General features: G+C 41.5%; 6 protein-coding genes, 1 long non-coding RNA gene and 1 other non-coding gene across 17 annotated transcripts; 4 read left to right on the top strand and 4 right to left on the bottom strand.

The window, feature by feature from the left end:
- Positions 1 to 28,150: 28,150 nt before the first annotated feature.
- On the bottom strand, positions 28,151 to 59,099 carry LETM1 (leucine zipper and EF-hand containing transmembrane protein 1). Of its 2 annotated transcripts, none has more exons than XM_074587382.1 (14): positions 58,881 to 59,099; positions 54,332 to 54,389; positions 51,129 to 51,585; positions 46,322 to 46,465; positions 45,148 to 45,285; positions 41,949 to 42,152; positions 41,321 to 41,440; positions 40,560 to 40,691; positions 39,782 to 39,961; positions 39,002 to 39,157; positions 36,505 to 36,639; positions 35,739 to 35,929; positions 33,584 to 33,722; positions 28,151 to 32,142 (listed from the first exon to the last, which is right to left on the bottom strand). In XM_074587382.1, exons 1-14 carry the CDS (start codon positions 58,957 to 58,959, stop codon positions 31,993 to 31,995), a joined length of 2,283 nt encoding a protein of 760 aa, XP_074443483.1. In that variant the 5' UTR covers positions 58,960 to 59,099; the 3' UTR covers positions 28,151 to 31,992. The 2 variants fall into 2 exon arrangements, with proteins under 2 accessions (XP_074443483.1, XP_074443482.1); XM_074587381.1 differs by having other exon boundaries at positions 33,584 to 33,740.
- On the top strand, positions 59,007 to 160,739 carry NSD2 (nuclear receptor binding SET domain protein 2). Of its 6 annotated transcripts, none has more exons than XM_074587377.1 (23): positions 59,007 to 59,142; positions 98,937 to 99,562; positions 115,737 to 115,902; positions 121,360 to 121,526; positions 121,891 to 122,382; positions 127,126 to 127,270; positions 128,288 to 128,365; positions 129,836 to 129,954; positions 133,072 to 133,153; positions 134,174 to 134,298; positions 147,343 to 147,474; positions 148,521 to 148,644; positions 149,659 to 149,859; positions 150,550 to 150,729; positions 151,798 to 151,954; positions 152,678 to 152,883; positions 153,319 to 153,422; positions 153,681 to 153,950; positions 154,046 to 154,162; positions 155,965 to 156,106; positions 156,812 to 156,918; positions 158,537 to 158,741; positions 159,662 to 160,739. In XM_074587377.1, the coding sequence occupies exons 2-23, from the start codon at positions 98,966 to 98,968 to the stop codon at positions 159,928 to 159,930; spliced, it is 4,185 nt and encodes a 1,394-aa protein (XP_074443478.1). In that variant the 5' UTR covers positions 59,007 to 59,142; positions 98,937 to 98,965; the 3' UTR covers positions 159,931 to 160,739. The 6 variants fall into 6 exon arrangements, with proteins under 6 accessions (XP_074443478.1, XP_074443476.1, XP_074443481.1 ...); XM_074587375.1 differs by lacking the exon at positions 59,007 to 59,142 and adding an exon at positions 84,354 to 84,526; XM_074587376.1 differs by lacking the exon at positions 59,007 to 59,142 and adding an exon at positions 84,409 to 84,526 and having other exon boundaries at positions 98,940 to 99,562.
- LOC141743380 (uncharacterized) lies at positions 61,161 to 85,293 on the bottom strand. Of its 2 annotated transcripts, none has more exons than XR_012587028.1 (5): positions 84,917 to 85,027; positions 83,705 to 83,907; positions 83,515 to 83,593; positions 80,534 to 80,665; positions 61,161 to 63,037 (listed from the first exon to the last, which is right to left on the bottom strand). It is a non-coding gene; the product is annotated as an uncharacterized LOC141743380 (long non-coding RNA). The 2 variants fall into 2 exon arrangements; XR_012587029.1 differs by lacking the exon at positions 84,917 to 85,027 and adding an exon at positions 85,040 to 85,293 and having other exon boundaries at positions 61,578 to 63,037.
- LOC141744282 (small Cajal body-specific RNA 23) lies at positions 155,669 to 155,799 on the top strand. The gene has a single exon (XR_012587393.1).
- Positions 160,740 to 164,407: 3,668 nt separating the features above from the next.
- On the bottom strand, positions 164,408 to 181,202 carry LOC141743381 (uncharacterized). The gene is made up of 9 exons (XM_074587383.1): positions 180,824 to 181,202; positions 176,625 to 177,062; positions 175,174 to 175,309; positions 172,779 to 172,867; positions 171,004 to 171,067; positions 169,893 to 169,981; positions 168,952 to 169,064; positions 168,342 to 168,498; positions 164,408 to 166,218 (listed from the first exon to the last, which is right to left on the bottom strand). The coding sequence occupies exons 1-9, from the start codon at positions 180,876 to 180,878 to the stop codon at positions 166,067 to 166,069; spliced, it is 1,293 nt and encodes a 430-aa protein (XP_074443484.1). The 5' UTR covers positions 180,879 to 181,202; the 3' UTR covers positions 164,408 to 166,066.
- An 11,861-nt stretch (positions 181,203 to 193,063) lies between these two features.
- Positions 193,064 to 215,539, bottom strand: NELFA (negative elongation factor complex member A). 2 transcript variants are annotated; one of them, XM_074587386.1, is made up of 12 exons: positions 215,199 to 215,520; positions 214,821 to 215,085; positions 207,174 to 207,345; positions 205,799 to 205,960; positions 204,750 to 204,839; positions 202,762 to 202,892; positions 202,522 to 202,591; positions 201,546 to 201,634; positions 199,137 to 199,248; positions 196,580 to 196,836; positions 195,400 to 195,499; positions 193,064 to 193,994 (listed from the first exon to the last, which is right to left on the bottom strand). In XM_074587386.1, exons 2-12 carry the CDS (start codon positions 215,070 to 215,072, stop codon positions 193,810 to 193,812), a joined length of 1,620 nt encoding a protein of 539 aa, XP_074443487.1. In that variant the 5' UTR covers positions 215,073 to 215,085; positions 215,199 to 215,520; the 3' UTR covers positions 193,064 to 193,809. The 2 variants fall into 2 exon arrangements, with proteins under 2 accessions (XP_074443487.1, XP_074443486.1); XM_074587385.1 differs by having other exon boundaries at positions 214,821 to 215,539.
- A 27,589-nt stretch (positions 215,540 to 243,128) lies between these two features.
- On the top strand, positions 243,129 to 256,686 carry LOC141743384 (NELL2-interacting cell ontogeny regulator 1-like). Of its 2 annotated transcripts, none has more exons than XM_074587388.1 (4): positions 243,129 to 243,239; positions 245,686 to 245,822; positions 247,620 to 247,708; positions 252,334 to 253,057. In XM_074587388.1, exons 2-4 carry the CDS (start codon positions 245,699 to 245,701, stop codon positions 252,403 to 252,405), a joined length of 285 nt encoding a protein of 94 aa, XP_074443489.1. In that variant the 5' UTR covers positions 243,129 to 243,239; positions 245,686 to 245,698; the 3' UTR covers positions 252,406 to 253,057. The 2 variants fall into 2 exon arrangements, with proteins under 2 accessions (XP_074443489.1, XP_074443488.1); XM_074587387.1 differs by lacking the exon at positions 243,129 to 243,239 and adding an exon at positions 243,377 to 243,503 and having other exon boundaries at positions 252,334 to 256,686.
- A 9,322-nt stretch (positions 256,687 to 266,008) lies between these two features.
- Positions 266,009 to 279,547, top strand: LOC141743385 (NELL2-interacting cell ontogeny regulator 1). The gene is made up of 4 exons (XM_074587389.1): positions 266,009 to 266,128; positions 266,306 to 266,463; positions 273,217 to 273,305; positions 277,212 to 279,547. Exons 2-4 carry the CDS (start codon positions 266,331 to 266,333, stop codon positions 277,275 to 277,277), a joined length of 288 nt encoding a protein of 95 aa, XP_074443490.1. The 5' UTR covers positions 266,009 to 266,128; positions 266,306 to 266,330; the 3' UTR covers positions 277,278 to 279,547.
- Positions 279,548 to 288,358: the final 8,811 nt, after the last annotated feature.

Here is a 288,358-nt window from a genome sequence, read left to right on the forward strand (position 1 = left end):
AAATAATACATGGACATGCTAAGGACCACGCACCAGCATGCTGTGAAGGACAAGCTGTAACTCCAGCCACAGAGTGGGCTACTGGCAGGAATGGTGGCATCAAGGCACTCTGGCCAGTATCAGACTCATTGCAACAAATTTTTTTTTTAATTTAAAAGTCTATAAATCTCCTCTTCCTTGTCCAAAACACCAGTTTTGCCTATGAGACCCTTGCAAGCAACCAGCAAAATGAAGAGACATGGGGCGCAACTGAATTACTGGTGTGGAAGACCACTGGAACGGGGTGGCCCACGCCACCACCAGCTGTTCAAACCTCCCAAAACCACCAAGTTGTCAGGTTGCTGATCCCATCTGTCCCACAGCTGCCAGATCCACACACATTCCCCTGAGCTGAAGAAACTGCCCTTGGCAGCACCCCGGGACACCTCCAAAGGACACTTTACAATTTGCGAAAAAAAAAATCAGTGCTTTTCAGAAGCGAGCAAGCAGTACCCCGCAAGGTGCCCACAGAGCCCCAACCTTGCTATTTTATTGCCATCCCAATCATTTTATCTGCTCTGGAGAAACAAAAGCTCCCCTGAGAAGTGGAAAGGTGCCTGGGTGGAGCAAGGGAGGTGGTCCAGGGGCCGGCTGGCCCCTCCAAGCCCTGGTTCTCCTTCCCAGGTCCTCCAGCATCTTGCCGAGAAACTTTCCAAACTGGGGCACAGTCTACTCTGCCAGGGGCTGTAGGAGAAGATGTTCACTTGCAGGTGGAGGCACGTCAGGAAAACTGCCAGGCAAGACGTTAAGCAATGAACTACAAACTACAGCACTAAGTGCCCACCAGCTGCAGGCAGGAACGGTGCCTGTCTTGAAGCAATCCCAACTCCACCTCCACCAGTGCTCTGCCTTCCTCTGCCCACATCTTAACCCTCTGCAGAGCTCTGGCTTGGATTTGGAAATCTGAGAGGCAGGATTATCATCTTCACAGAATGGTAGGGGTTGGAAGGCACCACCGGAGATCATCTAGTCCAACTCCCCTGCCTAGAGCAGGTTGGACAGGAACGCATCCATGCGGATTTTGAATATCTCCAGAGAAGGACACTCCACAGCCTCTCTGGGCAGCCTGTTCCAGTGCTCTGGCACGCTCAGAGGTGTGGTATCACAGGGCCCCGGGAACAATAACCAGTTCCCCTTACCTCAACCCAATGTGTGACAACACACCGCCTGGGAGCGGTGCTTGCTATCACAGCCTCTTCTTGCAGCCAAAATCTCAGCACAGGCAGAACTGATGGATGGAGATTGAAGTCGTGCATTTCAGACATGAAGTGAAACAGCTCCTTTGCACCACGCCGTGGGAGGAAGAGGCATGGGCTGCAGGCTGAGCAGCCACAACTCTGCTTTAACCCCAAGCCCCCTGTCATGCTGGGACCTTCAAGGAGCACAAGCCTGAAACAGGGCAACCCTAGGGCTGCTCTAATTTGTGCTCAGTGCTAAAGAACAGATCGAGCCAGATTCAGCTGCTTCTGCCATCTCTTCTCCACACCTTTATTGGGAGCCACTTGGCTACTCCAAGGGCAGAAGAGGAACCCAGGGAGGCAGCAACTCGCCGATGACCCTGCTTTGAGCTGGGGGTCAGACTGGAAACCTCCATAGGTCCCTGCCAGCCGAAATTATCCTACAAGCCTATCAACTCTGCATTACCCTTCCACGCCATACTGCAGCCCTCGGCAGGAAAAGCCCACCCAGGTGAGGATGGGGGCACTTGGCAGCCCTTTTGCCCACAACCTGGGCACGCGAGGCAGACCTTTCATCTCAACCCCCGATGCTTCGAAAGCCTCATCTATTTTTTTAATCAAACACTAATGGTTTAATTCCTGCTCACATATGTAGAAACCTTGCCATGAGTCTGAGCTTTTTGGGGGGGTTGTTTTTGTTTCTTTTTAACTTTATAACAACTTTAATTTTACAAGTTCATAAATCAACTCTTCTTCCTTGCTCTGCCCCACACCTCCTGTCAGGGTGTGGCTATAAGCAAATGAGACCACTGAATGAAAAGTAACTTTTTTCTTTCTTTCTTTTTTTTTTTTTTATTTTCAAGAATTGCTCATGTCTCCTTAGAGCCTCAAATATTTCATGCAGGTTGTGCCATGTATTTCACAAGCTAAGCCAAGCAAAACACCGCCTTCCATATACACAGTAAAAAAATGTTTTCCAGGGCTCAAAGCATTTCTGTCTTTGGCAGAATCTTTTCTCAAAGCATACTGAAGGAAAAGTATGGAAATGAAATACAAAGAGTGGTTAAAATAATATTTTGGGTAGAGATGAGCCCAAACCAAACCCCAGATTAGAAAGCCAGATACCCCCCTAGATACCATTCCCAAAATGAGGAGGTTTATTGTGATACTTGGAGAACAACTGGGAAACGCTGCAGGTCTCCCACCAAGTTTAATTTATTAATTGAACTTATAAACTACTTAACCCCTACCGGTCCTCATAGCTAACACAAATCCTATTATATTTATATAATGGATTATATTTACCCAGACTGGCCCCAAGTAGGTTAGACAGGGGTTGGACAGGCTGTGGGGGGACAGATGGGGATGCGGCATGCCAGAGAGGACCCACATGAGCAATGGGGGTTTTCTGAACCCAGGCAGGAGACCCAAAGCTTCCCTGCGTTTTGGTGTGGTTATATCTGCTATTTGGATCCAGCCTGTCACTGACGTGGGCACAAACTGTGGTGTAATTTGGGGTTTCAGACCCGGCACTTAGGACCGGATCCAAAACTCGAATGGAAGAAATTTGGGAAAGAGGCTTTTAAGAGTTTAATTTGAAACAGAAAACCCCGTGAATCTATTTTTGCCCTGGTCTCTAATTGAACTTTTTTTTTTTTTTTTTTTTGAAATCCTCTAGTATGCCCAGGCTGTTCAGACATCCAACAGCAACTTCTCAATATTAAATAGGAGTCTTTATGCTATATGAATGGTGAACGAATGACAAACTCAGCTCTGTGTGCACCCGCTGTTCTGGAGAGGTGAACAAACAGCATGTTATGGCTCGGCGCATTTACTCAAGAGCAGCCAAAAGGAAAGCCAACTTCAAACAAAGCCTATCTTGACAACAGATTTCAAGAGGATAATTGCACCTACTAATTCATAAATACTTTCAGACGCTGATAATGTAAGTCAAACTTAGAGGCATCTTTACTTTCTGTATCCCAGTAAAGAGCCCATGTGTGTGACTATAAAACGAAGACAGTTTAATCATGTGAAGTGTATTTTACTCCCTAGTTTAATGCTTTTTATAAACCTTAAAATAACCTCGAAAATATTTGTCCTAGTACTTGACAGGATTTGGGTTTGTTTTTCCATTGATTTACTGGTTGTAACACAGGTCTCTAAATAGACTACCCAGGGGAGGGAGGGTGGTTTTTTTCCCTCCAGAAGCCAGCACATATACCTGCACCAGCCCCAGTGCGGTGGCAAATGTGACACCAACCATCAGGAGCCGAAACCACCCCAGGTCCCTGCCAGTGAAGGGCAGACGTGCCCTGGGCTCTGGTGACTGCTCTGCTCCACCCCACACTGCGCCCGGGCTGCTCGTGGCTGGTACCCACAGCACAAGCAGGTACTCAGACAAATCCTCCCCAGTCTTCAGTAAGCCAGGTAACCACACCACTGTTCCCCTGCCTCAAAAACAAGGACAAGACTTGGCTAAAGCGGTGGAACTTCAGTGAAGCACACTGGATGAGCAGGTGCTACCCGCTACTGGGCAAAACGAAATGTATCAGGCATGAAGGGTCTACAAAAGAGACAACTCACTAAAAATCCGTTTTTTTCTTGAGAATCGTTTTGTGTTTTTAATGTCTCATGTTGTTAAGTCCTTGCCCATCACAGCTTGACAATTTTTGGTCTGCAGGAGTCACGTCCCGTCTTTAATGCATACAGCTCCCCCCAGCCCAAGCCCAGCTCTGCCCCAGCAGCGGTGCCAGCGCCTCCCTGCTCCCCTCCCCAGACCCTCACTGCATCCCACGGATGCACGGGGAGGCACACCTGCCCCGCTCAGCCTCCTCAAGCAGTTTTGGGAACCACAGGCATCCAGGCTCAGAAGCAAAGACTGGAAGCCAGTTTTGCAGCAGACAATGTTCCTGGACTCTATCAGTAACATCTTCAGACTTGGTCACCTTTAAAAAAAAGCCTAACTCCATGAACATTGCTTGCATATACATACATGCACACACAAAAACACTTATTAGCTTAATAGGGTGAGTATCAAAATGTAACACTAAATTATCTGACATCTTTATTGCTTAGAATGACAGATTCAAACAAAGCTAACCCTTTAATTATGTTTATATAATGTAATTTGGCATAAGTCATAAAGCACCCCTTTGGCAATGCCAGATTAAATATTTTACATTTGCTTGGGCAGCACATTACAAGATTGAAAGCGGTATTTTTGCCTGACGCGCCAGAGCAGCGACTGCAGTAGTGCAGATGGGAACAAGGCTCAGCAGAGAGGCTTTCCCCAGCGGGAATTGCTCTGGGCTCGCAGGGACCCCAACCCCACATCCCACTTTGCACAGCTCCTCTTCACACCCTCTCATCCAGGAGACCAGCACCGCCAGTGTTTGCCAAGAAGCAAAACAAAAGGCCCTGCTGATGCCAATGGCACCAGAGGTGCCTCCATTACCACCGGCGGGGTTTCCTGGGGCAGTCACCTTTCTGCCCGCTGGGACTTTTCCAAGTCCTCCTTTTGCGTACGGAAGTGGGGAGTTTCACACTTCATGCCACAAAAATTTTGGCTAACGGGCTTTGAGAAAGTTCATACCTGAAATTTCAGAGAGAGGATGAAGCACCTTGAGCTTTTCTGCAACAGGGCAGGGAAAAGAGAAGAGTCTCAATGTCCAGATTTTCAGGGCTCATTTTTCCCATCCCTCCTACGTATCTTTCTGAGAAGAGAGAGTTCCCCACGCCAGGATTGGTGTCTGGGTTCCCTTGTAGGAAAATCCCCAAGGGTCCCACATCCAAGCTCTGTGGCCCTGTTCTTCACTGGTGAACTAGAAATGTTAGTGATGCTCATTGCCTATTTCGGCAGGGTGCCAAAGAATAAACATGGCCCTCACTCTCAGAACAGGTCCCCATAAAGCCACCCCTCCACTGTCAGCGCACCGGGTAAGTAGATGTAATTGAAGCTACAACAAAGCCCCTCAAGATCCAGGATAGACATTTCACTGACAACAGACTGATTGCTCTTTCCAAGAGTCTGCATTTTCCACTAGTCACCACCACCACCCTGGGGACCTCAGTCCACTCTCAGCCCTCTGAGATACACCACCTACTCCAAAATATGCAAATCCACCACTCCCAAGGGTCAGGATTGTCCAGACTAACCACATGGGTCCTCCAGAGGGGTTTCTCTGGCCAGTTCTGTTGCTAGAATTGATTGGTAGCACAAACCTGATATTTGTAAGCAAACACAACACAGTAGGACCTAACCAGTCCAGGAAGAATGTGGTTGTCCTTGGTAGATGTTTGATTGTTTCACGTTCTTCTGTTAACTTTCTTCCATCTTATATACTTCAATGGGCTGTTTACTTCGTACCAGTAAGAGGTTGAGACCATGCATACACATGTTAAAACACTGTAAATCTCACAAATTTAACAGAAAGCATTCATATTTGTGTGCAAGACAGAACTGCACACACCAAATATGAGTGTTTCTTGGCCTGCACATCATTGCTACTCAAGGGCTTCTTCCACGCTACAAGAAGTCGGGCAGCAGGCACCCTGCCCCGGTCAGCCCATGAGCCCACACTTCACAGCCCCATCACTCCAATGTAGTCCATTAACCACACCCATGCAGTTTAGCTTCTTTTTCAGATGGTATGTGCGCCTCTACTTTTATCTCACCAATAGGTTGTGACTGAGATGGTTTTTCTTCCTATTTCTCAAGTCTTCCTGTCTGACCCTCGTGTGTCACCTTTGACCCATGTGGTATCATTTGGCCTCTGCCTTCTACCCTACACCATGCTCCCCCAGTCTTGAAGTCAATTGTCTCTGTAGACAAAGATAGAAAAGGATGCAAGACAGCAGTCTTATCCCTTTCTTATAAAAAGAACACTGACTCCTTCAAAAATCCATAAATGCCAGGAGTTGGGAGGGAAAGATTTTACCCAGCCTCCATCCCAATCTCATATAGTGTTGAAACTTCTTCATGTAAAAGCACAACGGTCACACCTTGAAGGAGATGACCAAAGTGGTTTTGTTTAGGTTGGTGGGTTGTTGGTGTTTTGTTTTGGGTTTGGCTTTTTTTTTTTTGGGGGTGTGGGGGGGAGCATTTGAGGGTTTTTTTGGCCTTATAATTTATGTAATGTGAGATTTTATCAACAATGGTAGGATCTGCATTGCTCTGAAGCTGTCACCAGTACAGAGAAACAGATGCTGCACTGCTGGGACAGATGGGAAAAAACAAAGCCGAAAAAAAACCGTGCAAGTGTTCACCTCTGCAAAGAACTGACCAGAAGCAGGGAGATGGAAAGCCACGTTCACAGCCCGCTGGAGCACCCAGCCCCCACTGCCTGGCTTAAGTTCCGACCTTACTGTCCACAGCTGTCAGACTTTCAAACACACACACGTTGTCTAGATTATTCATTGCGCAATGTAAAGTAGGTAGCGGTTTGAATTGCTCATTACGCGCACCAATTGGGACGCTGCACGCAGTACCTAAATCCCTCTCCACTGTCACAATAAAGGGATGGCTGTAGAGACGTCAAGAAGAATGAGGATACAGCACAGACAACAGGAGCTTGAACTTCTTCCATAATATCTAGAGCTGAATTGTGAGGACTTAACATCAAAATAAATAAAAAAAAATAAATAAAAAATTCAAGTGGTTTCCAAAACAATGCATAATGTACAATTCAGAGCAGAACATTGGCTAATGCAAAGAGAAGAGGCCTTTGGAGCGCTGAGCAGAGCAACGGCTTACAAACGCTGGAGTATGCCATGTTTGCATCAAAGCGTTTTAATTACAGAATGAATAAATCTACCCAGACAAAATTTCCTTGGGTTCTTCAAAGACAGTCTTGACTGTTTTGTCAAAGCACTTTCCCTTTTTGCCTTCATATAAATTATTGTGTGCAAAAAAAAAAAAAAGTCAATTAAGAGAGAATAAGTTATGAAATATTTCCCTGAGCATTGCAAGCATACAGGCTTGCAAATCTCATTGAAATTCTGTTGAAACGTATTACCCTCACAACTTGCAATCTCAGCGAAAGCCACACAAAAGGCTTTCCTCCCCATTGTTTACACGAGCATTTTGGAAACGGGGCATATATCGCTACGCAGAAAGGGAAATAGAGACGGGAATGAAACGTAGTTTGTTGAGCTAATAAAACAGCAAGCCTTCCATTTGTTTCTTTAGTCCTATAGAGCCATTTCTGTTTAAGACTTACACACTCCACTGTTAGCAGAGCTGGTGACAAGCATTTTTCACTGCAGATTGTCAAAGCGTGTGGGCTAGTTTAGTTTCAACTATGAGAATGTTTCCCAGCAATAATAATGGTAGTGGCTTAATTCATGACTTAAGACGTTGATGCATAAAAACAAAAGGACAGAAGGCCCTAAAGAGACTGGCTGCACCGTCAACCTAGATAGCTAAATTCATCTAAAGACTACAGCAAACCTAGAAAAACATGAAATTAATCTGAGTTCTGGAGCTTCTGATGTCTGCAATGAGCTTGGCCGAAAGCAATCTAATTATTTTCATATTCCTTTACATAAAGTTACCAGTACTGCCTAATTACATGAGTAATAACAGACAACAAAGCCTCCTCACATATTCAGAACTGTGGAAATACTCTTTCAGGCAGCAAGGAATGGTATATATAAAACAATTAAGATGGACATCAATGAAAGCAAGAAGGGGCATGAGCTTCAGGAAATCTGCCAAACCACTGGGGCTTCTGGCAGAACACCCTGAACGTCTGTGATCTACTCGTTCAAATACAGGCATCAAACGTCTTAGCGGAGACACCATGACCATGCAGGTCAGCGGCCACACAAGGCCACGGGAGAGCAGCTGCCTCCTGCTGCCCTCACAGGTTAGTTTGCCCACTTCAGCTCTAAAGCAGCAACGGCAGAGAAACTGAAACAGGTAAGATAAATTCTGTTGCAAATAGCTCTGAAAAAAAGCTGTCAGAGATGCCCATCCCCACGTGCCAGGAATTCTGTTGCTCAGGCTCCATCCCTCCATTTCTAGAAGGGCTCACAGATCATTTCTAAAGGCACAGGCAGATACAAATGAGAAGAAAAGCTCAAGAGTCCAAGAGTTTCTATACCCCACCCCACCCCCCCAATATTCAGGCAAAACGAATGGGGAAAATTCCAACTTTTCTTCACAGATACCCTTAGACCATCATGGCTGCAGGAGCTTAATGCTGTTCTGCACATTTGCAATGCCAATACCAAACCTTTTCAATATTCTAAAGCCTATCAAAGGCAAAGGATTGCCTTCTGCTCAGCAGAGAGGGCTGTGGGCCAGCTCCAAACTGCTTCTCTTACCTCTTGGAAAACCCAGTTTACCCCCTCACTGTTGAGGAAGGAAGGGGAAGGGGATTTGTAAAATCAGGATAGTGATTATTAACAAGAAGGGATAATGCCACCAACAGGTCAACTAGCGTTTTTCTTGAATTACGCCAGCCAGGAATGAGATTCACCATCAGCAGGTGAACCATCAGGGTGCAGATGAGACCTCCTCAATAACCAAGTGACTTCAGTGTGTTTTATTTATGAACCTCACGTTTAGCCCAGAGTAACAGGAGAAGGTATGCTCCTCTGCAAAATCTCATCTTTGCGTGGTTGCGTGTGCTGGGGGGTTGGGTGAAGCATCCTGGAAGGTTTTCAGGAGAACTGAGCAGAACTCCTTTCCACCAGAGCAGGGCTTTAAGCGCTGCCCCAAAACAAGTGGGAAGCATGTTAAAGTCTGCAGCTGGGCTGGTGAAGGTCAGTGGAGATAACAGGGCAGCTTCTTTTTGGCTGTGCAATCCCTTTCCTAAGCGCTCACACACCACCATGCTCTCCCAAGCCAGCCCCAGCAGAAACACCTCCCACGGAGCACTACTCAGAGCTGGGTGTTTGAACCAACTCATCAGGTTTTTTCGGCTCAGTCCTCGACTCGGAGTCAAACCTCCCTTCCCATGCTTTCTCCTTGCACATTCACGCAGTGTTCCCAGCTGGTTTGATCCACAGCAGTCTCCACCTCCCGGCTGCAGCAGCGGTTTGCTCCCATACCTGGAGCCATGCGAGCCGCTTGGCTGCAGCATGCACAGCTCTGGCAGCTTGGTGGCTATCAGGGAATTTGCAAACCAGAGCCATGAACTGTATGGACTCTCTGGGGAAAGTGCTTCTGGCACAGGCACGCTTACACTGCTGGAATTAAAATCAGGTTTCATTTCCCTCTCTGTATGACATGGAGTAAATCATCATATGCCTCATAATCAAGGGAGCTGCAACAGCCGCTTCCCCGGCAATAAGCCTTAGCGACAGAAACACATACCTACCAGTAGTGAAAGATCTTCTTTCACTTAGAGTCTAAGTGTTTTAACCTGGCCCTTCATCCCACACCCCTGCATGTTTTCTGCTTATAACAATTAATTGCTTCATAGCTGAAGGCAGGGTTTAATGCTGCAAGCATAAATTCACACATACAGTGATGTGATCGGTGAGGTCTGTGGGATTAAGTCCTTGGGTCCAGCAAAAATTTTCACAGGAGTATAATTATAATCAGACATGCAGCTACACGAGTGTTAAAGGTAAGCACATGTGCAATTGCTTGCAATTTGTTGCAGTTTTTAAAACCAGAAGAGTTGTTCAGCATCAAATCAATGTGAGCTGTCGCGTACAGAATAGTGCCGATTAGAAAATTCCCTTTCTAGGGATCCTCCTGTTGATTCTTTACCTAGTCCCTTCTCAACCCCCAAATCCTTACTGAAGAAAAGGCTTTCCTCCACCAGGCTTTACGCTGTTGCTCCTCCGGGGTTGAGCCCCTCCTGCCACCTCTGCATTAGTCCCAAACCTGAAGTTTCAGTCAAAGATGCTGAACTTCTTACCTACACATCTCACTGCTTTTTCCTTGCAGCCCAAACGGCAAATAAGCATAAACGTGAAGTTATCACTTTGTTAATGATGTGCTTGTTCACCTGAGCCCCTCCCATTAACCCAGAAAGTGGGAAGAGGAGATTTTCACGTTATCTCCAAGATGACCTTCCTGGGTACAGTGTTTGTTCAAGAAACAGCTTCTTGCCCTCTTCTGGGAGCATAGGTCTCCCATGCTTTGTTCAGCCACGTCCTGGTGCTCAGATGAAACCCCCACCTGAGGCTGCTCACTGCAAGTCACAGACCAAACAAGCAGGCACAGCAGCAGGAAACACACAGGAGGAATTCCCACCAGCGAACTGCAGCTTTTCATGCCATGACCATTAAGGAAAATATTTATAAAAGATGTGCTCCTCAAAGCAGCTCCTTTTGCTGAACCTCTTCAGTCAGACACTTTCCCTTGTCGCCTGCTGCCACTGCATCCCCAGCAGCTGCTTCTGACCCACTCTCCAGGTCTGCCACGAAATCCAGCTTTCACATCTTAAACTTCCCACATCACTGTCCCAACTCCCGTACTTACAGGAATCTGGCAGTGCCAACCCACACCCTGCCTGGCCAGCCGCCCAATCCTGCTGCAGTCTCCCACATGCTTTTGATCCACGTTTTCAACCGCTTTCGAGCCTTTTCAATTAAAGGCTGCACCACAGAAGCAAACTGTCCTGACTACAGCCCTAAGGGCTCCAGGTTTTGGAGTGGAGCTTTCTCCAGGTGAGCCCAGTTGCAATTACTGGATGAACAAGATATTTCAGCTGGGTAGTGCCCCAGCCTCCCTGCTGCTGAGAGCTGTAGCCCTGCTGAACACCGCTTGAGACCTGTGGCTATTGCTCTAGGCTTTCCTCCAGCTCCGCAGCAGGAATCAGATCATTGGGGTTACGCTTGCGCCTTAGCCTTGGCCCTGGACCATCAGCTGTAACCCATAGACCATGCAGCCCACATCCTGGTTCCCTTCAGGATGTCTAAAAAATAACCAGCTGCACCAAACTGTGCAGAACTCTCACTAATTGATGAGTAACTTAACTACTGCAAAAGGTGGGTGCCAGGTGAGACAGACTGAATGAAAGGCACCACAGCTGCACCATAAACAGTGATCCTGCAGCAGGAGTTTCTAAAACCACTGGGAACGTACCTGCACCCTCCCCTTGCAGGGTCTGTGCTGGCCTCTTTGACCTGGCCCTGTGTGGGCTCCAAGGTAGCAGGACAGAAATGTAGCTCTTGCACCCTGTGCAAGCTTCTCCACACTACGTATGGCTGTGTACGCGCTGACCTGAGCCTGTGTGCACAGCGCCCTGCTGATGGACTGAAACTACCATGATATAAGGAAAAACCTTGCTTCGTTAGACTAATTTTGCCCCCTTCTGATGGTACGGGTCATCAGCCTGTTTCATGGGCTACAGGTAAAACCTTTAAATCACAGAGGGAGACAGCTAAGTTTGATTTAATAGCAAGCAGTTTGCTTAATGAAAAAGAGTGCTAAACAGGGAAATATTATTCACTCCCCTTACTAGAACCATAATACTAATTAAAGCAAGGGTAATGAAAGGGGAAAAGACATATTTAATGTTTCTCCATCAGTCTGAAAATCAGGCTTATTGTTCTAGACCCTTTTAGAAGTATTTGCTCCCTTCAGATCATGCGTGCCGGGTTTTAAATGAAAATAGACTGAGATAATCAGTATTTAAACCTCTACGTAGACGGTTTAATTCCAAAACCACAAAAATAGCCGTAAATATCCCCCCTCCAGTTATACACCGCACAAAATTTTTTTCTTTCTTAAAACTGGAATTATTAATTTCTGTACTGAGTGGCAGCTGCTTGCACAGTTGTTTCTGGTGAGAATTTATGCTTGGCCCGGACCGAGGAAAGGAGCCTGGAATTAACCTCTTGCTCTCTGCTACTGGTAATTACCTTTGCTGCAGCGTAGAGCGCGCCAGACGGAGAGCATCCAGGCAAGGCCCTGCCATTAGTGGCCATGACATAAATCAAGACGTGACAGCATGAAAGGACAAATAAATCACCAGGGGAGAGATGACGTGGGGAAGGATAAGAGCTATAAGCAAGGCAAGCAGATGAGTGCATGGCCAACACCAACTGTGCTGGAGCTGTTTTGGTTGGCATCGGTTGAACATCTGGAGTTGAGCTGGGTTTGTGGTACAACCTATGCTTTGGAGACAGAAAAAAATGAGACACAGGGAAGTTAAGCTTGAGTTTTCCAAGAGCTTCAGGGGAGCGAGGCACCCTTTCCTGTTACAGGGTCTCCTCTAAGCAAGCTTCCCATGGAGAGTTCGTATCACAGCTAGAGACAGCATAAAGACATCCCAGATCCTGTCTTCTGACATCATTGACATGGGGAATTTATGTCATCCCTTACTATTCAAATACATCAGAAGTACTTGTCCAGGAACAATTTCTTTTTGAACTTCTGCTGTTCTTTTTGATGAGAAAAAGAAGCCTGTCTTAAGATACATAAATATCCTAATAGAAACTACTTTCTTGGAAAGTAATAGACAAAATTTAATGGGAAGGAGCACTTCCTCTTAAAACTATACATTGGAGTTGGGAGAATGAAGAGGAAATATGGTTTTTTTGGTGTTTCTTTTTTGTTTTTTTTTTTAGAGGAGGAGAGAATGAGCAGCAGAGATTTGGCTGTTGAGGGTATCTCGTGACAGTAGGTGGCAAAGGCATCTCAGTGCTCCCGTGTCATTTTGGTGAGATGTTGTGGTTGGGAGGAAAGTGAAATGAATGCAGCAGCTTTCCAGAAACCATCTCCCAAGGTTTTATCTTTAATCTCTTTCCATCCGTACTCTGATATGGACTATGTTGAGGAAACCCTGAGATCAGCAAAGCAGCCCATGCTGATGCCGAAGCGTGTAACCACAGCCCGGCCCCACTCGGCAGAAGCGATAGCAAATGTCTCATCTCCTCCAGGAGCTTGAGCAGGCTCCTGGCTTTAGATACATTTTCATTGCTGCTGGTCCACAAACATTGTGCATGGAAATGCCTGCTTTGGGCTGCGGGTTTTGCTGGTGGAAACGATGCAAGTGCAAAGCTGTGATATTTTAGCAGGAAAGGGGAACCGCCAGCCAGCTTCGGAGTTAAGGAAGAGAAATCTCCTCTTTGCTGGAAAAAGTGAACGTACACAAATAAGCTTGCTCAGCAGCTCTTCTCTTATGGCAGTGAGGGAATTAGCTGGCTAGTCTTTATACCATCAAGATGTTTGTTTCTGGTTTGGTTTCTCATCATGAATTTGAAGACCAGGACACATTTACATGCGATGTACAGAAAATACCAAAGATCATTACAAGGATAGAAGACACATAATGGGGGGGAAGAAGAAACACAGCAACAAATGAGTGAAGAGAGACCATTAAACACCTGGAGGACAACAGAATCAGGACCCATTAGGAGACCGACAGGCAGCTAACAACACTGAAACTGAAAAAAAACCCAACATACAGTATTTTGTGCAAGACTCACACTTCAGTTTGTGTCCCACAGTGCTATGGAGGTCAAGGGCTTGCAAAGTCCTAAAAAGAATCCAGGGGTTTTGCCAGTATTAGGTCTCCAGAAGTTTTTGTTAATGAGGAATGAGAGCAGAGGGTAGGGGAGAAATTATTTCAGATGTGTGTAAGGAAATACTGCCAGCTGATCTGAAAGTGATAAACCCCAACACCACCCATAGCCAGCCCTCACAGGCATTTCTCTGGGATTCCTCAACCCCAGAAATGAGTCAACTGCCCTCCAAACTAGAGGGATGGTAGATCACCAGTAAAAGTCCTGTTGTGCTGAAAGGCGAAGGGCTGGTGCATATCTAAAGCCACCTTTTGATCTATGCAACCACATCGCTTCAGCTTAGATCCTCAAAGATCCAAGTTTTGTTATTTATCTTTTGTTTGGGGGCTGCTGTGGATTTTTTAATTATTGCTACTTTTTATATTTGACTACTTTGAAGAACCCATCCCTGAGGACCAGAACTCCCTCTGGAAGCTGATCGCAGCTAAGAACATGAGAGACAAAATCATAAGGTGTTTCAGAAAATTTTATTTTAGCTGTGAGCTACACAAATACTTGCACTTTGGAGAATACACCAAACATAAATTATGGATAAAAGGAGAATGCAGGGAAAGACATCCATGTTATAGACAAGGAAATTCTCCACACTGACCTGCCACCCCACTCCAGGAAAACATTTCTCACGCTCCCTCCAGCCTAGATTTGATTTTGTGGAATAAAAATCCTGCAAGACTCCAACTTTCTTTGCCCTTCCCCTCAGTTTTTTTGGACAGAATTACAGAATGATGGGGCTAAGAGAGTGCAGAGCAGCTGCAACCTATTTAGATTTCACTGAAGGACTTGATACTGTCTCCTGAAATCTTATGCTCCAAATTAATTCAAGTTGGCTCAGGCAGGAAAACACTGTCTTGCTGATTGAAAGCTGCCCGAGAGGACTGTAAACACGGGGTAATGACATGTGGTGATGCTCTCGCTGCGGGCACCCGGGGGCCAGAGAGCTGCCTGCTGCCCTCATCGGCCATCCAGGGGGAAAAAAGGGGAAATCCAAGGAACACCAACAAAAAGTCACAGATGCGGTTAAAATAAAAGGGGGTTGCATCCAGAGGGGCAAGACCCACAAGGCTGAGAGAGTAAAGAAGTGTTGATAAAACAAGTCAACTTTTCAGTGGGAAGGAAATGGGACAATGGTGGAGAAACACTGCGTACCTGTGCAGAGATGGGTGAGTGAATAATATTTAACAGGGCGGAAAAAAATCCAGGAGACAGCGGTGTTAATAGAGATCTTTCTTTCTTACTCAAAGGCAAGCACAGTAATAACATTATTGGATTCATCAGCTCGCATACAGCCATCCGTAAAGCCGGAGGCCACATGTGCTGGGTGCGTTCCCACCCGTGCTGCAGCAGGGATTCACGGCTTGCCGACACGGGGAACTTGACCAGAATAGCTATTGCAGAATAAGCTATTCCACAATCACCGTTCTGGAACAGCTCCCTACTCAAATCATTGTCTTCTACAATAAGAGGTGAGATAATTAATGCTCTCCTCCGGAGCAAAATAATTGCTCTGGAATACACTCCCTCCATAAAGTTCAGATGAGCAGTGGCTCCAGAGAAACTCTTGCAAAATCAATTATTCTGGATGGTTTTGCCTAGTAGGCAAGCCCCAAAATCTGAATGCTGCTCATCCATAAGCAGAAAATCCATGTGGTGACTGAGGAAAGGAGTTTCGTAGCTCATGCAATCAGGAGTCTGCTGCCCTTGTCAGTGTCAAAATCTGCTGAGCGCTCATCCCACTGCTCCTGAAATCTAGGGGAATTTTGCTGCTTTAATAGGAGAGGATTCAACTACAGCCAGTTGAATGGTTTTCAAGGAAAAATGGCTTTTTGTATTAAAATTTTAATTCCTTCCAGATTTATTTGGGGATTTCTTTTTCCATTTAATTTCGATACAATTAAAGTGTTTCAGCTTTGGAAGGGAAGGAAATTTGGACAGACAGGTAACTGAGAAGAGTTTAAGAAAATTTAGGGGAGGGGGACACATTTAAAGAAATATGGTCAGGGAAAGATAGCTTGCATTTTCCCAAGCACTGTTGATAGTTGTATTCTCCACCAGCCCTGCTTCCTCGCATGCATGGTTTCCAAATTGTCCAGCAGAAAATAAAACTACAAGAAATTCCCTGGCATCTCCTCCCCAGAACTCTCCAGTCGTGTACAAGGAGCTCACCTTTGGACTTCATGGTACTTCAGTTTTACAGACGCCCACGTGAAATTCTTCATCCTCCTCCTCCCTGACTTCTAGGAGAAACCACTGCAGCTCCTGCTTTGAAATACTCACCCAACGCAGTGATGGGCATTTCCCGAAGCGCACGGGTGGCTGGGGAAGCCAATCATTCCAAGTGCTTTAAAAACTGCTTTGGTCACTTAGCTGTTGGTGTTCCTCCAATGATTTGGATTTTGCATCCAAACTACCTCCCAGCTCCATCACCTCCCCAGAGAGGGCTGCATGTCCTGGGAGGAGCTCTGGGCACCTGGTATGGGACACTGCTCTCATCGGTATCTCAAAGCCCAGGCTCAAGCCTGATTGAATTCACTGCAGGGGCGATTCCAGTTTCTCCTTCCAAATCCAGAAGCCTCTTTTCCTTTTCTGCCCATACCAAGGTTAGGAATTTGGACAAGGCAGAGCCAGCGCAATGCAGGGCAGGGTGAATCGCCCTTCGCCCCTGAATGCAGCAGAGTGGGGATCCTTCACAGGTGAGTCCTCTGTGCTGCTTGACGCCCTGTCTCATCTCTGATATTCATCGTCACTTGGGCCTCGATACATGGACATCTCCAGGGTGGAAAAAAAAAAAAGGCAACCTGAAAAAAGCTTGATTTCTAGTTTAATGCAGACTCCATAAAGAGCCACTAACTGGGGACATGGGGTTCAGCCTCTTCTTCATCTCTCCCCACCTAATGTGAAGCAGATGTCTTCTATTAATGAGCTAATTGCTAATTAGTAACCACTTCATTTCTTTTCCATCAGTTTTATTCTCCAGTTCAGGCACAGGGAGGGCAGGCTGTGTAAATAAGCCAGCCCCCATAGAAATGTGGGATGTATTTTTTGCATGTAGAGCAATTCAAAGGCAGCAAGGTAGGAGGTGCGCAAGGCAGGGCCTCTTACCAGACAGGACACTTGACTGGGGAGACGGGACACCTCATTTGCCTCTTTGCGTGTCTGTTGACTTGCCAAGGTGCTTAACTCTCCTGTATTTTGGTATTAAACCCTTGCTCAAGCCTTGTCTGTTCACATCATAAACACTACGCAAGGGGCATGTCTCTGATTTCAGTGTTTAGCAGAAGGGCTGTGATATTTCCTAGCATCTTGGGAGACCGTAACAGGGCAAAACGTTATAGCAATTTCTCCTTGCTTGCTTACAACGGAGCAGAGCTGAGTGATGTCAAGTTACAGCCAAATTCCCATGCCCAGCACAAGGTCATACAAAGACAATGCAAATGGGCTTTGAAAGCGAACGAGGGCAAAGCCAGACCTTGTACTCTAAGCCATGAAAACATGTGGGTTAAGCTGAAGTGGCACAAAACACCGGGACTTTTGTTAGCATAATTTTATCACTAAAACCAGAATTGCACACGTCCTTGGAGCCAGGTTTGCAAAACGTCAAAAATACAGACCACTGAGGCCTTACTTTGTCATCACATCTCCTGTGGGACAATGCATTGGGTATCGTGACAGTAACACATGAGCGACTTGGACAGCACAGTGACCGAGCACCACGTAAGTGTCCCAGACAGAGAGCAGCATCACTCCTGACAGCTGGGTGGGATGTGCCCTCTGTTCTTTGTTCACCCTGAATTACCACAGGAAACTCCAACACTTGCTCCAAAAGCTTTCTCTTTGAGTTGCATCATGGAACTGACCGAGATACAACCCTGTGAGTTTGGATCTAGGTAGTAAATACTCCACTCATGGTCCAGAGGTGAAAAACCATTCATGGTAAACAGCCCATTTTCCTGATGGGGGTTGCAGCACATCTGGGACAACCCTCAAAGCAAGAGGCTGAAGCCCTTTGATCTGCTTCTGGTGCAGCATCCTCATCCCTTTGCTCCCAAGACACTCGAGCAGGCTGGGAGAGCACCCAGCAGCTGGGACACACCACCCAGGACCCCTGAACTTGGGACCTCCAAATTTCAGCCCACAACATTACATCCCAATTCAATCAAGAGAGATTATTTCCCTCTGGGTTCTGCATTCAAAAATACGATGATGCTTATGCATTATTTATAGAAAAGGGACGACATTCAAATTCTGCCTGGGTCCCAGCCACCACATTGCATCTTTCTAACGGTTTCCCAATAGAGACAGATTCCTGTTCTGGCCGCCTGACTCTCCTTTCCCCTTTCCCCCTGATAAGAAGGGATCTTAAAAGCTTAGAAAGCTATAGCCATGCTAATTTTGTAATACACTGGAACTCTCCTTTTGCATCGTCCTAAGGGGGACTTACTCTAACTTGGTTCTTGGAAATAATTTCTCCCCTCATAAAACACCCCGAGTTGTAAACCTTCCAATGAACTCCTTACATTAAGGCATTTTAAAGCCTTGCGTTAGGAATCATCGTCATAAACAACGCCAGTCTTTACAGAGCTCTTCATCCCCAAGGATCCCAGAGTGCTTTCAACCACTGTGCACCAACTACGGATAGGGATGAATTCATCCCCCTGCGAAGACGCAGCTGCTGCCAGGGCCGCGGCCGGCCGCGCCGAGCAGGGCTGTGCGGGAGAGGCACCCATGCGAGGGGAGAACAGCATCCCCGAGGCTCGGCCAGTACAGTTGCCCTGTTACAATGCTCAAACCTGGCCAAAACGGGAGCGGTGCACGTCCTCCACCTCTGCAGAATCATGAAACTAGAGCCCAGTAGGCGGTTACCAAGAAACACGCTGTTAAATGAGGGATTTATTAAGTAATAACTCACATTATTGATTGCATCATGACAGGGGAGAGGCAATGGCCACAAGTTGCAACACAGGAAATCGTAACTTAATATACGGAAAAAAATTCACTATAAAGGTGGTCAAGCATCACAAACAGCTTGTCCAGAGGGGTTGTGGCATCTCCATCCTGGGACTGAGTCCTTGAGTTCAGCTGGACGAAGCCCTGAGCAACCTGGTCTGGTTGGGACCTTCCTTGTGCAGGGCGTTGGATGAGAGACGTCCCGTGGTCCCATCCCAAATTCTTCTATGCCGTAGTCTGGCACAATAACTTAAAGCATGAGTGGTGTTGGTTTAAATTAACAAATCAACTGCTGAATTGCAGCAGCTGTCACAGCTGTTAGCTTCAGGCCTCGCAACCTCCAGCCGACACCAGAAACTGCAATGCCTCAAGTTGCACTAGTGAGAGTCTGCAGAAACCCCACTGTTTCGGCAATTTCACTGAAAATTTTGTTGATTGCTCTCATCTCACCCCAGCAGCTGAGGAGGAGAACAGAGCACCGGGCCCCGTGCAGCACGTGTTTCCGAACTTGGGTGTTCCCTGCCTTCAGTCCCCGATTTTCTAGATTAAAGCCATGCAAAGCCGTTAACTGTTCCTCACAGCAACCAACCCCTCATTATTCTCACTAATCTGGACCCGCTCCAGTTCACCAGTATTAGTGGTGAAGAGCAATACTCAAACCTGGCTTCAATACACTGCACTTCAGACCTCATCGACACCCGGTGTAGCCACCTCCCTTATCTCATACAGAGCTTTCCTATGAAGCTGGCCCAGAAAGCTCTTGCAAGGCAGACAAACGGCGTCACGCTGTCCCACTTGGATTAGAGTCTCCCATAGCTTCCAGATGTTTCTCCGTCGCGCTGCAGCCTCACCAGCTGTTGCCTCCTCTTTAGGAATTTGCGCACTGGATTGCACCTTCTTGCTTACGTCTTTGCTGAAATTTTTCTTGCTGACAGCAGGTTTGTGGTTAACTCCTTCTGAAAAGTAATTTCCCCCTTCCCCCCTCCCACCCCCCCTGCCCCGCCAAGGAGTTGTGCACCCTATGTAAGGAATGACGAATAGACCTCGGTTGGAAGACAGCAAGGCAGGGAGACTCCGCCACTGCCCGCGGGTTTATTCCAATGGTTAACTTCCAGCTAACCACTTGTCGGCTCACACTAGATACTCAGGAGGTTTCTCTGTGGGCAAGGCTACAGCATGATGTAAAGACTTGGTAGCTAGACAGCAGCTATAGGCAAAGTCATTGCGTAAACCAAGTCTTCTGGGGCCGGGAGCCAGAGAGTGGGGAAGTCAATATGGAAGATATCACTGTATTTTTTTTGTTGATATCATTAGGTTTTATATTCCGCTTCATTACAATCTGAAAATACTTTTTAACCCACTGCTCTCACGGCGATTTGCAGTCACCCAATTGCCTTGTGATGCTGATCCCGAAGGAATCCTCGCGTGGATTCGGGCTCTGCCTGGACTTAGAAATGGATGGTTTGGAGTTTTAATCTGTTTGGTTTTTTTTTACAACCCTTAGATACCATAGGGAAACGAACAACTGAACAGTCCCTATAGCCATGGAGCACTTTTTAGCAAACAGTAACTCTGAATTATCGAGGCAGCATTTTAATCACTGCTGTAGGGCAGGGAGACCTGGGGCAAACAGCGTAGATATCTATAGATGGAACAAAAACCCCGTAATCCATTGACTTTGGACAAAGGTCTAGTGAGTTCCAGCTCTGCTGCACAGCAGCTTCTAAACTGCAGCTGCCAGCGCTGTTAAATAAGTTGAAAAACAATCTATACTGCTGTAGTTCACATCTAGAAAACACGTAGGGCAGAAAACACACGATTCGAAGGTGAATTGAAGAACAACTTTTTGTTTAAAGTTTTACCCTACTTAGCGTAAATAATGAATGGGTCATTTACAACTTGTAAGACCAGTACATGCAAAAATCACATAAACTTTTCAACTTACAACGTTTCACAGTGATAGGAATGCCATTATTCTCGTCATCGTAGCAACTGAACACACACAGAAATGGGGAAAAGAAAAAAGAAAACTTCCCACCAGAAAGTAATGAAAAGAAAGTTAATTACAGGACTTCAAAAAAAAATAGTAGTTGGACATCAGCCAGGAAGCTTTCTGTTTAGACCTGGTGAAGTCTTCCTAAGGGAAGCATTATTTTTTTGATGCAGAGGCCCGAGTCTATTTTTAGAGCACATCATAGTCAATGAGTTTAGCACTTTCACATTTGAACCAGCAGTCTATTAATATTTTTTTCAGACCTTCTATAACACCACATGGTAGTTTGCTCACTTAATAATAATTGCGTAAATTGTCATCAATTCCATGCCTGGCATTAAACTGGTTTTACCCTGAATAACCTCTTGGATTTGACAAGCGAGACTCAACTATTCCAAGTCGTATATTAACCGTGTGGCCTCCTTGTTTCCATTTCAACCCTTCTTGTTCAGCGATGTGTTCACCAGCGTGTTCATGGTGGTCCTTATGCTGGAGGAGAGGGCTGCGTGCAGAGGAGCTCGACAGGCTGGAGAAACCAGCTCATGGGAACATCATGAAGTGATACAAAGGCAAATACAAAGCCTGGCTCCTGGCAGGAGTAACCCCATGGTTGGGGCTTGGGGATCCCATGATGGTCATTGGCCAGTTGGACAGCAGAAAAGGTCCTGGTGGAGAAGTTGGCCACGAGCCAGCAATGAGCCATTGCAGCAAGGAAGACCAACAGTGTCCTGGGCTGCATAAGTAAGGACATTGCCTGCAAGTCAAGGGAGATGGTCCCTTCCCTCTGCTCTGCACTGGTGAGACACACCTTGGGTCCTGGGTCCAGCTCTGGGCTCTTCAGCAAAAGACACATGAACATACTGGAGTGGATCCACCAGGATGGGCCAGGGGCTGGAGCACATAGTGTATGAGGGGGAGGCTGAGCCAGCTGGGCCTGCTGAGTCTGGAGAAGTGAAGGCCTCAGGGGGGCCTTATTGCAATTTGCCACTACCAAATGAGAAGGTGAGGAGAAGATGGAGCCAAACTCTTCCTGGGGGTGCGCAGCAATAGGGCAAGAGGCAGTGGACACTAGTTGCAACATCAGACATACCCACCAGATTTTAGGAAAAAACGATCACCGTGAAGGTGGTCAGACAGAGGGCCCAGGGTTTTGTGTAATCTCCATCCCTAGAGACAAGCAAAACACAACCAGACAAGGCTGGGAGCAACCTGATCTGAATTTGGCCCTGCTCTGAGCAGATGGTTAGATGACCCCGGGAGTCCCTTCCTGTCTGAATTATTCTGATTCTCTGATTCATACTTTTTCACCAAGCTACATTTTTTTTAAAACATGCCGGAGTCATTTGAAGCATCGCATCCAAACCGCTGAATCACATGTGCATAACCCACTCTAACCTGACCTAGCATTTGATCCTAAAAATGCCTCATACCAAAGAAATGAGAATGGACTTTCAGTTTTTGTTAACTAAGTGTTTATAGCACTGAGTAAAACATTTGTTAAGCCCTTGAGACAAAAGCGGAATCTGCCTTTGTTTGCACAGGAGAGCACACCGGCACCACCACTGCTTTTATAGCAACGGGAAAGTGCTGAGTGGGAAGATGCAAACCCAGATTAGCAATTATAAATCATCACAAGAGGACCGCATCTTCAAGGGTGTTTGGATGTCACCTCCAGATGTGCAGTCAAGTTGCATGCTCTGCAGCCAAGGTAGGCAAAAAACCCACAAGGCACGTTTGAACACCTTGATCACAGTGTCAATACTGACGAGCTAATTAGCAAATGTTGCACGTCACCATCCCAGGGACTCTGGGTACTGCAGGACACAGGTCACTAAGGAGAGAGTCAGGAAACTTCTGGAGGAGCCGTGCAGCTCCAGAGTTACCCACGTTAATGCAGCCCATAAGTAGCCCCACAAAGAAAACATTGTCGGGGGCTTTTCCACCAAGCCAACCGAAGTCAAATGAATAGAAACGAGCATTAGACAAATTCAGTAGAGGCGGTTTGGCTTTTTGTTGCTTGATTTTCCAAGGGTGGGGAGTTAATTTATTTTTCTGTTTTTAAAGGCTCTTTCCCTTCTCTCTTCCTCCACAAAAATACCCCCACAAACCACAGAGTGATAGCAATAAACGAGTACAAGGGCTCACCAAAGGATTGTGGTGGATTCTCTTTCACCATCAAATTTTAAACTGAGATCGGAGAACTTCCTAGAAATGATGCTGTATTTTAAAGAGGGATTGATTTTGGGAAGCCCAGTGGCTGATTATACCAGATAATAAGGGTTTATTGTCATTTGCAAGTGCTAGCATGTTGACAAGCAGAGAGGAGATGAAACATGGGAAAAGGGAGTCTCTATCTTCCTAAGTTAGATATCAGGAAGAAATTCTTTACCATGAGGGTGGTGAGACACTGGAACGGGTTGCCCAGCGAGGTTGTGGATGCCCCATCCCTGGAAGTGTTCAAGGCCAGGCTGGATGGGGCTTTGAGGTTTAGTGGGAGGCATCCCTGCCCATGGCAGGGGGGCTGGAACTGAATGACCTTCAAGGTGCCTTCCAGCCCTAACCATTCTATGATTTTATGGCTGGGGGACCGAGCACGAAGTTGGGGGTGCAGAAACATGACCTTGCATTAACAGCATCCTCAGTGGAAGAAAAGACAGATTTGAGAAACAACAAACTGAGAAAAAGATCTTGTGAGTGCAGAACAAGAAACTGGACATAAAGACAAGCCGGGGAAAAATCAGGAACAGGATCAAAGGAGGGGAAGTAACGTGCTGGGCGCCCGTCCCGGCCGGGAGGCGGTGGGCGGTCAGGGCACGCCATCTAGTGAGATGCCACCGCTCGGCGGGCGGCCCCGGCGGGAGCCCTCCCGCGGCTGCGGCTGCGGCTGCGGCTTTACATCAACCGGTGCAGATGTTTTTTGGGGGGGGGTGGGGGGGGGTGTTGGGGGGAGTGTCCTGTTCTGCAGCATGGATGTCGTTCCCGGGGTGGGAACCCCGGGGCGATGCCGGTCCCTGCGCTCGGACAGGCAAATTCGCCCTCCCTCTAGTCTGCTGCGAAACACAGGTGACACACGTGTCTGCTTTCTGAGCCACTGTGTCATCCCTTAATTAAAAAAAAAGAAGAAGAAAAAAAGAAAAAAAAAGAAAAAGAAAAAGGAAAAGAAAAAGAAAAAGGAAAAGGAAAAGAAAAAGAAAAAGGAAAAGGAAAAGAAAAAGAAAAAGGAAAAGGAAAAGGAAAAGGAAAAGGAAAAGGAAAAGGAAAAGAAAAAGAAAAAGAAAAAGAAAAAAATTTTAAAGACTTTACCCCACTTCTTGAAGTGCCCGAGTTTATCAAGGACTTTCATAAGAGCATTAAGCTTGGTGGTACAATACATTTCTCTTGCCCAAGGATACCTTCATGTGTTCAAAATTAAAATAAGTACTACAGTACCCTGCTCACTCAAGGGCAAATTACAGGGAAGAAAGCACAACCAAAATGCTAACACCATCAAATCCCCCCACTGCTACAGATCTGTATGAGTTTGGGTAGCTGAACTGTTTTCCATGCCAGATTTCTCTTGCTCACAAAAGTATTAAGAGGTACAAGTAAGGTTTTTCTGTTAATGCTCCCTCCCCCATCATTTATTTGAAGAGGCTTTTTTTGGGTTGACATTAGTCAATCCTTGAGTTTGCAAGTCCAAAATGTAGATACCCAAAAGGATCTCATTTTCAGAGTGCGTACAAGGGACTTTCCCGGGAAAAAGGTGACCCAACTGGCTTACATACACCTCAAATTAAAGAGTACTGAGTCACTAAGGGACCACAGTGTTAGTTCAATCACAGGATTTGGATGGGTAACTCTGGTTGCAGAAGGTGGGTCTAAAAATAGGGATGTGTGTGCCTTCCTCTCAATGTCACTCTTGATTTTGAAGACTCATCCTAAGAGCATATTTTCCACTGAATGCTGTGGCTTATGGAAGGGCATACGCAGTTCCCTGAGCTGTGAGCACACAGAATTCAAAGGGAAGGATAAAAGCATTCTGCTTTTACCAGCCTTGGGTGCAGAGACTGCACAGGGACCATGGTGGAGCTGGTGTCATTATGACAGAGGAAGGTGAGAGCGGAGCTTGATGAAGGCCACTGATGACTGAGTTTACATAGACTTGTAAACTCACATCACATCTAAGAGGTAGGCTTACATCTCCTCACTTGAAGCCATAGAGCGAGATGTTCACCAGAAAGATTGATGGTCGCTAAATTTCAGCTCTACTTCCACCAGTGCAAAGCAAAGTACCGAGAAACTAAAGTGCAACAAGGACTCCATAAATCTTTCCTACTTAGTCCTGTATTACTAAGTAAAGGATAGAGAAAAGGGCAAGGCTGGGGGGTAGGGAGGGAGAAGAAAAACCTACTGATGTGCTTTCTTCTTTGGGGTGTATTACCTGATTGAATCTGGGGGGAAAGAAAATAATCTGACAAGTCTGAAGTAGGCTGCAGAGATCCCCAGGTTTTCTGCGTAACAGGTTGTTAATTCCCATTTTAAGACTCTTAAGACTTTTTTTAAAAAAAATACATTTTTTTTTTGTTGCTCATCTCCCAGTTGCCCTTCAGCTCCTTGCAGAAGCTCTCCTTCAGATGGAGTCTGAAGATCTCGCTTAACCAAGGTTGTGAAAACACGGTTAGAAAATACTGGGAAGGAACTTGGATGGCTCTCGGGCTGGAGCTAAGACAAAAGGAGGGGGGATGGAGAATCCGCAGCCGCTCCCAGCTCGCAGGGGAGACCTGACATCTTGAACCGCCGGCTGCAGCATTCACTGAGACATAAATCAGGCCATTCATGAAGGGGTCTGCTCTGCCAATATACATAAAGAGAAATACTAGACGGAAAGAGGCAAATCTGAATTAGATCCATCTCTTGCATAGCAGAAATCCTTTACGCCAGTTAGATGAGAGAAACTGATGTTTGAAAACCACAGAAGGTTTGGCAAGGGTAAAATTTTACATGCTAATGAGCCCCCAAAGAATTTTGACCTGTGAAGGATATTTAACTACTGAGAAAGATTTATATCCAATAATACGTAAAAATGGAAGTGAGCACAGAGTACGGGGAATTGGAAACACACTACAAACACCCTCCTGTTCACATCACAGTTGAGAAATAATTCAAGAAAATACCAGAAACGCTTTTCAACATATAAGCAGTGAGAAAAGTAAGATTCCTTAGCCAGGGAAACTGTTTGGTATGGGCTGTCACTGCCTGCATTCAGTATTTAAAAGCCTTATCATGACAAAATACTGTATTTGGTCCTTGCAGGGAGAGACTCTGCTCTGAAGAACTTGTCATCTGCCCGGTCGCTGTCAAGGAGATTCTATGTTACAGTGGCACAAGAGCCAAGCGATGTGTGATGGCAGGAATAAGCATTAACTGAACACAGATTTCCCAAGCCCCAGGTCAACGAAAACAAGCACAAGACTATCCATCTCTCCCTCACTGCTATGCATACGTATTCGCTCTTTAAATGGTATTTCACCAAAAGAGTTTGCAACAAAGATCCTTCTGTATTAATACTTTTAAGATCATGATTTCATGAAGTCAGAGGTTTTTCCAACCAGCTTTCGGCACACCTGTGTTACCAGCCTGATGTAAAAGAAGCTTCCACCCAGTGAAGGTGTACCAGTGTATCTGTTAGCTATTATTTCTAGTTAGTGAAGCCGGTTACTATTCCCTCTGTGTGCATTTGTGGACAACGCATAAATTCACCTCTGTAATAATAGATTATCACTATCTGTCAGAAGGGAAACACAAGAAAAAAAACTTTTATCCTTGAGAGTGATCAAACACTGGTGGAGGTTGTGGCGAGGTCCACCCAGAGAGGATGCCGGGAGGTGGCGGAGTCTCCATCCTCGAGGATACTCAAACCGCGATGGGACACGGCCCTGGGAAACCATCTCTGAGCAGAGGGCTGGGCTACACGACCTCCGGTGGCCCCTTCCAGCCTCAGCTCTTCTGAGACTTGAATTTGGCTTGTGCCTCCCACCTATGCACCAACCAGACCAGCCGGGCACTCTGCTTGGTCACAGGTACCGCTGTTCCGTTTCCCTCCTACGTCAGGGCAAGAGATTCCAAAAAACCCTGTTTTTTTCTTTTGATTGTAACAATAACAATAATTGTTATACATGTGTAATAAAGATTTAGAAAGGAGTAAAATTTCTTTGATACAACCAATATAACTCAGCAACACTGGATTCAGAAGTCAGTCTTTTTCCTGGGCATTCAGGACACGGGTAACCATGACCAAATGCACTTGCCAACGTCCACATTTCCTTTACAAACTCAACACCACAATTTCTCTGCCAGTCTGTTTTACCGCATTGCTGCACAACAGTCCTATTCACCCTAATTAAACCTGTCATTAAAGGAAAATTTTAAAGCAAAAGCTTAAAAGGAACAAGTTCTGCTACTTTCTGAGCCATTTATTTGATATTTGGCTTTAAGCAAAGAAAGGACACATCTGCAACCCAACCTAGCTTAACCGTTAAGTTATTCAGGAGGTTGTTTTTGGGCACCCGTTAAAATACTTTGATGCTACAAGGTAGATTCAATGTTTGCATGTTCCCAAATCCTATTTGAAAGCAGGCAAGAAACTAACTACTTTTGTCAGCCCAGGTGCCTGCACCAGGACCTCCACATCTTCTGGGTCTGGATCTTCTTTGCTATGCGTTTCTACCAGCGCCGACCACAGCTGGGCCGAGACGAGCGCCGAAGCTTCCCGAGCAGCATCAATACAAGTTACCTTTGAGACAGCTCAGTTATTTCCAAGGGACCAGAGGCGCACAGGACACCTTGGTGGCTCTGGCACTCCCTGCCTTCCCACCCAGGCCACCAAGGCTTCAGGAGGAGAGCCTTGTTAATAAATCATTAACAGCTTTTAATTGAAAAAGCATATTGTTGGATATGCCCAAGACTTAAAAGTCTGCTGTACACTGAGATGAACCTTGTGAAGAGCATTAAGATTACAGCGGAACACATACAATTTTGCAAAATCAGTGGCAAAGGGCACAGCCTGGCATAAAATAATCAGTCTGCGGCACCATTTCAGATGTGTTCTCTCTCCTAACGTGGACAAAGACCAAACGTGGATCCTTCCTAAGGAGACTTAATCCTATTTGGAATAAATCTCAACCTTTCCATCAGCTCCTTAGAGTAAAGAGCACACTGCTCCCCATTTTCATACCTAAAATGCAATAGTTAGAAAGAACGGTTTAGCGCAGTTCATTCACTATGCCACACAAGCAGTCCCACAGGTGTCAACAGAATTTCTGCAAGAATTAACATCCCCCTCAAACCCCACACAACCCACCACCTCCCCAGGTTTAAAGATTTGTCCTTCACTTGCCCTCTTCCACCCCAAACATTTCAGTTATAATACTCAGCTCATCACTGCGCATCACTGTGACTGACATCTTATCTGAACAGTGACAAAGTAACATTAAATATCAAAGGCAACAGAAAAATAATGGAGAAATGAGACTTCAAAATGATACATTTATTATAACTAAACAAAGGACACAAGCTCCAATTAACTTAATAAAATTTATACTGCATTATGGCAAACACAGAACCAGTATGCTCAGAGCACTAACAATTTTCAACTTAAATTTATTAACACAGGCTGAAATTCTTCAACTGAAAAGCAAAACTTGAAATACGTACAAAGAACAGAATGTGGGATTATCCTTTTAATTAAATATACCCAATAATTTGATATAAACAATTTAAAATATTTGAATACATGCTGAAGTAGCTAAAGTTTAAGTTATTAGCAAGGTACGTAGATATAAACTTACAAGAAGTATTTTGGAGTTGTATAAAAGATGTAACTTTTTCCCCCCCAGACAAAGCCTACCTAAGTGTCAGGTACTATCCTGGCACGAGAATATTCTCTACCTGCATGCAGTCCTGCTGACAAACTACCTACTAAATGAGCTGTCTGATACAGATTTACTCTCACAGCATGCAGTCAGCGATGAAAATCTCAGTAAAAACCATCTTTGGAGCTAACATGAAATGGAAACAAAATTTTTTTTTTTTCCCAACAAAACAGGTCCTTTAACCTGCTTGTTTTGAAGGGGAAGAAGAAACAACATCCTACTTTACTTTTCACGCTTGTTGCTAAATTGTTGGGTTTTTTAAAGCTTTTATACACTTTACATCTTTTCCCCTGAATAGTTTATAATAAAAATCTGATCTTATTTGAATCTGAAACAACCCCAACAATAGTCTCACCAATTGCCTAACTCTGAGCTTAGAGGCTTTGCCTGTGTAAGTCCCAAGGTTGCCGAAATCCCACATATATTTTGTTTTATTATTTAAACAAATATTTACATCTCCTGGTTAAATACGCATTCAGGAATAAGTTCTGACCAGTTACTGTACACTCGGAAGTCATCTCCTTTCTCTGAAAGTACTGCAGCTTCTGTGGTGTTTTTTTTGGTCAACACGAAAGACAAGAAAGGCGGTTGCCTGAAGGTAGTCCTCAAGCCACTGATTTGCTGGAGTTGTCTGTATCGCCTGGACAGAGCTGCTCGAGAAGGTTCAAAGCCGGGAATCACCCAGGGCTTCCTAATCATTTTAAACTCGCAGAACAGGTGTCAATCAAATCCAGCTGTTATGGGTTTGCCTACTTTCAACATCAGAAGGAAAATATTCCCCGCGAAAATGCTTTGCTGCGGTTGACGCGTACGTCCTCTAAACGCTTTCAGTAACAGGGGAAAACTGACATTTGTGATTGACATTGAAATGTATTTTATGTAACCTGTTAAAATTTCACAATATGCCAAATTTCAAACAAGTCCAAAGGCTAAAAGTGTTCAATAAATGTATCGCAATTATTTTAATCAGGACGTTCCTTATTAAAAAACAAAACAAAACAAACAAAACCCACAACTATTTTTGGCTCCCTTCTTATTTATCCACAGAAAATTTAAGTGAACAGTAAACACGGAAAAAGAACAGCAGCAAAGTCTTACACTCCCAAATACTACCACCAGATAATTTACTGTAAAGATCGTTAAAGCTCCATAAAACTTGAATCAATAAATCTTTGAAAAGTTTTTTCTGCTACTTCCCTGTTTTAAACTTGCGTGCGTTCAAGTGCCCGCAATTCTTAGGTTTTTGATATTGCATGAAAGGTAGCACACAATTTTAGAGTATCTTTATCATGTTTCAGGAATGTCAAGTAAGATTGTTATACATTGTTTTCAAAATGAAAATACGCAACTGCAAAATTTAGTGTACTTCAAAGCCCTGTAATTCTAATTGTACGTTATACAATGTAAAATTAGTTTTTAAATTGCATTTTTGTGAAATTATTTTTACTCTGGCATTTTCATCTAAGATAATTTTTGGCCTAAAAAAAAAAAAAACAGCACCTAGTGAAGTCCTATCTTCAAAATCTACAAACTGACTGTCATGCTCTTCCTTGTAAATCTTGATTTACAAGGGAGAGAACAGCCCCCTTGTTTCAGGGTGCATTAACTACAAAGATCGTATTGACTTGAAATTTCAGCTTTGCCACAGCAATTTTACACTTCAGATACAATTACAGTAATTCTCAGGAGGATCTTACTGTAAGCAGCTTTCTTTGCAAACTGTACAGAATATGAACTCAATACTTGAACTACACACTGACCCTTTTTCTAGAATTAATGGTACTGTACATCTTACTGTACATCTTGCTTTGGAAGCAATTAGATACAATGGTCCATCATGCAAGCCATGAGACTGTCAAAACTGTCTTGGTTCCACTAACTTCAAATGAGTTTTTATAAATAATTTAGCCAATCTAGATAAATAGTGAACATGGAATTATGCTGAAATACACTTGGGAGTCAACATTTTCTACGAAAATATGCAACTATGACTAAAGCGTTAAGTACTAACTGCCCACCTCAATATCACTGTGTACAGCGCCATTGTAAGATGTGCTCTCTATAGGATACACAAAATCAAGGATGTTCACATATTTTATAATACTGGGTGCAAAATAAAAAAAGCCAAACCGCAACCCTGCTGGTTCAAGTCACACTATGTCTATTTCATAAGAGATTTTAAGAAACGGTGGAAAATTCAGGCTACCAGGCATTATGGAACATCCTAGAGTTGGTATTCTGGTTTTTAAACTTAAAAATTTACTAAGGACAGACATTAATGAGTAAACCTTGACCTACTGTCAGTATTTAATCACACAGTTAAAGACAGTAACTATAAGCAATTAATTAAAAAGCCAATGATGTAATCCAAGCACTGGCAATACAAGACATGACTTGTTGACTGCACAGTAAGTAAGGCCATGAGATGAAAGTATTTATGTACTTTGACTATACCCGGCTAGTGATTTTATACCTGAGATGAAAATTGAGAGGTAAGAAACCTAGTTATGGTATAAATAATTATCAGATGAAAAACAACAAACGTGAAGATAACTAAATTTTTTTTAAAAATAAGCAAAAAGATCACAATTGACATTTTCCCCTTGCGATTATTTTCATTTTGCTATTTAGACAAACACTTTAACTGATTTTCTGTGACAGATTGTGTTCTGAAACTATTTTAAAGGCTCCTGTGATTCCAACGCTTTAGTAATTCATGGAATTTTGAGTAGAAGTGACATTCTCTACTCCCTCATCTTAAGAAATTTAAGGCACCCATAAGAAGCAAACTTCATGGGAAGTTTCCATTCTAGGGAAAAAGAAATCTTTTTCCCTTCAACAGAAAAAAAATAATAATCATGAATTCATAAAAGTGATTAGAATGCCACATTCTCTGTCAGTGAGGCAATGGCTTAGTGATATTTAGCTTAAATAAAACTCAGTCTAAAGAGCTACTACTGAAGCCACAGAATCTTCACTAACAGGTTACAAAATATGTAATATTGTGATGGAAGAGAAAGTTTATTAACTTCTGAAAAAGCTAAAAGGCAGAAGCAAAGCAAGGTTGGGCCCCATGTAATGACGAAAGAAAATAAATGAGAAACATTTTTCCATGACAAATACACTTAATTTATACAGCAAACTTGCACGTTTAATGGATCACTGTACCACAATGAGTGCAAATACATGATTTTGTGGGCAGGAGCACTGCTAAAGAAGCGTATTTTGTTTTCATCTGTATGGAATGACAATAAATCACTTCTCTGACGAACGTAAATGTCATCCCATATGTCAGAAAACATATCTATGATTTATTACTAGAATCAGCTCAAAATACTTCCCATAATCACAAAGGCTCAAGTAATATGTAGCCATTAGACATAGAAAGATATACAAGGTTTTGGTTACAATTGAGTTTAGCTTCAGATTCTGAAGCTTAGTTCTTTGCTTCCGCGGCTTCTTTATCATGCTTTTCCTTTGCTTTCTCTTTTTCTTCCAATTTTTCTTCTTTTTGAAGCAGTGCCATAATCTCAGCAACCTGACTGGTGCCAATATCAATATCTTCTTTGTCAATCAATTCTACTACCTACGCGAATATAAAATGAAATTGAGAGAGCGTTTAATTTTTACATAATTGAGGCATTTTCATATCATAAATTTTGTTAAGACAACAAATGTAATCAGTTGTCTCATGTTCAAGGAAAACAGGTTTTTTCCTACTTGAAAACATAAATTCAAACCACAACCAGTGCCTCAAACATATCAGGAGCATTAAAAAGAGTCAAACTTAAAACAAATTATGTAGAACTTTTGCCCTCAGCACACAGAGTTGCATTTTAACGCATTAGTAAAACAGACCCATTTATTCAATCTGTTGCAATGAAAAGCTCAGATTCAAATTCTGCTGAAACAGTATTTAAGACAATACTTATTTTACAGGGTTAACTTTATCAAAAAGACCTACTGTACTAAATAGGCATACATCTACAAAAATTTAAAAATAGAGGGGGGTAGGCCTTTCAGAAAACAAAAAAAAATGTAGCAGGCGCTTCAAAATTCCTTTATCTAGCTTTCTGTACAAATGTATTCTTAGCATAAGCCCCTCAAGTTCTTCAAATTATACTGCATTACACGCAGAATTGAGAAGTACATTTTGCCCATGTTGCTAAATGTACAACAGCTATTCAGAGCAACAGGGAAGATAATCACTACTGGGACAGCTTCAGTAGAGAGGAAAAATGTCTTTCAAAAGACTGATCCCATATTTTCTCGCTGGCCACAGTGTCCTAACTTCAAGCACTACTTCTGTATTGAGTAGGAAAATTACTTGCAAGGAAGTAAGTTTCAGGACTTCTCTAAATTCACCAAGTAAAAAAGAAACAAGAAAACGAAGGAGAAACGCAGGGAAAACCCGAGAACGTTCACAAGACAACAGGACAAAGCGGGCAAAGAACACAAGTCATTTACAGTGGACCTAAAGAACAGCTGATGGTCTGATGTCTTTCAAGCATAGGAAATACAGGTGCCAATGAAATATCTAAGGTATACAAGGAGGCAAGAGAAGCTGTTACACCTTGTGTTGATGTAAAATGTATCTATAAACATTATGTCAAGACTTTGGCTGAATAGTGGTATTCCTAAAGTAGTTCTAAAGCTCCTTCACATTCTCTTTCCCATTCAATAAGCAGCATAACAAAATCACCATATTTTACAGAACTTGACATACGTCAAGTTCTATGCATATGCATAGAACCTATATGTATGTCCTATGCATATAGGAAAACCTACAGCTTTAAAGGCAATTTGGCTAATAGACACAGGATAAAGATTCCGCCCCCCCCCCCCAATAGCCATATAAATTCTGAAGATGCTAACATGTATTATAAGACCTATTTAGAATATATTCCCGAAAACCTCACTGGCATCAAGACTCTTGCAAAAGACAGCAATATGAATTTAAGTCAAAACAGGTACAGTGTTTGAAGGATGGCTTAACCTTACTTTCTTTTAGTAGTCTACAGACTTACCTTAACAACATTATCTATATCAATTTTGCCATCCTTGTTTTCATCTAGTGCCTCCGCAATCCTTGTTAGTTTCTCCTCTGGAATCTTCTGAATCTGTCTCATCACGTTAATTAGCTCAGCAATACTGATGAGATTCTCCCTGAAGAGGAAGCACAAGCTGTACATGGCAAGCAGTTACTCCAAAGGAGTAAAGTTGACAAAAGGCAGTATTGAAAGTCACTACACTGCAGGTCATTTTTAAAAACAGTAATTGTTTATTTATAATCCTGAACAGAGTGCAAGAAAGCAAAAATGAATTACTGATCAGCACGCAGATTTCAAATGAATCTTTACCTTACCATCGAATCTCATGGTTTTGGTTTCCACATGTTTTATTGCACAAATACAGGCATCCAGTATTATTTGAAATAAAGTTTGCCACAGTTTCTATACTTCCTAGACTGTATCTAATGCCCTTTGTCCCCTCGTCCCCATTTATCAAAGATACAGTGCCATGAATATAAGTCATCCTTTTAGATTTAGAGAGGCTGGCCTATACAAAATTAATGAAAGTCACAGGAAAACAAAAGCTGAGGACTAACCACTTCAGCAATTCAGCCATTTTGTTAAAATAGGCTTCATTTGCTCATACCAAGGAATGGAGTTTGTAGAAGAAAGAACTAAAATTGACATAATGACTAGCAGGTTTCACATGTTTCCACTGTCTGCTTACTGATCTCATGAAGCTAAAGTTGTCTGTCTTCTGCAGCTTAAAGCCCCTGCTAGCCTATGTAGTTTTGTTAGTTTGAAGAATGTCTTCCAGCACAGGTCAAGCTGAAATGCAGGAGACAGTGAACCCAATAAATATTAACCAGCAGGGCTTTATTAGTATAGTCCCAGCTCCGTACCTGTCCCTAACCTCTGGGCACAGACTGACTTTTATGCAAGAAGCATTTCTCACACTGCCACTAAATGTCCTCGACTTGTGTTGTTTCTATGACTTTTGATGGCTTGGTAATGACTGCAACAACTTAAAGGTTCAAAAACAAGCCTTTGACAATTAAGCAATATTTAAACTAATAGTTTTCAGTTATCCACAATAACCTACAAAATTATCCACAAAACCATACATTACATAAAGTATAGCTGCATTCAGAACAAGGTGATCCTATACTGCATTTTTAATTTACAAATTCAGATGGTTTTGATCAACAACTTCTCTATAGCACCATTCATATGGCTGCCTTAATCTTATTACACAAAATTTGAAACAAAGTCCCCGTTTGCCCCGGGGACTGGAAAAAAACAAGACTGGAAGCAACAAAAGCAGAATCCTTATTTCTGGTTAGGTTATGCTCTATGGGAGCTGAGAAGCTCTCTTAATGAATGGCACACGCATAAACAAGATTAATACAGCATTCATAAGCGTAAACTGTGAGAATTACAGTCACAGTTTTTAGGTATTTCAGTGCCTGTAATATGGAACATATGATCATTCAACATATGATTGTCTGAGAGACTCTCCAGTAACATTAAGACCTGGAGAAGTGTTGACAAATGAATTTTGCAATGAAACCATCAAGAAAGATCTTTCTATAAAAAAACCTACAAGTTTGTTAAAGTTGAAATGAAGCAAATTTTCAGAAAGGGACCATGTAAAGTGATCTCCTTACTTCCATTAGATCTGTTCCCCCATTTCTCTCCAGAAAAAGAATAGACTTATTTGCAATTTTTTTCCTCACTAACACCTTCACTACTAAAGAACCCCAAATATGAATATGCTTATCATGCTGTTCTGCACCTTTTCAAAGACACTTGGCAAACCTACGGCATGAGGAGCATGACTAAAGGCATGATTTCATCTGCATCACCATTAGCACTATAGCCATGAACAAGATGGTAAGATACTAATCAACACTTTGAATTTCAGAACACCCTTAGAAATAGCATCTGGGGAATTATACCTGCTTTTTCTCTTCCTCATTTCAACCATATTTAACATACCTTAAAAAAGAGAAAATCTACAGTACGATTTTGTTAATTTTATTTTTAAAATAATTTACCTTAACACTCTAAACAACAACTTATTTGCTAATTCTTTTCTAGTCACACATCAGACACTTTAAAAGTGAGACTGAACAGTCAGGGACACATTCAGTACTCTGAAGTCACTTACCCAGCAGCAGGACTATCACCACTGTCCAGCTTTACATCCGCCGTCTTTTGACTTGTCTCTAATTCATTGATAATTTTGTCTATCTGCCCAATCATTCGGTTCACTCTCTTGGTCAATCGCTTGCTCGCCTTTGACTCTTCCACTACCTCTTCCTGGCCAGTTTTAGAGAGTTCTTTTATCTCTTGCAAATCCTAAAAGAAACGGTCAAGAAAGAGAAAAGCTTTTGTCAGTGTCAATTTTCAACAATAGATACTACTAGCTTTGACTAGCATTTCAAGACAGCAGCCATTTGTAAATGAAATGCAAACGTATAGACATATAAAGCCAAACCAGAATTAGAACAATAAATTCTAACACTGCTGCCTTTTTCAGGCACCCCCTAAATGTGAATTTTCCACATCTTTCGTAAGATTGGATAAGATTCATTTTACATAACTTGAAGTATCTGTAATACTGACATCTATGCTTGATAAGAAAGAACTGCAGCATGCAGTAGTTAGTTAGCACCTGTTAGTCTAGTAATCCTGGGAATAAGAGCAGGAACAGCATTCTCATCTGGTGGGAACTACTCCAATAATTTTAACTAGGCTTTAAACATGTTAAGCAAATGAGGCTCTGCATTGTCCCACACACGGTTCATTCACTCAGCTACCAACTACAGGCTAAGAGACATCCAAGCAAGACAATCTTTAAACGTGTGGATCATTTATGCTAAAACTAGACATGAACAGAAATAAAAAAAGAACTTCCATGCTCCATTCTTCACCTCATTATACTCCTGGACATCACCCTTCAATTCCTCAAGCTCCTCCTTTTCCTTTGTTAGTGATTTTTTCTGTTCCTGCAGCTTGGTGCAAGCATCACTCAGCATGTCAATCTCCTCCTTAGTGATTTCCTCACCCTGTAACAGAAAATATAAACAAATCAGTGAAAGGCACATTTGCAGTTTTCCTCAAAGATTTCAAGTCTTTTACCAGAAAAGATAGACTCAAGATTCTTTTTCCATGTTCAGAGTCAATATTGTCATAGCCATTTTGAAGCTAATGCAGAGTTCTTAAATGCTAAGGCGATTAGTTTGCTATGGTATGTTATTTTTTAAGTGCACCAGTAGTAAGTTCAGCTAATGTGATTCACTATGTGGGTTCTGACTATTTGAAATTCTGTACTTGACTGTCTCACTTAAAAATATTTAACTTCCTCCTTTGCTGGGTGAAAAACCCAAACAACTGAGAAACGATTCACTACGTACAGGAAAGATAAATTACACAAAAAAATTTTCAGAGCAAAATTCAGGAAGCTGAGCTGAATCAAACTTATCTTCAACAACCTTTGTGAGAATAAGGATCAACATCCATAGTTTGTGAAGTATACCTGTCTCTTGAAAAGCTGAGAATAAAAATATAACCCCCAACTGAATACTTAAAAAAAAAAAAAAAAAAAAGAATTCAAGATGATTCATTAAAAATGCTAAAATCCCATAATGATAGCTACAGTTAGCATATTAATCTTACTCAGACACCAGCTTTTATTTTGAATTCCTGAACTCTGAACAGCCATGTGAGCGCAGTACAGAAAGACATGTGCAAACAAGAATGCCAGAAACACAGAGCAGAAGGATGATACGCTTCCAAGAAACAACTACGGGGCAGTTCACAAACTAGGCACCCAGCCCCTTTGTCAACTCAAAGTGTTTCAGAGTACTGTTAATATCTAGGCATCAACCTTATTTATGATTTTAATAAAATATCTATAGTTCACCTTAGCAAAAAAAAAAATAAAAATGACAGCAACTCAGTTTGAAAACAAATTCCTCTGTCTCAAACAAAAATCAGTCATCTTCAAGAAGCTGGGAGTCTTACATTTTTCCTCCAAGAGGGAAGAATGTATTCCATGGTGTTTAAAATCTTTGGAAGCATCTTTAGGGGACAGGCCACGCTGTAACCTCGGTTAAGAAATGCCACGCTAACCTTACTTCTTGTTTTCTTGTGGCGAGCCTGGTGTCATACATTCTCACGGCACTGGTGTCGTGGCAGGCAGCAATTTAAATGCTATGCCAGATAGGTAAGAGTGAACTAGCTGCGACATCACACGTCCTTGCTGTTTCCAAACAAGATTACCCAAGCCTTGCCTGTCTCCCTCCCACAGCATTCCTCATGGCTGCACTATCATGCACCCAGCTACAGTCAGCCAAGTCACAACAATGCATGATTTCAAATGTGGATTACTTCCATTTTGTTATTACCATTAAAACATTCTTGGCAGCATTCTAAAGTAAACAATGTTATAATAATAGCAGGTAGATAATGATGCTGTCCAGGAAAATTGAAAATATTTTTCTAATTAAAACTACTTTTTTAAAAAAAGAAAACAAACAACTTGTTATTCTGCAAAACAACAATGAGACTGAGAAAAATCCTGACATCAAACCTCATGGACAAAGATAAAGTGCTCGGCTACAAACAAAACTCAAGATACAACTGAAACATGAAAAGGAAGCATACAAGGCATGGAAGCGGGGACAGGTGACCCAGGAGGAATAAAGAGAGACTGTCCCAGCATACGTGGATTGGTTCAGGAAAGCCAAAGCCCAACTGGATTTAAAACTCGTGCAGAACATGAAGGGCAACAAGAAGGGCTTCTACAAGTACATCAGGACCAAAGGAAGACAAGAGAAAATGAAGGCCTGCTGGTGAATGGGACAAGGACTCTGGTGCAAGAGGCCACAGAAAAGGCAGAGGTAGTCAATGCCTTCCTCAGTTTTTACTGGTATGATTGGCCTTCAGGAATCCCAGGTCTTTGAGACCAATGGGGAAGTCTGGAGCAAGGAAGATCTACTATCAGCAGAGGAGGAGCAGGTTACAAAACATTTAAACAAACTGAACACACAAATCCATGAGACTTAACGGGATATGACCACAAGTGTCATGTGTTAACTATACACAGATTAAACATGCATAGATCCATTACATCTACAGACAGTGCAAATGCCCCCCAAAATAGGTATATTAGTTTCAATAACATAGATAGATAGATAGATAGATAGATAGATAGATAGATGAGATACTCAGAGATGTTTCATGCTGACTTCAACTTCTGCATTGGTAGTTAAGAATTTGCAATCTACTAATTAGCTGTTTTTAACTGAGAGAACGTGGTGATAGAGCTAAAACTGAAGGACAGCCAGGCAATTTATCATGGTTCTTACATGGATGTTTTGAATCTGTACATTAAAAAGTACAAAAATGTACAGTTAGCCAGATTACCTTAATGCCTTCCAATACTGGTGCTGTATCTTTCAGTATCTCCGACTGCATCGCCATATCTGCCCTTGCCAGTTCTTTTTCAGTATCCATAGCCATATGACTTTTTTTAACTTGCACAGCAGCTGCTTCAAGATCTATTGCTGATTCCACCTCTTTCTATATTTGAAAGATCCATGAAGTTTTAATTAAAACAAAGATAACATTATCCATATTAGCATCAGTAAGGAATGACTTCTCTAAATAGAAATAGTTGCCAAAGTAGACGCAGACATTTTTATGAGAAGACATTGAAAAACTGCAACATATTGAGCTGTTTCACATTAAAATACCCACTTGCACTTAACGAACAACGCCTGTGAACTCCTGAAGCTTAATTCACCAGTAAAGCAGGCCAGCAGCTTTCATAGTCAATTATTATACAATGACATTACCAGGTTAATGACAAATAGAAAAAGCCAAAGATACGAACATTTAAAGTATGGGGTGGGGTAAATCAAAAAACAAACCAACCCACTACCTGTGCTAGAGGAATAAAAGGCTTCTCTTACTACTCTAAACGGAAAGAGAAATCAAAGATACCCAAAACTGAGACAATCTCTTATGTTTCACAGCGAACCCTTCTATGTTGCAATTTGTTTTAATAATTCTCCCACATCTTCCCTTTGTGGATTTAAAGTCCAGTTGCTGGCAGGCAACACCCAAAGCAGAGGCAGTAACTCGTAACATGCTAGATTTTACACCACTGACATTTATTTCTCAATAATTGAGAGCAGAACTTACCATGGCTGCAACTTGAAGGGTTTCTTTGGCTTTCTCTGCAGCTTCAGACAACCTTTCCATCTCTTTTTCTTCGTTTTCTTTTCTGATGGCTTCCTCCTCTTGAAGCGTTGCTTCCAGCCGTGCTTTGTTATCTACTTTTTCACCTTCAACTTCTGCCACTTTGACTTGAGCCTCTTTGGCCTAAAAATAATTGAAGTCGTCTATTAAAGTCTATATATAGGTATGTGCACATAACAGAAGAAGTTTATATATCCTTATTGAGACAGGTAGTACAGATAGGCTAATGAACATAGTTAAAACCCCCACAAGTTACCCTATTTTTGCATTTCTCAGGAAAAGAGGATTCTCTTTCTTTGAAAACGAGAACTTTCCACCCTTAAATTGTACATGTTCTTCATTCTCTTTCTCTCAAGATTACCAATAATCTACTCAGATCATTTCTCTCTCTACACATCATCGTCAACATTTTCATGTATTAATGTCTTTATATTGCCTAGATCGTAGACTGTTTTTTATAAAAGTAAAAAGTGTATTCTAACTTTTCTTACGCTATTACTATCTAGTAACATGCAATGAAATACTGCCTTTTATTTGCTTTATTCTCAGACCCCTCCACATATTATCCAACTTCTCCTGTGTTTGAAGGTCTCTATATAATTGGTCTATGGTTTAGTTTTTCAACAAAAAGAAAGGAACCAAGAAGAACATCTACTTCTCTGAACGGATCTTCAGCAATGATACTGAAAGCTGGTTACAGACTATGTACATCAATACTTACAACACTCTCTGGCAGTGTTTGAAGTGTTGTTTTGAGCTGATCAGCTGGAGAAAGGGTATCGGGAAGATACATGGCTCTGGATAAAATAAGCAACGAAGTAGGGATTTCCTGGTTCAGATGCAGGTCTAACCACTATAAATGCAACACATAACACAAATCTTCAACTTTTGGATATTTTTCTTTTTTACAGATCAAGTGAAGCATACACAAAAAAGTAAATACTGATATTTTTTTTTTACCACTACTTATCAGTCAATATCCCAGCACAGGAACTACACGCTATAAGCAGCTAAGAATTACAGCAATCACATTGAAATATATGAAGTATTTTGTTCAAAGAAGTATTTCAAGAAGTATTGAATGAATATTTGAAAAAGTGTTTTGTTTCATATGCGCCTTACTCTAAACCAGGCAACACCAAAAGACAAGAAACTAATCTACTTAGAGAAAAGTTCTTTACAAAGCAATACAAATAATTAACAAAATAAACTGCAAAAATTGCAAACATATTTGGGATATCTTTATGTCTAAGTATCTAATTACATCATCAAAACATCACGGCCCAGTCAAAAACCAGAAGCCCACTGCTACTACATATTTACACATGTACTGACACACATGACAAAAGCTTATTAAGGAGGAAGACTGTTTTAGCCAAGCCTTTAATGAGAACAGAAGCAAAATGACTTCTCAGAATCATAACAGAAACCAGAGACAGCAACTGAAATTAGGTCTGTGTATTCAGTCTTGCAAAAACATACCTGTTTAAGCTGTTCCTTGAGACGCTCCTCTGTCACACCAAGAGCTCTCATACCTCGGGCACGACATGCTGCCTGCAGTTCTTTAACAGTCAGGCTATCAACTCCTTCATCAGCAATTAGCTGCACAAAGCATAAAATAAACTTCAGCATGTAACAGCTCAAAACTGAAGAACCACCATCAATGGTGCACTGCCAATGCACACTCAGAAGTCCGTATTTTTATAACAGCCACTAGAGGCTGCTGTGATAACACAAAATAACCTCCACTTTTTAAATAGTGAATATTATACTGTAGTCTTAATGGCTCCATAATGGTAATGTCAGTCTCTCTAAGATAGTATTTCTATCAGCTCCCTTACAAATTATAGTTTCATAGAAATGCTTTTCTTTTTAACATAATTACGTTCATTGCAATTAATGGTAGATTGAAAAAAAAGTCAGCTTTTTCTGTACAAATAAGGACACTTCTGATTTTAAGCTCTTCAAGTCTTTTCTTTCTAAGTTAGGTCAAAAATAAGATGATTAAGACAAAAAAGGAAAACGCCTAGAAAGATATACATCTATCCACACACACTCATTAGCCTTACATGTCAAAATTATTAACCAGTGCCTAATTAGAATGACTCACTTTGTCATCTGCTTTTATGGTTCTCAACCTCATAGTCAGCTGGAAGCGCAGAAAGTTGTTTGTCCCAATTGACTGAAGTTCCAACAATTTACAAAGTGCCACCAACTGAGGCCTGGTTAGATTGTCCAGAGTCAACTCATCTTCAAACAGTTTAGAGAACCTTAAGATCTCCTCATTACTGGGTCTTTCACCAGTTTCCCTGATCTGTAAGAAAAAACAAACACACACAAAGCTTTTCAAAGCAAATGTTATGGTTGGGCACTATTTTGAACAATAAAAATATACTCATTTGTCACGTACTTTGCATCAATTTTGGGATAGGAAATAGGACACAACGAAGACATGAAAGAAATTTTAAAAAAAACCCCACAACTTATTATGAAAGGCAAAAGAATTGATCACGTTCATAGTTTCCAACAACATGAAAAATTACTTAAGATAAAACTAACAGAAATAAAAATTAAATGCATCTGTATACTAATAAGCACTGAGTTGGCACTGCTATGAGATACCTCAAAAAAAAAAAAAAAAGACAATCTGAACGAATAAATAGTTGCTACAGAAGTCACGGTGACAAGTATTATTTCTGGTGCCATACTTACTAAACATAAAAGCAGTTTAAAAGCATCACCTTGTAAAGGTAAAGTGAGAAGTACATCCAATGGCAAAAATTCTGCGACATCAGTGTCCCCATGAAACACAAATTTGGACACCTACATTCTCTCCACAACCACATTGGTTACAATACTGTTTTGCTTCCAGTTCCTAGCTGTTTTATGGCACCTCAATGCAAATGCACTTGTACTTGACGTTATTCCAAAATATAAACTACTATTTGGGAAAGGACTCTGCATCCTTCTTGATGGAAGGTTCTAAGTAACTGCTTGTACAAATGTAAACTTAAGCTTTTAAGTTATGTGTTGCCAAGTGGCATTTCACAGTAATTAAATCCAAATACTGGAAGCAGAAATAACAGTTCAAAGTAGTAGAAAAAATCATTCCCTAGACTCATCAGATCATAGTAAAACATTATCACCTGTATAAATGTTGACTTTTCTATTTTAAGGATACCAGCAAGTGCTTATTAGTGATATAACTGAATCCAAAACCTACGGAACTTAACAATGAAGTCCTCCCAGTCACTTAACACCTTCAGTCTAAACAGTAAATATGTAGATATCCAAAACACACTTTTCCCAAACCCTCTACGTTTTATTAAGCCCTGTAAAGAAAACATAAGCTAAGTGACATCAAGTACAGTCCGAAAACCTAACAGTACCTATACAGCCTGATTTATTATGCCTACCTGTTTTATTTGCCAACTCAAGTCTTTTACTGAACAGCTACTGAATACAGGGAAAGATAAAAATTTGGAAGACAAGATGATCTTGAGTCCATTAACCTCCAGGATACTTGTGCAGCAGAAAAAACAACTCAGAGAAACAAAGGTCAAAGGCCTTGTTATTCCACTTCAACAGCTCCTTCACTACAGGAGCCAAAAAAGGAATTTTAAAAATAGAGAAACTTTTTCTTCCTTGTTTAAAGCTGAATTTTGTCACAGCCAAGCATTTGTTTCTTGAGAGTACAAACTGAAACTTTCTAGTACATCGCTAACTACAAAGCAACACAGATAAATTCTGGAATTCTGAAGCAAATATGTTAAGCCTGTAATCAATGGTACTTGCAGCACGAAATACTTCACTGCAGAAGCAGCTATAAAAGAATCATAAAAAGGTGGGAAACATTTAAGCTTCTTCTTGCTCTGACATTTATTATCTAGTACAGTGAAATGAGATCAATAAAGTTTTGTCTCCATGGCACAAATGAGAAATACATAGCTGTAAAAAGAACACCCACACATAAGAAATGCAGGGCTTGAAACTTCTTTTTAGTCAGAGGAACTTGGGACTTCCTCCAGCAAATGCTGAGTGATACGTCATTTATTTCCACAGAAATTAACCGCCAAATGTAAATTCTCAGTAGCTGTTCTTTCAGAAGAAAATTAAATGTTCCAAACATGAAGCATGGCAGTGGCATGCTCCCAGAGTCTGCAGCGTCAGTGCTTCAGCTACTAACTGCTATAGCTAACCACTTAAAATGTTCTGTACATGAAAAAGAACAGAAGCATAGAAGCTTCAAAGTACCTGGACTTTGCAAGCAGATACCAACTGGCAAAACCCACCAACATTATCATCTGAGCTAACCTACACGGCACTAACAACTTGATCTTATTACCCCACCCTTTAAAACTTTATTCTCAGCACTGAGAAGCAGGAAAAGCTCAAGCGAGCTGACTGGATTTGTAAAATTCAGGTGTGGAATCCCCAGACTTATATGTCCTTTTCTGTGCAAATACATACTCTCCCCAAAGGAAGGGGTTACACTTTTACGTCCAACAAAGCACCTAGTGATGGTTGTTGGCTCAATCTCTTACTGGACAGTCCCACAATTAAGAGCAATCAGAAGCGTGAGATAAATCCTACCCTGATTTAAGAAGGTATTTTTCATCCCTCCAGGGAATACCTAACCCCTACCTACAACTCGGTGAAAGGAAACGCTGTCAAATCTAAAGGCTATCAATATAGGAGGCAGGTAACTGACATTTAGTCTGTCAGCAACTGCTTATGAACAGAGAAATTCTGCACCAAACACTGCACTCACATTCTAGGAAAACCCCAGATTATACCACATTCTAGTCACTATCCAAAAGGATTTCAGCAGTACAGCAACTGCTTATAAAAACAGTTTTTAAATGCACAGAATTAATTTTGACCAAAACCAAGTTTTACTTTACCCCCAACAAGTCTTAATCAGTTAATTCAAAAATAACTCCTTCCTCCCAGTTTTTATACTCAGTGTTCAAAAAAAGTCCAAAACTACGTAAGTAATCACTGAGTGCATAATTATGTTAGAATTAACTTATTAACAAAGAGAACAAGAAGTGAATGAGCAGAAATACACTGCTTCTAGAATAAAACAGAGAGTCAAAGTACCAGCTAGAATGCCAAAGCTAAGAATAGTAAAACTTCAGCACACTGAAGTATTACTTGCAAAACCAAAATCTATCCTAAAAAAACCTATTACATTCTGCTTCTTCAAACCCAACAGAATAAAGGTATCAGATGGTTACCATAGACCAAACAAAACACCAAGCTATTTTTTTGGTAGGAAGAGAAAATAAATTTTTTAAAACTTTTACCTTTTGAAAGAATGTTGAAAAATCTTTCGTAACGTTTCCTTTGGCTGCTTTATTTTTTAAGGCCATCTCCTCAATTGTGTCTTGAAGGAATTTAGCCAATTCAAGCTTTACTCTCAATTGTTTCTTCAATCTTTCCTCCTGTTAAAAAAATACTCGGTTTTGAAAGTTCTTTCCAGAAATATGTGCACTAAACACCACTTCTTCTGTGCCCAGACAAGTTATGTGGAGTAACTCTGAACTTCTGCTGTAACACAACACATCACAAGAGAACATTCAAAGATCCCCAGATCATACTGAAAAATAGGTTAGTCAACTCAAACCTCCATGCAGCATGAGATGCAATGCCAATAGAGTGAAGTGCACCATGAGTGGCCTCACCTGCGAAAACTAACAGGCACCCTCTGAATTAGTAACAAAAAAATAGAAACTAAGCAACTGGTTTGTTTAATTCCCAACTCTTGTATCCAGCACAGAAATCCTACACTACATCTCATCCAAACAAAGAGGAACGTATCACAGAATTTAAATTAATGGTTATTTATACTCAAGTATACAATCATGACTGATTATATCTGTGACTGACTGGGAGCTCATTATGTATGAACCTCATGTAAGTACTGTGTGCTCTGAAAATGAGAACTTGTGGGGCTTTTTGGTGTGTTTTTACAAAGCTCTAAACAATTCTGAGAACACTTAACTAAAAGAAATAAAGTTTAAACAAAACTATGCACAAAATCTATTTTAAATATTAAGAAATCATACAAAAAACTTGAGTCAAGAATAAGTACTACAAATATTAAAACAAAGTCTGACCATTTTAATACAAACTAGAAAGAAATAAAGTTTCATAGCTTTCATTTCTGCTTTATGAGTCATAGAAAATGGAGATGAGGATTGCAAAAAAGACAAGAGAAGCTTACAGCCCTGATAGCACTTGCTCATATAAAATAGTAAACCAGGATGCCACTGGTTAATTATTATATGTTAACAGCAAGATCATCAAAACGACATAAAGATAACAAAAGCATTTCCCCAATACTCAAAAAAAAAAGAAAAAAATCATAATTTTTAGAATATTTCTAGTTTCTAGAATTTTTCTAATTTCTTTCTTTACCAAGGAAAGCTCTAATTTTTTCAAAACATATTACTGGATTATAAATTCAGACCTGCTTACCTTTTTAGACTTTGTCTCAAATGTTGACGGAAGCATATTAGGGAACAACTTAAGAGCTACTGGAAGCAAAAATTCCATAAACGGGACAACAAGAAAAACTAGGAAAGGGACCAAGCGGAAGAGATCGGCACATATTCGAAGAAACTGGAAGGAAAACAAACAAAAAAAGGAGCAGATAAGCAAAATTTTTAATATTTATTTTAAAAATACTTGATATGATCATCCACACTATCACTTAAACTCACATATATTTGTTAGAAAGGAAATTTAAAATAACACATTAAAAGGATGTGACAAAGTCAGTTTTTAGTATCTTTTTCTTCAAGTTGCTATATACTACAGAGTGCCAGAGTTTCACCAGTTTTCAACACTATAGAAAGTATTTCAAAAGCCTCACTGTGTCTCAATAGGATTACTGAACAAGTATCTCATTTAAACCTCTTAAAAGCACCTGAAAACAGGAGGTGGTCATTTGTTGTCGTTAAAGCTGCTTAACTTCTTTTATTCATCTTCATTTGTGCTCTACCACTTCTTACATGCATGAGCTACTATGGACTAAGTAATCAAGAATAAAATGAAAGATCCCTCCCCCTCTGCCTTATAACAATTGTAATGTACATTTAAATCCAGGGTAATGAGCCCAGCTTGGTAGATTCTTTTTTTTGTAAAATCACTGCTTTTCTAGAGCAGTAATCCTCTGAAGCAGGCCAATGCATTAGTTACCGAATCTTGAACTGCATAAAATAAATACTGTCCTTCTGATTTCTGTACACCCACAAATGTATTATTAGGCTGTGCGGTCTATAATCAAATCCTTCAGTATTCGTTGGAAGCTTACTAAGTTGTGTTATATGGGGGAGTGCAGATCTTGCTTGACTCTGCATCATTTTACGAAGCAAATAACCAGTTATTGGGAATACACACAGTTCCTAAATCAGACACACGCTACAGTACAGTACTGCCACAGCAGCATCATTCAGTATCATGACTTGATAAACACAGGTATGATTGGGAAAAAACGGCAACATAAATGCTATTACAAAAGTAAAAGCATGCTTCCCCTTCCATCCCCTCCCCACAGCTCTTGCCAATCCATGGGGGGAGCAGCAGCAACAGCCAGTATAGCTTGCATGTCATCAGGAATGTTTTGCTGGAATACAAACTCAGTAAAACTTCAACCATCATTTTCTTAGCATAAAACCAACCAAATACTGTTTGAGGAATGCACAAACTCCACAGATCCAAAGTCCGACATTTTTCTTTGTATATAAAAAATTCAGTTTCCCAGAAGGGATGCTTTGGTCCATTGTTTACAGGCTCAGAGATTTTTCCGTTCATTCCAACAATAGAAGTTAAATGACTACCAGGGAATTCAAAAAGATGTAAGACATTATGGAAGAAAATGTTAAAAGTCAGAAGAACAAGTACATTTTCCCTAAAAGAAAAAACCTCAAGAACTTCCATAAAGTGCAGTACAAAGTTTCTATTTCTATTCAGTATCTATTTTTAGACAGCAAGTGCAAGTATTTGTACAAGGCAAAATCCATAAATACATACACAGACAAGCAAAAGGGAATCAGTACAACCCAAAAGCCAGGGGCAAGGGTGGGAAAGTGTTGGAAAACTTGATTTAAGCACCAAACAGGACTGGCATTTTTTGCAGCAGCACCATCCTAGATCAGCTTACATAAATCATGAAACTGCACCCTCTGCTAACTCAAGGGAAACAACTTTGCTCAGGAACCTAATACAATGGTGCATGATTACACACACATTATTTGGCAGCACAGCATGAAAAACTTGTGACTACTCTCTGTCTGCTGCTACAGTTCATGTACTCCACTCCTCCCTCCTCTGCAGGCTTAAAGAGTTTGTAAAGCTTATATACTTGCCACAAACTCCATAGTGTTTGCCATCTCATTTCCATGTTCTGAACCATCCTGCTGTAGGAGGCAGCACTATAGCAATTAGTCTTCGACAGCCAGTATCATATTTTGCATGTTTTATTTCTTCCTGCCTTCTCTCCTAAGTGTAGATATGTGATCCTGTTGAATCCAGACCCTACCAGCAATTGTACAAGCAGAATTTTGGAACCAACTTTTGGTTTATATAAGCAATAGCTCGCTTGCATTAGCCATGCTGCAATTAGCTTGTTAATGTGGTTAGATTGCTTGGATATCTTTCCATTATTGCCTCCAAAGAGGAAGGAAAGGGCAGGCAGAAATAACTCATTTGTCAGTCTGCATGAAGATAAGATTTCTCTAGGACTGTCAGTTCATATGCAGTTTAATACATTTAAAGCAGTATGTACTTCAAATATTTATATATTTTTTTTAAAGTTCAGGAGCAACTTTTGCAAAGTTGTAGCTAATCTGGCATCAAAGTTTTGAGACTTCTTTAAATCAGTCAGTATACTACAACTCAAGGCTGAACTCATAAAAAATGAACTGTATTGAAACAAACTTAAAATAAGGTTTAAAAAAAGCACATGTAAATGGTTTTGTTCAGCTGTAGGCTGGTTTGCTTTTCACTGACCATGGGTTCTAAGCCTACCATGATTCCATTCAAGAGAGAGGACATCCTCTACATCCATATAAAGAAAACACAAAACCTAGATTGAGAAATAACATTACTGTTGTTCTTAAAACTTTTTCTCTACATTTTCTACACTGTATTGCACACTCACAGACACATGCGCACATCATTAGATAAGACACAGGCTACATCAATGTAAACACTAATTTATACCTGCACAATAAATTTCTATTTTATTTAAAATAAGCAAAATTATACTGAAATCGCATATCTGCACAAAAAAAAAATTGAGGAAGGCCAAATGCCAGACCACTACATAAATGTGAGAAAGACAGCTCTATCACCACTAGATGATGAAACTAAAGGACAACCAAATGAATAAATCCATCTACTCATAGAATGCTGCATGTGTGTCCAAAGATAACATATTGCTTCTAAAGGTTCATGCCTTCTAGAATACAGTCCTGACCTTTCAACAGAAATATTTCCATGATATTCATATTTTACCGTTGTTTGTATAATTTCTCAGAAGTATGGCTCAGTGAACATGAACCAGGCAGAAAAACCAATGGTTCCAATCTTTCCCTCCAGAGGACTTCTGATTCTGTTTTAAACCATGAATTAATTTGTCTCACTTGGTTTTCCAACTTTCCCAAAGCTCTCAATAAGCCAGCACAAGCCAGAACTGCTACTTTGAGAAGTGCTGCAGTCCTCATCCCCCTCTATCCTCAGTTACTCTTTCTTGGCACGACATAATCCCCTCTCTTACGTCAGTGCAGACTGTTATATTTATTGCTGAGCAACGTTTCAACTGGATCAGCTGCCAAGCATACTCTTTTACAGCATAAGGAAGAGAGCAAAAATAAGTAGCGTGAAGATGCTGAGACCAAATACTATCAACCAGTGCTGTTGTAGAAAGAGACCAAATGTAATCACAGATGAAAACTGCTATATGTGCATTTAACAATTGTTGTTGTTTGAGAACACAGGAAAAAAACCTTCTGCATACTGCATTAAGATATGATGTTTTTAAATTACAAATGAAAATGTTGAACTATGTACGAAATTTTATCAGAAACAAATACTCCTATTTTTGATCATTTAACATAATTTTTGAAGACCGAGATGTGAACCTAACACATTGCATGTACAGTGTACAAACTGCAGAGAACTGGACCAGAACTGCAAGCCACACTATTCGCTCCTGCTGCCAGAGCACATATATTTTTCACTCTGCAACATTTCTTCCAGCACTTTTTTTTTTTTTATTTCCAGCAACAGCTGAAATGCTTTCTTTCTTTTCTAAAAAGGCAGGAAGACAGACTCTAATATTTTACCTGTATAAACTGCTTAAACATCTTGTCTTTAAAAAAAAAGAAAATGAGAACTATTAAATCAGTATGTTTGACATATTGCTCATGAACTGGTGAAGTTGAATACCAGTGCATTCTTTCAGAAAAAAATTGTTTTAAGCTACGTCAGTTTTAAAACAGCTTATCATTAGCAGTCTTTCCATATATAAGCTCACATCAAATGTTTTTAAATATCCACATATCTTTTAATCCCAGTTCAATAAGCATATTTACTTCATCCACAAACTGAAATTTCTATTGAAATGCATGTATGTCATCCTAATTTGAAAGCACTCCCATCTTCCTTTTTCTTTAAAATCATCAGTTGCATCTTTACAGTTTCATAGATGTAAGCTACATGCCATAAAGAAAAACAGAAGTATGAAACAAAAACTTTCCTCATATTATCTTCTTTGAACTCAGATTATCTCAGAAATACATTTATAACTGAGATAGTACTAGTATCTGGCTATCAATCATGCATTTCAGCCTGCAGCTTTTCTTCTGTTTAGAAGAACACAACAGAATTAGCACAGATCCAGCCTTTACTAGAAGTGTTTTCCCTCTATTTTTCCAGCTGGAATGAAAAAGCAGAGAAAGTGACCATGTACACACATGGATGTACAGCACATGGATGGGAACTTGAGAGCAAACCACAACTGCTATCCACATGACAAAACAAAAGAATCTCCTGCTGTTCCAACTAGAAAACATGGAATTTATCTTCAACATTGAGGAACAAGACTAAAACGTTTTGGAGTCATAACCAAAATTTTTAGTGTCCACATAGGGAGGAGGAGGGAAATAAACCTAACGATTTTAATTCTAGGAACAGAAGACAACAGAAAGAACCAACTCAGTTCAAATAAAACAGAGCAATTGCTAAGGATATTCAAATAGAATTGCTATTTACTCAGTACCTGTCTCCGTTCTCGACGAGACAAAGTGTTTCCATGAAGTATTCGCCAGAGCATCCTTGCAGCTATTTTTGTGTCAATCCACAGTAACCGGAAACCATGGTAATAGTGCTTCAGTTCGTCCACAATCCTCTGCCCAAGAGATTTTTTCACAACTTCCACTTCTGTTGGACTGTATACAGGACCTCCTTCTTCCAACTTCTTGTTTTTGTCCTTTAAGGACTTCAGTGACTTTTCAACTATGGAGTCATCTCGAAGGGGACGTGAAGAATGCCACCACCTAACTGGAAGATACTGGGGACCTAAAACACCCATCGTTGCTAGTGGCGTCCATGAGCCAAAAGAACTTGTAAGAGTAAAGTGTATTTGTTCAGATCCTCTAGTCCAACAACAGTAGCGATCTTTTTTGGAGTATGCGTAAACAGGAGGGACACTAGTGCAATATTTAAAGTGTACAGTCCTTCAAAAGAAAAAAGCATTCAAGAATTACCAAGAGATCATAAGCTATTTATACATAATATATTTCTATAGTTTCATAAATTTATGTATTTATAAAATGCATCATTTGAAAAATATCATTTGAAAAAACACTCAACTGTGACTCTCAAGATCAGGATGTCTATACCTGAAAAGAACGCTTGGCCTTACTTCATGACAAAAAAATAACCTGCATGGAATGTTCCATTAAACAACTTTGAAAAGGTAGCTTATTTCACTCCAATTAGATAAAGAGTAGCAACCAGAAGTCCTTTCCATTTAGAAAGCTACATTTGAAAATAAATCCGTAAATCCATAAGTAACATAAAGCTCCTTCTATTACTTCTCCCGTTTGAACAAATTACTCGAGAAAAAAATACAAGTTGGAGACTTGGGATAGGTGCTGAGTTAGAGGAAAAGAATTATTATCAGAGAAATATGATTTCTTTAGAGTTCCGCTTTTGCTGTCTCCATGCATCTAGTTTTCCTTTTTCATCAAAAACTTCATGCACAAGCTTCCATCATGGTACTAAGCTGGGGCACACAGAACCAATGCTCTTCTACATTATTCCGAATTTTGTTCTTTTTGTTTAATTAAATGTAAACTGAAGTTAGAAGGAAAGCATTGCTCGAACACCCCAAACACTCATCATACACACAGAAGAACTAATGACTATACGCAAGTAGGATCGTACACACTTTTATAAAAGGACATGACAAACTTAAAACAGCAGCTAAAATATTTTATATAAATGAGTCCCATTAGGTGTCCCTCAAATTAAAACACCAGCATTAAGTTGTCTACAGGATGGAAAGGACTGCGGTGTTTCTTCACTGAGCCCTTGTACTACCAAAACAAGACCAGAATATGTATTTGCCTTCAGTCAGTGGACAGAAAATAGGTGCAAGTGGCTCAACAGCTATGAGTAACAATTCAAGGAGAAAAAAAAAAGTTTATTGAACACTTAGAAGTATTAGCCTCACTCATTCAATTTTCAGCCAGAAGCACTTTATATACTTATCACATGCATTCAAGGAACTTTATGTTACTTCGGTGGTTTTATCCATTTAATGTTATTCAAATGGAGCTTTGCACAAATAAAAGACTAAATTATTACTTTTTAAACATGTATTTTTATTTTTTAGCTTAAACTAAAATTTCAAGCAACTAACAATTCAATGGTCAGGCAACTGCTGAAACATACACAGCTACACAAAATATTTTCTTGAATAGCTGGAAAATGACACACTTGCACAGACATTAACAAATGAGAATTACAGCTCCTTTAAGAAAATAAAATACATATTCAAAACCAGATTAAAACACTTGCATAAATCAATCCATCATGACTCTAAGTCATTTCCCAAAAGCAGAGTTCCAGGCCTGCAGACCAAGTTCCATCTACATATATCTACATTCTTCTGCAGGCAGAGAGGAAGGGACCTCTGCCAGCAGAACTGGTTCTGAATCTGCAAGAAAAAAAATGTTCACAAGAAATGTGCCTGTTTGAACACACCTTCACTAGCAGTATGCCAGACATAAAACTTCCATCCCAAGCTATCCTCAGTACTTGTATCGTTAGAGTCCCTTGCTTTTGGATCTGGGTCATGTGGGGTGTGGACACTAGGTTGTTTTATTTTCAGCAGCAACATTACATTAACAGCAGCTTTTGGTAAAAAAAAAAAAAAAAAACCCAAACAAAAAAAAAATCCCAAACAAAGAAAAACACCAACAAACTTCTCAAAAGAATAACAAGAATTTCTGTCCCAATATTCTGCTGCTCATATAACATACTTAAATCCCTAAATTTCCATTTTTCTAAGAGAGGTCCCATATAATAATCTACTAAAAAGCAAACAGAGATTTGAAACTGCTTTATGTATTAAAAATCCTGTCATAACCAATGATACAGTAAATGATATAGAACTGACATGACCAAAAAAGAAAAGAATGACTTTATGTTTCGTATCAGAGGGTTAAGTCTAGAGGCACATTCTTATGTTAAGATGGAAACTTAGGAAACTGAAGAATAGTCACTGTTTCCTGAGTAGTTAGACTGTAAATAAACTAGAGAATACATATTTTAACATTCCAAGGAAAGGCATTAGGAAATTCATATCCACAATTATGCCTTGTGAGGCAAGTCAGGAACAGAGATTGGATTCTGACAACATCCAACTCCTGAAGTTCCATAAGAACACACAGCGGCTGGATTTTTTTTTTTTTTTCAGAATATGACAGCATCTCCTAGGAGAGCCTCACACCAGGCTGTAACATAAAGTAAACTACTCTGGTTTAATAAAGATACAACTCAAATTATCTACATTCCTAACTGTCAACTACGTGTTTCAAACTAGCTTTGACTGAATGTTTACTCTATGGAACTCCACAGAGCAAGTATGCAAGAAGCCCATGATAAACCTTGATGTCACCTGGAATCACTCAAGAACAAGATTAATATTCTATTGCTTTTACATTGTCAGTGAAACAAAAAGGAAGTGGGTAAAAAAAAAAAAAAGAAAAAAAAGACCTCACTTTCCTTCTCCCACACGCAACCAAGCAGGTGAAGAGATTAATACTCAGACTTCCTTTAATCTGCCAGTAACACAAGTTGAAGCTAATATTTTCACACTTTGTCTAGAAGATTTAAACCTACATTCTATGATAGGATACTAACTGATGGGTTTGTACAGTTTTGAGTTTAGAAAAAAAGAACATAGTTACTTACATTTTGTTTGCCAGCCTCAGGGATGTACAGCTAAGACATGCCCGATCTCCCAAGTTACCTAGGAAAAATACCAACAATTAGCATTAATTCTGAAATTCAGGAAGACATTTATCTATATAGTGAATTGTACACAAATAAACGATGTAAAAGACCAACCTTTACTTAGGAATGGCTACTAGTGAAAGCAGAAAAAAGATGCTGCTTAACAGCAACCTCCTTATAGTGCACTGTTTGTAAGCACGTTCACACTTTGTAAGATTGTGCATCACAAACAGCCAAGACTGAATTTTTTTTTGCTTTCACAATAAGCATGTGAAGTATTGAAACCCAAATACCTCATCCTATTCCAACACAAGTCAATGCATATGCCTTGTTCTTCTCATTTCTCTCAATCTGTAATCCCAATTTATAGGATAAAAAAAGAGAAAGCAGGTGGGAAGCAATTCTGTAACGCACCTGACATCTCCTTAAGTGTTCAAGCAAACTGTCCATGCAAGCAGTTGAACTCTGTGAATGTGTGACGTACTGCTTGCACTTGTTCAGTTGCCTGAAAACAGGTTCCCAAGTCCCTCAGACAAGCAACTCTATTGCAGAAAAATTTCACTGAAACCAAATGTAATTTTTGAATGGCTCCATAACAACACAGTATTAGATGATCCAAATGGAGCACTTGCCAAATGCCTAAGATTAAATTTTTTGTTTGTTTGTTTTAAGCAGGACAACAAATAAAATGTGAGTAGGAACCTAAACACCCCTGACTAGAGAGGTGGAACCACGACACCATTTCAATACATTGCTGTCCATTTTGATTAGCACCTGCTAAAAATAGCTCTACCCCCTAGATCTCTCTGCAAAGGATATAAATTGTCTTGAAGGGCAAGCGACTGATCCAAAGAATATGAGAAGTTAGCTTTCCAGCAAGCACTGTGTTCCTCAAAATGAATTCTATTTGAAGCACAACTCGGAAACAGTCCTAATAATAACTAATGAAGTCCACAAGGACGACTAACACCTATATACAGGCATCCTCTAGCCAGGTACAGAGACAAGCAGCATCCATTCTGGAAATAAACCGAGGAGACCATCAAATGATAAATTATCTAAGTCAGTTCACATGCTTCAATAAAGGGCCATCATTGAAACCCTTCCAACCATCCAACACCATGGAAGCACCATCAGCTACATAAAATGCTACCTAGTGGCTCTATGTAATCTACAATCACTGAAAATCATCCTCAAGCCACTAGAAAAGAATCAATCTCCCCAAAGCAATTTAAAAGATAAATAAAAAAAATCTCGTATCGATACCTAGCTGCAATAACTCAGCAGCTAGCCAATACCAAGTGCAAAAAGACTCCTGGACAGAATAAAAGAAGATCACACGAGCAAGACTCCAAATGCCTTGACCCTTTTTTGGCCAATCTTTTCAGAATTCACTGTAACCAAAGCAAAAATGGAAGGCTGGATGGAGTACGCATACTGTGGTTTGTTTCTCCTATCTGGAACATACTATTTCTGGTCAATCCTAAGAGAAAGCAGGATAGGAAGGTCATTTTAGAGGTTAGTAGTCAACCTTTCCACTGGCAAAGCTAAGATACAGCCTATGACAGAACCTGAAGTAGGGAACTGTATCTGAGAAAACACAACACCCAATGTTGATCATCAAAAGCCTTCCCCAAACAAAATATCATAATTACTAGAGGAAGAGAGGTACCTCCAAAATCAGGTGGGGTAATCAGAAGGTATGGAAAGGGGGAGGAGGGAAAAAAAACGACCAAAGAAAAATCTCAATAATCAAGGAATGTCTCATGCTAAGTGGGCTTTGATGTCATTACAGTAAAAGCTATAGCATTTATCAAGTCAATGGAAAAGGATTTACCCATCTCAAGTTATATCAAACTCTAACAGGTATTCACTGCAAGTAGAGACAGGGGAAAAACTGTCTCTTTCTGGCTCAAAAAGTCAAGCCCTGAGAATCTGTGAAGGCGTTCTGATACTCTCCAATACTTACAGAAATATCAGTAACTGAATTTTTTGACCCAAGAGGCTAGCCATCTCAGAAGGATGTCCCTGACTTTAAGGAACAGCTGAGCAAAGCAGACAAGTAGTCAGTCTTGAGGGATACGCTGCAGCACAGTAATCTGTTTCTCTCACCCACGTGCCAGGAAGCACACAAAGCCTGTGTGCCAAAAATGAGAGACCTACTAGTAGAGGACATTACCTGCTATGGACAGGTCCTCCTAAAAAGAGGGATCTTCTGGAGATCGAAACTGGCTTGGAGTTTCTTAGATAAAAATCCATAACAGCAAGACACTTTCACTTTGCTTATCATTTTTTTTTTTATTTTTTTCTAACCAGACTCATTAATGCAAAGGAAGGGGCCAAAGAACAACATTCCAAGGTTAGCATAAGAAAATATGCTGGCTGAAACACTTCTTGTCATACAGGCATTCGAAGTGTGAACAGGCACACAGAAACGTCGCTTCACCAAAAGATTCTGCAGAATAACTGTTAATTTCAACTTTGCCAGTTCTGACAACAAGAGGTCTTTATGTTTTGCAGTGTCTGTTCTAACCACATACCTAAGAGCAAGCCAGCCCTGAAATAAAATACAAACTTTCTTCATAAAGGAGCAAAGTCCATACTCCTTGCTTCTAGGATAGTACAGACATCCAGAAGTGTCTGAACAAGGTGAATGTAGCTTACCATACTCAACACTGTTTATTTAAGAAACCCGCATTAGGATTACTTGGTTTGAAAGCAAGAGAGGCATTAGTGCCAGAAAAGCTGTATGTTAACATATTCCTCATGAAAAAGAAATCATGAGAAACTTTATTTTTAAATTTAATGAAACATCAAAACTAAAATTTTCAATGTAAAATAGCTGTGTACTCTGTTTAGAGAAAAAAAAAAAGAAAAGGCTAACACAAAGTAAGTCACTACAGAAGTATAAGACTGCAGTACTTAGCAGCCCGATCTTTACGGGAAGAACATTTAGGATTCTTAGAAGCACTTAGCTTTAACTTAATCTTAGACTACTTACACGTAAAGCAAAGAAGATAAGCTAAGTAAAGCAAAACACTATACAAAAAAATTACGCCATACAATAATGTGTTAATAATAGATTAACACTCCAAATTAAAGCATTGATTGTATCATAAGCATAGTGTGTCACAGCACACAAATTATTTGGTTCTATCACAGTATTTCAGCAAATGAGAATGTTTACGTGGGGTAAGACTTGTAACACGCAAAACTGTAGCGATCATTAGCATTTCTTCTTATGCTATGGCACAAGAAGAATCAAAGCTCCCAATTAATTTGAAGGTACATGGATGTTTCTTCCCTGTTTTAAATAAACTGGATGGCTAAGATACCCCAGGTTTTTGTTCAAGTCACTGTACAAGCTCAACCTAAACAAATGTCTTTACAACAGTAGCTAAAAAAACATCAACTACAAGAAGTTACCACACTTGAGTGATTACTGGTAACCAAGAAGACACCTCGTTTATCAAAACGAACGAGGGTCCCTAGGGTTGATCAGGTTTGGCAGAATCTGAATGTGCAGATACCCTCTGTTCTCACCGACAGCACCACAGTGACAAGTCAGGGCTCAGCGTCAGTGACAAACCACGGCCCGTTAAGCTTTCACTCATTCCTTGCTAAACCCCTGCATTCTAACTCGTGGACATAAAAAGCAACCAACAGGCCTCACGCACGTCACAAGTTATCAGCTGTTTCATGTCATTAAACTTCACCACCCAAAGATCTTTAAATTATCTTGATTATTAATGAAAACAGTATCACCCACTGTGTTTCCTTTTTATTTTCCCAAGCTTTCACAGCCACTGGGAAAAAGGCAAATTCACATTTCCCTCCTAACATAAATTAAAAAAATAATCTCTTGTCCTTTCTTAAAGGGTATTGAGGAACGTACAACTAAAGACAACAGGACTTCACAGCCAAGCTATGCTGAGAACAAGGCAGGCAGGACCGAGATGTGGTAACTCAATAAAACTGAGACTGCCGTAACTTAATTAAAACACACCTTTTTTTTTTTTTTTTTTTTCCCCTGCCTCAGCCTGCTGGCCTTTAAGAGACGCACGTGTCCTGAGGGGAAAGCATCCTCTCAGCCCACCCTGTCAGGGAAGCAAGTGCGAGGAGACGCGCTGCCCACCCCCGGCCACAGCAGCCCGGCAACGAGAGCCCCGACAACCGCTCCCCGCCAGGAGGAGCAGCGGGGAGGCGGCCGGTTCTCCCCGGCCCCGGCTTTGCCGGCTCCGTAGGAGGGAACGGCGGGGACTCAGCCGGCGCCCCGCTGCCGCCCTTCCCTCCCGCAACGACCTCTCCGCCCACACCGGGAGCCCCCAGACGCGTCGTCGTCGCCGCCTCCCTCCGCCCGCCCTCCCTTCCCCCTCCTCCCCAGGCCTCCAGCGCCGCCGGCACCACAGGCCGGGCGGCGGCGCGACCGCACCGCAAAGCTGGGCCGGGCCGGGCCGCGGCTGCGCTTCCCTCCCCGCCGCCGGAGCCGGCCCGCGGGGATCCTCACCCAGGCGGGGCTGGCGGCGCAGCGCTCGGGGCAGGCGGCAGGCCCGCCGGCCGCAGGTCTGTAGCAGCATGGACGCCATCTTGGCGCTAGCGCGCGGCTGGGCGGCGGGCTAGCGGCGGCGGGCTACCGGCCTGCTCGTGCCCCGCCGGACGGGACCCGCGCGGCGATCCCCGCTACGCCTAGCAGCGCCCAGCCGCGTCTGCATAGCCCCGCCCTCGCAGCGTCGGGCACGCCGGGAAGCGTAGTCCTCGGGGGGCGCACGGTAAGCCGCTTGCCGGCGCGGGGCGCGCAGCATGCCGGGACTTGTAGTCCTCGGTGGCGTTACTCGAGGAGCGCGGTGGTGGCGCGGCGCGGTGCATGCCGGGACTTGTAGTCCTCGGTGGCGTTACTCGAGGAGCGCGGTGGTGGCGCGGCGCGGTGCATGCTGGGAGATGTAGTCCTGCCTCCGGCACCCCGAGCCTCCCCGGCAGCCGGGAGCAGCGGGTGGGCGGGCTCTCAGGGGCGGGGGCTGACGAAGGCCGCGACGGGGTTATCTACGCGGGTGCACGGTGGAGACGGTGGGCGGCGGGGCGGCGACTCGCGGGCAGCTAATGCCCCCGCCGGGAAGGTCAGGCGGGCCGCGGGCGTTGAGGTGAGGGCGCTGGCGCCTCACCCAGCCCTCCGGCGCGGCGCAGCCCGGTGTGCGTATCACCGCAGCCCGAAGGGCAGCGCACCCATACCAGGCCGTGTGTGCAATGGCATTCCCTCGCGTTTTGGGGCCAAAATCTGTCATTTATGCTGGTGTTAAGTACCGCTTGGCAGCAGTTGTTTCACTGCACACAACGTGTATTGCTGTCTTGGGATGTGACAGGAAAAATACCTTTCTTGTGGAGCCAGGATACTCTTGATAATAGTACAGAAATTTGTCAATTGACAGATGTGCTTCACGAGTGCTGGTTAATAATTTGGCCACGGGTAGCATGTTATTCTTTAAATACCAATCTCTCCTGCCCAGCATTTTGGATCTTTTATCAAGTATTTCAGTACTCAGTTAATACAGTATGAAATAACACCACTAATGTTGCTTAGTTTTTAATTGTATGGACAGATGCAGAGACTAATCAGAATCAAACCGCAGAAATTATCATTTAATCTGAGAATAGTGAAATTTTAAAAACTACATGTATCAGTTTTGGGTGTTAACTCCTTCCTTATTGGAAAAAAAAAAAAAAAAAAGCGGGGGGGTGGGAAGCTGCTGGAACTGTTTTTCAACAAGATGGCTGACACCCCCTGTCAACAAGATGGCTGCCTCAAGGACAGGGCTCAAAAGTGACAAGGGTACCGTGGCTTCAGACCTATATTTCACAGGTTATTTATTATACCAGGCATTTGTACTTCCAGCTAATCCCCAAAGAAAATAGGTGCCATTTAATTTTATATGTAAAGGGTAGCAGAAGCTTCAGGTTTGACCCAAAACATGACTGAAACAGCGTCTCGTTCAGCAGGAAAAAGCAAATGTGTCTGCCATCACCCTTTCATGCTTGAGACTTGGCGAATGCAGGAAATTAATCAGTAACATTTTAAAGTTCTTTTGTGTATTTAAAGAAAATCCTCAGGGTTTCTCCTAAGTATAAAAAAATTGTATTAAACTACTTATATTTTTTATTAAAAAAGAACATGTGAAGATGGAATATTCAACTGACCAAATCTTAAAAAAAAATCTACATGCTTTTCTCCCATCTTTTGACTGTGTTGCCTACAGAAACACTGGTGGTGTTTAAATTTAGTGACTATTAAAAATTAATTGGTGTTATTTATGTGCTGCTTAGAGCTGCTTTTAAAGTGCTAGGCTCCAAATGGACTGCGAGGTTTTTAGCCAGCTGTGTTTGCTTTATGAGTATTTAAATATGTAGTACATTTAAATGGTTAAAATTGTTTAAAAATGTGCAACTTAACAGTAGTACTTTATGTTAATATGGCAATCTTAAAAAAAAAAACAACAACAAAAAAAAAAACATCTTCCCAATCTACACATTTCTCTCACTAGACTGCGTTTGTAGCCTTCTCTTGTTATTCTTTTTTCTTTCTGGTTGGCTGATAACAAAACCAAATGAAATGGGGCAACTAATGGCAGTTCCTCTAACAAAGCTGCTTAATTATGTAGAAACATTATATGAAGCCTATACAAGAAGAAGAATATGCTCTGAAGTCATTAAACTATTGACAAGAGATTTCGGACAGCAAACAGATGATTACAGAGGTCTCAATACATTTATGCAGACAAGTAACCAGACTTTCAATAGTTTCATTAAATTCATTAGTATTCAGGGTAGCAGACAATGTACACGCATAAGCCTTTTCAGAGCTGAATCCGTTATGTTTTTGTACAGTCTTTTGTTCCAGATTTGTTTATACCTGGGAGTTACATGGTTTTCTACCATATATGAAAAGGAATGATAATACACTCTGTGAAAATTTCGTAAATGGATACGGTTTCAAAATACTAATTGATTTTGTGCATTTACCAAGCATTGTGAAATAACACTTCAGAAAAGACAAAGTAGTAATAATTTTCAAGTAGTGGTACAAATTGCTCTCGCATGAAAAGGCCTAGTGTTTATAGGTGATACATGGCCCTTTGTTTTAAAGAAAAACATCTTTCACTCTATCCAAACCAACAGCCTGTGAGTTCACAAAGAAAACACTCATCCCCAAAATAAAACACCATACACATAGCTACTAGGGGTTTATTTTTAAAAAACTTAAGCTGCTACAGACATTTTAGACCTGGTTCTTAGAGCAACCATGTTGTTTGGAAAAGTTGTCAGCCATCTCGTTGAAAATGATGTGTTTCCGAGCAGGAACTGGGTGAGACACTAGAAGGAAGAAATACAAACCCTTTTTTCTAGATGGATTTAATACGGATCTGAGAACGATTAAAATAAATGTAATATTGAAACAAGATTATTGTTTAGTATTAAACATCAAAAATTTTTCCCCTGCATGTTGAATAGAAGCAAAAGCAAGGTAATCTAAACAATTACAAAACAAACTCCAAATAACAGGAAATTGCGATGCCTGTCACAGGCTGTGGGAATATTGAAACATGTATTTTACTGATAGATGAGCACAGCCCGGTGACCTGAAAAACGCAAGCATGTTTTACTTGTCTAAAAGAGGTATGTGCATAGGACCTATAAAAGCATAGGATATGCCTACGTCTGTGCATTACTTGCATAGACCTAAAAAAGGACATGAAAGTTACTTGCAAGGACATGAAAAGACAAGAACCTATAATTCCATTGAGGAAGTCTAGAGATCTGGAAATTGGGGAGCAAATGTCAATATGAACAGGGAGCAAAACTGTAAGGTAACTAGCTATACGTGCAGTATTAGAGCTCTTTCAGAAAATCTCTACTTCACAGTGCAACAGATTTCCCATAGTAAATAGTTATATGAAATTCTTATCTGCTATTGTCCCTTCCCTCTTCACCACCTCAGGAGCTCAGGGGGGTGGTAGGCAGATCCGTATGGGGAACAGGATTCCTTGGTGGCCTGCCAAAAATACCTGCACAGTTGGAGGGGGCACCCCTCCGTGCTCACCACGGTTGTCACCACTTCCCTGAGGACATGTCACAGGAAGCACTTCCTAGATCCTGTTGATTTTTTTGGTGGATGGATAATGGGACACCCCCCCCCCCCAACTTCAGACACGTGGTCCGTTGCCCTACAGCTTGTGAAGGGGGCTGTGTAGCAATACCAGAGCTGTGACGCTCCTGCCAGAACCACTGTGTTCGTTATGCAGGCAGGGCCTCAGTTCCCCCGTACACTCAGACGACAAGCCGAGCTGGCGGAAGGGACAGCAAGGGACTGGGGAGATGAGATTCAGCGGGCGGAGGGGAAGGAGGTGCGATGCGTGATGCTTGGGAGCAGGTGGGAGCATCATTAGCACTTGATGAGATGGGAGACAGGTTTGTCACTCCTCTGCTGCAACATCATGTTTGTGTACACGGTCTGATAAACCATGTAGTGGTACAGTTCATATACAGTATTTAAAAGTAGGATTACGCTTTTAGTCTGTAGAACCTGTTTCCATGGCAATCTCCAGGTTGTCTCCTTGAATAGATTTAACAATATGGGATTACCCTCATCTTTATTCACCACTGTTCAGCGTAAATCTGAAGAGGGGAAAAAAAAAAAAGACATTACTGTGTAGTAAGTTGCATTAGGTTTCCATTCAAAGGGGGAAAACCAACAGATTGTTAGTAGTTCTTTAAAAAATACTCCCAATCATCATCACGGGTTTCTGGGAGAGGCTCCCGGGATATGGAAGCCTGTCGCTCTGTAAATGTTAGAGCCCAAAGGTAAAAATTCAAGTGGTCGCTGGATTACAGGCTTGCTCTATATGTTCGTCCAGGTCACAAGTTCACCCCAGTCTGTAACGTGCCAAAACCAAGTGGCAGTGGCTACACATGAGCAGCAGCGTGGGAACAACCTGCCTTGGGTGCCTTTTTCCAACAATGAAGTGAAAAGCCACTCGGGAGATTTCCATGACAGTAATAACGCGCTGTAAACAGTCATTCCACATCGAAGGGTAATTACCTGCTCAAATTCTAGTCAAAAAGCCGTATTTTAAAAGATTGCGTAGGCTTCACCCAAATTAGCAATACAAAATAACGTATTAGAGTGGTCATTAATTAAATCTGACATGCAGGCAGACAAGGAGAACACAGCTGGGAGAGTGCAAACAGATAATTTTGCAAATCTTTTCAGACTGAGGAAAAAGCAGCATTTGCCGTTGATAGTGGAAGTCATACAGATTCTAGTCTTAACCAGCAGATGGAGCTTATGTGAAACAAACAAGCGGAAAAGATGCATAATCATGGCACAAAGCAGTGTTTTGGGGCGCTGCTGGCTGGCTACAGGACTGGAGGAGGACATGGGGAAAGAGCTAGAAGGTTCTGGCCAAGGAGGATCAAGCAGAGGAGGGAGGGCAGGCAGTGTTCAGGCTACACACTAGCAAAAAGGGGAAAAACGTAGCTATAATGAGTAAATTGATTTAGACCTTGAGAAATACAAAGGAAAAAAAAAAGGACAAAAGGAGTGTCTAGTGTTAAAAATGCACCTGCTAGTTCCAGCTGATATGAGAAGGTCTGAGATTTTGCCACAAAATACCAGTGCTGTATTTAAGATAACCTCCAAATCTGCCAAATTGATTTTACGAAAGACAGGATTTAAAAAATATGTATTTAGAGTTATTCTTTGCCTCCAGGTTTTTTCAAGTCTGTAAGGTTTGCAAATTCCTGTCTGCAATTAGAAACACAAAGCCGACAGTCTTTTGCCATCATCTGCCTCTCAGAGTTAGGTCTTTAAGAAAACACCAAATGTTGTGTTACTGTCAATAAAAGCCCCAAATCTGCCACCTCTGCTTTTATAAACCCATCAAGAAGGAAGACAAGAAAAGCACGCGATCAGGGAAGCCCTCCCCCACCGCATCCCGGATTTTGTAGACCTGATCCTGCACTCCTTCTGTATCTCCAAATTCCTGGTGAAGTCCACCAGTGTTACAGGAGTGCTGGAAAAACAGCAGGTCCCTGCAAACCAGATATCTTTCAGTTTGCATCCATTAAAGAAACAGCAGAAGGTCAGCATACCATTATAGGAGAATTTTTACCTTTTTATTCTAAAAAGGAGAATAATGGGCTCCTTCCAAGGGCCATTTTAGTGGCAATAACACAACTTTCTTTAGCAGTTTGGCAAGGCTGAGGCTGCTTGTGATAAGCACTGGTTTAGAGGGGAGAGGGTTACAGCCAGCACATGCACACAGCTGTATGACTTGGTAGCAGGCAAAATGCTACGTAGTCCCATTGTCCCCCAGGCGTATTTGGGCTTTGTCTGCCTCCAAGGAGGGAAGCAGAACTAAGCATTTCTGTTAAAAGAACAAATAAGAAAGATATTGAAGATGGACAGGTCGATTTGCTGAAGCCTGATGCTTAAAATTCCTGTGCAGAATTTAGTCCTCTTGGGCCTCAGCTGTTGTTACCTTTTTCTTGCTGTTTTTGCTGATGGTCTTATCAGTCCAGGCCCATACTTCTCACTATCAGCCTGAATGACCCTACCAGAATATGTCTTTCCAACCTTTGAATCGCTCTCTCTTGTTTACCTTTCAGCTTTAAACTTTCTACCTTACATAATCCAGACCAAGCCTGTAACGCAGATCTCACACTTTTTTATCCTGTTCTCCTTGACCCGACTAACACTCCCATCTTCCCTGCTGCCGTACAATGACCTCCCCATTCCAGCATGCAAACCCACAGCCCCTCCTTTATTCAAGTCAAAGAGCTGCTTTTCTCAAGAGGCCTCCCCACAGAGATAATGAAAAGCAGATTAAGAGATTTAAAAAAAGGAGTTGGTTCCTTTGGAATGGTCAGTGCACTTTCCCTTTCTACAACCACCCTCTATACTGTAAATTTTCTAAATCAGTGTTTGTCTGGATGTCTGTGCCTTGACCTCAGCAGGACCTAAGCTGTTGGGCCTCAATGCTACACATGCATATGCATGCTGTGTCCCTTCTCTATCAGTGACACTCACAGACACAGACTGGTAAAGGAATAAACACAGTTATGCACTGGTGCTTGCCAGATAATATCATAAAAGTGTTGGAAAGGGCTAAAAATTAACATTTTTATCTTTGTTCTTGTGATACAGAAAGAAATGGCAACCTCAAAGGCAAGTGAAGCGGGTTTCCAAACTTGGTTTGTACTGATTTGTAGGTATATGAGAATCTTGAGGAGAAGTACCTGGCAAAACATGATGAGAAACTATAGAAAAATAACAGAGCCATCAGCACAAGTACATCCTAGTGCTGCTTTGCCAGTATCCTGTCTTTTTCTTACACGGCTGAATTTCGGGCATCAGAAACAGAAGATGCTTTGTCTGGACTTTCCCATGTAATCAGCAACCTCTCTCCTGCCTGTCTTAGGCCTCTATTCATTTTATTACTATTATAGTATCCCCTAGAGACAGACTTAGAAGGCATTCACCCCCAAAGGTCCTGTTACCTTAAAGTGATTAGTTATTTTCTCAGTAACATGTTACATGCTCTCATCCTGGTTACGTGAGTATATAAAGTGTGGCTGGCAAGTTATATGCATATGTAAGAAAATACAAAGTTGACATAAAAGAGCTTCACCATTGGATTTGATCAGTAGCCAGGGGAAGTAAAGTCCCCCAAACCAGGTGCTCTCCTCTGAAAGCAGCTTCAAGAGGGAACTTTGTGTACAAACCGAAGCCTTAGCTGGGGGTTGCAAATACCTAGCAGTTCATCGGCTGAACAGAGCGAGGGCAACTTGTTGTGACTAATCTGAGCAACAGCTAAAGGTAAGACTGCTCGTCAGGGTGACAAACCCCATACTTATTCCAATATGACACATATCGATCATTTTCTTTTTTAGTCACTAATCCAACAGCTGAAAAAAGAAATACACCCAACAGATATCAACAAAAAGACTCCATTCCCCTTTGGCTCAGCCAGCAGTGCTTTCCTGTCGTGCCAAGGGAACAACCTCCTCCCCTTTCCGAGGCCTCTCCTCCCAAGGAACATCTAACTCTCCCGGAGCGGGAAGCCTCTTTCAGCATGCCAGCTGGGAATCAGGGCCCTGGGCTCAATCCCAGCACCTGTGCCTAGTTTTCTTACAGAGCGCAGCCAGCTGCTCTCCCAGGTCTGCAAATGTCCTGTATACCCTATTTCTTTTCATTTCTGTGTATTGCTTTGGATAAACAATGCAAATGTGTTGCTTATGTTTGGAGTTTTGCAAATACGCTATTTTACATTTACCTTCACCTGGTTTGTGTTAAGGATCATATCAGGGTACTGACAAATGGAGCCATGCCATGTTTTCGGTAATCCTTAAACCAGGCTTGTTGAACCAGTAGTGCCCAGAACCCCTGGTCTATTTTTGAGAGAATTTGAAGGTGAGCAGGATATAACCGCAGGCCACTTTGGAAACTAATGACATGGAGTTTGGGAGGAAGAAGTGCTTTTGATGGCTGGTGTTTGTCAGCGAACTTTTCTGGCATTACACATGGTAGCAGAGAGTATAGCTGACCCGGAGGGTTCACAGGCATTAGATAATTGCTTTGGCTCTGACTTAGTTCACAGCACGTTAGACGAGTCATTTCTATCTGTGACACCGAACTATCAACTGCAGACTTCCTGTGTGGAAATAATTATGCATCTTTTCCGAGTTTGCATTACATTCTTATTTATCCAACAGTTCTTATGCAGAGAGGCAAGGTTGGAGTTAAGAGAAGACTGTTGTCACTGCTAATAGCTTAACTCTGAAAAGTCTTCATATCATTCAAAAATCCTAGTATAAACAGGAGCCAGACTGGGGCTTGCATTCTGTACCGCAGCAGGAAAGGGATACATAGAGGACTGGAAAATAATGAAGGTGGGAGGAAAGTGAATAGAAAATGGTTATTATCACTGCTCATAACAGCATATTAATTCAATCAGTTTATCTAGGAGCAGGGTTTAAAAAAGAACAGACGGAAATAAATTTTCATATGAACTCGTTGCCACAGGATGTTCTAAAACCCCAAAATATAAATAAATATGTTCAAAATGAAAACAGGCAACTTCAAGGGAGCTAGGCTTAACAAAGTCTCTGATACTTGCTTGTCTAGATGCAATGTCTGGTTCAGAAGTTAGGAAGTCCGTAAACTACTGATTTTCAGAAGCAGGAATGACACAAGTGGGTAAGAGCTACTTTTCCTATGCCCCGTTTCCAATTCTAAGCATCTATTACTACTTCCCTTCTTAGTTTCCCTTGAGGAAAGGACATGCCTAAGCCTGCTTAGAATTTTAAAAGCCTTCTCCATTCTGCACGAATAGAGGTGAGAATAAGAGACCATAAATGATTACCCATGGGCAGCTAATGAAAACCATACGATGCAAGTCCTAAATTGGAACCAAGGAGGTCTCTGAGGTGGACTGAAGGGTCGCTGTTCCAGGGTCGCCCCATCCTGGGGGGCTGTGGCAGTTCAGTTAGTCCTAGACAAGCACAACAGAGTTTCTGCCATCCTTGCGACTCCAGGTGTTGCTGTCACCAAAAAAAGAACAAACAGGTTAATAGAGATGGGGATTTTTTGAAGAAAAGTGTAATGAAAGCCAGGCCAGAAAGGGAAAGGATTTCAGTATTGTTGGTAACTTACATAGAACTCTACAGCATGAAACTCACAGGTAGGGAACTCGCATCTTTGACTTTCTCACCACAGAAGTTTGGTAAGGCTTTTTGGACTGTTTGGACTTTACAAAGTTTCGTGTTTAGACTTTACAAAGTCCAACTTCTGGCACAATCCAGCTAGCAATGACTTACAGTCTTTCTCCCTCTAGTGGGTAATTACCCATGAAAGCCACGAGGGCACGTGCTTTAAAAATTTGCCTTGCACTTGCTTTCCATTGTCTTCTTTCTTAAGTTCGCTTTCTTCCTCTTTCCTCTGTGATCTTTCTCACAAATACATTCAGTGTTCTCTTGATTCCCTGTAAACATCATGTCTGCTCTTCTTCCATTCTTGTGCTATGCGAGGAGTTGGGCTGTTTGAGGATTTTCTATTTGACTTTGATGTAAGTGGAAATGAAAGTAAAGAAGCTGTCCAAGAATGAACTTAACATGAAATATTCTAGAGATTGGTGGTGTTTGCACAGAAGCATGCGTGCTACCTCCAATATGCTGGAGACTTAGAAATCTAGGAAAAAGAAAATCCTAAAACCTACCTTAAATGGGTTCCTGAGGTTTGTAATTTATTTTTTTCTATCTGGAGTCAGTCAAAAGAAAGTTGAGTTTACAGTTGGGTTTTCTCATGCTTAAAGTTGATTTATTTGGGTGGAAAGTCTTCTGCATTTTGCTTAGTAGTTTGCTCGCTTCACATTTGTTGTTCCATTACGAAATATTAACAGCAAAATACATAAGCCAGCTGTGTTATATCTGAAGTTAGCTCTCTAACAGCAACAGTTAACTACCAAAGAGTATTCCCAGAGCAGAGCTGACATTAATTGAGAAAGATAGTGCCCTCAAATATGTTGAGACAAGATGCTATAGAAATTGATCTAACCAGACCATGCCTTTTGCCTATGGAGCTGCATTTCCCTCCTTTGCAGAGCATATAGGCTAGATACTATTACTGTTACTCCCTTGAGATTAATGGAAATATATTAGGGATGAATCTCAAAGGTGTTTCCTTTCTCTGACTACTCTGATTTTTCTGTCTGGTTAAGCACATTTCAAAAAACAAGATGAACAAGCCAATATTGTCCAAATGAAAAATGACAGATCTGGCTGAAAGAAATTTTTAGGTCAGGCTTTGATAATACATTTCTCAAGTGACATCAGTCTTTGTATTAATCATTATCTATTATCCTTCTGATTAAAACTTTGAATTATCTAAGTAAACCAACAGGAAAGACATTTTGCTCCAGTCCAGGTATTTTCCAGGTTCCTTGTGGCACTGACCTTTTTCTCAATTCACTGTAGTAATGCTGTTCCTCAGAAGTCACTAATTAGAATCCCAAAAGAGTCTTTATTATGGCAAACTTAAGTATCAGAATGAGAATGAATGAAATTAAGATAAACTGGAATTTAACTGAAACAAAGTAAGATCATGGATTATTTGTTCTAAGCAAATTCTGCTCCTGCTAACACCTATGCAATCCATATATTTACATTATTTTGTGGAACAGCATCATACGAAAATAATTTTGCTATATAGCATATCAGGATTATCAACAGAGTTACTTTACTTACATGAGTAAAAAATATTGTAGCTTTTGCTCCCTTTACAACTGAAATGTCAACATAACTAATTTCATTTCACTGTAATAAAGATGAAATGAATTCCAATCCTTCTCCTATATCAGTAACAACATATTTTTATTCAGCTGAGACATTTCATAAACCTGCTGAAGGTAAGAATTGCAGACGGCGCTGAGACAGGATGTGGAGGCAGGGAGAAGGTACTGCAGAAGAAATTTACGGATTTTTGTCTCCAGAGCTTTACTGGCATTGATGTACAGGAAAAAAAGGATCCAGTGACTACCAGCTTTCAAGACCAGCTTGTAGAGCTGACAGTAAGAAAATGTTCTTTCGCTTCCAAATGGAGTAATTTGTTCTAGAATTTATTAAGACACTGTAAACAAAGAAACTTACAGTGCCACATCCTGTTCTTTATTTAGGTTGGATGAGGGCTTCGTTTGGCATAATGGAAACTAGATCAACTGCACTGGGCTAAACGAAAGGCCTGTGAGTCCCTTTATCCAATCTCTGGTCATAGTCAGAAGCAAGTGCTTAGGGAAAGAATATGAGAAATGGGGCAAGCATAGAGCGTTGGTATCATTAGCCTATTCTGCCTGCAGCAGTGACTGTTGTATTTCATCACTGCTGATAAAGAAACATAGAAAGTAGTCTAGCGGTCTGAGCACAGAGCTGGGAGCTATGAATCTGTGTGTTTCAGTCTTGCCTCTGTCACCAAGGTTACTTGTATATTGCTGTGTCCCAGCTCATGTGCATGTGTGCTTGTGGCAAACCTGTCTCCAAGCCTCTGCACTGCAGAGGCACACACAGCCCACACTTATGTACCCACACTCGCATTCACGCTGTAGCTGGCCAGGTCTGGTATTATGGTTCGGAGAGATTTGTTCCTCCCTAATGAGCTGCTTAACATCTGTGATTGCTTCCTGAAGAGCTGCATTAATATCCCGGTGCACTTCTTATTGTGCCCTCTTATCTCTCCCCCATTCCTTCTCGTTCCTCTATTTTTCATGTGGTTATCATCACCGGTCTTTGTGGCCCTTATGCTTTGTCTTAAGCTTGTCATCCCTCAGTTCTTACACTCCAGAACAGCAGGCTCAGTGCAGTGTAAAAACTCTGCAAATGTTTTCCCCAACTGCGTAGCCCAAGTCAAGGTCAATCTATCAAGTAGCATGGAGAAGCTGAAGAAGAATTTTTTTAAAAAACTATGCTCCACCTTGCTTCGAGACTACCCTGCAATTTCCAGCACCACGAGATCGCTCTTGAATGGACCCTCAGAAAATGAATCCATCAGCTGCAGGCCCACTTCTGGTCATCTCACAGTTTCACTGTTGTGCCTGAAACTCTGACACCTCCTCCTCCGCTGTCTTGTCCACTGCAACCGTTGTTCTCACCTCCACTGGTCTACGGTCCTTCCAGAAACACGACATGGAGGCCCGCATGCTCCACACTCAGGGCACTACTCAGAACATCACAATGCAGGCAGATAAATAGGTAGTTGGCAGAATCTACCAGTTTGATGCATTACTTGACCTTTACAGCCGTTGGGCATATCCTCGTTTCTGCAAGCTGATTCCAGCTGGCTAGATGGAAGGGCAGATTTGAGGGATTTCTCCCCCAAATCCCTGCACCTCAGGTTGAGCAGAACCCTGGAGAGCTCCTGCTCCTCCTCCTCCTCCCCCAGGCCTGCAGCTGCGCCTCTGCGCAGGGCAGGGGTGCGCAGAAACTGGAGTAAGCCACATGCAAATCAGGGTTGAGTGGTAACCAAATATGTCTAACCCTGGGGGATGCTGGTGGGAAGGGCAGAGTCAGAGAAAGGGAAGCGAGCAAACAGGCTGGAATACTGGAATATGCAGGCCCTGGTATATTGGCATGTCAGGGGAGGGCTGTGTATAGTAAATAAATAAATGTGGGTACACATGCTTTAGCTGTTTCCCCAGGGTAAAGTGCATTGGAGTGTGTTCAAAGAGTAATATTTGCTTTATACTGTCCCGCGAGCACAAGTTCAATATATACATTAGGAAATATTTAAAGGGTGTGTGCATGCATGATCAAGGAATTTAGACAACAGCCTGACTAATCCACATCATACACCAAAACCCATCAGTCTGATCTCAATCCCAAATTTCTTACTTCTCAGTGTTACAATTTCACAAGCAATTAAAATGGCTACTGAGCTACATTATGTTATTATGAGCAACATCACTTGTCGAGATTTTAAGTATGAAAAGTTACGTTAATTGTTAGGCATTACTACCCAAGTAAAAATTACACCTCAGTGTTAAGAATGCACAGCATTAACTTGTTTAATATGATAGCTTTGAAAGAATGGTATGTTTTTCTTTTACATTTCTACTACAAGACCTTTGCTATTACTTTGTTCATTAAAATGCTTTCTGCAATAAAGACGATTCAATGATTTTGCAAACCAGCCTCATCCCTAGAATGTTATAATTTGCCAATTTCAAGGCTTTTCAACACAGACCCTTGCATATATGTCATATATCGCATTGCAGATTTCATCCAATAGCGGAAAATGTACTCTGAATGCAATATCATCTTATCAGTATTCTAGCACCATAAGCTTTCTCACTGCAAGCAGGGTACTGTTCATTACAATGAAACTGAAAACGGAATAACTGAAGGATTGATTTATATGACCTTCACTCAGGAATGTTCTAATTCTGACATAATCTCTCCGACTGAAATCCTAAACACTGTATAATTTTGATTTATTACCCTTAAAAGAAGGAGCTTAGATCTATAGATCAACAGAATACCTGGCATGAAAAACAGTGGTGCAACAGCTCAGGAAGACTGCAAGAAAATGCAGATTGATCACGTGACTTTACTCCAAACATTGTCTCCGCCAGCAAATCCAAGAACAGGGCTGAAAGCAAGTGGAAAAACATTATGCGGATGTTTTCACAAATCCACTCTGTCACTCGGAAATCTCTCTTGACTATATACATTTTTATAGCAAAGATAAGGCCTGTTAATAAGTTAAGGCATGAACCAATCTGTTTACTAAAAGTTGCAGGAAATGTTTATTAAAACAGCTAATTTATGGCAAAACAGGGCCAGGGCTTGATATACTACACAAAAGGCTGCTCTACCAGGCAGCCGTTTTCCTCCCGCACCAGCAGCATAACCTATTCTGTGCTATTCTGTCCTAACATCCGCTTGTCACGGGGGCCTGCGGAAGGCTTATCTATGGTGTGAGGGTACATTCGACCTGTCTCTGATGGCTGGCAGGTGAGAGCTAGAGCAGCCCTACAGCGCGCTGCTTAAAAATAATAGCTGATATATTTTAAGCAAAGTAGCTGGATCTGAGTCAAGTAGAATCTTACTGAATTGAAAGGTGAATCAGGCTGGTTGTGTTACTATTTGGATTTTTTTGGTGAGGTAAAGAGAGCAATTAGAAAAAAGACCAGAAACCCAATGAACACAGTTTTAATACCTTCCAGAATTGAAATCAACAGGTCATTTAATTTTAAGTGGACTAAGAAACAGAAATCTGCCCCCAACCCGCGCTTTTTCTGTTCTTACTGTTGGATGAAATTAATGCTTGCCTCCTTCCCTCCCACACACTTAGCTCACACTTCCCACTTAGCCACTTCCCAGTCCTGTTTTGGACAAATCTTTATCTTATCAGCCTTCTTTTGCAAATCCTTCTCCTCTAGAGCACTTAACACCCTCCTCTTTCACAAAATCCACCTTTTACAAGTGGTATCTAATCAATCTTACTTTATCCCAGCCAGAAAACGGAGGGGCTTGTTTTAGAAAAAATTTCTTTTTACTCAGTGCATTTGATGGCTGGTAGGAATATTTTGTTTAGTTCTAGCAGATGGTAGTCTCCTCCATGCAGGAACGTTTGTCTGCTTCACTGTATTGCACAATGCTAGTCCAAGCATATTATTCTCACCTATGAATGGGCCTGTTCATTATTACTCCCAAAGATCAAACATTACACAACTCCTCTATTTTTCACTTACGGACAGTCTGAGCTACAGCTACTGCAGTCACTGTAAAAGCACTATAGCCTCAGAGAGATATTCCTTCCTTCCTGAATACGTTAGAGTGGGTATACCAGGAACTAAATTTGTGCTCAGGGATAGCAGGAAGTGCCCGATTCTTTTTATGTGTTTGTAGAAAGGAAAAAGAAAAGGAAAAAAAAAGAATGAACTTGGGTGGAATCAAATTTAGTACATTTATTCCCTCAGCTATACAGACACAGTCTTTAAGAGTAATAAAATAAATTATTTATATCAAAAACTGCTTTCTACCAGACTGACATAAAGGCCTATAAGCAGTGGACAAAAGAGAAAACAACAGTGTACATTATTTTTATACTCAATCAACACTATAATCATATATGTTGCATATCAACATATACTAATACAATACAGACAATATTTGATTCTTTGGACTAGTTCTGCAAACCAGTCCTGGCATGCTTGATTTTCAGTATGAGCTATTTATTGAATTCTCAAATGAATGTATTTATCAGTAGGAAAATCAAAACAGCAGACAAACTAATATAGTCTTAGATTTCCCAATGGTGAACTCATTAGCAGAGTCAATTCTGGACTCAGCCTGGCATGCACCAGACCATGCTTGCTTTCCAACATAATGACAGATGATCGTAAAAGCTTAACAGTGTTTTGCTATGGTGGTAAAGCAGACAGGGATGGGAGTGAAGAGCAACACAGTATCTTCTTCAACCAATGGCAAACCATTAAGTATGAGAGATTAAGAACTAGACTTTATTAGGATGATTATCATTACCCTCAACGACAACTATAAAAAGCAGTAAGTCAAATGGTTCTGACTCACGTGTTGAAGGGTATTAGCATCTGTGGAGGAAATTCTGGGTATGGGCTGTCACCAGTGGCTAATCCCTCTGGAACAGGTGCACAGCAGTTTGCCAGTCCCACATCATAGCAGGGCTGGGAGCCAGGGGATCCAGCTCATAGGAGAGATGCCCATTTGGAAAAGAGGTGGAACAAAACAAGAAAGGGCACTGCCTGTCTTGGCATCTCTCCTGAGTGGCTTCCACTGGTAAAGTTTTGGTGCCTAGCACAATTTGGAAGCCTTTCTCCCCTCGCTGCACGTCAGTGGTAATACCCTACCCTTCCTTCACCAATATCAAGTTCTCCCGGGCCACAGCAGCAGCTCTTGGGTGAAGTACTTCTGCAGCCAGTATGTTTGTAATTGTAAATTCAACAGATTCTCTATAAACTGGTGACTGTTAATATTTTAAAATATCACTGGAATGCGTAAGTAGCAGATCAGTCTAACCTGACTAAGGTCAAAGAACATTTATCAAGCCCTTTCAGGACAGAAGGCAGAAATATTGCAAAATTGACTTTCAAAGGAATGAACAAGGAATACAGACTCAAAATTTCAACTCTGGCAGATGCTGAACCCAGTGTCATTTGATCTTCACTTAGGTGTCTGAGCAGGTCAGCAGAAGGAAACCTTTCTCAAAAATTATTGCTCTTGTTCAGCTAGTCCAAACTGGTGCCTTCTGAATAAGAGAAAACCGTTTCTTAAAAGTAATATCAATAAAATAGTATAAAGTCTTTTCACTGATTCAGATACACCCATTAAAACTTACATGTTGTAGGGTTAGAAAGGACCCTATCATCAGACCTGCACTAGATGGACTGAAAGACTTCTTGAAGGGATTTTTTTTTTCCCATCTGAAATACAACATACCTTTCAACACAATATATCTGCCCGATTAAAGTAATTCCATTGATGGAGAGTCTACCAGTCATAGTTTGATTATGATTACTTTTTATTGTAAACTTACTGTATTCATTATTAACCTGAGCTGTAAAAAATATTAATACTAGTAATTATTAAACTTGAGAACAATACTAAAAAAGATTAAAAAAAAAAAGAGGGAAATGAAGCTGATTAAATGTCTATCTCGCATTGATTGCCAGTAGCTGCTAGTGTTAAATTAAGAGGTTATTTTATTGTCCTCTGCAGCCAAGCTCAGCCATACTCCATTCAATAACCAACAATTTAGGTCTTTGAGTTAATAATAATTACAATAAAAGTATTCCCCACTTTCCGGCGTGCTGTGTTTATTTTAGGATATTAACACAGCAATCCAAATACAACACGTAAGACTCCCTCAGGGCTTTCTGTCTCATATCCCAGACCTTCTGTTTCTTTATAAGCTTTAACAGCCACAGTTATAAGAGATATAAATAGTCCGAAGCACAAGAGAATCTCTCTTCCCTGACAGAATCTTTATTTACAAGCTGTACAAACCTAAGCAGGTCAAATAGTCCCTTGCTGGCAGGTTAATAAGGCCCACCTGCCAAATAAACCTACCAGTGAACTTCACGGAGCCTACATAAATCCAAAAAGCTTGGACAAGAGAAGATTTTCTCCCTAGGAATCATACTGAGACGGGATGCTTACAGTTCAAAAGGGGTTCATCTTTCAAACTCCAGAGTGCTTGTCTACCTGGTGCATACTTGTAAGTGTGCAAAAAGCTTGCAAAAAACATGGTTCTTACCTTCAGAAGACACCATTATTTAATATGTATATTTCAATATTGCTTACAGGACACCTACATGCTGAGGGCTCCTGTACTGGTGCCATACAAACATGCAAGACTTTTAAGTCTCTGCCCTTGAGTTCTCAATAGGTAAGTATGGTTGGGTCATAAATCAAATCTTTAAAATTATTTAAGACTTAACATACAATTAATTTGCTTACAATGCCATGAAAGAGAATGGAAGAATAGGATAACTGATTATTTAAGCTGACCTAGAAAATAATCCTCACAAGCCACAGTACATTTTTAAATTAATATTGACCGCTATCAATGTGGAATTCTGTTCCCAGACCTGAGCTGTTCAAACACTACTGTTGGGTAAATGTTTCCCACTGAATCAATGACTTCTTTATGTTCTTTCCTGAATCAGCAAGGCCCAGCAACTCTCCTAGTGTGGGCATATCCATAGACCTTTCAAGAGGCCTAGTCACTATGTTTATATTGCATTGTAAAAAGCTTCTCCAAAGCATTCTTCAGATTTCTATTTGCTGTTTGTACAGTCAGCAAACTGTTAAATTCTGAGAGCATGCCTCCTAATTTATTATACTTTTAGGATGGCATAGGCAGATGAGGGCAGACAGCCATGCAGCAGTGGTTTGGAGCTGGGCAGGAGATGCTCCCTCACCCAAAACTCTGAAGCAGGAACTTGTGATCCATTCATAAAGGGCGTTAGTTTACCTTTGCATTGCCAGGCTGAGAACTGCAGCAGTACCAGAGATGATACACAAAGAGATCATATGTCCCAGCCTCAAAGGTGGCAACAGCAATTAGGGAGGGCAATATATGGCTGGAGAGGCAGGGTGCATGTGTATGAAGGGCGGGGATCACAGGTCCAATTTTAACTAACCAGCAAAAGTCTGATAAAGTTCTTTAATGTATCATGAGGGACATGTCCATAGCAAGCCTACAGGCTCTCTGCTGCCTGCCTATAAAAATCCTTGGGGACAGGTTACAGGCAAATCAGGGAACACATAAAAAGGTGTGCAGCTGTTCCTTCCTGCAGGTCTAGAGTGGGCTAGACCAGACTCCCTGCAGGCACTGGGGGTTACAGCTGTATTAAAACATGTAGGATTGGGGCTGCAAGACGACGACTCACGTACGTACACTAAGTACATATATTTGCCAGAGTGCCTTGAATGTAAGTCAAATGTAACAGTTTTACAAGTGTACGTGAAATAAGGAACACATGTAGAATGTGCATTTAAGATGGTACGCTGTAGCAAAGCATTTAGTTGCACTTTGAAGGCCTCTCATGTCAGATCACTGGAGGGCATCAGTTTCAGGATTCTGATATTTTAGGTGAGCTGCATGCTGGGAGCAGTGTACTTTTAGTCAGATGCAAAAGTACCTCTTCTAGCCCCTACAAAGGACTTCTGGGGGGAGGCAGAAGTTGGGGCTTTGACTCACAGGTTAGACTCCTGAATTCCAAGTGCCATTTAAGTGCCTGTCTCCTCCTTTGGACCAGTGTAAACAGTTTATTCCTGCCTTGAAGAACCAGCTGAAAGCCAGAAGATGCACATAACCTCATCCCTTCAGCAAACACCACATATCCAGTTGCTGTAGCAATTGCAAAAGGAAGAGTGTCCAACACATGGTAGCTTGTGTCCATGTGAATGAAGCTATTATTAGCACAATGGTACTACAACCTTGCCCAGCTTCAGTGTGAGACAATATAGAGTGGGTGAATCTTCATGTGGGCTTGGCCAGCGTGCAGGAGACAGCCTAACACCTCTTCTCTGCTGAGTACATTCTTCATGTGAATTGCAGTTTAGTTCAGCTGCTGTAAATGCAGCTGAGACAGTCCAGTGTTTTTCTACTGTACGTACAATGGCTGCAGATTCAGTGCTGGAGCCAGAACTGCCACAGTGGGATCACTCGTGCTATAGGGTTGAGCTGCTGAGAGTGAACCACAGTAGAACTCCTGCAGGCAGCTCAGCAGCTGCCTTTCACTCCCTGCTAGGGCTTCTGCACCAAGCAAGGGCGTATCATAAAATGCCTGCACTGATTTGCAGAGTGTAAGCTCTGGCTCATTAACAATAACCGAAGCGAACAAATATAGCTTAGAGGAGTGAGCGCATCAAGCTCGAGAAGAGTGTAAGAACATGGCAAAATGTGCAAGGAACACGTCCTACTCCTTTCAGTTTTCACAGCAAAACCAGCACAGGTGATAATTTAGCAGTTAGGCCTGCATTTGCAAGCCTGCTCATCCTGTGCCTCAAATACAGTTGTTTCAGCCCTCATTTGTCAAGCAAATTTGCACGTACTTAACAATATAAAACAAGTGCTAGGCATTTTATATAAAAGTCTCCAAACATTTCTCAACATTAGTGGATACTTCTGAAAATGTCTGTCAATGAGCATTTTTCTCAAGGCATATATACTGACTAAATGGGATATGATCACAGCTACAATTTCTCAGTACAGGAAATTGCCAGCCACCAACATAATTAGAAACAGTTCATATGATCAAATTAATCATTCAAAAAAGAGCAATTACTGTTAACAGAATAATGGCATGCCTTAAAAAAGAATGAAATTAACCTTTAGGACCGACATAGTTACCCTCACCATTCTGTACTGAGGCAGCAAAGATTAATATATGTGCAAAATAAAACACTGCATTAGCATCTGCTGAAAACAGAAGTAGCATTATCTATCTGGCCTATTCAACCCTTAACAAACTTTATTCTTTGGCACTGGCATAGAGTGGAAATATCAATAGTGACTTCTCTGCCAAAATGGAAAAAAAAAAACCACAAACAAATACCCACAACTTCAAGACTTCCATTGCTATATAACTTACCACATTGTGTTTAGCACCGAGCAATAATTAGATGAAGATTAAGCATAAATCAGTAGTTTGAAATGCAGTAGAATTAACACTCAAACCTACATTACGGCTCCTCAAAAGCTAAGAGTTATAGAGTTAAGCTTTAGTTTACCATAACAAAATAAAATCTAGAAGTGCATACCAAATATATTGAAAAAAACCTGTAGTTTCGCTCTGTAGTGCTCAACATTAGTTCTGATTATGAATGTATTACAGTATTTATACTTCTCCATGAGATTAAATTTATGTTTATAAACACAGTAACATGCTATGCTATCAATAGAAAGAAGAGTTAATGTGTTTTGAATCCTCAAGCTGTGTGTTTCTATATAGATCAGATTTATTTTATTCTGAATGTCAGCAATCTTTAAATTAAGTCATACTGATGTTGAAGATAATTAGAGACATATAACTTCTACAGATAAATTTATTAGTGCACTGAAGTTACTTATACCAGGCTAGAGCATGTTAGCTGCTTAGAACTGGTATACAGCTGTTATTTATCATCCCAACACTGGAAAACAGCAGGGACACACTCCTCAGTTTTCCTTTCTCCTGGCCTCTGCCTTCCCCTGAAGATGTATCCCACTCCCTCATGTCTTCACCTTTTCTTTTTCTCAATCAATGACACTTCCCTTCTTTCTGCTCCGCACAAATGATACAAACAGAAATAGGTATTTGCAAGAAGAGCGACATTTACTCCATTCTTTTCCTAACTGAAAAGGCATCTGGTAAACAGACTGGTGTATAACTCATAGTATGAAGAAGATTTACATTGAACTGTATATTTTCATCAAGGTTATAATTTCTTACTCTGAACATATTTAAGCTATAACTAATAGTTACACTTAAGATGTCTCTCATTTGGACAGAGACTAACTCTATTTGAGATTCTCTAAGCAGATTATTTTTTTCCCCAAAGAATCAACTTTCAATTAAAAATACTATTACTCCATTTTTATATGAGATAACATAAAACATACGAAAAGTCTGAAAAGCCTGTACCTTCTCATTTTCAAGTGAATTTGAAATTAAAACAATTCTAATACACAATGCTGAATTTTTTTAAATAACCATTTTCAATGAACTTTCATTCAATTAATTAGCAAATGTATGTGTGGGTTCTCAAGAACTCATTTAGTGTAATTTAGTGTAATAATTTTAGGATGACTATCCTACATTTAATATAAAATACTTTGAAACACTCATTTAAGTTTTATACTTCATTCTTTCTTAACTCTACATTAGCAGCTTGCTGTCTCCATATTAAGCAGCGTGCAATATGTTGTATGGCCAAAGACGTAAATGCATACATGCCAATAAAGATTTTTCTTAACAGTCATGATGACACACAGGCTGACACGCTGAAGGATCAGTGGCTCTGTTAGCTATACCTCACATAGCTAAGGATAGGTTCAGACAGGGTTCAGGCAGGTTGGAAACAACGATTACTCACTGTTAATCTGAAGGAAAAACATGGACTGTGGCCAAAATCAGCACTCAGGTGATGGGCTGCCAGCTGACAGCGTGAAAGAGACAGTAATGGTGATAGGAGGGACAACACTGGGAAGGTATCTCTGCGACAGTGCTACAACAAAACAGAACAATGGGCGGCATTAGCTTTTCCAGTGTGTTCATGTTTTGAAGGAGAACTACAATGTCTTCAGTGTTTAGCCCTAATAGGTGGAAGAGTCCGTGAAACAAGAAAAATCTACATTTGTAGATTCTGTATGGCCTAATACAGTCCTTATCTCATTAAACACCTGTAGTACAATAAACACTGTGGACAGGCTGTGCTGCTGTATTAACTAACTTGCGAATATCTGATTAACTCATCAACTGCACTCACGTAACTTCAGTTTAACTCTACCTGTAGTTATGTTTACATTGCCACCAAGACGATGCGCATTCGGGAAAATATTTACTAAACAGATGACTATATAAAATCCTGAAACAAAATAAAAAGGGATACAAGAAGGGAATTCAGGAAGCAATCAATCCTTAGGATCCGTACAGGAGAGAAATGTAAACATGAAGCTCCTGCCACAAAGACCTAAAATGAGATTAAACGTGCTTGCTAACCACAGCGTCGTTACAATTGGCCTTTGCCAGGGGAAAGAGAAAGCTTTAGCACAGGGACTGCTAATCTCCATTATTTCTGATAGCAATAAGTACCCCAAAGTGTGCCCCATCCCCTTGCTAACAGGGCTGACCAAACTCTCAGGGGAGGGAGTTCTGCAGTGTCGCTCGGAATAGGACCACGCATGTAGAATTAGTTTCTGAGCTCTGCCTAATACAATGAAACTACAGCAGCTGCAGTGTGGGCATTAGCCTTTCTGGCACTGTCTGCCCCTGTGGTGGCACCCAAAAAAAAAAAAAAAAAAGAAAGAAATCTTCCTTCAGCTTCAGAATTTCAGCATATCCTAACATAAGCCTAAGGTCAGAGGCACGGACTACCATTGTTGAGGAATAAGTGATCTTAAAATGTAAATTATCTTTCGGCCTAGTAACTAATTGATAATCTCGGAAATATTTAAATATTTCTAGAACACTGTGTAGCCACTACATATATTTAAATTCCTTTGAGTTGAACAGAGGGATATTGATCTTGATACTATTTCTTAACACAGTATATCCATAAAGGCTAGAAGTAAGGAACAATAAAATTTTAAATACCAAATGAAACAGGAGTCGTTAATAAATGAGTACTATTATCTGCTGTAGTTGTACATCTTTTGGTTTCAACGACCCGTTTGGCTATCCAGGAAACATCAAGCTGTTAAAAAATATTACCTAATTCAAAATCACAAGAAAATGTAATGAAAGAGATTAAAACCCCCAATTTGCAATGACTATAAATAGGTTAGAGGACATTTACTTCAATTCTTTTGAAGCCATAACTCAAGTATAATGCAGTGTGCCTGTTATTTGTCAGCACAAGCTCATTCTGCGCTTCATGTGCATTTACACCATCAGAAGTTAAAAAATTTTTGAACTCAGTTTTCAGGAGTGTAATATAACTATATCCACTTTCAAAGAATCAGCCTCTTTGTGTCCTGCAGTGAAAAAATTGAGAGATTTTTATTATCACAATATGAGCGCAAGAAAACAGACAATCGTTTTTGAAATAAAAAAAAAAACCTGCATTTGCAGTTTCTGTTTAAAAGGGTCGTGACACTGGATTGCACCAGTGTCTACATACAGTATAAACTGGTACCATTCCAGTTACAAGGTGTTAACTCCAAGCATAAGTTTTCCTGGAAGTTTGCATGGTGGGTCTATTAGAAGGCAATTACGTGACTGCAAATCCTAGTTGCATAGACAGGGCCAGTGATCTATAGGAGTTGAAAGGACTAAGGAAGATTTGTTGTCACCTTGACCACGAAAGCAAAATCCTTGCACTTAAACAACTGACAAAGGCAGCAAACATGAGAACTGCATAATCTGGAGGATCTCATGCATTAGTAATAAGTACAGAATAAAAATCTGTTTCTCTTTTATAAGTCATACATAGAGATGGATTTATATCATTGAGCCTGAACACAGAATTTATTCCCAAGAGAAAGCAGATAATGCATTTATAGCATGCCAATTATTGATAACTATGTCATGCTTTGTACTTTTAATATGTTAGCATTCTTGTTCAACTATGGGAGAAAAGCACACCTGTATATGCCCTGATGTAGTAAAACAACAGGATTCACATATTTGTACTTCTGTTTATTTGTACTGATAACGGTGCTTCTATTTTTAATTAGAAAACTTTTTTTTTTCTGTAAATGCATATAACAACTTTAGAAAGGAAACTGTAAGATGAAATTGTCATGACAATTCAAACCAGCTATTTTAAAACATGATGACACTTTAATGCTATAAATACTGACATTAGAAAGTTAAATCTTGTTTGTCTAACACCTTTGAGACTGTGTATTTTTTTACAGAAAGGCTGTAAAACATGTTAAGTACCTTTATTGCTACCGACAGGTTTCCTTCAGCCACCTTGAGATTAGCTTTAATCAGCCAATGATTAAGTTTTGCATTTCTAAGTAATTGACGGTAAATTTGCCCTGTTCAGCTGTTAACTACCACACTAAAAATATACACCCACCATTAAACACACACGTAAAAGCATCGACAAACTTTAACATATGAAAGTAAATTAATTTCCTAAAATAGCTAAATAAATAAATATCCGAGCCTTTCTGTAACAGATGGTGTAATTTCACCATTATCCAGAAAGCATGATGCTGGTGTCCTCCCCTCTTCCATTATTGTGTTTACCTTTCACAGGAATGGCATTAGGCCCTTAGCTACCAGGTTAATACAGTATCCATAGCACCGAGGAACTGTATTCTCGGCCTTGTACAAAAACCAGTTTCTCAACACTCCACAAATCCCTTATCAAACCATCAAAAGCTTGAAAACGTTGGCTATTACCTGCTTTACTTTATCTGGTGTGACAGCTCATGAGAATGTTTGTTCCTATTGTAACATGACGGATATTTAACGATTTGGCCTAAAAAAGAAAAAAAAAAAGCTGTGCTTTCAATTGGCAAATTGCAACCACATGTACTTATTTTGACGCAAACTTTAAAAAAATAAATAAAATAAATAAACCAGGCCATACTTCCAGAAGAGACAGCCGGGGTAATTCACAGCCAGGCACACTTGGATTCTTACAACTATCCGACAGCCTCAAAATTGTGTGCAGTTGTAGGGAAAGTTGAAACATTTGGCTTAAATCAGGATTTTCGGAGAGCACACGTGTACGACGGCTGCCGAGGCTGGCGGCTGGAGAGGGCACGGTCACCAGGCTCATGGCGAGCATCCCTGGGCCCAAAGGGGGAAAAAAAAAAAAGTAATATTTAAAAAAAAAATGGATTGAAAATAAGTGTTTTCCACCGACCTCCGGCAGGCCCTCGGCAGCGCTCTCGCCCACCTGGGGACGCTGCTGTGGTGAGCCAGGCCCCCCCTGAGCGGGCCGGGCCCCACACAGCTCCCGCCTTCGGCCCCACCTCACCCGCCGTGGCCTTCCCTCCCCTGGCCCCCAGCCCGCCCTCTTCTTCCTCCCCACCGGCCGCGGCTCTGTCAGGGCGGGCGGCCCCGCTCCCACCGTGGGGCCAGGGCTGGCGCTGCTGCTGGCGCTGCTCCCGCCGCTGCCGCCGCCACCGGCCGCCCCTGGGCCGCGCGTGCGGGCGGCTCCGTGCGGGGGGATTTGAAACAGCCGCTCCGGGGGCAGCGCAGCGGCGGCGGCCAATCAGCGGCCCGGATTTTTCGCGCTGGTTCTGGCCGGAGGAGGGGGCGGGGCCGCCGCGCAGGATCGCCCGAGCCGCCGCCGCCGCTGCCGCCGTTGCCGTGTCGCTTCAGCTCCCGCCGCCGCTCCCCAGCACCGAGCTACCGCCGCCGCCTCCGCCCGGCTCTCAGGGGAGAAGGATGCGCTAGGGCACAGGTCAGTAGGCCGGGAGTGCGGCTGGCTTTCCCTCACCACCACCCCCCCCCCGCCCGCGCCTCCCCGGGGAAGGGAGGAGGCACCCGGGGCACGTTCCCGCAGGCCCTGGGCGGGAGGCGGGAGCGGCGGCGGCGAGGCTCCCTCGCCCGCGGGGATGCTGCCGCCCGGCGCGGCGCCTCGCCGCGGTCAAGTGGGATTCCGTCGTCGTCCCCCCGCCTCCCGGGCTGGGACCGCGGGCCCTGCCCGGCAAAGCGCTGTGGAGGCGGCGTGGGGGCCGGGTGGGGGGTGTCCCGTCGCGGGGTATCCGCTCCTTCCTTCCCCCCGCTCCTTGCTCCGTCCCTTCTCCCGGGGACTCCCCCTCCGCCGGGGCTCCGCTCCCCTCAAACTTACCGCCGGCGCCCCGCCGTCTCCATCGCCCGGGCAGCCCTTAGCTCCCGTTTCCCCCCTTCCCCGGAGGAGGGTTTTTTTGTTCGCTCCCCCCCTCTCTCTCCCTCCTTCCCTCCCCCCCGCTACCTGGCCCTCGCTGAGGGGGCCACCGGCCCCCCCCGCCATCCCATCCCTTCCCCGGGAGGCTGCCGCAGGATCGCTGCTGCTGGGCCTGACTCTTGGGTGGCGGAGGAGCGGAAAGGAGCGATGCCGAGCCGGAGTCCCGGCTGTTGCAGCTTCATCCTTCCACCGCCGCCCTCCTCCTCCTGGGCGCTGCGGGAGGTCGGGGGCAGCATAAAGGGGTGAGGGAGAGGTGCCCACCCGTCCCACCTCCCCCCCCCGGGGAGGAAGGGGCGGGGGGAGGAATCAATCAGTGCAAATCAGAAAGAAAACCGGGGGGGGGGGGGGAGAAGAACCGATGGGAAGGGAAAAAAAAAAAAAGAAAAAAGCCTCCTCTAGGGTTTAAACCGCCTCCTTGAGGGGTGGGGTGGCTGCAAATGTCCCCCCCCGTGGCGGTGAGGGTGTGGGGAGGTGGAGGCTGCTCCTGCCCCTTCCCTGCGGGTAGGACGGGGATTGTACGGCAGCAGGAGTGAATGTAACTCTGGAAATGTATGGAAGGGGGAAGCCATGTTTGATTTATTCCTCCACTAAACACTGGTGTGATGATCCTTCTGCTTACACCCTTCTGCAGTCCATCCTGGACCTGTATGGGAGGAGAGCCTTGTTAGGAAAAACGGGAAGAAAACATTCCTGCGAAGGCATTACGGGCTCGTTGGCTCAATCTTCATTAAGTATAAGAGGATAGGGCTCTTGTAACTTGAATTGATATTTGTGTGGTAAAAGAGCCTGGGGAACTTGTATTCCCAAGGCCATAGTTACAGCTCATCCGCTGTGGCTTTACCGCTCTGGGGGTGGAGAAGGGAATTTGCCACACTTCTTGAACATATTTATACTTGTTTTCTGGTTTTGTGTTGTTTTTTTTTTTTTAAATATGTCGGCTGAAAGGAGGAGTAAATACTGGTAGAAGTACAGAGACAGTAAACACCGTATTTAAACAGATTTCAGAGAAAATGGGCCTCTTGCTAGCAGGCACTAAACAGGCAAGAGGCTGGTATCAGTCATTGCCCATGTATTTTGTGTGCGTGAATAGTTTCCTTATTGGCATTTGCATTAAAATTGGTTTATAATGATTCTTAAATTTAGGAGCTAGTGCTGCCCGCGCTGAGTAAGCTAAACGAGGTCTGCTTTAAAAAAAAAAACCCAAACAAGGAAGATATGTTTGGCGTTTAGCCTTTTCAAACATCTGAGGAAGGTAACTGTAAACATCGTAGGATGGCAATGAAGTTTGTAATAGATTTTGCAAAGAGTCCTTGCTGGTTTATGCGGACGTATATGCTTGCTAAAATTCCTTAAGCATGGAATGTGTGGCTTCAGCTGCAAGAATAAATTGGTTCTTCACCAAAATGTTCCTATGTTAGTAGAATCTCTGTAAATTTATCGCTGAAGCTATTATTTGCTTCTTTTGCTGTAGGAATTCTGCTCAGGAAATGCAGCATATCAACCTTAGTAAACTCCTCAATTTCACAGTGTGGTATTATTTGACTGTTGGATGTAATCATTGAATAAAACCACTGTTTTGCAGGACTACGCGGGGCTCAGTACTTACAGCGTATGCAATTTTTGGTTGTTTCAGTAAGCATCTATGTCCCATATATGAAAGCATGCTGAGATTTTCATCTAGTATGCAGCCATCAGAAAATATGACAAGTTTTTTCAGTATTTGAATGTAAAAGCTCTGGATATTCCTGGAGACTGTATGTCTAGTTCTTGTGACGGTTATAAGAATATCCACCCTCATACATACTTGGAAAAATTCAGATATTAACAGTACAGTAAAACCTCTTAATTTATCAAATATTATTTGAAAATGTCAAAAGAAATTAGGTCATTATACTTTAAGGATGTAGATTTAAAGCAGTTTAGGAAATGGAAATTAAATGTAAAATGTATTTTCTTTTAGTTCAGTATGAATCCAACAAATAGCTAGTAAGAATTAAAAAAAAAAAAAAGGCGTTTAAATATCTGTAGGGCTACGTGCTTTTTCTGAAGCCAGTGGTTGTTTTGCAGATGAGAGACTATTGCATTTAAATTACTGCCTGCATGCAATAGACTAGATATTACAACAAAAACAACCCCACTTTGTTTTAGACTGGAAGCAAAAATGATGGTTGAAGTGGTTGCTTTCTAATATTTGCGTGGTGAAATTGGTGCGTACGGGTATACATACATATCTATGTATATGTGTATGTATATATATTTTTTTTTATATATGAGTTTGCGCCCAAAACATTGCGCTAACAAAATGGCAAAGGAATGGAAAGAAGGGATTGTTTTTCAGTGTCCTATTGTTTGTGGCCTATTCACCTCTCACTTTTGCACTGAGCCTGCTTTTTGTTCCACCGGTGTCAGTGTGTTTCCCAAGCAAGGCCTTATTTCTACAGACTGATAAATGCGTGGCTTTCCTTGTGGTCGATCAAAGTCTATTGACTGCATTGGGACTCCATGCGTATAGAAAGGTTCATCTGCTCTGGTCAGATTACCGGATCAAGGATGTAGCTCATGATGAGGAGAAGATAGAGGCACAATTCTTGCAGCATTTCGGTCACCTCTGGTCACTCCTGCTTATGTAACTGCAAGACATCTTTTAGGTTTTAAGCATGGAAGATGGTTGAGTGCATGAAAATTGCAGGTATTTTCTGTGTAGAACAAGGTAAAGCACCTAGCCTTTTCTGGGAAAAAAATTTTCACCTCTCCTCGAGAGCACTGTGCTGCACACTGGGAAGCAGCCACTAAGTGGTATTGCTGAAAACAACACATAGTCTAGCGTTCAGTAATCAAACATCAATAAAGAAATGCCTGATGGGACTAAGAGTAATGCAGTAGATGATGATGGCTGCATATTTTAATACTATGTTTGTGGCTGTACTATTGGAGCTTTTTCATTACTTTTCTGCAAAGACAAATGAAAACGGCCTTACGGTTGAGTAAATATGGTAGGTCTGGTGTTATTTTCGAATCTAGCCTTTGGATGAAGGCGGAATGGAGATACTGAAGTAGATACAAGTGGATAAATAAGTCCACGTTTCTAGGAAGCATCGCTTTCCCGTTAGGATGTCGCTTTGAGAAATGTCTTCACCGAGGATGTGCTGGCATCTCGGTGATGTAAACAAGAAGGCGGATATGGAATATGGCACCAGGATAAGCAGTCAGGTGGTAACGTGGAGAGAGAAAATAATTTCCCATCAGAGCTTGGCATGGGAGTACAAATTTCCTTCGGTGCATAATTGTGGAGGACTTGGGAGAAAGGGGGTGGGTAAGGAGAGCCTTTTTGATGTGGCAGTAGTCACCTTACAGCTTGCAAATTCGTGTAGCCGATTGAATGGGTCAGCTATTTTATAAAATTAATGGTTACTTGGAAGGCGTTGGTTGTAAGACCGTTTTTTGAAGGGAAAGAGAGAAACTACCTAAATTCACCCTTCACTGCACCTTCAAATTAGCTTCTCTATGACCTGCAGTCATTGGAGGTAATAAGACAGCTGTATAAATGTATTCACTTTTTTCCTTTCAGTTTACACTGACGGAAATTACAAAAGTGATACATCAAGTGTTATTTTTAATGTTCTTATCAAGTTGATAGCACCCAGCGTATAGTTATTTTATATTTTCTAGCGTCGGCAGGAAGGGAAGTTTTTGGAACGTGTTATAAGGGAAACAAACCGTACTCTATTCTGCTGCCTTTCTGGTGAATAGCAGGCTACAAAAATATGCAAGATTCCTGGAAGACAGATCATATATACTAATACCTTGTGTATGGTGATGATAGGTTAATGCATAGTCCATCCTACATTACTTTGCTCACAGGCAACTCTGAACTTTAGCACCAGATAATCTAGTGTCTCTCTAGTAGATTTGAAAAGCTGCTTCTGTCCAAAGCATATAATAGATTATACCATAAACTGAATTTTTTTAAACGTATTTTGTGTGCAATAAAGAAATACCTGTTAATCATGGTGGAACCAAAAGCAAGGTTTCTACTATCCTTCTTGCTAACGTTAAGAAATAATACCATTGTATGGAAATTGTTCTGATAGTACAATGGTGTGATGAGCTACACCTGGAAAGTAGATGTTTGAAAATCTTTTTGAATGTTTCATAGCAATCAAATTAAATTGACTAAGTATGGAAAAGTGAAGTGCTAGCCCATACGTACTTCAGAGTATTCTTATGTTGGGCAAAATTACTTTGCCCTGGAGCACCATTGACGTAGGTTCTCATATTTGACATAATTTGAAACTAATAAAATATATAAGTGACTTAAAGCATGTGTTAAATTGCAAGGGCTACTCAACAGGTGATGGCTCAGTTTCTAGTTTTGTCCCCATCGTTTCATCTTGTTCTATTTTTATCTTGGTGCAAGATAGCAATTTGATCTTGTTTTGAACTTTGGTATTCAGTTCCCCAGCACAAATTGGAGCTATTTTATATTCTTCCATATTTGGGGTAAGGAAAAATATATGGCAAATGGCTGGAAAACTATAGCGTGATGTGCTATTGAAATAGACTTTCATAGAAGCTTTAACATTTTTCTTCTGCTGTCTGTGAAGGATACTGTCAGTTTTTTGTGTGGCTCTTTGGAGAAGCACAGCGTGGTCTTGTTCTGTTGGCTGGCAGAGATGGCTATTTACCCATCTTTGCGAAACCAAAATACTAAAATACTGACATCTCACATCTGTGCTAAAACGCACATAACAAATTAGAAAATTTGAGTTTTAAAAGAATAATAATCATCTTTAAACATATTTGGCCTTGAAGGCTAACATCAGAATTCCACGTTTCCTTTGTTATGGTCAAAAACATAATAGAGAGTGAACGTTGTCCTGTTCTCTGAGCTCTGCTTTACTAAATAAGAGATACACCAAGCAGCAGATGATGAAATATTTAATGACAAAAATATTTTCAAGAAAGAAGGCTGAAGCTAGGGAAGATTTTCTTAGAAATGTGATCTAAACACCATTTGAAATATTTTGAAAAGCTACTGATAAAAGAAGCAGTAGGAAGGACATGCAGTAATGCAGCCTTCTGTCATAATGTTTGGGACCCATTTCATTTATTTATTCATTATAATAAGTTGAAGTGTAAATGTTCCTGCTGTGGCATGGGTTAGTCTGTGGAGCTGAGGTTCCCAAGATCGTGTATCAGATAAATCAATTGTGGAACTTGCCAGCCTTGGTGGGATGCCATTGGAGCAAAGAACCTGACTGCACTGGCACTCAGAAACGTCTAAATTGGGGAGTTATCTCTTTAGTAGAGAATGCCCAGATTCTACTTTGATAATAAAGCCAGAAGGATTTAAGCCAAAGTATGAACCTTGGAGAGCAGCGTGGGATGAAAGATAAGAATATGGATCATTATGCTATATGGACTACTCGCCAAGGCTTTCAATCAGATACTTCATAATGAAATTAATGTTGTGGTTTTTCAGTGGATGCAAAATGCAGACCATCAGAAATTGTTTCATAGTAACACTCCCGAACAAACCGGAAATACATGCTGTGATTAAATGTGGAACATGACTGAAATTCATCAGTAGTGCAAAAAAAACCAAGTAGTAGGCTTAAAATGTGTAGTAGAAAGTGCACATACAATATCCGTTCATCAGACGAATGCTTGACTTAAAAGTGGTAGTGATAGCTGAGTCTTCAGAAACGCCGCAAGTAAGGATAGCAGCTACAATTGCTTAACACGACTTAGTTCTACAGTCAAACCTTTTTAGATTTTCCTATAAGAAGTAGGTACAACTGAATTTGTCTAAAGAACTGAATTTGATATGGCAGTGAAGTAATCTATGGAACTAACGCTATGCTGAGAGAAAGGACAGCAAAAATGACAAGAGATACGCATTGCAAACCTCTCAACACCAAAGATTTGGAAAGTGGACAAGAAGGATTTGGTTTGTTGGACAGGAAAGTGTTTTATCTTTCTGTCTCCAAGTTAAATGGGTAAGCTACGCAATATCTGCAGAAACATAAAACGTGCCTCAAATTCTAGACCTTTTACTTGTAACAGTAATTTTAACCTTTCTTCTGGAGAGATTCTTGATGTAGACGTGGCAAAAGAAATAGAAAGGGAATGAAGAACACTGTGGACGGTAATAACGCATTTTGGCAAGAGCATGTTAAAGCACATGGAGATACTTCAAATAATGTCCAAACCAGAAAGGCCACTTATTAGCAAGTATTTGGATTTGTTTGGAGGGGATTTAGTGTTCCAGGTCTCTTGTGAGCTCGGGCCTTGTTTGAGTGGCATACATCCTGGCATCCATCTGCTGGTTGCGTGTGTGTTTTTTGCTTAGATGGAATTATTAACACAATTGCATGTATATAGTTACGGTCTATGTGTAAAGTAGACCAGAACTAGCACTGTGTGGCCAGGATTACATTATAGACATAGTTACATTGATCACATATGGATATATATGTAGTTCTTGAGGTACAAGTCTATAAGTAAAATTCCATAGTACCACTGTGTCAGTGTCAACTACCTCTGAACTTTACCTTCCAGTTCTTAATGTAAATTAAGTAAAGAACTGGAAGGATGTGAAGTTGAATGTACTGGATGAAAGAAGTCACGTATATTTTTACATGTTACCTCTCCACATTAGAGAGGTGCATGATCAGTGCAATGTATTGCTGTTTCTATAAACGACAGAAGACATGGCCAAATACTGCTCTATGGTAAAGATTATGATACACTCCTATGTATATATCTCTCTCTCTAGGCTTTTGTACTATTGACAAGGCCTCATGTATCACCAGTGTCACAGCACTGCTTTTTAGGATTATTACAATGCACCAAGTGTGCTTCTGGCATCTAAATGCACCCATTTGGGTGAAGAGGTTTTAATGCCCTGATACAAGACAGTAGAGTTTTAAGAGACTACACAACATGATTGTATTCTCTGTATTAAAAATTAGTTGCTATCTGGTCTGATCTGGGCAACATTGTTTATTTCTGCGGAAGTATAGCCGACAATGTTTTGTTAATGCTACAATTTGATTCATTGCCTATATTGATAGCTTATTTTGTGGTGTCATCGATTTGATTTTCCCTTCTCAGAATTTGCACAATCAGAAATTTTCATGATACTCGCAGTGAAGCTTCAGGGAATTGCACTGCTGTCATGACTACATATGGGAATAAGGGCAGAATCGCTGGCCACAGTGAAGAGGAAACAAACAGATTATAGCACATTTATCTACTGCAGTGAGTATTATGTAGAGCCAGAGGATCCAGGTCCTGAAGGTATGGAGCAAGAAGCCAGAGGTAGGATGCTGAAAAGAAAAAGCAGTGGGATTAAAGAGGTGGGAAATCAAGGTAGGCTTTGGACCAGGTGAAAAAACAATGTAAATAAGGCAGGAACTCTGCACCTAAGTGCTGAGCTATTTGAGATTGCATTTGGTTCATTCTCAATCTAAGTAGAAGCCAGATGCACAACTCTGGCCCACTTGAGAGACAGAGAGAGACGTAAAGTTGAGTAAAGACCTAGACTGAATGAGTATTTTGGTTGTATTAAATTGTTGAGTCCTGTTTTGCTAGAGAGGGGCCATTCCCTTCAGCTGAACCATTTGGAACTCTCCAGGAGACAGAAAAGTCTCAAGTTTGCATTCGAAAACAAAACTTTTTTTTTTTTTTTTTTTTTTTACTTTTAGCCATTTGTCAAGCAACTGTTAAGGGCTACCTTTTAGTGTTTATTAAACACTGGTGGTAAATCCAGTAGTTCTTACCATTTTAGGCACAAATGTTCCTCTCTGCTTATCTGCAGAGGAGAAGCAATTCTCTTCTACTTGATTTGTGGTCCCACCACAGTAGTATCTGTATTCTCTCTTCAGACACAAATACAATGTTTTACAAGCATTTTAGTTTACTCAAATCCATGTCCTTCCTTCACGACCTACCTTTGCCAGCAGGAGTGAAACTGACAAAATTGAATTTCTGCAACAGCAGAAAAAGAATATTTCTTCTGATTTTGAAGAAAACGAATGAATGGGAGGAGTCCTGTAACAGAATCTTCTGGCCTTACCCTCATCAGCAAGGGTTGGTTGCAAAAGTTTTTCCTGAGGAGGAGCAAAAAGTCGAGTCTGTCAGTTCTGTAAGCTTGCTTTCTGCGGTAGCAAGTAATATTTAAAGTGAAGAAATTCTTCGCTTCCCATTCTACAGTTCTAAACTGTACAAGTTGGTATTGCCTTGCCTTCATGAGAAGGCAATAAATACGTGTTTTGGTTGAAGAAAAAAGACCGTAACACTTTAGTTCTGAAATTTATCCAGGGGCGAAGGTGTGTGTGGAGGGGTGGGTGGAGACAAACGTAAAACAAATTAGAAAAGATCAATAGTAATTTTTTTCCAATATATTTGGTGACAAATAAGCATAAGTGTCACTAACTGTAAGTACACTAACCTTTTTCACACAGTTTTCAAAATATGCTTGATCTTTTTGTGCAAATGTATATTACATCTCTATATAAACATTATTATGCACTATAAGTGTAAGGAAATTTTCATGTACTCATTTAAAAATACTTTGTAGGTCAGCCTTACCAGCTGAGTGGTTAACTGAAATCATTGTGTATCTACTGCAAGACTAATGAAGTCTTTACTTCAGGTGCTTTTGAATTTGAACTTGGCTCCTTTGGACTAAAGTTTCCTTTTTTTTTTTTTTTCCCTTTCCTAAGTCTTTTCTAAGACTAGTCGTAAATTTTTGAAAGTTTTGGTAGAGATATTTTCAGTTCTCTATCAGCTACTACAGTAATGGTTTTCTTCATGAGAGATAATTATTTGAATTTGCTGGGTAGAGCTGGTTTGTAACAATTTTTGGCAAACCCACAGTTCAGTTTGGAGTTTTGCGTTTTCTTCTAAAGGTAAATTCTGTTTAGATCACCTAGTAATTTTTCATTATTTTACTATAGTGCGGAGCAGTCACAATGTACTGCATGACAGTAAATATGTCTCTACTCCTATTTGATATTTTAGGGTTTTTCTACAAGAGAATGTGAATAAGCATACTCAAGTTTTCAAATATATTAGCAAGAATACGATGTCATTTTACTTATCTCTCTAAGTATTTTGTCTCATTCTGATCTGAAAATAGGAATAACCTTTGGTCTTAAAATTGATGAGAGCATGGAGAAGACTTACCATAAAGCTATCTTTACAGGAAAAAGCAGCAGCCATCTATTAGCTTTTTCAGTGCCAGCTGAAAGCCTGATTTGTAGGTAACAAAAATAACTTTTGTGGATAAAGTTCTCTTACTGTGAATCTGTGATTAGGTGTGTCATCTTCCCCCTCCCCTTTCCCTCTCTTCCTCTCCCTTACCCTTTCCCACCCCCCCTACCCCGACCCCGAGTAATTCAGTAAGTAATTCACCTGAGAAATGGCTTTAAGAAAACCCTCAGACAAAACAAAAGTGGTGTTTAATAGTGACGCTTGTTGTTGATTACTTACTCTCTTCACTCCCTTTGGCAGAATTGGAAGGAATGGACTACTCCGTTATTTCTGACACACAAGAAATGCATCTCTGAAATTGCAGCAGATGTGGAAGAAAGGAGTGATAAATATCACATAAAATGATAGTGGCCCGGACAGTGAAGGAGGAATCTGACATGCAGAGTAACTGTATTTGGGTCATAACTCGTGTCAGATGATGGACCTTCGAGTAATTAATAACATTATTTGAAATGTCTGCAAAATAATTTGCCTTACGTAGAACCTGTTGGGTTTTTTTTAGTATGAAAAGCCATTGCAAGGATTGTCCAATTATCATTGTCCGATTAAAATATCTAGAGACCTTTCTCTGATAAGTCAAATCTTTATTTTTACTGAAAGCTATTTGTTCAGAAGCCAAAATATCATGTTTATTCAGCAGCCTCTTTGGCTTTCATGTTTTTTCCTCTTTGTTAGTGAAAACGGTGCTTGTTGGGTCACCAGACAGTCCATATGGAATGATACCAGCTTAAGCTTGTTAGTGGCTACGCGTGTGCGGTGCTTCTGTCGCCTTTCTTTCCCTACCCTCCCCCCAGTTTCCTTTTCTATAGATACAGAGTCATCTAGAAAAATATAAGGGGTTACTTTGCTTCTGTGTGATATGGTGGTCCGGCATGAGTGCACTTAATTTAACTATCAAATCTAATCATATGCTCAGCTGCTTCAGGACCTCACTCTTACAACTCTGATCAACCGGATCTTGTCTGTGATCTATCTAGCTTCATTCTTTCATGTCCTCTCTTGTGGATCTCCTTGCATTAATTCTAAGCTCACAGTACTGCTTGTTTATCTGTTGCTGATCATTTTCTTTCCTTGCCCCTTTTCTGCTCTATTGTCCTCTTCTCACCTGGTCCTTTTCCTTGCTTATGGTATTGTGCTACCATGAATTTTAGATAGCAAAGGTGATGCAAAATGCAACTAGCTTCAATTTTGCCCTTCTTTTTTGAAACCCTTTGTTATTCCCGTGTGTAGATTTGCTAGCTTCTTCCGTTTAACTGGATCCCACAACATAGCTTATTTCTTTTACAAGAAGGACTGAGATGCATATCAACAGTTTCCCTTCATTGGCTGTCCTAGAGATGGTGACTAACCTGCAGGTTGCTCTCTACAAGTTTGATCTCCCCAGTGGGACTATATTTTCTTACAGGTACATCTATTATCTTTGCTCATTATTCTGCCTTTTACTTAAGCCTCTTCTCATTTGGCTCTATTAAATCTTTGTACAAACGGTCTATTTTCCATATTCTATAATCTGTATCTACTGGTTCTGATAATTTTTCTATCTCAGATTACTGCCTTTCTCTTCACCTTCCCATTTACTATTGACCTGGGTGCATTGACGTGCTTTTACCAGTTGTATGCCTGGATTTGTTGTTTCTCCAGGCTCCAGCAATTTGAGGGGCCTTTTTTAGTGCTTTCAGATGGTTTTAGTGACCAGTGTTAGTGAGAATCATTAATTGAACCTTCACTTACCGAAGTTCTAAAATCTGCCTGCTGCGTATCTTCGGACATATTAGGCAAATCAAGGTAACCCCTAAGCATTCAGGGTCTTTCACTGCATGGTCTTATTGGTCTTCATATTTTTGTGACATGGAATTACTACCCTTGGGTTTGTTAGCTATAGAGAGAGTAACTTGTTTTCTTTAAGCCATGTCTTTTCACTTAGTTATTTACTGTCATTCTCCAGACAAGGCCCTGAGCAGCTTGATCTGCACTGGCCCTGATTTAAGCAGGGGGTTGGAATAGATGATCTCAGAAAATCCCTTCCAGCCTAAGTTTTCTGTGATTCTATGGTGATTTTTACGTTTTGAAACTCTTAAGCTATCACTTTTTTTAATGCATCCAGTGTTTTGAGATTGACTACACCAGTAACATAGTCAAATTTGATTATTTTCTGAGTTGTCCTGGTCTGCCTCAAGCTTGATGGCTTTCTGTTTAAAGAACTAAGTGATGAGAGTAAGAGTTATTGTTAAGCAGGACAAAAAAAAATACAAGTAGAATTATGGATTAAAACAAAGAGTTACAAAATGCAGATGTCTTGATCCGGAAATCCAGATGCTGGTAAGCAGCTACCAGAGCCGCATTCAAAAATATTTTTCAACTTAACCGTGCGGTTGATGGACAGGAGGAAGCCACACGAGGCGGTATGGGTCCTGGTCCTCTTGTGAGAAGCTGTGATTTGCAGCAGCCTCAGGCAGGGAAGTAGGGAGCTGCCGGCGGGTTCTGCTCGGGCTGGGTCAGGCCACCACTGGAGGGCGTCTGCAGCCGCAGGAAAGCTGCTCACTTGTAGGCTTGTTATTTAGATAGAGGGAATTTAGATGCCCAAATCAAATCTCTGTTTTGCATTCTGGTTTACTCGCTTAAGAATCTGTGGGAAGGAAGTACAGATTTTGCAATGATTTAGTGTTTTGGGGGTTTTTGGTGGTTGTTTTTTTTAAGGAATTTTGCCATCATCTCCGTAACCATGAGCGTCACGTGTTCTGTAACGGGTTTGCCTTTTGCCTGGGGATTTATAGAATTTGTCATCAGTTGTTTCTTAAAATAAATATGATTTCAGTTAAATCTGCTGAATCACAGCTTGAAACATTGTCATATTATTAATTGGCTTGAGAGTCTGTCTCTGATGTCCGTGTTTTCAGGGAAGATCTTGTGAAAAGTACATGAGTTCTCTTTCGGTTTAGTGAGCTTTTTGTTTTGTTCTGATGGAGTTTTGAGTTTCCTTTTACCTCTCAGTCCTCTTCAAAAGGGTTAATACAGTCGGAGATTTTATTGTTAATTCAGACTTCATCTGGCTAAAGAAAGATTAGAACCTTTTCTGTCGTAGATTCACTTGGAGTTCAGGTATACTTACTCTTCTGACCTTGTTTAATGCCAGCTTTTCAGGTTCCTGTTTGTCCCTAGAGAATGGTTTTCATTGCTCAAATGAGTCTATAAAGCTTGTATGGAGAGAGCAGCACATTAGGGAGATGGGAGCATTTGCTAAGGAGTGATGGAGTTAGGATTTTTAGATATACTTTTTTTTCTGTATCTTTGTGCGTGAAAAGGTTTCAGTTGTCCGATTGCTTTGAGTTCAGGCTTGACGCCCTTAAGAAGCTTTGTTCAGTTATAAGCATTTGTACATTGTTACTCCTGATGTAGAGGTAGCAAATATGCAAGTTTCAGGAATATGCCAGTTGGAAGCATTATAACTGTGTACATTAATAAACAAGGTGATGAGATTCAGAAGAGATTTCATCTGTAGCAACTGACAATTCAATAGTTGTTCATCATGGGTTTTACTGAACTTCTTTTGGAAGCAAGCGAGACCAGATTTAATGAATTTTTTATTTGATGTGACAGTTCTGAGACTTGATCATATATGAAACTGGTTACCTTGACAATGGATGTGATGATTATTGTGCTGAGCTTTCATAATATTTATGGTGGTGTATTTTTCTATACCATGTGTACACTGGACCTCGTAGTATGAAGAGTTTAGGCATATGAATTTTAAAAATGAAAACTATCATCTTACCTGGTCTAGGGGTACAAAGGAGTCATTCTCCCAGATTCATTTGTTTGCTACAATAGTATAATGTTGAAATGGGCAGGGTTAGCTTTTAGAACCCTTGGAAAATCTGTCTAGGGCAGATAATAGTGCAGTTTTAGTTTGTTGGATGTTTTCAAGTTTCTGTATGAAAAATGGGTGTTAGATGATGTTACTGTTGTTATTAAAAAGCTGAAACCCCAGCGGTTGCTTGGACCACTTAAATTTTGCACGGTGTGACCACTGCCTTGAAGGATCAGCTGTTTCCCAGTGGGCTGGTGTTCATGATAGAAAATGCTCACTTTTTGTTTGTTCTCATAGCCAGAAGGCTTTGGGAAGATTTGGGGGCCTCTTGGTAGCGCGAGGAGGAGAAGCGTGTGCTGCTGCTGCTGCTGTCCATGGTGTAGGTGCTACAGTGACGCAGCCTCTGGGGTTTTCTGTGCTGGCACGACCTCTGGGAAATAAACTCATCTGTTTTACATTGTTATTAATGATATTATCTTAAGTCTGACTCTGACTTGTTTTAAGCAATGCACTACCTTTGAGTAATTAGTGTGGGTAAGGCTCGTGCTGTAGATTGTTAACAGATAGTTGAAATGAAAGCTGTGATTTTACTCTCTGCTTTTGTTTTAATAAAATTGATGATTCGCCGATCTGTTTTTCTTGGACTTTTTCGTAATGCATATTAACAGATATTGAAGTAGTTTGGTTATGAAGACTGTAAGCAACACTTTCTTTAGTAAAACTTGAATGAAGTACATTGAGCGTTACATTAGTGGGGACATATCTACCTGAATACTTGGTAGCTTTTGACATTTCTGTATTATTAAAGATATTCTCTGTCTTTTTGTCTTAATATAGCAGTGTAAGACTGGAAACATCTGGGCTGAATGGACTTTAGCATCAAAAGAAGTTCTCAACTGTTAACTCGAAAAATTAACTACATCAAAATGAAGCAGGTGCCAGAGATCCTTGGAAATACCAATGGGAAAACTCAGAATTGTGAAGTGAATCGCGAGTGTTCTGTCTACTTGGGCAAAGCACAACTTTCTGCCACTCTACAAGAAGGTGTCATGCAAAAATATAATGGCCATGAGGCTCTTCCATTTATTCCAGCTGATAAATTGAAAGATCTAACCTCTCGTGTGTTTAATGGCGAGTCTGGGGCCCAAGATGCCAAGCTGCGCTTTGAACCCCAGGAAATAAAGGGAGTTGGAACACCACCCAACACTACTCCTATCAAGAATGGCTCTCCAGAAATTAAGCTGAAAATCACTAAAACCTACATGAATGGAAAACCTCTTTTTGAATCTTCCATTTGTGGAGACAATGGTGCAGATGTGTCTCAGTCAGAGGAAAATGAACAAAAGCCAGCAAACAAGGAGAGGAGAAACAGAAAAAGAAGCATAAAATATGACTCCTTACTTGAGCAAGGTCTTGTTGAAGCAGCATTAGTATCAAAGACTTCAAGCCCCACTGAAAAGAAGGTAGTACTTTTTTTTGCATTCTTTCTTTTGTTAGTTTTGTTAATCGTAACTGAGATTTCATTTGTTCATATGCTAATCTTCATTTCAGGTATTTAAATAGGTGCTACCCACAAACAGGTCACTTCCTGTGATACTCTCTTGAAGGACAGATACACTACAGTTCTGGTCCATGTTTCTTGCCTAGGTTAGGAGTACCACATAAATTCTGTTTCTGTATAAGTAAAATAAGACTCCACAGCAATCAGGGCATGTAGTGGTATGGGATATATGAAACAAGCTTCATCCAGACACGCAGCCAGGATGTGCACCTGGGCAAGGGAGCTGCAGAGGCCTCTAAATTTAGAGATAGCCTTTAACTGTTGAAGCATGAGGTATTCTAGCGTCCTGATAAACAGATGTTTCAGGAAAAAAAAAAAAGATTTCTATATTCCTGGATCTGAATTAAAAGAAAAATGTACTCAGCTGTCAGTTGGCTGATAAGCTAGGCTCTTTACCTTCAGATTTTGGCAGCTGGAATGTAGTCACTACCCTTATTTGTCATCTGAAAAGAGCTGGTTTTGCTTGCTATAACCTAGTGAATTGTATTGATTGAAAAGGTCTAGATACTTGTATTAAACATCATTAACTTTGTGGTCAAGTTAATTTGTTTTCTGCTTCTTTTAAACATGGTCAGAAATGGAAATTTCACTTTTTAAATTTGCTTTACCATGTTGTAAATAAGGATGCTGCTGGGAGCCTGTTTCCCCCTTTATTTAGTTTTTGTTGCTAGACACCATTTAAAGGAATGTGGTTTGCAATCATTTTATCTTGGAGGAGGAAACTTACATAGCAGGGATACTTCTACCTATATTGAGTTTCTCAACAAGTAATTCAGAATAGTGTTGTATAACAATGGTAGACGTTAATGAATACTTTGGCTACTGAACAGATTCTGGTTTTATGCACCTTAAATGCGAAATGTACGTTCTAGTTTTCTGTGAACTGCAGGTTTACTAGTTAATGTTGATTCTTACTTTCTCCCAGGGACAGAGAAGGTGCAGAGAACCACCACACACATAGATGCTGTATTACTGATTTTATTTACCCTTCTTTTCATTAAAACTACTCAGTGAATGAGTTTACAGAACTGTGTAAACATTCTTTTCAGTATCGGAAATTTATCATTTATTTATGCTTTGAACATATTACTCATCCTAGAATGATCAATACTGATGTTTTCAGGAATTTTATTAAGCAGAGTGTTTTAACACAATTTGGTTCAGACTTTTCCAAATCACTGCTGAGAGGTAAAAAGTATGGGCACAGTCCATAGTTGGAGTAATACTTTGTCCTGTTAATTGTTAATGAGGATAAATTGGACTAAAGGGTGGTGTATTTATTAGCATCAACAACTCTGGCATAGTTGTGTGGCTTTTTATTTTCTGTAATAAGAAAGAGGAGGCAATATTTAATATGTCCATCTACACAGTTTATTCTGAGGTCTTTCACATCTGTTGTCGATTAAGGGTGGCCTTTAATTTTTCCTAGTGAGTGGTTCACTTAAGATTAAAAGAAGGGTTGGTCTGGCTTCTCTGAGTTGTCTTTTGGCCAGAAAGGGTCAGGAGAAACCCATGTCAACGCTGTTTCCCAGAGTGCTTGAGACATGATGGCTGGAGAGCAATAGGGTTATTTGCTCCTGTGCCAAACCAGTGAGCTACCAAATCAGGACAACCACCTGCTCGATCTCAGACTTTGCAATATTATAACCCTATTCTTCTCAGAGCACTTGAAACAGAGGGTCATGCTTCTGCCCTTTTTTTTTCTTTTTTTTTTTTTTTTTTTGCATGGCGCACTTTAAAGTGCAAAGGGCAAAAAGCATTTGAAGGTCACAAGATGTTGTTGTATGATATAACTCCTTGATTGTAAAAAGTCTGGGGCTTTTCTTTCTCTCACAGAGAGGGTTTGCAACTGTGCAGGTTTAAAATACATAAAGAAAAACATAATAACTAGGGAAGAAGCTGAAGGAGGTTTTTCAAATATTTGTCCACAGGTAGAGTAGTGATATACATGTGTTCTCTGTGATCGTTAACTGTACTATCTTAATATCAGTGTTCTTTGGTTTCAGGCCCCTGCTCTAGTGTTACTTCATCACCAACATCCAAAGCCTTAATGTTAGTGTATTGTGCTGTGGTTTTATGTAGCCGATTGTGGCTGCAAAGTGGAAGTTAGAGAAATATTCTTGGAGTAAAAGCTGAGTAATTTTGCACTTGCCTACCTGTTTATTGTAGGTTACAGGTTAATGTAGAACCTGTTTGTCTGGTTTTATTTCTGGGCTGGTTTATCTCTCAATTTCTTGTTGTCCAAGCTCTTACTCTTTTGATTTAGCAAAAATCGCCATGGTTCAAATACTGCCTTTTGTGTAAAGTAATTATATCTTCATTTGATGGACAGGGCAGATTACTATCTTGCTGAGGTGAGAGGCATATCGTTTAACAAATGTTCCAGTGCTCTGTTGTTGGGTTTTCTTGTTGTTTGGGCGTTTTCTGTTAACATAAAGGAAGGCTGTTTAAAACTTTATCTGCAAGTCAGTTTTCAATTGGGAATAAACGTGATCTGCCCAGCTCTGACGTGTGTTAGATTTCTGTTGATAACCACCAGCTTTTCCAGGCCTCTGAGAGACAGCTGTACTGCTTTCACTTTCCCAAGGTAAAGGAGAGGGAGTGGGACAAGCCGTGGCTTTTTCCTCCTTCCTCTCCTGCCTCTCATGCTTCTTTCCCCCTGCCCCTGGTATCTCTCCACCTGAGGAGTTTACTTTAAAAAGCAGGTCTCTTCTGATAAGGCCTGGTTCAGCAGCTTTTATGCCAAGGCACTACACTGATAGTGGTCTGACACCACCTCCCAGCATTCTGTGTTATTGGTGGTAGGTAATCACATGTTAGATGTTTGAATCCACGCCAAACCCATGGACTCTGATAGTTGCCCACTTGATAGTGCTGCTCACGAGTGGCAGTGTGCTTCAGTACTAGATTTTGTGGTGGCTGCGTTTTGAGTCATTGTTTTTGTCAGTTCTTGCAACGCTGCCAGTTAGGAATGAGGACTTTCCTAGATTTTTCTCACTGAATGCTTTTGTTAAAAGTGAAACAATCCTGTTTGGAGGAGAATGGCAGAGGTTTACTTCACCCAAGCGTGGCCAGCAGGTTGAGGGAGGTGATTCTGCCCCTCTACTCTGCTCTGGTGAGACCCCACCTGGAGTTACTGCATCCAGTTCTGGAGTCCAGCACAGAAAGGACATGGACCTGTTGGAGCAGGTCCAGAGGAGGGCCATGAAGATGATCAGAGGGCTGGAGCACCTCTCCTATGAGGGCAGGCTGAGAGAGTTGGGGTTGTTCAGCCTGGAGAAGAGGAGGGTCTGGGGAGACCTTATTCTGGCCTTTCAGTACTTAAAGGGGGTCTACAGGAGAGATAAGCAGGGACTCTTTATGCAGGAGTGTAGTGTAGGATGAGGGGTAACAGTTTTAAACTGAAAGAGGGGAGATGTAGATTAGATATTAGGAAGAAATTCTTTACTGTGAGGGTGATGAGACAGGTTCAGTTCCAGTTCCAGACAACTGGAACAGGTTGCCCAGAGAAGCTGTGGATGCCTCATCCTTGGAAGTGTTCAAGATCAGGCTGGATGGGGCTTTGAGCAACCTGGTCAGTGGGAGGTGTCCCCGCCCATGGCAGGGGGGTTGGAACTAGATGATTTTTAAGGTCCCTTCCAACCTGAACCATTCTATGATTCATATATTAATACAAAGTGATCCAAGTCCATTCCGTAGAGCAATCCAGAGTTTCTGTATGGGAAACAGAGAGAGTACATATATCTGCAGCTCTCATGCTGGTGGTCCCAAAGTAGGTCTGTGCTCTCTAACCCTAAGAACAGCTCAGTATGTGGTACTGGCACATTTGAGCTTGTTCTGCATAAGCCGGTTTGGGCCTACAAGTGGCAGTTTGCCCTTTTGGCATGGCTTCCTGGCATGACTCCACAGCACGGGTGCAGTAGCTCAGAAAAGCAGCAACTCTGTGTCCAGAACAAACCTGGAAATCCACACACTGCTTTACTTGCTAGTTTAGGGATTCCAGATGCGTAACCGTGTGTGTGATCCAAAAGCTGTACCTTCCATGTAGCTTCCTAACCAGTTTTCTTGTAGCCCTCTGATAGTATTATACTAGAAACTTGGCAGTTAGTTACTCTTTCTTCGTGGTACAGTCTATAATGAATTTGCAGCAGCTATGCAGGGGGCAATTGCAAGTTACTGGAGAAATTCCACTAGTCCTTGTCATGTGTTTATGTTGCCATTTCATCCTCACGGAGAAAAGCTGTTCTGGCCAATTCCATTATATCCACTATTTACATAATGTTATAGTGCCTTTCCCAGTGAATGGCAAAGGTTTTGAAACCCGGTAAGGGTAGAACAGAAGCAATCTGAGGATTATCTGCTGCTTTTTGTGCTTCTGTGCTAACCAAATACAGGAAGATGGGGACCACGGGAGGTAGTGATGTTGCCCTGATGCTTGTATCTAATCAGTAGAGATGAGCAGAAACCAATAAGTTTCCTCTCAGATTGGAAAGCTGTGCCCATCAAGTATTTGGTCATCCTGTTATAACTGTTGCAGCCAGATCCTGAGGTGACCTGTTTTGTTTTAATTTAAAAAAAAGAAAAAAAAGTAAAAAGGAAAAATAAAGTCAAATAAACGTGTCTTTTTCAGAAGAAGGACTTGCTTGATTGTTTTTCGTCACGTTATTAGGAATTCCTGGTCAAGTATGATTACTGAACTTGTCATAAAATGTTCAGCTAAATTGCCACAGGAGTCGGGATCTCTAGTTGTAGGGTAAAATGAACTCAATTATGTTTTCCTTTTCAATAGGCTGTTCTTGAGGTATCAGATCCTGTCTTCTGGCAAGCGATAGCACTGGCTGTCTGGCTGATGTCATCAGAAGCCCAAAGGAGTAGGAATAACCCTAAAAATCTCTTCTGGGTGATCCCTTCAGGAACAAGAGAAAGAACTTCTTTATCCTGTTTGGAAGGGTTCCCAAGCTACTGTTTTGCGTTAGTTTATGTTTAGCTACGCCTTGAAAACTTGCTTGTGCCAGGCAGCTCACAGTGTGCAGCAGTAATTGTTACTTTGGAATTTTAAATTGTTCTTTCTTAGCGCCTCATTGGAAAAGTATCTTAAAGAAGTACTTGTAGGTTAAGAAACACCAAAAAGCATACAGTGTCAAGAGCATACTGGTTGGAGGGAGATTAGAAGCTATGAGTAGTATCAAGAGCGGCTGCAAAATTAATTACAGAAAGCTTAAATATTTGTTCAAGGCTTTCCATACCAAACTTCCTGTTCTTGTATGTGAAAGTGGCTGAACTAAGTACACTTTCTGCGTGAAACTCTTGTCTCAAATAAGTTGTTGTAAATAAGTAGGGGGGGGGGGTTTCTCTCCTTATAAGCACATTGGTGGAAGAATTCTCATCAAATATGGAATAATATCTTGGAGTGATGACAGAATTGCTATATAAGAATAGCTCTACCAAGTTGGATCAAGGAGCTGTTTAATTCGGCACCTCAGTTTGGGGGTGAGATTCAGCAGAGGGTGCGTAATGGAGAGTGTAGACGTGGCAAATCATGGAGCGATGCTTTCTTTGAGTACGCTCAACCTCCAGCAGCTTGTGACTCAGGGGTTTCTAGCACTGGTGACTTTGTATTTAATAGCTGTAGATGGCTAAATTCATGGAAGGAGACCTCAGTTTCTTTTTGAGCCAGTGTGAACTTTTTGCATCCATGACATTAAGTAATAGAGCAGCTCTTTTTCCTTTTCAGTTTGCCACCTAGTTGTTTCACTTGATGCTCTCACAATACTAGAAGTAGGAATCATGGACAAACTTCTCTATTACTGATAGTTTTATAGAATTCTTACAAATCTCCTCAATTTTTAATTTCAGTTTGAGGAGTCCTAGTGTGTTGTTCCACATATAGGAGCCATTCCAGAATGTTACTTCTTGTTACCATCTTTTTTCTGAACTGTGATGCCCTTTGGGTTCTGCTGTCTTTTTTTTTTTTGAGAATGAGGGACCAGAACAGTATGGGACATTCAAGATACAGCTGTCTTGTGGATGCGTACAGTGGCATGTTAGTGATCTTCTATGTTGTTCTCAATTTAATTATTTTTTATTATAAATAATACTTAGCATTTGATTGATTCTTGACTCCTTCTGAACACTGAGCCGGTTTGCTATGGAAAAGAGCTGACCAGATGTAATCTAACTTAAATTCAAAGAACGTCAGCAACTGTTGTGTTGTTTCATGCTTGTCTTTGATTTGTGCATTCCAGGACTTTTTTTATTTTGGTCTTTTGGGCACTATCGTGGAAATGACAGATCAAATAAAGTGGTGAGCAGGCCACCCCTTTATGTCTCAACAGCAGACTGTGTGCCATAACACAGTTGAGAGGTTAATGACACTTTTTTGGTTTATTGTTTTTTAAGTTCACCAGACTTAGTTGTTGCACTGGTAGTGTCATGATTTAAATGAATACTGTCATCTCAGCATCTCCTCTTCACGTTTTATTGAAGGCGTGGCAAGGAATTTACTTGGTTTTACTGCTTTTCTGTCCAAGATATGGTGAAGCCTTTCTGTTGCTCTGCTCCGTGTTCTGCTTATACCAAAATAACGTATGTCTAACTTTTCGTATTTAGCTGAGAGTTAGATCTACAGTTCAGGGTTATGTTACTTGGATGGATTTACAGGCAGATTTTTGGGAAACTTTAGTGATCTGTACCAGATGTCATTTCTGCTCCTTAAAACCCCTTTCTGTCAACAAAGAAAGATGTTTTGTAGTAACCCTTAGGCTAAGTAGCAAAGGCAAAATATTTTGATCTGTCTTGGAACAGAGAGATACCGGCCTCTTTCACGGGGTTTCCTTGTTCTGGAGTGTATTTCATGTAGGGCACATGAACTTAAAGACCTCCAAAAGAGGTCTTTGTTCACAGACACTATTTTTATGTTTGTCTATGACAATGTTTCATTATTCTCCTGTTATCAATAAATAGATCCAACTAGGCTAACATTTATATTTCTGTTTTTTGTGAATACTTGAAGTATCTACAGGAGTTGTTCTGTTGGGCAGTGACTAAAACTACAATTTGCGAAAAATAAGGAATTAATTCCCATCTGTCAAAAAGAGTTTATAAAAGTGCTTTACTTTGGAAGCCCGGTGCGAGAGGGAAAACTGGATCTTGCACAGACAGTCGTTAAACAAGCCCCACTGCACTTGGATGAAGGGAAGCGAATCTGTGGCCTCATAGCAGCAACTAATGCTAAAAAGATTTGGGTTTATTGTTTTCTTTGGTTTGGTAGACAAATGTCAACTCAAGTGTTATGTTGAGGATGCTTGTGACGAAGTAAAATAATTTGGGATCTTAGTTCTTGTAGAATTGATAGCACGTCGATCATGTGCTTCATGATGTTTTACTGCAACGACTGCTCTACTCTAATGTTCATATGGGGTTGAGGCATTTCTGGTTGGAGTTTCCCCAGATTTTCTGTACATCTTTATTGCTGAAAATAAGGAATGTTTCAGGAATATACTTCATCATTTCCAAATCAAGGTAATGTCTGTCTGTTTAGGGTTTTGGGGTTTTTTTTCCCCCATTTGCCCCTAGGCTGATCAACTGCTGATACTGTTTCTTACGTTTCCTCTTTAGAAGAGGAGGATCTACTGGGTATATGTAACAACACAACCTGGAGGGAAACCTGTTATATCTGCTTTTACATCTGGGGATTCATTTTAAAGGTCTGATCTCAAAGGCAAAGTAGTAATTGGACTATGTCAAATTATAAGTTAACTAACAGAGCTCCTTCATGCCAAATATTTGTTCTATTTCAGCAGTCTAGACAGCTTCTTTCAGAAATGTTCTTATTGCAAAAAAGTGTAGAGATAACTATCTGCCTTCACCAGAAAACAGAATTGTGTAAATCTAGTTGCTTCTTGGCACTATTATCTGGGTTTGGGTTTCTGTGTTTTCTACCAAGAATATTAGGATTCAGAACACCTACCCACACTACCTTGGATGTTTTTGAGATACCAAGAGGTGAATATCTGTTAAGAAAGTGTTTGGGGTAAACTCTTTCCTACTGAACTCTGTAAGGGCGTAGGAGAGTGCTAAGGGTAAGGCCCTGATACAGATTCTGATCTTGAAAATCTGTGAAACCATTGTACATGCGGATAACAAAATACATATGGATATGGCATTCTGAAAATCTGTAGGTATGCTGAGATGGTTTAGCTTTCGTTCTGTTCTCCGATGTGAAATTCATATGGAAATTATTCAGAAATAACTGTTCCCCATGCCAAACTTCGTCATGGCTCTACAGTCATGCTTTTCCAGACTTCTGTAGCATCTCATATCCACGTTGTCTTACATACCCAGATACCGCATCAAAAGTTGAAATTTTTGAGGGTAGGTGAAAGTTAGAGGAGTTGGATGTAGGTAGAAATCTTTTTCTAATACTCAGTATGAAAGGTTTCATTCATTCTGATCAAGCCTTATCTAATTTGAATACCTATTTCTGAAACATGGAACTTTTCAATAATAAGCCAGTAACTTACAATTTAAGAGGTCATCTAAATGTAAATGCAGAAATTCAGTAAAGCAGCTGAAAGAAACTGCTCTCCACATTTTTAAGAAAGATTGAGGGTTGGGAAGTGTTCCAGAACTTGCATCTTACTCAATCTATCTGTGAATGATTGAATCTGTTTCTTTTCAACTCTTTACTCTGAAAAAAGGGTTGTATCCTAGTTACTAAAATACCATGTTAAGTTTATTTCTAAAATACTTGCTCACATAGTGTTTGTGTAAAGGAATATTGTTGATTTGGATAGACAGATTTGGGTTTAAATGTAAAAGCATCTTAAAAAAAATTCTCATCTGCTTGAGACTTGCTAATGAGGGAACGAAAGCCAGAAAAAAGTATTGAAGTGTAACCGGGAGTTTAGTGCTTGATTTGAAAAACAAATTTGAGCTTTTATTTTGTTTTAAAATCCATAATCTACATTATGAATCACTCTCTAAATTTAAACGGATTTTTATTTTATTCTGCTTGTTTTCCCTCTTGGAGGGGAGGGTCCTGCATGGTGGTATTTATTCAACATGCTGTCCATGAACTGCTTTAGATGAGTTTGTGAAAAGAAATGGATGGAACAAACCTATTGTCACAAAACTTCCATGTGGTTTCAAAGAGCCAGCACAGAAAAGTTTTCAGGGGATCTGCAAGTAGAACGTTGATTTTCTTCAGCCTTTTTTGTCCTCTTGTTTTATAGCTTTACCATCTAAGCACATTGAAGAAAAATAAATAAATCCTAGTTGTCGTAAGAAGATTCAAACTTAGTGTGTTCTGCAAATGTAATTCTTCACATTGCCAGATGTGACCCCCTTTTAGTAATAGAAGAAAAGAAGTCATTAGTAATACAAGAAAAGATAGCTTGGAGAAAGACATTTCATTTAAGACATTTTTGTGAAATCTATGGCTCGTTATAAAACAATTAAAAATCTGAAAAACGAACAAACCAACCCCCAATATAGTTTGTTCATTTTTATTATTTTTTTTTTTTTTATCTGGACTTTCCATGTCCTCTTTCCCCTCCATCTTTACCTCACTGCACAATATAATGCATGTTTTACAAGGGTGTTGCAAATTAAATTGTCCAGAGCTTGATGCAGTGGCCATTTGAGGGCTGCAAGTCTTTGGATGCTCTACTGAAGTGTTCTTTTCTGTTTTACTGGAAATGGAACACAAAACTTTGCCAACTTATTGCTTCTTTCTTCATGTTTCCTCATCCTTCTCCATTTTGTAGTAGTAATTCAGTATTTTCCTTAATCTTCTTGCGAGGGTCTGGTTTAGTCTTCTGCCTGAAACGTTCTCTCTGTAGGCAGTGGTTTGCTGAATATGGATTTACACAGCATTCTCCTGTTAGATAATAAACAGAACATAACAAGACAAAGTGATAAAACTTATTTTTATTCTTAATGCATTCAGTTACTTGTGTTTTACTATCTAAATATATTCCCTCACATCCCAGAAGGTCGGAGCTATTTGGATAAACATAGGGCCTCTAAGGACTTGACCTTCTGGGATAAACAGATTTACTATAACATGTGAATTATAATCTTAAAGAGAAAAAAAAAGGAGCAAAACAATAAGGCAGTTATGTTTCTGAGGATACTGTATTTTTATAGACAGTCATTTAGAATAAGCAGAGGCTATTTCTTAACAGACTTACGTTGCCACCCATTTCACTTGAAGCAATAGCAAATCTTGAGGTGTTTGCATAGGTTTTAATCTGCTGTAGGTGTAATTTTTTGTTTTGAAGTGATTTGACTTTATGAGACTTTTGTCCTCAATCACAGAATGAGAAGCTGTTTCTGTGTCCTGAATGACAGGACATCAGTCACTGGGAGAGTAGCTGCATCCCTCCATTCCTTTGCCTGAAGACTGAATAGTCATTTGTCTGTTGTAAAATTAAATGCCTGAATCTTTCAGGAAGCAAGAGCTTTCCTAAGAACATAACTGTGATGGTCATTTTTCAAGGAAGAAACGTTTGGAATCGTTGTCCTATTTGGTAGTTTTTTTGTTTGCTTGTATATAGTGTCCTTAATCACTGGTGAATTCAAGTGACAGAACAACATTACAAAAATAATCCCTTCAGTTCTGTTGCTCCGCTTTTCTCCAGAGAAGCCCACCACCTCTCCTGAACCTCTGAAAGGAATGGAGTTTGTTCTACAACCGCTTCCGTCGTTCACTGTCTTTCCTGATAGAGAGGCAAGAGAAGACAAAACACTTTTACTTTTTTTTTTTTTTTTTATTACACAAGTCCATGATAGAAAATAGGAGTATTAGTGGGTGAAGCACAGCACAAGTAGATAACAGGACCAGAAAAATATGTGGTCTTGGTCAGCAAGCAATGTTATCTTTTCCATAGTAAAGAAACACATTTGACTGTGGGTTCTAACTTTGATTCAAGGTACGTTTTAATTGCATGTATTCTGTTTAGAGACCTTGATTATTCTGGTTTAGTTTCTTTGTAACACTAGTAGATTTGTTTTGTTTTTTTATTCTAGAGTATGTGTTTGCAGCATGGCCTTCTGTTATAGTGCAGTCCAATCGAAGTTTGATCCAGGATGGAATTGAATTGAAAATGAAAACCGAAAGGGAGATAGCAGATATCTGCAAGTTGTTCAATATGTACTTCCCTGATATGTTACACAGAGGAGAGCATTTACTGTCTTCACTTGTCTTAATTGCTCTCTTTTTTCTTGTCCAATATTAAATTCTGGTGATGTATTCTTCCCCAATTCTCAACATTGTTCTTTGTCTAATCCCTTTTTGACAACTTACAGTTAGATTATTTTATTATTGTTTTTAGTTATTTCTATAGCACTCCAAGTTTGTATAGTGACATACTAGCTTTTTGATGCTTCAAGTAATTTACATGAATTTTGAGGGGTTATAATTCCTTGCACATGTGTGCATACATGCATATATACACAAAATAGATAGCAATAATATTATTATCTCTACCACTGGTCATTTTTAAAAGGATACGTATCTCAGTCTGACACCACCTAGTAAGCTTTCTAGGTGTTTTTTTTTTAAAAAAAAAACAACCTTTGTCCCTTGTTTACTAAACACTCATCATGGTGTTTTCATAACAGAGTCTACAAACAACCTAAAGCTCTCAGTACAGTAAAGATGCTGCCCTTAAGTGCATTTTTCTTTAGTCATTTTAAGATTTTTTTTAAACTTTTAAATTGCCCATCTCTCATGCTATGTTCTTGTCTTGTCATGTTCGTTAGTCAGACCAGAACTAAACGGAAACTGGATTCTTTTCATCAGATGTAGGCAAAGTTAATTAAATACCAATGTTGTCTATGGCCAAGCCACTTCTTTGGGCTGGCAGAATGCTGACAGCAGTATCATAAATTCTTGTCAACCTGCCTGTTACTCATTGCTTATGAAAGTGCTGAGAGAAATGACAAACAAATCTGTGAAATTTTAAGGGATGAGGAAAGGCATGTTAAGGTTTGGTTTTGGTTTTGGTTTTTTTTTTTTTTGGGCCTTCTCAGCCTATTGCAGCTGCTGTCCCGGATGAGTTTCTAAGGATGCTGGTGCTCTTCAAGGCATAATTTCTCACAGAAAAACTCAGTTGCAGTAAGGGAATTACTCCATTCCACGCTCCACGCCCCCCTGGACAAAATAAACTTAAAATCCCTCTAGCTGCCTTTCAGAGCAAGTGTTTCATGAGGATACTAATCCAGAAAGTCAGGAATTTCGATGTCTGCCGTACTGAGTAGTGCAGAGCCTGTCAAATGGCCAGTGTATTCAGTGCAGGGACTGATCCATGTGGGAGTCATCACCTCCTCACCCAGGCTCGGACTGCCCATTTCTGTAACTTCTCTGCAGCCTAGTGTTTGAAAGGGAAAAAAACCCACAGGAATTCATTCCCAAAGTAGAAAAGAAATACGATCACAAGCTGTTTCCTCCTTCTGTTTAGGGTTACTGGTTTAAATTTTTTGGGGGGGGAAGGTGGTTGAGGTGATAGCTGTCTCAGAGGCTGCAGAGCTGGGCTGTAATCGAGGAAGGACAGGGAGGGGAAATCCTGCAACTAGATGTGTTTGTGTTTCCCTCTGTCAAAACTGCAGTAAAAGGTAAGGGGATGGGGCACACGCAGAGCAGTCCAGACTTACTCGCAATGACAGCAAGCAAAGTCTGTTCTGTCCTCCTCTGCAGCACAGAAAGCCCAACGGGCTTTACTTTGTTCATGTTTATGGGTAGGAGATCTAATTTGAAATGAGAACAGTTTCTAGAAATAAAAAAAATCATCAAAAAGACGCAAGGAGGCAAAAATTGAGGGGAAGGCATTTTAAAATAGCTTGATTTTGGGTGAGCTTCCCTTGCTTTACAGTTGTGCCCTAACCCAGGAGTCTCTCATCTTAATTCGCTTGCTTAAGTATCATCACATGAAGACGAGATCAGCTGTTGCAGGAGAGGGTATTCCCTGTCTTCTGCTGGATTCAAACAGACCACCAAAAGTGTGCTTCCATCCTGCCTCTCCACGTTCCACAGGTGCACAGTCAGATGCCCTGTTCTGTCTGACTACATATCCTTAGGAATCGGAAGTTCCCTGAACAACGATTCCCGTTTTTCTTCTGGAGGGAGAAAACCTACAAGCCAAATTGCTTTTTTCTGTACCCCTTTGTAACTTGAATGGTACCTTCCTATTCTTAAAAACTGCAGAGAGTACAAAAGTGCCTTATAAAGAAGCTCCAGCACTCATCGTACAAGAACATAGATGCCATCAGGGGACTGAATGGCAAATTTGTTTAGAAATGCTCTCTTCCTTCCATCCCATCAAGAATTAAAAAAAAAATACTAACCTGGATACTGAAGTAAAATTATGCATATGACTGCCTTCCAGTATCTAGCATTTTCTGATGTTTTTAAACAATTTAAATACTTAAGCATTTAACGCTGTGCTGTCAGTTTGCAAAAATATTTTTGAGAGGAAATACTGAAAGGACTGTTGATGTCATACGGCTGCTCCTTTCGGAAGTATATGCCAGGAATTTCACCTCACTGTTTACTGTTAACATACCTATGAAATACATCAGAGTAATTCCCAGAATGAGACAATCAAGCTAAAGCAGAATGATGCGGGAAAGTAAGACGGAAATGAGCAATTTTATGGTTATATTTTCTATAGGTTTTTAAATAACCTCATCTGAGAGCTCTTAAAAAATCACGGATATATAGAATTCTGTCCTGTATTTTACCATTTTTTTTAAAGTATGCACATTTTATCAATAAAAGAAAACATAAATACAGCAAGTGGTTTATAGGTAAACCTTGCAGGTTTTATCAGAGCCTGTCATTTTCAAATTTTTTATCATGATCCAGTGTAATAAAAGAATTCTGGGCATTTTTAAAATTCGTGCAGTGCTTGTAGATATATTGAAATGCGATATTCACCCCCGTGCTGTCTGCCGCCCCGTTTTGATTGTGCTGCAGTAAGAGGTACTGCTAGAGCCTTTTCGTTATTCCAGCCAGCTCCCTCTCAGACCGTAGTTGTAAATCTGTGCAGCTTAGTTGCACTTTATGAAAAATATAGGGACTCATAAATGAAAAGTGAGATTCAGAATCCTGAGTAACTTTTACATTTCTGAAAAGTTAACTCATTGAAAAATATTTTCATCCCGCCTATTTAGTTTAAACGCTGAAGTCGGTTTGTGTGCGTTAGGATTAATGTTTTTCTGGATCTGTTCTCAGTATGTGTATTTCTTAATTTTTAGCTTTTAAGCATAACTTTTCATGTCATGTTTAACTGCTAGAAGGAGCATTTGATTTTCCACATCTGCTTGGAATCTTCTAGGTCTATTGAGAGCGCTGGACTCGAGGCAAGCTCAGCAGGAGGGGTTTACTGACAGTCTTACAAAATCCTTAGAGAGCCAAAAAACCTTGAGACATGGGAACATGGCTCTAGCTGGAGGCACATGAACCAAGTCTGAATTCATCAGAAAAGCTGAATCACTGGATGAGTAACTGTCCCGAACAATCAGATGACAGAGCATCATGTGTGTTTACCAGGCATAGCTTTAAAAGCTTTGAGGAAAGGAATTTCTAAGTACATTAAGCTTTACGTTTTTTGATTGGATGTACCTCTGTGTTTGAGTTGCAAAAAAGTCTCTATGCTGTTGCAGCACATCAAAGATTTTTGTTCTTTGTGGTTGGAGAATAATGTGTAATTAGTTATGGTAGTAGTCTCTGGATTTAAAAATCTGTACAAGGTAACCTGAGCTACTCTGATTCAACATAATGCTCCAAATACTTGTTTCCGCATTCTAAATTTCCGTTTTCTGAACAGTGTTCTTTCTTTCCTCATGCCACTTTTAATTAATTAAACCAGAATTTTGCTCCAGCTCTAACATTAAATCCACTGAAAGCCTGAAACTCCAGTCCACCTTCTGTATGTTGAGCTGGTACTGCGCAAGATGAACGATGTAACGTCTTGCACATAAATTTAGTACTAGAAAAATGAAAAAGCAAATTAAAAAATATATATTTTTTTTTTTACAGATACATGTAATGAGGCATGTTGTGTGCTTTTTTACATTCAGAATTCAGAGTTAGTGCTTAGCTACATAAAGGCATTCATTATTTATATCAAGTAGAACAGATGAAGACAAAAAGACAAAATGTAACTACCTTTGTGAAATGGTTTTTGTTGGTGAATAAATGTCTGTTGCTGAACTTTGTTATAATGTAGTAAAAATGTGTGTCTGTCAGAGGAGAACGCAAAACTCCCTTGCAGTTAAATCTATTGCTAGAAGTGGAAACAGTTCTGCAATTGTTTTCCAATAGCTAAAATAGCTTTAGAGCACCAGCTGAGCACTTGCAAACTTTTACTGCTAGAACGGGAACAGAAAAAAATAATCTTGCAAAAGGGTGTGGGGAAGGGTTCATGTCACAAATCTCAGTATTTAAAAAGACAGCTGAAAGATGTAGAGTTTGGGTTTTTTAAACTGGTTATTTATGTAGTTTCTATTCAGATATAAAGACAGTATTTCAGTCTATTCCAGTTTGGGATTTTTTTTTACTTCTATTTTTTAAATCTAGGAACACATTTGTGTGTATAGAGCTTAACTTGATTAATAAAATTCAATACAGAGGGAGGTTGGCTCTCCCACTTTTACATCCAGTGCTCAGTTAATGTGTTTGAAATTAAAGTAAGCCTTCCTGATAGTCTCTTAGCAGTTATTCGAAAAGATAAAGGCAAACCACAGCTTACTTGCCAATATTTCTAACTAAAACCAAAAACATTAATAAAACTTGGGACTTTTTTGCTGTGAGAGAGCAAAGATTATGACAAAGTTTTTATTACACGTGAATATAATTATTGTTAGCAAACGTGATAGCTCTTTATTCTGGTGGACTATTTCTTATTTCCCTCCATGACCACTCTGTGTTTTTATGTATAATGAGAATATTTAAACAGAATATGAACTGTGGTTTGTTGTTTATTTTTGTGTGCTATTTAGTAATCCTAGCACATATCTGAAGAAATATTTTGGTAGTTTGATTTTTGTGTTCTCTTTTTTTATCTTTTAAGGCTCCTGCTAAGAGAGATCCAACTCAAAGTACCGTCAAAGAAGACAAAGTCCATCTGTTGAAGTATAATATAGGAGATCTAGTGTGGTCAAAAGTGTCTGGTTTTCCATGGTGGCCGTGTATGGTTTCTGCTGATCCTGTTCTCCATTCCTACACTAAACTAAAAGGTATGTCAGCGATGCCACAAACATTCAGATTTCTTCAAGTATACATAACCGTTATTTTGGGAAAATTCTGTTCTTCATTTAATCTAGCCAGTTGTATCAGTAACTGAATCAGCTCCGTGTTGTCAAGAGGAGTGTTAAAATCATGTAAACACTATTCTTGAGCATATAGCAGACGGAGCTGTTTTCCCCACTATGTCTTTATAACTCTGTGAACATTCTCCAAAAGATATCGTAATTGTGATCTATGAGACTGTGTGGAGTTTTATTAAAAAAATTATCTGATGGTACTTTCCGTTGTTTTTATGGAGATGCTCGGAGAAGTGATATGAGCTAAAAATTTTATCGAAAGCTAATGGGAATTAAATATTCCTGATGATTAGGCTGTACTAAAAGCAGTCCGTCATGCAGGCAGTTAAATTTTTCTGTGATTCATAGAATCAATACTGTTATCCACAGACAACATTAGTTGATTCTAAATGCAGAGGCTACCAGGTGTTAATTAAATTTTTAAGTAGGACTCTCTACCATTTCTTAAGCTCATTTGCATCTTTGTTTGTTCTGGTACCTGAAACTTTTGAAGCTTGTCTATGCTGCTTGTAGAATGATAAAGTAATATGGATTCGAAAGAACCTCTACAAGTCATATGGTCTCCAAGTTAGAGCAGGTTGCTCAGGGCCTTGTCCACTCAAATATTTAGTGTCTTCAAGGATGCAGATTTTAGAGCCTTTCTGGGAAACTTGTTCCAGTGACTGGCAGCCATTATGGCAAGAAGACTTTTCCCTTTATGTAGTTGAAATTTCCTTTGTTGCAACCTGAGTCCACTGCCTTTTGTATTAGCACTGTGCAAATCAGATTGATTAAGCACAGTTTGCCCCTGGTGAGTCTGTGCTGGCTCTTCCCAGACACCTTCTTGTCTTCCATGTGCTTGGACATGTCTTTTAGGAGAATTTGCCCCATAATCTTGTAGGCATTGAGAGTAAGCTACTCAGCCGAGCTTGTAGTTCCCCAGACTGTTCTCGTTTTCCTTGAAGATAGGTGCAGTATTTGCCTTTTTCCCAGGCATCGGGTATCTCCCCTGATGGTTGTGACCTTTCAAAAATTAGAGATCATCCTTGCAGTCACATTGGTCAACATCTTCAGCTCCTTCTGAGGCATCCTATCTGGTCCCATAATCTCATACATGTCCAATTTGATTAAGTGCTCCTTGACTCTTTCTTAATGTGCTGTGGGTCATGTCTCAATCTTGCAGCCTTTATCACTAGACTAAGGGACCTGAAGGCTTGTGGGCAAATGGTACAGTTTAAAACAAACAAAACCTCGAGACAGAGAAAGCATAGAGTACCCCAGCCTTTTCTGTGTCTTTTCTCACTCAATCTCCTGTCCCATTGAGCATTCCTTAGCCTTCCTTTTGCTACTGTTGTATTTACAGAAAATATGCTTGCTGCACATTGCATCCCTCACTAGTTTTAAGTCCAGCAGAGCACTGTAAACTATTTTTTTACTATGTTTATGCAAAACTCTACTGAAAGTTTAGAAAACCTGAAAACAGAATCCAGAAAACTTGCAAATTAAGGAGAAAAGCAAGAAGTTAATAGGAATATCAAACCAAAGTAGGAACACGTACCTTTGTTTTGATATTTGTGCTTCTAAATACTTTCATGTATTCTACTAGATCAAGCGAAAGTATCAGCATCCGTTGTTATGAACAGAGATGGGCATTTACTTGTCACTAGAGATTTCAGTAACTTTGAACTATGTATTTCCAAGTCTGGGAAAGGAGTGGTTTTATGGTTTTGTTTTTATGTAGTTTTCAAGAGTTGCGTTGAGAACTTGGAAAATGCACTAGAAAGTTCATCTAAAATTTGCATTGGAATTACCAGTTTCCAATGTGGAGGGACTGTAAACATGTAGGATTGGAAATCAGAATAATCTTGACACTTTGGAGGTCTGGTCTGGAAAAAAAAATGCAGTTCAGTAGGAATAAGTGTTGAATTTTTACACTGGTAGTGATCAAGCTGGGAAAGGAATGGAAAGCTGCATTTTCGCAGAAAGGAATCTGAGAGTCATAATAACCCATGTAGTTTTCTCTGCAGAAAGACAAAAGTCACACTGACATAAATTGATAGTGCTCTTGTAAAAAGCATGAAGTAGATCCTTTGCTTTTCCAGCAGTAGCATGGCCTCAGTGGGAGTACTTTGTTCATTTCATCCTGTTTGGGCCATCTCATTTCAAGAAATGTGGACCAAACAGAGAAGGTTCTGAGGACAGCATGAACAGAAATCTAGGAGTCTACCTGCATGGGCAGACTGAAGGAACTGGGGCTATTTAATCTGACCAGGAGGAGCTAAAGGAGAACCCAGTAACTGGCCTTAAATAACTTAAGTTACATGCAAAGAGGAAAAGGCATAAACTCTTCTTGTTCTGAGAAGAAGAGAGCTTAGTAGAAATGAATATTTAGACTACATATTAAGAAGAACTTGGAAGGGTTAAAGGTTGGGGTGAATTGGCTGGAGAAATAGTGTGATCTCATTCATAGGAGGTTTTTAAGAACAAACTGAATGAAGATCTCTAGGATTATAGCTAGCCTCAATGTTGGTTGTAAACTAAATGCTTCTTGAGAACCCTTTCAAGCATTCATTACAGTTGCTAGAATGGGTATTATAGACTCCTCAGACAATTTTTTTTTTTCCTAGCAGTCTTTCAGAGTTTTGATCAGGCAGTCCCTGTGACTTTAGTCTTTGGATTATTAGATCTATTATGAGATAAACAGCTGGATTTTGAGAGAAATAAAAGATGTTTATTTGTTCCTAACTGAATTGCTCTGCTCCTTGAAAGAAGCAAGGTTTGTGCTTCATTATCAAGGATCTCTGTGGTAGCTTTTTATAAGAAACTATAGAAGTAGATCTGGCAGAACTCAATGTCGTGTATGTGAATGCAACCTGTGGAATACTAACAGAAAGAAGGGACAACGTACTTTGAGATGTTAACTTCCATCTCTTTGAAACAGTATGGATGATGATCATTTCTGATATTTGCTCTGGAGTTGGCTTGGGGCCTGCCTTTTCCTTCAGGAGGTTTGACTAGATCTGGGCAGCCATCATAACTGATAAATGCACACTGATGTGCATGTTTCCATCAGTACGCATTTCCAGTCTTGTATTATCTTCCACCTACCGTTTACTACTGAGGCATTGTCAAAAGTCTCCTGTTCCAAACAGAAGAGTCCTTTTATCTGAGACTTGTAGAAGTATTCAGCTAGGTCTCTGTATTTCTCATTTCTAGGACTAGAATCAGCAGTGTTTGCAATCAACAATCTGAATTTCTGGATGCTAGTACTTGATTTCATCATTCCAGCTGTTTAGGATTGAGAAAAGTTTGTAACTTTCAACTTGCGGGATGTACACTTTCATGTAAGAAGGCCCATATTGAGTCAGACTAAAGCTCCATCTCATTCAGTAGCCTGCCTGTCTCTGACTGTGGTCAACCACAGATGCTAGGCTACAGAAAAAGAAACATAATAGTGGTGGGTCCCCGGAACACTCTCCCAAACCTTCAACAACTAGTGGTTCCAGGATTCTGTGAGCCAAAAAATTATGTCTTTGTATATAACAACCCTTAATGAATTCCATTATTTTATCCAGGAGCATTGGTATGAATTCAGTCCACGGAAGATATCTGAAGATTCACAAATAGGTTCAATGATTCTAGTGGTAGGCACTATTATTTAGATTTCGTAATTAGGCAGTTACAGCTGTCTAGCATTACGTTGTAAATGGAACAGTGTGTCTGTGTCTGCTTGGAACTGGGCTGTTGGTTGCTCAGAGGCAGATCTTTACAGGTGGTTGTAAATGTAGTCTGTGCCATCTTGCTCTCTGCAGCTAGGACATCCTGGTAAATAAAATACAAAAGTTATCCTTTATTTTATCATAGACAGATTAAGTCATTGGAGCTCAGTAGACCCTAATTAAGCAACATTTTCTTGATGAGGACAAAATAATTGCTGTGCGAGAGAATTGCTCCTGACTGTGCATTACTGGAACACGTATTAGACTACTAGATTGGATGTGTGACGAATGCAGTCCCAAGACCTTTCCCTATACCATTCCTCTAGATTCTCATATCTGATCTCAAATGAGTCATTAGTGTTTTTCTAGCTCTCATGTATGTTTTTTATATATCTGTATGTGTGTAACGGTTGATAAAACTTATGCACATACCGTTAATTAGGTTGATTTCATATGACCGTTCTAGATGCCACATCTTGAGACAAGATCAAGCCCCTTGAAAAATAACTATTGGCTGAGTAATTATAAAAAAGAAAGTTCTTTCTAAGTCTAGAAACCCCGGTAATAATATTGCATGAAGCAATCAGCTGGATGTATTTGCTGATTAAGGTAGAAGATATGCAGTGTATGAATAACCTAGCAAAATCTAGACCTAGTTTGAAGACATCTGTAATGGAGAACTGTGACTGTTATTTGTTCTTACTGGGTAGACATCCTTACCTGATTTCCTCTTCCTCCCAGGCTACCTGTTACATGTACTAATGTGGTGACATCTTGAAAAACCATAGATCCTGTAGGGGGAGGTGGCTGATCCTTTTTAGCAGGATTGAATTTATGAACCCAAAAGTGTAGGTCATCACAGTTAAAACCTTTTCTATTTTTAAATGAGACCCTAATTTGAACACTTAGACAACAAATCTCTGAGTTTTAATGAAGAAGATGCTAGAGGATGTCTAAGTCTGATTCTGTTCCCTCTGTCTTCAAAATTGGTGAATTTTGAAGGTGTTGTCTTTCCCCTTTGCCGTAGAATAGCTGAGATGTTTGGAAGGGGAAGGTTGTATGCTGTATCTTACTACAGAGAGATGGTATTCCTCTTTACAATCTTAGAAGAATTAATGTTTCTTGTCTAGGTTTCAGAATTGTTCTCTTATCTTCCCTCTCTCCCTTCCACCACCCAAATCCTTTTCATCCCTTGCTTTGATTCCTTAAAAGCTTGGTTAAGATGAATCTGTGATTGCAAGTGTTAAAACTAGCTGAAGTATGTGTTTCTGTTCAAGAAATTGAAAAAAAATTCTGTTCAAAGATCAAGTTTAGGCAAATCAGAGAAGAGGCTGAGAGGGCAGGCTATCCAAGCTTTGGAAACTTTGTCAAAGGTAGCATTTTCAGAAACATCCAGGCCTACGTGTAAGTTAATATACATGGAAAGCACTGACAAAAGATTGTAACCTTAAGTTAATGTAGCAAAGCATGTTCTTGTGTGGAATTAAGCTATTGGGCTTTTGTGTCAAACTTCATAGATTACAGCTCAGAGACTTTCAAGCTCATTAAGTGGGTTTTTGAAAGGTTAACCAGTTGTACTGTGCTTTTGTCATGGTAACTGTAGCAGCTTACAAAAGACTAAGTCTGAAAGCACTTAAATTGTATCTTAAATACACTTGTTTTTAATTTTCAGGACAGAAAAAGAGTTTTCGTCAGTATCATGTTCAGTTTTTTGGAGATGCCCCAGAGCGAGCCTGGATATTTGAGAAGAGCCTTGTGCCCTTCAAAGAAAAAGACCAGTTTGAACAATTGTGCCAGGAAAGTGCAAAACAAGCCCTCACTAAAGCAGAGAAAATAAAGGTAAGAGGCTACCAAGTCGGACAAGATTTGCAGCTTTTTATTTTACTGTAACAGGTATGTACAGATATAAAAAGATATTCTAGAAAGCTTTAACGACAGCTTGTTTTACAGAGGCGTGTCATATTTTGCTTACAGATGCAAAGAATGGGATGATTTACCGCTGTTGGTTGTTTATTAAAAATCAGTACTCTTCTGCTTTGTCATTGTTTCATGCATGGTATCAGTACCATCAAATACAATTCCATTTGAATGTCTGAGTTATAATTATACAGTACACTAAGTCTCTTGGAATTGTTTTGTGTTAATGTTGGCATTTTGAAATCAAAAGTGGGCAAATTTCTCATGCTGTTTTCTTCTTTTGCAGATGTTAAAGCCTGTTTCAGGGAAGCTGCGGCCACAGTGGGAGATGGGTGTTAAGCAAGCAAGTGAAGCAGTAGGCATGACAGTGGAAGAACGGAAGGCCAAGTACACCTTCATCTATGTTAGGGACAGACCTCATCTTAATCCTCGAGTGGCGAAGGAAGTTGGCATTCCTGTGGAACCGTTAGAGGAGATAGACGAGTCATCTTACTCAAACGAAGAAACCACTCAAAATCTGAAATCGATGAAGGAGTCTGGCATTCCTAACAAGAGGAGGAGAAGGACATCAAAATTGTCTGCTACTGATGATACGCAAGAAAGCAGTCAGTCGGGGACTAAGAATACTACTCCTCAAAAGTCATCTGAACAGGCAGAATCCAAAAGAGGGATAGGCTCCCCTCTCAATAGAAAGAAAACTCCAGCATCTACTCCGCGAAGCAGAAAGGGCGATGGAGTATCTCAGTTTTTGGTCTTTTGTCAGAAGCACAGAGATGAGGTTAGTCTCTTCTAGCCGTTATTGTTGTTGATTGCCTCTTCTCATTTCTGTACTTAAAGAAACTTCTTTACTTTGTTGACAAAAACTAGTTGTTACTGTAAAATCCATAATGCTCTGGGTTTGACAAGGGATGCCTGCATCAAGTCTTACTGCAGACACGAACAGAGAAAGAAGGGAATGTAGGTGAGCAATATAAACAGGATAGTCATAATGCTGTTGTACTTTTAGCCTAAGTCATGTTAGTATCTTCCTACGTAATCTACTAGTCCTTTTTAGTAGCCATAAATTTTTTTAATGTATGTAAAATGTGGTAGATATGCGTACATATGCTCAGGGGAATATAACAGAGGTTATGCTGTTTATGCCAACCTACTTGTAGTTAGCTCGTACATGCTTTCTGAAGATGTGGCTCAGTTTTTTCAGTGTTCCCTTGCCTTTGAGCTCCTCAAAAGTTCCATTTACCTAGCTAGAATCTTTTGTTGAGCATCAGAAGAAGCTGGTTACCAAAGCTTGTGAAAATCACTGTCAGTGTGGAATCTGCTGGGACAGAAACTAGGTCCTTTTGAGAGATTACATTCCAAGACAAGGCAGAATAAATAAATTATATTTTTTTTTTTCTTAATATCATCATTTCTAAGGAAGACTCTTAGAAGTGTAAAAGCAGTACTGCTGTTCTAGCTCTTTATTTTAAAATCATGACCATCATTTTTCTTCCTTACAACCCTCGGCTCCATTTGTAGTACAATTCCATGCACTGAAAGGAGCATGAGTTCTCGTATTTTCTGGTAGTTGTACTATTCCATAATACCCACAGAAGGACCAGTAAGTTACTGGTGACTTTGTCATACTCTTTAGCTACTGAATAGTTTACTTTATAGGATACTTGTGTTAGAAGACATGAATCGATATGAACATCATAAAGAAAAATTGAAAGCCGTGTTCTGTTGTATGGAAGTCAACTAGTTGTGGTTCAACTTAGGATCTTTTTAGATCATTGCAACTTAAGCTAATATTGATAATTAAAATGAACACAGTGTTACATATACCTTTTAGTGGCTGTGGTTAAGTTGAGAAAAGCACTGGCGGTTCAGTTTGCTGGCTCCAGAAAGGAAAGGGGTTTGTAGCCAGACTATTAAATATAGATTTTGACGGTACATATTCATTATGAAAGGCTGTATGGGTAAATCATCTGTCTCATGTTTGAGAGGCCTGAGTTCTGTTTCCAGTTCTTCTGTAAGTAGCCTTGTGTCTTGTATAGTGGCAAGGGGGAATTTCCTTGGCCTTTAACATAGGTAGCAAGAAGTCTTGTGCAATATTGAGGGATGTGAAATTAATTCTCCGGAATAAATGAGATTATTATAACTGGTTTTATGGACTCCTAGCCAAACATATCTTACCACAGAGGAGACATGCCGAGTCTCTGATATTGTATTTCTGTTTTCTGTGCCAGTTATCAGGCTTCATTCCCTACTATGGTTATACTGTAATTCTCAAATTAATAGATGGAAACTATGAAGACACTTAGCATATTTGAGTGAGGAATTGCTTTGTCTTCAGTGTCATTTCAAGAAACTGAAAAACATGCATAACTGAAAATCACTCTGGTGGTAGTGGTTAAAGTTGCACAGGTCTTTGAGTACAAGCAACTAAGTTTCAAAGTATTACATATATTTAGAGAGAGGACATCCCACTGTACCTGCCCAGAGTACCTTTTAATCAGATCAGTCATGAAGACCCAAATCCACCTGATTGTGTGATCCATTCTAATAGGTACAGAAGCACTTCTGTGCATAGAACAGAAGTAGGTTATGAAAACTGCAGATAACAGTCTCTCTCACCGATCAGGGCAGCAGAATCTGTCTTTCCTTCCTCTTGATTCAAAGTTAACTGGCAAAGTGGGGAAATACCATTTTAGATATTCGTGCTTCTTGCACAGAACCTAAGTTACCTAAGCTCAGTTAGGACTTCCAGCCTGTCATGTCACTTTTAAAATGGCAGTTTTGTGCCGTTGGTGGAAGGTGGAGATTGTATCCAAACCAGTGTTCATCGTTTCCCCTTTTGTTAGGCTTATCTGGTTCAACTTGCGTGGTTTGCTTTCCATCCAAGAGTTTGTTTTGTTGCTGTTGTAGATGTTCTGATGCTTTAGGAGCGATAACATTTTCTAAAAAACAGGCCTGATTTTGTACTACTTGTAGTGGTGGCATCTGAGAATTTAGTGTGTGGCTACTTTAGTGTGTGTGGGTAGAAACTTCAAAGAAAGGAAGACTATGGATCCAGAAGAGGCTGCATGGCCCCCAGATTTGGGAAGGAATGGAAGTGACTGAAGACTTCTCTTTTGGGGCCTTTTATAATCACGAGCTCTCTTAAAAGTAGAGCCGTTTCTGCTGTGTCTTGCTTGGAGGCTGGCTTTGTACAGTAGCAGGATTCAGATATCGGTTTGGTTTTATTAATTACTACTTTTTGTGTTACTTTTCCTGGGGATAGGAGAGTGAGGAATAGTTGAAATTCTAGAAGTGAATGATGGCTGCTGGAAGACTGGATGAACTGCTGGAAAATGTTTTTAATGATTTAAGAGGCTTGCTTCCCCGAGGGAGGCATTGAAAGCTTGAAGCACTTTAATGGTCATAGCGGCACATTAAGTGTTTTGTGCTGTTACCAAATGAGTAAAGATGTGTTTTGTACTGTTGGCATTCTTATGCTCTTCCTCTGTGAAGTATAACCATAGTAGTCATTAGAGGGGAGTGTCTGACTTGAGGTAAAGGTATCATTCAGTGAGAGGCAGACAGCTATACTGTTTGTATTAATTCATTGATTTGGGCCTTGAGTCTGTTTTAAAGTAAATTAAGAAATAATTTCACTAGTGGTGTTTACAGTTGAAGATTTCTGCATGCGTAGGGAGTTGGTAAACATCAAGACAATAAGTGCGAAGGTAATATACTTGCTTGGATGAGCTAGGACAGTCCTGGTCTAATTACCATGTTTTCCACACCTATAGTGATATTAATTTCCAGATCCAAGAAAAGATCTTCCATGTGTTCTGTAGCGTAATGAGACTTAGAATAAGTAGCTGGGAGAAGGGCATGATTTTCATGTACATCAAGAGACCCGATACATCATTTCCAGTATGTATGCTGGGACTGAGTATTACAATATGAAGACTTTGGAGAAGAACGCTGGGCTTTTTCCTTGGAGGCTGCCTTTGCAAGGATCCCTTAACCGTTAAGAACCATGAGTGTCTTTTGCTTGTCATTTCACAGCGCTCCTAGTCAACTGAAAGTTGGTTTTATTTGTATTTTGGTGGGACCGGAGGTGATGTTAAACTGTATCTCATTTGTGCGAACAAAGCTAGTTATTTCTTAGAGAATTAAATAACTCCATGCCCTAGTTGAGTACAATGAACTTATACACTTAGCAGCAATGGTCAAAAATGATGCTAATTCCTTTTCCTAAAGAAGGGAGATTTGTGGGAAGAGTATCTTGTGGGTCTATCTACATTGTCCCTCCTCAATAACTTTTCTGACATTGTTGGATTTTAATCAAACTTTGAGTAGAGGCTTCCAAAGGTAGTTGTAGTCTCCAAGCTTTATCCAGATGGGTTATGCCAGATAAAAGCAAGAGAACTCTTAGTACTCTACTAGGGGAAAAATTACAGCATGAATTTCCCTACTAGACGCTGAATAATCCCAGTGGAATGAAGGTACTACAGCTATTCTAACCCCTGAAGTCACACTTGTATCTTGCTTGACAACAGGAAATGCAATTTTAAGACACCAAGTTCTAAGAAATTAGGTTTAATCATTTCCACTTGTCACTGAAAATTTTTATTTCTGTTCTGTTGAATGGTGTTACTGTTTGAACGCTTGGCTTTGTTGGCCTAGTTTTCATTTTGCTCCATGATTTTGGGGTATTGGTTGCATGACTCCAGTACTAGGATCTTGGACAATGCTGGGTAATGAGATGAGAGGAGTTGTTTTTAAAGCCACTGTTTAATTTCTGTAGATCATACAATCTTGGAGCTTTCTGACTTCTATGATTAATCAAATCTGGTTTTCTTTAAGTAGAAGTATGGAAATACTGAAGGAGTTTGGAAGGATTTTTTTTCTTTGTTCCTAATACTGGATTTTCTGTTTGTGTTGAATAAACTTCTAGAAACACTCTTAAATTGCATGTTGATGTCTATTATGTTGTTTAGAAAAGGTGCACAGCTTTTTGAGTTCCTGATATTCAAATACATAGTATAAAATGATTAAGACAGGAAAATGTTGCATCAAATGCTACCTTATGTAAATCTTTCTGCTAAGATAGGTGTAATGAGTTCTATGCTTAATGAGTTCTCCTGTGAATTGATGGGTGTCCTTGTAGGCAAGCATATATTCCAATATTGCTTGTCCTTCCTTTGTGGTATAGATTCAAACTTCATCAAGAAATAATAGAAATTTTTTGACCGACCACAAGACAGGATTTATACTTACTCTGTTTTTTGAATGTTAAAAGGCAAATAGATACTTCCAAAATGATTCTTAATACTTCTGAATAGGCTAATAGATATTTTTTAGAGGGACGGAGAGAGAGACATGGTTATTCAATTAAAATTGGTTACAGAAGGTTTTAATCTAGTTCTGTCTACAGCAAAAATGTTAGATAGTTTGTTTTTATCTAGTTTTCCGGAGCAATAGAAGTACGTATGCCATTCTTTTCAATGGTCACCTGTTTTTTAATACAACCCTATTTCTGCATGTATAGGTGGTTGCTGAACATCCAGATGCTTCAAGTGAGGAGATTGAAGAATTGCTCGAATCGCAGTGGAACATGCTTAGTGAAAAACAGAAAGCTCGCTATAACACAAAGTTTGCCATAGTGACCTCTCCCAAATCTGAAGAAGACTCTGGTAAACGTAAAACTGTGCTAGTGTACTCTAACTAAATTTGATATACATAGTGGTGTTAAACTAAGCACATATTTGAGACCTGTAGGGAAAACAGCTTTCACTGTTTTCCAGTTTTAATTCTTGGTGTTTGTGCCAATAGCAAAGGAATGCCAATGGTTACAATAAACGCAACCCATGAAGTCTACATTTCTTGCTCATTGTTCTGAAAAGTTGTTATATGTAAACCTTCTACTGTTTAGAGATTGCCGATTTCTCATTCTTCTTCTGCCCATAAGCAGCTGCCATTGCATCCACTGCCTGTTACGAGTGGATGGTGGGAAGGGAAGACGAAGTGTTACTACTAGTAAAATTTGAGTGATTTTTTTATAGACTAGTTGGAAATGGTTTAAAAAGTTTAATCGGTGCTACACCTTTTCTTCACATATACCTAAAGTTTATTACCTCATATCATCATCAACTCAGGAAGAAGTATTCCAAACTTTATTCTGAAACTTTCATCCATTTGGCATTTTATTGTGCTACTCAAAGTTTTTTAGGACATTGTACAAGATTGCAAATACTTTCTTTTTCTCCTTTTATTTTTTCGTTGCTGTTGTCTAGCGTTTGGTTTTGATAAACAGTCTCAATTATTTTGCAAAATATTTGAGGGGGTTTGGAGTCGCTTATTTGAGAAAGAAGGAGGAAGATAGTTTGGCATTTGCATGAACCTTATCAAATTTAACTAGCTATCATTTTTCAAATTCAAACAGCTTTACAGCACTGTAAGAAGACTTACTATGGAAGTATGAGAAGCCAACAGGTGCTGCTTTGGGCAATGACAAGAATGAGAGGGAGTGTTTGAAAGTTTGTGAGACTTGGAAAAACTTGTATAAAAATGGCAGTCAGTTTTGTTAACTATCTGTGTGTGTGTGAAATAACATCATTTTGTGGAAAATTGAAAAGTTTTTAACTTTAAATTTTAAGTGTCAAATATTTGGATATCAGTTTAAAAAAAAACCACATTCTGTATCTCTCAAGGTTCATCATTGAAGAATATTGGAGAGGCCAAACGTAAAGTGTTTCAAGACTCACCTAAAAGGAGATCAAGATCCAGAAGTAATTGAAATTTGTGTTGTGTGCAAATAGTTCATCATTATAAGTAGCTATTGAGTGTATTTTTTTATGTAATCACCCACGTATCATAATCTCTTTATTTTATCTCAGATGTTGTCTTCCTTGACGTTAGAATTTTAATGGATCCCAAATTAAATATCTAAACACTGTAGTGCTGAATTTTGTTCACCTTCCTCAGTGTCATATTGCAAGAAATGTAATTGAAATTGTACCTGTACCAGGTGTTACTAGTACATATATTGTGTACATTTATAGTTATCTACAGATGAAAACATGTCAGTTCAATCGTTCCCCTACCCAAATCCTCTTATCTTAAACTTGGAAGAATATTGTGGGATTTCTTTTGCTGGCTTTTTGTAAGTAGCAGGTTCTCCTGGAGCCATTTCAGTCTGCTTTGTGGATTCAGAGTATGATAATAGAGTATGTACTAGATTGTTTAGATAAGAACGTTAATTTGAAAATTATCCATATTTTCAAGTTGCTATATTTTTAATATTTACGACTATTTGTTCCCACTGGAATAGAATGCTTGTAGCTGTAGGGCAATTTTCAGTTAACATATTTGTGCCCCTGGAGCTTGCAGTCTTCATACTAATAATACTCTGTAGCTTCATAAACTAGAGAGTACTGGAGAGTGTAAGAATGTTGTCATTTCATCCTGATGAAACAGACCACTTCCTAAACCTTCATCTGTCTTTTGGAGGTAGAGCAAGTGCAAACAATAGCTGAACCCGTGCAAAGGATACGTAGGTTAGTCGCTGACCTCTTGTAATTTAGCAGCTGCTTGAACTTTACAGGGAACGATCATCTAACTGTGTGAATAAGTCTGTTGGTTTAAAATGACCAATGTGATTCTATTCTTAGGATTTTGGTTCACAAAGGAAGGGGATCTTAGTCTCCTGTAAAACACAAGTAAGCTTGTTAGAGAGAGTCTGGAACTGCCACACCAGAAAGAGAACAATAATCTGTACGGTTGGTGATATCTTCTCTTTTCCAGAGGCCCCATAATAGATGTCGCCAGTATTTTCATCTGTATCACTTGGAGATGTTAAAGGAGACTTAAGGAGGAGACTTAAAAATTGATTTCAGTGATAAGATACTGCAACAAAGTGGCAGGAGATTTAAAAGCTGTATAGATCAATCGTGCAGTCTGACTATAAAACAAATGTTGGGCAGTAATATTCACAATTTAATCTAGTGCTTATACAGGTAAACTCATCTTTCTAAAATAACGAGTGTGAAGCAGTGATTTGTACGTGTTCTAGAGTTAGTCTTCAGCACCAGAAACCAGACTTTTAAGCATTAAGAAGTCACCAAACTGTGTTAATGTTTAACCGTGTTTTAAAAATAATGACTGAAAGAAAAGTAACGAATAACTAGATCAGTTCAAAATAATTTGAAAGTGGGTTTTAGATTATTTTTCATGTAAGTTTCCCCATCCCCCATCCCAAGGTAACTTACATGGAAATAAAAGAAACCAAAAAAAGAGGACAAAGGAACCTACAGAAGATTTTGAAGTTCAGGAGGCACCTAGGAAAAGACTCAGGATGGATAAACAGAATAATCGGAAGGTAATTATGTCATTGGTTTGTTTGGGTTGATTTATAGCAGCACCAATCACATTGCTGTAGTTAAGTTTGTCAGCATTTCCGTTTTCAGGATTAAAAAAGTAATGTCTGTGTATCAAACCAAACTGTTGCAAATATTCAGAGATACACGTGAGCTTATCGCTGTGGGGTTTTTTTTTTTCTTTGGTTTTGAGGATGGAGGTATGACAAGTTGCACTTGCTACTTAAACTGTGGTGAAAATGTATACTGAGAAAATCTGTTTCCCGAAGGAATGTGCAGAGGCATGACTTTTCCGTGTTGTCATGCTTTGTAGCTCTTTTTCTTCCCTCCTGAATTTTAGTTCAGAGATGTATACAGGAACGTAAAGAAAATAATATCTTTAGTCAATATTTAATGTAGACAAATGTGGGGCGAGGGAGGAGAGCAAGTAAAGCAAACCAGAAAAACTACTTTTCAAGAACTGGAAGCCTATAGAACGTTTTAGAGTGGCATACCGACCCATTTCTTAAGTTAGGAAAATGCAGTAAATATTACAGGATATTTATCGCACAAATCACAGGCTCCTTTTCAGTTGAGCTTGTCTGTTAGAATGAGAATTTTCCTTACATAGGTCATTAAAATTGTGTATATGGATACAGCCCAAATCTTGTAGAGACTTAAGCGTAGGTATATTTAGTCATGCGTGTAGACCAGTGAACTTCATGGGTTTTACTTGTGTGGAAAGCTTAGCTCACAAGTGTTTTCAGATGTTATTGCAGTATCATAATGTAGTGTATCGCATCGCAGATCTCATCTCAGGAATTTAGTGGTACAGTAATTAAGTGAAGCAACCTAATATAAAGAAAGGTAATGGATTTTTTAAATGAGTTATGGAGGCCTCATTTGTAGGTGTCAGTTTGTTTGGTAGGCTGTTGATATTGTGGATATTCAGATAACTTGTTTAAAGTTCAATATAAAAAAATAAATAGAATTTCAGATAGCCAGGCTTAATGAGCTTATTGTAAGGGACAAAGATAATTCGTAGAGAAATGTTGTTACTGTTGCAGAACGAAGGGCCAAAACTGACTTGTGCACTTCTGGCTCTTACGGGTTAGTCGTTGAATATTCATCATTGTAGAAGTTTTTGGACCCTTTTAAAACTTGTCTAATTGATTTGAATTCACTATAATACACTAGATCCATGGAATAATTAAGTTTACTTCTTGTAATTAATTCCTGCTATGAAGTCCTTGTTTTGATTGTCACTAAAGTTACTCCTTTACTGTCCCACTAGCATTCGTACGCTACGATTAGCCTACGTTATCACAAGTAGAATGAAAGGTGGTTACAGTATAGTTCATGCAGAGGAGTTCTGGTATCTTGGATGCTGTGATGCAGATGTGAATATTAACAGGAAAATAAATTAATAAATAGGATTAATGGTTTCCATAAGATACATACCGCTAATAACGCTGACTTAGTAACGTGCATTTAAAAAGTGGTGTCCTCTATCTGATCTGTGTATCAGAACTAGTTACAAGGCATCTGGTGTGTGTAAATATTAGGTAATTCGGCAACTCTAAATGCATATAGCAGTGTTTTGTGCTTCTGTCCACAGAAGGGTCAGATATCGTATAATGGTTGCTTTGCGGTTTCTTTTATAAATTATCTCTTAGTCTTTTTCCCGCCTTCACCAGCCCAGGGTACTTCTAGCTGTATAAGCTGCCGCTTAGTAAAGCGTTTAGCGAATGACAGTGGAAACATCTGTGTAATTATTCAAAAAAGCAAACACTAACTGTACACCTTCCTTCTGCTATTCCCAGTTTATCTTCAGGCTTTTGTTACAACCATTCTGGATAGGAGAAGCTTTAATGACTTTTATTAATGATGTTTTATTCTTGCATGAGAGTTGTGCATTATCCTCTCCTTGTTGTCCTTAATTCTTATTTACCAAATCTCAGTGTTTTCGCACAAAATAATGAGGTCGTAAGTACCCATATGGAAGTTTTGAAAAACTAATTCATTCATCTGTGCTTTCTGACGTATTTAAAGTGCACATTAACAAAATAGGGGTTCTGTAAAGCATGCTTTAAATTTGAGAGTGAACTATGCTGTACATTTTCTTTCATTTGTACACAGATGTGTGACGGTAATCTTACAAAGCTGATATTGGGAGCCTCTGGCAGCATTAGTAGGTCGTCTTCATCTACTTAGAAGTCAGAAAAAGCAGAGTGTAGCACATCTGCAGTACAGTAGCCATTCATATTTATTTTTACAAAGGAAAGCAGTTCTCTGGCCTTTGTGGCGTTCAGCTGCATGTCTTCTGTAAAACTGAGTGTAAGATGAAGAATATGAAAAACTATGTAAAACCTTCTGTTGGGTAGAATTACTCTTATTGATCAGGTGAGCATTTGTTAGGGTTGGGCGTTCTTGGCTACAATTTTAGTGACTTATTACTTGAATGATTTTGTAACATACAAAAAGAAAAAAAAATAGTGGCATGTGTAAGGAACAGTATCTAATTTTGACAACGCTATGACAAAAACTTCCCCAGTTTTCAGCCTAAACTTCTACTGATAAATTCTCAACCTGGAGCAAATTTATGTGTTGTTTGTTCTCCCTTGAAAATAGTGCTTTTATTTTGGAAATGCTGAAACAATCTTAACCATAGTAATTTAAAACATGGCACTGCTATGAGTTCTGGAGTTGAAAGCAAGCCTCTCTGAGACTTAAAATTCTGCACAGGGTTTATTCTTAAATTTATATACTAATTATGCAGTTTACCTTTAATAATTAAAGGTTTTAATTTAACCATCTTAGACAAAGAATAGTAAGGATAATTTACATGTTTTGTGTTCATTTTGAGCTCCCCTTTTTGATATGCTGAGTTTGGGATGGATAAGTGGGATGCTGGAATACTGTGTTCTTTAATTTTTCTCATTTGTTTACGGGTTTGTACCCTGTGCTGTAAATGAGTTTTAAAAATCAATTAGATGGGGCTAACATAACTACCTTACCATTCAGATATTTGTAAAGACACTTTCTTTTTAATAACATAAATCCAGAAGTAATTGCCAGTTTTATCCAACCATTCATAAATTAGGAGTTTTTTTATTTTTTCATATTTTTTTTTGTGACAGAGGGAGACAAGCAATGACAAAACAGCAAAAACAAACTCTTCTAAGGTCACAGAAACCTCCTCTTCACAAAAGAACCAGTCAGGTAATGTGGTCAGAATAAGTTTTAATGTAACTTTTCAATTAAATAATTTTAAAATAAACAGGTTGTCTGAGGCAGCCGGCTAAATTTTGCTGACGCAATAACCAGTGCCAGCCACTGTGCCACAGATTGGGGGGGGGGGAAAGCGTGCCCTCTTCCTTCACTACCACCATTTTGCAACGTTATGCTTGACTGAAATTGTGTATTGCTGATTTAGAGCAGCAATTCACAAGTTCACCATTTGATGGCACCAAATTCAAGCTATTGCCCTGTGATCTTGGCGAGCAGGGATAGAAACCCCACTGCTCCAATTTGTCGTTGTGCATTAGCCCAGTAAAACAAGTGCAGTGCCCATCAATGTAATCAGTTACTGTGTGATTTTTAGTCCTTTTAAATGATGCTTGATGGGAGGCAGTGTGGAACGCGAGAGGGAATTCTAAATAACCTTGGACCAAAAGTCAGACTTGTTAATGATGCTCAAGTTTAAGGTAACTTCTGTAAGAGCATGTCTCTTTAGGTGTTACAATGATATGCCAAAGACAAGTAAACTTCAGTAAGTTCTGCACAATGTAGAAGTGGTGACGTGCCATAGATAATGTCTGGTACCTGGCTCCTGTATATAACCTTTCTCTTAACAAAGAGTTAGTGGCACTCAGTGCGGTGAGATCACGTAGGCCTTCTAATGTATATCTGAGGAGATAACTGTTACCTCTGCTTTAAAAGAGGTCATAAGTCACAAGATATTTTGATTTTAATAGAAATGAACCAAAAAAAAAATTTGGGAAAACATTTCTTAGCCGTTTGTAGTACATATTTGATTAACAGAAACCTCTTCATTTTTAAAATCAAGCCAAAACACATGGTTTCAGAAACTTACTTTGTGTTCTCTCAGCCCTGTGTAGGTGCCCAGAAGACCTACCTAAATCATTCCTTCCTTTATCTGAAGGAATATTTTAAATGGCTTCAGGGAGATAACGTTTTAAAGTTCCAAACTTCACTTTGTAAACCAAAATTATTTTACAGCAACGAAAAATCTGTCTGATGCATGTAAACCTCTGAAGAAGCGAAATCGGGCTTCAGCAGCAGAATCTTCAACTCTTGCTTTTAGCAAGAGTTCATCTCCTTCAGCTTCCTTAACTGAGAATGAGGTAAAAAAAAAGTGGTGTTTGCACACAGCCATTTAATGACAGAAATTTTCAGGTGTGAATCTTGTTTAAAAACAAAAAAATCAAAGGCGAATTCTCTAACGTTGGTGCTCTAGACAAGTTACAGTTTTGGCCTCTGTGAAACCTGTTAATGTGTGCATTGCAAATTCATTTATTGTAATACGAACGTCTGATTTGGGGACGTCGAGATATTATTGTGGTTTTTAATGTATTTACCAACAAAGTTTTAGAATTGTAACCTTCTATTAGAGGCAAAGTAAAATGCCAGTGTGTTCTGTATTTTCTTCTACAGACTTTATGTAAGTGTACTACATTAGTTACATTATGTAACTCAATATTGTCATGTTGCCATAGCTTTTATATTGAAGCAAGTTTCCTAATCCTCTGTTTGATCTAGAACTGGACAGTTTTCTGAGCAGAGCCCCTCTAAGCTCGACTTAGTTTTCAGGCTGTTTTAAGTGCTATTTCTCTGTGATGCAAATAGCTTCATCCCCAGTAGAGTTAAACAGGCAGCGAAGGGCGTATCTTTTTGATACTTACTAATCATAGTCTTAGCTCTGCATATTTGGAACTGTAATTCTTCTCGATTGACATACAATAAATGACATGTATGTACCAGAAGTGTACTCATATACAATCCATTAAACCATTCCCCGAGACATCGACACAGTTAAAACCAATTAGCCAAAGAGTGGCAGCATGAGGGTGAAGTATGCATGCTGGTTTGCAGGTGGTTCAGAAACATAGTTGGTAGGATTTAGTAAAATATCCATAGACAAACGGCCTCAAGCAGTTTGTATTACAAAAGCCGTAGAGAAAATACTTGCCTGCTAACAAGGGAGTAGGGCTTCCAGCTATCCCAAAGACTCTTTCATCTCCCCTAACAAACGCATGAGGTGCTTAGACACTGCAATGAATGCAGTGTTCAGTAAATGGTTTACCTTTGGGTGGGGAAAAAAGATTGCATGTTAATGGCTCTATATCTTACTGTAACCGGAAAAATAACAAAAAAAAAATCCCCAACAGATTCTCCCTCCTGTACCCCTATAAAACAAGCAGAGGAAGTCCCACAGGAAATAACGTCCATAGCAGCAGTCAAGTAAAGTAATATTTGTTCTCATTTTGTTCTCCCAATTGAGAGACGCTCATCTATTGGCGTACCAGCTTCTGCTGGTTTGGCTTTACTGCTGGGACTTGCTGTGTGATGGCTGCTTGGGTTTGGGACCATCTATTCAGCCAGACTTGTTTAAGGAATGTACTGTCTTTTTGGCTCTAAATATATGTCTCTAAATAGTGTCATCCCAGGAGAAAGATTTTTCTATCTCTAGATAGTGTGTTTATAAAATGAAATCTTTCTTGATGAAGGCTCATTTTTGTAGGATTTTGGGTTGTGACTTAATGGTTCACACGTAAAAAAAGGATACGGTTATATAGGCTGAGATGGAAATTTTAAAACTTAGCTCTTAATTTACTCAGCTAGAGATAAACAGCAAAAGATGTGAGAAAAAATAACATCATGCACTGCTCACAAAACGCAGGTACATGAACAGGAAAGTAAATTAATTGTTTTCACGTGTTGAAAATATTTTCAAATATTAAAACAATCCCAATCAACGTAACAGAAAATACACCCTGTCAAATAACAGAGATTTTGCGGGACTGGGTGCAGAGGGGAGTAGATCAGTGGGCTAGATCCTTAGACGGTTTAAAGCTACACTGACCTGAACTTGTACCAAGTTTCTTTCCTATGATATTAGATATATTTTGCCTTTAAATAAAAGAAAAATGCCAGGCACGTGTTTCTGAACTTAAGATTGATCTATTCTACAAAACAAGGAAAGACATAAATTTTGGATTGTGTGGGTGGCTTTTAAAAACTTTTTTCCGTTTTGTATTATTATTTAGCACTTGTTTAAATGGCTAAATATGTGTGCCCTGCGAGCATTCATCCAGAGAGAAACCTTCAGAGTGTTAAGGGAAAGAGTTTAAAAAACAGACACAATCATGCAATGACAAAAGCCTCACACAGCTAATTGCATAGGGTGTAATTCTTCTCAACATCAAATACATTCACCGATTAACTTTTGTATTTCTGTGATCACTATAATACTTCTAAATGTTGGCTTAGATGCTCTCTTAACAAAGATAGAAAAAAATCTGCATATTCCACAAGCACATACACTTCCACAAGCAATACTAAGTGGATTCTGGCTTTTCTTTTTTCTCATTTCTTCTCCTCCCACGCTGTTTGTGGACAGCTGGTTCCAGAATGGAACCGGATATGGCTGTTATTTGTCAAGGACTGTTGCTCGCTGCACACCTCTTAAATGTCAGTCCATTGCAACTAAGATCTAGGAGAGGTGTGTTCAGTAGGAAGGCTGTGCTCGGTTTTTTCTTGATTGAAAAATTATTTGACATTTTGAAAAAAGATTTTCCACGCTTTTTGTTGTTATTGGGGTTATTTTTTTTAATGGGGTTTACTTGAAGTATTATAAAATCAGTCAAGGCCAAATTTTCAATTGATAAGTTACTTTGAGTATGTAATTTACAGGGGAGAGAGACAGGGGTGGGGGTGTGGACTTCTGCCTTAAGAACAAGCAAACATTTATAGACCCGACATATCAGAGATTAAAGGGTAGGCTCTCACTCCCTTCAAAAAGTTGGGTTTTGAAGTTGTTTTACAGTAGATGGACAGAAGCAGAAAGGTGTTAATACACGAATAAATAAACCTGCATTTAATCTTGAAACAAAATCCTTAATTTTACTTCTAAACACTAGACATCAGTAGTCATTTGCTCCGGTACTTCATGTGAAATATGATTGTGTTTAAAATCTGATTCTTAATGAGCAACTGGTAGGGCCAGATGTAAGAAATACCCAACACTTCAGAGTCTGCAAAAGCTCGGAGTCGTTTTTTATTACCTATGTAAGACTTGGTGTAATCATCCAAAAGCTCATGATATTTGTGAGAAGAGATACAGAGATACTGGTGGTGTATTCTCATTTCTTTTTTTTACCTTAGCCCTCCACCCCCCTAATAATGTAGTAGATGCCAGTAGAATGTAACCAGTATTTTTTTAATAAATAAAAAGGTTTTACGTTACCATTACTGCTGGATTATTGGCACACTTTGTGTGTTTGCATGAAACATACCTGCTTTAGCTTTCCAAACAATTTTTGTGGTTATTGGCTGGCTTCGTTAAATTGGATGGATTTGTTGACAACAGATTAAGTGTCATAGTCTCCTGCAGAGTCTAGATACTACTTCTGAACTTTTTCAAAGAAATGGTAATTTTTTTCTAAGAGAGGACAAAATAAAGAACATGGAATACTCTAAATTCTTAGCTAGCCTGTCATTCATCATACCCTCATGAAGGATGAGCTGACCAGCAGATGGCAGTTTAAAGAAGCCTGTGAAAGATTTTGAAGGTGTTGCTTTTATTGTAAGTTCCTTATATCTTCTCTAGATGGAATTCTTTCTTCTTTCTGTAACATCCAGTGTCAAAACAAGCTCAGTTGCTGGTTACGGCTACAACTTCTTGTGTTTCCAAGGCCTAGTGATGCAAGTTATAATAATGCAAGCCTTAAGTTTTGCTTTTTTTCTGCATATTAAACAGTCTATTTTTTTCTTATTGCCGATTTGAGGCAGATTTGTTTTATCTGCATTGTTTAATGGGTATTAGGATGTATACACAATGGAGAAAACACAATTGTTAAAAGGTAAGGTCAGTCATGAGACATGTACAACTTGAAACTAAAAAAAGGACATCAGCTCCATTTATCGACCCTGGAGCCTAGTTGTCCTACAGTATACAGCTAAAATATTCTAGGCACGCTTACTGAAGGTAAAAATAAATGTCTTTGAGATCCTAAGAACAGGAAGGAAGAAGGGAATTCATGTTATGTTAAACAAACTACTGCCCTAAAGAAAAAATAGTTGAAACTAACCTTGCAGGTTGTTAAACAAAATCAGCGTGCTTCTAGCGTTTCATTCTAGCTTGCTTCGAAGATAATTTTCTCTTCAAAATAAGGATAACATAATACATAGTGCCACTTTAAATCCTCTGACTTAGCAGACAGTCGTTTCCTGTGTTTGTTTCTGTATGCCTATAGATTTTTATTTTTATTTTTTTTTTCCCTATTTCAAAGCACCAGTAAGCAGTCAGGGGTACGTTTTTGTGGAACACTGCAAGTAATTGGATTTGTTTCTTGCTAAACCTCTGCTAAAGCCTCTTAACAATTGAAATGACCTGCATCGCCCACCAGATCATGCAGTTTTGTTACGATGCTTCTACTTTCACATGGAAGAAAATTCTAGGCTTGACTCTTGTTCTTTGCCAGCACATTCTGTGTAGAAAAATAAGTTTCTTATGTGATTATTCTCATCTTGTGTATTATTTAGGCTTCAGAGTGCAGAGAATCTGTTTACTGAATGTTTACATGATGTAGGTTTTTATTCCACATCCCCTACCAAAGCATCATGAGTATCTGTAGGCAATTTTATAATGTTTTAAAATGTTCTCAGAGTTTTAATTAACTTTCCAGGCAAATTCAGAAATGCATAATATCCTTATCTGAAACGTCTAACTCCTGCTAATAATAAAAATGAAACTTGTCCCAGGCCGTCTTTTTTGCTATTATAGTACTGTGTACACTTGTGGCACCGCATACTTAAAGAATTTATCTAGTCTAGCAGTATGGGCCAAAATATCATTCTTCATTCAGTTCAGGAATTCTTATACTGAAATAAAGGAAATGTTAACTGTAACTCAATTGGCTCTGTCAGTTTTTCTGTCTCCGTGTGGGCGCACGATAGATTGTCTTTTGAATACAGTCTGACCTGATGTTTGTATGTTGCTTATTGACTCTTACAAGTTGTGCTTAGATTTTTTTTTTCTTTTTTTTTTCTAGCCACTGAGATTTTGTTAATAACAAAAAAAAAAAATGCAGTTGGGGTTTGTCTGTGGAAAGACTGAAGAGTTTGCTTATCAGAACATACATATTCCAAGCTTTCTAGAGAAAGCTCTTAGCCAGAGCAGACCACTTCCTCCCGCGTGACTGTGGTACAGCAATCACGGACTCCAGATTCATCTCAGGAAGTCTGAGCTTGTAGCTTGTCAGACTTAAGTTTTAAGCAAAGTGGAACTTGAAAGCCAACAGCATTCGGAAGTCGTGGAAACATGCTTCTAGAATGCTTATAAAAAAGATGCCGTCTAGCCGTTAAAGATAGCAGATGACACGAGAGAGGATGCCGCTTAAGCCAGCGAGTGTCTTAAGACAACTCTTTGAGTGGTAGGCCACTCTTTGTGAGCCCTTTCTTTGATGGATCCTGCTGATCCTGCTGTGGAGGTGACTTGCCTACCAAACAAAAAAGGCAGAAGGAAATAATTTCCTGCCCTGCTTTACCCTACCCCTACCTTTAAAATAAGAATACATAGTGGATTTGGTTTCCGTGTGATGTTCTACAGCTGGGATTATAAAACAAGAGATGCTAGAGTAAAACAAGGGGAAGCGGGAGGGTTAACTTTTTTGGCTCTGGAAAAATTTGCCCTTTAGTTGTTTTTAGAACTGCTTAAGCACAACGTGACGGAACACCCTTGTCTTGAATATGATTAAGACCAAAACTTGTATTCTTAATGCTTAAGAAGTGCTGTTAAGCAAGCATATATGAGTAATATAAGAAGTGTTTTTTACAAGACTGAATGAGTTTATAAAGTGAGTTTTCTGAGGAAGAATTTTTTTAATGAAAATTGCACTTTGGTAGCTAGAAAAGTCTGAAAAGGTGCGTGACTGGTGGAGTAGTGACTGTTGGAGCACATTCTGGTGTGGGCACCGTAGACGCATAAACGTTAGCAACTTTTTCACTCAAAATTTCCCGTTTCGTTTTGAACCTCCAAACACTGAGCAGGGAAAGTTTGTCTGAATTTGATCTAGGAGAGGAGAAGTCCTAATCAGCACAGACGTGTGAAATTGGTTCGCTTTGCACTTGCTAACACACAGTGAATAGTATTTGAAACTTACTTCTGCTCCATGAGGCAGGAGCTTTTGCTTTAATAACTACTGATGCTCTAGTCCTTTAGGACATCCTTTAGCCAGGAGGTACTTGCAGGGAAGGAAAAAAGACACCACCACCACTCCCTCCCTACCCCCGGGATAACACTGAGCCACCAAAGGTGCTTTTATAGATCACCTTTTAAAAATGAGGACTTAATACTAAAGCTAAAAGCACGTTTCATAGCCAGGTCGACAGCTGCTTGAGGGCCAGTCTTGACAAACAGAGCAGTTGCATTTTATGTTCTTACTATGGTAACTTCTTAAATTCTGGGGCTGCAGGTTGGCTGGGTGCAGCCATTTATTTTTCAGACCTAGAATTTCTGAACTTTTTTTTCCTTGGAATTACAGTGTAATGGTTTTGTTTGCACTGATATTTACTGTTTGATTTTGGAGCGGTCTGAAAGGAAATAGAAAAATTTAAATGGAAAAAAAAAAAAAAAACAATTATTTCCTCAAGTGGGTGAGTGGATGGAGCAAATGTCCACATAAATGTTTCACTTCATCCTCACCTGCTTCTTTGAAACACAGCATCATTTGGATTTTTAAATTCCAGGCTGTCCTTGTATTGCGTAGCAGTATGATTGGATGCCACTGAGAATATGTCAGTACCTGTTCTTTTTTCTTTCTTTTTTTTTCTTTTTTTTTTTTTTAAGAAGTGAAATTTCAACCATCCAGATGTGGAACTAACAATACCATTTGCAAAGCTCACCCACGTGATTCTAGAAATATGCAAGCTGAGTGTACATACCAGCTTGCATTCGACTTTCTTTTTTTTTTTTTTTTTTTAAAAAAAAAAAGCCAGAGGGAATGAAGAATTGGCTCGCATTTCTGCTGAGGTGCGTGGCTGAGACTGGAATCAGGTACCTGGTTACAAAAAATGCTGAAAAAGTTATTGTAAGCATGAACTTAACATTTAGATGTAGTGAATGGTGTGAGAAACATTTCCCTATGTTAGTGCTTGTCCGTTCACCTTTGAACACTTTAATTGACGGTGCAGTGAACTATGCAGTTAACTGGAACGCAGTGTTGCAGCTGGGGAAAGTCTTGGAGTAGGGAAAAAAAAAAACGTGAGAAGTGATTTTGTACACAATGCTTCTGTCAAATCACCTTCCTTCCCCGCCCCCCCTTAATCTTCTTAGAGAGCTTCAATCAAAAGGAAAATTAAAGAATATAAACATATAAACTCACAAAATGCACATAGCTGACTTGATTCGGTTCCTTCCAATACTCCAGTGTTTTAAGTCTTATTTTAAATGTACGAAGTTGCACACATTTCCTCCTCTTCTCTTAGCCTGCCCAGCAGCCTCCATCAAAACCAAATTCTTATTTACTCAACACAGGAGAAGGAAACCATTATTCCACAAACAGTCCTTCCATCTGTATGTACACTGTATATCCGTTTTGCACAAAACAGGAGCAGGAGTTCAGGAAGCAGTGGAAAAGTAAATCTCATCCTTATATTTAGCAATTGAACAATTAACCAGTATACAGTGGCGGTTGCTGGTGTAACCGGACTTTATACATCAAATATTGCAGTATGCAAAGAAGTTAAGAATTCAGTTAAGAATTAATGCTGAAGGTTGCTTTTATAAGCATTCGTATATAGTCTTTCTAAAAATAGGTTGATGTTTGTCTGAAAGAATCCATTAAATGTTTCTTTTGATTATCATGAACAGGGAATTTTAGCATATAGTTCAAAAGAAAAGTAAATATATTTTGGGGGTACGAAGTCTTGATATACTGATTCCTGTACCGATGTGGGTCTGAGTAACTATTGCCAAAAAAAAGTTGTATAGTAGTATAAGGTGTACGACCAAAATACTTTGAGATGAGTAGACCCAATTCTTAAACTATTAAGACATTGCCACAATTTGTATCTTTACACAGATAAAAATATAGTACTAAACCCAAAGAATTTAGAGATGCCGAGATTTTTGTCATAGTTTGACTTAGTAACGAGTATTTTTCCAATAACAAAGCTATAGAGAACTTGGAAAAATGCAGTAATGTGTCCTTACATGTTCCCTTTGAGTGTTACGTGTGTGAGTAGTGAGTAATAACCGATACACACGGGAAAGGAAGGATTGCCGTGGGAGCCCGACGGGAAATTTGTTGCTTCTGTGAGCAACCGTAGTCTGAACCGCGTTGATCCCTGAAGTAAGTTCTGGTCCGGCCCCAAATGAAAGAGCGAAGCTCATGATTTGTTTTTTCGGCCGGTTTTTGCCCTTTCCCTCGCCTGTGTGCGCAGATGGGCAGTTCCCGGTAGAAAGAGCTGGATTTGATTTCTGAAATCCCGCCCGGTTCCTCGGTGCTCAGGCAGCGCGGTGCGAAAGCCTCTGCAGGCAAGTACTCGCAAAACAGTGTTGACGTTCGATAATTGAAGGAAATGGGAAGGAAAGCCTGAGTGATGTGCAAAATGTGAAGTTTGGTGGTGCTTGCGATGGTGATAGCTTCGGCAGGAAAAGGGTATCTTCCGTGTTGCAGCATCGGTAATTGCTAATGAAAAGTGGAGGCGATTAGAGAGTTTGGGTATGATTTCATTGCAGAAACTTGTCACTTGCTATAAATCTGAAGGGAACAGCCTTGCCTTTTTTCCCCCTAAATTTGCGTTCTTAAAGATCTTACCTCGCCTTTATGAGAAATAAAAAATTACTCAAAATGTAAAACAGAATAAAAGAGCAAACCGGTGATCGCTAGAAATTGCTAATTAACAGGTTTTGCCACTAATGTAAATGTTGATTGCTTTGAACCTTGGCCTTAATATCAGAAGAGTTAATTACATGTAATTTACTTTGCTAAGGAGATTATATTACAAAAGTAAGGACAAGACAAGGTCTGGCATGATCACGAGAGAAAGATTTATGTTTGTAACTTAACCATGAAAGAAAAAAGCCCCCCAGAAACCTGTGCTGATTTTTATTGAATGCTGTGATTTGGGCACTTGTATGTGACCTATTTGACATTCCACTATGGAAAGTTGTGTTAACAAAACACAAAAGCGTAATGCTTAATTTTAGAGGTGGCTGTTCCACGTCAGCATGATTTCCAGCAATCGTCTTATAAATTGTCTTTAGTTAGTGACTGTTTCAGTCTAAAAGTATTTTTATTGTGAAACTCAACTGTCCTCTTGGTGAATCGGAACCTGTCAGTGCCGCTGCAGCTTGCTTGGGGTACCAATAGAGTTTTCCCAACTATCTCGTGCTCTACCTGTCATTAGGTTGTAAGTCCTCTCCGAGAAACATTAGATGAAGGTTGTCTCAGCCTCTTCTACACAGGCCTGAAGGGACAGACACTCGTTTTACTTCCCTGGTGTTTCCATCGGCTCTTCTGGGATAACATCAGGAGTTGTTGGTGTTGAATTCTGGCTCTCTTCATAGAAGGAGCTTCCCAAAAGATGGTTGTATAGGGCAGGGCTTATTTGAAAAAGGAGATGGCTGGTAGCGAGTGTTTCACCTTCTGCAAGATATAAATAAGATTAGGGTCAAACTCTGAATTATCCTGAAGAAATGCTTCCCTCTCTTATAAGAGGGAATCTGCTAGCCTCCCCCTTTTATAAGCCCCCTAAAATTAGGCAATATGAAAACTCTGAGCTGACGGTGGAGTGGACGGGAGCTGTGCGTGAGTTACACGTGGCGCGGCTGTTGGATGTGATGGCCAAACCTTTGGTGGTGGTAGCTGGGATCAAGGGCTGCGTTCTGCAGCAGCCACCCGCATCAGGCAGTAGAAATACATCGCTGAGCTTTTTAGGAATGTATTGATTCTTAGGAGTTGCAGTAGCCATGAGCCAGGTATGGAGGCTTGTCTGTGTAGTGCAAAACCGGTGGTTAATAGAGCGTTTGATTTGTGAAGCGTGGGAGGCTCCTGACAGCCGTAAAGGAGAGATCTCGGAAGATACTCTCAGCCTGGTAGCCATACGGTTGATGAACTAAAGGTATTTTATTCATGCTACGCGTGTTGGTGTTGATGCTTGAAATCCGTCATTAATTTACAGGCGGGTGTAAATTGCCAAGTTTTATCTGGAATGGGCTGATAGAATTTGAGGTTTGTGGTTGCGTTTGCCATGTAAGAGTTTGATTCTTGCCAACGCTGCTCATTTTTTGGCTCAGTAACCGTTCAATTTAAATGAAGGGTCCGTGCGTTAATACTGAGTAAAATCTCCGTTCTGTAGGAAAAAGGCTGTCAGCCTGTGGTTCACAAATGGCTGGGGTTTTGTGACCTATACCCAGGGGATTTCTGAAAAACTGTCATCTGCTGGTAGGGTTACCTTTCCGTATAGAGGTCTGCATCCTTCATTTGAACATTTTACAAGTATATAAACCAAAGAAAAACTAGGAAACCATTGCTCCGAAACAAACCTTGTTCTCTTGTGACTGAATGCATTTGTCACTGGATACGTTCTGTTTCTCTGCTCTGCCTTCAAAAGTGGTGAGCTGGGGAAAGAGGAGTGCTATCCTCAAGGGCAAGACCGTCAAGCTTTTGCTGCTGGAAAGACAGTCTTTTAACTCTTTTAACGTGTGCTCCACAAATGGTTTTTCTCAGGGTTTTAGGTGGACTTTGTGGTGTGGGGGAAAGATGAGGGACAACCATAGTGTCAAGCTAACACAAGACTGCTTGCTTTGTTTTGTACCCTTTTTTTTTCTTCTTTTTTTAAGTAGAAATGCAGATCTAAGACCTTCCAGGTTTTTTTTTTCTTTTTTATCTTTTCCTAAACATGACTAATTTTGGCTAGTTGAAACAGGAACATAATGAGGTACTAAAAATGTTAGAGCAGTGCACTGCTTATACTAATTAGCGTTTCTGTGGGAATAGTTTAAACAGAAATAAGCATGTGTGTAAGTTTACTTAAACCAGAAGGGAAAATGTTGTTGTGTTTTTGCCGAACTCTCACGTTACCTTTCTTTATCTGCCCCTTCCCAGTAGGAACTGGCTGCTCCTGGCCGTGCACTCGGGTTGCATTTGTGGTTTACCCTTTCACAGCTCCTTCCAAGGGACAGAGATTTCCTGGTGCCCCAACAAAGCAATGATTTTACTTGCAGTTTCTTTTAACCACTTCTGAAACGGTCGGGCAGAATCTGCAAATCGCTCCAGTTGTAGAAATATTCATAGGTGAGGTGCAGGTGTGAATCGCTTTGATAAGTCTGCATTTGCACAGAGGAAATGCATTTACACCCTTGCAAGTAATCTGGGAAAAAAAAACCCCACCAACCAACCAACAACTGTCATTGTGATCCAATTCACAAAATATTTTAGATGTGGTCAAGGAAAGCAAGTATTAAATGGAGGAATGCAAGTTAGCTGGCAGCCACGGTGAGAAGTAATCGCTCAAAACCAGTGTTTCCAAAGGGACTTTATAAAGACTAATGCTAGGCCTGGTTCGGCGTTACATTTCTCTCTCTGATTTCAAAATAAATCACTTCTAATAAATTTGCACAGTACATGGAGATTGGCTGATAGGGAGGCTGCATGTAGCTGTCTCCGTTACTTGATTAATAAAATGTGGTTTACTATAGATAAATATGAGATCGTATGTCTGAAAAGAGAAAGCCAATTCTTCATGTAAAGCGGAGTGTCTGTATCCTGATAAATGGCTATTGGCAAAATGATCTCTTGGGTACCACCCCACTTCATAGTGACTTTCAGCATTGTATTGAGAAGTCTTAGGGAGATCCTTACTCAGCAGAACAGAAGCGATGAAGAAGAGTAGCATGTTGGTTTGCTTTGGATATTGTACTCCCGAGACTTGTAATGGGTTATTGCCTCCAGTTCTCCTGCCTGATTTTTCAGCAGCCTTTTTAAAGTACAGATAATTTTAGCGAAAACCCACCAAAACTCTCTCCATGCTGGAAAAAGTTCCTTAGGGAGAAAATTAGAGGGCGTTCTGGCTTACCAAAAAGGATTGAAATGGGCTTAACTGCAGCATGCTTCCACAGGAGGGAAATGTCTGTTTCTGAAGGACTTTTAATATAGTTGAAATACCTGGAGAAAGCGTCATCAACTGTGAGTTGCAGTTAGACAACTCAAAAGGGACACGAGGCAGTATATTTGGTGGTGTGTGTGAATAACTATTAACAAGCCTGAAGACAAGAGACAGGTTTCTTTTGCAATTCCAAATGGTGATGCTCTCCTGGAGAGTGTACTTAAGAGAAACACAACTCACTGAGTACTGTCAGGGGGCAACAATATGAAATTCTGCATCTTCTGGTGCAACGGGAGATAACACAAATGACTCGGTTGTCCATTCCCTCCCTAAATTCTACTGAATGGAAAACTGTCCTATATTTTATTTTAAATACGTTACTTGGGTTGGGTTTTTTTAAAGTAAATTGTGAATATTTTTTAAAAAATCCTCCGTCTTTACTACATCTACATCTGTTGTATAAGATTTATCCATAACAGGGCGATCTTTTGTAGTATTTTGAATTCATTGTTGGCTATAGCATTCCTTAAAGATATTCAGAGGGCCACTTTTTCCTTTCTTCCTCTCTTCTATATACTGTTCCCACATTCTTGGAGGATATTTGGGTCAGAGACTTTCATATGCAGCTTGAAGTTTACCAAGTTCCTTTCTAAAATAATCTGTTGCTCTCTCATAACACGCGTATTGAAACTTTAATCAAAAGATTTGAAGATCTCCCTGTGTTACTGGTTAGGCACTTCCGACTAACTGTGTTACAGAACTGAGTATAAATAAAATGCCATATTACAAAGTTTTGGTGTTTCGTTTCGGCTGCTGTTGAGTTGGTGAGGATGGTTGCTTAGTAGTCCTTTTGATGAGACTTCCACAAATGCACAACTCTGGTTTTAATCAAAATTTTTTTTAAAGTTGGGGGGGGAGGGGAGGGGAACAAAACCAGAAAAGTGTGCCTAACTCTGCTAGTCTGAATTGCAGTCTGTTTGCTTCCTTCAGTTGTTACTCTGTACAAAATTGACCATACGTGACTGCTTTCTCTAACTCGTATGTTTAATCTTCAGATCTCTGATGGCCAAGGAGATGAGCGGTCGGAGTCTCCCTATGAAAGTGCTGATGAAACTCAGACTGAAGTGTCTATATCATCCAAAAAATCTGAGCGAGGAGCAGGAACAAAAAAAGAATATGTGTGTCAGGTGAGAGATGTTAGCTGGGGCAGCGAGCCATGTTTTCTGAGGGTTCCTAGAAAAGGTCTTTCTAAATATGAAAATGACAATGTTAGGCCAGAAACAGGTTTATCGTGTGTGTCTTAGGTGTCTGTTAGTGATGAGGGTGCCATGCCAGTAAATCGAATGCTTCATTCCTAATTATTGTTTTTTCTTGATCTCCAGTAAGCGACTTGGCCTTTCTGCTTGAGTTTCCAGATCTCTTCAGATAAGCGTAGTTTGTACCTCAGAATAAGTGCATGGCTGTTGCCAGGGAACTAGTTAAATGACTGAGAAGAGCTGCTCGCTTATCTGTTAATAAAGAGGGAGAAGGAAAACCCAGTGGGTTTTGTGCTTCTGCGGGCAGCAGAGATTGCAGCCTGCGTGTGGCATGCTAATTGAAAGCAAAAAGCTCTCTCGAACTATTCAGAAAGAGTTCTTAGATTACAAAATGATAACACAATGCAAATGGACAGATCAAATTTGTTTCCACAAGACTGGGCAAGCAGCTGTATTTCCATTTCTTGAACATAGTGATGATGAGGTTATATCTATCTTTAAATGTTGGCTGATCCCTTAAATTCTGCCAGCATTATCGTTCAATTCATTTTTAGTTATGCATGTGTCATTGCTAGCCCCTCGGACGCGGAAGTATCATTGTGCCACCTAGATTAATTTCCTTTTGCCAAGGAAAAAGGAAAATAAGGATGCTTTTTAACCCTACTCAGATGCATCGGTGTGCTCAGGGAAAATTTCTTAAAGCTTTTTTTTCTTTTCCTTTTTTCTGTCAGATTGTATTTACTCATGAACCTTCGTTCTATGAGCGATGTTTCTAGCGGTTTAATGACTCCATTATCTGTTTCAACTGGAAGCCAGGGCATGTGATGGTGCTTGTAAAATTATCTTTCACTTGTTAAATTTTATTTCAACAAGGGGGAAAGAGATTTGGAGGAGCAATATATGAAAAGGAATAAAGAAAACAGTTTTTTCCACATATGAACTTTTCTTTAACATTCAATGCCTTTGTGTTGTAAAAGCTGTGTGAAAAAACAGGTGATCTCCTACTGTGTGAAGGACTTTGCTATCGAGCTTTTCATGTAAGCTGCCTTGGGCTCTCTGGAAGACCAACAGGAAAATTCATTTGTAGTGAATGTACATCAGGCAAGTTTGTCCCTTTCTATTAATAACAAAAAACAAAACAAACCAAAGTTTTCCCATACGTTGTTGTAGGAAATCCTCCTGGACAGAGTATGTATCTTTGGAGAAGCCAAAGTGGTGGGAGTTCATGTCGTACCGTTGAGCGTGCCATGTTTTAGAAAGTTCACACTGTTTTCAGTGAGAACTCTCTTGCAGCTTCGCTGTTTTAGTCCGAATCCCATCGCCTTCATAACTGCAGAATATTTGCTCTCTGAGTACAAGTACAGATTAGACTTAAAGTCTGTCACAAAGACTTAAGAAATCCTATTAAAAAAAAAAAGCAGCAAGTGAAACTTTTAAAGTCCTTTTTCAGTCCTTTGTCAATCTTTTGCTTTTCCTATTAAAAGACTACCTTATTGCTATTAATTTCATTTGCTTTTAATCCTATAATAACTGCTTGGAAGTTCTTAATCTTAAAACTTCACGTATAGGATTTGCGTTCTTGCTCATAAGCGCAGTTCAGTACCTGCTGTAAACCTTGCTGGAACAAGGCTGCTTCGAAATAAAGCTGTTCCAAGCGGTCCAGAGAGAAGATCAGAGGATGCTTGTCTTTGGTTTGTGGACCTACTTCAGATTTCACAGGATCACAGACGACCCATCATCCCTAGTTCGTTGCTTTAAAAAAATAAAAAATAAAAAAGAATTCACAGTCGTCCTGGCATACTGAGACTTATGAATAAGAACGTAAAAAGCAGATCAGTGAGGCTTTGGGTGTTGTTGTGTACACTTTAACTGCAATTGGTTTGCATTGTAACTTTATTTTATCTGTATCTCAGCAGATTAATATTTAACACTAAAGAGTTAAAGTAAACAGATTGCTGCATCAAATAATAGAATTTTGAGTTTGTTTAAAAAAAAAAAAAAAAAAGAACAAAAGCAACTCCCCTGTGCATAACAAGAACTCGCAACAGAAGCATTTTAAATACACAGGTTTGGATGAAAAATTAGTTACATTATTTCTATTACTTTTGCCACTAGGTGTGCATACCTGTTTTGTGTGTAAAGAGAGAAAGGCAGATGTGAAACGCTGTGTCGTATCCCACTGCGGAAAATTCTACCATGAAGCTTGCGTGAAAAAGTTTCACCTTACTGTGTTTGAGAACAGGGGGTTTCGGTGTCCTCTGCACAGCTGCCTGAGTTGTCATGTTAGTAACCCCTCACATCCACGAATTTCAAAAGGTAGTTTCATTTTACGTTTTTATGACTGATGAATTAAGTCTATGTATGGTATGTTAAGGTAAGGATAAGAGCTGCTAGCTGCAATTTTTCAGGCGTGCATGGACTACTGACTGATAACACAATTTTTCTTAAGTAATAATCGAGTAAATTTTAGTCAACGTTAGCATTTATCTTGTTTGCATTCTTTTTCCTTAAAGCTAGCTTTCAATTATCATAGTTAACCATGTTTTCTTCTCGAGAGAGAATGAAGTCTAGGATCCGTGTGTGATGTGTGATGAGGAGAGACAGGCTGAGCAGAGGGAGGGCAAGACCTGTGAACGTACAAATACCGCAGCACGGCTCGCCGAACGTGGAGACATTTGATTCTGTGCATATTTTTAGCCTTGGGCAACATCTCTAGACAAAATTGCATAACTGAGGAAAGCTTGTCTACCCTGGCGTGCATATATGCATTGTTAAAGCCTTCACGTTTAAATATTACAGTGCTTTAAACTCAGTGCAGGTTTCTTTAAAAACCTTTGTTAATTCAGTATCGTCGCTAAATACAAATATACAGACTTTGAAAACATAATGGATTTTTTTTTTGTGTGTGTGTATATAGGCTACCTCAGACAGTACTACTGTTTTTTCAGCTCAAATAATAAAACAGTTTTGTTCAAAAAATAACGTGGCAGTATTCTGCTTTGCTAGGAAAGATGATGCGTTGTGTTCGCTGTCCTGTTGCATACCATGCTGGAGACGTTTGCATTGCTGCGGGATGTGCAGTCATCGCTTCCAACAGCATTGTTTGTACGAACCATTTCACTGCCATGAAGGGAAAAAGTCATCACGCGCATGTCAATGTCAGCTGGTGCTTTGTGTGTTCAAAAGGTAAACTGATGTAAAACCCTTCCATAAATGCAGCGGCGAAACTTTCATTCTTCAATTTAAATTTTATTTTACTAATCTGTTTATAGGAAATTATTAGAAATGTGGCATATTAAGTTAGGCTCCCTTAGGTATTGAAATAACTTCAGGTTGGCTTGTGCCACTTCAAGCATTTGAGTATCATTTTTGCAGATATAATGTATTAAAAAATGTTTTTACTTGGACTTTGTCCAGCTACCAGAAGCCTGATTTAATTCTTTACCAGAGACACGTATTGAGCAGTATTTCTCTGTTCTCTCCCCTGCGTTCAATGTACTGAGGCTTTTTTGTGTTTCTGTATTGCTAATACATAAAATTAAAACATAAATATTTTAAGAGTTGCCTTTAGTTTAGCAGCAGATGGCAAATTGAATCAGTATTAGTTGTTGCTGGGAGTGCCGCTAATTAAGGGCGTTTTGGTTTACGTTGTACAATAAGTTTATTTCTTATTGAGAACCACAAAATGCATCGTGCCGATTAAACCGTAGCAGTGAAAGTTTACCTGATTTGTTAACAAATTAACATGCAACATAGCAGCTTTTAAGCTGCAGCTAACTTTCCACTTGATAATTCATGGGACAGGCTAACAACCCCGTTCCCTGCCCCCAGGAAAAACAAACATGAGAGAAATCTGTTGTTGTTAAAATCTTGCGTACAGTGAAATATTAATATATATTAAACTATGTTAAATATATTGTAGTCATTAAAGTAAAGCAAAGTAATTATAATTTGCGGTGCATTATTCTGGCTTTTTTTATTGCTGGCTTGCTTGTTATTTTGTATGTGTTACTAGCCCAAGTCTGCCAGGCATTCAAATTAGTAAGGATCTTTTGGGGTTTGTACACAACTAAACGACACGTATTTGTTGCAGGCCAGCATGTTTTAACCATTTATTTCCTAACTGAACCCTACCACATGGGTGTCGCGCTGCTTTGAACCTGGTTGGAATGCAAAACTTTTCTTTTTTGCCTTGATGTTTTTCAGCTTCTTTGTTGTTTTGTTGTTTCCCCCCCTCCCCCCCCCCCCCCGAAGGAGGAAGCTTGTTGTGCTGCGAGTCGTGTCCTGCGGCGTTTCACCCGGACTGTCTGAACATCGAAATGCCAGATGGGAGCTGGTACTGCAACGACTGCCGGGCGGGGAAGAAACTCCATTTCCAGGATATTATTTGGGTTAAACTGGGAAACTACAGGTCTGATGAACGGATTTATTTTGTTTTACAGTACTGGACGTTTAATTAAGGGTCGTACAATTGGTTGCTTCTGTAGACCAGCCTTGCTGCTCACAGATTTCTCATTCTGCTGTGAACTAGAGACCCCATCTCCTTGCAAGCTTCAAGTTCAAAGACTTGCAGCTTCGCTGTTGCACTCGGCCAAGGCATTACCTGCGCAGGGCTCCTTGTGGTCTTCTGACATCTGCTTCCAGCATATGACCCTTTTGTTTTGGAGATCTCTTCAAATCATTAAGCTGGTGTCACTTGTAATTGGGTAAATTACTGCCTTGCAGGCTGGGAGAGAAGTCACTCAGGTTGTAAGCGTTGAGATTTGAGCGAGATAGAGGTGGGTGGGGTTTAGCCTAGATGGCATTAATAGCTGTTATCAGCTGTCTCTTGATCTTTGACAGTTACAGTGATTGCAGCCTTGTTAAAGACAATGTCTTTGCTAACCAGGCCCAACAAGCTTTGTACATAGGGTTATCTTGCGGGTGAGCAAAAGTCCCCCAGATTTGAGTGTCAGGCTTACCTTTTCTAGTCCTATCTTCTCTCCTGAGTCAGGGGAGGAAAGGATTTTAAATCCACGTGGATCTTGGAAATAATGATCAGTTACTGCTATTTAGAGAGATTTTGTTAAACTGTCTCTTGCAGAAAGAGCTTGACTAAAATGCTGTATGTTTTTTATTTGTACTTCTGTGCTAGATGGTGGCCTGCAGAAGTTTGCCATCCGAAAAATGTTCCCCCAAATATCCAGAAAATGAAGCATGAAATCGGAGAATTTCCTGTGTTTTTCTTTGGTTCTAAGGATTACTATTGGACGCACCAAGCGCGGGTGTTCCCTTATATGGAGGGAGACAGAGGGAGTAGATACCAGGGGATCAAAGGAATTGGAAAAGTCTTCAAAAATGGTACGTAGCTAAAAGTAAACAAAAATAATCTTGTGATATGCATGCTTTCCTTTCTTCACACATAGCCTTGGGGCTGGTTTTGTACATTTATTTTACAATACTGAATTTTAAAAATTGCTTTGGTGTCCTGGGCAGCAGTCACTATTACTAACTTTGAATGAAAGATTATTTCCATGGCTTTTAAAAGACTAGCATCTAATTGGAATTATTTCTGATGATTTTTGGTTTCTGTAAAGGAAATGATGAGAAAGAGTAGAATTGATACATCTGTTAAGAGTATTAACACTCCAGAAGCATTGTTTGCAAGCAAATTGAATGGGTGGGACTAGGAAGTAGGAGATGATTCTTTGTTTAACACGTAGTGGAATGAGCAAGTCAACTTGGGGGGAGTAATTCTCTTTTTAGCATTTCTGTTGATACAAGAATCTCTTTCAGCTTTGCAAGAAGCTGAAGCTCGATTTCGAGAAATAAAGCTGCAGCGAGAAGCCAAAGAAACCCAAGAAAGTGAACGTAAACCTCCACCATACAAGCACATTAAGGTAAAGTTTGAGGAAATTACACTGGATACTGAAAGGTCTAAGCCAGCACTGGGGAGGAGGAGCCGAGTGGTGAGATGGGGAGGAGGGGCTATAATGATGTGCTGGTAATTGCGCCTTTACGGGCACGAGCTGGTGAAATTTTGCTTCCATTGGAACATCTAGTGTTGCAAAACCCAAACTAGTAACCGCTGAAATAACTCTTACAGCAAACTTAAATGTTTTAAAGTGATGTTTGAACTATTTTAATGTATTATTCAGGTGAATAAACCTTGTGGTAAAGTGCAGATATATACTGCTGACATTTCTGAGATTCCCAAGTGCAACTGCAAACCCACAGATGAAAACCCTTGTGGCTTTGATTCCGAGTGCCTCAATCGGATGCTGATGTACGAATGCCACCCACAAGTTTGTCCAGCGGGAGAACGGTGCCAAAACCAGTGCTTTACAAAACGTCAATACCCTGAGACAAAGATCATCAAAACCGATGGGAAAGGGTGGGGTCTGGTCGCTAAGAGGGATATTAAAAAGGTATGAATCATTCCTGCCCGGTGAAGAATTGGAGACTTGTGATGCTGTTTGTGGGTTTGGTATATACTTTACTAGTGATACTTGGTATCTTTCAGGGAGAGTTTGTGAATGAGTATGTCGGTGAGCTGATTGATGAAGAGGAATGTATGGCAAGAATCAAATACGCACACGAAAATGACATTACCCACTTCTATATGCTTACTATTGATAAGGTAGAGTATTTGACTTTTTTTTCCGTTATTTAATTATAACATTATTTTGATCTCTTTTTTTCCTCCTTTTGATCACCTTGGTAGGGCACTCCTCTACCTTTGGTGTTCCAGAGTTTCATGTATTCGCAGTGTTGTATCTTCTGTGCCTGCTTGCTCCATTCTATATATATATATGTGTCTCATTAGTTCTAATTGCATAATGTAATAAAGTATATATTAAGGTCTACAAATTGTTCTTTTTTGCTTGAAATCAAGTACAGCAAAAGCATTTATCTGCCCAGTCTCAAAAGCGAGTGTGAAGTTTCAGGAAATAGTAATGATACAGTTGAAATAATTACTGTCAGCAATCCTTTTACTAAAGTTTCAACAACAAAAAAATTCTCACTTGAGAGTAGTGTGGAATATAGTTGTGATGCTGTGTCCTATATTGGGTATTTAATCTCTTTTGCAACTGTCTGTCCCTTTCTTTGTTTATAGAAAACCTAGGCTTGTGCATTGGTAGAAACTCCTTTCTGAAAGCACTATCTGCATTAGTAGCCAGCCAGTGCTCACAAATGGATTCTGCAGATAAGTTAAGGCAGCAAATTAATCCAGCATCTGTGGTTCTCTGTGCACACCTCTGAGTATTTTATTCCTGAGAAGGAGAAGAAAGTGGGGAACCCAGGCAGTAGGGGTTATTGATTATATATATTATACTCCTTCAGTCCCCAAACGGCTGCTTTAGGAGAAGCCCAAGAACTAGCTGTCAGTCCTGCGTGTTTTTTCAGTCCTAATCACCTTTCTTTTGCCCGAGACTGTCCTGCTCTGTATTTCCACAGCTACTGTTTTCATTAGTCCTGTCACTGAGGAGTTCCTGCAGAGGAGTTATCACCTGCTTCTCTGGACACTTAAGTTTCTCATCCCCCTACTAAACTGACATACAACATCAGCGCGTTAAACATCTGAACTGAACGTGTATTTAACTCTTGCCATAGTTAATAAATGCTCATTGTGGTTTTGTCTAGCAAAAATGCCCATGTCATTAGGAGGCTGAGCTGCACATGCAGTTAGAGTGCCTGGTATGTGCTCATAGTTAACGACGATCATACATGTGCATTATAAAAATGAGTTAGAGGAAAACTATAATGATATTTCATAAATCAGCAAAGCTTTCTTAAGCAGCTCTGCAAAGAAACACGGTTCTGGCTATTTCAAGGCTGTATTTTATTTTGTTAATGTCTGGTACATTTGGTGGAGATAGAAATTAAAAGGCAATTGTGTGTGGGGACGGGATTTTTTTTGTTTACCAAGAGCTTGTTTTTATTTAAACTAGGCTGATTTGGGGAAAGAAAGCTAGTGAGAAACTGGTAATCTCTGCACGTAATCATGCAGTGACTTGGTAAATACCATAAAGCACAGTATTTGTAAATGCGTCACAGCTTTGTGAATGCAAAATAAAAGGTAAATGGACTGCGTTTGAGTTTTGAGGCTTGCTGGAGGGAGGGGGTTGCGAACATGACCACCGCAGTGCTCACAAGAACACTTATCCTGCCCTGTGGCTGCGATGGGTTCTGGGAAAACGTGAGCTAGAGCACGAGTATTGCTTTGGGAGTGTCCCGTTCCAGGCCATATGAGACACTACAGTTTTCAATACGACATGTACCATCGGTTTGCTTGTGTGCTTCTGGGTAGCAACACCATGTCTGTTTTGAATGCCACTACTGAAATAATTTCTGGATTTTTTGTTTGGTTTGTGGGTTTTTTTTTTTGTGAGGGGGGTGGGGAGAAAAAAACATTCATTCTGTTGCTGGTTTGATCTCCAGGATCGTATTATTGATGCTGGCCCCAAAGGAAACTATTCTCGTTTTATGAATCACAGCTGCCAACCAAATTGTGAAACTCTAAAATGGACAGTAAATGGAGACACTCGTGTCGGCCTGTTTGCTGTGTGCGATATTCCTGCAGGTATATCAGCATATGTTGGTTTGGGCTTAATTCCTTAAGTTAAACCTTTTGCACGGTTATGAGTGGGACGGTCATGGTTTAACTGATTCAGTGCAAATATTTTTTTAGAGAACTCGGCACGCGGAAGAGATGCTTTGTGATCTGCCTGGTATTTAATGTTTCTTAATAGTGAGTCCCACGGCTGCTTTTTGTTGCTTGCCTCTAAGGGAACTCCAGAGAACCCCTAGTCAGAATCCATGCATTCACTTCGTGTTGTAGAGCATGGGTTTTGTTTTAGAGATCTCAAACAGTACTTGAAGATTATAAGCTTAAGGAGTGGATGTAGGAGACAGTTTAAGTTATCTATGTTCTGGTTTGCGTACACACATGCACACGCACATATATCTATCTGTCTATAGTTGTATCTAGCTGTATAGATATGTAGATGCATATAATGTGTGTGTTTGTGTGTGTAGACCAGACACACGCACAGTTTTGTGAAGTCAAACCAATTTATTTTAAAGTATAATTGCATAACACATCATGCTGTTAATCTTTGTCAGTGCTTATGAGCCATAAAGAGGGGGAAAAACCCTACGATAATAGATCAGCAAGCAAGTACAAAACCAGAAGACAGATCATGAAAGCTTTATTTGTTAGTAATAATTTTGATAGACTTCGTTGCCTTGTCCTTCATAATAAAAGGGTATGTCTTATCTCACTCAGGGACAGAGCTGACTTTTAATTACAACCTTGACTGTCTGGGCAATGAAAAAACAGTCTGCAAATGTGGTGCCCCAAACTGCAGCGGATTTCTTGGGGACAGACCAAAGGCAAGTAGTATGTCAAGAGAATTTGATGGTGTCTTGTCAAACTATCCTAGCCTTGTTTTTCTTTTGCGGGATGCGTTGGTGGACCAGTTTTGTGTTACGATAAGGGTTAATGTTGCTTAAACAGGTGCGAGCTGTCCTCTGAGGACAAGGCTTACTGTTTCCCTTGCTGGGAAGGTAGAGACGTTCTTCTGCGAAACATAAACTTGATGCCAAAGAATACACTTTTATGCTGCAATAGTACAGCAGGTGATACTGCTTTTGGGAACATATGCTCTCCCACTTACCCCTATGAGAAATTAATTACTTTGGTCCTGAATGAGAAATGTTGCTAGCTAATGGCACTAGCATTTGGAATGGAAAGCCTATAAAAGAAGGGGTTACAAAGGGAATAACCTTCCCATTTCTGTTTGAAGTATGAAGGAGCGGAAGGGTTGTAGGAGCTAGGAACTGACTAAGAACAAGCCTAACTATATCCAGTGAGATTATTCTGACATTGCAGTTTATATTTCCCCTATCTAAACCTTAAAATATGACTATTTTATTAAGACTTGTTAAAAATCCTTCAGAATAAAAAAATGTTAAGTTTTGAATGAGGAAAAAACGATATATCAAATTATGTCAAGAAATGGCCTGTATGATTCGTGTCAGGTTAATTTTAAAACCCGTAATCCAGCAGAAGTTGATGGGTTTTTCCTGGCTGTCGTAGGAGTGCGAGGGAAGGCACGTTCCCAAGAGAAAAAAAACCTGAGCCAGTGCTGTGGAAGGGCTGCACCTTCGTGTGGTCCTTCACACTGCTCAGTGTCAGGCACTTCAGAGGGTGGATTTAAAATCTCTAGAATTCGCATGGCTGGGTTTTATTAAGGGAGAGGCTTAAGTGGGGTTTCACATAAGCTTGTGATCAATTTAGGCGGACAGCCATGAAGAAATGAAATGTTACAGTCCGGTTTTGCAGGGCTGTCCGCATTGGTAGATAGAATGGGCTAATTTTAAAGAAAGTAGGTAAGGATTACTGGGGTGAGGGGAAGGAATGACGGTAGGAATGCTGAAAAAACATCCATAATGAATTTTATATGATTTGGTGAAGGAGAGTTGAAGTGCAAGCAGCAGACTGTCAGATGGAAACAGGGATAAGGCTTGGTATGTTCTTTCTAGCATTATGGGCACAATTACGGTTCCTGAAATTCTGGTGTCTGTTCCTCAAAGAAGGGAAGTGGAGGCTGTTTTTAACAACTCTGGCATGAGTATACACAACTGGAAGAGAAAAATGGATATTGAAGTGAAGTGATTGGTGGTGCAAGAACAAAGTGGAGGTAAATTAGCTGCAAGTAGATTAGACTGGAAATTGGAAGACCTGTTTTCAGGCATAAGAAAGTGGAGGAGCTTTCCAATAGGAGGGAATTGTAGGGACAAGATCTGGTTTCAAAATCACTTTTTACAAGGGTCAGCCTGTTTTTCTTATCAACACAGACAGGTACCATGAGGCTATGGACAAGTCTGTACCAAGTCAAATTTTTGCCTGTGTGCCCAGTCTGCCAGGCATGTCAACAGTTTTGCTAGGTCATGTAATATTTTTCCTTTGCAAAACTGGCATTTAGAGATTTGCATCTTACTCTTTTAGAATTCTTCCACTAATGCCTCAGAAGAAAAAGGCAAAAAGACCAAAAAGAGAACACGGAGACGCAGAACGAAAAATGAAGGGAAGAAAGAATCTGAAGACGATTGTTTCCGTTGTGGTGACGGAGGCCAGCTGGTATTGTGCGACAGGAAATCTTGTACTAAAGCTTACCATCTCTCCTGCCTTGGTTTGGTGAAACGTCCTTTTGGTGAGTCGGCTTGCCTCTTAAACTGGTGTAAATAAATAGCTTGTGCACGTACCTCATTTATTGCACGGAAGCCTTGTCAAGAGTGTCTTCTCCAAAACATTCTTTTCATATGGTAGGAACTTCCTTCCTGCTTCACCTAGGAGCTCTTCTTGAGTATGGAGACAAAATGATGGCCTTCCTCCTGCCTCTAGCAAAACGAGCCTTTAGTTTTACAACTGTAGGTAATTGAGTACATCACTGGGTAGGAGCACTGTGTCCCTGTCACAAGATAGTGGATTATATCTGAGAAATGCATGAAGCTTAGTTGAGTTCAAGGCAGAAGAATATCAGCAGCATCTGGAACAAGGTGAGCAGGAAAACGTTAAGGGCAGCAGACGTCAGGTTACTGTTCCAGATACCACAGGAGTTACCTGGTTCCACAGTCAGCCGTCTCGGGCGGGATATGAAGAAGTGAAGCAGGCAAAGCCTGTTACCCCAGAAACAAGTAAAACAATGACTGGTGAAAGATGCTGGGGCAAAACAGTGTCTGTAGGTAAAACCCATCAGCCATCCCTGAGCAAAACTTGCATAAAATAGGTGTGCATTGTAACGCTAGGCAGCAGTTGACTGGATGCTTGGATACTCTACCAGCCTGCGAGCTCTCTAAAATGCTATTGAGTAGAGCCTGAATAATTTCTTCTAGCTGGAGTTCACTGCTGTATTTAAAGGAAAGGCTGTCAAGTCTGCTACTTACTGCTGTCAGTTGAGCTTTTAGAAGTATGATGTAGCATTTTGATTTTTGGAGATTAGCCACAGTAGTTGCCGTCTCACCTAGCTTTGTCAGGGAAGTTGTGCGTTGTTCAGCTGCTAAAACACAAAACTTTAAAAGACGATGACAGGCTTTACTCCCTACTAATGCGCTCTTTGTTTTTTGAACGCAGGGAAGTGGGAGTGTCCTTGGCACCACTGTGATGTTTGTGGCAAACCTTCTGTTTCTTTCTGCCACTTCTGCCCAAATTCTTTCTGCAAGGAACACCAAGACGGGACAGTACTAAATTCCATGCTGAATGGACAGTTATGCTGCTCTGAACACGTTCTCGGGGTGGATTCTCTTGAAACTCAGAAGACTGAGAAACCCCGCAAAAAACTGAACAAGTTGAAGCCTAAGAGAAAGCAGAGGAACAGATGGATGAGAGCTGAATGCAAATAGTCATGGACTGCAGTTTCTACTGCCAACACTATCTTGTAGATAAGTTGTGAATATGACCAGGGAAGGACACAATTTTACATATATTCTGTAAAGGTTACATTGGGGGCCGGGGCGGGGGAGGGGGGGATTTTTTTATTTTGTTTTGTTTTGTTTTTATAAATCCACTGAGCCAACCACAGCAGTCTTCTGCTGCCTCTGCACTGATAACGAACTGCATAGTTCAGAAATTTCAGGACAAACCAAACCTATTACTCAGCATTACAGTTACACTTGAATTGTTACGAATGTAAAAGGTGCCCTCCAAAATACTTTCGGGTTGGAGGTAGGTTGAAATCAAACCAGGTAGACGTAAACATAGGTTTTTGAGATAGTATTTGTCAACCAACAGGTGTTAAAAATAGTATATCCTTGAAAGAAGTTTTTAGCTCTCAAGTCCTTGTAAGTAAGAAATGGCTTGGTCTGTGGTCCCGATGAGATTTGCTTGCCTTGGGTGTTTTTGAGCAAGTGCTTGACTGCCATTCACGATCCAGGTGCGTATTTCTCTATAACCACACCCATAACAATTTGTTTGTGCTCTTCTAAGGTAGCTCGCCAATGGTTTTTAAACAAACATGTTTTTAAATATCCTTCCACCAAGATTTTTTTCTATACTGTTTTTTCCTGTATTTCATTCCAGCGAAATAGAAGTGACTTGATCTTACAGAGCTGTACAAGTCTGGATTTAAAGGGATATTGTCTTGCCATCTAGGCCCAATACTCTAGGATTTTTGTGTCTTAATAAAAATAAATCTTGCAAAACCTATCATTTGAAAAAATTACTTGATTTTTTTCTTAATGTCAAGTAAAACACAGTGGCAAACATTTCTTTGGAATGCGTGGAGTCCAAGCATTACAACTTTTTGATAACGCAGAAAACGCCCAACAAGGAACAAAATTCCCCCATGAATGAAACAGAAGGTGAAACTTGACCAAAGTGCAAAAACTAAAATTCAAAACGACTAATTCAAAACAACTAAAAGTGAAACAGATTTTTGAAGAAGCACATAAGGAACAATTTTAAAGTGAAATTTAGCCTGACTGTTCCTTTTGATGAAGTTTATGTAAAACTGGCTCCTTGAGTTGGCAGACTGTTTGGAATCATTTATTTTTTTAGGAGCTCTGCTCTCGACTATCTTATTGCCACTGTGTTGTGTCAGCAAAGCTGTTCTGCGTTCTTTGCTCCCGTTAGGTTCCCACGCTTGCGGTGAGGCAAATATGCAAGATTTAGTATTGATGGAAATAATACTAGACCTAGGAAAAAACGGTAAAGAAAAACATCTTTACCTGTTTTCTTCCCAGTGCATGTCATTGGTGTGTGATTAGGCAGTGTTACAAGTAAGTTTTGACTTGTGCCATTGTTATCTAGCCACAGTGTGCGCCTTCATGTCCATTTAGTAATTTGTGTATCTTCTAGCTTAGTTTGCCTTTAATAGTGCAGAAACTCTGTGTAGCCCCTTTGGAAATGAAGCCTTGCTATGTCATGAGAGAGTATGTTTTTTTCCAAAGTATTTCTTCAGGATTTGATTGCAGATTTAGTTTTTGGAATTATCGAAATCCCCATTTGTTCCCAACACGTAAAAACTTCTGTTTTCTTAGTAGATATTAATTGAAAGAGGTTTTAAATGTAGCGTTGCCCTACCCTGAACCCTTTGGGTTTCTATTTTGTGACCAAACTGCTTTGTTCTTTTAATAAGTTTTTATAAACACTGTTGGAAGGTTTATTTTTTCAAATAATATTGAAAAAATAGCACAGTTCAAAATAGAGGGAAGTGTTACGTGTTTGCATTTTTTTTTTTTAAGTGGTATGCCAAGCCTTGCACTCAAGGGAAAAAATGAAGATTTCTTAATTGATTTTGAGGGAAACTTTCCCTCTGCTATAGATTATGTGTTATACCAGGACTGAAGCATAGGCCTGTGCCTAAAATCAAAACCAAAAACTGGTATTATGCATGTTTCTCTAATATTGGTTTTTGAGAGGAGGAAAGAGAGATCAAGTGGTAAAGGAGAAAGACTTTCCTCATCGCTTTTAAACAATGAAGGAATTTGATGTTATTGGGACCATTCTTTGAATACTATACCATGTAAGGAAGGCTTTATGAGAATACTTTTAAATAAGTTATTATAAAATTTTACCTTTACATTCCATTGCTTTTTCAATTTGTTAATTTTTTAGTCGTTTCCTTGCTTTTTCCTCTTCGCATATAGGTGCAACAGCTCTGGCACCCTGGAACAGTTGTGCCCCGGGTCCTAAGAGGCAGATGCCCAATTCCAGAAGGCACCATCTCAAATAGTTACTGATTGGCACTGCTGCAGGAACACCATCAGTTTTAAGATCAGTGGCAGAGCCTACAACTCCTTGCCCGCCTCTCAGGTGGGCTCACAGGCACATTTAGTATGGCGGGATGCAGGACAGCCACCCATTCCGTATCTGTCGGTGGGTAAAGGCAGGCTTTGGTGTTCAAAGCAATCGCTCTCAGCACTCTTTTCCTAACATTAAATTCACACATACAGATCTCAGCGAGCGGCTGTTTTGACTTTCTGCTTCCTTCTACCTCTTCTCTGCTCTTTACTACACAACCCTTCGGGCCAACGAAGGTTTCCATCGCCGAGGCTGCGAACTAAGGGTTTGCTTTTGAGTGGCTGGGAATTCTTTCCTCCTGCCGATCACGGACTTCGGAGATGGCTCTCTAAGAGTAACGTGGACCATGTTCTTCGTTAATATCTACTGACCGTGTAACCCCATGAGCTCAGCTAAGTCACTCAGGTGGTGATCTGGTAGAATTTTAGTTTCTGATTCAGGAAAGGTGGATTTTAGGTGTCTTTCAATGAAGGCTTCTGTATATTACTCTGCAGCACTGGGAAAATAGACTTAAGTTTCCTTAAAAAAAGAGGGCAAAATAAAAAAAGATGTTTCACTATTTTCCTTCTCCCACTGTTCAGATACAAAGGAAAACAATCTTGAAAAACTGAGCTTTCTCATGGTGCAACTCAATACTTTTTAGCATTCAGCAACTTAAAAGATTTTCTGTTATAAATTCACCTCAGTAACATCCAAGTATGGAATATTACGTGGCATTAAATTATGTACTTAATGTCCTGCCCATCAAAGTAGAAAGATGTCTTTCCTTTTCCAGCAAACTCTTCAAAGCTGGTACATGATAGCCAAATTCAGAATTTGTTGTTCTTTTGTCACATGAGCAAGCATGGAAACAATTTTCAGTTGAATATGTTAGATGTATTTTCATACAATCTAGGAAGAATTATCAAATTAAATGTCTGTTTTGTTCAATAGCTTTGTGTTCATGGTCAGTTTTTAGGGTTTTTTTTATTTTAATTACTTGGAAAAGCAAAATATCGTGAAAGACATATTAATGGGATTTTTCCACACTGTTGAGTCACATTATTCCATGGCTGACTGCTTGAGAAACTTCAATGTCTTATTAAATATTAAAATCTATTCCTAGTTATTTAAGAAGTTGCTAATTCTTTTTTGGAAAACAGCTCTATATAATTATTTTTCAGTCAATTTTCTTTTTTCTTTAAAGAAAAAAGCGAAACGGTATATGCTAGGGCAAGCATGGTTTGGCAGCGAGGGAACTGGGTGTTGCTCCAGGACTTCCTAAGAGACTCTGTGGGAGTAATGTTTTAAGCTTAATATGGAGGCAAAAATGTTTGTGCTTTGGCTTGTTTTCAGTGTTGCTTATCACAAAAATATTGACCTTTTTTTTGCAGTCCAGTTTTTCCTGTTACGGTGCTGGTTTCTGTTGCTCATAATTTTACAGGCTGTAACGACTTGGAGCTGGAGCCACGCAGTCCTACCAGTTCCATTCCCGTGGGTTCCTTTAGCTGTCACTGGGGCTGTTCCTGCTTGGTCAGGTCTGAATTTGACTGCGTTTTGCTTTTCCAGCCTGGTTTTTGTTTGGGTCCGCTTTGTCTTCATGTGTGGAATCTCCCATGTCTGACAGGGGCTACATTTCATTTAAGAGCATTTCAGAAAATTGCTCTGATACTGATGGATTGCTGTTGTGCTGTGAGATCATCAGCACTGTGTCCCTCTGCTGCTCCTGTGAAAAGCCACAGTTTTGTGCCAGTTGAGCGACTTCATGCCTGTCTACTAAATGGAGGGTGTGAGAGAGACTGCGGGGGAGGAGGTGGGAGCTCTGCCCGTGCGGTGTGGGGGGCTCCAGGGTATGGTCAGAGGCACTATCCATGTTGCTGCTGATCCAGATTAGAATCACAGAATGGTTTGTGGTGGAAGGGACCTTTAAAGAGCATCTAGGCCAACCATCTAGTTCCAACCCCCCTGCCATGGGCAGGGACACCTCCCACTAGACCAGGCTGCTCAAAGCCCCATCCAGCCTGGCCTTGAACACTTCCAGGGATGGGGCATCCACAGCTTCTCTGGGCAACCTGTGTGACAACAAAGGACAACATACCTCTCTTCCCATCCATTTATTCACCTGACATAGTTGAGAGAGATCAGAGAACTGATTTTTTAATTTTTATTTCTTTTTTTAACACAGTAACTCCCCTGGGGAGAGGAGAATGAGCAGCTGAGGGCAGCAGCCACTTAACCCCCCACCAGCCGGGTTCCTTCAGCTGACTCTGCTGCTGCACTAGCCCAGGGAAAGACTAATGCGAGAAGGAACACCGCCTTCCACCTCAGCGTACATTCATTTAAAAGCACTGATCACTGAATATTAGATGCTATTTTTACTAGCACGCATGGAGCTGGTGAAGCACAGCGCTGTGACGAAGGGTCAGAGCTGGCTGGTCTGTCTGAGGTTACGCAGCACATCTACAGCGTGTATGAATTTCCCTCTAGGAGGAGGAAGAAAGACAACAAGGTGGGAAGGTTAAGAGACCCCAGGTAATGATTTCATGGAGCAGCTGAAGCATTGGGCATGATGGGCGTTTCTGAGTGGCTGGTAGGGTGGTGAGACCTCAAATGGCCATGAGGACCAGGTGCAGAAAGCTAAATGGCACTGTAAGAAAAAACATGATAGGAAAAATAGAGCAAACAAAAAATTTAGGAAGAGAAGAGTCAACTAGCCACACAAACACCTGCACAATTTGAAATCATCCCTGTAAAATACAAATACATGAGTTTAATCAGAGGGGTAAACTGGGCCAGCTGCACAGGAGAAAGCTTGGAGTTCGCCAGAGCAAACAGGTACAAGTCTCACGTGCTGCTGCAGTGGGTGAGAGGTGAATCAAGTGTCGAGGATCAAGGCAAGAACGCTGCACGGGCCTTTAAGCCATGGGTCCAGTACAGGCAGGTCTCCTAGGCGTGCAAAAACGTGTGAGGCACCTTCCGCGGCTGCAGCGTGCTGCTGCATTTGGCCCCAACGCGTTGCCAAGACAAGTTCCCTGTCTTCCCTCTGTGCCTTGGTGGAGAATGAAACAATTCCTGTGAGGTTTGCTGGAAGTTTTGAGTCACGTTTGTAGCTGTAGCATGAAGCACCACCTTACAGCAGAAAACAAAAGGGACATATTTGTCCAGGAATCAGCCGTTATTTCTGTTGCACGTGTTTTCCCACAGCTGAGAGGAAGGAGAAAGCTTTGGGATCCCTTTCCTTGACTTATCCTTGCTTAAAGTAATGGTAAAGTTTCGAGAATGGCAAAGAAAGAAAAAAAAAATATTTTAAAAGTCACATATGCTTAAAAGAAAGCACATTTATGTTAGTTCCTGCTCAGGTGGAAGTGATTGTTGGAGCACAGGAACCTCAATAAATGGAGCAGTCAATCCTCGCTCAGGTTGTTGAGCTGACTGTTGAAAGGGCGAGAGAAACATAATTGTTTGCTGTTTTGTGGTTTCTTGGTTACCCCCACCCCCCCCAAAAGGAGAAATGTATTTCCTTGTGAATGAAGCCAGGAATGGAAGAGGGAAGACTTTTTCCATCAGTCCGTTTTGGTACAGCAGGCAGCTGGGGTGGGTTACAAGTAGCCACAGCTCAAAAACTGAGTTTTATTTCTCAGCGCTTAATTTAGCGATACAGAAATTGGTTGCTTGTGGTTAAACATCTTGCCCATAGGCACACATCTGCATCGCCCCGGGCAGAAGAGAAGCGGGTGGCTGCTGATGGCATGTCCTGGGCTACCAGCCAGCGTAGACTGGTTCTGTGTGCTCCGTCCCCCCGTAACTTGTGTGTTGTCCTGAGCCCCCGGGTAGCAATAGAGACTTTAAGGATTTCTTGCTATATTCTTGCCGCCTTCTCAGAATCAATAGAAAGAGAGCAAGGATTCCACCTGGAAGGCAAGGAAGGGTAGTTATTTTCAGAGAGGAAGGTGAAGCATCAGGTGTCCTTTGCTCTAGGGCTTCCCTACTCAAGTATTCTCTTCCGGTAAATTAAGGATGTTATTTTTTTTTTTCTGCTGCATATTCTGCACAAAAAAAGGTTTGGGTGGCTATAATAATAAATACTTAACTTTGGCATTTCACCTTTATTCTGGAAGCTGGGGGGAATAACAGCAGGATTTAATGAAGTCATTTAGTAGCTTGCTTTCCGACTGCCATTTACTCTCTGCTCTGTGGAACTATTATTTTCTACTTGGCATCTTATCCGTTGCTGATCCCACCGAAGGATCATGTTGAGAAAGAAGTTTGCTCTGTGCAGTGCTTGCACCGAAGCACGAGCAGTAACAGACCTGGATTAACTCTGAGTCTAGACTGAGGTGAGGACTGTCAGGAAAAATCACTTTTAGATTGGGCATAGACACGGAAGTAATTGGCAAATACCAAGTCCTGCGACATTCTGTGTGTTTGTTTCTGGCGGAAGCATAATCGGGGAAAATTGATCTTAACAGAAGAGCACAAATCTGTCGCTGTGATGCAATATGGCCAGACAAATACCTCCAAATTCAGGTTGCGTGAGCAGGCAGTCTCACAGTAAACAACTGATCTGTTAGACCAGCCGTGAAAGACTCGCAGGTTCCTGTGTGGGCTGTTTCTTTTACCCGTCTTCTGAGCGAGCGTTTTGAGAGGCAGGACTTCACCGAGAACCGTTGTTCTGTGACCCTCAGACTTGTTTATGAGAAACGCTGATTAATCGGCCGTTGCCCCTCTGCGAACAGGCTCTCCATACGCTTCATTTTAATCTACTTTTCCTAATTAATACTCACGTCAGATGGCATCTGTCTTGGCAGATTTTTGGACTACAGCCTGGCACAAGGGGCTATGGGCCAGCGGAGGAGCTTGTGAGAACAACCCTCATCCGCTCCCCCTGGGACATTTCATCCCTCTGGAGAAGAGCAGTCAACCAGCGCTGCTAGAGCTACGGCCCCTCCAGCCCCTGCTGTCCTCTCCATAGAGCCCTCTCCTCAGGCGCCGAGAGAGGAGTTTGATGAGAGCAACCAGCCCCGCTTTGCTGTTGGAGAAGCAGCTTTGCACTCTCTCATTCATTCTGGGGAATAATACATCTATTTTATCTCCCCCCCCACCTTTTAACAACGGGGAGCTGGGCAGGAGAACGGGTCTTCAGGAGGCACATAAGTGTTGCGCTTAAAACACAGAAACCACGGATAGGAGGCTATAATTCCTTATCCTCTGATGACTCAGTCATCTCTATGACTTAGAGATTAAAATCGTGTGTCAAGGGAGCTGGCAGCGTAAGTGGCACTTACAGTGGGGCTCCTCTTCCCTCTTCCCAGCTTGCTCTTCTGCTCGTTTTGCAGTTCGTAGCAGTTAGAGTTGTTCATTTGCATCATAACTCTTACCTCTGATTAAACCTCCCCCAAACTTCGGTTAAAAACTACAGAACTCTTATTCTTCCCTTTCCTAGGACTACAAACGCTATTCATTGTTTTGCAATGAGCATTCATGGTGTGGCTTCCAGGTGGAAAAGCTCATCCACCCATTGGTTTACCCTAATGAGCTAATTATGGCAGGTAGCATCTGGGCTGAGGGATGCCCCACATACTCGGTAGGTGCTGGTTGTCTTTCTTTCTGTTGGTTACAAGGTGCACCACAGCATCGGGACAACCAACGCTGCACAAGCGGCTGCAGCAAAAGTTACAGGGGAAAATGCTTTTAGGAAACTTCAAGCCTCGTACCAAGAGGAAATTGTCCTTTTTCCTACTTGTGGGCAGACAAGAAATTCCTGTTTTGGGGTCTATATACGCACATGCTTCCCAAGGACAAACAAAAAACATGCTAGCCTTCCTTCAGAGCAAACAGCAGCACTATCCCTACTTACAAATGGGGAAAGAATTATCATTTGCATTGAAAGGAAGTAGAAAGACCTTTAGTAGAAATCCAGGTTTCCAAAAACATAAAATACACCGCCCAGAGAACACTGTTGGCCTAACGTGAAGGTGCCCAGCTGCAGAGAGGTGTCTAATTTTACCAGAGGGCAGAGAAGACCAACACTTACCTGCCGAGAAGATGGCCAGGAGAACGACCATCAGGGGCGTCAGCTGGCAGGAGTCCCCAGCCTTGTAAAGAAAGACCTCCATGCAATACGCTGGCTCAGTGCTGCCCGCGGGGCAGAAGGCATCAGGAGGACACTTGACCGGGTTCACATCTGGGCTCTGCCCGAGAGAAAAAGCAACTTGCTCAGCGCCAGCAAAGGGGGAAGGCTGCAGAAGGTAACTGGTGTGAAGGGAGGTGACACAGCAGCAAAAAGTAATCAAGAAATGAACCTGACATTGTTAAATTCAACCCGTCTGCCCCTCCGGTATTACTTAGAGTAGGGTGAAGGGCAGAAGGTGTCATTATACAGCACGTCCATACATCAAACCCCCTCATTAATGGATACACCGATCTGACTTCCCCCAGGTGGCCCAGTGAGACCGGGCAGCTCCAAGGGTGGCACAAAGCCTGACTCCTGCTGTCATAATTGTGACCATCTCCCTCCATCAGGAGGAGTTTAAGAAAAGGAAATAGGCTCAGATAAAAATGGTGTTAACTGAAGTGTATTGAGCTTGTCACGGGACAGCTGTATTTGTTAATCCAGGCTGTCGAACCAGCTGATGGAGACTCACAGGGCAGTAGTGGTTTTCGGGGCACAGGTCACAGCTCTCCTTGCCCCGCTGTAATTGGTATTCTCCTGTCCTGCAGAGCTTGCATTTGCTGTCGCTGGGACCTTTGAACGTACCTGAAATAGCCAATAAGCACAAAATTAAGATCTGGGACTAGACCCCGGGGCCTTTGCAATTGCAGATGGATGATTCAGCTTTCAAAGCCACAAGGAGAAAGACGCATTAAATGCTTCATGTGCGTAACAAAAGCTGGGCCTGGACTTTGGTGGCAAAGGGGCAGGAAAAAGAACAAACGGGGACAGAGGGACTAAGGGCTGTCTGGGGTTAGATGTGGCGGAGCGAGTGCGAGTAGGAGTACGGTGGGAGATGGGTTTAGCAACGAGCTCTGGCTTTCAGGCAGAGGGGAGGTTGGAGCTGGAGGTCGGCAGCGTTTCATCCTCTCTAATTCTGGATTCAAACACCTTGTCCAGCTGTTTGAAACTTGCTGAGCGAAGCTTAAAGCACGGCTCAGTTTCCTAAGCTTTGTGGGAGTGACGGGTCACAGAAGTCCCGGGTCTCAAAGTGCTAAATGCTTTTCTGCATGTTTAAAACGCAACGGGACTACGAGAGATCCCTGGTGCTGTCTCCGGCGAGGAGGCTCGCCGTCTCTCCCCGTTGGTGGTTGCGGGGGTGGCTGGAGCGCTCTGCCCTCCCGCTGACTCACCCCCTGCGGTTCCGTGTTATTTTAAGACATGGATGGAAGGAGCAGAGTCATTTCCTCACTTCCCCTCACTGACTGTCCCCTTTGCCACTGCTGCTCCCCAGCCTCAGGCAACCCCCTCTACCCCCAGGGTCCGCTGGGGCAAGCGAGACGAGTCTGGGGAAGAAATCGTTCCTTCTGGTGATGAAGCCGCGCGTTCCCAGACGGGCTGTGACAGCCCCCCACCCTCCGCTGCAGAAGGTACCTGGCAGGCAAGGTGTGCACTCCTCCGACGCCTCCCGAAGAGCCTCTTGGCCACCGGGGCACGGCAGACACCCCGTGCAGCTGGTGGTGCTGGGGAGGGGAGCGGAGACAGACCACGCTGTAGGACAAGCGCTTCCAAGCCCAGCCCACCAAAGCCAGCTCTCTTATGTATGCACAGACTGAAGTATCCAGGGTCTACCAGGAGCTTAGCTTTGGCCAATTTGGGGGTGTTCATAAGTGCCTCTCTCCAGTGTGGTTTCTCCCGTGTCTAATTAGGGCTGGGCACGTGGTGGCATTTCTGTCCTCTCTTTGGGTGCTTATTTGTATGAAACTCGTAGGAGCTTGCTATCCCAGAAGTCACTATTCCCTGGTGAGCTTGGCTGGAACTGGTCAACAGGTAGCGAAGGGAGTTGGGAGAGAGACGGGAGATACAGCCGGTAACACGGATCTGGTCTTGTGGCAATTTAATCAAATTTCAGCAGAGATCTGCTGCGTAACATGGACAAGCGAGGCCAGAAGGAAGGTAATTATTCACATGCCAATTCACCTGCTTTGGGTATAAACCCCGCAACTTCTGTGTGAGCATCCCTACACAGCAGGGTGCAGAGCCCATCGCAAGGTACCCCACCAGTGCCTCTCCCAGGACCCCTCTCCCAGCCCGAAGGTGACAGCGCAGCCGGGGTAGTTTGGCTGCTGCCTTCTGCACATCCTGGCTCAGGATAAACACTCCATCAGCTCAGCTTAAACCTACACCACCCAGAGTGACGCTCAGCTCCATCCCTGTGCCAGTATCAGTCTGTTTATCAGGGGCGTGCAACGCCCACGCAACGCAGCAACGTTGGCAAGAGGGGATGGTGGAGGTGGGCCGCAAGCTGACGCTCTACCACCTCATCACATCTACCACCCCACATCCAGCCGGGATCCTCCCCTCCGTCATACCATCCTTCTCTCACCAGCGCTCAGCACCAACGTCCCTACAGCTGAACTAGCAGGTGACTTGCCTTTGGCCACTACATTGGGTCTTTTAGCTCAGTGGTGGCTACCAGAAATACACCACCCCCTCCCTGGCCATCCCCCACCTCGACAGCCAAGGTCACGTGTGGACTTCTTACTTGCAAAATGATCCAGGCAGGCAAGGCAAACAAAAAGCTGCATTTTGCTTGGAGCTAAAATACCCTGAAAAAGAGAAGAGTAAGGCTGCAGGACTCTTCCTCCACCATCACTGCCCCATATCCCTGGATATCTGCTCATCTCCATTGTACAAGCAACCAAATCAACTCCCCACAACAGGCTTCAAGGGGCATTTCATGGGCTAACTCAGGATGCTTCATTTCCTATTTGTCAAAAGCTGTGAAAGCGCAATCCAAGGTTCCTAACGCCCTCTGCCACGCTGAGGTGAGCGTGGAGGGGCTTGGACACATTTCCCTGGTGTCACTCTCGCATCCGAGATCCTGCCAGGGAGACAGAGAGACTCTTCAACCTTCCCAGCACAACAGGTTGAACTGGAATGAAGCTGAAATAGGTGACCCCAGCGCCGACTCCTGGGTTATTCTGCTGGAGCAGGTCTCTGGCCAGGGGAGAACCCTCCGGTCACCCCCATCCCTCCAGGGATTCTCCCACCCCAGGAGGTCTGAGGTACATCTCCTTCCCTCGGAAGAGAAGGACACGAGACTCGCTGAGCAGGATGGCACTGCTCAGCGCAGCAATCTGCTGTTTGCTCTCCCTCCCTGCACCACCAGGACAGGGAAGGGCAGGAGGACACGTGGATGTGTCCAGACCCTTCCCTAAATCACACCAAGGAGTGAAATGCCCATGGCGGGGGCAGGGAAGCAGGCAGAACCTGGCTCGTGAGTCCTTGCCATGCCAACAGGAACCTCTAAAGGCAGGAGAATGCCACTTGGGAGCCTGGATGGTTTTGGGAAGGTGCCTGATGGTGCACAACATCGGTCACCGCCATGGGTCCACATGGGGCAGAATTAGGGTGCCTGTGTGAAAAAACCTCCCTCTCCCTACAAGGAGAAAAACCAACTCTTTAAATATATAATCGCATGATTTAGGGGCCACCCCCACAGACTCCTCTGTGGTCCAACACAGTGTTCAAACGGGCTGAGTAAAGGGAGCGAGACGCCGCAGCGCTGTCACCAGTTCCGCTTCTTTCCTCCCAAACTTCCCAAGTGATAGCCAAGGTGTCGGTACCAGCCGAACAGTTTGGTGGGCGGATTTTCAAAAAGAACAGTTGTGCCCGTATGAGGAGCGCTTAATTTGTGTACAGAATAGCGGCCGCATTGCATGTGTTAATTAGGTTTTTGCATAAGTAAATGCCGGTCTGTTTTGAACATGTTTTGGTTTGTTTTTTTTTTTTTAACTCTGTCTGCGAACACATTGTACCGGGCTCATATTGCATTAGCCAGGTGCCGAGCAGCTCACTGCAAACCCAGCCTTTAACGTCTGGGGAATAAGGAGAGTATTACATTTAGCATTCAGGCTGCAGAAGGTTGCCTAAGTGAAAACAAAGATGGATTAGACTCGTTTTTGACATTAAAAAAAATAGGGGAATACTTTATTTCCCTGACACCCTCCTCCTCCTTGTGCTATAACTGAATTTCATAAAGCTTCTTTCCTGACTTTCTGGAAAAGGCTTGCGTTGCAGTGGTAGTAGTAGCTCGTTGCAAACAGAAGCGCGGCTCCGAGGTCTCTTCTTTCCATTTTAATAAAAACGTCAATAAGAGAACGGGAAGAGATCTGCTATGCTATTTTTAGCCTGAACAAAATAACCTGTTTACTCTTCGGTGCTTTTAAGTTACCTGGTAATTGCATCTGGCCATGGGAAAGAGCATGGCGGAGCCTGACGAAAATGCATTTGGGTTGAATACAAAGCAAAGCCTACCTTTCTCACACGCTCTGCAGGCTGCGGCCCCAGACTCATTAGCGTAATTACCGGGTGGGCAGGGAAGGCATGCGGTGCTCCTTGTGAAGCTAGGAGAGACCCGAGCAGAGGTGAGTGCTCTATTAGGTGACCCGAGCCCCTATCCACTTTGAGAGAGCAGAGCACAACTCTCTGTTTCGCTAATAAGTCTAGAAATAAGGTAATTATAATAAAGGAGTTCAGGCAGAAAAAAAAACAATGATTTGAACTCGCCTGAATGTTAAAGGTCCACTGAAAAAAAATAAATGACGTTTTCTGTATTGTTAACGTTAGAGATGCCCTGTGCCTGTGGGCTATATGGAAAGGGATGGGTTTCAGAGCCTAAATTCTGTATCTTGACAAAGACATTGCAGCCAGGCTTAAAAACCTCGGTTTAAAGTCAGGCTCTTAAATCCACGCTTGGGAACTGAATTGAATCAGAAAGGTGCTTCGTGTTCAGCATCCATCAGCAATTTTAAAAGGAGTCGCTCCATTGTTGAAAGTCAGGTCGCTTCGGAGTCGCAAAAAGGAGGGAGACCCCCGGCACTGATGTGTGAGAGTCCTGACCTTAACTAACAGGGACTGTGGGAAAGGGGATGTAACATGTTAGACCTCCATGAGGAGGGGGAGGGAAAGAAGGAAAGGCAGAGAAAAGAGGAAATCTTTGCGTTCATCGCCAAATCCCCAACAACAGGCATGTGGGTATAAGAATTTGTTAAAATACTCAGGGATGCTTTGGAGGAAAACAAGGACACGCTTTTTAGTTCCTTCAGAAACCCTAAGGCTGAGCGGGATTTGTGGAAAAAATAATAATAAATTAAAAAATCAATTGGAAACATAGCTTCCCTTAAAACAAACCAACACAGGGCCTGCACCAGCCAGACCCACTGAAAGCTCAGGGGAGCCTGGAGTCTCCAAATACCACAGAAATGTTAAACGATCCCATCAGAGCCCTGAGGCCGGGGACACTGCCATGGAGATGGCCGTGCACACGCTGTGTCTGCTGGACCCCCTCCCCTCCACATCCCCCCTTCTCCTGGTCCACCCCCAGGTCTCGTGACCCCAGCACCTGTTGCTGGCCCTTCCTTCCTGGTCCCCGGCTCCGCATTTCCCTCTCCGACATCCCAACAGCAGCCTTTGCGTGGTGCCCAGGAGACTGCTTGCTCCTGATTCTATTATTTATTTTTTTTAAAAAAGAACTTGGAGGGGTAAATAAGGTAAGGCAGGTCCCCACTGCACCACCAGCAAGGGGGGAGCATGGAGGAGGAAGCCAGCGGCCCCTCAAACTCATGGGCTGCTGCAAACAAACTGCAGGGTCAGGTCACCCTTCCCCACGGCCAGGTTCTGTTCAGCGCTGATCCAAACGGAGCCTCTCTGCGAGGGACACGGTCCCGGGAAGCTCTTGCCACCCCTCCTGTCCTTGCAGCCACCCAAGGGACAAAACCCACCGGTTGCTTGCGGAAGACATTGGATACAGCAAGGGAAAACACGATGGGAAATGGTGAGAGCAGCACGTGTGGGTGTCACCGCAGCCGGAGGACACTTGCCCAGCGTCCCCAGGAGAAGGCAGCCTGGGGAAATTGCAAGGCTGGGCTTCTGGCTGGGGTGTCGTGTGAGCTTTTCCACACCGTATTGGCTGAGGGTGTTGCTTTAGCTGCCAGAAACCCAAATGTAATGACAACCCTTGGAGGCGACAAAATAGAGACTGAGAAAATTGAGCAAAGCGCAGAGATGAAGCCATTTGGCCAGAGGTATCCCAAAGGAAAGCCAAGGAGATGAACCCACACTTCACTCCCAAGAGCCCCTCTGTCACAAAAAAAAAAAATGTATTCTCTCCTAATATGTACAAAAGTCCATGGAAGAAGAAAAGGGCAGCCCGCTGAGAGCTGGAGCCGGCTGCTGGGAAGCCCTTGGGAGGAGCTCCCCCCCACCAGGGTTTCCTGGAGAGAAGAGTCCAGCAGCACTGAAGAGGTGCACACCTTCCCACCGCCACCTGCCCCACGGGGACCTCATTTAAAGCACAGACTGAAGGCAGCCTGGGGCTGTCTCCAGGGTTCGGACAGCCTGGCGGACAGCCCGTTTCACAGGCACGTAGCTATTTCGGCTTTGCAGAGAACAAGCTCCCGGCCACAGTTTGCCACAGAGCCCTGCAAGAAGCTGAGGAGCACACGGACACCGAGCGTTTTCCACCACGGGTGGGTGCTGGGGCAGCAGGTCCTGAGCTGCCCTTCCTCTCAGGGAAGCAAAACCCTGCGCTTCCCACTGAGAAACCACCCTGGCAGCACTTTTCCCTCAGCCCAAGGGAGATTTTTGCCAGCTGGGAAGCGTTTTGAGGGAGAACATCCACCACCCCTTGCCCAGGGGCTCGGTCACTTACTTGGCGTAACGCCCCCGCGGACAAGGCAGGCACGACGGTTGCCCACTTTCAGGCTGGTAGTGGCCCAGCGGGCAGGAGGCGCAGGCACCGGGGTCCGCACACGAGCCCCCCGCACAGCACGAGCAGCTCAAGGTGTCTAAATGGGAACAAAAAGGTCAGGATCAGGACTGGGAGACTTGACTTGTCAGGACAGGTCACTGCAATGGATGTACAGCGTTGGGTTGCAACCCCTCCAGCAAGACAGTCCTAGGGGGTAGAAAACTGTCATATTGATGCTAATGATGCTGCTGCGCGTCGTTAGCAAGCTGAAGAACAGCCATGAGGTGATCTAAGGTCTCGAGTCTACCAGTGTGGGTTTCTGGTAATTAAGATGACTTTTTTCCCCTCTTAATTTGAAGGGCTGGGAGGGTTTTCCTTGTTTTCCCTCCAACACACAAACAAAAAATTAAAAAAAAACCAAAACCAACATACTCCTTTGGATTTCTGATAAGTTAGGCTTGAGGGAAGCCGAACTGAAGAGTAAAACCCCAGAGCAGAGGACGTGCCTTGAGCAGCAACAGCTTTCCTTTGAGCACAGGTACGGTGGCATTCCCACCACACACGAGCTCTACCCCTCTCTGCTCCGCAAAACAAACCCAGGCTCCGCAGAGCAATCGCGTGGGATTTGCTGCAGCCGCACCCGTGGGACCCGCCATCCCGCTGCTTGCGGGAACCAGTCCCCCCGGCACTGCGGCACAGGCAGGAGGAGAAGATCCTGTGGATGAACATCCTGCACACGAAGGTTGGTGGGAATTACCTCCTGTCCTCTGGGGATCTACCTTAGAGCACCAGAGCTGCTTATTCCTCTCTTTAAAAGCGCCCTGCAGTGGGGGAAATAAGCAGAAGGTACATGGCTTGTGTTTTAGGTTGGTGAGGTTTTTTTTATTTGGGATTTTTTTGGGGGTGGTGTGGTGGTGTTTTAAAAAAAAAAAAAAAACAACAAACAAACCAACCACATTACGACACATAAATAACTTCTGAAAGAGGTAATAGTATGGACTCCTGACCACAACAGAGAAACCAGGTGGTTTCTCAAGCCCAAGTGAAAAGGCTGTTTGTTTGTATAGCGGGGCTTCTCTTCCAAACGTTTGAGATGGATAGTCGGACACTGTCCTTATATTTGGCACTGTACTTCAAAACAACATCATCCTGCCAATACGCCAGGTTGCCTTTGAGCTACACTTTGCAGCCACAGCCCTGCTGCTTCTTCATCCTGCTGGGGAGGCCTCGGGAAAACCAACGGACAGCACAAGGCCAGATCTTTAACTTCAGAAAGGTGCGACAAATTAACTCCCACCCCTGCTCCCTGTCCAAGCCTCCAACGTGAGAATGTGTGCTGGTTTCACCTCCCTTGGTAAGTCACTTTTCCACCTAACACGAGAGAGAGAGCCGGGGCGAGCAGGGACTCTTACCTTTGTTAGGAAACGTCCCCGGGGAGCATGGGGCACAGGACGTCACATTCACTCTGCTGCAGTTTGAGGGCTTGGCGGTGGTGAGGAATGGAGCTGCTGATGGGACCCCAGGAGACGTGGTCACACCTGGAGGGGATGCTGGGGTGCTGGTGGACACAGCCATCAGTTCTGTAGACACTTGAGAGGTGGCTGTGCTGCCAGAGGTGAGGACAGTCACATCCGTGGTGGTGGGCAGAGTCTGACCTGGCTCTTTTGTGCTTGGATCAGCAGAAGGCGCTGCCGTGGACGTGACAAGGTTTGCAGTGGTTGATGCCACTTCAGCCGAGAGCATTGCAGAGGCAGTTGGGCGTGCAGAGGCCGCGGTACTGGTTGCATTGGGAGGCACCTGGGTTGATGCAATGGGGACCTGGGTGGTGGTTGTCTGGCCTAAAGCAATACCTAAGAGAAGAGAAAACAAAATTAGTGGCCAAATTATTGTTCTTCTTTTGATGGAGGCTTCCCTTTAGGTCTTTACCAATTGCTTAACTCGTGTATCCTTGCTTGATGTTCAGAAAATCCCTTCTGCTATGGTCCGCTACAGAGCAGTACAGAAGCAAGGAGACAAACAGCGTAGGCAGCATCTGAGCCTCCCTGGCACAGGAGGGTAGATGCCGGTGTCCAGTAGGTGTGACTCTCTTAGATAAAAGGGTGTGAGAATTGCCTGAAACACTTGATTTTCGTTAGCAGCAGCTGAAGACAGTTTACCCTGAGATCCCACGACAATCTGATTTAAGACGCTTGTCGAGTAGCTGGCTGTTTTATCCCATCTCCCTTAAAGGGATCAGCAAAGAAAAGTCATGGGTTTGGGATTTTCGTTTTTAAAGCTGTTCTGGAGATACATCCAGTAACCAGAAGGGCACCCGCAGGCCAAGATTTGCTTGGCTTGATTCTGAACCCCCCCCGTCAGAGTGGGACAGCTGTAATTTTCAGAGAAAAGGAGTATTACCGCAGTTCCAGTTGTTTTGCCGTGATACGTAGTGGACTGAAATGCTATCTGCTGGCAAAAGCCCTCTCTCGGCACACAACCATGGGGGATGGCTCCCGATCTCCAAACCGAGGAGAGACCCATAAAACTAAACATGAAAAGCAGCAAGTTGCTTTTAATTTAGCAGCGTGGTACTGAGCAAACGAAGTGAAGCAACGCAAAAACAGAATAGCCAGCTCCTGCCACAGCAAATGTCGCATCAGCTTGGGTCAGAAACTCAGGGCAGAGATTTACTCTAAAATTACTGCAGCTTCTGAACACAGCCAACTTCCTACAGCATCAGTATGCGACTGTGGCCGATACAGGCTCACAACCAGCACACATCTGCTAAGCCACCACAGCAAGAGGACTTGCTGAAATCCAGTGACCATTGGCAGGGAAAATAAAAGGACTGTTTTAAGAAATTGCTTTATGGGTTTCAAGCAGCCCAAAGAGCACAGCGGACACCCGACAGTGAGATGTGGATGAGGAAGGGCATGAGCAGGATGAGAGGCTGGAGAGTCAGAGGGGCCACATCTTTGAGTGGTGACAGCACAAGCACCAGCTGGCTGCAGACCCGCGGGTCCCTGCAGGCTTCTTCCCGAGCCTGGTTCTCCCCCAGCCTTTGACTTCTCTCTCAATTTGGGATACACCACGTGAGACCGAGCACCATGGGTACCAGTGCTTAGCACCTCCGTGGTAGGAACAACAAGATGCAGGCCAAGCTGACTAGTAACTTTAATTAAATTTCCACAGAAAGATCAGGCCGCTGAATAATAGAGTCGTTACAAAGTTGCAATCACAAGAAGAGCCCGTTGGGAGCACTCCCTCCTATTGCATCCTGCCTGCTTTGTACTCCGCAGAGGGTAAAGCCCCATCTTCCTGTAACTACTGAGGACCGCAGCAGATGACCACCCAGCCACCTGGGCCACTGCCCGCATTTTCGTGCTGTGGCTCCCAAAACAGAAACACCGAATTTAACAGTGATCGTTTTGTGGCGTATTTGTTCGCCCCAAATCCAAGTGACCTGGAAACACCAGCATTGGTCGTCGGCAGGGAGAGCAGCACCCACAGGGGACGCTGCTCCCGTGGCCATGCCTCAGCCCAGGACCGAGGCGCACAGCTCCCCTCGTCTGACCCACCCGCCTCAAGGGCTGGAGCCACTCCGCTTCTCTGTCCTCACATCTGGCAACGAGCCACATCGGTCCCGGGGTTTATTGAACTAATTTCAGAGTAAACACTAGCAGTAAGTCAAGGGCACCATCGGGTTTCTCCTGGGAAAAGCTCTCAGAAGGATCACTGGGATCAAAGTCTGATCTCCCACGGAGCCGCCTCTCCCCAGCATTTTCTCAGCTCTGCCAGCCAGAGACACCGCTGTGGATTTAAGCGTCTTGGACTGCACACAGCTGGCTGAATTTTCTTGTTGTTTGTCTTTTTTTAAAAAAAAGATTTATTTTTTTTTTAGTTGAATTTTGCCTCTTTGGCAAGTATCCCTTGGCTGGTCGGTTCTGGTGTTAAACGGTACTAGTGTTAAGATGGATTTATTTTTTTTTCTTTTAAATTGAAAATATCTTTTCATAACATATTGCTAAAGTAGCCATTAAAGAGTTGCTTGCAAAGCTTCAGTAGCCATCAATAGCCTTCAGTAGCCAGTACTTCATAAATTCATTTAAACAACTTCTGGAGAAAAAAAAAATAAGTAGGCAGGCTGGAAAAAAATAGCTTTGAGCACCTGGTCAAAATGGGTGATGTCTTGTTTTACCAGTTATAGTATCTCAAGCGTGGAAAAACAGTACTCAACCTTAGCTGCATCAGACCATTTCCTCTCCTGCACTTACACTGTCTGACAGGGAGCTGTGATTTTGCTTTCTAGACCCTTTTTTTTAGGGGTGCTGTGAATCCACAAGAGCACCCCCAGGGACACTTCGAGGACGGGTCTTTGTGTGACGCCTTGGCACGATGTTTCACTCCAAGAGCCTTGAGGACGCCAGGGGAGGTTACAGAACTCCCCACTGCAGAGCTGAGATCCTTCCTGGTTCGTACGGCAGGCAGCCCTGCCTGCTCGCGAGGGACACGGACGCTGGCCAGGAACCCACAAAATGCAGAAATAGGACGGACACTCCCTTATTTTTGTTCCCGTCCATCTTGCACAACCGCACAGTCCGAAAAACTAACCCTTTGAGCCAAACAAAACACAACCAAGTCAACAGTTACAGATCTAGGTAAGGATAATAATCGTCTTTGGGGAATTCAGCAGGTGAATAATTGGCTCCTGAAACGGAGAGCTTCCCCAAATTGTTTAATTTCAGGAGAGTGCCAGGCTACGGCTTGTACCTTGTTACGTGCTCTGGCTGCCCTGGACGCCCACAGCTAAAGACGAGGCTCGGCAGGTAATTGCTCGGAGCAGTTTTGCCCCTTGCCAAGGAACTCTGGAAAACACACATTGTTCTAACAGGGCTGAGGGGTTCGCACTCCACAAAGGGAGGTGGCCACAGGGCCCCTGGCAGCCCCCGAAGGCAGGTTGGCTGCTGCGAGAAGGGATGAGGGCAGCACCTCACCCTACGTTCACCCTCCAGCTGCTCGTGGCCAGACTTGCCCTGGAAGGTGCAACAGGTTTGCCAGATCCCATACAGCAAAAATATTAATTATAAGAAGAGATTTTTTTTATATATATATAAAATATTAATTATAAGAACACAGATTTTATATATATATATATATATATAGCTAAGCAGTACAAAAGGCTGAGAAGAACAAGGAGAGGAGCAGGTAAAGGCATGATTACCAAAATACTCAGCCGTTTTTACATATGCTGTTGCTCCTCTAAAGACCCAATTAACAAAACAGTCCGAGAAAGCGAAGATACTGGGGCATCTTGTTCCTTGGGGTCTAAGATAAAGCCACAAAGAGGCCACTGCAGCTCCTCAATACGCAGAGTAATGGGGCTCTATTTTTTCCACCTTTTTTTTTCCCCCCTGGAAAAAAACAAGCTTTTATACTTGCAGTGTTCAGCCCGCTGCTGAGACTGCATGTCTTTCAACACTTCTCTCCTTTCCTGCCTTCCTTCCCCTTCTCTTGCCCTGCCCTTCCGCAGCACCCCGAGATGGTGAAGCCCAGGGCTTTCACAAGCCCGTCACGGCTTTACCCACCACCGACCTCAGCCAGCGAAGAGAAACGCCACCTCAGGAGGACTTACCTGTTAAGCACGCCGTGGTTAAGCTCCAAAGCAGAGGAGAGGGCCAGGCGCTCATTTTTCCCTGAGGAGTCGTAACACAGCGTGTCAAAAGGCAGGATTCAGCAGCTAGTCTCCTACACCCGACTGTTTATCCTCCTCCGGTTGTGTGCCTGATGTTGTCACCTGACTCGGATCATGCGGCTCAGTCAAGTCAACCTCCCCCCGACAAAGCGGGTTTTATGGTCGGAGGCTGCAATAAGTCTTAAGACGTTCCCGGCCTTCCCAAAGCACGGCGCAAACTAAATCACGAGCAGAAGAGCGCATCGAAGCCTCTCCTTGCGGCCTGCAGAAACACGCGCAAAAGAAGCGTCCTGGAGGAAGCAATGGTCGCGGAGAGAGGAACGGGCAGAGCCGCGCAGGAGCCCTTGTGCCTGGCTGCTGGCCAGCCCCCCGTGACCTCGTCAAGGGAAAGGATTTCATTTTTCAGACACCCAGGATTTCCTGCAAGAAGAAAAACAACCCCAGAAGAGCCCACAGTTCAAAGCGGCTCCCATTTCAGCTGGCACCAACCTTGCTGTAACCAAAATTCCCCCTCTGGCGAGTGTAGACCTTTCCCAGTCAGAATTTAACCCCTGCCTCATTGCCCCCAAGGTGGCCAACTCGATGCATCAAGTTGTTGTGATCAGGATCAAACTTAATGATCCTGATTATGATGATTTTGAGGGGAAGATGTTTAGCGAGGCCCCATCCCATTTTCCACGTGTTATCCGGTGGCTGTCCTGCTTGCTGTTCACGCCCTGAGGCCAGGGCCTCCTGCCCGTGCTGCCCAAGGACACGGATGTCCCTGTGGTTCCCTCACCTTACAGCCCTGCTTTGAAAGATTCCCCCCCCCCATTTCCCTCTGCCCCCATCGATTAGTAATCAGCATTGCTGAGCCTCCACCATGATAGAGGATTTCTTTTCGCGTATGGCTGAATGTCGCATCTCATGTATGTCACATCTTCCCCCAAATTCAGGTAACAGCTGGCTACTCCTGTAGGACTGCGGATGCTCCACAGGCAGAGCACTTTCGATGAGACAATCAGGCATCGTCGTATGCTGCCCGTGTCTTTCGTGCTCCAAAATCCTCCGTAGGGCTCAACACATTGAGCCAACCGTTATCACGCTCTAACCCAAGCCCCCAGGCTTTCCCCACAGCGGCCCAGGGAGGGTCAGGTTGGCACCACGCGTAGTGCCCTGGCAGCACTGCGCTGCACGTGTGGTTGCTCCTCTACATTACACGGCCACCGCAGTGGCCGGGAGGTTGCGCAAGGGAAGGTTTCTCATGCCACCCCGGCCTGTGCAGCCCCACAGCACGTCCTGCACCAGCAGCACAGAGAGGCACAGACCCTGCTATGGGGCATGCAAGCACCCACCAGTTCCTACCCAAGGACCTTCTCTGGTACCCACAGCTCTGCTGGGGACACTCTCATGTCCTTCTGTCTCCAGTAGCAAGAGACTGTTGATGCTACCATGCCTTATGGTAGCTGCAGGGAGACAGGGCAGTCTCCTCGCCTCTGGTACCACCAGTTTGGGTGGGTATAGGTCAGTCAGCTGGCTTCCCACTGTCAAATAGAACCTTAATCTGAATTGCTCACAGATAGAAAGCAAATTATCAGACTTCAGGACACAACCCTAGGCCCAAACTCAGCAGCTTTGCAGGGGCAGCCCCTTGCAGAGATGCTGCTGTGGGCAAGGCAGCGACGGAGGTCTGCCCTTTCCCTGCAGGCGGGCAGGCTCTCAACAGGACATTTCTCACCGTGGATTTATAGGTTCTACAAGTCTTTGTGTGGGATGTTTGATCTCAGTCTGTGTAAATGACACAAGGACCTGTGGCAGGGCTGTCCGTTTGGCAGCCCAGCCTGTGGGCCGAGGGTCTGGGGCGGTGGGCAACTTCTGCAGCAGCATCCTTGCAGGCTGAGGCAGCCCTGGGCACTGATAAAACACACCAGTGAGATTTATTCCACGAGAGGAGCTGATGGCAGACCAGTCCCCTCCACACCATGAGTTGCACCCCTCGTTTGTGGCGAGCCTTCCCCACACCCCCAAGCCCCAGGAACAAGTTACCCCTTTCCTGAGCAGCTGCAGCACACACACACACTGGAAAAGCACTTAAGAAGCACCCTCACCACTGTGACGATGTGTTCACTTGCGAGTCTCAGACCGACACGCGGAAGAGAAGGGGCAATTGCATCTTAAACCCCATTCTGTGCCCTCAAAGCCCCCTTCACCCATGAGCTACCAGAGCCCAGCTGGGAGGCGAGACAGGTTGCTTACCTCTCCATTGCTTTAGCAACTGGGCAAGTTGGAAATACTCTTGAAAAGTCTGACACCACTTCAGGGCAGAGAAGTACTAACAGTTTAATTTATAAACTCCCGACCTGCCCTGGCTCGTCTCCGTTGAGATTAAATGCTTTTGCTAGTTGGTTCACAGAGAATAAAAAACAGTGTCATGGCTGATCAAAAGCAATGTCCTAGGCTGGCACACAGCCCTCCTCTTGTCAGTTCGGCTGCTCTTCCATGGGTGGTGAACCTTGTGTCCCCAAATAAACCAGACTCTGCCCTCCACCCTCAAAACTTGGCTGGCTCGTTACAGGGCAGAGGCAGCAGTGGTGATGTTTCTCCCGAGAACATGGCATCCTGCGCAAACACACCAGCAGTTCGTATCACCTCTCATGCACTGCCTAGCCTGCAGAGGACAGCTGCTGGCCAAGGCTGCCCGGAACCACACCTCCATCCAAGCCAGGCAAGTGAGGGAAGTGCCATTAAACACTTCATCTGTTGAGGGCACAGTTGGATTTCTGAGCTACCCAAGCATTGCAAACCTGAGGGCCACCACAGGACTGTGCATCAATTGGCTGCAAGTCACCTGGGTGTTAGATACCCAAGTGACCCCTCTGTTTACAGGGAGAGCTACTTATTTGATAAGAAACACTGGGCAGGAAGAGTCTCTCAAACAGCAGCCCTCTTCCCAATGTCAAGCGTGAGCTGCCACCACCCCAGCTTTTGTTAATTGGGATGAGACAGCAAGTGCTGCAGGGGTGAAAATCCCCAGATGAGGTCCCACCTACAGTGAAAAGGAGAGGAATGCATGAGCTGAGAGCTGATGGACACATCCATCAGCCTGAAAATGGTGACAGCCACTGGGTGAACCTCTAAGGTCAGAAAGTCCCTATTAACTGCCAAGAGATGAGAGCAGAAAGATCACTTTATTCTTGTATCCTTAGGCTCTTCCCACAGTTATCCACCACTCCGCTGTCACTGCTAGGGTCCTAGGCTTAACAGACACTTGTCCTAGTGCCAATGCCTGCCATGCTCCAAGCCGAGCAAGCTACTGCAAAACTATCTTGTTCCCCTTATGCCAGGGGAACTGATGGTCCTTGGGGTCCTGCGGCCAGCTGTTTGACAGGACTGCGGCCCTGTGGTAGCATGTCCCTTATTTGCACCCTGTTGGTGAGCGAGCACCAGGAGGGGCTGGGCTGCGTCTGTTGCCTGGGAAAGAGCAAGATATTCAGGCAAACTGCAAGCTGGCTTCCAACAGCTGCTTTTCTTGGAAAACAACTTTTCTTCAAGTAGTGCAGCTTGCACGTCACACCACAGCCTGGCTGCATACAGAAGAGGTACCGGCCAGCAGGTACCACTTCCTCCGTCACTGATGAAACCAACAGCACCGAAGCATTCCCGACACCCACAGGATGCAACTGGGAATCCAGAACCTCCTTTCAGATGCAAGGCTGGTGCAGGGTCTGGAAAACAAGTCTTATGAGGAGCCGCTGAGGGAGCTGGGATTGTTTACCCTGGAGAAAAGGAGGCTGAGGGGAGACCTAATCGCTCTCTGCAGCTACCTGCAAGGGGGTTGTAGAGAGGTGGGCATCCATCTCTTCTCCCAAGTAACAAATGACAGGACAAGAGGAAACAGCCTCAAGTTGTGCCAGGGGAGGTTTAGATTGGGTATTAGGGAAAATTTCTTCACCAAAAGGTTTGCCAAGCATTGGAACAGGCCATTCAGGGAAGTGACTGAATCACTATCTCTGGACGTATTTAAGAGACAGGTGGACGTGATGCTGAGGGACATGGTTTAGTGGTGGCTTTGGCAGTGTTAAGTAAATGGTTGGACTCGATGATCTTAGAGGACCCTTTTATGATTCTTCCAAGTCCCTCCCTGGTACGTAAATTGACTCTCGTAAAACAGCACAGGAGCTCAGACTTTAGGAACACAGGTCCAACAGCCAGTCAACAGTCTGCAAGTCAGCAATGTAAACGCAGCCCATCCTCTGAAGGCTCTACAGTAGCTTACCTGCAAAACCATTACGAGGACACGCAGTGGATGAGCCTCCCAGTCAGGGGGACCTCTGCTACAGAATTATGACCAGACTCCTCTACAGTTCTAGGTAGATCTTGAACTCTAGGAGGAGGCAGGAAGGAGGCCACCAGGAGTTTCCTTCATTTCAGGTAAGGAGAGGAGTTCTGCCATGCTGTGCTGCTCCTGAACGATACTGAAACCAGCGTTGTGCCCAAGAGGCAGGCCAAGACGCTTCTACACAGGTAAAAGAGGGGGGGGAAAAAAAAAAAACAAAACAAAAAACAAGGCAAAGCCATCAGTGGTCCTGAAGGAATACACACATTTCTGTGCTCTGGAGACATTGGAACCTGTACGTGACCAAACGGCCACGTGATGGCACCACAGCTTTGGGGAGCGAGGACACACCACTTCAGAGTTAAGACTAAAACCCTCTAAACCCCAAAAAGGTAGTACTGGTCTTCTCAAACTCCCATCACAAAAGGGAGCCAAAGGAATTTAAGTAATAAAAAAGAGTAATTACAGTCACTTTGAAACAAATAAGTCAAACCTCTTCTTTTTAAAAGTGTGTTCCTTCTGCACTTGGATTTATAAGGAATAATAATAATTAAAAAAAAAAAAGAGATAGCCAAAGGAAAGTTGTGGTACTACAGCAGAGATCTGATGGTTTATCCAGCCATGATAACACATGAACTAAGTCCACAGGTTTGTTTTCTCACAAGCAGCACTAAACATCTATTTAATGAGACCCCATCAGTTAAAAAGAGGGTCTTACAATGTGAAGAACTCCAAAATGGACCACTTGTGCCTTGGGTGCAGCGAGTGTTGAGGATGCAGGTCAAACCCACCTAGTGCTCTAGGCAGAAAAGTTATACTAATTGTTCAGCTGCCTTAGAGCAGAATACACAGAAGAAAAGCAGGATTTAATGAAATAAAGGTAAAAGGGAGTAAGTGTGGTTATCTGAAAGGCGGCTCTCTAGGATCAGACACAGCTGAGACACTAAGAGCGTGACCAAGTCAGGAAGGTCACTCGGCAGCAGCTGGAGACAGGCTAACACATTGCCCATAGTCTCGTTGGTCCTGTGGGGATTTAAACCCTGGAACATCCAAGCTGAAGATGTTGGGTTTTCAAGCAGCAACTCCCAGGGGATGCCAAGAACCCGTCTCCTTCATGAAAAAACAGCGCATAAGAGGATGGGGCCTTTGCACAGTGCTCCAGCTCTACCGGATTCAAACTGTGATCTCTCTACAAGAGACTCTAGAAGGGGAGATACATTTGTCAATACACAGCTCAAAGAACCTCAAGGTAAGGTGCCTTGCATTTTCTGTCAAGTCATCGCTCACATACACACGTTCATTCCGTGGGCAGCTTTCAGGCACCGGAAAAAAAAAAAAAAAAACAAAAACAGAACAGCAAAGCAGCAGCATGGGGAACTGCTCTGGCAGCGCTTCTTACATCTGACATGTCCACAGCTCCACCTATTAGCTCCCCAGGCCCCAAACTTTAGGAGTGCTGAGAGGGTAGCTGGCGGTCTGTAACACGGTAAACCAAAATAGTTCAGGGAGGGGATTTGACAGGCACTGCATCATAGAAGACACAGAAAACAGCATCCATTGGTAACTCAGTGGGACGGCTTTTAATCCACATCACCAAGGTCTTTGCAGAGAAGAGACCAAAACGTTTTCCAACAGACTGAAATGTTTTCCAAGAGAGCTATATTCTACTCAACAGAGGAGACAGATGTTTAAAGTCCAGCACAGATAATGCTGCTTCTGCTGTCAGTGCCCATAGTATTTGGGGAAGGGAAGGAGGAAACAAGGTTGATCTTCCATTTAGGTAGAACCTGGGTCCCATCTAGCCAACAGCTATTGATAAATGCAGATGACCACAAAATTTTAGCACAAGCAAGATCACACAGGAGACCTTGTGTCTCCATCTCTCCTGCATGAAGAAACAGCCAATAAAAAGTTTTTATTGGAAGTTGAAAAGGAAAAAGAGAGACTATGGACTTCAATGACATCAAATGATAGTTCAGACACTTAAGCCAAACTTACATGCTACTAGGGCTTGAATCAACCACTCTTAGAGAAATGGCTTGTTTTCTATTGTTCAAGAAAATTCTACCAGAAAGGAGTAAGTATATTTTAATACCGAATGCTACTCAGGAACCATGTTCTGAGAGCCAGATGAAGGTATCTCCCTCAGGTTCCCCAGGAGGAGGTCTGGTACCATGCAAGTGTCATTAAACACAGCAGTTTCTGAAAGCAATGTTACCTCATCTAACTTTAGAACAATTACCTTTTTGCTTCTTGCCTTATTTTTCCTTTCCTGCTCCCAGGAGAACCTTTATGTGCACACCTGCATGCACAGGAACAGGGAGAAGAGTGAAGCCTGAGATGTTTTGGTTTCTGCCTAAAGGCATTAGGAATACAGGACAGCCTTAGGCCAGCATCTGATGCTAGTTTGTCGGGGTCTTCAAGAGGTCAATCCTCGGTCATGAGAGCTAGTATTAGAGCAGCATCCTTAACATTAAAAAAGCCCTACGTGCTTCTACCAGCTAAGCCTCTCTAAAATGTCTATGACACAGAGATCGCTAAAAATAGATGGGTCAGATTCTACATAGGCCACTCTCAGAAGACAAGCAGACTGGCACATACCTATTCATATAAAAGGTATCACTGAGCCACTCATTTGGGCACCAGGAAATCTCTTTGACAGAGTAAACGCCCTAGGAAATAACAAACAAAACGCGCATCTCAACCTATTCTCCAAGCTTTGTCCCCAGCGTTCCACCAAAGCAGTTGACCTGGAACAGAATTCCCTCCCCAGCTATTTGATAAGGTTGATCCAACAGAGAAAAGAAAAACCTCAGACTATGCCTGGCACTGCACCAGCACAGGCAAGCTTAACAGAGCCACGTCACACGGCTGTACAGAAGAAAACTGGAATGAGGCCAGTCACACATGTCCACGTTACTCAACATTGTAAGATAAGCCTTCATGTTTACCACAGGGTAAACCAGACCACAGAAACGCTATCGCTGAGCATGAACCATTTCGAGGGAGAAAAGGAGGGAGAAAAGGAGGGAGAAAAGGAGGGAGAAAAGGAGGGAGAAAAGGAGGGAGAAAAGGAGGGAGAAAAGGAGGGAGAAAAGGAGGGAGAAAAGGAGGGAGAAAAGGAGGGAGAAAAGGAGGGAGAAAAGGAGGGAGAAAAGGAGGGAGAAAAGGAGGGAGAAAAGGAGGGAGAAAAGGAGGGAGAAAAGGAGGGAGAAAAGGAGGGAGAAAAGGAGGGAGAAAAGGAGGGAGAAAAGGAGGGAGAAAAGGAGGGAGAAAAGGAGGGAGAAAAGGAGGGAGAAAAGGAGGGAGAAAAGGAGGGAGAAAAGGAGGGAGAAAAGGAGGGAGAAAAGGAGGGAGAAAAGGAGGGAGAAAAGGAGGGAGAAAAGGAGGGAGAAAAGGAGGGAGAAAAGGAGGGAGAAAAGGAGGGAGAAAAGGAGGGAGAAAAGGAGGGAGAAAAGGAGGGAGAAAAGGAGGGAGAAAAGGAGGGAGAAAAGGAGGGAGAAAAGGAGGGAGAAAAGGAGGGAGAAAAGGAGGGAGAAAAGGAGGGAGAAAAGGAGGGAGAAAAGGAGGGAGAAAAGGAGGGAGAAAAGGAGGGAGAAAAGGAGGGAGAAAAGGAGGGAGAAAAGGAGGGAGAAAAGGAGGGAGAAAAGGAGGGAGAAAAGGAGGGAGAAAAGGAGGGAGAAAAGGAGGGAGAAAAGGAGGGAGAAAAGGAGGGAGAAAAGGAGGGAGAAAAGGAGGGAGAAAAGGAGGGAGAAAAGGAGGGAGAAAAGGAGGGAGAAAAGGAGGGAGAAAAGGAGGGAGAAAAGGAGGGAGAAAAGGAGGGAGAAAAGGAGGGAGAAAAGGAGGGAGAAAAGGAGGGAGAAAAGGAGGGAGAAAAGGAGGGAGAAAAGGAGGGAGAAAAGGAGGGAGAAAAGGAGGGAGAAAAGACCCACACCAACCCCAAACGCCCAGCACCAACCCCAAACTAAAAGCCACCCACCTTCTGCAGCACTCTAAAATTGAGAGAAGCTATTGCTGAAATTCAGTTAAAGAAAGCATTAACAACAAAAAAAAATATTCCAGTGGTTTATTCCACACTTTCATAGATACCAACTGGGCCATTCCCAGAACCCGTGCATGGCAGACCTTCCTCGCACCATCAGGTCTAGGCTGTGGCTCCAGGGCTTCAGTGTACGCACACCCACCCATCGTGGAGGCATGTCACCCAAGGTTAATCAGCTTTCAGTGAATCCACCCAGGAAGCAGGAGCAGGTATTTTGGTAACACCTCCTACTCACAAATATCCTAACCAGCAAAACTGGCATATGTCGACTTTAAAACATCAACTTTGAAATGCATCTATAGAAACAGTATGACAAATCTAAAATGGATACACATTATCATGCCATTTGGCCCTTTGGTCTCAGGGTAGTGGTACTTACTCATCACCAATTTAACTGTTCGTACAATACGCAGCTTGATTATTAAAAAGAATATCAGTCTATCTCCTTAGAAAATCTAAATTTTTATTATACATACTGTATTACACTGAAAATACGTACCCAAAGACAGAATATCTTGAATTTACAACTGTACAAAAAAAAACCAATAGAAAACATACAGGCTATGCTATAGATGTAACATTTTACAAAATGACAGTTCTTGTTAAAGGCACCAGATTCCCAGAGGGCTCTGGCTTAACATTTTTTAGTCTTTTTTTTCCAGTCAGATCTTACTATGAAAATGTGATTCACTCAAACTGTATCATGTCAAAATCTCAAGCTTCTTTCATTTAGACAAGTGGTTTGCACTTTGACACAACTTAGTGAGAGAAGTGACCAATTTCAAACCGAGGCGTCAAGCAACTACCAAAGGCTCCTCCCCATCGCACCCAGCGTCCCACAGTATTTAACTGAAAGATTAAATGGCAAAGCTAACAGTGAAAATCAAGTTAACCCACAAAATACTGGCCCAATACTAGAATGTTAACCGTACTAAGCCTAGACTGTTCTGTATGGAGGTAACTACAAAGCACTAGAGTAGAAAAAAAGAGTTCTGTCTAACGGAAGATGGAATCTATGATCAGAACTCTTGCTCAGCATCCTCCTTGGGCTCACCTTCTTCATTACACTCATTTCACTTTCTGATCCTTATGGCATTCAGGAGCTGTAGGGCAAGTTGTTAAAGAACGCTGGGTATGCATGCATGTGTTCTTTCTCCCCTAAGAATAAAAGTGTTGGATAGGACGGGGAAAAAACACAAGCCACTTTCATCACTTCTTTCTCCAGTATTCCACACTCTAAAAATCAAATAAGCTAACTGATATCATGCCTAAGCTTGCACAGACAGGTGCTTCTTTGCAAGCAAGGGCAAGAGAAGCTGAGACATCCTGCCTTGCTGAGGTGCGGTAACACACTTTGGAAGTTTGGGCTTGCTATTTCCTAAAATTTCATGCTTGGATAAAGGGAAAGAGGAAAGAACACAAAGCTTTAAGAAAACTACTTCTCTGGTCAATTTCTCAGTACATCTGCAAGTCATTCGAGAGTCAACAAATGTTTTTGTTTAATCTTACAGCACACATTGAGCCTCAATGGATAGAATCCAGCTAACATCCAAGTGACTGAATATTCAAGACAAAAAAAATATTAAGTTCCAGGGCCAGATTTTGTTCTGTATGCAACAATCCCATTACATTGGAATTTAAATGCTGATGTTGCCCTTTCTGAATTGTCTGGCATTATCCCTACTTTCAGGTCACTGGCTTGACGATTTCATTCTCTGAATGAAAGAGCTCTACGTAGTTTTACTTCTTACCATATCATTTTAACAATGTTGCAACAGTTTCCCTTTCTTCAGGCATCTAAAAAAAGCTTTCTAGATTCACAGATGAAGTTGAAGTAATGCTCTAGTATTGAGGGTCATAAAGTCACTTTTAAAAATAAATTATTTTTTCAGTGTTAAATTGTCTCAATCTAATGACTTAACGGAATTAAAAATATACTATGCTTCTATTTAAATTTTCAATTTATTGCATATGATTGACTTTAGACAAACAGGCCTGGAGGCCAACTTTGTTATGCAGCAAATACAGATAGGTAGCAGCATGGTTAAGCTTCCTACACACTACTGCACTCAAATGACTCAGCTGCATTCTAGAAGGGTGTCTTAAAGAGGAGAGGGACAGCACAAGCCTGAAATGCAGACTTCTGCCAACTAAGTTTAGTGAAGGACCCCCCACTAATCTCAAGTAAGCCAAAAGAGCCATCACACAGCAGCTCCTGATCACTACCAAACTGCAAAGACTCTTTCTTGCATCAGCAATTCACAGTGGCAGTACATGCCCATTAAGTCAGCCAATTTTCTAAAAGTTCTTTCTTAAAAATTGTATTTGGTACTTGCAGCTTATCTAGCAAGCAGGAACAGAAGTATCATACATGTTTACATGTATGTAAATCACAAGAAATCTTTAAAAATCTGAATGCAGACAAGAAAAGGAATGTCACTTTTCTTAACCTTTCTTTTAAGAGATTAATACTTTCATGTTCTATTGTTAGCCCTTACTGTGTAACACACTATAATCAAATAAGTTAACCATAAAAACGCATTTCTACTGAATTCATTCTAAAAAACTAAAACCCACTACTCATCCTCACTTGTCAGGCCGTTTTCTATCTGTTTAAAGAAAAATCGCAATCAGAATCACAATCTACATTGCTTCTGAAATGGGATAAATACGTGGAAGAGAGCCCCCAGTGTGACAGTTATACGCGAGTAACTTTCACACTAATACATGCATAACGCTCCGTAATGGTAGTGGGTACCATCAAAGAACTCCCCCACTACAAGAACTAGAACATTCTGTCTATTTGCTTAAATAAAGTTAACAAATGTATACTTTTGGTCACATCTTAAAACACTGTAGAATACAGATCTTCTCATTATTTATACTTGCCCTGTCCTGTTGGATAATTTGTTTGAAAAAACAAAAAAATAAAATGCAATAAAAATTTCCCAGTACAAAAAGACTCTAATGAATCATTTAAACCTCTTTGTTAGTATAAGCGTACTTATGGGATTTGGTCTGCTTTTTTTTCAGGAAGGAAAAAAAAAAAAAGCCTAATTTTGTCTTAAGAGTTTCACTTTAACATGAACCTCTAATCAGCCCAAGGTACCTCCTCAGCACCAAACAACAATTATGCTACTCATCTTTGCATTTCTTCCTTCTAAGCACCGTTCCCAACCAAGCACAGCTCCACATACAAGTATTGGCAGAAACCAGACATTTAAGCCAAGCTTCCTTCAAATGATGAAACCAAGTCTCCAAAGGATGAATCCTGACCTAAGTACATATGCCTTCTCAATACATGCAAGCTTTATTTGTACTATTAAAGCCAGATTGCACCAGTAGCGTGAACACAGTTATAAAGATAAAAATGTGCTTCTACTAGGAGAGGAGAAGTATAAGGCACATTTATATGCTAGTACAACTGTGGCCACATTAACGATTATACTGATAGAACTACACTGGTAAGAACCACAGCTACAGTCATTCAAAACTTTTTGGATCAGGGCTTGGCGATCAAACACGTTATGACTGCTCAACTAAACATAAATTAACACTGCCTCAAGACAACAAATCTTCCCAACCATCTATATTCAGATATTTGTCGCTCAACCACTTCTAGAGCCATCTTTAAATTAAGCTGCAATTGGTCTCGAGATGTAATAGTTTCACTTCCTCCCAGGTAAGTTGTGCTGTTCAAAGGGCTATGCAAGAGCCATAGATCAACTTCTACCCTAAGACTTACATGGCAAAGAGCTGTCACTTCCAGGTAGTGACAAGCCACTGCTACTTTTTTCTTAATTTTGATTTTTTTTTTTTTCTTCAGAAAGTTACGATACTGTTTCTTTTGATCTCAAAAAACGCCAAATACAGATTAACTCATGCTGGGCATGGACACTGACAATACAGTGAGTTAACAAAGTTGCTCAATCCCATCCTATGGCCCAAGCATAAGCAAGATAAACATACAGTGGGTACCATTAGACGCTGGACATCTACCACCTGCAATATTTAGTTATACTGCAGCTGAATTACAAAATAGTCAAGCACCGACTTTTGGTGCTTTAAATGTCCATTCTTAAAATAGAGCCCATGTAGCCAAAGAGAATATTTTCACAATAAAGATCTGTGCCCTCATTTAACGGTAAACCATGAATGACTGCGCAGTAATCTTCTCTTCCGGTACTCAGAAGTAAACTGCTCCCATCTGTAATCTTTCAGTTGTGATCTCCTTTTCTGGCATCTTGAACTGTAGGAAAACAAAAACACACCAACTTCCCCCTGCTAAGATCACCTCTCCCTCTCCCAAGATTCCTTTTTTAAAAAACAAAAAAAAACCCAAAACAAAAACAACCCCAACAAACCAAAACAACCCCAAAACAAAACCAAAGCAAGTTTAACACCATCTTCTTCTGCGTTCACTGAGCCCAGTCAGGTTGAAGAGCCACAACTTTTACTCTGGAGGGTAGTAAGAAATGTACGCATGAATGCCGTTTTGTACAGTTGAATTACTCTATGAGCTGGTTGACTCTAAGCTTTATTTGGTCCAGTCTGCTGTTGCTGCATCTCTTAGGAAACATTAGTTATAGGTTTGTACTTCTTGAATCTGGTCCATTCACCGGTAGCATAGTTCATTTCAAAGACCGTATCAACCAACATAGTGGTACTGCCAGTGCCATCTGCCTTTGGTAAGTCTTCTGTATGCTCACTGAGTTTAATTTGGATGATGTCACCTTGCTCTTGGCAAGGATTCTCTGTGAAAACAAGAACAGGAACAAAATTATACATTTCAGCATTGTATTAGAAAAGGTAAAGAACACTTGATGGAGATTATAAACTTTATGCTGAAAAAAGCCCCAAAACTCAACAAACCAATCCCAAACTGAGCAAGTCATGTCACTAATACATATAGCCACACAAAGATCTTCCTCCCTCCATACACCAGAGCCTGAGTTTTAAGGGTAAGAAAACCAGACTCCAAAAGATGGACTCCAAGGCTAATGTAACTGGAACAACAACAAAAGGCGGAGTAAAGCATGCTGATGTCATTTCTGTCTGCCTCAAGATCCGTAAGAGAAGCTTATATTTAAATGGGAGTTGGTAAACTTGAACTACCAGAATTACTTTATTTGGAATATATTTTGTAGTTAAAAACCTCAACAATTTTCATCTGCTCTGGAAGCCCAAACAGCTTCCCTGAAATCATTCATCCAAGACTCGGTTCCATTCCAGTAGAAGTACTGAATGTCACATTTCAAGGTATGGAATTGACACTCAGGAAGCTCAAGAATACCACAGTTGGCAGCTATCTACCCAGCCTTCAGAAGATGCTGACATTATTACTGAAAGAATTAATATTGTTATATACTCATCTCTATATGCATATGTGAATATATGTAACAGACACACTTCCAAAATAATATTTTACCTTGCATTACAAAAAACTGTCCATGTAGATATTAAAGTACACCCTCCTACTGCAAATTGAAGTAGCATCTGGTAGTAAGAGCACCATCATTAATGCAAGATACACAGAACTTTTAAAGCCCAGGGATCACCACAGTAACTCTACCCTGGTCATGTTCAATATTGTATTGCATTAACACTAATGCGTGAGCCACTTTTAGGCTCCAGCACTCCAGTGATAAGAGCCCTCAAATACCAAATTAGAAACCTGAGCTAGTGCAGATGATAGAGTTCACTTAAGGACTCTTAAGCCCCTTCTCATCTTACATCTGATAATCTTCTTGGTAAAACAGCCTTGGTCTATCAAGGCAAATATATGACAGGATCTAGCTATAAGACAGCTTCTCTCCCTGCACAGCACCTGTGGCTACCTAAAGTACCTGAGACAACAGTTGCTACATTTCTAACACTAAAGAATTAGCGAAGAGGCTCTGTACTATGCAACCTGTATCTCAGCTTGCTGTGAAAGAACTTACGTTCATTGGTCTTTTAGACAGGCTACTAGGACCTAACCAGTCTGCTCACTGTTCTGGACTGGCTGCCTTGCTTCTCCTCAACCCCTAAGCTATGATATTATGTGTTCAGTTATGTATACATTGTGAGCCTTGCACTCACATACACACATTTAGAAATGCTAGGCTCTATTTCAGATTTGTGTATTCAAAAGCAAGCTAAATTAGTCTCAATACATGCCTCTGGATCCTGCCATGAATCCAAGTATAAGAGCCTTTTCTGGCCTTGTAACTTTGTTTGCAGTCTTGAACATTTCCTGTGCAGCATACATTTGCTCCCTCTGCAACAGATAAAACAAATATGAATTCCAGTGGAGAAAACACTGCCAACAGGTACCAAATTAATACCCACAGATAAACATAAGAGTAAGGTGGAAGTCTGTAGACCTACAAAGAGTAAAAAAGAAAAGGCTTAACCTCAAGGCTTTTCTTCCTTAATGCTTAACACCTAACACTTACAGCAGTGACAACCAATTTCTGAAACTGGAAAAAAAAATCGAATCTTTAAATAGCTACAGAAACATGTGCTAAAAAACTTAATGTTTACATTATCAATTTTGTGTTATGACATTAGGAAAAAAGGAGAAAAACCCCAATGCCTACTCCATAGTCCAACAGACCCAGGCTTGCAATAAATTCTGAGGAATTTTTTTTCTTTAATAAAAGAAGTAAAGGTACTAAAAAGAATGTCACCCAGCTTCTTAAAATTCAGATCTTGCACACCAGGCTTACAGACATGCTTAGCGAAGTCTCAAATCAGCTGCATCTTTAATTAGTTATTTGCTTAACTTCAAGCATGCACATAATATATACCAACATACCAGCAATAAGAAGCTTCAGGATGTAAATAATTGCTGTTGAGTTTCCTCTCCTCCCCGCTCTCAGGCTTTAGAAGATGCATAATGGGTGTGTGCATGTGAAGGGATCAAGAAATAAAGGCTTTCACCTTAGAATGATCTGCTGATACCTTTTCTCCTACCACTGCAATGATGGGATCCCTTTTAGCAGTTTACATTATATGCAATTGGCTGGGCAACAGCTCTGCTGGAAATACACCTTTCTCCCAAAATTCTTTATAATGAGTAACACAAGATTATTTTACATAATAAATAGCAGTAAATAAAGACATCCTACCGTAACATTAACACTGCAGAAATAAAAATGTTGTGATTTACATTAAGACAGCAATACTAACGAAGCCACAGAACATTTTCATTATCTTTGGTTATAAAAAGCAGCCTCAACCACTCCATGATCCAAATGCCAGGAGCTGCCAACATACTAAATGAGATCCATAATAATATTTGCATTTTCCAATCTACATCAAAAGCAGTCGTCAAAAAGAACCTGGTTTTACTTACTGTGAGAGAGAGGCTTTTTTTCGGTGGTGCCTGTTGCTGAGTTTGGGGGGCCACTTGTGGTGCTTGTGCCGCAGGGGAAATGGCAGGTGGTGTCGTAGGCGTTAGGGGTGAGGTAGGTGTAGCTGCAGGTGGGTTAGAGTTACTGTTGTACATGGGTGTTCTTTGTTTGAATTGTGCAGGAAGAGTTGTGGTAGCATTTGGAGCTGCAGGTTCTTCAGTCTGTCTGTTAGTCTGCAAGGCCTCTCGTGCAGAGCCAGCTGCAAAAACCAAACAGGATAATTAAAAACATTATAGTCCACAAACAGGGATTAGCATCACCAATGGCCTTTCAAGAAAACTAAAAACTCTGATTATTCCATTTTAGCATCACAATTTAATAAGCCATCTAATATCTGTATGAAAAACCGAAGAGCTAATGGCTCTTTCCACTCAATTATCTTCACCAGTAATTAGACAACTGAGTGACCAGCTGTCCAGTATGGATTACACTACACTATACTTAACATCAAGTTTAATAGTTAATTAATATCAGATTTATTAAACTGAAACCGCTTCATTTACTTTTTAGCTTATATTGCTATAACCAACTGTACTCCGACCCTACCATGATTACTGCTGTACTGTTATGTAGAAGCCAAAACCATAAAAATATTTCATCAGTTTTTACCTAACATAGCAGCAGCTTCCAAAGGAAATGGTAATTAAGTTTCAGCCAGTAACACATACTGAAAATACACAAGTTCTTAAACAGATGACAGAATTAAATGTAGTCTTCACAAATCACTCATTATTTAGACACTAACTGCTAAGAGGCTGAAAACCCCAGAGTACTGACAAATCCTAACTCTTGTTATTTCTCAAAGTCAATCCATTCACCTGCACTTAAGGGAGTTACTATTCTGAACCTGGCTGCAGGTGGAGGCTACACATACTATCAAGTTACTGTAATTTCATAAGTTACCATCTGTCTAGCAAACACTCTTGCCAGTTACATTCTTTTGCAGCTCTCAGAAACAAGCAGAGCCGCTTAAGTACCCTTCACGAATCTCACGAGGTTTAAGTTAATCTATTCACATTATGTTCACAGTAGACTAAAAGGCAGATAGATACAAAGCAGCCAGAGCTACACTGATGCCTTTCAGATCAGATTTTAGAGAACAAGAGGTCTACCACTCTGCATCTAGGCACAGATACAGCATTGGTTTTAACAATATGGTTATTACCCAGTAAGATGTGGAGCAGGATAATGAATACTTGAGAGGACAAGCATTTGTAACAATTAGTTACCCATTAATTTCGTAGAAATCTCTGAAGTTTTATTACTGACTTCCTCTCATGTCAGAATAACTGACTTGCATAAAGTATGTCTTAATTATGCAACCTCAGATTACACGAGACCAAATCTGTGGATCTTCCGTGTGCATCTTGTATCAAGGAAACCGCTTTATATTCCTTGTCCATAAGAAGAGCTAGATACCCCATACTCCAGAAGGAAAAAAAATAAATTAGAAAAAAAGTAGAGAACAAAGACAATAGAGAATTTTAAACTAGGCTTTTCCTGCTGTTGAACACAACGCCAAGGCTCTGGAAAATAATACTAGCTGCTGACAACACTGATGTGCTGTTGGCTGCGTTCCTTCTGGAGATGCCAATTTTCTACCAGAGAAAGATTTGCATGGACCTTCACAGAGATTCTGAACTGTTTCCAAGTGCAGTGATCAGGTTTTGCATAGAGACCAACATGCTAGAGCTCACAAACAAAGACAAATATTACAGTACCAAACCACAACAAGCAAGAGTAAAAATAATGCATTAAACTGAAATTTGGTTTTCTGTTAACTACAAGGTCTGGTAATGAATTCCAGTCACGCACATCTGTTAGCACAAACTGATATGCTCCTCTAAGACTTTACATGCAGCAGGGAAGGAAAAGTAAAACCAATTGTGTTAAAATAAGAGGTGTAGAAATAAAGGATTTGTACAAACACTTTTTTACTACAGAATATTTTCTAGAATTGAAAATAATGTAGCACTTTTCAAAATACGTAGGAGCTCAGCTATTAGCTATCAGATTGTTATGAAAAAGTAAAAGTAAAATGCATGGCTTCATCCCAGCCTGGGTGAAAGTTATACGTACTTGCCCCTAGAAACTTACCTGACTCTTCAAAGCAACTGTTTTGTAAGTGCATGCATATAGATCTGCGTATGGAGTATGTAGTCTAGACTTATGTATATTATTGGTGTCTCTTTAGGGATAAAAAAAATGCTGGATTTTCTATTACAGAGTAAAAAAAAACCAACAAACAGTAAATTGCTTTGCTTGCTTGACTTAACTAACAGGCATTTTAAGACTTAAAAATAACAACCATTTTCTTTATTTAGGTTAAATGACATGTCTGGTTACCCAAAGGCTGGGTTCCTGCAATGGATTTTTAGACTGCTAAGGTAAAGTTTCAGTAGAGTTGAGGGACAGTAAATTTGCAAATAAAAGAGATAGACAGTAAAACCCTATAGAGCTGGAGGTATTAAGGTGCAAAAGCAAAAATCTGTCTTTTACCTGGCTGTGTTTCAGAGCTTGGGATATACGAGGAAGACGGCACCACACTGGGGGTAGCAGGTAAATAACTTGTAGAAGGTAGTGCAGGCTCATTGTTCAATGAGCCAAGTTTCTGTAAAACAGAAAAGAAAGTGTTACAGCCATACCACGTATACTCATGTGCTGTTTCTGCATTTTAAATACATTTTCAACATTAGTTCTGCTACAATATTCCTTTTGGGAACTTAATTATGAACTCCTCTGTTAGGGCAAGTCTGCCCTTTCAACCCTAACTCCCTATTCAAAATTCAGACATTAGAATTACCCTAGGAGAGAAAAAGCACCTTTTATTTCCCCTAATTCAGATCAAAGTTGCTTCCAAAGGCACAACCTGAGCCAGGAAAAAAACTTTTACAGAGAACATACTTCTGCAAAGAAAGTCAAGCTGCTGTTCTTTTGTCCCATTCCTCAGTTAGTGCTGTGGAGACCAAATGATGAAATTTGCGCAGATGGTGCTCTCTGAAGAATTACATTATAGAAATAAGTGATCTTCTGCTGGAGCAAGCATGTTCTTCACTATCAGCAAGCAGAAACCTGTGTTCATCCGTAGGCAAAAGGCCTACTAAAATATCACCCAGCAGAATGCAAAGGCCTCTGGGACATAAGCAAGCAAAAGGCAGCAGTAAAAGCACAGGTAAAACCCTGCTTCCACTGAAGAGGCAGTCAACACGAACATGATGGATGTCATCTAGGATCAAGCCAAGAAAATGCCACATGTGGCATCATGCATGATATTGCGCACACAGCACAGAGACAACCGCATGGTATCTCTATGAAGATCTTCACTTTAATCCAATCCAGCCTACAAACATAAGGGGTTGACAGAGGAAAGACGTTTGGGGGGAATAAGTCTAGCAGAAAAATCCTTTAAGGTAGCGTTACTATACAAAATTAAGATGGATACTCTGTAAAATGTGGAACTTGCCAAAAAAGATATTCTCTTCTTGTCTTTCCGCAGAGTGCTGTGACCCTCACTCCTGACACAGGCCTACCAATATCTGCCTATATGTTGGTTTTGGCATGTGTGCCATAGATTGCTACCCCCATAACCACGGGACCAATGTTGCATGTGCTTACTATCAGGCTCTAGAGGAGAGAACCCCTGGCTTACTAACCAAGACACAAGTCGTTCACATGGAGTGCTCTCCAAAGGCAAGTGTTGCAATGTCAACACACAGACTTTAACAGGCAGAGCTAATCACGACCACTTAAAATTTAGAACACGAGAAGACACTTAAGATTTGAGATGCATTTCTATCACCCCGAGAGGCTTGCAAACACTAGCTGCAGCAGCCTCAAATTATCTGTTAGTATCTAAAGAACCCAGTTGTCCAAATTAATTCCAGGTCAACGCTTGCTGGAGTAGTTTTAACTTGGAAGTGGGTGGAGGACCTAACATTCTTGTAATAACTATGTCCTGACTGAGAAAACATAAAGCTGCATTGCATTTTTACTAATAACACTGTATCTGAAAGGATATGAAAAAACCCTCTACACGCAACTCCTCCCTCCACTCCCCAACTGACCTACCTCTAGCAACAGGTTAGCTTTTTCAATGGATCCTAAACAACTTTTGGATTAAAAAGACAAGATGACTGTTAAGACAAGGAGTGGCCACCTCTGAAGTTTATGGGTTTTAAAAAGAATAAGTTTGTAAGCCATAGGTAATTTGAATGGACACCAATTCCACTGTATTTCTCCTCCCCTATCAGTAGCAATGGGACTGGCTAAGCACAGTTACATATAGGTTCGAAGACCTCAGAAAAAAGTCTGCCTTCTGGATTAGAGCATCAATTCTCTAAGATTACAAACTAAAAATGGAGAAGAGAACCACAGAACGGTACAGGTACTAGTGTGTAGGTTCTTTTCTCGAGCCAGAAGACAGATGAGTTGTAAATACTTCCTTCTTACTTGGCTGCTTATATTCAGCTATCCCTCCTGGGCATAGGCCAATGATAAGTGATCCTCACTGTGGGCACTGTTCCACTAGGGTCACAAAGGATGCACAGGCACCAAGTGAAACCTGCAGGAACTCCCAAAAATGATTGTACCTCTGTATGATCAGAGAACCCTTCCATCTCTTTCATCTCTGACAGAAGACTACAATCCTCAGTTACAGAAACGCCATACCCCATCACAAACTTAGAACAGCAACAAGAAAACAATCAAAAACTTTACCTTCATCCTGCTTCCAATTTTTTATCTAGTTTAATGAAAACATAATGGAATTTTGAAATAATTATGTAAACATTTTTACATTAAGAGGCATATTTCAAGAAGTTAGTAAAATATCATTAGTGTTTAAGTGTTTTAGAATACATGCATCATGGTTTCCTCTTTTTTGTTTGCTTTGGTTTTGTTAGGTTTTACCTGTGTAGACACAAGGCCAGCAGCATAATCTGGGGTAGCATTTTCTACTACTGTTTCTTCTTTGGCTTGCTTTTCCACAACTTCTGTATCTATTGCATAAAAATAGAAGTCAGTTCAAGGAAGTTTCCTGAAATACTGAATCAGATACACCTTTTTAAACAAAGATACAAAAATGCATTTCTCAAAGTCTGGTAAAACATGCTTAAAGAGGTATACACTGAAAGGTTGGTAGATACAGTAATCTTCATACACAATTTTATAATCAACACAATTACGAACTGAACTACAATGTATATCCACCAAGATACAGTAACTGAGTAATGAGGCAGAACCGGCTAATTTCATGATATTAGGAAGCACCAAAACCGTAACAAAAGTCTAATTGCAATTAAGATTTTGTTATGAGATGGTACTAATTTTTTCTTGTGACAAATATAAAATGGTTGTTTTGGGGAAACTATGCTGCCTAGTGTATCTTCCTGATATGGTTAAGTGACTGCACTGTCACTTGACTTAACAGCAGTATATCAGATATTATTCACTTGTTAAGATCTCTCAGCCAGGATTCTGGAGTGCGCTATAAGTTTTGTCAACGTTATTTTCCATTAATCTACTTGGCCACATAGCCAGTAGAAAGAAGTATACCAAAATATCTCAGAACAGTTCCAGTACTGAAGCCACTCACACACCTATATGCTGCCCAAAGCACAAATGACTAGTTCAATCCTTTAATGCAACTGAGTTGAGTTATTACCTAGGCACTTGGCAATATGATAGGGAGCATTAAAAAAAAAACTAAAAAAGTGAAAATCCTCCCTTAAAGAATTTTTGGTTGGGTTTGGTTTTTTTCTCCCCTCTCCTTTTTTAAAGTTCAGCTGAAATAAGTTTTAACAAATGAAGAACAAAACGGTACTACAAATCTAGATCCTATTTCCAGGTGTATTAATAGACTTTGTAAAAAGCATGCTATACCAACCTAATGTCTTTCTTCTTCTCTTTGCTTCACGGCCAGCACCTACCATATCCAGCTCAGAAATATCTAGAAGCTAAAGAGACCATAAAGAATATAATAACCATTGCCAAACTTATGTAGTTTACCTGTAAATATTGTCCTTAATTTTTTCTTTAATACATTGCTACTTCATTCAAAACAGCATCAGAAATTCACTTTAGATCAGGGAGGAGAAAGCAAGAGACTACGAAACAGTGCACCCACCTTTACTCCTCTTTCTTTGCGCAAAGGTGTTCTTGAAGGAGGAATAGGAGTTCTGTTTCCAGAAGGACTAAATACACTAGGTGCTGAAGTACTCCTGAACGGAGCTTGTTTTGGTATTCCTTTGAGTGGTGCTTAGGGAAGATCAAAAAAGGCAACAATTGTAATCTATATATTTAATTAGTTACAAAAAGCAATAATGAGGAGTTCTTCGGCTTTTCCCCTTTTTAACACACACCCCCCCTTCCCCTTTAACTTCAAATGTTCATAGTGTGGAAATGTCTGTAACACACTATGTGTCACTCAAAGGTCAATTACGTTTTACCCTTCAAACAAGGAGTAAGGGCCAATCTCTAGGCTAATGCTTGCAGGCCCATTCTACATGAAGTAAGCAAACAGGAGAACTGCTATCAAAATACACTTTTCTCACATACATCGAGGCTTTCCTCACCTATAAACTTTGAACACATAACAAGGTATCGGGCATGAATGTTCTGAATCCAAATATTGCCAAAGCTACTCTTTGAACTTTAAGATCTAGTTACTTGGTAAAACTGTACTTCATCAAAGATTCTTAGCGAAGCTTCTGCAGGGCCAAGGGCTCATAATCTACTGGAAAGGTAAATTACTGCTTTACACAGGGGTTTGAAATTCTGGAGCTGCTGTTTGCACAAGTAGGAAGACCCAATTTGGATCTATATTGCTAATAGAAAACCTACTGTCTCTATACTAAGTAGAAACTGCTACAGCTAGAAGAAGCTGTTTTCCCCCAACTTTACACCGTTACCCTTCTACCTCACACTTAATGTAAGCGTTGAGGACAGCATTCTTTCATCAGCTGCTAAAAAATTAGGGACACATATACATATCTATCAGGTCTTTGCGCCTCCTGACAATCTCATCATACCCTACAATTTGAAGATAAACACAGAATTTTAGTCTGAGGTTAGATACTCTGTATGCCTCTGTATGTTGTACTGAAAACCTTTGTACCATAGGACAATTCTCTCTGACCAAAGTGACTAAGTTTCAGCATAGTAAACCCCAGCTGGTCCCATAACTCATATTTCCAGAGACCACTTGGCTCTAAAGGCTAAGCCTAAAAACTAGCTCCATTAGTTCAATGGCTAAAAAGAATGCCAAGAAGAGCTAATGGTCGGTTTCTATCCTGGGACAATTTTAATTCAAATTACAACTATACTTTTTGCATTTGCTGCATGAACATGTGGCCAAATTTTGGTGCTCAAAAACTCATCTTAAATAGCATCAAAGTACGTCATAGCTTCTGGCCACTACACCAAGAAGTCACTCAAATTTTACATCTCAGCATCATATTGGTGGTCAGAAAAGTTATACTTGTGCACTGATTTGAAGTATGTAGCTAATTTTGAACCCTCCTCTTCTTCCTAGACAAAAACTTATTTGAAAGATTCAAGCAGCTCAGAAACTTCAGCAAACAGCTGAAATCTATTAATGCAAAGTTGAAGAACAATTATACATCTTTGTGACACCCATTAAATAGAAGCCACTGCACAGTCTTGGCTGCAGAGAACACACTGTCCCCTCTTCTTTCTCCACGCAGAATTATACAAATACAAGATAGTTTCAGTCTAATTCAAAGTATTTCAAAGAGCACAGCAGATTACTGTGATCCACTCTGCTCCCTTTTGGAGCAATATGGCTTAGTCAGGAATTATTCCTGGAGTGATGCAACTTAAATTCTTACCAAAGTCTATAGGAATGATCTAGCTGCGTACATTTTAGAAGCATGGCAGATATACTTGTCATTTAAGAAAAACCTCACACTTGTGTTTCTTTCTGACAAGACAAGTCAGAAACATTTAAATGTCAGGAGAGATGAAGGCAGAAAGGGAGAAATCCTTGGCTTCAAAAAGAATTAAGTTTTTGCAAAAACTAGATGGTAATTTTAGTCTTCATCAAGGCTATTTTATCAGATTTTCTTTCCGGGAAGTGATGAAAGCGAGCCATACTTGTCGTATCTATCTTTTTGACCAATCCCCTGCCTTTGGCATGGAAAGGCACTCCTGCAGTCTTCTTCAGCTGTTGTGCAGTTTCTGTTGCTAAAAAAAAAAGCTTTAGTTATTACACAATATGTGCTGAAAAAACACAATACATTGCTTCTTATACGAAATGTTATTAACTAATACATAAAAAGATGGGAACAGCAACAAAGAAAGAATTATGTTTTAATTAAAACCCAGATCATTTATGCAAGGTGAACACAGTATTTGGAGAAAATGCAAAATCAATATGACTATGCAATTGACAACATGGTCTAAACTAAAAGAAATTACCAGAGTAGGCAATTTACTTAACAGAGACTGAAATAATTAAAGAAAGTTCCATATAGCATTATAAAAAGTTACAAATCTTGTATTTAACCAGACCAACTACTCAAGTCACACGCAAGAAAGAAGCAAGCTGCTGCAACAGAATAGCAGGTACCGTAAACTATTTTAAGATCGCTTAGTTAAAGCGGTTACCAATACATATATGCACACACGCGCTGCCTTTTGTTAGCAAAACCCCTCTTGGCTTTCACACCCTATATAGCCATACTGAGCAAAAGAAAGCATCAATTATCAGCTCTTGTTCCCTGTTGCAAAAACATGTGGCAAAATAAAACTAGGTGCTCATTTCAGTTTTGTTTCAGGAGCTTTAACCAAAGCTGTCCCTCACAAGTCTTCACAACTGACTGTTAAATATACCCATGAGAGAATATATCTGTGCTTTAAAAAGCTACAGCTTTTTGTATGCCTTGAAATCTGAACAGCATTTAAATCAAGATTAGCATTTTAATGTAATCATGGCCAAAATGACTTGCACCTGCTCTTCCACACATAAGTCTATCAAAGAAAAAAATAATAATAAAATCAGCCAGCAGAGCTCTTAGAAAATTTTAATGTATATCCCCATTGGGGGGATATTCTCCCCACTGGAGAATAAGACTGAATATAGATTCTCCTATCACCATTTAATTTGTTACTCAATCTTATCAACTAGCTGTAATACTACTTACACTTCTGCAAGAGTTCAGCTCTGAGAGTGGCACTTTTAGGTTTCCTTTTCAGCTGGAAGTGTTTCACTGGGGGAGTAAGTGGTCCAGCTAGTGTTGTCAAGGCATTTTTGTTTAAGTATTGGCATTCCAACGGCAACATAGCTGAAGTTTCACATTCGCTTACTGCATAAAGAGTTAACACAACACACATGGGTATTAGCACCTCTTTGATAGCTAATTAAAAAACATTTTACAACTAGATTCTACAGGTGTTTTCAAATTTTAGATTACTTGTTTTAAACTTAGTTCTAATTATTACACAGTATATAACCAGTTATTAGGATGTTTGTTTTTCACATTAACTTCTTAAGAGCTTCCATGTTAATCATACCTATTCAAATTATAGGAATCTTAAATATGCTACTTTTGTCAGACTAAAAGACAACAAAAAAGACTGAGTTCTCAGATTCCTTAAAAATTACACATAAAAAGGAAGCTACTAAACAGAAGTCCAAGCCAAAAGTGTGAACAGACAAATTATCACTTGTTTATAGTAAGAAAACAAAATGCTTCCACCTCCAAGTCATTTCATTATTGGTCTGCTGCAATCCTAACTCCAAGACCTTGTCTGCCCATTGATGCCTGAGGGCTTTTTCTAGTCAATGTGCTAAATCAAACCCACTGAAGTAGGAGTAGCTTTGCATCACCATTTATTACGTTGTTTGAAGCAGCAATTGTGCAAGTGCCCGAGTCAGTATTTTCAGCTGCTATGCAATCCATAGCTAGTTGGACATCAGCAGCATAACTCTTCTTGGGATCAGTCTCCCCCACAGCACCTATTATTTGTTGGCTAGAGGAGGACTTCCAGCAGAGATGCACCCCATCCGCCCAACAGACCGGTGGTGCTTCCACACACACAAGGCTGTCCACACAAAGCACTGCAGAAGCAGGGCCTTACTGTCTTCTTTAGTACTACAACATACAAGACAGAGCAATATATGAAAAAGCTCAACTTACTAAGCTGCAGTAAGTCTGATAGCTACAGATAGCTATCTGATAGCTGCAGATAGCTAACTACCTATCAATTCACATACAGTCCATCTATGATACTAATGAATCCACATTAACTTGCATGCTGCCCTTCACAAACACTCAGGGCAATACCTGATGTGCAAGTTCTGATGACGTGTGAAAAGATAATTTAAGAAGTTACCACTCCTCAAATATCACAGTTCAGTAACATGCCAGGTCACGAACTGTGGCAGTTAAGAGACAAGACATACTGCTTGTCCTGCTACCAATACTGTTAAGATAGCAAGAATGCCTGTGAAATGACAGGTTATTTCTGAAAAAAGGCATCATATTCCTGTAATTTTTATTGACAGAAAAGGCTTACCTTTTTCTCTAAGCTCTCCTAAAATATCTTGAACATTGGGATTCTGTTCTTCAAGATCAAGGTTAAGGGAGCCAGTATCTGGAAAGGATTTTAAAATATCAGCTACCATTAAGACCCAGGGGTCTGAATCCAAGGTAGCGAGCTGGATAATTTCAGTCAGTGCCCCTTTCATCTAACAAAAAAAGAAAAAGAAAATCAGCCAATTGGAGACAGTTTTAAACAGATTATACTTGGTTTTCTTTTTATATTTTAAAAATACACTAGCACAAACATGCACAATGTTTTACTACCGGGGAAGGGAAGAGGGAGACCATTTCAACACAGTTATACATTAACTCTAGAACTAAGTAAAGAATGAACCAAGATAATTTTTTTTTTTTAAATATTGCTTTCGGTCAATCTAATCCAAGTTTGGTTTGAGCTTTTGGCAGCTTGAAGCTTTGTTTACTACTGAACATTTTTACTAAAAGCAACAGGCCAGATTCTCACATTACTGTGGGACATAAGGAGACACTTATATTCCCAGTGTACCCACACCTTATATTCAGTGATAAGAATATACAACTAGAATAAAATAAGTTATTTAGAACAGGCATCTAAATGAAGATGTGCCCCTTTCTGGAGTACAGAATAATACAGCAGACAGACCAAATCTGCATCATATGAACAAAAACTAAGTCCTCAAAATGGTACTTAAGCTTAGGCCAATATAATGTGGGTTTGTATTGTTTGACAAAAACTACATATTACAGAAGTACACCCAGTCCTCTAATACAACAAGCAACAAGATTTTCCATCTATCCAAAGTTTACATAATCAGAAAAAAATTATTTTTCTTTAAGCATCTAACCTGAGAAATGTAATATAATGCTTAAGATTAAAAATTATTACTGTCGTAGTATTATTATTTTTTTTTAAATTACTGATAAACATGTCTGTTGGCACCATGAAATGACATAAAAATCAAGGTGACTACAGCCAGGGTTTTACACAGTGTACCTTTTCAATTAGTTGTTTCACTTCATTCACAGGTAAGCCTAAACCCCCCAAACAAAAACTGAATGCTTGCTTTTTTTCCTTAGTAAGTAAACTCTTACGTAAGAATTAGAAGTATTAGCTTCATAGAATTAAGATGTTTGAGATATGCTGTGTGTCTATCAAGCCACAAAACAGAGTAAAACCACATAAAGTATTTAGGCATACTCTGTCTGTATGGTATTAACATTGAAGCATTTACAAGCAAGCATAAGGAAATCCCTGAATTTTGACTTTTCACAACCCATTGTGGCACATGTAGCTTAGTTACTGTCTACATGTTTCTGAGCATGTGGAGACAAGCAAGATATTCACCTTCATGCTGTATTTCTTTCCCTTTACTTAAAATCAGCCTTTTCTTACATGAAAGTTTCATAAAATAAGCTCAATCCACCCATGCAACTCTAAGAAATAAAAGTTAGATTTCTGGTCTCCATTTTCTCCTCCCAAGCACTTTTAAACCTCAGGAGTCAGGCACACATTGACATTTCTCAATTCTTTCCATCCATACAATGTTATTGCCCTCTCACTTCAGAGAGGTCTATAAGTGCAAGATAGGGGCAATTTGTCCTTTACCCATTGCATGTTTTAGCACTCATAGTAATGCGCTTGTCTAATGAACCAGATCAGTTCATCTGACTGAAAACTAGCATCTCCCCACAGCTTTAAGATTGATAAGCCTCTTGGTGTGGCTGACTACAGTCGCACAAACCCTAGAACCAGGAAAAGAGTGGAGCAGAAAGCAGACACTACAACAGTCAGTTACCACCTTCGGCAGGACTATTGATTTGGTTTGGATTAAAACTGACGCCACACTGTTTAACATGCTGTCAAATTTAACCAACACTTATCCAAATGAAGAGCATCAATTTCTAAGGTTCTAGTCTTTGTTGTCCTCCTTTGCTCATTTCTTTCTCAGTAAACATAAAAAACCCCGCCCAGATTCCACACAGACTTGTAAATCTCTCTATTTTAATCCTAAACTGCGCATCACAAATCGCTTCTCCTACAGTGGATGAGGACAAGTGTGAATACTATCGAAACAAAGTCCCTTATTCTCTTACCTATCCTGTAGGAATTACAGTACTGATTTATGCAAAACATTTGAAAATTTAAAACATACCATGAAAGCCAATGAAGCTATGGTTTATTTATAGCTCTTTTACAAGCTTTTATCTGGACATCACTAATGCAGGTAAGTGTACAGAATGTAATTTCCTCCATCAAAGCAAACTCCGCTAATAGTTGGAGGAAAGATTTTTCTTGCGTTCTCCCAATTTACCCTTCATATCTGCTCCACAAAACTATTTGTAGCAAAAATTCACAGAGCTACATGCCTATACTATGTATATTCCTATGAAGCTCTTGTCTGGGCACGCTACATCCACTCTGCTCTCAAGGCAGCTAAAAGTTCAGGCAACCTACTTAAAACACAACCCATCGCTTCATATGACTTTGGTTCCTTCAAGAAAGGAGCCCTGAAACAACTTGTTTGCCTAGCACCAGGCAAATAGCATTATCACAAGGTCTCACAGCAGAAAGAACATGGTGAAAGAACAGTCACTGTCACACACAGGGAAGCAAAGCACACTAGCACGTGCTGTGAGCTAACCAGAGACCTTGCCTGAATACAGGTTTGCATTTAACAAGCCTGGATTTGAGTTTTGACTCAGGCTTGTCTTCAAATGACAATTTAAATACACGTTCCCAGTTCACAGTTGAACTGGCAGCTGAAAAAAAAAAATTTAATTTGCAGTTTGAGAATGCATGAAACGCAGCTACATACAGTTTTTCCTGTTATTTTATAGAGCACAGCCATGATCCCAAGCTCTCAATTGTGTAAAACTGCAACACTGGGTCAATAATAGTCCCATCAGCTCCAACCAGCGTCTTGTTAAGCATGAACATCAAGATATGATGCAACATGCTCTAGCATTTCTCTCATCCAAAACTTAAGGATCTCAAGTATTTTTCTCAGCCTGCTGGCACCAAAAAAAAAAAAGCATAAGGCATGACTAGAAACACCTAACAAGAAAGGATCAGGCAGGACAGCAAAAGTCTGGGAACAGAGACAAAGGGAAATTAATAATGGCTGTGCAGGAAGAATACGCAAACAGCACCGTGGGAAGGGGTAAAAAAGGAAATATTACTAGAAATACACAAAATGATAGCTCCAAGATTACTTCTTGCAAAGAGTTTCCATTTGTTTGCTTTATATTAAGCCTAAATTTATATATGTGACTATACCTTTAGACAATTGCATCAACAGCTGGCAAATAAAGCCAATCAAGTTTTAATCTTTCAGGGGTCATAGAGAAGGTGATATTTGATAGGTATCTGCATTATTACAGAGCATTTTCATTAAGCTAAAAGCATTGGATTGGAAGTACAGTATTAATATTTACGCAACACAAAACTAGGATGGATCAAATATCACTACTATATATGTTTTGTATTTTAATCATGAAAGAGTAGAAGTGGCCAAGAGTAATATTAGATTAAAGTATACCATATTACATCACAGAAAAAATAAGAACACTAAATGCAGACCAGAAAGATGCACAGCAGCCTGCCTGTTCTGAAGACAGAGGGAAAGGCAAGTGTCATGTGCCTTCTTACTCTTTTGCAGTAGCATGAACAGAGGACTCCCGATTCACACAGCCAAGCGAGAAGAAACAGTCTTAGCTTTTGCTCTCTTGCCACTATTGTCACAAAAGGGCAGGCTGCTGCCAGGATAGGCAGCCTCTTCCTCTCAAGATAATTCAGAGTGCACAAAAGCACATAGTCCTCATTCCAGACTTGGTTGTAACATCAGAGTCTAACCCTGAACAAATAAATGAAATGCTGGCACAAAAAGAAAACTTGCACTTGCCATTGTGAATCAGGTTAACAAGGATATAATATACAAAATAAACAGAAGTAACTGTTCTGCCAAATTCACAACTGAAACTCCAGTCAGCACTACACTGAGCTTTAGGCATCATTTCAAATAAGCATGATTATGTGGAAAAAATTTAGCAGATGAAAAGCTGGGGAGCAGGGAGATTCAAGAGTTAGCAAATTCTGCCCAGAGAGTAACAGTGGGAAAGGATATTTTTGATAACTGCCTACAAAATACACTTAACTTAAAATGAAAATGGAAGCCAATTATTCTTATTAGTCAGCAGGAACAAGCAAGCAGTAATAAGGTTCACAGCATGATAAAAATTTAGGTTTATTACCTATCCCACAGGAGCATTATGAGGATTAAGTCACCTGTATCTATACAATATTTGGAGGGTTGAATGAAAACATCATGAAAATTGAAGGATATTATGTTTTAGAAAAAAAAAACACTCAAGCAAACAACTGAGCTTTCAAGAGAGCTCACTGAAGATTCACTTGTCCAGACTGAAGCTTTCACAGAGATTTAGAAAGGACCAGCAGCCAATTAAACCCCTTCTAAACCAAATACCACCACTCTTTTCTAGATTCCCACATAACTTTTTACTCATATATCTGCTCCCAAATGGTTTCCACATTACTCTATGCCTCAGTGAAAAGGCTATTCTAGAGAAACAGGAAAAAACACTGATATAAAATAACTAAGTCCAATCTGTTATCTAGAGAGGGAAATATCATTTAACATGTTACATAACAAACCAGTAACATATCCTGCATCCACTATTGAGATTCACGAAGCTTTACAAAGCTGATGCAATATATTTTCCAATACTATTAAGTTTCCAAATGCCAGCTCAGTGCTTCTCACACGATTGATACAGACTGGCACATGGCATGGAAAACACACATATGACTTCCTAAAGAGACTAATGAAGTACTTTCACAGTTAAGTTTAAACATTTTCAGATACAGGACTGATTTCCAAATGACAAATTTTACTTCCAGGCAGCTACAGGTATCCTATACTGGTGTATTTCTGCTAGCAAAAAGACACCATGCTTGGCACTCCACAATACATTGATGAGAGAATACTGCAGAAAAGTACACACCACAGCACACATAATACTGAACACAAACATATATATATGTATGTTCTGGGTATTGTATGCAAGATACTCAATGCCAGTTAAAATATCAAAAATCTTGGCAGTAAGTTATGTACCAAATCTTCACAAATACAACCTGTTTTAGCAAACTCACCACAAATGATGAGTATCTGGTAAGACAATGTCCCTTTCTGTCAGCAGTTTGGTTACACCAACTATTTTTACCATTTATAGAAGGAAGTCTATAATGATAATAGCAGACCTACTAACAATGTTAAGGATTTCTGCGTCATGAGTTTTTCATTTTTAACAGTTTCAAGCCCTTCATCTCAGTTAAAAAAAAAAATGGTAAAAAAAATAATCACATGTCCCCGGAATAATCAAGATGTAACAGCTACTTTGCAAGGGACTGAAAAATACGCTAAATCCCTAGATCTCAATCAAGCACGTTCCGTTTAAAATGAAAGCTTAAATTTATGACTGGATTCACAAATGCTACCAAAGAAGTGAGAAATCCCACAATATTTTTTGTTACAGAAGTAACAAAAGCTTTATATTTGGAACACAACTGGTCACTTTAGCAATACACTAAAAGGCACAGCAACTGACTTGCTCTTCTTTACATACACTTTATCTCCATGGCTAGTAAAAGCACAGATCAAGCAAAGCTGCTGACTACCATTTTCCTCAGAAACTGTTTGAAAAGTTCTTTTACCCACCCAGTGAACACTCCTGCAGCATTTCAACAAGTTATTTCAGTTTGCTTGAATGCTGCTCCCTCAAAGAGGTGGCATGAGTGTTAGTTAAGAAGGTCCCTACGCTTTTTTAAGCTCTCTCCAATCTAAAAACACCACTAATTTGCTAGCTTTTTCTAAGCACTGCAATACTAATTTCTTCCAAGCTACTTGGATTTTCACACTACTTCAGAAGAATTCTGCATATGCACAGTTTACACGAGCTTATGCATAGCTCCTCATCCCCCCTTCTGGCCTTGCTTATTTTGTTTGTCCAAAACATAATTGCGTTTGTCACACACAAGGAAGATAGCTTGTGCACTGGACAGGCACTAAACATGAATATAATGTTTTAAAAGTTACAGTAAACACCCTGAACAAGAATATATTTTTTTAAAGTGACACAAATTACATGTAACACAGTGAACAATCATACAGATGCATGTGGCAAGACAGACATCAATATCCACTAAACTATTGCTTGAAGGTGATGCTTGTCCATTTTCAGCTTAGAAGCACACAAAAGCTGAGCACACAATAATCCAAATTACATATCACGTCCCCACACCCTGCCTAGTATGTATGTATATTAAGCCTAAGCAGTAGCTGTGTCCTAGCCAAGAGTGAGACTGGTGCAAGCACAGCTGAGGATACTCTACACAAGAAGGTGGGGATTAACTACACACCACCTCCATGATTGTTACCAGGAACCAATACTATACACAGTGGAAACAGAACAGGAATTCTTAGAACCTGGCTAAAGAAACTGAAATACTTCCCAGTCATTCTCCAGCTATTGCCCCAAACATCAGTAGCTGCTTACTGGTAAGAATAAGCCAGCTGCACATGAGGTATTGTCCAGGGACAAATGAATAAGCTTTTCTGCATCTATGACAACTGCTTCAATTGCCAGCTCAGACTCAAGCCAGCCAGCTTATTAGTGGGGGTAGGACAGTAAAGGAAAGCACCAGCTATTCCCAGAAAGGTAAAAAGAAGCAAAAAAAACAGCATGGCGTTTTTCCTCAAGCAAGACCTAACTGCAAGAAGGTGGGAAAAAGCACTGTTCAGTGCAGACTCTAGATCTTCCATTCCCAAAGTTTCAGCACTTGCTGCTGTCCTTCCCAGAGCCGAGATGTTCGACCTAGGGACACCTACACAGCTGCCAGTATTAAGGAAGAAGAATGAAGGAAGCCAAACAAACAAGACTGTTCCTAAGGGATCACGCCTCTTTGTCCTACTCTTAGGACAAGCACAGCCACAGAAAAGCTCTCTTCCCCAAAGGCACCTAAACTGTATCAAAACACCAGCCCTACACCTCTGAGTCCGTGTGGAGGCATAAGATGGGTTTCAGGTCAAAACTGCTTTCCGAAGCCTAGTAGCAACCAGGGATTCCCCGAAGAGCAGGAGGAGCAGCAGCAGAGATACCGCTCCACTCTCTCCCTTATCACGGGGAATCTGAGCACTTTTTCCTCACAGCGAAGGCCGAGCCCTCCGAGCTGGGCCTCAAGGCACCGCTCTGCCAGCCACGGCCTCCTACAGCCCCCTCCCCGAAAGGCCGCAAGGGAGAAGCGGGGATGCCTGCGGGGACCAGCCTCGCCGTGCAAACCCCGCCGAGCACGGGCGGGCACCTGCCATGGAGGAGCAGCCGCCGCCGAGCTTCTCTCCACCTCAGGGCTGCCGCCAGGCCGCTCCGACCGCACGGCGTCCCCCGCTTCTCCATGTGGAAAGAAAAGGGCGGGCGGGGTAGGTGGTGCTGCCGCTGCTCCCCCTCCCCCCCCGCCTTCCTTCTCCCCTCACGCCATCTCCGACAGACCTCTCCCCCCCCTCACACACACACACATCCCGCTTCGGTTAAGCTTCCCGCGCAAGCTCCTACACCCGGCACTCACCTCATCCACCGCCCGGCGGGGCAGGTGCAGCATCCCCAGGAGCAGCTTGAGCTTGACGGCCGAGGAGAGGCCGTGGAAACAGAGGCGGATGTTGTCGATCACCGAAGCCGTGAGCAGCGAGGCAATGCTCGGCGGCGCCCACAGCTCGTCGGTGGAGCCCAGTTTGTTGTGCAGCCACAGGCCAGTGTCGCTCTCCCGCATCGACGCCATCTTGGGAGCGGGGCGAAAAAAGAGGGGATTCTCCACGGGCATTTTATGAAGACACCTAAAGGGAGGAAGGGAGGGGGTGAGGACCCCTGCGGGTCGCCGTCTTGTTCGTAAGCCAAGATGGCGGCGCCCTGCGAGGTTGCGCTGGGAAGGCGCAGATTCTGCCGTAACCTAAAATGGCGGCGCCCAAGCAGGGAAAAATAGGGCGGCTCTTCTCATCCCTCTCTCAGATGCAAAATGGCGCCCGCCACAGCTTTTCTTCCGTATTGCAAGATGGCGCCGCCTCACCGCCGAGGAGCCTGCCGGTCAGCCCCCAGTGGTTGTTCCTTACAGTTGGCCCTCATTTCTCCGGCGCTCTCCTGGGCAGGAAAGGGCCGACAACCAGGAGCGGGGTGCCGAGCCACCGCGGGACCAGGCGGCACAGTCCGGAGCCCGCCCTTCCCGCTGAGGATGCCGGACTCCCCCAGCCGCCGGCTCCCGCCTTCCCCTTCCTGCCAGGCAGCCGCCTCACTGGCTGGTGAAGGCGGGAGAAGGGCTGAGGGCCCCGCTGCCAGCCCGCCCTTCCTCTCCGGGGCTGGGCCGGCCTAGGGCCGGCAGAACGTTTAGCAGAGCACCACGTCTCTTTCCCCCACAGCCCCCCTGCCCCGGAGGGGGCGGATAACCCAGCGCCCGCCTGGGCACTTCAAGCCCCATTAGCTCGGCCTGCGTTGAAAAGGCCGTCCGTTTTCCCCACCCAGCGCCATGGGGAGGTTATTAGAGCGAACAGCACACCCACCTCCCTCGTTTCCTCAGGTCCTGTCAGCCCTTGGTTTTCTTCTTGCCTAAATCGGCCGACGCGGTGCTAGATAGTGAACACACACACCCACACCCCCCATCCCCCAGTGGTGCTACTATTTTACACAAGTAGAGTTGAGTATCTTTTTCATCATTTTTCCCTAGAGAGTTCACTGCTGGGAGCTTTGGAGGTGGAGGAGGTTACCTCAGTGTCTGTAACGCTAGCGGTAGGTACTCAGAAATTGGGGGCTGGCATGCATACATTCACTCACATTCCCTCGTGATTCAGCTCATTGTTATTTAAATTTGAAAAATTAATCAATTGCCTAAATCCCGGAAGACTCGGAGTTTTTTGAAGTGCGGCATAAAGGGTTCATTTTAGCGTCTTTCTAATTGAAATTAAAGCACAGGAGTTGTAGGAGTGCATAGCAAATTCACTTTCTCTCTGCTCTAAGTTTTTGAATGAAAGCATTTGCTTTACAGCATTCTTCCTTTAAAGGAGATTGTTTACAACCTGGTTTCTCTAGGAGACCAGAGCAATTGTTGCTCAGGTGCTTTATCTTTCCTCAATATGGCATTGTGGAGTGTTCTACTTTATTCTTGTTCCCAACTTTTACTAATGCTGAGTGACGCCAGCTCTTGGGTGCTATGAAACACTGACTTTCATCAGTGTGGAAGTGTTTTAGAGCAAAGAGCTCCTATGTGAATAAATTATATATTAGCACATTTGTTGTCCCTAAATAACGGTTCTTTACCCCGTGTGCAAGAGCCAATCAACACACTAAGTTGAGATATTTGTTTTTATTTTAATTCTGCAGAATCAGGTGCCAGGCGTTTAACAACAGCCAGCACACCTCATATTTCAAACTACCCAATATTTACAACGATAAAACACAGCTGATTGGTCAATAATGATTAATTCACCACTCCTAACTACACGTATGCATCTAAGTTCGTGTTTAAAACATTTAGGGAGGTTACCTGATTAGCATGCTTATTATTCACAAAGGCGTGTGTATTTTAGCAACATAGTAACCCAAAGTTAGTTTGGGATATGAATTTGGTCCAGAAGCTATATTTTTTGCTATCTTTTGTCTAAGTCACCAACTGCAAAAAGAACACATAAGACCCATTGTTTTGTTTTGTGTCCTGTTCAAGGTTAGGTACGTTCCTTGATGCCTCAGCCATGTCCCAACCGAAACCTTTTGATAAACTTTTAACATTGTTCTTTAGACATCACATTGGGATTTTTTTTTCCACAGCTAATTATTTAGTGCATTTAGTTGGTACATATTTAGTGCATTTTGTCGGTATGATCAATGTATGCTCAAAACCAGTGTGATTTAAGACAAAACTTTTGTATACAGTCAGGGGACGTTTTAGAACAGCAAAATCCGAGTTGAAACAGTTTGTCTAGCACATAAATTGTTCTGTCCAGAATTTCACTTGACCTCTACCTCAGTGTGTTAGTTTAGTAAATAGTTGTGGGAGAATTATTTATCTATAAGTAACTCTTTGCCTGTTAGTTTGTACAGGAAAAAAAAAATGTGAATAAGAGACTGGGATAAATGATTAAATTGAAAACAGAATAGGAAACAAATTAAAGCAAAAGCTTGAAAAACGGCTGTAAAGGAATGGTATTGGTTTAGGTATGTAATTAAGATGTCACTATCACTTATAACCTTTACCCGCCATTAATTATACCCAGCTGTTTAAAGTACACACCAGTATTCCTAAGACTTAGGTACATGCTTAACTGTAGTGCAAAATCCCATCAAGTTCACTGGAACTATTTGTTTCATGGCAGGAGAGTGAGCTTTGGATTGCAGGTTACCTAGGGTAGAGAGCATGTGTTCCTGTACCTTATGAAGCCCCCCCATAGAAGTAGGTCTGATTTTACTTAAGGGTGTGGAGTCTGCTGTGAGAAAATGTCCTGAAAATAAAAAAGTGCAAAGTGGCACAATTGTGACAAAATTCCCCAAACTGGTTGGTGAGGCATAGCTTAATATCTCACCCTTAACTCTGCTTTCTGCTGTCAGCTGCTTTTGAAAATGTATAATCCATGAGATGAGTGTAATTACAAAAAACCCTAGTTGAGTAAGGAAAGTGAGCAGTGTTCTCACCTTCAAATGTGAGGAGAAAAGTAACCAACTCCTTTTAAAGGTGGGTTGGAGGAACTAAATAAATGGAGAGAACATGCAATGGTTTGTGCGGCTGGTTGTCTTCACGCAGGAGCTAACACAGAGTTAACCTGGTTCCATTGAGATGGCACAGATGGTTTTTAAGCATCAGACCTGATAAATGCTCTACAACTCCATGGTGCAAAGCGTGCAGATGTACAGCCTCCGTCTACCAGTTCACATGGACTGAACGCTTTTTTTGAAAGCATGACTTTGTTCTGGTAAATTTTGTGTGGGATTAGGTACTGGCTTTCTCGAGCAATGCCAAACTGCACGCTAATGGAAGCTAAGGGAGTATTATTGCATATTTTTTTTTGTTCCTGTGATTTCCTTGAGGCATCTATTTTTGGACACTGTCAAGCGTTAAAGCACTGAGCTGCACGGCTGTCTAGTCTGAGCTACTGTAATCACTTCTGTGTTCTTATCTGAAGTGTGACTTGAAAAGGGAGCCTATTCTGTGATATGTATCTGGAATATAAGGTTTGCATAGTCAATTTGGCTCCAGTCCTATCGCCTGCAAATTTGTCCCTATCAGCTGTTAACTGAATGGGCATGCAGATGCTGTGGAGATTAAGACAAAGTGCCAGCTAGCTAGCTATAAGAGCATGCTTTTGTCCTGTCTAGTTACTATTACCTTGACTTCCAGTTTGAATATAATACAGGTTTATTTATTTTTTGCTTAAATGTAGTTAGTTTAGTTTGAGGAGTGATTTTCAGAGTAATATGGCAAATATAAAAGTGCTCATTTCTCATGGATTCCTGGAGTTAGAAAGAGTCTACTTGATTTCTCTGGAAGTGCTTTATATACCCCATGATGTTGCATTACACAGTTAATTGTCTACAGATGTTTTCTCCTCTGAGTTGCAAGTCCCTTTTTCAAAGTTGGTGATGTTGAATATCGAATTGTTGAGAAGAGCTGGAGCATGCTACAGGATAGACTGGGAGGAGACACCTTAGATTCACTTGCCCAGTTGTGGCAGTATTCAAATAAAAAACAGACATAGGCAAGGATTCATCTCTTTGAATCCACTTTATTATTATTTTAAGAGAGATGAACTTTATCTCACACCAAAACCAGTGCTCCATGAGTTTCCTAACCTGCTGTTTGTCTTGCTACGTGTTGAAAAATATATATGTTGGGGTAAATTAGTCCTGCACTACTGAGTGTGGAGTGCTGTGTTCCCTCTCAGACTCAAAATAACTGCCTATACTCAGAAGGACGTTACAGGGATAGAGCCTGGCGTTTCCCTGGTTTCAGCTGAGAGGGAGCTGGCCAAAGGGATATTCCATACCAAAGGTCTCAGGCTTAGTATTTAAATGAGGGTTGGTTAGGGGGCAGGAATCTACTGCAGGATCACTGCTTGGGATGGGATGGGCAACCAATTCACCCGGTGGCGAGAGAGAATTGTGTTGTATTATTTTTCTCGCATATTCTTTTACCATTATTATTGCGATTTTCCCTTTATATTATTGTTCTATTAAGCTGTCTTTATCTTAGCCCAGGAGGGGTTTTTTTACCCCTTTCCCCTCCTTTTCTCCCTCTTCTCCCTACCACTCTGGGGGAAGGGGGAGAATTGAGTGAGCAGCTGTGTGGTCCTTCCTAGCTGCCAGCTGGGGTTAAACCACAACAAGGTTAACCAGCAGTGCATCTCAGCTGGGCACCACAGTTGAGGAGCAGTAGACTGATAGGCAGAGATTTCAGATTGGTGTTGGCATTGAGCTCTCAGTGAGCAAGAAGCTGCTTTCACTGTGTTTTAGGAAGCACTGAGGCATGAGCAATAAACACAACGTTAGCATTAAGTTCCACTGGCATCCTATTCTGTAATGGCAAGTATGGCAAATTCTGAGCCAACAAGGCTTTAGGCTGTGATTCATGCCATGATGACAGTGACCTGCCCAAGAAAGTAGACACAGCACTAGATTATCTATTACCATATAATACACCACCCCACCCCCACAACATTTCCATTAAGATTGAATAACTGAGCTTTTCTGCAGTTTTATTTTTACTTTCATGTTTGTAACAGGAGTTATAAACACTGCAACTTTTTAGTACGTTCAATATTTCAGTATGTTTTTAAAGTGCAGTTTCCTAGGTTTTCAAAGCATAATAAGAGGACAGACTTTATCCTGTGGTGTAAGGTTGACACATAAGTTGTCTGCCTGGTTAAACCTTTAGAGCTGTCACGGGCAGTGATGAAATAACTGGTAGTAGTAATAGGCTAATATCCTTTATGTTAACAGGCAACAGAGGTTTGTCAGTAGGTCTAAGGTGCACATAATTTTAAGGAAAATCCATTTTGCTACCTTTACATACACAAATCATCATTAAGTAGTAGTTGCTTTTATGAAATGGTATTTACTGTCAATTTTAATACCTGTCAATACATTTTTATACTGGTTCAGTTCCTAAAATGTTGCTTATTATGAGTTTATGCATTTTCATTTTGTGCGGGTGTATCATTTTCTGTGGGAGTTTCTTTGATCCATCTTAAAACTTTGCTGTAGTGATGGGCTCTGAAAGGAAACACTGTCTGAGAATTTACTCAAACAAAGCCGTATTATCTGACTTCCTCAAGTCAAATGGGAAGCTTACTCATGGTAACCTCTTGTGTCAGCTGTGACACAGCCAGCCACCTTCCCTGGCAGGCAAAGTCTCTTGAAACCAATATAACTCTGTTCTGGCAAAAATAAAGATAAATAAAGATAAAAGCTATGAAAAGTGTCCTGGATACGTCTTCTTTTGTGAATTGGCATGGCATGACAGGCAGCAATTACTGCAGTGGTGCTCCATCTGGCTACCTGTGTCCAAGATTATGCTTACATTGTCATCCCACCCTCTTATGACTTCAGCTACACCATTCTGTGATTACTTTTTTTTCCCCAAATAAAATTCCAAATGGTGTAGTCACTTCAGCCCTAAGATGCTAACAGTCCATGAAGAGTAAGAGGTCGAACTCAAAACAGTCATTGCCTTTCTATCTTGCTCTAGAGCAGTTTCATTTGATACACTGCCGCTCTTGGGCTCTGACGTCTAGTAGTAGCTAATGGGGCCTGAAAATTGAAGGTTATCAGCAGTGATGGAACAATTTCCTTGAAGTCTCTTTGGAGCGGCATACCTTTGTGACAGGTCCCACCCCTGAGGAAACACAGCCATCTGTTTGGAAAATCCCCTTCTACTTTCCCCCATCTCCATGTGTCACTCATCAGTAGCTAATCAGTGTGGTGGTGGTGCATCCCCCTTAGGGTTGCCCTGGCTTCATGAGTATGCATGGCTTTGAAGAAGGTGCTGCCTTCCTAACTATCAGGGCATATGGCGTGATTAATGGGACTTCCAGATTTCATTAGAGTCTTATTTGCTTCCCATGTTTGACCTCAGAGGTCATCAAAAGGGTGTTTGTTTTCCGGGCTGGTGGACCTGGCTGAAGAGTATTGCTTTAGCTTTTTCTGGACATCTCTGCCTGCAGCCATTGCTGCTGCTTCTGCTAACATAGCATCACTTGCCTTTGCCACCTCTTACACTGCCTTTCTTCCACTCTTGATTTTAGTAAGTTTTGTAATGTATTACTGTAACAAAAGGAGGCATTTAAATGGTTATTTAAAACATAAAACTATGAATGCAGAGCTCAGTTACCTTCTCAATTACTTTCTAATAAACAAGAACACAGTCACTGTGAGCAGTACAAATAAGATTAATCAGACATGATGATGTGCAAAATTAAAAACAATTAGGGGTTTTAAAAAAACAGTAGGACCTAAAATGTGCTGGACACAAACATTTTCTTTCAAAGTCATATATTTGTGCATGTGTGGTGCCTCAAATTGTCTCTGCTTATGATATGACCAAATGGTAGAAAGGCCTTGCTAGGTAAGGAATTCAAGGGGATCATTCAGGATCATCTCTTACTTGACATCCCATGGCATACACTGTGTAAAACATGGCATTGCTGTTTTGCTAGAAGCAGTAATGGTTCAAGCAGCCATCACAAAGAAATTGTGCTCTAAAATGAGGGGTATTTAAGGCAGTGGCATCAGGCCACATTGAAACGACATTGTGATCTCTGACAAGAAAGTCACCAATTTTTCAAGGAAGATTGCTTCCCTCTTTGTTACCTCCAGGGACTTTGTTTGCCAACACCCATATTTTTCTCTCTACATTTCTCTCCCTCTTTATTATGTTTCAGAAACTATTCTTCATCTTTTTTCATTTTTTATCACTTTTTATGAATGCAAAATTCAGGAATGTAGGACTGGATGAGACCTCCTACATCACCGCTTGCTGTCATGTGCAACATTATTACGCCAGTCTTTTTATAAACTATTAAACTCTATTTTTCAACTAGTTTGATTATGTTATCCTGCTGCTGAAGGCAGAAAACTATTCCAGAAACGCACTGCTGACGATCGCTACTTTTTAATTTTCCAGATAGATTATGCCCATTTTTATGTAAAGGTGCTCTTTTTCTTTCTATGCATACTGGGTAAACATTTAGTTAAAGTAGAATTTGTCAGCCTCTGTGAAAATTTTTGCTCCTAATTTCTCTGTTTTAATGACTGTGGGATAATACCTTCCCTGCCACACCTTTCTCGATGGAGTCCAGGGTACAGTTTGCTTTATTTGTGGTGAGAATGCACCGTTGGCTTAAACGGGCTCATGCTCCAGCCTGGCATCACCGTGATCCCCTGGTTCTTTTCATAGGCTGATGCTCAGCCAGTTTCCCACCTGTCCTGATGCCGGGAGTTATTCTGCTCTGTTGAGCTTGAGGTACCTGTTGGCCTAATCCTCAAATATATTGAGATCTCTCTGGATTAAGTTCTGCTGGTTCTCGTGTCAGACAGTCCTTAATTTGATGTCCATAAATTTGCTCAGGGTGCATCCCGTGTCATCATCTGGGCCTCTGCTCAAGATGCTAAACACTGTGTTCTTCACTAGCTACACGTCAACCATTCACCTTCACTGGTTGAGCCTGGCGGTCCAGCCAGTTTTCAAACCATCTGACAGACTGGTGGTCCAGCCCATGCTTTCTCAAAAAAGACCAGTTTTGTGTCACTGTATAAATTAAAGTAGAAGAGAAGTGAAAATTTATAATTTTTTTCACACAGATCCCACACTGACCGCTTAGAGAAGATTTAAAAGCCTAGGTGGCAGAGAAAGGACACACTAAAATATCCAGACAGGAATTGTGGTATCTAAGACTTACCATAAAGTCATATTGTATTGTACATACCTTATCCCACTGTTTGAGATACTCCGTGTGTGATACAGCTGGATGTTCTAGGTGTGTTTTAGGAGCGGTAGGTATCTGGGCCTGAAACTCTTTTCATATTTATGATTCAATGGAAAACCTGGATTTCACAGCCCATCTCTGCTTGCTCTGGATCATGGTCAGTATCAACATTGGCAGCGACCCAAGATAGAAGTAATTGAATTTACTAGTTGATAACTCCCACAGACAAAATTTCCTACTTTTAGTGGTAGCTGCTGACCCAGTGAGTTTGCCAGGGTTACTGCTGATGTATTTCTTACTCTTATAATTGAAAAAGAGATTCCTTATGGCAGTATTTGCTTATGTTCCAATTATTTCCTCCATTTTTTGGTATTTGCTTCTGTAATTGTGCAGCTTGTTGGGCAGAATTCCAGTGGGACAGCACGTACTCCTTTTCCGAGGACAATGAAATTAAGAGCTGAGTACCAGACCACACTGATGCTTGAGGCTTGGCTGTACAGACACAGGTCTGCTGGTATGGGAATGTGTCAGAAGCTGGAACACCAGTAGTTCAGCCTGTAGAGGCAATTGGTAAGTGTGATAGAAAGGACAATCCAGGTAGCCAGCAAAATCATGGTTTTTTATCAGTGGAACCACTTAGTAATTGCAGAACGATGGCTTTGGAATAGTGTTTCAGTAAGATATGCTTGGGATGATGGGAGTTGTTTGAGCAATACTTTTTCCAAATAAGTTCTAATAGTAGTGCCTGTAAAGCCAGAGAGTTCACAAAAAAAAAAATCATTTGATGCAAACGATTAATCATGAAATTATACAAATTCACCCTCAATAAATTTCAAATGCATGCATGCTTTCCAGCTTTTCTGAATAAACAGTAAATGTCAGTTAGTGCCTAGCAAAGAAAATCTCTAGTGTTAGTTCAGATAATTCTTTGAGAACTGGAGTCTTTTTGAGAAATACAGATTATAGTGGAAAAAAATGCAGAAACTTCCAAAAAGCATGAGAGGATATGCGTAACTGAAGAGTCTGTCTGAAATCAAAACATCTCTCATGTTTAAGGGATACTGTGAATTTGAACTATAGTCACTTAAAGATAAAATGGACTAAAAGCTTTTCAAGTGTTTTCATGCCAGTGAGTTTTCTCCACCCATTTTAATGTTTTTACGATGGCTCTTTCAAGTTTTTTATTTTTGTTCTTTACATTACTATGAGAAAAATCCAAATAAGCAGGGGAAAATTACTAGCTTTACACAATTTTAGAGCTACGTAGAAAACAGTGAAAATTATTATAAATCTTTTAATCTTTTTCGGTCATAAGTTATCTCAGGCTTTATTGGCAAAGGAAGGGTTCCAAATGGACATGTTTTATTATGTCATTTCATATGTCAATTTGTTTGTTAATATTTATCAGCCATAGTAAAGTGTTTCTTGTAAATGCTTTATTTCAAAGTAATACTTTTGTAGTCTATGAAAAGGTTAGGCTTTGTTATAGACATCATTATATTTTATCAGATATAATTGGAAAAATAAACAAGCTTTCAGGCTTACAGGCCTTATATTTGGTCTGATTTAATCTAATAAAACATATCACCTGTCCTTACAAACTTTCTTTTTCAGCACAGATTTTCTCAGCATCACTGGATTGCCTCCAGAACTGTAATAACAATTTACAAGGTTGCAGGTTTTGCAGGCAAACTTACAGTATTTAGTATGTGATTGTTCATGAATTACTGAGGCATTGCTACAGTCATGATATTGCATGTTCATTATAGACCCAGTAAATCCACTTTTTAAGCAATTTTACTTTTCCATGGATCTTGGATTAGTATTAGTTGTTTCACCCTGATGTGCTAAGAATTTTCTTGCTTTAAAAAAACATTATTACATTTAAGCAAGACTTTTGTTGTATTCTAGAAACTGAGGTGATGTCTTGATGGATACAGTTACAGGGAGCTTCAGAAGGTATATGTTTGGTTTACATGTACTATTTGTATCTGTTGGTGTGGTTCTAATTGCCATTGGATTTTACTGACTCAATCCCTGATAAAAAGGATTTTCACAGTTTTTTGAGATTTGTACACGTTACCCTGTTTAACAAAAAGGGAGCCAAGGACTAGGATAGATAAAATTATATGCTTAGGGCCAGGTAAGAAAACGAGATGAGGCAGGTCTTTAACTCAATTCTCCAGCATCTGATGGATGATCTACTCTACAGTTTTCCTCTTCTGAAATTTAACTGGGCTAAACCAAAGGAGGAGAAAGCTGGAGTTAAAAATAATGTTGTACTCTTTGCAATTTCCAGTTGTATTAATGAGGGGGAGGTTTAAATCCATCTTAATCTGTTAATCCCCTTTTCACTGTGGGTGATGTAAATTAGCTTGAAGGAAGATGTTTTGAAATGGATTGTATTGACACACATAGAAGAGTTTTTGATCTACAGCTCTCAAAGCCTTTTCAAAGGCAACATTATGGACTTAGGTTTTTCAAACTGATGGAAGAAGGGAGTGAGAAGAGCAAAACAGGGAAGAGAAAAACAAGGAAGAAAATTTAAAAAACCCAGTAATTACCAAAAATATTTTTTTTTTAAGAAAATGTTTTGGAAAAAGTTAATGATAGCAATTTTCACATTATTTCTTAAAATCTCTTCAAATTCTACTTTTTTTTTAAATCAATAGGAGACCATCATTGAGTTTAATGGCAAGAAGATCAGGCATAATAGGAAGACAATGAACACAGAACAATCTGACCATCAGGTATAATTGACTTACTGGTACTATGCTCTTTCATAGGATGACGAGTGTGTGATTTACTGTGACTAGATGGAATAGATTGTACACTGACGTGGGGAAAGCCCAGTAGTGCAGTTGTATCCTAATTACATATCAAGTGATGTAGAATGAGGAAAGTAACTCCACCATTGAACTAGATACCCAGCTTCTCTGCAAACTGCCAAATGCAGAGCTGCCAGATACCTTGTAAAGATCTCCATTTAATCCTAGCACTCAAAACACAAGCCTTGAAGCTGAAATCAAAATATCACAGTCCTAACCTGCAGGCTACACAGAACCTTTCTACAGTAACTGGGGGAATAACCTGGTAAAATGCTGATGCTGGTGAGGCTGGGATAAACCAGTTCTTTGCACATTTGACAACATGGCAGGAAAATGCAGAACAGGGAATGAGCAAGCAAAGGGAAAACTGATCCCAGCCAAGCATGGGGTGGTGATGAACATGAAAACAATGGTGGATTTACATTTTTTTTTGTTTTACTGTCATTTGCCATTTGCTTTTTCACTGTTAAAATGTTCACAGATGAAATGCTAAAGGTCCTGATGATTCACATACAAACCTTTACAAAACTGATTCCAGAACCAGCTTTTCAGAAGAGCTTGCAGGAATCCAGGGAGGAAGCTCAGAGGAGGGCAATTCAGTCACACGTGCATAGATGACTGGATTGTTGCATCTTTGAGTAAATTCAGTTAAAGGTCTTTGGAAAATATATTTCTGGCAGCTATGCGAGGTACGAGGACAGATAAGGGTGGGTATAGAGAGAGGTCTTCTGTGTATAACCATAAACATGAAAATTCTTAGTGTTCTAATAGCTGATTTACAAGTGTGTTCTTATCCTCTTGGCTGGTCTATTGGGATTGTGTTTTACCTCCTACACCGTGAATTTATGAGGCAGGATCTGTTACTGAGAGCTCAAACAACCCATATCCTGATGAAAGGAGCTTAAAGACCAACCCACTGCAGTGCCACAGACCCAGGACCAAGTGTGTCAACTTTATGCACTGAAGCATGGGACACAGATGCTCAAATATGTTAGCTACAGGCATAATTTCATCAGTGTAGTGTTCCAAAGGGAATAATTAGCTGTATAATTTACACTTTGCTATCTCTTTAAATGTCTCATATTATTATCTTAAATCTGTTTATACACAGAGTTGCACTGCCTCATTACTGTTTGACAGAAGCTTAGTTTAACTACTTCAAAACTCTGTGGACCCTTTTACAATTCCAATATTATGATAAAGCTTGCTCTGATAAATGTATAGGTTTAAACTAATCCACAATAATCAGGGTTAAAGTCTCAGAAATGTCAGTCTTAATGCACTTTTAATCTACAGAGAGATTCCTTTTATGGTTCTTAATGCTTTGTTTTACATAATGCATTTTTAAATTCCATACAAAAATCATATGAAAGCTTTTAAGACTGCAAAGTCAAGCATTCTGAAGTTAGAAAATGCCAGAATTCATGTTGTTTGCAGAACTTTGATTTGCCTCCCCTTGTGTTTGATTGCAAGGTAGTCATTAATGACATGCAGCCATCCAGTGCACAGAAAGGATAGTAGTCCCTTAATGAGCAATGAGCAATTATTCAATAGTTTGTTCTCTCTTTGGGGACCCTGTGCCTTACTACTTACTGTTCAAATCCTGCTCCAAAGACAGAGTTATTAATTTTGTTATGGGTTTTTCAGTGGTATACAACTGTGTAAGAGCTGAGAGTTTCACAAACAGAATTTAATGAATTTTGATAACATCCTCATAAAGTAAGGGCAAGATAACATTACAGCTAATTACCTTACATTGCAGCTACATTTTTAGCCATAAAAGCACAAGGTTAGAATTCAGTAAAACCCCGCACCCAGTTCATGGCCACCTATGAAAAATGGGTTTTTAAGTGGCTAATTTAGTAGTCTATGTGAAAGACAAAAATAGAATCCAGTTCTTCTGAGCAGCATACAAACACCTTAGCCAGCAACCACTTTTTTTTCTTCCTGCAGTCATTGTGTTCACTTTCTGCAACCAAAAAGCCAGGATCCTCTGGACAAGATCTGATTCATTACACAACCCTGACTCATCTCTGTACCACAGTCCATTCTGCGCACTGAGTAGCTATATACAGCTCTATACCAACAAGCTAGATATGCTTCCCTAAAAATGACGTAAAAGTTACAGAGGGAAAGAAAAGAAAAAAAAAAGCCCATCCCTGCAAGTATTTCCAGCAGGCCTGATGGTCCATGTATTTTCCTGCCTCCTAACCTTGATGTGGCTCAGTGACTGCTTTGGGCAACTGCCTGCCAGTGCTGGTGCTGAGCGGGTAGGCTAAATGGATAAAAAAATCTACCCTTGGAAGATGGGTAAAAAACAGTTCATGAGGTGTGTGGAAGATGAGTGCTGAGATGGGGAGAAGGAATTCTGGTCGCCAAGAGGCTTAGGGGGATTTACTGGTAGGAACAGGTGGCCTCATTTACTTCTGGAAGGATGTGTCTTGCTGTTTCCCACCACTGACCCAGATTGTTAATGGCATCATCCTGAAAGATAACAGGATGCCCCCAACCCCGAGAGGTTAAGCAGGGCACTGCACCATAAATCAATACACCACTTCCCTCCTCAAAAAGAGGAAGATAAAATCAATTCCTCTCTTCCTTTTCCTGATGGGTGATGGAGCTAAACTTCCTGAAGAAGTGATAAACACGGGTGGGGTTGTTTTGCCTCAAAATTCCTACCGACAGCCTTGTTGTAGGTCTCCTTCAGCTTCTTGATCTTTATATGACACTGTCTGTGAAGCTGTTGAGTGCCTCTGCTGGGACTGTCAGTGAGTGATCAGTGCATAAAAAAGATAATTCCTAGTGGTTTTCTCACATCTGTGGTCCTCTGGATATCATTCCAAATGGCAAGAGAGCTTAGAGCTCCTCATGGTGCAAGGGTGTTGTGTAACTCCCAGCTTTTGGAGCGTGGTGCAGTAGACAGTGTAAGGTGGCACCGTTAGTATATTAAACGTATGCACGTCTTTCCTGAGACAGGGACATTTTGCATGAGCACCCGTGTGTAAAGTGTAACAACAGCATGATGTGGCGTAAGGGCCTAGTTCAGGTCTGCTGCACAGCTTTGCTCATGGTTGAGTAACTGGGGCTACTCCAGGTGGAAGGTGCACCAAAGTGCAGTCTGCATGAGCAGTGTCCTCTAAGGTGATCTCATGGCTAGACACCCTTAGGGTATATTGTCCTGGTGTTCCACCTGAGGGACCCTCAGCACCCTATCAAGTATTCCCAGAGCTAGATCTTTCAGACTGTCAAGGGCTTCAGGTCCCAAGGACCAATGTGTCACTGGCAATACAGACCTACCAACACTGCTTCAATGGTGCTTGCAGAATTCCTGTCCCTTCTGCAGTACAGGCAGACAGGATCCCCTTTACATTACCCATATGCCAGCAGAAGAGATTGAGAACTCAGTACCAGCATTGAGAAACAGAAGATCAAGTGTTTGATGGATTTTTGTGCTCCAGGATGGGGCACACTCAGTGAATCTGTATGCGCAGTAAATGTAAAGAGACTCTGGCACATGGGAGCTGAGAGTGACAGAACATTCATGCACTTGAACTCACAAGCTCCCTTAAGTCTTTACAGAACATATTTGAATTGAGATATTCAAAGGTTTATCAGTTGGCCCAAATTTGTGCAGTGACTCATAGGAGCAGTGAGAAGCACATCCCAAATACAGGTAGCTCCTCTGTTAAATTTCAAGGCGCTGCATCAAACTAGAAGGTGCACAAACATTTTAAGAGAACAATCTTGCATTTCTTTTATTAGGATGGGCATTCTTTCATCTTTTATTCTCATAGACATCCGAACCAACATTTTAATAAACAAGAAAACAAAATGCCCTTCAGGTCCTCAGCAGTCAGTCAGCACAGAAAATCTCACTCAAACAGGTAAAGGTTAAAAGTTGTAATGTACTAGTCATACTAATAATGAACCTAGTAATGAAGGTGTCAGGCTGCCTTAACTATGTGTGTCCACATAAATAGCCAAATGGGAGCTAAGACATGCAGTAACTTACTTTTACAGGCTACTAATTCCTGAGATGTTGTACTTCCTATTTGTGCTGCTATGTTCCTCAAATCAGTTTAGTGATGCAAAGCATTAGTTTTAGGTGAGTGAGGTGAACTCAACCCTATGTGTTTTAAATGAGGGAAACGATTAGTTATTGATTGATAATTATTAATTAGCCTGAACAAGACTGAACAAATGTGAAATATGTGAGCTAAGCTTATAGCAACAGGGTAGAACATGAAGGGATGCATCTCGCACTATATGGACTTTCAGGTTGTTTTATTACAGAAAACAAGCATAGATGTCTTTTAATTTCCACCGCATAGATCTTTCCAGATAATACCTGTTCTCATTTCTATAACCAAAAGGTGGCAGCATATTGTCTACTTTCCCTTTCCATCCATCCTAGCTCTAAGCTCCAAAATAACCTTACTTGCTCGGTTTGATGGAATGTCAGGAAGTCCAGAACAATCATGCTGACTAAGGAACGCTGATGAGATCTTATACGAAATCAACTGTTTATCACCTTTAAATAGAAACAGGAACAGATCAAGGACTGTTGATTTTATTCCGTTGTTTCAATGACAGACTGATTGAGTTTTGGAAATGCGAAGAAGGGTTAAATTTCAGCTCAGTAGTGTAATTTCAAAAGTGACACCTACCTGTAAAGCTTAACACTTTTATTAACAGTAATGATTGTTAAGAAGCCTGAGCCTATAGTATCTGGCAGCTACTAATTATCTACCAGACTTTAACTTAGTTTTGTTCCTACTTAGGTACTTCCTGCTTTGGTAACTAGACAAAAGGCCAGTGGGCATCCAAAAGAGTGGGAAAGGTAGGACAAATACTTTATGCAGTGCAAATATCAAGGTGAAAAGGACATGAACATGTACCAGTTGAGTTTTGCTGCATGAGTGCCTCAGTTCAGAGGCTTCTGGAAAGATGCCCAGAGTCACCCATTTCCCATTTTGGCTGGTGAAGAGATCTGGAGGCAGAGGAAAGCATTCTGAAACATAACCTGCTCCCGGATCTGCAGGGGTGCTGTATACCTGGCATGATGCCACAAGTCCTCAGGAAACATGACTGCTACAGAACACTGCAATGTGTGTCCTTAATAACTCAAAACACCCACATGCATATCAAACTCATTCCTGCTCTCTACACTGGCTTCCCATACTCAAACTCAGGGTCTCAGTCATGATTTCCCAGCTGCTCCGTGGCCTGGCCTGGAAACTGTAAATGACACTACTCTGGGATGCTGGCCGGAGTTAACAGGACTGTTCCTGAGGCACTATGATGCTTTTTACCACAAGGGTAAATAAAGCCTCTCGACTTGAGAGAGTTGAGACCTCCAGTTAGCTCCATTTGCGAGCTGGGGAAGAGAATATGTCGGATAATTACAGAAAATTTTAGGGTCACTTTCAAGCCCCAACTCGGTAGATGCCTATAAATAAATGCCCTAAGTACAAGCCTCAGCAGCCACCCTATCTGACTCCAGAAGCTTTTCTGAAGTTATATGATATACTTAGTTCATCTGGCTGCTGCAGCTTGCAAGTATGGGTAGTGGTGAGCAGCAGTCCCCCATGGCACTATACCTCCTGTCTCTGCTGTCCATAACAAGAGATAAGACTTAATGAAGAAAGTCAATTCATAGACAGGGCTGGCTGGATGATTAAGGAAAAAGATGTGGAAGCTGGTGCTGACAAGCAAGATGCAGATGCAGGAAAGGTTGCTGTCATGGTTTCAGTTGGGGTAGAGTTAACTTCCTTACTAGCAGCTGGTATAACGCTATGTTTTGGATTTGGGATGGGAAATAGTGTTGATGCTGCACTGGTGGTTTTGGTTGTTGCTAAGCAGTCAAGGCCTTTTCTGCTTCTCACAACACCCCACCAGTGAGTAGGCTGGGGGTGCACAAAAAGCTGGGAGGGGACACAGCTGCGACAGCTGACCCCAACTGACCAAGGGGATATTCCATACCATATGACGTTGGGCTCAGTATATAAAGCCGGGGAAAGAAGAAGGAAGGGCGGGATGTTCAGAGTTATGGCATTTGTCTTCCCAAGTAACCATTACACGTGAGGGAGACCTGCTTTCCTGGAGTTGGGGTTAAACCACAACAATTGCTTAGGTGGCTAGGAGCATGTGATCCTTCGTCTCAGTCATAACTGCCAGCGTAGATGCATTTTTGGGGAGTAGCTCACAGACTGAAGACACAACTCCTCTAGATATTAAGGATCATCTTAAATTATTACTCATCCCTCCAAAAGGAAGAGCTAGTTTTTGGCCTGCTGTCTCTCACACAGAATCATACACATCACGTTCTCCCTCATAAGAGTAGAAAAGGAACAACAATGCTTATATGAGAGTTATACTTGATGTTAAGCCCAGCACGTGAATGCAAAGTACTAAAATATACATAGCAATGAGGCAATGTAAAAGCACGTATGGAGGAGGATTTCCAGGCTTTTGTCTGGTTCTGTCATAAGTAGAGATGCCTTTGAGGGAGGCTGGAGGATTTTGATGTGGTGGTTGTATCAAGGTGCTCCTCAGCCAGCACAGCACCGGGTAGGTGGTTTGGTGTGCAGTATTTCTGTTGCTCTCTATCATGTGAGTGGCTGCTCCTGGCCTGTCAGTGCCTGCAACTTGCCTTCCTATTTAATCTGTCCTCAGTTCAGTCACCTTTCCAGGAGGTCAGTGTTGGCTCCTGAAGGAGATGATAACCACCAAAAGGTGGCACACATAGTGAGCCCCAGCCACTGCAAGTCTGTTACTCAGAAGGAAGGATGCCCCTTGCCAGTCACGCTAGGTTTAGTGTCTATCATTGGAGAGGCAGCAAAAAGGGGACCATAACTAATTTTCTTCTGTGTACTTACAAATGCGCAGGTGGGAAAATCCTCTGTGAATTGTCTTATATTTTACATGCTGTCAGCCAAGGGATGAGTTAATACAATTCAGCCATGCCAATATGAGCAGATTTCAAAGCTGCTTCTCTGTTGCTCCCTCCATTTCCCACCTCTTATTGAACAGCTGGTCTCTAGAAACAGAGGAAATATTTCTATTCGGAGATTTCAAAACCAGCTTGAAAGATAAAGGACAGAGAGCACCTCAGTATGTTCTCTCCCTCCCTCAGTGTTGGTGCAGCTGGAAAATTGTCCATATGACTCGTAAATCTCAGACCTTTTTAGACCTGGAATAGACATTCAGCACAGGTTCTATTTTGAATGGGAATCTATTTTCCTCTATCTCTTATTTTAAAAGCATCTGTAGTTCACAGCTACGCTCAAAACTGACAAGTCTGCGTGTAAAATGGAAATGCCAACATAATATGGTGTGACATGAACAGCGCCCAAACATTTTCTTACGTTTTGTTTTTTTTGCTGGTGCAACAAAGGTATTTTTTAACATTTGTCTGTCTCAGATGAAGATGGGGTCTTAAGATTATATTTTCTTTATTCTGGAGAGTTACTGTTTCTGCCACCTTTATACCCTCCTCTTCTTCTCCAATGACATTTGCAATTTAACACTTAGAAGATAGAAAAGCCAGAATTTACAGATTCAGAAACACCCCACACAACAATATCCAGTCTCTTTTCCACCTAGATAAAAAATGCTAGCAAAAAAGTGCAACCTGATTTAAATGACTGATATAAAGATAAAATGTGACTCATGGCATAATCAATCTTCAAAGCCTATTTTTATGCAAAAGGCGACAGTTTAATCCTCTGTTAATTTTGGTGTTTGGAAAGAAACAATTTTCAACTCCAGCTAGGAAGGAACTGGTTGCCAAGTGTAGCATTCGATAGCATGAAGATGGGATCTCTAAGTATAGTGTGTGCCTTTGCCCTCCAAGATACTTTTACACTTAGAGCTAGGCCTAGTCCATAAAAAAACTCCCTTGTTTTGGCAGTTGCTATTAGTTAATGGGAAGTGGCAGGCTTTTTGAATAAGCTAATGGCTCCTGACTGTGCTTAATTACAGCCTTTAAAAAAAATACATCTGACACTTTCTCCAATTAATAAAATAGTTGACTAAGTAAAAACAGTCCAACTAATAAAATAATTGATAGTAAACCAGCAAATATTTTCCTCTCTTTAAGAGTTTTAAAATTTCAGAATATGGGTATGCTTTTATTTTTATTTTTTTTTCAGCAAGCCCAGAGCAGAAAAGCAGCTTTGCAGGTCTAAGTGATAATAATGAGGAGAGACACTCCTGAGGTACAGGATAAAGAGGGCTAAACTGCTGGTCCAGAGGTGCTTCTTTTTTCTCTCCTCAAAAAAAGAGTACATATTCCTGCAGAAAACTGGCTGGAACCAGGCGATTCTGCCTCTCAAGGAAACAAGGTCCTGCAGCTGGTTGGCTAATGGGAGGTACTTTGCCTCTCTGGAAGGCAGCAGCTCTTGCTGGGCTCAGAAGTTCAATTTGAACCAGGAGCTGACAGCTATTGCCTCTCACAAATGCCTCTCTAAAGAAGCTGTGGCTCCTGGCCCTGCACCAGCCCAACAGCAAGCTGTCTGCCCACTTGCCATCTTGGGTGTCCTGCGTTGCTGATCTGTCTTCTAAATCATGCGCAAAGCCCCTCCAGTAACATCATTACCACAGGGCAGTGAATCAAATCGTGCACATCAAGGGAAAAATGTTAAGTACTTCTAGCTTTACAATTTCTGAACAGATGTTCTTTGTTTTTGACTCAAAACCATTGAAGTTTAAATATAAAAACAGCTGAGCCAAGTGGGAGTGTTTCAGGCTAAAAAACCCACTGGAACCAACGAGGAATGGTAGGCTTGTTTCGTTCTCCCACCAGTGCATCAATTCTGTTTAAAGTGCTTTCTCTAAATTAACTAATGTGCTGGGACAGTGTATGAAAAAATTTGAGAGGTTAAGTGAGGATCACGATAAAAGTTGTAATTCAGCTTTAACAACCCAGTACGCTGTAGCCACGTTTATCTGCCATGCGTGGTGTATGCTTTTTCAAACACTGTAGAGAGTCCTGGTACCTCTTTGTTAAAAGAATACTTCATCTAATGTTACTTAAAAACCTTTCTTTGCCTCACCTATATTGTAAAGTGATATAAATCCACTAGAATGCATTTTATTTAAATCTTGAAAAATATTTGCTTCAAATTGTTCATTAAAATTTCTCCCCAAACTGCATGCCCCAGATATGAACCCATTGCCCCATAGTGATTGAGGGTCATATTAGATTATACAGTAACTCTTGAAAGGTTGATGCTCATGTTAGCAAAATTAGCATATCAGAAGTGCACCATTAGCATAGACATTGCAGGAATTTATGCTTTGAAAAATTGGATCTTTAAACCCTCACATAATCTATTTTTTGTCCCTCCTGATGCAATTTCCAGAATATAGTGGGAATCTAAGTTAAAGACACCTGCTTTCTGAGGAGAGGATGCTGCTGTCTGGGATAAAAATGCAGGATGCTTGCCCAGAGAAGATTCCTTGGCAAGAGAAAACTATTTATGCAACTGAGAGCTCTGCCTTGTTCTTTTCTTTCCTTTTTTGAGATGCAGAGATGAGAAGTAGTTTGTGCATTATCACAGATTCAAACGTAGGACTTAAAATAATGCAAGACGGTACTGTGGGCTGCTCACGTTCCTGAGAACAGGGTACTCCTCCCTGTTGCAGACTCCTCATCCAGAAGCAATGAAAAGAAATAACCACGTGGTTACTGCCTTGTCTTTTTGATATCCTTAAAAATAAGTAGAAAGTCCTAGAAAAGGCAAGGTGGGCCTGAGCATGGAAAAAGTGGAGAACCTCTAGTGAGGGTCTTTTCAGCACTCCTGCAGCCTCCTGCTAGCGGCTGAGGGTTTGACTTGGAGCCAGCTGTTATTTTTTGGGAGGGAGATAGGGCAGATTTTTCTCCCAGTTCTCCCCTGCCTATAACATTCCTTTTTTAAACAGTGTGTGTTTGTGTCTTACTGTCCCCAGATAACTGATATACACTGATTCAGCACAGTCACAGTACCCATCTTTCTAGAGAACCAGGAGCATTTTGGCAGAGGGGTAAGGCGGTGGAGGGGTGCATAAGGAACCTTTGGAGGATTGCTACACTGCACTCAGAGAGTTGAGGGCCCAAACCAGGGGTCAGCATTCACACATTGCAGCTGAGGATCGGATTGCAGGAGAATATCAGGGGCTGAGAGAACAAAGGATGTCAAATGGGGGACAAAGAACTAAGAAATGGAGACACAGAGAAAAATAATTACAGCAGAAGTTGTATAAGAGACAAGAGGAATATATGAAAGGAGCAGAGGTAAAATAAGAAAGGGAAGAGCTTGGTTGACAGACACCTCTTTCCTTTTCTCTCAGCTGACATACCGTCCAGTGCACATCTCTAAGCACCCAGTAAAATATCTTCTGTGATTTCTCTTCCTCCTCACCTTGAATATTTGGCTGCACTGTAAATAACCTGCTCCTACTTTTAAACATAAGCACTGTTTCAAGCTATTAAAATTGTATAAGGATCTGTCCAAGTCCCCATTCAGGCAATGCTGAGTTTTGGAAGCATTCAGCTGTTTTGGCAGGTAGATTCACCTATCAGACAGACATCCTCATGACTTTCTGACAGTTTTGGATTCCAGCATGACAGTGGGAATCCTCTTTTTCTTGATTTGCCAAGGTTTAAGTTTCTAAAAAATAGTAATCCATGGTATATGGGAAACATCTAGAGAGTACCCCATAGAACAAAGCTGCGTGATGGCGTCCCGTTCCTTATGATGTGTTACCCTGATGTCTACATCCCTTGAGCAACACTTTGTAGTTCATGGATCAGTGCTAGACCTTCAAAGTCAGGATATGTTTCTTCCTCAAAGTGTTGTGTACCACTGTTGAAATTTTTGAGAAGGTCTAGAAAAAAATATTTTTATTCACCTCCAAATACAAAGCATACTTGTCCATCACAATTATACCAATCTCACCTGAGGACTTGAAAGCTTTAAGAAAATGGATCTTTCCTCCACTTTTCCAGCTAAACTAGCCCTTCTTTTTCTCACCCCTACCCAATGTACTTGGTTATCTCATACCACTATTGCTTTGCAGCTATGTTAACTTCAGATCCCCACTTTTGTCTGCATCCTGCATGACCATGCTTGCTCTTTTCTCCACAAAAGGAAATCTCTCTTCAATCTGACCTCTACTGGGGCTGCTCACCACATGTCCTTCAACCTACTTGACAAAATTAAATTTATCATTATCTCCTTCTCCTATCAACAAATGAGTTATAGATGAATCTTTGCCCTTCCATGGAGAAGGATGGGAGTACAAAGAGTTTTCTTTGTATGGATGGGCAGCTTATTATTTTGTGTCCATAAGAGGAAAATATTCCTTTTTTTGGCTTTTCAGTTTTTTAAGATTTTCTGTGATCTATTAATCAAAGAATCATAGGACGGTTTGGCTTGGAAGGGACCTATAAAGATCATCTAGTCCACGCCCCTGCCATGGGCAGGGACATCTCTCCCTAGATCAGGTTGCTCAAAGCCCAATCCAGCCTGACCTTAAAATAATACTTATCCATCTGTTTTAGAGGTTTTTAATACAGTTATCATCGTGGCATGTTTGCTTCCATTCTACACCCTCATACCCTTAGAATACATTTTTTGCCCATGGTAGGGATTTTTGTTGCTTTTAAAGTGGGTAGATGTGAAGATTAGAAAGAGTTCAGGAGAAAAAGAAGCATTTCAGTGCAGCATTTCAACATTTCACCCTCCTGGGAGGTTGCTGTTTATTGAAAGGCTTTTATTGAGAGGAAGATTTTGCAGCATTTTCTAATTCTGGTCAGACTCTGGATTCACCATATTTCTTCTGAAGCTTCTTGTGCAGACAAATGCCCTCAACAAGACTGATTTGTTCTCAGCTCTCTTAACGCGTGTTCCGCATGGTCTCAGAGCTGCAGAACTGGCATTGTGTTTCATAAGATGAGTTTGATTGCTCAGCCTCATTGCTGGGGCATGAGATACTTAACTGCCTTGCGTATTGTAACAGGTGTTGGAAGTGCACAGCAAATGAACGGTCTTAAAGCAGAGATGCCATGCATTTGTCTGCCTAAAGCTGGATGGGGATCTTGTACTAGCTAGAGCCTACATGTTGTCTTTCTGCATACATTCCTGTGATTTACAACAGTGTGCAGGGAAAGCCAATAACATAAGCAGGAGGGCAACTGTGGAAGAAAGCAAAGCGTATTTCCCCAAAGATGTGTGTGCAGGAGGGTGGACAGGGACAGTGCAAGCAAACATCCTAGGATGTTAGAAATGAAAGAATGCATTGCTTAGAAACCAAGACTGGATGTCAGAGCATAGGAAGGCAATCGCCTCCAGTATGGGAAGAGCCCTGCAGTGCATTTGGACAGCACGTTTGGCATTGGGGGTGCCAGCACAGGTTGACAGTAGTTGCTGCTACTAACTGTAACTTAGTAAATGAGAAGACTAACATAGGATACTTCATGCATTTTCTTTCAGGCGAAGAGCTCAATCTGTTGTTTTGAGGGTTGTAGAACTACATTTTTTTTTTTGGCAACGGTTAAAAAAAATTCTCCAAGGAACAAATAACCGACTCTGCCCTGGTGGTCACTGTGTCTCCCTTCTAGAATGATAACCAGGTGAGATCAAGGACTTGGGCTGTGTAAGCTGTTAATGAGCGTGTGTTAGAACTTGATCCCTGCCTAGATCGAGTTCTAGACCTCCTGAGGATGGGAGTCTCTCCCAGCTCTGATCACTGGTTCTTGACTCAGTCATTTATGCTGTAACTAGCCGTGCTTTTAGCAGGAGTGGTTCTGGTCTGTTTTCTAGCATCTCAGCCAAGATTGTGACCACTGTAATGACACTTAAGGAACACGAATTGCTCATTTGTCATTGGCTAGTGTCTAAAAACATCCCTGGATCACAAACGACGAATTCATTCACAGGGCATTTTGAAGGCAGACATGAGAAAACTCTTAGCTGGAAACTGTGCAGTCACCATTAGTGCAACATCGGGGTAGTACTGCACTAACCAGCTTGGAATTTGTAGCACTGTCGCTGTAGAAAGGAGAAAAAAATTGCAAAAAGCAGAAGCCACATCTGTCAGCTTGCAAATGTCTTGTAAACATGAACTCAGATGAAAGATGCTGTTTTCAAACATAGATGTATGAAGGTACATCCATCTTTAAGCCATTAAATCATAGAGATATCAATGTCAGAATTATTGATTATCAATGAGATCTGAGTATTGCTGCCATAAAAGTCATCCTGGATCAGTCTGAGGTAACTGATTGCAAAGCAGTTGATTCCTAGAGCAGGGAATGGATCTGGAGCCCCCTGATTGTGGGTCTTCTGGATTCTGAAGTTTGAGAGTCCTTATGCAGACTTTGGATAATACACATCTTTTGGGGAAAAAGGGGGTTGTTGATAAGCAGTGTCATTTCCTTTAGTTTCCTCAGTTGCTCTTTTTCAAGGCAGCCTTTGCAAGGAAACTGGCTAACGGTACACTGCTGCTCAGCTAAGAGACCTTCTCTTTTCTAGGCCACCCGTGTTAGAAGAAGGCCCTGGGCTCTGAAGTCTGGTTCTAGAACGGGAAGCTTGTAAAGAGAGCAGTTTGTTCCCCTGGGGTTCAAAGCCCATCATATGTGTGCGTATTTGTATAGTTGCTGCAATGACTTAAGACATCCTTGTGGACTTAGCAAACTAGTTAAAGTTGCAACTATTATGTGTCCACAAATTGCTCAAGCACATCTTGGAACACAATTTATTTCCCCAAAGATGTGTGTGCAGGAGGGTGGATAGGGACAGTGCAAGCCAAGGATAGCTCAGCTAATGCTAACCCTTCCTGAATATTGCCATGGGATTTTTAAATGCTTCTCAACTCCTAGAGAGATGCTGAAAGATTTGACCTCAGTTTAGCATCTCATCCAAAAAGTAGTAAGCAGTTCTGACAGTGCAGGTCTCCCTGAGTGCTGTGTGGAAAATTCAGACTTGGACATGAGCCCAGCCTTAGTATTGTACTTTTGGGGCCTAGAATGATTTCAGATGAGCCATACTCTGACAGATAGGGACTGCAGGAATCAGAGTTACTGACAAGGGAATTATTCCTAAAATTACTGGTGAGGAAAATGGAAGGAGGAACAGTTTCAGTTATTTGCTGCTACCAAGATATGTGAGACGTGTTTGGGGAACAAAGGAATACTTAATTTCTTAATCTGGTCACTCTGACATGTCCCAAGAGCTTTACATTGGAAGGGAAAGAACAAGAGGCTTGCTCTATGAATAGCTCGTATATCAGAGTGTGGGACAATGCGATCAGCTTTAGGTAGGTTGACATTATTATTCATCACATCTGCCTGAAGGCCTCAATCAACACTCCAGCCTTGTGGTGCTGCGCCAACAAGTGCAAACAGAGCCCCTGCCCTCCAGCATTTGCAGCCTGGGATTACGATGAGATGACAAGGGGGGGGTTCAGCGAGAGGTGTGAGGCGGCGAGATATTGGTATAACGAGCATATTTGCATACCATCAGCAGTCACAGCCAGCTTCCTCCCCAGGCTCTGCCAGGCAGCAGCGCTTTGTAGGATTCGTGGCAGAGGTAAAGCTTGAAAGAGAATTTGATGGAAGACAAGATGGTACCTTGTGGGGAGATTTCTGCCATGATTTAGAGGGCAGGCTGTGAGAAAACATAAAAGTGTCTGCAGGAGAAGTGACAGAATCTGTTATCTTTTGTGAGGGAAGAAAGTTTTCAGTTGTGACAGAGTATTAGATTTAAGTGCCAAGGAGAGACCAAGCAGTGAAGAGGCTTAGAGGTAAAGGCTTGAGCTTTTCTCCCAATCCCACAGAAATATTTGTAGTATCAAAACATGCACTATCAAGATGAAGAATTGAAATCTCAGAAACAGTGCTTTGATGTTTTTTAGCTAGTGGGGATCTCAAAAAAAATCCATTGTGTTTGACTTCGTTATACAAAGAAACTATAAATTCTCTCTGCTTACCTCATGAATGATCCCGCCGGGCAGCTGGGAAGTCGGGATGTTCCAGCTTTCACTTAAATGTCATTTTTCACACTCAGCCCAAGGTGCTGCATGACCACTACTACAACTTTGGGCATACCAGTGAAATTGCCACTGAGGGCTGTTGAGCAGGTGCTGTGTAGTCCCAGTTCTGGTCTGTACTTCCAGTTTTGGGGTGCCCTAGGGCTAGCATCTGTACCACCTACACTTCACACATGAGAGAAATAAGAGTAGGAAGGATTTTATTGGGATTGGAACATTCTGGTGGGTATATGCCCCAATACCTTTAAGGTAAGAGCTGCTCCCGCTCCGCAATTCCATGAACTGAGCATGAAGTGTATTTTCACTCTGTTAAGCTTAGGTTTAAAAAGGAAATAATTTTCAAGCAAAAAGCCAGAAATTATCAATTTGGAAATTGTCCAAATAATTTTTTTCAAAACATTTTCCAAATGAAAATATCCTAAAATACCTCCTCTGTGGAAAGTCTCCTTGGTGAACTGATATTTTCTGGTTGAGAAAATACTAGCTTCAGTGAAGAGAAAAGCTGGTGCTTAACATAGTACAGAGTGGGGAGAAGTGAATAAAGAGGAAACGTGGTTAAAGCATTAAAAAGGAAGTTGTTCCATGCAAGACAAGTAGATTTAGGACAAGGCTAAAGAAGGGAGGTCACAGTAGCTGGTATGAGGTGCTTAGAGCAAGGAAATTGGCAGCTGAGAATGGCAGAAACCAATTTTTTAAACTGTGTTTAATGGAGTCAGAAGCCCATTGCATGGGTCTAGAAGCAAGAATCAGTGATAACACGCAAGCTGGAGGGCTGACTGCTTGGTGCTACTGTTGTGATAGAGAAAGGACAGGATTTGGGAGAACAGGGTAAGATTTACTGGGAACGATCAAAAGCACAAACTAAAAAAGGCACATATACATATATATATGTTTGTGTGTGTATATATATGTGAATATCTATGTTATTTATCAGGAAGAGTGGCCAAGGTGTGAGATTAGATGGCTAAGAATGATCATGAATAAAGTTCTGCGTTTGTAATTTGTGTATAGGCAGATACTTAATCAGACCAAATCCTGTATGGGTATCTCTGCAAGAGCAATGCTAAATCTTGTTTGCCTGAAAGAAGAGTTTCTAAAAATTATTTTCCCCTTCTTTCTGTTTTTGTGATATATAAGGATGGCAGTGCTATAATATCCTTTTGACTCTGCTCATGGATGCTGTAACTTCATGTAGTTACACACGGAACAACCTGAAATTTTAGCATCTTACTTAAAAAGTTGAATTAATAGGAGCAAGCCATTCCCCTAGGGCTGTACAGGAGAGAGAGATTTTAGAGCATATTGAAAAGAAAAATGTTAGCCAGCAATTTAGTCATAATTCTGGGAAGTAAAAGAAAAAGGTTGTGTGCCTAACCTTCCTGGACACCGAGTGCCCCCAACTTTCACCATGAAAGCATTGAAGATTGAGTCCCTATTGAACTGGCTAAAAGCAAACACAGAGCACGGTCCCTTTTGAAGTTCTGTGCACGCTTCTCAGTGCTGCGCCTGCCCTCAGCTGTGCGCATTCTCTCTGGAACAAGAACAGGTAGTGTCTAATTTGTGACGGGAAATGGGTTTTGAGGGGGAGATGCGACCCATGGACTTAGCTTTGCTTTGACAAAAGCACTTTTATCATCTGCGCTCCATCACCGTATGGCATTCAGCACGAATGCCGTTGGTGTTGTTCTGGAGTACAGCTCATGGGGCATTGAAAGGGGAACATAGGAGCAGGCTGAAAAAGGCGGGGGGCGGGGGGTGAAGTTTACTCTGAGTTTGGACTCAAGTTTCCCCTCAGAGTTTAAATGCCTGCACTCCTGCAGCTGTACCTGGCAGCCCTGAGACTGGGATCACAGAAATGGCCAGGAAAGCAGGCATGGGTGGTTACGACCCCGTAACTCCATTCAAATGGCAGCCTGCAGACTGAACAATTCCTGGCCTTCAGCAAAGTCTCAGCTGTGACGTGCCCTGCAGTTCTGGAGTGCAATTCCATAGCTTTTCCTGGTTTCCCATAAAGCAGATGCAATTTGTCATGGTTATTTTCAGGCACTAGGAAGCAAGTTGCTTGAATCAGGCACCACATCCATCTGAGCAGGCTTTGGGAAAACCATTCAGCAGACTTCAAGAGAAATGAATCAAATGGCCCGGCTTTAAAAACTGTAGCCAAAGCAGGTAAGTCACTGCTGGAACTTGCATGTCAAAGCAGAAGCATCTTTCTCCAGACCTGGGAGACACAGCCTGTTCCTCTTTAAATCCGTGCTGTGTGCTGCAGTGCTCTGCATTGTTGCCATGGCAGAAATCTCCCCATAGTAATAACCTCTTTCAGAGAAGGTTAAAAAGAGACAGTGCACATGCTCAGAAATGCTGCACTTGTTCTGTTAGCAGTTTGCAGCGGCCATTTCAAAGAGACCATCACAAAGACAAGAGAGAGATCAGGTACTGATATTTTTTTCCTTTGTTAGAGGGGGTGACTTTTCTCTTTCACAGAAGTCCATGCACGGATCTGTCTCCGTTCCCAATTGAACTGCAGAGAGACACCACCCTTAAAGCCTGTCATGATTATTCCTTGCAGGTAGCAAATTCCCACGGAATAACTAAGAGGCAGTAGTTAGATGTGGCCTAAGGTGACTGCTGCACTTGGGGAGCAATAATTTTGCAGCAGGACTCACATACAAAGCTGAATTGATGCTGGGGTGGGTGATACGTGAGTTACCCTGAAAAAGTTTAACAGTGTATCTGCTTTGTTTTGTTGAACCTTTCTAGCACTCATAGTCAACTATGAGAATTGCCTCCGCTCCTACTGACCAGGAGGCTTCTGCATTAGGTACTTTCAAAGGAGGCTGCTATTATCCTAATTTACTGTTACTTGGAGACACTGCTACATCCTGTTGCAAAGCCTGGTGTCTTTGATTGTACTTGCTTTGATTGCAGATCACCATTAATTTAAACAGAAAACCTAAGCCACTTGTTATGATTTTAATCCCTTTATTTTAAGGATTGTAGAAATAAGAAAAAGAATCACATCAGATCACTTCTAAACAGTGGGAGGGATAGGAAGCCCAGTTCTGAGGCTATAGGAATTACATTACCAGATCTATTTTTTACTGTGGGCCCAAATATATCTGTGACTCTACGTGTACATGTGTGCCTCTGGCTTCTGATCCATCCCCTACTCTTATGTTTAGGTTGAGGTGCACAGGAAGGGGATGTGTATAATGCTGCTCCTTTCCTGAATGAATTGCCGGTTTGCACATGCTGCAAGTGTTTGTGCAGAATTTGCAAGTTCAGATTAGCTGTGTCTGAAATGGTGGATTGCATATATTGAAGAGCAAGCTTGTTCCAGTCTGTGTTTATGACAAGATGGGGAAATACCTTTCCTTTCCTGCTTCCCTCTATTGCCCTTCCAAATGTGAAATACAAGCCAGTTTGGGGTGTGCTGTACTCTTGCATTCAGCACATGCAGATTTGATGTTCTTATGCAACATCTTTTGCTTAGTATGCAATGACTTAAAAATCAAGAAGAGATAGAGTGTTGTCCTGCTTTCCTGGGTTCAGCTAAAGAGAATGTTCACGTGGATTTTATTGTTTTACTACAAATTAACCTTATTTGAATCCTTCTTTCTTCCATTTGAACATACATGAATGAAAGGTAAACTGGCTGAACTAAGGACCACCCTAGCAGTTTGCCAGAATCCTTGAGGCTTGGATTGAATTATGTCATAGACAGGTGCAGCTTGAGCCAGTCCTGTGTTTCCCGTGTTCCCTCTTGATCTGAACAATTTACCTATTGGATCAAGAAAATACTTCGTTTGAAACCTGTGTACTTATTAAAATTTTGTGTGTGTGTGTCAAAATCTGTGTAAAGGGGAGGTGTTGCTGGACCAGACTGTACCTGTCTTTAGCGCATCGCGTGGCCTGGTTGTGATGTTCAGGAACAAATGGAGGGCTGCAAATAAAGGTCTGAAACCCAGACGAGGAGGGGAAACTGAAGGTCAAAGACCTTTGATGCATTTACTGTTAGAAGTTCTACTTATGAATCTGTGGAGGTTTAACAAAAGTCTTTTCCCTCATCTGCTTTCATAAAGGAGTAAGTTTTTATGACCAGTGTGGCGTGTCATTAGTGATAATGGTTAGCTTTAGTTATTATATTGTGAAAAGATGGTGCATCAGTAAAGCAAGCGAGTGGGTAAAAACTTAATTTCCAGGTTCAGGTCTGTTTCAGCCAGCTCTATAATCCCTGCAGTTTTGATCTTGAAATCTAACAGTGAAACAGCTGTCCCTATTCATGTGCTGATCTGGGACTGTGTAGTTAGAAAAAAGGTTAGAGGCACAGAGCAGGCAAAGTTGCTGGCATCCTGGCTTGCAAATGAAACCACAAACTGCCTAGGGACTGCTGATCTTCTTCTTCATGTCTAGGGACATTCTCTACCAGTTGGGTTTTATCTGCATTGCTGGAAAAATAGAGAGAACTTCTGTCCATGCTCTAGATCTGATTTTATTTTTGCTTTCAAAGGAAGAATGCCAGTGCTTTAGCCACCAGGAACATTAAGTTCTTTGTAACAAAACCCTCATATCTCTAATGTTCTCTACTGACTTGTTTGTGTCTCTTGATAAACAGAGAAGCACCCAAGATGCTGGTACCCTGCCTTCTGAGAACAGTGGTCCTTACAGTTCCTTTAGTTTTTGTGGTTGCACTGCTTCTCATGGAGCCTGTTAGATCTGATCAAGAAGCGGGAACAGCCATACCAGCTGAAAGTACGTACCACCCTACAGTCCTCTCATACAACTTGTACTGTGGTTTTAATGTTGCAGGACTTCATATCATTGAAGCTTGTCTAAATAATTCAAACTATTTATTTTGGACATGTCTTGCTTATGATTTTTTAAAATGACAACTTGATAGCATACCAGTGCTGGTTTTCTCCTGCATCCACTCCACTCTCTTACTCTTATCTCCTGCCTGTTACTGTCTTGCTTGTACCTGAAATCTGCCACTGCTCTGTACCTTCTCTTTTGTACAGCCCTTTCAATGTGTTAGCCTTTTCTATGCCAGGAATTGCCCTGTTTGCTTTTCCAAGACATTCTTGAGGCTTGCTTTTTTCAACTGACATTGACTGCTCATTATATTTTTCATTCTTATTAATGTCTACTATATTAAAGTCAGTGTTTTTTTTTTTTTTACAACAAAACCACAATGAAAATGCCAAGAAAGCACACTTTGTCAACACTTAGTCCTGCAGCCTTCAACCACCTAATTCTCCTTTGATCATCTGTGTTTGGTTTAGTTTACATCATAAGCATGATGGCAGGTCCTTGCATCAAGTTGTTGATGTGGAAAATGCTGTCTCTTCTTATGTCTGGTGAATATATAATAATGCTAAAGTTGAGTGATGGTACAATAATGAAAGAGGAGGACTGTAATACTGTTCAATGTTTATTTTTTACCTCTTTTTTTTTTTTTTTCCAAGCCAGTTAAAGAATTTGGCAGACTCCTTTTCTCCAGCAGGCAGGATTCCTGTCTGCTGGTTAGCACACAGATCATCAGCTGGAAGCTTATACTGAAGCTTATCAGAGGCATGTAGTAATCAGTCAAATATCAAGTGTTTGCAAAATAGGCTGACAGATACTGCAGGATTTTCCAACATCACTCTAAGTTTCATCTTTTCTTCCTTACCAGACCTCAAAGAGCAAACTAAACCTGCACTCAGAATTTCTTACTTGCGCAATGTTTCCTATGAAGTTGTCAGAGAGGCACAGGCATTCAGAAGCAAATAAGAGCATACGTAGAGCCTGATGATTTGAAGATATTTCACCACGCCTATATTTGTTCTGTCTTCAGTACTGCTGTCTGTTAGGGCACAGCTTTGTGTTACATGATGATCAAGGCAAAGCAGGCCTTGTGACCTTGTCTGGATATCTAGATATGGGAATACTACCTTAAACACTGCAATTAGTCCAGAATACAGCAGTTTTGCTTATCAGCAATGCCCACTAATGACGGGGCATTGTGTTTATCTGCTGTTTGCTTCACTAGCTTTGGACAAAGCTGTATCATATTCAAAGTTAGAGGCTAAGTGATCTTTCTTTGTAGTAAATTTTATTCCATTAGCTTTCTATTTAGCACTCAAATTTGTGAGATTAGGAGACAAGATTTTCAAGGGAACAGGTTCATGGTTTCAGAGGTAGTTTCTGAAATATCTGAAAAATCTGAAGATGAGGTTGAAAATGTGCTCAGGGTTAGTGGACCATAATGAAAGACTTAGGTTAAGGGTTTATGAACTGTGACAAGAGAAGGACGAAGGGAATAGCAATAAAGGAGGAAGAAAATTTTTAATGCAAATTTGTTGAAGTAATTCTTTTGCCATTGAGAGACTGGGTGGACCATTTACAATAACCTACATTGTTCAAGAGTACATACATCAATACTCACTCTGTGGACTCTTTTCTGTAACTCTTCCTCATACTCAAAATCACTGCTTATTCCTTTGACTTAATACTTCATGTCATATAGTCATGATTCTCTACTAAATACTCTACTAAATGCTCTCCTAGGTCGTCCCTGTGTTGATTGCCATGCATTTGAGTTCATGCAGAGAGCTCTGCAGGATTTAAAGAAGACAGCATATAATCTGGACACACGGGTAAGGACAGATTCAGTATCTTTTTTATTTCATTAATATGGAAAAAATGCTGTGGATGAAAGTTACAGACATTAGTGCTGCTATTTTCATTCCAAATGCTGAGCGCACACCTTTGTTTTTGTTAGGGCAAGTAAGGTGAGAGCATGATTTATATTTATTACCCCAAAGGAGAGAGCCAGCTCAAACAAAAAGTCTACTAAAATAAAATACTTCCCCGCACATGCTTTTGCCCCTGGGGAGAGGCTAAAGGAGGAAACATCATCTCGTAGATACTTTTTACATTGCTCTGACTCTGTAATGATGAAAAATGCCACAAAGTAGAACAGCATAGGGAATGAAACTTGTTTGGCTTGCAGTCAGTGTGGAGAATTTGCCAAGATTGGTATCTTCCTTCTGTAAGGAAGTTGAATCTGTCTCTTGCTACTGCAACCTGCAATCTGTGACCTGCTGTATCCCAGCTGCTGGCAGATAGCGGTGTGTCAGGAGGGTAGTTTATTCCCCACCTCCTGCAAACCCTTTGGCTGAAGTGCTGTATCTACAGTCTTGCACGGGTTTTTCAACAGAAGGCACTCAAACTTTTTTGCTATTGTAATCTATGGTCACGGTTGTTCACAGTTCAAAGCCTGCGAACGGGCATCTTTGAAGAACAGTTTGAGGTAACTTCGAGCAGGGTCCATGATGCTTAGCTGAAAATGCAGGTGCAGGAATGAAGATGCCTTGAATTGTGACATACTACAAAAACCAAATGAATATTCCAGCAGAACCAGATTGGTATGTAGCACATTTACAGTTAAACAAAATCTGTTCAATAATTACAGGTCAAATGTATTTTGGGCTCCTTCATGGAGAAATCTTGTTACTGAATACATCTGCTGAGCACTGTATACAGCCCAAACAAGATGTTCGGATTGTGCTGTAAAGTGGTTCTAGCACACCTTTTCTTTCTTTTACAAACCTTTGAACTTTTTGACAGAATTTCTAAATCTATTCAAAAATACCTCAACTACTAAAATCTTCTCTGGTTGTCTGGCTGTAGCAGTGACCTTCATGACACCTACAGCTTGCAGACCAAGAGAAAAAGCTTTATAAACTACAGATGTCCAAAGCAGAAGCAGCAATAAAAGCTCCAAAGATGATAACTGTATTTTAATACTTTTAAAAAATAAAGATAAAAGACAGCCAAGGAGAGGAAAGGAGGATATAAAAAAGGTTCAGTTGAGAGGAATGTCCTATTATTGACTCTCACAGTTGTAAATTTGACAGCAAGCCTAAAAATGTGGCTCCATGATATATTCTCACCAAAACAGACCTTTCTCTTCCTTATCACTTTGAAATCTAAATAATTTAATCCATATTGAGATCCTTCAGTGCTTCTGGACTAGGACAGGCCTATTCCATTCATTAAGCTAGGAATTCTGCCTACATCTTCAAAAGACATGGAAATATTTGATAGTTCAGAACTTCTTGGAACTGCCTTCTACAGTGTTTCAATTCTTAGTTTTATTCTTCTGTGGCCCAATTTGATGCAAACTGGGAGTTTTAAGACAATTACTTTCAGCCACATATATATTTTACATTTGACTATTTTAGTGTGTTTTGCTGCTTAGTGAGGCAAATGTTTCTGTCCCCGAAAATACAAGTCCCTTTGTTAATATTCCCCCTGGAGACACTAATTTCCTTGAAAATCTCTTTTGTTTGCAGGCAAGATTTATAGATGATGACTAAGCAGCTCCTAACTGTGTTGGAGGGGGATGGATTCCCAAAAGATTAGAGAGGAAATTCCCATTTAACTCCTCCTGCAAATCTCACCCTATGGTTCTGTACAGGGGAAACCATATAGTTTTATTGCACAACTCAAGAGTTCTCTCATTTAATTAGGCCCTGTGTTGATCTGCATGGGGTCTCACACAGCAGACTGACTCTAGCGTAGGTCACATAACCTTTTATGGGGGCCATAGGCTGTATCTGCTTCCTTTTACAAGACTAGACATGCTTGTAACCTATACTGATGTGATGATCACTTACTGATTGACAGGCTGGCTTCATTTCACTCGTGCGGTAAGAGAAGGATCAGAGACCACCTCTGAGATGCTGGCTACTACCCATGCACATACCAGATCTGTTTGCCCCCCCACATACTGTTTTCCACCCTTTCATTGCTGCTGGCTCCTTGGAGCAGGCTGAAGGTTGGATTAGTTGTATTAACAGCAGTAACCAAGTCTGAGCAATGTTTTCTGGGGCTATCTGTGATTCTCCACTCAGCCAAAGTACAGTATATGGCAGGTGCAGCTCTGATCATGAACTACAGAGACGGTTCTTGTGCTGCTAGGAGGGAGCTGCTACCATCAAAACCATTCAGCCAGTTCACAGCCAGCTCCTTACTGCATCTAAAAGCTGCTCAAGACAGAGACCAGCAGGGAGCAGGCCATAAAACAAATCCTGTGAAACAAATCGCGTGAAACAAATCCCGTGAAACAAATCCCATCCGTGGGCTACACAGTTCACTGTAAGTTTGCACTATAGATACTTATTTTCAAAATTCCAAAACATTTTTCAGAGTTAACCAGCGGACATGGCATTACAACTCCCAAGAGCTCAGGAACTGCATTTTTAGCTGGAACTTACCAGTCTTTTTGTAGGTTCAGAATCTGTACCCTGCCCTGTTTGTTTTTCGGGTGGTTTATTTTTATTTTTTTTCAAACATGCTTTAACCCACCAAGGGTTACTAACACATCTCTGTGCAAATGGCTTTGTGATCACGCTCACAAAACAGTCAGCAAAGTTGTATTTAGTGCCATTCATTTTGTACTTTATTCCTTTCTAAACTGTCAGTGGTTATTTGGAATGTTCAAAGCACATTAAGTTAGATGTGCCTGTGAAAGTAAAAACAAAGGCTTGAAAATGTTATTAAAGATATGTAAGATGGTAAGCAGCCTTAGGGCTTAAATCCAAAGCTGTTGGTAGCCTGTCAACCTCCCTTATTCAAATGATTGCAAATGGTGTCAAGGAGATGGTTAGAAGGTGGTGATTAAGTGTCTTTTAGGTGATTAGCAAAGTCTGATCAGATCTTTTCAGTCTTGCAGGGTAGCTGAAATGATCAAAAGTGATACGTGATTTGATATAGTACCACAGGGTTGTGTCTAGTGATTTGTCAGCTGAGGAAAAATCCTGACCAGTAGATAGCTTTTCTTGTACTAAGGCGGCAGGTAGTAAGCAGGATGCATCAGCCCATATCTGCTCTAAGTGCCTTTAGCTGATGTGGGTCGGTGGATAACACAGCTTTTAAAACACAGCCTTTAATCACATGGCAATTCCATCTCATATAAAAATCACAGAACAGGCAGATTAAGGATGGATTTCACTGGCATTTAGAGCTGGTTGTCTTTGTAATGCCCTTTTTTTGTGTAGCTGGTTACACCCGTGGAGATTAATTTGGTGAGTGAACTTCCCACAGCTAGTGTGTCCCGTGACAATAAGGTAGTACTCCTCTCTTGGATCAGACTGATTCTTAGATACAGCTTCAGCTCATGATAGACAAACTGAGATGATGATATGATGTTGATGTCAAGCAACTCTGTGCTCCATCGTGCACCTACTGAATCCACATGCTTCAAACAGCCGGGAAAACCAAAGTGTGTGTGTGATAGAGAGGAAGGATTCCCATATTTCCCTTATGCAGCCCTGCTGTCCCTTCCCTGTTCTCAGCCCCTTCTTGCACAGTAAACCGAGAGGTTGTAGGCCTTTCTGGTCATAGAATCATAGAATCCTAGAGTGGTTTGAGTTGGAAGGGACCTTAAAGACCATGTAGTTACAACCCCCCTGCCATGGGCAGTGACACCTTTCACTAGACCAGGTTGCTCAAAGCCCCATCCAGCCTGGTCATACCCAGCTCCAGTTCTGGGAAGCTCCTAATCCGCTCCCATTGCTCCAGAAAATCCCCGTGGGCAGTAATGATCTCCTGATGTTGATGAATCCCAGGTCAGCTGTGGGACCTCTGTTCTCACTGGTTTGCGACCCCTTTCCTTAAAGAAGCCAGCAATCCCATCACGTGTTTGAACTGTGATGGTTGTATGCCACCTCAGCACCTATCGTCTATTTCAGGCCCCAACAGCATATTAACAACATGAACAGCAAAACAGAAGTTAAAACAGAGGTAAATTATGCCTCACTTTCCCTGTATAACTTTCATCAGTGAGTCTAGGCTGTAATACTCTAAATTTAATCCTTTGTGTCTGTTTTTTAAGTAAAAAGATAATTTCTGGTAGGTTTTGGGATTTTTTTTTTAAGCCTCTCCTGAACTTGAGAGCTTACACTCCAGTATGTGCAGCTGAAGTAAGATTGTAAGAAAAACAAATAACAACATCTAGACATTTATTGAATGTACTAATGCAAAAAACAAGAATGTGTACTAGGCTGAATTTCTCAGTCACAGAAAGTATTGGTATGTTGGTGTGTCAATTAATAATGCAAAAGCTAAATTATTTTGCAGAGCAGTAAGCAATAACTCTGAATGTTACCTCAAGCCTCTTAGAACAAAAGTAAAGCTGACTTTTCTTTGGAAGCTAATTAGTTTTACAGCACTGATGCTTGTTTTTTGATGTTGCTTTTCTTCCCCCCTCTTATAGACAGAAACTCTGCTTCTTCAGGTGGAAAAGAGAAATCTGTGCGACTGTGTAACTGCAAATCTGCTGAACTGAATCCTGGAGGCCAGCTAAGGAGTATCACCTGTTCAGCGGTTTTTAAAAGGCAGCTGTATAAAATACAGCTTTATGGAGTTCGTGTTGCAAGCATGTATGCCTCAATGAACTGAGGAAACTGGGGGGTTGTGTCTTACGTATTTGTCTGTTCTGTTTTGTTGTTTTTTTTTTTTAAATAGTACCCTCTTTTAATATCCACTGGGTTGCCAGTAAGGGCTTAGTTCAGTAAATCTGTTACTTGATATTAGAGTCAGGGGGAAATTGACCTGCTTTGATTTTTAAATCAGAGTTGACCAAGTGTAACCCACAAGATAAATATGGCCAGCAGTGGTCTAGAGACACTTGCAGCTGTTTTTTGTCTCTAAAATTAATATATCTCTGTGGCAACTTACCCAGTTATATTGAGACAAGGAGTTGTGGTCTCTGTAGGCTTTACCTGTATATTAAAGATGATGGAAGTATTTTCTGTTTGTTATCTGCACTGTGACCACATTCAGGCATGTTGTAGTTCTGTCAGCTGTAATGAGGTACGTGTCATGAGGAGGTATATATGTGCTGTACTTGGACCAAAACAGTTTGTGTCTTACTGCTGACTTTTATGCATAAGAGTATTGTCTTCTTTAATTAAAATCTTTAGTTTCTTCCCCTCCTTCCCCAGACACTCCACTCTTAACCCACTGTATCCTAAATAGCTTTATCTTAGCAGGTCAAATGGGTATAGTAAAAGAAGGAGAATAAGGGCATGACTAGGCAGCCTTGCCAGTTCTGGTTGTACCAAATGCTACCACCAGCAACTGCTCAGCATCACATTGAAGGAAAGTTACCAGCTCCGTGCAGCGCCAAGAAGTTTCTTCATGAGAAGGTATTTATTTTACTTAAGATGAAACACAGTGGTTAGGTCATGCATATTTGGTCCATTCTGTGGTGGACTGAACTCTGAATGTTTTGGTCTTTCCCTGTAGTTGCCTTTGAAGGCTGCTCTTTTTGTTTCAGGCATGAAGACAGACTTGTGCACCTGAAAGCTGAGGTTATTTTTATCCTCAACTCTACCACTTTATTCTAAGATATGTGTCCACCCACAAGTCTGAATTAGGCTGAGCAGTTTGAGTAGATGCTCTGAGTTTGTTTGCCGTGATTTAGAGCTGTATCAAACCATTCCAGCAGTGGGGCTGTGGGGTGCTAACCTGGCTTGGGAAGTGGATGGGAGGTGGACATCTGAAGGCCAAAACGTCTTCAGCTAAATTTGGAAGAGGTGCCTGCCTGCGGCCTTACTTCTGTAACTAAACCGGTGGGACTTTGCTGGAAGGGGATGAGAGATGAAATATAATTGCTGCTCTGCCAGTGCAGCTGTAGGTATGGTAACAAACAGCTGGGGGAGTAGAGGAACATTATAGACAGCGTCAGTGGCTCACCAGACCTGTCCAGCACTTGGAAAAGCAATTCCTGCACACTGAGAGCTGCAGCATGCCTTTCTGCATGGGACCAGGACATAGGCCAGCACAGGAGCTCCAAGTGAACTAGAGAGGGGATTCTGCTGTTATTTTTTCAAATTCCCACAAGGAGCACCTGTGCTGTGTGTTTTTTTCCTAAGCCTGTTCACACAGCATGGAAGCACTGGCACTGCTCATATCCAGCTGCTAGGCAAAATAAGAGAAACTGCAATCCTCACCTGTAGCTCCACTCCCAGAGAGTGGGAAGGGAGAGCAGTCTTTCACTCATGCATGGCAGACCGTTTGCTTCTTCGAGCAAGGCTTCCTTTGGAGGGCTTCAGCTGATCCTGGCTGTAGCAGAATGGCATCTCAAAGCTGGTCGGCTTTTGCTGCAGTTGGGTCTTCCCAATCTTGTTCTAGCTTGGCTTTGTTCAAAGGCTTTGCTGTGGACCTGCCTTGGCTCTCCTCTCCAGTGCAACCTCCATTCACGCTTCTCTCTAGGCCCAGGGATTTCTTGCTGAATCCCTGTCCCTCCCATCCTGATGACTCTGCATATAGTCACTGCAAGTGTGGGCAGTGGGGCTAGTACTCCTCAGGTCGGTGGTCCCTTTAGATTCTGCTGGCAGCACTGCGGGAACAATGAGCGGCATTCCAGTTTACCAAGGAGTGAGTGAACACCAACCAACATTCCCACTGCAGAATTGGGAAGAAGTCCCAGAACAGTTCAATGGTGAAAACTGTGCTCCCAAAGCTCAGTTAGTCTGTGGACTGTCCACCAGGTTGCGGTAAGCTCACCAGCTTGTTATATGTGTGGACTGGAACCCAGCCATGGTCAGCTGCTGGTTTTGCCAGGCATTGAGTAATAAGATGTTCTGACACACCTGGAAACACCTGTAAATCTTGATGAATTTTTCCCTTGGTGTCTGCACAGACATCGGCTTGAGCAAAAGAAAATCTGACCACATGGAAATATTTTCCTTCAGTCATTTTGCTACACCCCTACCTTCTGATTCACATTGCCAGAACTGGGGTAGTGAATCACAGGACATGCTAGCTGTTGCCCCAAGAGAAAGCAGCCAGGAGGGGAATAACTTTCTCATTCTCTTCCTCAGCATCTGAAAAATTAAAGATTCCCTTGAGTCTGCAGAAGATCCATTAGAATGAGGAATTTCCTAGTGGAAATCGCTGTATGCTCCTTTAAAGCCCACCTTACCTATTTTCGTTTAGTTGAATGACTGTTCTGTGTTACCTCTTGTTCAAAACCATGAAAATAGCAGGAGAGCAGAAGACAGCTAATATGTCACCAGTTCTAAAAAGCGATTGTCAGGGAGGTCAGGGAATTGCGCCCAGCAAACAGAATATCTGTTCTGGGCAAGTGAACAGAAACTTTTGAAGGATTTGAATATGTAAACTCAAGGTTTAATATGACACAGTGAGAGGAGTCAAGGCCGTTTTTATAGAGCAAAAGAATACAGCAGAACCAAATAAACTGCTGACAAAAGCAGCTAGGGTAATCCAAAGTAATGTACGGACTAGGAGTCTTCAGTCTAGACAGAGATGACTGAAGAAGGAGATGATAGAATTTTATAAAACCATGAGTGACCAGAAAATGACTGTTTGCTGTCCCTTCCCAAACAAGAAGTGGGATGCATTGAACCAGCTGGAGGCAGGGTCAGAGCAAATAGGAGAGTGAAGCTCTTGACCTATTGCATGTTTCAGTTGTGGAATTTCTCATTGCAGGATGTTGCTGATGTTAAAAATTTACATGTGTTTAAAAAGCATCTGTTCAGACTCATGCCTGAAAATCCTATTGCAAACTGTTAAATATAAAAACAGCAACTTTGATTCAGGAGGTCCCTAAACCACAAGTTCTTGCAGGTTAACAGTGTTGTAGGAAGACGTCGTAGTTGACCTGGGTATATATTTTTCCCTACACATTTCTTATTGTTCAGTGCTAAGGATGAGATATTGGCCTCAGAAGGATCTGTGGTGCAATCTGGTGCAGTTGTTCTTATGTGTAGAAATGAGCTGCTTCTCAAATTCATAAAGCAAACCTCCCTGTGCTCCAGAAAGCCACTCCTTGTTACCCCTTAGAAACAAATATTTTTAGAAAGTCTTGAAGTTCTGGGTTTCCCCATTGCCCACGGACAGGGCACCATTAATTAGGCTCATGGCTTTGGTTCTGCAGCCCAGTACATTGCAGAGACCACTCCAAAGGGAGAAGTAAAGGCTCCTTTTTGAAGGGAGCCCTTTGTGCTGGCCATTGGATGAGCAGATCATTTCTCCTGTGCCATAAAGAAATCTTGCAGCAATCCACTTGTGAGTAGCAAACACTTGTGCATGTGAAAAATGTCTGAAACTGATTGTATGTTACTGTGGTCATGCTGCTGAGCTGGGAAATCTCTTCCAGACTTATGGTACCGTGTCTTTGGTGGTTCTGGTGCTATTTTGTCTCTTGTCCCTCTTCATCTATGCATACAGTATTTTCTCTGCCCTCTGATATTTTTAACATGAAAAACAGAAAGTGTTAGTACAAACAGGCTTTCTCTTCCCATCATACTTAAAAGTGCCGCTGTGCCTCCTACAAGAAGTGCATTTTTTCTCCTCAAAATCCAATACAAAAGTCCCTGCTAAATCCAAACTGTTGTTTCATATGTATTTAATACGTCCATCAGAACATGCATGCGTCCTTCTCACTGTCCTGTTTTATTCCGTGAACTACATTATGTGGTTGTCTCTGGCTTTCTAACTGCACTGAAAGCTGTCTGGGGCAAAGAAGTTGTCAATAGCACTGAAAGGTGGCCATCACACCTTCAGGTGTTATGAATTTATTAAATAAAAACCACAGTGTAAAATATGCTGGCCTGGTGTTCTAGTTTCAAGCATAGTATTTGTTTTTATGCATAGGTTTGCAGTTTAATCTCCATGTAGATATTCCTTAGCCTTCTCACTCCAGCTTGCTGTTCTGACTGTAACTTCGTAGAGATGGGGAGTGGCAGAGATGGTATTTTCAAGGCCTTTAAGATCCTGAATTTTAAAAAGTGGCTTAAAACATAAGAAAAAGAGTTTGAGGCATGGATGCTACGAGAAAGGAAATTAGTCTGCCTACATTAGTCTGCCTACACTTTTCTTTCCTGATAGTCAAGGCTGTCGTTATTTGATTTTTGCTCTGAACCATGCACTTGCTGACAACCTACTAACATATCAGCTTGTCTTCATTAGCCTTGAGCTCCTTTTGCTGTTTAAATCAAAGTAAGTGATTCTGCACTTCTCTGGTCATTTATGTGACAAAGCTGTAGGTTGTTCTCTTTGTCAATAGAGTCTGAAAATGGAACAGGACTGGCAACTCTCTCATTATTCTTTATATAGCTTCACTCTTCTTTGAGAGTCCAAATCAACTGGAAAGACTGCTGACTGGTGGTGCGAATTTAGTGTTTCACCGGGTAAGCAGGATGCAGGTTTCAAGGGAGACCAGCGTTCAAGTTCTTGTTTTGGGGTGGGATCTGAATATTCTCTGTGTGTGCATTTATAGCTGCGTTTAGCACTTCATGTTCATGCTCAGGAAAACAGAATGGCAGCCTCAACCCTGAGTTATTTAAAATTGTTAGGTGTTTTCTAAGCATTGATGGTTTGGTTTTTTGTTGGTTTTGTTTTGTTTTTTTTTTTTAAGATTAGAATTTTATTTTTGCCCTATTCCTTTATTTTATTCCTAAACTCCATAAAATATTTGGCTATTCAAAAGCCGGTAGGTACCACTGACAGAGAAATGAAGGAATAACATCACTGGGATTTTTTTGCTCTGTGAAGTGTGAGTTGTTGCATTTAGGGTCTTGTGTTAATTGTTAGAGAAAGTAGAGACAAAACACAGTTTCTATTTAGCTTTAAGTGCAAAGAACGTTTATAGCATCACATTTTGATGTGTGTAAGGATATTTATCTAAGGGGCTTTTCTACAAAATAGAAACTGTAGGAGCTTTTCCGTATAAAAGAATTGTGTCTAGTCCAAATTAATGGAAAGACATGGGAACATAAAATACATGTTAATGTCCAATCTGGACTAATTTTTGATCAAATCAATGCTCATTTAGGCAAACAATATTGACAAAATCTGTCATTTTGTGTGGCTTCTGCACTGAGCTTGGTGAAACTGTGCATTTTCCTTTGCATAAATCCCAACAGACTTTAAAGTTCCCAGTGATACCAGGTTTAATGAGGTTATATGTATTCATCTCTCAACCACAACCTAAAAAGATTACCATGGTTTCAGGCTGAAATTTTTCAGTTTAATATAGGGTCTGGGGAGCGACACAAACTTGGGACCAGAATCAAAGTTACCAGCATTTGTGAATGCTTATAGTCAAGGCTTTCATTGGAGGCCATCTTTAGTGCTCTAAGTTGATTTTCGAAGCTCTGGGCGTCATGGGTTATTTCTCTTCCCCACTTAAAGGGCAGAACTTCATCCATGCAGTAAATTTGATACACATGCTTTCTTGCCTGAGCAGCTCTTACATTTGCCCTGGACTCTATCTACACTGTAATAAAGCATCCAGCTTGTGACAAGTATCTGGTTTCAGCCAACAGCACTGTATATAGCTAATGCACAATTTAATCTTGCATTGAAGTGGGAACTGAACAACGTTCAAATGCCTTTCGACAGCTGGTATATTGCACATTTAAAGTATGGTTTATTTTATATACAATGTAAAATCAAATTGTATTTTACCCATGCAAGGTTGAACCACGTCCTAGAAGTCAATAGCGTTTCTAAAATAAAATGAGTTCTCCTCACCACCCCTTTCTCTATACACGTACAAACTGTACCGAGGAGAACTGTCTGTGCCTTTTGTTACTCTGCTTTTGGTTGCCACAGAATAATGTGCCCAAACCCCAGCACTTAAAAAAAACCACAACAGGTTCTTCCTGAACATCAACTGCCCTCAGAACACATGAATTCAGAAGGGATTTTTACACACAACTCTCTGGCAAGTAAAAAATTATACGCTTATATCTTCCTAGACAGGGATAAGACTGACAGTAGCAGGGTTCGGTTTCACTGTACGCAGCATTCAGACTGAGTGTACACAAACAGTACACACCACTTGCCCATGCTGTAAGTCTACCCCATGTCTAGCACAATGATCAGTTGCTGGATTTCCAGCGCTCAAATGCAAACCTCGATATAAACTAGGAAAACTGGTATTTTGCCAGTGGTCCTTACTTTTTCTTGGAACCAAAAGCCTGAACTGACCTTCATTTCACCAGAGCTTGACAGCAGCCCCTCCTGTGTAGCAGAAAGCATTCTAGGCTTTAGAAGGTGTTTAAAGATGCTTGTCACACTTGGCTTCAGCTGATTTTTGGAGAACTGTTCAAGCCTGGATGCTTTCCCACATCTTACACTGTGTCGGAAGAGGCCTCTTGGTGTTGACTAGTTTCTGCATTAAAGGATCTTGGTGCTAAGTTTCTGTCACACTCCCTATCTGCAGCCACATCCCTGTTTTGCAGTGTTGCATGGACTTAGTTGGGAGAGCTGCAGTGTCTCGAATCCTCATAGTCTGGCCAGGGTTCAGCTTGTGGTTGGATTCTTGAAGGGTTTCCAGGAAGCTCTAAGATGAGGAACTTGTCGAGCAATGATGCCAAGAACAAATTTGTCATTTTGTGAGGGAGACATTTTTTTCCCCAGCAAACCTCCAACGTAGTGTTTAAAGATGATACGGAACCACCAAGCAAAGGTGAATAGTTATCTCATGGCATAAGGGACAAGTATAGGATGTTTTAATTTTCAGTTGTTCTCAGGGCCTGAGATGGCTGTCAGAAAAAAAGACAATACAATTCATTCTGTTTATGGGCTGAAACATCCACAGTGCACCAGCCACTCACCTCTCAATTCATCTGTAAGACTGTGAAATAATTATTTAAAGGAGAACTAAGAAGCTGTGGGCCCAGGCAGCTGCCCAGCAGCCAAATGTCTCTGAATTCCTTTATCAGTGACCCATCCCAATGGGAATGTTCTCTAGCCATCATACTTGCTTAGACCAGAAAAACATTGCCTTTGCACGGATAACTGAGGAAGGAGAAATAGTTAGTGTGAAGTTCAGATGCTGCACAAGGGCAATGCATTTCTCCCAGGGGTGTCTGTGTTTATGCTGAAATTACAACACAGAGCCTGGGAAGCAAAATGATTCTTGTAATCATAGAATCATGAAAAACAGAAAGGGAAAGGTATCCATAAGAAATCACCCAGTCTGTCCCTTGTCTTTACGCAAGGTCAACTATCCCAATGACATTCCCAAATGATGTCTAATTTATACCTACAGGCCTAAATATTGCCCTGTCTTTCACAGGCAATCCATCCCGGTGCCATCCCTATTATTAAGAAGTTTTCCAGGGACTTTGGTGGTGCCTCCTTGATGCAATTTAAATCTCTGGTTATTTCTGCTGCTGTTGGTGTCTCTGCTAGTTCCTAGTACTGCAGTGACCAAACCAAATGCAGTACTACAGCTCAGACCTTCTGCTAAAGGCAGTCTAAACTCTTGCACTTTTTGTTAATATATCCCAGTATAATTGCATTTTTTTGGCAATGACAGAATATTGTAGTCTGATTTCAGCTTATGACTCCCTGGCTCCATTGTAGAAGTGCCACTTAATCTGCTGTTCCCCATTCTAAATATGAGCCGTTGGTTATTCCTCATGAAGTGTAGCACCTTGTTCCCATCCTTCTAAAATTTTATTCTGTTTTTAGACCCTTTTTTTCAACTTGTCTGTATGATTTAGAATCCTAGTCCTCTCCTCCAGCACCGCTTATAACCTCCCAGGCTGAAGTTACATCTTAAATTACCACTTTGCTTATTCATTATCCACCTGACTAATGAAACGCTGAATAACCCTTGACCTAAGTGAGTGTCTGCCGACCCAATGTGATATATCTTTTCATGGTGACAGTGACTCTCAGCAGAGACCCAGCCAGTTTTGCTGGCCTCAGAGCAGTTACCTTAGTTTGCTTCTGACAATGCTTTGTGACACAGCATCAGAAATCTTCCTGAAGTTGATTAAATTTGGCTTTTCCCTACCTGCAATGCCTGTTACCATGCCACAGAAGGCAACTAAACAGGTTTGACTTGATTCTTGCCAAATACCTATGATTTGCAACTCCAGTTCTTGTTTTCCAAATGCTTACAAACTGTCAGTGGGATTATTACTTCTAAAACGTTCCCAGGGATTGACGGGAAACTGGTTTGTGTGTCATTTTCCAGTTTCTCTTCCCCCTTTTAAAGATAGTCACTGCATTTACCCTTTTCCATGGCTGGTATAACTCACATCTTCCCTGAGCTCTCAGCAACAATTGCTGATGGTGACTCCTTTAGTTTATTCTTTAAATATCCTGAGGTAGGTCTAGTGATAGCTCTGAGTAAAAAGAGCAGATTGAAACCCAGAAAAGTGACCTGGCAGAAACCTATGAGCGTATGTAACCAAATTTCTGCTAAGTCGTAGAATCGTAGAATCATAGAATCATCTAGATTGGAAGGGACCTTTAAGATCATCAAGTCCAACCATCAACCTAACACTGCCAAACCCACTACTAAATGATGCCCCTAAGTACCACATCTACCTATCTTTTAAATACCTCCAGGGATGACGATTCCACCACTTCCCTGGGTAGCCTGTTGTTCACTGGTGTTAGTTGTGTTAGGGTCCTGGTTACTAGTTCACCTTATTTTGCTTGGTAGATAAAATAGATGCTAAGCCCTGTATCACTTTCTAGGCATGAACTCAATTAACTGTCCTGGTTTCAGCTGGGATAGAGTTAATTTTTTTTTTTCTAGTGGTTGCTGTGTTTCAGATTTGTTATGAAAGGAATGTCAATAATGCATATTGTTTTAGTTGTTGTCAGGTGATGTTAATATTAGTCACAGGCTTCTTTCAGCTTCCCATAGAAGCTGATAAGGAGCATAGATAGAATGATGGAATGGCCAATGGAATGTTCTGTACCATAGACGTCATGCTGAGTATATAAATGGGGGTAGCCAAGGGGAGTGGGGTACTTGTGATCACTGCTCAGGACAGGTGCCAGTTCAGCAATTTACTGGGTGGTGTGAGTGACTTTTGTCTTGTACGTTCTTCTACCATTATTAGTATTATTATTGTTATTTTTATTGTTATTGTTATTTTACCTTTTCTTTTATCATTCTATTAAACTGTCTTTATCTCAACCCATGAGTTATTTTCCCTTTTCCCTCCTTTTCTGCCTCTTCTTCCTGCCCTTCTGGGGGAAGGGGAAGTGCAGAATAAATCTTATGAGGAGCGATTGAAGGAGCTGGGACTGTTTAGTTTGAGGAAGAGGAGGCTGAGGGGAGACCTCATCACTCTCTACAACTACTTGAAAGGACACCGTAGAGAGGTTGGTGCTGGTCTCTTCTCACAGGTAATTAGTGATAGAACAAGAGGGAATGGGTTCAAGCTGCAGCAGGGTAAGTTTAGGCTGGACATTAGGAAAAAATTCTTCACAGAAAGAGTGGTCAGACACTGGAATAGGCTGCCCAGGGAGGTGGTGGAGTCACCATCCCTGGATGTGTTTAAGAGTCGTTTAGATGTGGTGTTAAGGGATATGGTGTAAGGGAGAACTTTGTAGAGTGGGGTTGATGGTTGGACTCGATGATCCCAAGGGTCTTTTCCAACCTAAATGATTCTATGATTCTACTGCGTGAGCGGCTGCATGGTCCCAGCTGCCAGCTGGGGTTAAACCATGACATTAACTTTCCCCTTCTGCTGAACAGAGAATGAACTCTTCACTTGGTTTTTGTCTTCCTTACTGTCCATGTGTTTAAAGAATGCTTTCTTGCTATTCTTCATGTTTCTCACTATTTACATCTGGTTTTCCTTCTTGGCCTTTCTGGGGTTGTGCCTATATTCTCTTGCCACTCTATTATTCAAGTAATAGTAACCAGACACAGATTCTTCTGTCTTTGTGCTTTCTTCTTCTGTTTGAGTTCAAGAAAGGGCTTACAGCCATGTTAGCAGGCAATGATTTAGCACTTCACATTAGACTGGAATTAACCACCCCTATTTGCCATATGTACCCATGACTGTAATAATGGGATTCTAAAATTAGAACTTTTGCCTGCACCTCCATTTTATGCACACATATTTAACTCAGGCCTTTAATGTTAGTAATTTTAACTAGGTATATACATTTTCTTCCTCCACTGCAAAGGTGTAACTTTCAATACCTGTAACACTTAGGCATCAATAAGAGATTTTCTGAGGGAACTACCAGAGTTCCATCCTCACTAATCATCTTCCCAATAAATGTCTGGATGTTTCTGATTATTTTGGAGGAAACTCTTTGTGTTAGCAAGTGATAATTAGGTATGGATTCTCTGTAGAAAAAGAAAACAAAGTATAAACATTTCCAACAGCCCTCTGGGAATCACTATGACATTCTTCAGACCGCAAATGGCTCCTATGAATCTCTTGGAATTTTATCATCCTTCAAAGTAAATTTAGTACTGGTATTCCCATGGTCATAGTGGTGGGCAATACTGAATGTAATAGCAAAGCAAGTCATGCAAGTGCTTTCATGCTTCTTTCTTCTTCAGCTTTGCTGGAGGTGATAGAACAACACAGATTTCTGGAACTTTTCCATGCAGACTGGCTCCTGCTCCCTGTGAACTGCATCCTGGACCACATGTTCTGTTAGCAAGAGGAGTTGGAAACTTTTTTCATGCTTCTTAAAGACCATGGCATTTGATGCAAAAACTGGCCTTACTCTGCAATGTCTTATTTTACGTTGCCATCAAGCAATTAAAAAAAAAATACATTATTTTAAGCTTATATAAGTATCCTGTAACACAGAAATAACACCTTCCACCCCATTAGATGGTGGATAGAGAGTGCCCTACTGCAGATTCCCCCCCCACTGTCACAAGCGGGAGCAGGTTCAATGGCGTGGTACTGTCTGGGTGGCAGTGGTCCAATTCAGCAAGGACTGCTTCTGTGATGCTATCACAGTGTTAAGTCTGGATAGTGGGTGGCTGAGCAGGACAAAGACAGTCCATCCTCTCACAGAGAAGATTTATTGGGGGCGTATAGAACTATGCAAAACTTTGCCGTGACCCTAACAAGATATGACCAAACCATGTGTAAGCATCCTTGGAGTCCTGGGATCCTGGGAATGACGTATTTCAGGACATTCAGCTTCTCTTTATAACAAATGTGCCCAAGTTCTCTGCTCTGATCCCCTTTTATACTTTCTGCAGTTATTTAAGATGGGTAACACCTCAGCTTGCTTCTGTGGTTGCCCTTCCTCCCTGAGATGTCAAATTCCTTTCCTTACCTCATTGTGGGTTGTCCTGCTTGTACTTACTGAAAAGACCAAGCAATTATGAAAAAGATTTTACAAAATAGTTACAATTTTAGAAACGACTATATTGATACCTTGAAATAGTATTAGAACAAACAATGCTTTCCATCTTATCAAAGGTTACTGCATGTGTAGGCAATTCCTTTCTGTCCTTTTGTTGAAGCTCATATATGAAAAGTATGATACAGCCGTGGGACCATAATGAGGGTATGCACAAGAAATACATATGCCAGGGTGAATGGAAGTGTAAGGTTTGGATTTTGTGCCAGAATTTCCATTTGGTGTTATTTAAAACTGCAGATCAGGGCTAGACTATGTGACCAGCCCTAGATGACTGTATAGTCAAACAGTACAATGTTGTTCCATTATATCCTGGCTCTTACGGAGCTGCTCCTTTAACAGGCACCTGAGGCCTGTAAAGAGACAAACAATGTTATGTTGGGCTGTCTCACACAACCTCACTTCAGACATCTGACTTCAGAGCTTGGATTAGGAGTCTTGGTGTCTCATAAAGTCAGTAGAGCCATTTTGATGCACGTGTGTGCCCTGACTCACTCTAAGAAGACCTCATTGACTGAGACCTTCGTTCGGACCTTCCACACAAGGGAAGTTGAGTTTCAATTACACTTTGGGCTAAAAGTTTGCTCAATGTGTCATTCCTGTGGGAACTGCTTCCGCTACTCTGAGCTGCCGCCCTGCAAAGTCCTCTCTTGCACGCACAAGGCAATTCCACTTTGCCAGAAAGTGGTCAAAAGCCTGAGATGTCTTTTACACTAACCTGATCCAAAAGCATAAGCATTGAAATGAGGGATGTAAGAGGCAATTCTGAGGAAGCCACAGGAACAAGTGAAATAGAAGCAGAGTACATTGCTGGTGACAGACCTTAGGGCTGAAGAAATCCAGGGATAAACTGTGTCTCAGCCCAGGAAGGCTGGTGCCTCCACAGCCTGGCAGGTTAGCTGTTCCGTACAGACCAGGAAGGCTGGAGCCTGCTCCCTGAAGAGAGGAGGTAGAGCATCCTCCCCTGAGAGAAGGACAAAGCCATGCATTGAACAGGTACATTGCAAGATGAGTCTTTAACCACATTCTGGGGCAAACAGGTATTTGAGAGCTTCTCTCTCTCTTTTCCAAACGGTATCACCTCCACTTTCTGAATACTTGATTTCAGCCAGGTACTTACGGAGACCCCGTGTCCAGGAGAGCTGATGCTTGAGCTTTGGCAGGACACAGCCTATTAGCAAAATCCCAGATCAAGAGTTGAGCTTGAAGCAAGCATTCTTAAAATTTCACAGTGCTTAGGTTTTGGCTGGGCCGTTACCAAGCTTACCTAGTGTTATGCTGTGCAGGATGCATACTCCTGGTTGGTTCATTTGCCAATGTCCTGTTGTCCACAAGGCTTCATTTTCAGTGTAGTTGAACGAAGCCTATCACAGAGTCTTCCCCAGAGCCCAGAGTGCCATCAGCAGGCCCTGGATCTTTATTTTCCCAAGCAAACTTCCAAATTCTCATCTCATTTGAAACCTCCCAGAACAAAATCTCACTTTAAGTGAGTTACAGTTAAAGCAAGGGATGGCAGCTGCATATTTCAGCACAGTCCCTTTGGGAATAAAAGCAACAAACACAAAAATTGCCTAAGACCCTCTCATGTGGGTGGCAGCAGCCAGTGTTCACCAAGGAGAGGACGTGGCCTTCGGGGAGCGACAGCAGAGGAGGGGTACAGTACAGCAGCAACCATCCACCACATTGTGGTCCCTTTAAATCTTCTCCACTTGGCAGCTCCAATTTTTCAGTGTTGCTATAGCAAATCTCCATGGCAATGACCCTAATCAGGGAAGGGGGGATGCAGGGGGGACGCATGCTCAGAGTGGCTGCTGGAGCCTCGCCTGCTCGCTACAGCTGCTCCAAGGGTCTGGCACGCAGGCGAAGAGAAAGATCAGGTACTTGGCAAACTGGTCCTGGGGGTGCATCGCAAGCCCGTGGCGTGTCACTGCAGTGATGTGTGCATGGGGGTTTGCGCGTACATGTGGGTCTGTGCTTATCATGTCTTGTCCGCTCCTTTGTGGTGAGTGCTCCGGGAGCAAACTGCTGATTTTCACTATTTCTCCTCATTTCAGGCAGGGAAGAAAGCTTGAATTATTGATGAGAGTAATGGCGTTGCTGTCTGCCTGGAGCGTGATGCGCGTGGCGATCCCGTTCATCTCGGTGGTTGGCCTGCTAAGCGTGAGGCTTGCGGGAGCCAGCCAGGACTCTGGGAGTGTCATTCCAGCAGAAAGTAGGTACCTGCCGTGCTGCACTCACGCCCTCCCGCTGCACCACGTCCTGCTTTGTTTCCTCCACTTAACCCACAGCAGCCACACAGACCTTAAGCTCCAGAGGGAATGCTGCATTGCCTGATTAGCAAGGGAGTAACGATGAATTTGTAATGTGTCAGCAAAGCACATGAAAACAGCACTTGTAACAACAGCAAGCAAGCAAAGGATTAGTAGTGATTTGGGAAAAAATACTAACCAAATCCTATAATTTTAATTGAAGCTTGTTTTAAAGCTCTTTGGTTGTAGGTCTTTTAGATCTGTTTCTCGAGAGTTTTGTTTCCAGATTTGCCGCAATACATATTAAGTCCTTGCTAGTCTGGATATTGTTAGAAGGAAGTTTGTGTTTCTCTCTGCTAGGGCATTACATTTTGCTTATTTTAGTATTTGGTTGGAACAATAGCTCAAGTTCAACTTTCTTGTAACTACTATAGATTGACACAGGGGAAGTTGACCCAAACAGTGTATTTGTAAAGTATATACAGATTTCTGAAATTCTGCTGCTATCCTGCAAACCTAAAAAATAAATAAATATGACAGACTGACTTGAGCACACCATGGAGCTGGAAGCTCTTGAATTTGGATCACAGCTCTGTAGTAGCTTCCTCAGTCATTTTGGGCAAGTCTCTAGTTAAACTTTCTCTGCTCCAAAATGATGCAATAGTTCAAAGATATTAGGGGACGGAGTCAATGTTCTCAGGGTGTTTTGGTGACAGCAAACGGGAAGTAGCCACTCATTAAAAACTTAAAATATCCTCTGGGAGACCAAAAAAAAAAAAAAAAGAAAAAGGAAGGTAATTGTATACAAATCGATCTCTAGTTCTTAGTCATGCTTACTTTGTATCACAGCTGTCATCTTACATGACTACCAAAATATTTAACACGACCTTATTTAGCCACTGCATTTCATTCTCCTATAATTCTATTACTAGTTTTCAAATACACCTATGTGTATTTGTCTCTACAGGACTTAAATATGGAATTCCCTTCTTTTTCCATTTTCTTCTTTTTTTATTAGTGCTAGGGGTTGGTCTGTTCTAAAACAGACCTCACCTATATTTTTTGTGTCTGTTTTCCAGGCATGCATTAATTAACTTTATTAAGTTTAGTGGCAGGTAGTCCATTTTGTGTCCTTGAAGAGAAAATAATGCTGGAAAAATAAATTGTATGTGCCTTTTGTGTGTCCATGTTAGCAGAGGCAAGTCAACACATTTTTGGGAAAAGTATATGCTGATTTCTTGTTCTGCCTGTGTAGTGGAAACTCCCATTTCATCTGTAGAACAAAACTCTTGGCAAGGGTCTCAGACCCCAATCTCAAGGATTTATCTCATGGTTTTGATATCCTGTGGCTAGGCTACGGAGTCCCCTGAAGAGCCCTTGAGAAAGATTTCTTGTCTTGTCTTACTCCTGCATGTGAAAGCGAGGAATGAAGGGCAGTTCAGAGTGTTTCTGCGGCCAGTGTTTCTGCAGAGACATGCTACTCTGTCCTGAGTAATGGAGGCTGGTAGCATTGCTATGAATGCGTAACAACGTTTATGTCTGAGGCCAGGCCAGACTCTCAGCTCATCATGAATCTTAATTTTTTTTGTGCTACTGCAGAGCTTCAAAGCAACAAGGAACTCAGGATGCTCCTAATCAGCCACTTGTTGAGGGTGCTGTATAGCTGCTGGCTGGTCCAGGTACTTTCCTTCACCCATCAGGGCTCTTCCTGATAGTTAACCTGTGGAACTCCTCCCTTAGGACACTGTGGATGCTAAAAGTTTGCATAAGATTGCAGAACTGATTAGGAAAAACTCTTAGAAAGGGCTGTTGGATACAGCAGCACTTATTCTGGCTCAGGAGCTGCCTCAGCATATTCCTGAGGCCTGGGAGGGTCTCTGGGGACACATCCCTCCATATTTGCCCTGTTCTTGTGCTCTTTCATGGGTATCCATTGTTGGCCATGAAGGTCACATCTATAACCAGTGTCCACAGATGTTTCTTGGCATGAGGACATGACTGTATTAGTAACCTGCTAGGATGGTCCCTGGCACACTTTTGTCCATGAGAGGAGGTCACTTGCCTACCTCAGAGACAGAGTTTACTGTTCCAGAAATGAGTTGTCCCCATGCCAGCTGCTCTCAAAGCTTGGGAATGCTCCTAGACACATTTAATGTACTGCAAGACACATATCTCATGGGAGACAGAACACTGGGCCAGGCAGACCTTTGATGTGATCTAGTACAGACATTTCTGGATCTTTTCCTGCTTGGTGTCAGTTCCACTGGCTATTTCTCATCAAGGACTTGATCCTCCTGGGTACTGACCCATTTTGGGGGCCAGTGCTACTGCAGGACATGCGCACACCTTCCCTATTGCTGGCACTTAACTCCATACTGTCAGCCCAGGTAAAATGGTGTCTGTGTCATCCTGGAATGACCCAGGGAGAAAAAGGGGACAGGCATACATGACGTACACGGACCATACCAAGTGTCCTTCTGCAGGGCAAACCAGTGTGGTGTTCGATGCTTTCCTTTGTTCCCAGGTGTGCGACACGGAACTGGGAACACGCCTTTAGCAGGAACAGTCCCTCATGGACCACACAGCACTACAACCTCTCTCCCACTTGGCGGGAGAAATGTGTCCCTTCTGCAGCAGCACGAGCAGGAGAGGGGCAGCAACGCCCTCCTGCAAGTGTGGGAGGTGCAGGACTCACAGGAGAGAAGCCTGCGTGTGAGTCAGGGTTCTTCTTAGTGTTGCAGAGAGATCCTGCCCTCTGTGTGGCACCAATATCTGGCTCGGAGTACCATCACCTGCTCTCCACTTGGCATACTTCCTGCCAGCCAGAGAGCCAGGCCCAGCTTTTTATGAATAATGCTAATTAGCAGTGATTAATCATGTCCTTATACTTATGCAGCACTTTGCATATGCAAAAGACTGTTCAAGTATGAAGTGGTGTTACTAATGTTTGCGGATTATTTTCTTTAAAGTTCAGTGCAATCCGCTAAAAATATTAAGTAATTTCCCCAACCTCCCATTGCATTTATAGCCCAGATCACCCACTGTGAAAGCTGGAATGTGGAATTTGAAGAACAGAAGCTGGTCAGTCTGTTTTCATTAGCCAAGGTGCATGAAATACAAAGAGTAAACGCCATGTGCATGCAAGGAAAAGTAAATTAGACTTCCACAATGCTTTCAGTTCCAGTTTTTCACCAAGAAGAAGCCAAGAAGCATAATTTAAGCTCTCCTCCCCCACTTCTCCCCAAACACACAAAGACACATACAGTCTTCGTGCTGACAGGACCCATTTAAAGAATTATAGCTGACTTGATAATTCTCATTATGTTAATCCACAAACCTGTTAAGTCTCCCTATGAATGATAGTCTGTTCCCAGCTGTCAGCAAGGAATTAATAGCACTCTGCTGTACTTTGCTATGATGGGACTTAAGGTTTGGTTTCATGATTGCTTTAAGCTGATGTAAGCCTATGCTGCCTCTGGCTTCCTCCTCCCCATAACCTGGCCTCCTGTCCTTGCCCTATTTCTTGTTCTGGCCACAGAACTTGGGCATTCAGGATCTGATATGGAGAAAATAAATCAGTGATCCAGCAAACCAGGCAACTGCATGGCCATTCCTGCTGTGAGCAAAGGAAGGTGTGGGAACATGTAGCCAAGGACAGAAAGCAGGGTGGGATTGCTCCTATATTTAGATTTGTTTGTTTAAAACCTTTGTGAAAACAGACCTTTAGATATCATTACTTTGAGGAAATGTCCACAGGCATCCTACTAAAAATACTGTGAGCATGAAGAGAGAATAAGTCCAGCCAGACAGGCCAGCTTACCAGCTCAGCTCTTCGGTCTGGAAAGGAGACGCTGAGGCAGGGGTTGATGGAGAGCAGCAAAGTCATAAATGGGACAAAGGTGGCGAATATGTAATAGCTGTCCCTTCCAGTGCAAAAACTAGAGGCAGGAAATGAAAGCAGCAGATGTTAACTTCAGAACAGATAGGAATGGTATTTTGTTCACGCAGTGAATAGCTGAGCTATGGAACTCATTGCCACAGGATGCTGTAGAGGCCAAAAGTTTACATGGATTCAGGAAGCAAGGGGGCAAATTAATGTGAGAAAAATTCCTGGAGGCCTTATCAGATACGGAAACATCAGCCAGATTCAAGATATTCTCCAACCTTTTGGTAGGCTAGAAGAACATTGCTAGAGGCTAATTCTTGTACCTTCCTTAAGTATCTGCTATTGGCTACTGCGAGAGTCTGGCTAGTATAATAGATTAAAAGCCCGGCTAGAGTCAGGACTTGGGCAGCTCTGCTGGTAAAAATCTGACTGTAGCTACAGGTTTTCCAGGTAGTGGTGTATTGTCCCTATTCTATTTGGGGAACTGCCCTCAGGTTCTTCTGTGCTCGTGCAAGATGCTTGACAGAGAGACCTGCACTGCCTTAATTCAATTCCCCAAAGTACCAAACAGCTGTGTGCTCTGCAGGGCTGCATGGGTGGAAGAATTTATAGCCAGCCACCTCCCCAGCTGCTCATCACCTCCTCCCAGGTACAGCTGTCCTCTCATCTGCCAGTGATGCTGCTTCAGTGAGTCCTCTCCGCACCACTGGGAGTCAAAATGATGCATCCCATCCTGGCATGTAGCTGGTTGGAGAATCATGTGAGCTCTCCCAGTGCCAGTGCCGCAGGGCTGCTAGCTCCCAGCAGGCAGGGGTGCTAACCTCACCCAGAGACAGCTGTGCCTGGAGAAGGACCTTCCACCAAGGAGGACAGCCCAGGAAACTATATGAGAGAGTGAATATCCCATTATGTGGTGAAACTGGCTGCATCTGCACTGCGGGTTTGAAGAGCAGTGGTGTGTTAGGAGCTTCATATGCATTGATCCAGGACACACAGAGCTGCACAGGCAGGTGTCCTCAATGCCACCACCATTTTCCTGCAGAAGCTTCTTTAATGTCAGGGCAGCTGCTTTTACAGGGGTGGCAGAAATAACCACTTGGCATGGTTGTGACATTCCACTAGTACCTCCCTGTCCACATGGGAGCACTTGGCTGCCATAAATACCAGTGAATGATCCCACACAGCCATGGCCTTCATGAGGGCCTGGAAAGACTTCCTGGGTGGCTGGCAGTGATTGACTATAGAATTCATGTCTCTCCTCAAAGATGCTTACTCCACACTGCCAGAGCAGGAGACATTAATTTGTGACCCGTAGTTTGTTTTTTCTCCAACAAGTTCTGATTTTGAGAACACTTTAGTGACAAGCACTTCAGGATATGCAGCATTTCACCGAGGTGGAGCCAGGGCAGAGTGCTTTCTGAGAAGACCACAGCAAGGGGAGGGAGCAGACCATGGCACCGAGCGAATGATGGATTTGCTGACAGCAGACTGAGGATGCAGATTCTTTCTAAGGGCTCTGCTCCATGATCTGAAGTGAAAACAAATTACTGAAATACTGAAAACAGGAGGGGGTTGAGTGTCTTTAAAACGTGCTCAAAACCATCCTGTTGCTAGTCCTCTCAGGCCTGGAGAGAGAGTCTTTGTGAGTGATGCTGTTCTTATAGAGGTGGGGACCTTGCATCTCCCCATATCCCTGGAATTAAATCCCTGGTTTGATCCCTGGGTCTCCCTGGGATGTCAGCTGCGTGGAAGAGAGATGGAAGAGGATGGGTGGGAGTGAAACACCTTCTGAACAGCTCAAAGCCCCTAAGAGGCATGCTGGGGACCAAGAAGCACTCTGGCTGCTCCCTTCCATCAGACCCAACTGGGAAGTGCGTGCTGGCAGCAGGGTGGCAGGCGCGGGGTGGTGTGGTGCCGCACAGCAGGTCCCGGGCTCCGGGCGACTCCCCAGCTATCTCAGCAGCAGCTTTGCACCCTGTTTGCTTTGTCAGAGCAGCACAAGTGGCTGCCTGTAGTCAAGGATTTCAGCACTCCCCCCAACATGAGGGCTCTGTGATCAACGTAAAAAGTCCTCTCTCCCCATTACCCCCTGCTTCTCCTCCAGTATCTGCAATTTCTTCTGAAAACCCACACTTGATTAACTCTGTGACTGAACGAAAGGGCCTGATGATCTCAGTGCAGGGTGAATCCTGGCAGAGCAGAAATGCCCAGGTCCAGAAGTGAGCCATTTGAGTTATTGTGAAGTCGTCTCCTCCTCTTCTCTGCCTTTTCCCTGCCCTGCCCCTCTGTGCACACACACTGGCACCAGCTGCAGAGCCAGTGGGATGCTTTGCATTCCTGGCAGAGAAAAAATACAGCAGCAGGTGAAAGGAAGCAAATACAGATCTGGCACTGTCCCTTGCCAAGCTGCTCTGTAAGAGCTCCTGTAAAAACAGACCTGCCTGTCTGATTTCTGAACCACTGCAAACTGCTATTTTCAGTGTATCGCTTGAGAATTAACCCATGTCTGAGGAGGGTTGAGGATTTCCATTTTAAGGGGAGAGGCTGGGGGTTGAAGGCACACAGCGCCGATGGAATCAAGCCTGAACTATGTTCAGAAAAGCACACGCAGCAAAATGCTCTTGTGTTTTTGTGGTCCTTACACATTTGCACAAGGATAAATAGAGCCCTGTCCACAGGCAGCCCTAACTCTGTACACACGCAGGAGTGAGTGCCTGGTAAAATGGGTTTTCTCCCGGCATTGCAAGGTCTCTTAATATTCCCCCTCTGTACTGCCGCACTCCAAATTTCATGCTCTGATGGTGGTGTTTGCTTCTGTACCTTTTTCCAGGTCGTCCCTGTGTTGACTGCCATGCGTTTGAGTTCATGCAGAGGGCGTTGCAGGATTTAAAGAAGACGGCGTATAATCTAGACACACGGGTATGTGTTTGTATAGAAGTGCTTCTACTTAGCCTTTATCTACAAGTGGCCAGGTCTGCCTGTCTGTGTACAGCAGACATGACATCTCTGCTGACTCACTTCCATTTCAGCAAATAGGATTGTACCAAGTACAGATTATTTTTCACAGGCTGGAGAGGTTCATTAAAGATCATCTAGTCAGACTTCTTGCATAACAGGCTGAAGAATTACCCCAGACAGTCCCTGCATCAAATAGAGATGTAAAGAAGATGTATGAAGGAGAGAAGAACAAGAAAGATTATTTACTCTTTATCTCACAGCGTTGCTTCTGAGCTGTGGACTGACTGTTCACTGGAAGCAGAAACTGAACGGGAGAGCAAGAAGGTGGCAGGCAGGACTGGCAGAGAGGAAAGGGAAGCACATATACTCCTTGCTCATGGATTGATACTCTGTGAAAAAGGGGAAAGCACATTTGCTTGAGTAGTTACCACAGCACACAGGGCAGTTTGCAACTTCACATGCTGATCTTGCGCTGCAGAGGTGCCAACGAACAAAACCCGAGGGTGTGTTAAATGCCCTGATTTTAGCAATGCATACATGTACGTTCATAAGTATGTACAAACACTGACTGGGGTAGGACTTAGCACAGTGGCTCCCATGCAGTCTGAAGTTTGCAAGGGGCAGGAGGTCCCTCACCTCTAATAAAGCCCCCCTCATGCATGTCTTGTACTACCTCTCCTTCCCTAACAACTCCATTAACACTGGCAACACGACAGTAGAGCAGCTGGTGGGGAGCGAAGCCACATCGCAGCCACAACTCCCAGTTCTTTTAGGTGCCCACTCAGTGCTTCTGGGCAGTGCATTCTCTGTTGGTAGGTGAGAAGGGCTCCTTGTTCACGCTCCGCTCCAATTGTCATTCACAGCAGAGGCAACCAGAGAGATATAAATCAATTATATGTCTCAAACTATAACACAGAAAGGCAATTATGTTGCTTTGCCTTTGGTTTCTTGTGACCTTGGGCAATCACAGAGGACCCTATACAATAAGATTGGAGCGACTTTAGCTTTCTTGAGCTATCAATAGCAAACTGATTAGGGCAGAACTCTGAGTGCAGTACAGGTTACATTGCAAAAGTTTCCCATGCACTAGCGTAATACTAAATAACTGTTAAGCGGTAGACTGTGAATAGGGGGGCTTTACCTCCAGTAGCTGTGCTGGGCTGTTCGTGGTGCACAGTGAGGTTTCACCTGTTTGGATTAGGTTCAGCTGAAACGTTTTGTACCGACACATAGAATCATAGGTCTTGACATGACACGTCAAGACCACGTGCAATCGCAGCTGTGTTGGCTCTTACACTGTCACCAGGCTTTACATGGGAAATTAAAGGAGGTACTAAATTTCTGTCTAAGTTGCACTGGGGAGATTTTTTTGAATGCAATAGAGGCAGCACAATTCCTTAATGCCACTTACAGAGACAGTCAGACATATCTGTGTTGGCTACTCTATTTGGAGGGTGGAGTGAGAATACAACCCATCAGAGAGCAATGCTGTCTTATAAGAGGTGAGGCAGAGTATAAAGGAAGAAGTTGGTCCCAGAGTGCCACAAGATAAGCTTCTGTTTCTGTGGGGACCTGGACAGGCCTGAGATGCCAAGGCACTGATTCAGACAGCTCTCAGTATTACAGAACCAGGGGCATAGCAAGTGTCACAAAAAGAAACATACCCAGTTATTTGGAACATCACCTACCCTTTGACAACTGTCAGAGTTTAATACTACGAGTAGAGAAAGGGTATATTACTGCCCATCTTTTCCAGCGTTTGAATTGAGACTCCAAAGGCCTGTTTGGAAGAGATGCTTTAGTTAAATGCAAGTTATGAATGATGCAGAGATACTAAAGTGAAATGCAGTGGCCAGAGCCCTACAAATGGCATAAGGCCTTCTGTTCTCTGAAAGGTACAGCCTCCATAACCTTACTCAACTGCTGGTGCTTGGCTCATGCTGACCAGCTATGATTTCTCAAATTTTGCACATAAATAACTTCATTCAACAACTCCTGAGTCTTGAAAGTTGTTGTTACAAGGGCAAGCCCCATGCAGGACTGTTCCTATCAGGGACTTCCTAAGCCAAAGCCAACAGGGCCACATGTAATTTTTGGAATTGATGCTTCTCTTTCATAGTCTTTCAGTTTACAACTGAGTGCTCCCAGAGCTGCTCTTCCTGCCTGTAAATAGTCATGAGTGATGCCTAGGCAGGGTTTGTGGTAACAGTGACAGCTTGTTGGCGTTACAGTGAAATCCAATAAGCCTGTTTGATGTTAAGATAATTCTATGATTTCTACTGGGCTCCCAACAATGAGAGCGTTCACTCATCCAGGATTGCATTGTACAAGCGAGGAGCAGTGTTTAATAACGCCTGCCATAGCACTAAGACAATAAGTGAAAGCAGACAAGGAAAGTGACCAAGTCCTCTTTAATGCAAAGGTGGATATCAAAAGTTTGAGTTGAAAAGGATAGAGGGCTGTGGAGGGGAGGGAAAAACAGTTCTGAAACAGCCTCTCACTGCAAAAAGCTTGCAGTCTGAGAACAAGAAATGAGTAGTAGAGACCGGGAACTGCTGGGGGCCAGAGGCACTGCTGGACAAGGAAGACAGACCTTGGTGGAGCAGGTTCCCAGGTAGAAGTGCCCAACTACTCCTTTGGAAACTGTGTGTCTTTGTTAATTAGCCCTTTGCTGTTTCTAATTTGTCAGGAAGCATCATGTCAGAGGAACACCAGCAGGCTGAAGATCTTGTTGTTTCACAGAGCTTTTAGATAATTTGTTAACAAGTGGTTTTCAACCTTTAAAGTTTTTTTTCCAGTGCAGATGGGAAACCCATTCATGGTGAATGGTAACTCTTTTTTCTCCTCAAGAAACTCTTCAAAGTCAGTCTACAAGCTAGTTAAGTGACCACAAGGTGAAAACCACCAGATATGCTCAGGAAGAAGGTTTTCTTCAGTAACAATTGCACTTGCTAATGTGAGTTGCTTGCATCAATAATATTATTTCAAGTCTTGCAAGAGACTCAGCTTTGGAAATGATGGTGCCATTTGAGAAATTCAGCCTGTTTTTTCTCAAAGAGTGAGACTAGGGCCCACAAAAGATTTAAGTTATTTGATTGTAGTTAAATAAATGATGCTTAAATATCTTTGAGGATCTGAAGTTAAATTTTTTTCCTGGATACAGAGAAAAAAAAGCTTGGAAATGTTTTTCCACTAAGACGGTCCAAAAACAAGGGCAAGTAACTTAAAATGATGTATATAGAGAATGTTCTTTAAGCTTTTGATGGAGTTGTGGAGGCATGGCTCCAAATGGAGTTGATAAGAGGGCAACTGTCAGTAAATCAACTCGGGTTAAAATAAGAGCCACAAACTCAAGTCTAGATCTGCCCAGAAAGATTATGAGTTTCAGACAACAAGGTTAAACTGACAGCTGGATTGAACTCAGAGTTGTTCTAGAGAAACAGCAGTATGACTGAGAGCACAACTGGCTCCTCAGCACACGCTATCTGGCGCAATTAAATTATACCGTACTGAAGACATTGTCAACAGGAAACCATCAATCACTGCAAAGGAATTAAGAGCAGTGCAGTTGAAAGTGGAATTTTGCTCAGCATTTATAAAGGACACTTTAATAATTTTGACAGCCTACTCCCTAGAAGTTAACTGTGAAAATGAAAACATTTAAACTATAAAAATACTCTCCATGCATCTCGGTTCTGAATATACTTATTTCATCACTTTTTCTGGATGAAAACCAGCACTAATAACTATGATTTTTGACTCAGCAAAGCACCTTGACTACAGCTGTGTGGAGGGATCAGATCTAATCAATTATATACTCTTTTAAAGTGATATATTCAGTTCTTTGATTTCATGTTTTTTTTGCAGACAGAAACCCTCCTCCTGAGAGCAGAAAAGAGGGGCCTGTGTGACTGCTTTCATGCAATACACTGAAATGAGCACTGGGATTTGGCCAATGGACATTTATTCATTTTTAAAATGCTCTTCAATAAGTTACAGGAAGATTCAGAGTGGAAGTTGTGCCGCACTGCAAGGAAAACAATTTTTATCCAAACAGGTACTGCTCAGTTAGATCAGTTTTGCTTTGATGTGTTTTATCATTACTGTATGCGATATTGCAACTGCTGAAAACGTCAACAGAAGAAACAGTGCCAAAGTCTCATTCATGGGTTTTATGCAAGGATAGCATCTCACTTTTCTGGTATTTCAAGCCAAAATTGTCCTTGGACTCTCAAGCCAACCCCTCAGCGCATGTGATTTGCCACAGATCTGTGAAAGTCAGTGAAGTCAAATTGTTTAATATATTTATGGTAGGACGTGTCCTTAACATGAAAAGGAAGCGGCTTTGCAATAGTACATAGCTAAACATTTACAAATAAGCAGTCATGGCTTTATATAGAAATGAATAGTTGTCACTGACTGCTTGGCAGTCCAAGGAAGGTATTTGTTCCCAATTGTATCAATAGTCCTGTACACAGCAAACACAGTAATCTGTATCACAGTTTTAATTTCTTCAGAGCCACACAGTAGCTGTGATCTTTTTGGAGAGATTTATTAAGTATCTAATGTGATCAGTAACATTTGTAATCACATGAATACCGCCTGGCAATTGAACTGATTGCGTCTGCCAAAATCTTCTAGAGAAGTGTCTTTCATTAAGCAAATCACATACTGGATTGAACCACTCAAACTGGCCTCTACAGAGAGCGTTGGCAGGGAGCCTGCAGAACGCCTGCATGCCCAGGAGTCTCCTGCAAACTGTATTTTGAGAAATATTTATGTTCTTCTAAAATGGGCCATAGCTCTTGCATGGACTTTACACTCCATAGTGGTGGGTTACAGTGCTGATACTATTAATATTCCTGCTGCAGTCAGTGTGAGACAATTTAGGCAGTGTAGTAGTAGTAGTAGTTAAAATTGCACCTTGCTATTCTTTGAAAAAGAATAGCAAATCCTTTCTCTTTTTTTTTTTCTTTTTTTTTTTTCCTTTGTTTGGGGATGGGGGGTGGGGGGTAGGGGTGGGGAGTAGTGGGAAGAGCAGAAAAGGGCCCCAGTGGAAAGTTCTTGTAGATAGTAATAGATTTTTTTATAGTGCTTAAAATGTCATCCCCAAAGTATAATTAGTAGAGGTTTGTACATCAGCGAGAGCATCTATGTACAGGCTAGAAACTTTTATACAAACAAGAGTATGGGAGCAGTATCAACAGCTGTGGTTTTCAAAGTCCTTTTACCAGTTCTTATTAATATGCCTGTCTTCCTATAGGTGGCTGATATTTTGGTGTCAGGCTGCTCAGTAAGTTATGATGGTAGCTACCTGTGCGTTTCCAAGCTGCTTCTCTCCCATTTTATCTACCACAGTAGGAACAGGGAAATAGGGAACGGTGACCCACTGCCAACTTAGTATTTTGCGTGCAGTCATACTCAGTAACACAAAGGGGTGTATTACCCTATACTCTGCCAAAGTTGTTTGAAAGGCGTGTGGTTCTCAGCAAGGAAAAGCTTCCTTGCACCTGCATTTCAAGTAGGAAATTTGCTTTGTCCTTTGTAGTATTCCAGAAAAACACTTTATAGGTCATCAGGACCTAGTTTGTATAAAAGAGAGGCAGCATGACACAGCAACACATTGCTTCTAGTAGCATTACACTCCACTGTAGCACTGGTAACTGACTGATGGGAAGCAATAGAGGTTCTTATCATAGACTATATTTTATTTTACAGATAAAACGATAGGTTTAGCACAACTCCTTTGCAAAATGCCAGCCTCGGGTTACTTTACTCCCGCTTGGACTTGTACCAAAGTAATACATAGATTTTGAGGTGGCTTTTTGCAGGAGGTGGAGTTCCAGCACCGAACCTGTGAATTTTCCAGCACATCTCACCTTTTCAGGGGGCAGCACATCTATGGTTTTGTATTGCTATTGTGCATGCTTATTCTACATATACCTTAAAGAATCTTGCAAAGTCCTGTTAGCAAGCACTGTTTTTTGACTGTTTTTATTTAGAAAAATGGTTGCTCACAGTTGAGTTTTGATATATGCAGCTTGTTACATTAAAAAGGTGGAATGAATGACAAGTGGATGTTCTCTGGCTCCCCAAGGGATCAGAGTGACACTGCAACTTTACAGTTTTGATAGCAGTGATTATTCTGTATGTACTCTTCTTTGTCTATAATACAATACAATAAAAAGGCAAGATGCATTATAGTATTTGGTGTGCTTTGTTACTGATTTGAAAAATGACAGTGCTTATGCATTAATAAATGTCTGGTCTTTAATTAGGTGGAAAATCCACAGAGAAAAAAGTACTGTTTTGAATATGAAAATACAGAAATCTTGTATTTGGGCTAAATTTATGAATGTATTCTTATTTGCTGAAGTATAAAGTCAAACTCACTCTTGTTTGAAATTAAAATACTGTAATGATTTTTGTGAGCTTTTTTAAGGACCCCATACTCTGTACGTGATGGTTGTGATAAAGCTCCTTATAATTGCTATGATGACATGAAGAAAAAAATTGAGATAGCTTTAATTTATTATTGCTAATGAAGTTAATTTAAATTTAGGACCCCCTTGAGTCTCCACTTATTAGAAGAAAGTGTATATGTTACAAAAGGATTTAATTGCAGGAGGCCTTAAAACAGAAAGTCTGTTTTCCCACACAACGCTTGCAGCACTGTTTTGCTGCGGAGCCAAGGCAGTTCTCGTGGCCTTTTGAAACCAAGCTGTGTCTTCTTTTCTTTTGGTGCAGTGCTGCTGCAGGTAGCCCTGGGTGCGTGGCATTTGTACACAAGGTGGAATGCAAGTGGTAGGCTGTAAAGATGCACAGCAAAGTCCTCCCTGTAAGAGAAATGGTATAATCATGTTAACGTGGTTCTGTCTCTGGGTAGGCGAGGTGATGGATATATCCTGGTAATGTTCTCCACATCTCCAGAGCTTCTCATACCTGAGTTGATCCCTTATTTGGGTGTAATTCTGTATGTATTCTAAGTTAGTAAATTTGAGCTGAGTCTCAGGACAGCTCTCTGCAGACATGTCTCTGGATTCCATTCTGAAAAGTGGGAACACAGTTTATCTTTCTTGTAATGAAGATTCCTGTTAGGTAACATCACAGCTAAGTAGTATTGCTAGCTGAATCTGGCCAGTGCATGGGCTGGTGTTCCTTGCCCATATTTTTGCGTGGAATACTCTGAAAGCCCCATAGAATACCCTCCCCAGATGGAAATCTCATATTTAGAAACCAGTTATATCTTTGCACCCAGAACTAGTCTGTAGGTAACTCCTGGGTGATCTAAGCATCCAATATACATTCCCCATTTTCTAAGCAATGGCTCTAAAGTGTGTAGGTAGTTCCCTTAAGAGCAACCCCCTCCTTCACCTGCCCCAGGTTGGTACCCAGAGACAAGACCTCCTTCTGTAGCAGTGGGACTTGTGGAGGGGGCTGGTGCAGGCTGTTTGGTTGCTACCAGAAGACAGATCTCACCCTGCTGAGACAAAGCACTTGCTGTGCTGAAGCAGGCTAACAGGAATCCCAGTTTAGTTCAAAGGTGATTTAAAAGAAAAAAGGCTCTGAGGGTGTTGTGCCTTTCTCAAGGCAGAGGAGCAGAAAGCATGTTTTTCCTTTGGAACTGGCACAAGGCAGAAAGTTTGTCTTTCCCTCTCTTGGCAGACAGGAAAGAAAACCTCCTTGGATAAAACAATGTTCTGTTTAGTCCTTCCTTGGCCAGGACTCAGTGAGTGAGAGAGAAGGGGAGCAGGTGTGGAGGGGAAGAGATACCTGCCTTCTGCAACCTGGCTGAGTTCCTGGCAAATTGGTGCTCCTGACTGAGAAACCAGAGCTGCAGCCTCCTAAGGATTTATATGCTGTGCATGGTAAGCGGAGGCTGCAATCATTCCAAATGAGGGCCATGCTGCAGACACAGCCAGCACAGCAGTATCAGGGACAGGATTTGAAATGGGGAGCACAGAGATGTTGTGCGCTCTGATGCAAAAGAAGGGATTATTTTCCCCACTCCCATCAAGCACGGCATGTGAATTTCCCAAGCTTTCCAGAACTTGCTTTTGAGAGCTGTGCAATGAAATGCAGATGGAAGAGGTGGTTGTGAATAACCCAGGCTCCTCAGCTGGAGATGTGCAGAACACGGAAGGTCTCAGGGAGGCTTTGTGCTGTGCTTGTTCCCAAAGAGAAAACGGAAGAGCTGGAAGCATCTATTGCAAACTGGTACTTGCTGATTTGAAAACTAAGGGAAAACTAATTTGCAGCTGCTTTTACTAGCCAAGGAGAAAGGCAGCACTCACTTAAGGAGTGTTCTTGGCAAAAAAAGTTAAATAGAGGTGGAAAACTAATATCAATTGCAAATATATATATGTATGTATAATATGGATATATGTATAAAATATTTAGCTTCATTTTTGCTCCAGTAAACATTTTGAATATATAATTTCTGACAGTGATGAATGAAGTCCGTCTGCTAGACTTCTGAAAAGACAAGGTGATTTTCCAATTTGTGATTCTGGCTCTGCCTTGAACAGGCCTTGGGGGTCTTTTCAGAACACACACTCAGCGTCTCTGCAACTCCACATGGGCCAAGGAAGGAAAGAATTTTTCCCCTCATATGCTCATGATAATTTGTTGACTGCTGCAGAACGATCCCACACTAGAAGGGCCTTTGGTCTAACCCAATGTGGACAAGCGTATGTCCTTATGTTATTTTCTCTATGTATTATGGCTAGAAAAGAAGTTGAAGTTGTTAACTTCCTTCCCTGAACTCCAGCGGGGAAGAATGAGAAACACAAGGAGGCTGTTAGAAAACCACTTCATCGTCCTCATCATTCCTGGGGAGACTGAGCACATGGTAAAGTTTACCAGAGCCCACTTGCCTCAAACCTGTCTCATTTGCTCCATCAGCTAGGTGACAAAGGGGGAGACAACTGGATCCCTGAAACATGTAGTTCCAGTTGGCTCAAAGATGATGGAGAGGAAAGGCAAAAACAAAAGGACCAGTGGCAGCACAGAGCAGCCATCCATGATAGAGATTTACAACATGAGGAACCCCAAGTGTCTGCTTGCTCTGTCTGTGTGTAAACAGAGCCCTGTCCCTAGCAGATAAAAAAAGAACTAACATTGAAGATGCTCATTAATGTCGTGATCGTCCCCCTGTACTTGGCACTGGTGAGGCCCCACCTCAAGTACTGTGTTCAGTTTTGGGCCCCTCACTACAAGGTTCGTGAGCATGTCCAGAGAAGGGCAATGAAGCTGGTGAGGGGTCTGGAGAACAAACCTTATGAGGAGCAGCTGAGTGAACTGGGGTTGTTTAGCCTGGAGAAAAGGAGGCTGAGGGGAGACCTTACTGCTCTCTATGACTACCTGAAAGGAGGTTGTAGCGAGCTGGGTGTCAGTCTCTTCTCCCCAGTAACAGGTGATAAGACAAGAGGAAATTATGCAAGGGGAGATTTAGGTTCGATATTAGGAAAAATTTTTACACTGGAAGTGTTATCAAACATTGGAACAGGCTGCCCAGGGAAGTGGTTGAGTTACCATCCCTGGAGGTATTTAAAAGACGGGTAGACATAATGCTTAGCAGTATGGTTTAGTGATGGTTTTTGTCAGTGATAGGTTGATGGTTGGACTAGCTGATCTGAAAGATCCCTTCCAACCTAGGCAATTCTATGATTCTATGCCCATTATTAAAGCTTCAGTTCACTACATCCATCACTACTTTTTCCATGCAATAACTCTTTGCAGAAAAGTCTCCAAGTAAATTATGGACCTTTTGTTCAGCCTGGCTTGTTTGAATACTTTCTTTGAACTCCGTATGTTTCTGTTCATGCTGAAATCATTATCAGAGCTGTTTTCTCAACACTGTGACCCAAATTTTACCCTTGTATGTCCACATGGGATTCTTCATGAACTTACTGGAAACCCCAAGAGGTGACTCAGGCCTGTTTTGCACTAACACAGTGCTTTATTTACTCTGTGCGTGTCTAAAATAACTGCCTGTTGGATTTCCTACAGTTTCCTTACTGTATTGTAAAAAGTTTTCCTGGGGAGAGCAAAGCCTCTGTGCCCTATCCCTAGATATACGGAACAAGGGACTGAGGGCTAAAGAAATTTGATCCTATAAATTTTGTTTCTCAAGCTGATCATGAGTTGACTCCATACTTTAAGACCTGACCATGTGAAATAACAAACAGAAGCCTAACCTTTTTGTAGTGGTACTGAAGGTATTTCATCATTTTAAAAGCATGAAGGTACTAAAGATAGATGGTGTCTGCAGCACCAGTTACTGAATATATCTGTTTTTATTAACTGTTGATACACCAACCTGTTTTTACTGGTCTGCACACTATAGATGGGGACAGAATGACACTTCTCAAGAAGACAGATTCTCTTTACATCAGATTTCATTCCATATAAATAAATTAAAAAGTTGAGGTAAAACTATGGATCTATACCTTTTTTTTTTCTGCAAAGACACAATAATGATATTATAACAAGTCGATCTTCTCTGATGTTTAATTTGTTTTCTTTTTAACTGCTCAAGACACTGTGCCTGCACCTCACTACTCAGGTGTGCGTGGGAGTTGAATGTATAGCAGACCGTAGAGCATGTAAAGCTCATCAGTAGCAGTTTAGTATAAGCTTGAAGAAGAATTTGGAAACCAGGAATTCTTGAGCTGTGATACAGCTTTGCCACTCAGGTGCTTTGAGGCACAGGCCATGTTTCGTTTCCCATCTCTGGCTTCCAAATTCATCAATGGAGGAATACTATTTTCATAAGAAGAACGCAGACCATTGTCTCTCACTTGTGGATGTATTAAAAACAAATACGTCATTTATATATGAAAATACCAAAATCCTTGACTTACAACTGTTTTCAAGTGAAATCTCTAGGCATCATAGATCTGTATGACTTCTAGTGTCAAAAGTACAAATAATGTCTAATTATTGCCTGTTTAGCTAATATTTGGATAATTTATACAGGAAATAAAGAAGCAAGTGTTGTACATTTAAACCCTTTTATAAAGTTACAGATTTTTCTACTTGGAAATGAATGAAAAAACTTCACTTCAAATTCTAGTCCACATTTCTAATATATATTCCTGAACTATGCTGCTTGTATTTCCTTTCCCCAAACAACCACGTGAGTAAGTTTCACAGTCTGGAATTAGCAAGTGTGAGGTTTTCTGGCAAACAGTTGACCATTTGGACACCCGTATACTCCTCCCAGTCGCTGCCAGCCTGGAGAAAACATCCAGCCCCTTCTGCCCGAGTGACTGACGGGCTCTGTGGAGAGCACAGAGCCAGGGAGGACGAGCAGCCAGCACCTCGCTCGAGGAACCCAGTGCCATGGATCCTTGTCATCCTCGCCAGGGAGAAGTTTTGCAGACTTGCCGGCATGGCTTGGCTGAGCGCGGAGCATGGAGAGCAGAATGCTGTATGTTGCAAGAAGTGTCGCAACCACAGCACAGCGCGCAGAAGCACATCAAGGTTTACATGAATCGGTTAAGAAAAACTCGAAACCTAAAATCGCGGTTTTGTGTTTGATACCAACCATATTTTGCACGTCTTTCTTTGATACACATAAACCTGCCTGAGATGTGGTGCGCTCCAGAAGTTTGCTAAAGCACCAGATGAAAATGGATAGGCAGTGAAGAGACCCAGCCTGGCCAAGGTGCTGTATTTGGAGGTGTGCCGCCATTTTGTGTGCCCTAGACCAGGTGCCATTTTGTACGCCCTTAGAATGGCACCTGTGAGAGGAATGGACAAAATGGCCACCCGTGGGCAGAGCCTCAGGGTAGAGGATAGACCTGCTGTCACCACACTGAGGACCTGGCCTTCTACTCCAGAAAATGAGGTTGCTGGCACTGTTGAGAGCCTCTATATCTTCATCTGGACATGAAAACACTCACTTTGGAGCGCTGACCCATGAGGGACAGCTGGGAGCAGGTGGGCAAAATGGCCGATGTTTGTTACCAGCCATTTCCCTGGACATGTTACTTCCCCAGGTGTTCATCAGGCTGTGCCTGGGGACTAGAACTGCCCTTGGGCCTGTCCTTCTTAAAGCAAATGCAAAGCCTGAGCAGAAGGGCAGAAAGCTGTACGTACCGTAAGATACAGAAATAAACCAACAGCTCTGCCTATCTCTGTTGGCTCTGTGAACCAACAGCAGCATGTTAAAGCGTGGAAAGCATGTGCAGGCTTCATATTCTGTGGAACAGAGACCCACAATTGCTTCTGGCCTGAGGCACTTGGGTTTGGCCCCTTAGGAAGGGCATTCCCCTGGCCTGAGCTGGCTTCCATCAGCCATTGATAAAACCCTAACCTTGTAGTATTTGACAGTCATTGCTCAAAGCTGCCCCTTCATCTTGAGACAGCCATATTGCAGAATTTGGGATGATTCCAGCATAATGCTGTTGTATTGTTTGTTTGCGAGGAAGGAGCAGACCTAAAATGCAGTTTGCTACTATATAATCTCAATACTATGACTGTGATTAAATCACATGGGAACCACCATGTTACAACCCTGCTGTCAGTCTATTTGTACTGCCAAATCCATGAGTCCAGAATCACAAGCACTGCAGGAGAAATCATGGCATTTTTATAAAAAGCACAAGATGAAATTAATACATCCATTTTGGTTCTCTTAATTTTGTGCCATTTTCAAACACTAAGTCACACTAGCTGGAAATTACAGCAGGAAACAGTGCAGAAATTGTATTAAATCTGAAAAGCTGATAACTCCAGAGAACCGAGATTTTTAATGTGCTGCCTTTTGTTGTTATAGTAGATAGAACATGAAGAGTCCCATGCTACTGCAAAGACCCCTGCATACTGTAGTCAAAGAACTCCATCAGCTTTCTCAGAGTTCGGCTACTGATGAGTTTCATCTGGTGAATCAGGCACAGGTTGCTTCCACATCATGTCATTCAGTACATTTTGATGGAGACTTGGATGCATTTTGTTGAATTGCCTATTGTTGTGCTTCCTAAAGCAAAAGCAGATACTGGGTTTGCACACACAGATGGCTTCTCAAATGTTTCCTGAGGAAGTGATTGTGAAGCTCAAGGGACCTAGGTGTGATCTTGGAATCAATTAAATTTTGAGATGCTTTAAGAAGTTGTGCTTGAAAAGCAAGATGGGATCGCTGTGCATGGGATACTGATGAACAAAGGTAGAGAGATTGGATAGATGAACTGGACGGAACAGTGAGCCAAGATACAGTGCTTCAGATCTAATACTCTAGATATGCTTTCTGTAACAACTGTTTCAGCTCTGCACATCCCAGGAATCGATATGTGCCTTCGGAGTGCGAACAATAAATCTTGCTATGTGCTACAATAGCAGCTTGGTTAAAACAACATACATCCATGCTTAACAGCTTTGCAAAATTGTACCTCGAGGGCTCAGTACTCTTCAGGATTCATCGCTTGGTGAGTTTTGCTCTCTGTTCGATGGTGCCATTATTCAAGCCATGACAGTTTTTTCCATTATGTATCCGTGTGTTTGGAACTGCTGAAAAAAAGATCCGCTCCAGATGGAAATGTAGCGTGCAAACTATCCAAATGCTATTTTTGCAAATAGCATTTCAAGAACAATTGTTTGGGACTTTACAATATAGGCACTAACAAGAACAGGGAAGGAGATTTGAATGTGGCTTCCACCAGCTTTTCCCCACTTAAAGACAGTGTCGTGGGACACTTCATTTTACACCGTCACTGGGCTGCAGAGTTAGGCCAGCTAAAGTCACAGAACAGCTTGAGTATGTCCTCTTTCATGAGGTGTCCTGCAGGACAAGAGCCAGAACAACGCAAAGAGTAGCTCAGCCCTCCTGAGCGGTGGGCTCGAACCCCGGCAGGACTCTTGTAGGGAATGACGCTTGTGAGTCAGAGGGATTTGTATCGCTAGGCCCCTGTAGGTATCCTCCATGCCCTGATGAAAAAGGTAATGCTTTGGCTAGGAACGTATGAAGGAAACAGAAAGGCTCCAGCCTATTCCACGGGGACAATTCTTAAACAGTATATATATTTAGAAAAGCAGGGTTGGGGCTCTAACTTGGAGAAATTTGGGGGGCAAAGCATTTAAAGATGAATTTTAGTAGGTGAAGAGATAAGCAGATGCTACGATACTCAGCAGCCCAGGTTTATCCGTCAGGCCTGCCTGAGGAAGTGAGAAGGGGCCGGGCTTCAGGCTGACTCCCATCAAACTCGGCAGGCGGTGTGGGAAAATGAGGCTGGGAAAGTTGTGGTGAGGACTTAGCAAGCCAACAGCCGTCTCAGCATACACATTCCTTAGGATGTCCTTAAAAGGGTCTACTTCTAGGGCACTAAAAAGATTGTGGATGGGGGAAAAGGGTCCAAGCAGATCACAGTGGGATTTAAGCTGTGTTAAGTTGATGAATTTTCTGGAAAACAAGTGCTCTCTGTATTATTGCAAGTTAAAATGGTGTTTCTACCTTTGCTAGACTTTAAACAATTCATTTTCTTTATTGCCTGGAAAAGCATGACTAGGCTACGGCCATTTTAGGCCCTGTTTTGGGATGCTGGGAGTGGTCTTCTGGGATGGATTAAACAGCACCGTGAATCAATACCTTCACCTTGATTTTAAAATAATTGTAAGGGAGTGATCTCCTTAGTGGAACTAGGTGTCTGAAACATTAGGAGCTTCTAGCCAAGGCATAGATATGTGTGACTGTCCCAAAATAAAGCACGTGTAAGATCACTCAAGAATTTGAACTATGTGAGAAGGGCTTGAGGCTGTGAATATATAAATTATGTTGTCTGTCATAGACTGGTTTATTTTTGGTTTGTAATGATGTGTTTTGTCAATGTCTTGAGTACATTTGGACCTCCAGATCTTTCTGGTACCTGCTGGCTCTTTGCCTACCAAATACGTGCAGATATCGAGGCTGAAATTTCACATTTGCTAACAATTATTTTGTTTCCATGCATCTGTTACCTTTATGCAGTTCCACATTTCCCTGTGAGTTTTTACAATAAAAAAAGAATTCGCCTCTC

Source organism: Larus michahellis, chromosome 5 (assembly GCF_964199755.1).
Source record: "Larus michahellis chromosome 5, bLarMic1.1, whole genome shotgun sequence".
Classification (NCBI taxonomy): Eukaryota; Metazoa; Chordata; class Aves; order Charadriiformes; family Laridae; genus Larus; species Larus michahellis.

Excerpts from the sequence above, each read along its gene's own strand:
- LOC141743384 (XM_074587388.1), top strand. The coding sequence starts at position 245,699 with ATGCTGGTACCCTGCCTTCTGAGAACAGTGGTCCTTACAGTTCCTTTA. Across the intron at positions 245,823-247,619 it reads AACAGCCATACCAGCTGAAA|GTCGTCCCTGTGTTGATTGC; the intron begins GTACGTACCACC and ends ATGCTCTCCTAG. Across the intron at positions 247,709-252,333 it reads CATATAATCTGGACACACGG|ACAGAAACTCTGCTTCTTCA; the intron begins GTAAGGACAGAT and ends CCCCTCTTATAG.
- LOC141743385 (XM_074587389.1), top strand. The coding sequence starts at position 266,331 with ATGAGAGTAATGGCGTTGCTGTCTGCCTGGAGCGTGATGCGCGTGGCG. Across the intron at positions 266,464-273,216 it reads GAGTGTCATTCCAGCAGAAA|GTCGTCCCTGTGTTGACTGC; the intron begins GTAGGTACCTGC and ends ACCTTTTTCCAG. Across the intron at positions 273,306-277,211 it reads CGTATAATCTAGACACACGG|ACAGAAACCCTCCTCCTGAG; the intron begins GTATGTGTTTGT and ends TTTTTTTTGCAG.
- LOC141743381 (XM_074587383.1), bottom strand. The coding sequence starts at position 180,878 with ATGAGCGCCTGGCCCTCTCCTCTGCTTTGGAGCTTAACCACGGCGTGC. Across the intron at positions 175,310-176,624 it reads GGGGACGTTTCCTAACAAAG|ACACCTTGAGCTGCTCGTGC; the intron begins GTAAGAGTCCCT and ends GTTCCCATTTAG. Across the intron at positions 169,982-171,003 it reads CTGCCTGGATCATTTTGCAA|CACCACCAGCTGCACGGGGT; the intron begins GTAAGAAGTCCA and ends TCCCCTCCCCAG.
- NSD2 (XM_074587377.1), top strand. The coding sequence starts at position 98,966 with ATGGACTTTAGCATCAAAAGAAGTTCTCAACTGTTAACTCGAAAAATT. Across the intron at positions 99,563-115,736 it reads CAAGCCCCACTGAAAAGAAG|GCTCCTGCTAAGAGAGATCC; the intron begins GTAGTACTTTTT and ends TTATCTTTTAAG. Across the intron at positions 147,475-148,520 it reads AAAAAGAATATGTGTGTCAG|CTGTGTGAAAAAACAGGTGA; the intron begins GTGAGAGATGTT and ends GTGTTGTAAAAG.
- NELFA (XM_074587385.1), bottom strand. The coding sequence starts at position 215,072 with ATGCCCGTGGAGAATCCCCTCTTTTTTCGCCCCGCTCCCAAGATGGCG. Across the intron at positions 205,961-207,173 it reads AGGAGAGCTTAGAGAAAAAG|TAAGCGAATGTGAAACTTCA; the intron begins GTAAGCCTTTTC and ends CTCTTTATGCAG. Across the intron at positions 204,840-205,798 it reads AGCTGAACTCTTGCAGAAGT|CAACAGAAACTGCACAACAG; the intron begins GTAAGTAGTATT and ends TTTTTTTTTTAG.
- LETM1 (XM_074587381.1), bottom strand. The coding sequence starts at position 58,959 with ATGGCGTCCATGCTGCTACAGACCTGCGGCCGGCGGGCCTGCCGCCTG. Across the intron at positions 46,466-51,128 it reads CTCGTCGAGAACGGAGACAG|TTTCTTCGAATATGTGCCGA; the intron begins GTACTGAGTAAA and ends TTTTCCTTCCAG. Across the intron at positions 36,640-39,001 it reads CAGTATTGGAAGGCATTAAG|GGTGAGGAAATCACTAAGGA; the intron begins GTAATCTGGCTA and ends TTTCTGTTACAG.